Source organism: Ictidomys tridecemlineatus, chromosome 14 (genome assembly GCF_052094955.1).
Source record: "Ictidomys tridecemlineatus isolate mIctTri1 chromosome 14, mIctTri1.hap1, whole genome shotgun sequence".
Taxonomy (NCBI): domain Eukaryota; kingdom Metazoa; phylum Chordata; class Mammalia; order Rodentia; family Sciuridae; genus Ictidomys; species Ictidomys tridecemlineatus.
In genome coordinates, this window is record NC_135490.1 from 58,376,899 (window position 1) to 58,665,256 (window position 288,358).

Consider the following 288,358-nt stretch of genomic DNA (forward strand, 5'->3'; position numbering starts at 1 on the left):
TGGGCAGGGGAGGTAGCAATGATGGAGGAATTTGATGGACATCATTATCCAAAGTACATGTATGAAGACATGAAACGGTGTGAACATACTTTATACACAGAGATATGAAAAATTGTGTTCTATATGTGTAATAAAAATTGTGATGCATTCCACTGTCATGTATTTAAAAAAATAAAAGCATTTTTTAAAAATTAAAAATAAAAAAAATAAATTCTCAGCAACTTGGGAAAAAAAAAAAAGAAGAAGTAGAAGGGCTATTATCAAATGTGGCCCCTCACCTTGGACCAGAACCGCAAGCCAAAATAAATCTTTTTGTTTTTTTTTAAACCAACCCAGTTTGTGGTGTTGTGTATTTCTAGCAACAGAAAATGAACTAATACAACTTTCCCATAACTAAGGTATTTGGTAGAGGTGAGCTATCATTTCCAAGTACCAAAAAAAAAAAAAAAAAAAAAATTCTTCCTCCAGAACAAAGGGAACCTGAGCACCTCCATCACCCTGGTAAAAGAACTGCTCAAGAAGTTCTTGCTGGATCAAGATCACCTCCACCCTGGGTCCTTGGGGAACACTTCCATTAGAAAAAGAAGTTGCTGGTAACTCTTATCACAGTAGCTTCTCAAGTGAAAAATTAAGTCAAAAATGTATCCCACCATGGTTTTATTTTGTATTATAAATTCAGGGAAAACCAAATACTATAATAACAATTGTCATTATACACGGCAGCATCTAGCCCAGTGCCCAGCACATGACACCCCTATTAAACATCAGTCACCTTTCCTTATCTGAGCACTGTGTCCTCAGGGACTGATGCTGAACAGTGCTCTAAAACACCACGTGCTCCCCAGTACGTCCTCACGCGTGGAGTGTGTATTCCCAGGCTAAGTCTATTGTGCTGGCCTCATCAAGAGCACCCCCCACTCCTGAAATGTTCCAATTGGATGATAAATGATAAGACCACCCTACCTATTGTCATTCCTTCCAGAAAAAGTCCTGCTAAGGGCACAAACAGCTGTGCTGGTCTTTCTGAATCATGGTCACCAAAACGTGTTTCAACAGCCTCCCTCGAGCTCCTGTAACAATAAATACACCAATGGGGAAGGGGGTGTGGCACACAGGTGTGATTCATTTTCACTGTTTCTGCTTCTCAGGCCAACTGCACGCTGGAGTTGAAATTTCAGACCACAAAAACAGGATGAAGACAGTATCGGTGACTACACCTGGATATTTGAAGATGTTTATCTAAGTGGCCCACATTCTCTGAGACCCGCAGATTATTTCAGTGGTGAAATGATTCTTCTGAATAATGGCCTGTGAGCTCCATCGACTGACCGAAGGCTGCTGCAGAGGTCACTCTTACCCTTTTGAGACACCGTGGAGCGTAACTATTGACTCACCCCAGCCTCTGTACTTGAGGTGAACAGAGGTAGATGGGATAGAGCAAAACTGCTTGCCCAGGTGGGCTCCCCACTGTCATTTCCACTCCCCAAGTCGGAATTCTAGTCAGCAATCACCGCAGGTTGACAGACGAAATGCCCCTTCTCCCCGGCCACAGGAACAAACATGGATCAAAGAATGAAATGAACCGAGAAAGGATATGCTTCTACACTTGCCAACTCACTTTGGATTTGAACTTTTAGTACTTCTAACACATGACTAACACAGCCCATTTAATACAGTCTATAAATATGATCCATTTATATCACATTTCATGTTACAGATGGGAGTGGTAGGAACTCAGAGGTGAATTCCATCCCACAGGGATCTTAGAAAATAAAGAAAAGCTTCCTTGAAGTGCTTCATATTTTGCTAAAGTATTTTAATTTTCATTCCCTAATAGAATTAGAAACTATGGTAACTGGGCTTTGTCAGTTCCATTCACTACAATAACCCCATAGCCCTGAATAATTCCTGGCGTCTAGTAAATGTTCAATAAAAATGGATAAAATACACTAAGTCCTAGGCTGCTTGACCCCAAAACAATGACTTCCTTGATACATTTAATAAATATGTATATTTTTATAACATTTTTCTTATCCTTGACTCATCTTTTTCTTGTTTCCCATTTTAAAAACCAAGAATTTTTTTCCTCATTGATAGCTCTGATTATCACTTCTCTTACAACAACTGTCAAATAACCAATATTGTTTAAAACCTGAGGTGCAGGGCGAGGTGGGGGTGTCTCATAAATGTAAAAGGAAGACCAATATAGGAAGGAGACCAGGGGAGCAGGGAGAGAGAAGAAGCGGGTTACTGGGGAATGAAATTGACCAAAGTATACTGTTATAGGACTGTGTGACAGTATATCCCACTGTGACATATAATTGTAAAAAGGGGAAAAATCTCTTCACATATGGACCTCTTTAACTAATGTGCGTGTGTGTGTGTGTGTGTGTGTGTGTGTGTGTGTTTTCAAGAATATTCTCGCTAGGATATAACACTTTTTCTTCCTTCCTTAGAATTATGAAAATAAAAAGGAAAGAACACCATTACATGTGTCAAAAGCAATATCGATTCATATTACCACCAATATCATCAAGAAAATCTTTTAATATGGGAAGTTGTCAGCTTCAAAGTGTTAGATACTAGTTTTCTAAAATTTTAATTTTTACTTGAAAGCTCAGATTTTTATCACTGGCAGCAAACTCTATTAGTCTCTTAAACAGGCTCACTTTGTTTTCATGAAAAAGACTGACAAAACCCCAAGACTGAATTAGCATCATTTGTCAGATATTCTTTTGAATATCCATGGCAAACAAGGCTAGTTCATCTCACGACTCGGTCACATGAGGCTTTCCTTAAGACTCCTGCTGTACTTCGGTGTGTAGCACAGATGTTTAATGTATACTCTCAATTTTGTCACACAAAAAAAGACATGTACTCAAAGGTTGGGATTTAATAAAATTATTTTTATTGTTTCTTCAAGGATGTTCTTACATAAAACTGGCATTTTCTCCCCCCTGGAATAGACTCATGAAATGAGTTTCCTCTAAATAGAGAAGGTTATTCCCAGGACTCCTGGGATAATTAATGCCCCTGCATCAAAATATACTACCAGTCCCTATCTACACAGTCTTTAAATTTCCTTATCTTCATAATCAGTGTTTTTTAAAAATTATTAAGTTCCTGATAGTAAAATTTTGAATATTCATAATGGCCTATTTGGGATGGCTGTATAATCTCTGGTGAGCTAGGTTTGATGGCGGTCACATTGCGCATGGTAAATAATATAACGAATAAATTTTTGGCCTGATGCTCGAAATGTCCTTGGAAACATGGATCAATGTCTAGTTCTGACTCAATTCAAAAGGTTCAGAGGTAATAACTAAACTGCATATGTCACTATCCCAGGAGGACACAAAGGGGCAAGGATAGATGTCAGGAAAGAACTCTCAGGAAGACAACAAGAGGCCTCAGATCTCACAAATGGCCAGATACCCTTTGGGATACAGCTACACCTCGGACTGACCAGAGGCTTGACTGTTCCACCCAATGAGTTTATAGGACAAACATCCTGGAGTCACTCTGCCCCTCCCGACACCTCTGCCCCTTGCCAATCTTCTTAACAAACCCTACCACCAACACCAGGGGGTCTAGGAAATTAGCAGGGCCACATTTTAGAATCAGGGAGGTCCCTACAAATTAAAAGTAAGGCTCTACGCATGGTACTCCATAGTCTGGTATCCATCCCTTATGGAGAGCAAAAGAGGGTCCATCTCCCCAGAGAAGGCCAAATAAGGTTTCTCTTCTTTCCACCTTTGATTTTCCACTAATGAGTGAACTGGGTCAAGACCTACAGACCTGGTCATTTTTCTCTCCTTTTCCTTGGTACTCGCATAATGAACTGGCTGGTCCCAAGACTCAGACTGAGAAATGGAAAGATCACAAAAGAGTCTATTTAGGCTTCCGGTCTAAATCAAGCTTTTACCAGAGAGTTCTGCAAAGGGATTGCTCAGATTCGCACAGCTAATACAAGGGGGCTGTTTGGGTGTCATTACCTGTTGGGAGATGTGTGTAAAACTCCATCAAAGATCCCATGGAGGAGGGAGAGAGTCAAAGAATAACCTGGGCATTCTCCAGTCCCTAGCTTTAATACCATCATAAGATCACAAAACCCTACTCAGAGCCCTGCACATCTTATTCACGTCAGCTATGGTGTCTAGCAGAATGCCTATTTCATAACACTCAATAAATATGTATCAAATAACAAAATAAAGAACAAAAAAAAGTATCACTAATTATATCATTTTTCTGGACAAATCTCAATAGAAATCTTCAAAAACAAAAGGTTGTTTGAAGAAGAGAAAATAAAAATTAAGGGGAAAAAAAGTCATGGTTACAGATAGCTATAACCAATACAGCCAGCATTTGGTTAGCTGTGTTTGAACATTAGCTTATTTAATCCTCACAACGACCTCACCGGGAGGCTGGATGTCATAGGAGATGCTAGAAACTCATTTTACAGAAGAGCAGAGTGAAGCTTAGAAAAGCCAAATAACTTGATCAAAATAGCGGACAATACAATACAGAGTGGCAACTAAGAATAGGTCTTTCTTACCCCCAAAGTCATAGTTTATAATTCTACTTTGAGGTTTTCAAGCATTTTTAACTTTCTGTCATCAGAAGAACTCAACATCTACATTGATAATAGAATTATGCAGGGACAATATTATCGGTACTTCGAAGAAAATTTTTTAAATTTCCTAAAGAAGGATGAGGAATTTTTTAATAAAATATTCAAGATTAAAAAGTTAATCAAAACATAATCAGCACTATTCTTGGTCTGTGAACTTTCATACTATATACTTTGAAGCTTTTAAGAAAGATACATGAGCCGAGTGCGGTGGCACATGCCTGTAATCCAAGTGGCTCAGGAGGCTGAGAAAGGAGAATCTCGAGTTCAAAGCCTTCGTCAGCTACAGCAAGATGCTTAGCAGCTCAGTGAGACCCTGTCTCTAAATAAAATACAAAATAGGGTTGGAGATGTGGCTCACTGGCCGAGTGACCCTGAGTTCAATCCCCAGTACCCACCACCCCCAAAAAAAGAAATAAAGATATATGACACGCAGAGTGTACCTATCTTGCTTTAGGGTAATCAACATTGTTCACTAAAAATTAACTCTACACTGATGCTACAGACTGAACTTTGGTGTCCCCCTAAAACTACTATGTTGAAATTCTAATCACGATGTGACAGCATTAGCAAGTGGGGCCCATGGGAGGTAAGTAGGTCATGAGAGTGGAGCCCTCATCGATGGGATCAGTGGCCTTGTACGAGACCTGAGAGACCTCACTCACTCATCCTGCCATGAGAAGACAAAGCGAGAAAACAGCCATCTATGAACTACAAAGTAGGCCTCTTACCAGACTCCAAATCTGCCACGACTTTGATCTTGTTGTACTTCCCAGCATCCAGAATTGTAAGAAATAAATTGTTGGTGTTTGTAAGTCATCAAGTGTATGGTATTCCATTACAGCAACCCAGAGGGACGAAGACAGAAATGGATATCAGGAGAGGGGTGCTACTGTACCTAACAATGTGAAAGTGGCTTTGGAACTAGGCATAGTGTGGAGGCTGGAAGAGTTTTGAGGTGCATGCTGGAAAAAAAGCCTGCATGGTTATGAATGGTGGAAGTGATCCTGGTGAGGGTCCAGAAAGAAAGAACAACCGTAGAAAGAGCTTCAGTTTTCTTAGCGAACACCTCAACAATCCTGAACAGAAAGTTGTTTGGAATCTGGTCAATAAAGCCCTTCTGATAGGGCTGGGGATGTGGCTCAAGCGGTAGCGTGCTCGCCTGGCATGCGGGCGGCCCAGGTTTGAGCCTCAGCACCACATACAAACAAAGATGTTGTGTCTGCTGGAAACTAAAAAATAAACATTAAAAATTCTCTCTCTCTCTTTTTTTTTTTAAAAAAAAAAAAGCCCTTCTGATAAAGCCTCATGTGACAATGAGGAATATATTACTGGAAAGTGGAGAAAGGGTGATCCTTGTTATGAAGTGACAAAGGACTTAGCTAAGTCATGCTTGTGTTCCAGAGTTTTATGGAAGGGAGAACTTGTGAATGATGAAATCAGATCCTAGCTGAAGTTATCTCTAAGCAAAACGTTAGAGGTGTAACACGGCTCCTCTGACTGCTGGCCATGAAATGTGAAAACAAAGACGTGACTTAAAGACAGAATTGTTAAGCAAGAGGAACAACTTAGATATTGAGGAAGTTCTCAGTGTATCCTATATCAAAAAATAAATAAATAAAAATAAGAACACCAAGGGCGTGTCCCAGGACCACTTCATAAGGAGATTAGTTTGGATCAGATATCTCGACAGAAGCCAGGACCTATTTTCCAAAACAATGGAAGAATGATGGAGCTGCTACTCCTATCAATGACTTAAGGCACAAGTGAGAGTGAGAGTGAGAGGAGCAGTTTCAAAGCGACCACCGCACCTGAGGGCCTTGGGCCTGCGCTGCCCATCACAGCCTTGGCTGTTGCACTCTGGCACTATTCCTCAGCCACCCAGATGCAGCTCCAGTGGCCTGGAGCCCTGCAGGCCTAAGTAGCAGCACGCCTCCAGAGGGAGCAGGCAGCAATCAATCTCTCTCTCTCTCTTTCTCTCTCTCTCTCTCTCTCTCTCTCTTTTCTTTTCAAACCCCAGGGGCTCCTTACCACTGAGCTACACCCTCAGGTTTTGATTATTTTTTGAGACAGTCTCACTAAGTTGTCAAGGCTGGTCTCAAACTTGTGATCCTCCTGAGTGGCTGGGATTATAGGTATGGGCCACCCAGATAAGCTAGTTTTTATGGAATCCACACAGTACAGTCCGCACTGACCCACAGAGTGCAGGGGATGTGGGGGAACATAGAAAAGCTGCCTCCATCTGGGTTTCAAAGGACAGAGGTACATGGAGCCAAGACGGTACAGCACAGCTCTGGCCTGGGAAAACTGCAGCAGCAGGGGCAAGGACTGCCATAGAAAGCTGCTGTGGGGCTGTCTCACAAGCACTGAGGGTGACGTTTCCACCCCAGTGGTCCTGGAGGGAAGAACTCTGAGAGTCAAAAAGTTTTATTTTCAAGCCTTAATGTCTAATGGAATTTCCCCATTAGGTTTTGGACTTTCCTGGGACATTGTTTCCCCCATCTCTCCCCTTTGGAATGGTAATGTCTATCCTCACCCTTATATTTTGGATGCACAGAATTTATTTGGCTTCACAGCGAAAGAGCGATTCAATTCAGGATAAAAACATATCTCCGTCTATGGTTACCAACGTTGTTCATTTATCTTCGTCTCACTCCTTTGATTTAGATGATATTTAGATGAGGCTTTGGATTTGAAGACATTTGAGTTGATGCTAGAATTCATTAAGACTTTTAAGGCTGTTTGGATGTGTGAATATGTTTTATATGAGAGAAGGATAATTTGGGAGGGCTCAGCAGCAAAATGCTATTAACTGAAAGTCTGTGTTTCTCCCAAATCCATAGTTGAAATCTTAACCTCTAAGGTGATGATTTTAGGAGGTGAAGGCTTTCAAGGGGGGAGCCGCCATGAATGGGACTAATGCCTTTATAAGACAGAGAGCCAGAGCGCTCCCTCACCCCTTTGATCATGTGAAAGGTCAAAGCAAGATGGCGGCCATATGTGAAAGAGAAAGAGGGCCTTCACCAGACACCAAATGTGCTGGCACCTTGATCTCAGGCTTCTCAGCCTCCTGAATTGTAAGAAAAAAAGTTTATAAGCACCCCAGTTCATGGTGTTCTATTAGAGCAGCCTCGACAGACTAAAATAAATAAATTAGCTGATGAACTGTCATCTTTAGCAAGAATTATGTTCCACCAATGGCTTTTTTAAAATGTGCAATATTACCCCAGGCATTTCAAGTTCAGGTTTGTATTGTGCTTGGATTCACACAGTGTTCTCTGGATTCTGAGCTGGCTCTCCTACATGTAACATTCAGTGTGGGACTGAAAAAAAGGATACTCATTTTTTTCTTGTGTCTTTTATTTCTGAAGAGTGCAGGGCATACTTATGTGTTCAATCTATTACCATAATGCTAATGACCCCAACTAATATTCTAGATACTATAAATTAGTCCTTCTAGTTACTATAAACAAGTCCTTAATAGCAACAAATAAGCCAGTCACAGCCTTTGGGGTCTGAAATATCTGTACATGATTGAAGGTCAGAGTTGCCTCCATTTTCAGGTGGAGACCAGAAGGCTATTAACTAGCGTTAGGGATCACTGTCACACTGGGTTACGTCCGTCTTCCCCAACATTTCTGGAAAGAGTTTCTGTTCACCTTGTCATATCACTTTGAAAATTTGTCCTTGAGAACAATCCAAGTGAAATATAATGAAACACTAAACAGAATGCTGTGTGGTACAAAGTTTTCAGAGCCATGAGACATTCCTCACAACAGTGCTATAAGTCAGACCCCCTTCTTAATTGTGTTTCACAAATGAAGACAGTAAGGTGAAGAGAAAGGTGTGGCACGATGGAATGCACACAGACAATTGTATAAGAATTGTGTAAGATAAGAATCCTGTTACCATGGGGACCACTTCTCACTCCCCAACAGTGATTATCAGACAAGACAGTGTTGTCTCATGAATGAAAACCCTGTTGAAGCAGCACATGCTAAGCAAAAAAAAGAAAGTCTCAAATCTGTGGGTAGGGACTCAAGAGCCTCAAAGAACCCCTGAGTCATTTTCTTTGAAATACATCCTCTTTTCAAGCCTGTGGATTTCTCTCTTCACCATCCTCTTCCCTGACAAAATCTTTAGACTGCATTGCACAATTTCATTTCCCTAAATTTGTTTGGAGATACATAATTCAGAAAACTTTAGGGAGGATTTCATCTAGGAATTCTTCATAAAGAACTAGGATACCACGACAAGAGTACATGGATCACTGAGGTTTTAGACATGCTACATAGAAGCCCTGGATATTTGTTAAGGCATTTGTGGAGAGAACATAAGCTATCATCATGTCTTGCTGGAGGCATAAGTCAACTCTCAGTCTTCTCTTTCAAAAAGAACATCACTTCATTCAGTAGATAATTTAAAACCTGATCTTTTAACAAATTCTTCCTTTCCAATGTATGCTACTTTGATATCATCAGATAAAAAGAGAAATAAAGCTTCCCTATTCCCAATTCCACCCAAGAAGTATGCTCCTTCCTGCAAAAAAAAAAAGGGCACACTTCCTTTGACAGTCACTCTGACCTACTGACTTAGTAAAAGCACCTACTGAAGTAGACTTCTTAAATTTTAGTAAATTAAAGAATATCACACACAAAAAAAATTTCAAAGACTAACCCCATCACTTCTTTGTAGATGCAAAAACTAAGGTGCTACTACGCTGGGGGTATAGCTCAGTGGTAGAGTGCTTACCTAGCACATACAAGGCCATCTCCAGTGTCATTAAAAAAATAAGTAAAAAAAAAAAAAAAAAAAACCAGCAGTTCAGGGGTTAAGGCAAGAAGATTTCAAGTTCAAGGCAACTTAATGAGACCCTAAACAACTTAGTGAGACCCTGCCTCAAAACTAAAAAAATAATAATAATGAAAAGTACGAGGGATGCAGTTCAATGGTAAAGAGCCCCTGGTACTGACTGTAATCTCCAGTACCAAAAACAAACAACAAAAATACCCCGGAGACTCAGGTAAGTTAAGAGATTTGTACAAGATCACATTTAATTATGGCAGACCTGGGTCTGGGAAGAAATTAGTCGTAGACACCTTCTCCCACCCAGCAAAGTGACCTTCACCTGCTGGTGCCATAAGCAGAGAGAACACTGTATAAGAATGACCCAGCTCATTGCTGGGCACATCAAGGGCACTGGCCACCAACTCACGGAATAAAAGTCAGTGTTGTTCTCCTTGTCCCTCATGGAACTACAGGAGACATCCCTTACCAGGATCGGAAACCAGGAAATGCTCATGAACTGAACGCCTGTGGCTGCCCACCATGACAGGCTGTATATCATCCTAAAGACAAATCAGCTTCAGCACAACTGGAGGGCCTGGGGCATTCAGTTCTACTCTCCCGTTGATCAAAACAGATAGGCTGTCCAGGCAAACCAGACAAATCTTATTATTCTGCTCAGAAGTATAAGGAACAACTGGTTGATCTCCCTGATCAAAATACACAGGAAGAAATTACTCCTTTATGAGACATTCCACTTGGGAGGGAAGACAGGAGTCAGCCTGAGGCAAGGTGAACATAAGAAAGGTCAGAGAGGCAGCTGACAGAGAATGGAGCCATAAAAACAAAGGTGTGTCATGATGGTATGCACACAGACAATTGTATAAGAAGATATATATATATATATAATCTTTTGACATAAAAAGCAGATAGTGCATTAGTTTGACACAGTTTTCCCTACTCCCTTGCATGCCTGGAAACAAACAGATGGAATCTCTTATTGCCAAATTCTAATGCATTTCATGTTCATGCTCAGCATAGAAACATTGGGCTTGATAAAAGCCAGTAAGTTGCTGATCGTTTAAGATACACATGGAGGAGTGACTATCAAAAGTCCACAGCTAGATGCTCTGGCACCCCTGCAGCAAGGAAAACACTCTATTTAGGTGAATTTTTACAAAAAGCAGCAAGTATGTGGGTCCAAACATGTAAACTGAAGATGGTCAATGTCCATAAAAAAATATTTACTTTTTCACTATAAAAAATACAGAAGCAAACCCCTAAGGGTAATAATTCATATCTGTTACTTGATAGGGCTCATTATGAGAACTGTAGCAATTAATGTTTATCCTAAAGGATAGTCAACAGAATAGCTATTATAGTCAGACATTAAGGCAACCTAGAAAATAAACCTCATAAAGGCTTTAGTCTGTGTCATTCTGATACTTTTGGAAATTACTCCTTAAACACTAGACCCCAAAACTCTTGAGTTGAAAAATTTTGATTCCTATCCACCAGCCACCTCAGTGCCTGGGCTTCTTTCTTGGACTGCTGGAAGCTTGGTATCCACATCTCTCGCAGGGAGTTCCTACGCGGAGCCAGAGGAACTGGAGATGAGAAAGCAAACGTGGTAGGTTCTGGGCAACTCAGGTGTGTAACTTCAGCCTTCCATTTTTTGGGGGGTAAACCCTGCAAGAGACAAGAGGAAAAAGAACTTAAGACAGGATAAGGAAGCCCAATTTCCATGTTTCCATCTCATAATAATAGAACACAACACATACTTTCCCTAAAGCAAATATCTTCCCTAATAATGTCTCAATAGTTATACTCTCAACAGTTGAAGGGGAAAGAACGCATATAATCCTTATGGAGACTACTCTGTGTACCACACACACACTGCAAGACAGCTGCATAGATTGTCTCATTTAATTCTTATGACAAACAAATTAAATAAGTACTACTACCTTATTTTAGAGAGGTAGGAAATAGGGTTCCAAGAGTTGTAAAAACTGTCCCCCCAAAAATCTTGATATAACTAAAATGTAATCTAGTTCTCTCTAGATTCTAAAGAATGCTCCTTGCTTTTGTTATTATTTGTTGCCTCGGTTATGTATTTAGTTCCCTTTACCTGAATGTTACTGCCACTCTGATCCTCCCTGTTGCAGTGAGCTTGGTCCGTGCCCTTTCCTGGTTTATTTCCATGGTCTCCTGACTAGTGATCCTCATTTTCCTTGATTCACTGCCAGCCTATACTCAGCAGCTGTTTGCATTCCAAGTTTAAGACCAAGTTTTTTGATGACCTACAAATTTAAGATTTGGTTCTTTAATAATTTTAAAAGAGAAAAGAAGGAAAGGAGAAAGAGAGAAAGAAAAAAAGGAGGAGGAGGAGGAGGAGGAAGAGGAGGAAGAAGAAGGAGGAAGGAGGAGGGAGAAAGAAGGAAGAAGGGAGAAGGAGAAAGTGAAAGAGAGAAACTCCAGAATCTCAGCCTGAACGTACACACCTAATTTCATTTGCTTATTAAACACCATTAAACTAGGAGTAAAATGATTGTCTTTGGAAGTTATGAGCCTGTAAGAATTGAGAGAAGAGAAGATGGCAGAATTGTAGTAAAATGTTGGGCACTAGAATAAACAGGTGGGACAGCAGCAAAGAGTGCAGCAGCAGAAGTGTGAGATGCAAAGCAGCCTATTTTACACTGCAGAACCCCGAAGAATAAGAGGCAACAGATACCCCTGGAAGTGGAAGAGGGGCAACAAATTGAAAAGAATTAATAGAAAGTCTGATAAACGTTTTAAAGACAAAGCTGAAAAATATTCAAAAACTAGAAGAAAAAGTATTTGAAGATTGGACCTCTAGGATCAGTTTTAACACCAGACCACCAATCCATGAGATCTACTATGCAAATATTAAAAGTTCCAGCAAAGAGAGAGGAAAGGGAAGAAATGCCCAAGGAAATAATTCAAAGAAATTTCCCAAAGGTGGAAATCCTTGCTTCCAGATATAAAAGTCCCAGTGAGGGCCCAGCATGACAAACACAAGAATCTCTCGCCAAAGTGCATTTTTATGGAATTTCAAAAGAAAAAGATTCTATTGTTGTAGGGATAGACCAGGCAAGGCACTGAAGATAGCAGGAAACAGTTTTATTTGACTGCAGCCAGGTTCAGAGGGCACAGTTTTTGCTGTAATCAATCAATCCTCTGAACTCCGAGTTCAGGTAGTTTTGGAATTTTATACCCAGCATGTAAGGCGGGGGGTGGGAGACTCAGAAATTCACAGTCTGCAGAAGTTCACATAAAAGCAGCTTTTTCTTTCACTGTTCTGGGCAAGTTAACCCTTCAAGGACAACACCTGAGAAGGGGAGAGCTGCTTCTTGTCCCCTTTCTCTCCTCCCCCTGCCAGCTGTTACCATGGAGCCAATTGGTATCTTCTCTTAGGAATGTAGACATCTCTGTGAAGCCCAGCTCAAGGCCAGAGGCCTTGTTTGCACATTTCTACGAACTACTACACTGGATACTTTTGTGAAAAACTAGTAAGGGGATGTCCAGCACCTGGAGTGCTGATTTCTTCCTGGCCAGTGGCCAAGTAAAACAGGGCAACACGAAAATAGGAAGTTTATCTACAGTGGACTCGTTTGCTGACAGCCCTAAAATCAGCCATGGTGAAGATTTCTGGAGACTTTTTTGTGGAGAAAAGGGGTGCCACTACACTACAACCTCCCTGGTAGGGAGGCTAATACAAGGATCAGAAGTTAGGATGGTTTTGGGTTACCTGATAGCAATACGGGAAGTTAAGAATCAATGGTGAGATTCACTGAAGAATGTAAAGTTTAGTGAATAAAACTAAAACTATGGAGAAAAAGGATAGCTGCATATCTTCAAAATATTTCACCAAAAGTAATTTTAATTACTCTGGTGGTCTGGTACTTTTTACACATGTCCATTAATTATTTGATATTTCTCTCTTAAGGAGATAAAGTTTAATTCCACTCCCTTTGAATCTGGGCTGGACCTGGTGATTCATTAAGTAAAAAAATGAAAGTCAATAACTTCATAATGGAAAAACCCAGTAGACACCAGCCTTAATGAAGTTAATACTACCAGTAATGGCATCTGGCTACCATGCACTCCCTGAGATCAGACACAATGAGGATGCTTTCTCTTCTTTAGTATTATTTCCCAAAATCTATAACCCAAGTGTGAACTTGAGAGAGAAAACATTAGACAAACCACATGAAGGGCTATTTTATAGCATTATGACCAACACTGTTCAAAAGTCATTAAAAATAAGGAACGTAGAGATCGCAGATTGAAGGAGACTAAGGACAGATGATGGCTAAATACAACCTAGAACCGGGATATGGTCCTGGAAGAGACAAAGTCTATTAGGAAAATAGGATGAAAAATGGCTAATGTTTATAGCTTAACCAAAATTAATTGTTGTTGAAAAATGTACCATGATTATGTAAAACATTGACATTAGAAGCCAGGTGAAGTGTGCACAGAACTCTGAGCTTTCTTTTTAACTCTTCTGTAAACAAATTATTTAAAAAAAAAAAAAAAAAAGCTTTTGAAAGGCACTGCAAAATGCCTTCAAAATTCTTAGAAAATTTATGTCTATTTTCATAGTTTACGCTCAAATTATTGCTTAAATGTTACAATGGAATGAAGACATTTTTATATACTCTCTCAAATATCTCTTCAGAGGAAGCTAGTAGAGCAGAACAGAATTGAGTAAGGAGGTCCCAAGGTGGTTACCAAAAACAACTTTGAGAAGACATTGTTCATCTTTATTGACTGGTAAGTGCAAAGGCAGCCAGGCAGTATCCCGCTGAACTGAAGAATCAGGTGCAAGCAGCTAAGAACTATGAAAGGGGAAGCTGGGGTTCAATATAAAGAACCATGTAACTGTCCAAGCTGGCAAATGATAAAATAGGCTGCCTTAAAAATAATGAAATCACAAGGTGTGGTGGTGCACGCCTATACTCCCAGTGGCTCCAGCAGCTGAGGCAGGAGGAGAGTGAGTTCAAAGCCAGCCTCAGCAAAAGGCGCTAAGCAGTGAGACCATCTCTACATAAAATACAAAATAGGGCTGGGGATGTGGCTCAGTGGTCGAGTGTCCCCTAGTTCAATAACCAGTATCCCCAAAATAATAATAATAATAATAATAATAATAATAATAATAATAAAATCATCAGCACCAGAAATTTTCTAGCACAAATTAGAGCACAACTTATTCACAATATTTGAATCATCAGTTAGCAGGCAGCTGTACTCATCACATAACCTTCAGTGGCCTTCTCAATGCAGACCCTGTATAACTGTATACATGAGACCATTGGAAATGACAGTCTATTCCACTGCCAGCCACTTGAGAAGACTCTACCCGACAGTACAGGATAAGGTTCCATCTGAAGGTGACATAACAGAGGAAAGAATCCTATAAAATGGACTCTTTCACTCCAACATTCTGCCAAAAACATTTCACAGTATGACCTGAAGGAAGTGTGTTTGATGAAATCATTATGGCACTTTTAGAAATCACTAAGTTTTGGTATTCCTTTCTAGCCGAGATCTTGGGAAGAAAAACAAGCTATTTCTAAAATATCATTTTTAAAAGATTTTACTCCCAAAAAGAATATGGCTCCTTCTTCAACAAATGAGGAAAGAAATCGGATAATCCTCAAATTCTGAACTTTTATTGAGTCTACTGGAGAACTGAATCCCAGAGTGAGAAACCCTTCCATGGAGAGGTGGATGCATGATCTGCTTCACCTTTGGCAGAACACAGGAGAAAGATGTGGTCACCATACAGACAGGTAATAAGAAATCAGGTAAAATTCTAACCCTTCCTCAAGTGTGAAGTATCGGCTACCCTGTCAGTCTGGCAGAGCTGGGAGGTCCAGTTGCAAAAGGAAAGTTCTAACTCACTCAAGAGCCCTTTGCCATGCCTCTCATTCAATGCCAAGAAGGAAGATGAGGGTCGGGAGAAGACCTTGGCACAGTGCAGGGGCAGGAGGAAATCAACTTCTGCTTGGAAACATTCAATCAGCCTTCCCAACCTCCTCAGACCCTTGTTTGATGAAGTAAAAAAAAGCCTTATGCCACTGAAGGAGTAGTAAGAAATCCTTCTGCCCCCAGATACAAGAGAAAAATCTATTATTTGCAGGGAATGGGGGGGGGGGGGCGGGTCAAAGCAAAACTCCTCTCTCCTAGTTGGGAAAAAGTTCAAAACTATGTTGGGCCTAGGATCCTACAGTGATACCAGAGGTGACCTACACTGGCGAGGGACACCCAGTCCAACCAAAACCACAAGGCACTGTTTAGCTGCCTTGGGAAGGAGAGGCTGGAACACTAGAAAGCTTCACCACTGAGACCTAGGGATTGAGGGCCTGTCTAGACCTGGGGCTGCCAACAAAAACCTGCCATACTGCCAACATGAGCCTACCATGAAGTAACCGGAGTGATGCAGGAATCAATAAAAGTTGAGAGTGGAGGATAAACACTGAGAAAAAAAAACCTCTAGCACTTCAGACCTGACTAAGCATGGGTGATAGCAAGGCTTAGTTACTAGATAAATGTTATCACTGAACAAATTTGAAGCCTGTGGAGTACTAAAGGTAATAACACAAATCCCAAATCTAGCTCAACTTCCTTACCCACTCACAGCCTGACAGAAAAGAAAACCTGCCCATTTCTACACACAAATGCTATTGACCTCAGTCTCTACATTCATGTGCATGATATTGAGCAATCCGTTAAAAAAAAAAAAAGAAGAAGAAGACACATTTTTTTTCAAATGGTCGAGAGCTAAAACAATCAACAGACTCAGATAATGGTACTATCGGGCAGGAACCTTAAAAATATCTACTGTTAAAAATTATAGTGGAGGGGCTGGGGTGATGGTTCAGTGGTAGAGCATTTACTTCACATATGTGAGGCACTGGGTTTGATTCTCAGCATCGTATACAAATAAATGAATAAGTGAATAAAAAATATGATGGAGAAGGTGAAAAAACATGCATGAACTTAAGAGTTAAATCAGTCAAGAGATGTCACACAAAGCAAGGATCAAATGGAAATGCCGGCTTCCAGCAGTCGGAGAGATGTTAGATTAGGTGACCGCTAAGCTACTTTCAACTCAAATATTCTGAGTTCATCACGTTAAAAAGATAAGAGAAAAAAATAAAAATAAGGAACTGACCAAATTCAATCAGGAGGACATACAAAATTTAAACAGATCAATTTCAAGCAATAAAAGATGCCATCAAAAGCCTACCAAGAAAGAAAAGGCCAGGACCAGATTCTCGGCCAAGTTCTACCGGACCTTCAAGGAAGAACACACACCAGTCCTCCTCAAATCATTCCATGAATTGGAAAAGGAGGAAATCCTTCCAAACTCATTCTAAGAAGCTAGTATCACCCTGATATCAAAACCAGAGAAAAATACATCAAGGAAAGAAAACTTCAGACCAATATGCCTGATTCATAGAGATGCAAAAATTCTTAATAAAATACTAGCAAATCACATACAAAAATATGCTAAAAACATAGTGCACCATGATCAAATGAGGTTCATCCCAGTGATGCAAGGTTGGCTGAATATATGAAAATCAATAAATGTAATTCATCACATCAATAGACTTAAAGACAAGAATCACATGATGATTAATAGAAGCTGAAAAAGCATCTGACAAAACCCAGCATCCACTCAAGTTCAAAATACTAGAAAACTTAGGGATAGTAGGAACATACCTCAACATTGTAAGAGCCACACATGCTAAACCCAAGGCCAACATAATTCTAAATGAAGAAAAACCGAAAACATTCCCTCTAAAAACTGTAAAAAGACAGGGATGCCCTCTGTAACCACTTCTGTTCAAAGTAGTCCTTGAAACTCTAACCAGAGAAATTAGGAAAAAGAAAGAAATTAAAGGGATACAAATAAGAAAAGAAGAGCTGAAACTATCCCCATTTGCTGATGACATGATTCTATATTTAGAAGACCCAAAAAACTCCACCAGAAAACTTCTAGAACTCATAAATTAATTCAGCAAAGTAGCAGGATACAAAATTAACATCCATAAATCAATTGCACTCCTATATACCAGTGATACATCAACTGGAAGAAAAATTAGGAAAATTATTCCATTCACCATAGCCTCAAAAAAAATTATTTTTGAGAGTCAATATAACAAAAGAGGTGAAAGATATCTACAATGAAAACTACAGAACACTAAAGAAAGAAATTGAAGAAGACCTTAGAAAATGGCAAAATCTCCCATGTTCTTGGATAGGCAGAATTAACATTGTCAAATGGCCACACTACCAAAAGGGCTACACAGATTTAATGCAATTCCTATTAAAATTTCAATGACAACTATTCAAAGAAATAGAAAACACAGTCATGAAATTCATTTGGAAAAATAAGAGACCCAGAATAGCCAAAGCAATCTTCAGCAAGAAAAGCAAATCAGGAGACCTCACAATACCAGACCTTAAATTATACTACAGAGCTACTGTAAGAAAAACAGCATGGCATGGCACCAAAACAGACATGAAGACCAATGGAACAGAAGACACAGAAAAAAACCCACACAAATGCAATTATCTCATACTAGACAAAGGTGCCGTAAACATAAAATAGAGGAAAGATAGCCTCCTCAACAAATGGTGCTGGGAAAACTGGAAATCCACATGTAGCCAAATGAAATTGAATCCCTGATCTCTCACCCTGCACAAAACTCAAAGTAGATCAAGGACCGAGGCATTAGACCAGAGATGTTGCACCTACCAGAAGAAAAAGCAAGCCCAACTTTCTCATCATGTTGGCTTAGAAACTGACTTCCTCAACAAGACTCCTAAAGTGCAAGAAGTAAAATCAAGAATCAATAAACAGAATAATACCAAACAAAAAAGCTTCTTCACAGCAAAGGAAACAAATAAGGATATGAAGAAAGAGCGTACGGAAAAGGAGAAAATCTTTGCCACCTGCACCTCAGAGCATTAATCTCCAGGATATATAAAAAAAAAAACTCAGAAAACTTAACACCAAAAAAAATGATAATAATAACCCAATCAATAAATGAACAAAGGGACTGAACAGGCACTTCACAGAAAAAGAATAGAATGGTCAACAAATATATGAAAAGACTGTTCAACATCTCTAGCAATTAGAGATATACAAATTAAAACCACACTGAGATTCCATCTCACTCCAGTCAAAATGGTAATTATCAAGAATACAAGTAATGATAACTTTTAGTGAGGATGTGGAAAAAAGGTACACTCACACATTGCTGGTAGAACTGCAAATTGGTGCTACCACTATGGAAAGCAGTATGGGGATTCCTCAGAAAACTGGGAATGGAAGCAATATTCTCCCAAAGCAAAGTTATCCCACTCCTCAGCATATACCCAAAGGACTTAAAACCAGCATACTATGGTGACACAGCCACATCAATGTTTGTAGAGCTCAATTCACAATAGCTAAGCTACTGGAACCAACCAACCTAGGTGCCCTTCAACAGATGAATGGATAAAGAAAATATGGTATATATACACAATGGAATGTTATTCAGCCATAAAAAATGGTTTTATGACTTTTGCCAGTAAATGGATGGAGTTGCAGACTATCATGCTAAGTGAAATGAGCCAATTCTAAAAAAATCAAAGGGTGAATGTTCTGATACGTGGATGCTAACACACAATAAGGTGGGGAGGGAAGAACAGAAGTTCATTGGTTAGACAAACAGGAATGAAGTGAAGGGGGGTGATGAGAATAGGAAAGAAATCAGACATAACTTCCCTATTACACCACCAGTGAAACTCCACATCATGTACAACCACAAGAATGGGATCCTAATTAGAGTAAGTTATACTCCGTATTTGTAGAATGTGTCAAAATGCACTCTACTGTCATGTATATCTAAGAATAACAAAAATAAGGAACTGGGTTGTTAATATGTAGAAAACGTGATGAAATTGACAGTTTCCTACTTGGAACTGTTCTTTCACATATTTCGTCTAAAATATAAAAAGCAATGAAAAATTACTTCAGGAAACTCCAGTTAGAAAGTAAGTTCTGTTAACCCTAAGAGAGATTTTCTGCTTTATTCTGTTTAAATATAAATAGGAAACCTCTACATTATCCATCTTTTAGAGTCATGTCACACTAAATCCACTTTTCCTAGAAATCCTCCCCATTTCATACCTCATTTATCCTTCTAACTTCACAAAATCATCCCATCTACTTAAAACATTAATACTTAAGAAGAAAAGTTTTGACCCAAGGAGTTTATTGGATGACTTTTAATAAATGACATCTATGATATAAGCATAAATTTTTACTCTGTGAGTAGATATTGGATAAAAGTTTGCTCAAAGAAAAGAAAATGTAAAGAAGCTCATTCTCTCCTGGCAAGTGTCCACTTAGGGTTGTTACTCCTGGTGGTGATTTAGTACCAGGGACACATGGTGCTAAAAGCTTTAAAATGAGAATACAGCTAAAGGCATCTTTTGTTTCTAGGGCTCATCATCTTTGGTCAGGCGTTCACAGAATCGCTGTTGCTGCAGAGTCGGAGCACTGGGCCAATAGGACTAACAACTAACGACCGGCTGACAGTGATTAGGATGGTCTTTTGGTAGATTCTTGTAGAACCTTTACCAGAAGTGTTCAGATCACCCATCAGAGAACCTTTCCCTCCCATCAAAGATCATTTCTATGGCTATTTAATAATATCTGTCTAAACTGTAAGTCCTATCTATGACAGGGACCATGTATTTTATTGTCTACCCAAATAATGTCAGAAACAGAGCATATCCTCAATGAAAATGTTTCTCAATAGTCTATTCAATAAATGAGTGGAGACTTCTAGATTTAAAAAAAAAAATTTTTTTGATTGACTAAACATGCATTTTAATAATGAGAGTAAGGAGTTTTCTAATATGACATAATCTCACAAGGAAAGACAAAACGGTGGAGAAACAGTAACAAAATTTTGGAAATGGCAAAGTCAATAGGTGGGTGACAATGACTTAGTTGACTGGAGAAAGTTCTAAGTTCCAAGAAGCAGAAAAGCAACTCTGAACACTACAATGGGCCCAAGACATTCTAGAATCTGATGACATAAGAAAACTCTGGAAGTGAGTAAAAAGCAGGGGCTAAAACAGAAAAGGCATTTGTTTTGTCAAGATGCCACAGAAGTCACGGGTCACTCTGCACAAACGAGAAACTGATGCTCCCCCACCCCAGCGAGTCAGGTGTCTCTTTCAAAGAATCTTGTATGGAGGGTCGTTAGGGTTAGGGAGAGTGGGCAGAGTTGAAGGTGAGGGCACTCTACTCTAGCAGACACCTCTTAGGAGCCTGAACCATCTCAGCCACAACAGTTTTGGCTATTCATGGCCCTGGACAATCGCACACCTCAGCTTCTTCCATGTGACTCCTTTCCTGCCCTAAGATTTAACTGCAGATGTCACTATAAACTCTTCTCAGCAACTTATCACCCTCGTGCAAGCCAAAAGTCAGTGGGATTAAGTCCAGTTGGAAAAATTTTTACTTACAGAAGATTAGAGTCAATGGATAAATTCACCCCCCCCCTTACCCTGATCCTGAGAGGCTCTATATGCTTCTCATTGGAAGGGTTGAAAAAATTAACCATTTGTCCCATTTAAAAGCACTCAGCTCAGTCACATCCTTATATTTGCCTCTCTTCCTTCACTGCTTCACTCACCTTTTCCTCTCTCCATCTCTGCAGGATCATACTCCATAATATAATCACAGCACATATACCGCTGCTTCCCTTTCTGTCTTTTGTGGAACCCAGGTTAAAAGACTTGGTGCTAGGAGTGGCCCTAAAAGGTATTATTCAACTGATGACAATAAAAGCCCCACTACTGGTGGTAAATAACCACTAAAACCAATAAGGATATCACCTTTCACTTTGCACATGAGTGAAAAATGCAGGGCCTGCTCTCAGGAGAAATAACTCATCAACCCAAAAAGCCCCTGGAAGCTCTGGCTAGAACACATTGCCAAGAACTGGGGAAGCATATGCAGGGTATATCTTGAGGCATTTGGATCAGAGTGAGAGAAATATGAGGATAAGTAGGAAAGACTTTATGGTCCTAGAGAGACACACTTATGATATGAAATGCAATACTCTGGCAAGAAGTAGGACCTGAAGCTGGTCCTAATGATTTGCTGAATGTCTCCTTGAAACTGGGACATGATGAGGGTGTACTGTAAATGAGACAGAAATGGCAAAGCTTGCTCAGCATAATATCAGGAAGATGGTAAGAACGCTCAGGAGCTGGAAAAGTTAGGATGGATTTACTACGTAAGACTGAGAACCAACCCAAAGGACAGAGAGCCCAAGAGGACACTTTACAACTTCAGCATGGGAAGAATGACTGACACGAGAGAAGAGGGAAGGACTGACACTTTTTATCAGTGTGCCTCTAGAAACAGAGTCTCTAAAATATAGTCTATATCTATATCTATATAAAATATAGATATAGTCTATATCTATATAAAAATATAGTCTATATCTATATAAAAATATTATATATATATATATATATATATATATATATATTACTTTCCCTGATGGTCAAGTGCTGATATCTGATCTTGTCCCATTTGGGACAAGCTTGCTCCAAAATGGGACAAGATCAGGTATCAGCACTTGACCCTCAGGGAAGGTACCATAAAGATTAGGAATGCCACACTAGAGTTGCCTCACTCACAGGGTTTGTAGCATTTCTGCAGGTGAGATAGATGATGGTCAAGGTAACTAAGTTGCTCAGATTGCATAACCAAAAGGGATAAATCTTGAAGAGAAAATGTATGGTAGTTACCACCATGGAACTCACTGTTTCAAAATCTAAAATTAGGTCCCAGAGCAGAGCCACTGGCTGAAAGGTCCACGGCTGCAGTTCCTTATTCATTTGAGAAGAAAAGCAGAATATTCCTATTTTCAAAGACTGCTGGATACAGCGTCTGAAGTTGATACAGTGGCCAGGGGCTCAAAACTGCACCGTGACCCTCTGTTCAGAGTAGGAACACATCATGAAGTTGTTGCCTAGGCCCAGTAGCTTCAATGCTTCTACAAATACACTTTGTGTTTATTTCCTTGGTTCCCGAGTGAGTATGTGGGGAAGTTGTACTTAGCAGCTGGAGGAAAATTCATATAAATTCCCTAATCTGAGGATCTAAGAAAAAAAAATCATGATAAATCCCTTCAAAGTGCCCCCTTTAGCCAGGACACTGACTGACGCTATACCATATCCTTGGGGGAAAACTTCAGAGATCAACTGTACCAGGCTCAGGGGTCGTCCTCATGATCCCCACTCACCCCCATTTAATTTACTTTTCTTACTCTTGACAAAAACAAGTTAAATCATGGCAGAAGATGAGATCTATTATGACCTTAACCTAATAGTGAACCCACGACCACCGCCCTACTGAATGCGCTATCTATGTAAGACCAACACTACTCCAACCAATATCTGATATTAATGACCACCAATAAGTGTCCACTGACAAGAAGCTCTTAACAAATAGGTAGATAATATGGTTTGTCTTGGATGTCACCCAGCTTCCATGCTGTTATCCATGACTGTTCTGTGGTCCATGAACCAAGAAGACATGATTACAATGATACAGGTTACGCATGAACCAAAAAGCTTCAGCTCCCAAACATGAAGGCAGAATTCATGATTGTCATTTTTTAATACCTTGCCTACCAGCAACAACGATCAGTGCTATGAATTTTGGATATGGCACCATTCTTTGAAGGAGACCATCTAGCCTCTTACTGACCGACTAAAATCCTTTCACCCAGAAGGAGCAGAAATTTGTCTTTGCTGAGATTGACACTTACTCTAGATACATATTTGACTTAATTTCCACTCCCTGCCCAAATTCTGCCAACACTGACCATCCAGGGGTCACAGAATAGCTTCTTTAGCAACATGGTAACTTGTGAACACTAAGACAGACCTAAGAATCCACTGTGTATTGAAGGAGATATCAATGGACAACTGACAGGTAACAACAGGCAGTATGACCCTGAGACAGGATTTATTTCTTTCACCTTAGTGAACCTATCACTAAGAAGAAGTCAGAATAGTCTTTAGTAACTCAGCATAAGTAACAGCTCAAGGATAATATTTTATGGTTTATTAAACCAATAGTTGATGTCTGGTATTGTATTCCAAGCAGCTAGACAAAATAGTTCTAGGAAACCCCCAGTTGAAGTAGGATTGACTAACCTCACCATAATTCTATGACCCATTTGCTTACTTTGTGTTTTCCATTCCTGCAACTTGAGTCTTTTCTGGGTTCCCAGGGAGAGTGGGAAATGGGAATCTTTTCCATTAGGAGAATAGGAAGGTTTCCACTGAACTCGAATCCATAGACCTACACTACTCACTTTGAGTCCTTCATGGCTGTGGATTAGCAGGAAAAATAAAGAAATTTCTGTAGCGGGGGTAATAATGGACTAATAATTAGCTGATGCTGCAGCTATACAATGGAAGTAAACTGGGCATATCCAGGACTGGGCAGTGTCCATACACAATGAATTTCATATCCAATGTGAAAGTGTAATTGCAGTAATCACTGCCTAAGAGGGGCAAGGCAACTACAGATTCCTATGGGAAGAAAGTCTGGTTACCACACCAGGCAAGCAATCCAAACGATTCAAAATTACTGGCCAATAGTGAAGGAAATAAAGAATGGGTTGTGGAAGAGGAAGAGGATGCATATCAGTCATTGACTTTGGGTCACCTGCAGCAATGAGGCCTAAGTCCTATTTCATTAACCCTCTTGTCTGAAGTCTTTGAGAGAGCTGGGCTGACCAACTGGACTTATTCTTCCTTACTCAAGGAAAAAAATGATAACCTCCCCTCCTATCATTGCTAAATACTATAGTATGAGACCTGGACACAGAGGAAAGATAAGGGAATCTGGGTGATATCAAGAATGGATGATATTAGATACCTTTCATTTCATCATTTCAGATCCCCTCAGCATAAATGGACTCTCATTTCATTTCTGCATATGCTTGACAGATTTCACATAGACATAACCTGAAAAACCACTGGCTACTACCTGCACCAATGCTTTTCATTTCCTACCCTAAGACTTCCACGATAATATTGCTTTGAGATCACATAGGAAGCTGACATGCATACATGTACATCTAGAAGTCTAGGGAAGTTAAGGGACAAACCTATGACCAAGGGGTCATAGAACCAGTGGATCAATTCTTCCTACAGTCTTCCTACAAGCATTAAGAAAGTATTTAGATTTTGGAGAGCACATTTCTATAGATAAAGCAACCAGTCATACTTAGTCGTGGTTAGCACAATTAAGGCATCTTTGTGTTAATCCCCTCCCTGCTTTACCCTCCTTGGCCTTCACTCTGGCTTACTGGGATTACACTCATTAATAAAATAATAGTACAAAGCCCCCTGCTCAGGCTACATCTGGGTGTGTATGGAGAAAAATCTAAGCTATTACATATACTCAAGATACAAGGTGTGATGCACAACTTCCAGTTCTGAATGCTGGCAGACATAGCTTTCTTTTCCCACTCAGCAAACAGAACACTTGCAACCAATCCAGCACTCCCTTGAAGAAGATTAGACAAGCAAAATGATAAGTCAATTCATGTAGAAGACACAAAATTACTAAATATTTATTTACCTAATAACAGAGCTTGAAGACACCTGAAGCAAAAATTAACAGAACTAAAAAAAGAAATCAACTCAAAATGGATTAAAGACCTGAGAATTAAACCAGAAACTATACAACTCCTAGAAGTTTTCTTCTAGGGTCAACATTTCAACATAGAGTCACAGGCAATGACTTCTTCAATAGGACCCCTAAAGCTCAGGAAATAATGCCAAGAGTTAATAAATGGGACAGCATCAAATTAAAAAGCTTCTGCACAGCAAAAGAAACATTAGGAATGTGAAGAAAGAACCTACATAATTGGAGAAAATCTTTGCTAGCTACTCTTCTGACAGAGTATTAATATCCAGAATATATAAAGAACTAAAAAACTTAACACCTGGGGCTGGGGTTGTGGCTCCGTGGTAGAGAACTTGCCTAGCATATGTGAGGCACTGGGTTCAATCCTCAGCACTACATAAAAATAAATAGATAAAATAAAGGTTAAAAAAACAGCAAAAAAATAAGCAACCAATTATGAATTGGGCAAATGAACTAAACAGACACATCTCAAAAGCAGAAACACAAATGACCAACAGCCATATGAAAAAAAAGTTCTACATCATTAGCAAGTAGGGAAATGCAAATCAAAATTTCCCTGAGACCTCAGTCAGAATGGCAGTCAGCAAGAATACTAACAATAATAAATGCTGAGGAGAATGTGGAGAAAAAGGAACACTTTTATACTGTTGGTGGCACTGTGAATTAGTGCAACCACTATGGAAATCAGTAAGGAGGTTCCTCAGTGACTAGGAATGGACTCACCATATAACCCAGCCACATCACTCCTCAGTATTTATCATAAAGAATTATAGTTATCCTACTCTAGTGATACATGCACACCCATGTTTATAGCAGCACAATGCACAAAAGCCATACTATGAAACTAGCCTATGTGTCCATCAATGGCTGAACAGATAAAGAAAATGTGATATATATATATATATATACACTCAAAATGATACATATATATATATAATACACACACTCAAAATGGAGTTTTATTCAATCATAAATAAAATGAAATTATGTCATCTGCAAGAAAAAGATGGAACTTGAGAACATTATGTTAAGTGAAATAAGTCAAATTGAAAGGTCAACGGTTACGTGTTTTCTCTCATATGTGAAAGCTAGACAGGAAAAAGTAAAAGAAAGGTGAAAGGTCAAGAATCTCATGAAATGAAAAGGGAAATCAACAGAATAGAATAAAGGGACCAGGGGATGGGAAGAGGGGTGGGAAAGGAGAAACACTGGGGAATCTTATTGGCCAAATTATATTGTTATATTGTGTGCATGTTCAAATGCGCCACAAGAGATCCCATTGTTGTGCACAAGTATAATGCACCAATAAAAATATGGAAAAAAAGAGATTTGTTTGTGTTTTAACAAAAATAAACATATATACATACATGAGTTACTTAGGGTAACTCATGAGTTACAAAATATGTATATCAGACACAACAAAATACTGTCCAGAGAAATTAGAGACCTAAATACTTTGATAGATTTACATGTGTATGGATTAACTGTCTCATTGTCAATTCTCCCCAAATTGATATATAGATTCAACATAATGGCAATAAAAATGCCAACAAGGTTTTTGTAGAAATTGAAAAAATGTATCTAAAATTTTTGTGGAAATCAAAAGACCCAAAATTGTGAAAATAATTTTTAGCAAGAACAAAGTTGGAAGACATTTCAAAAGGATCTTTCAAAAAGCTTTTTCATAAAGACATTTTGTCAAGCTACAGTAATTAAGATATGTGGTACTGGCATAAATACAGACATATTGATAAGCCCAGAAATTAACGAAAAAATATATGGACAATTGATTACTGAAAAAGAAGTCAAGGTCATTCAATCAGTAAAGTATAACATTTCCAGCAAATTATTCTTCTACAAATGGATATCCAAATAAATGAATCTCAACTCTTGCCTCATTCTGCATTATAAAAAATTATTCTAAGTGGGTCATAGCATAAATGAAAAAGTTAAAACTATAAAATTTCTAGAAGAAAACAGAAACAATTCTTAGTGAATCTGGGCTAAACAAAGATTTTTCTAAGCAGAACACAAAATGAATGAAAAAAAGGATAGGTTGGGCTTCATCAAAATGTAAAACTTCACACTTCAAAAGACACTATAAGAAAAGAAAAAGATGGGCTGGGGTTGTGGCTCAGTGGTGGACTGCTCACCTAGCATGTATGAGGCACTGGGTTCGATCCTCAGCACCACATAAATATAAAATAAAGATATTGTATCCACCTAAAACTAAAAAATAAATATTCTTTTTAAAAAAGAAAAAAATGAAAAGGCAATCTACAGGCTGGAATAAAACATAGCACTTGTAACCATATAATTAAAAAATCATTCTGTATTAGAAATATGTAAAGACTTCTTAAAAATTCAATAATAACAACACACACAACCAAATGTTTTAAAAGCAAGGATAAGTCTTAGGATACCCCGTCAAAGATCTCCATAGCAAACAAGCAATTGAAAATGTTCAATAAAGCCAGGCACAGTTTTGCACCCCTGTAATCCCAGTGGCTCAGGAGGCTGAGGCAGAAGAATCACAATTTCAAAGCCAGTTTCAGCAACTTAGCGAGGCACTTAGCAACTCAGCGAGACTCTGTCTCTAATAAAATATTTTAAAAGAGCTGGGGATGTGGCTCAGTGGTTAAGCACACCGGATTCAAATCCTAATACCAAAAAAAAAAAAATGGTCAATATCATCAGTCTGTGAGGCAGGGAAGCAGTCAGGATTTGCACAGTTCTTGTAGTTTTCTGTGAATGTAATCCACAAGATAGTCTAAGCAAATCTTCACCTTCCGAAATTTCATTTTCTGACTTTATATATTTTGAGAATTACATAATTGGTATAGCATGGGACAATTAATGTGTGACTACTATGGTGTATTTATGTAGCTGTGTGTGTGTGTGTGTGTGTGTGTGGTGTATCTTATTTTTTCCTGTGCTGTAACCCTACAAATTACACATAAAGGAAATCATCAGAAAGCAGGATACGGAGAGAGAAGATGGCGGCGAAGGGAGTGCATCACCCCAGTGCGCCGCATCACTGAGCCAGTGAAAGAAGATATGAAACGGCTGAAGGATATCTTGTTGGGAATTTCCAGTGAAATTGAGGCGCTACAGAATCTAATAGACAGGTTTCCATCGTGCGAGGTTCGGCAGTGGGAGCTCCATTTCTCCGCACGGAGGGTCGCATAGCCTGATCGCTCCGCGGCGGGTTGTCTGTGGCGCGCGCTGGGGATCGGCAGGGTGCCGGAGCGGGAGAACAGCGAGGAGAGGGAGAACAGCGATACGGATTCGGGGGGGCCCCTGCCAGTGATACATCTGCAGCGCTTGGTGCGGAGTTCCGGCTTGAGACAGAGGAGAGAAGCGGCGGTTCCAGTCACCGGTCTGACCACGGAGGACGGCGGCCTCCATCTTGGAGAGATGATGTAATCATCCCATTGTTCTGCTGATCTCAGCTCATTCAGCTACGGAACAGGTGAATTCAGGCTGGTATTTGCCTTCGTCTAGCAGACAGATTTCTTGCTCAGGATCGGGACTAGGGATCCTGTGGAGAATACTCTTGAAGGCTCCTGCCTGGCAAGGCGTGCGCCGGGCACTGAGCAGCGGGACTTGGGTTCCCGGGACTTGGGTTCCCGGGGCTAACCGGGCCCAGGTCTGAGGAATCTGCGGAGACTGCCTGTGAAGGCGAGCTCCGAGTGGAGCGTGCGCTGAGCTTGGGGCGACTGGGTTCTGACTCCCGGGACAGTTTTGGCCTGGGGCTGGGGAACCCCGGGGGTCGCTCGCTGGAGCCAGCTCCCAGCGGAGAGAGTGTATCCGGATCGGAAAGGCGGGGTTCTTGCTACCTAAGCTGCTTTGGCCCAAGGCTAGGGAACCGGCGGTGACTGCTTCTCGGCCAGGGTCCTGCTGGGTGCTGTGGGGGCAGAGTGGAGCTTCCACCTGCGCCCAGAGCAGGCCAAGTGACCCGCCGGTGTGGTACCATGAAACCCCAAATGCAGCTGGTGCTGAAGAGAGAAGCCGCCCACGCCTAGAATAGGACCAGCGACCCACTGGCAAGACAGGCCAGGTAGCTTGCCAACGTGGTGGACACGTAACACTGAGGCAGTCGCGTCACACTGGTTGGAGTGGGGGTGGAGCAGGGTCGCCGCCCGGGTCCGGAGGGGGCTCAGCGACCCGTTGGAGAGGTAGTCAGGTACCCCCATTGGGAGTGGGGGCTGTGCAGAACTGCGACCCACCGGCCTAGAGGTCTGCCAGCGTGGTAGACACGTCACACCAATTGGAGTGGGGGCACAGCAGAGCTGCCACCCACATCCAGATCAGGACCAACGACCCCAGGGCGTGGTAGTTACGTTACCACAATTGGAGTGAGGTCAGAGCAGAACAGCCACCAGTGCCTGCAGTGGGGGCAGACCTGCGACCAATTAGCGTGGTAGACAGACCACCCTAATTAGGGGAGGAGCACAGCCACTACCCGCCCTGCAAGGGAGACTTCCCAACTATACAAGAGCAATATAAATAAATAGGAGGTAAATTTCAAAAACACAACAGTTGCACCAAGCAGAAAGAAACGCGAGCAGTATGAAAAGACAAGGAAAGAAAGGACCACAAGCAATGCAGGTCAACTCAACTTTAGAAGAGGTAATAGCTGCAACAGACGGAATGTCAGATAAAGAGTACAGGATATATATGCTTCAGATGATCTGGAGTCTCAAGGAAGACATGAGACAGCAAAATCAGACAATGAAAGATCACATTGACAAACAAATCCAGGAAGTAAAAGATCAATTTCACAGGGAGATAGAGGTAATAAAAAACAAACAAATTGAAATCCTAGAAATGCAGGAATCATTAAACCAACTTAAAAACTCAATTGAGAATACTACCAGCAGATTAGATCACTTAGAAGAGAGAACATCAGACAATGAAGACAAAGTATTTCAACTGGAAAAGAACATAGACAGCTCAGCAAGTCTGCTAAGAAACCATGAGCAGAACATCCAAGAATTATGGGACAATATCAAAAGACCAAATTTAAGAGTCATTGGGATACAGGAAGGCACAGAGCTCCAAACTAAAGGAATAAACAGACTATTCAGTGAGATTATACAAGAAAACTTCCCAGACTTGAAGAATGAGACAGAATCACAAATCCTAGAAGCCTACGGGACGCCGAATGTGCAAAATCATAAGAGATCCACACCTAGACACATTATAATGAAGATGTCCAACATACAGAATAAGGAGAGAATTTTAAAAGCTGCAAGAGAAAGAAAGCAGATTACATTTAGGAGAAAACCAATCAGGATAACAGCTGATCTCTCAACACAGACCCTGAAAGCTAGAAGATCCTGGAATAACATATTTCAAACACTGAAAGAAAATGGGTTCCAACCAAGAATCGTGTATCCGGCGAAATTAAGCTTCAGGATAGAAGATGAAATTAAAACCTTCCATGATAAACAAAAGTTAAAAGAATTCGCAGCTAGAAAACCATCTCTTCAAAAAATCCTTGGCAAAACATTACAGGAAGAGGAAATGGAAAATAACACTGAAAACCAACAATGGGAGATAGGACAGTAAAGGGGGAAAAATAGTCAAAGAGGATAACAAATCAGGTTTAGAAACATCAATAAACAAATATGGCTAGAAGAACAAATCATATCTCAATAATAACCCTAAATGTGAATGGCTTAAATTCACCAATTAAGAGACACAGGCTAGTAGAATGGATCACAAAAGAAGACCCAACAATATGCTGCCTACAGGAGACGCATCTGATAGAAAAAGATATTCATAGACTGAAGGTGAAAGGTTGGGAAAAATCATACCACTCATATGGAATGCGGAAACAAGCAGGAGTGTCCATACTCATATCTAATAAAATAGATTTCAAACCAAAGTTAATCAAAAGGGATAAAGAAGGACACTTCATACTGCTCAAGGGAACCATACACCAACAAGACATAACAATCATAAATATATATGCCCCAAATAATGGTGCGGCTGTGTTTATCAAGCAAACTCTCCTCAAGTTCAAGAGTCTAATAGACCACCATACAATAATCATGGGAGACTTCAACACACCTCTCTCACCACTGGACAGATCTTACAAACAAAAGTTAAATAAAGAAACTATAGAACTCAATAACACAATTAACAACCTAGACTTAATTGACATATATAGACTATACCACCCCAAATCAAGTAGTTACACTTTTTTCTCAGCAGCACATGGAACCTTCTCAAAAATAGACCATATATTATGTCACAGGGCAACTCTTAGACAATATAAAGGGGTAGAGATAATACCATGCATCTTATCTGATCATAATGGAATAAAACTGAAAATCAACGATAAAAGAATGAAGGAAAAATCAAGCATCACTTGGAGAATGAACAATAGGTTGCTGAATGATCAATGGGTTTTAGAAGACATCAAGGAGGAAATTAAAAAATTCCTAGAGTTAAATGAAAACACAGACACAACATATCGGAATCTATGGGACACATTGAAAGCAGTTCTAAGAGGAAAATTCATTGCTTGGAGTTCATTCCTCAAAAAAAGAAAAAACCAACAAATAAAAGATCTCATACTTCATCTCAAAATCCTAGAAAAAGAAGAGCAAAACAACAGCAAAAGAAGTAGAAGGCAAGAAATAATTAAAATCAGAGCTGAAATAAATGAAATTGAAACAAAAGAAACAATTGAAAAAATTGACAGGACTAAAAGTTGGTTCTTTGAAAAAATAAATAAAATTGACAGACCCTTAGCCATGCTAACGAAGAGAAGAAGAGAGAGAACTCAAATTACTAACATACGGGATGAAAAAGGTAATATCACAACAGACACTTCAGAAATACAGAAGATAATCAGAAATTATTTTGAATCCTTATACTCCAATAAAATAGAAGATAGTGAAGGCATAGATAAATTCCTTAAGTCTTATGACCTGCCCAGATTGAGTCAGGAGGATATAGACAACCTAAACAGACCAATAACAATAGAGGAAATAGAAGAAACCATCAAAAGATTACCAACTAAGAAAAGCCCAGGACTGGATGGGTATACAGCAGAGTTTTACAAAACCTTTAAAGAGGAACTAACACCAATACTTTTCAAGCTATTTCAGGAAATAGAAAAAGAGGGAGAACTTCCAAATTCATTCTACGAGGCCAACATCACCCTGATTCCGAAACCAGACAAAGACACTTCAAAGAAAGAAAACTACAGACCAATATCTCTAATGAACCTTGACGCAAAAATCCTCAATAAAATTCTGGCGAATCGGATTCAAATACATATCAAAAAAATTATACATCATGATCAAGTAGGATTCATCCCTGGGATGCAAGGCTGCTTCAATATACGGAAATCAATAAATGTTATTCACCACATCAATAGACTTAAAAATAAGAACCATATGATCATCTCGATAGATGCAGAAAAAGCATTCGACAAAGTACAGCATCCCTTTATGTTCAAAACTCTAGAAAAATTAGGGATAACTGGAACATACCTCAACATTGTAAAAGCAATCTACGATAAGCCACAGGCCAGCATCATTCTGAATGGAGAAAAATTGAAGGCATTCCCTCTAATATCTGGTACAAGACAGGGATGCCCTCTCTCACCACTTCTGTTCAACATAGTCCTCGAAACACTGGCCAGAGCAATTAGACAGATGAAAGAAATTAAAGGCATAAAAATAGGAAAAGAAGAACTTAAATTATCACTATTTGCAGATGATATGATCCTATACCTAGCAGACCCAAAAGGGTCTACAAAGAAGCTATTAGAGCTAATAAATGAATTCAGCAAAGTGGCAGGATATAAGATCAACACGCATAAATCAAAGGCATTCCTGTATATCAGTGACAAATCCTCTGAAACGGAAATGAGGACAACTACTCCATTCACAATATCCCCCCCAAAAATAAAATACTTGGGAATCAACCTAACAAAAGAGGTGAAAGATTTATATAATGAAAATTATAGAACCCTAAAGAAAGATATAGAAGAAGACCGTAGAAGATGGAAAAATATACCCTGCTCATGGATAGGTAGAACTAACATCATCAAAATGGCGATATTACCAAAAGTTCTCTATAAGTTCAATGCAATGCCAATCAAAATCCCAATGGAATTTCTTGTAGAAATAGATAAAAGAATCATGAAATTCATATGGAATAATAAAAGACCCAGAATAGCAAAAACAATGCTAAGCAGGAAGAGTGAATCAGGCGGTATAGCGATACCAGACTTCAAATTATACTACAGAGCAATAGTAACAAAAACAGCATGGTACTGGTACCAAAACAGGCGGGTGGACCAATGGTACAGAATAGAGGACACAGAAACCAATCCACAAAACTACAACTATCTTATATTTGATAAAGGGGCTAAAAGCATGCAATGGAGGAAGGATAGCATCTTCAACAAATGGTGCTGGGAAAACTGGAAATCCATTTGCATCAAAATGAATCTGAACCCCTATCTCTCGCCATGCACAAAAGTTAACTCAAAATGGATTAAGGAGCTTGATATTAAATCAGAGACACGGCATCTGATAGAAGAAAAAGTTGGTTATGATCTACATACTGTGGGATCGGGCCCCAAATTCCTTAATAGGACACCCAAAGCGCAAGAGTTAACAACTAGAATCAACAAATGGGACTTACTCAAACTAAAAAGTTTTTTCTCAGCAAAAGAAACAATAAGAGAGATAAACAGGGAGCCTACATCCTGGGAACAAATCTTTAATCCACACACTTCAGATAGAGCCCTAATATCCAGAATATACAAAGAACTCAAAAAATTAGACAATAAGATAACAAATAACCCAATCAATAAATGGGCCAAGGACCTGAACAGACAGTTCTCAGAGGAGGACATACAATCAATCAATAAGTACATGAAAAAATGCTCACCATCGCTAGCAGTTAGAGAAATGCAAATCAAAACTACCCTAAGATACCACCTCACTCCAGTAAGATTGGCAGCCATTAGGAAGTCAAACAACAATAAGTGCTGGAGAGGATGCGGGGAAAAGGGCACTCTTGTTCATTGCTGGTGGGACTGCAAATTGGTGCAGCCAATTTGGAAAGCAGTATGGAGATTTCTTGGAAAGCTGGGAATGGAACCACCATTTGACCCAGCTATTCCCCTTCTCGGTCTATTCCCTAAAGACCTAATAAGAGCATGTTACAGAGACACTGCTACAACGATGTTCATAGCAGCACAATTCACTATAGCAAGATTATGGAATCAGCCTAGATGCCCTTCAATAGATGAATGGATAAAAAAAATGTGGCATTTATACACAATGGAGTATTACTCTGCATTAAGGAATGACAAAATCATAGAATTTGGAGGGAAATGGATGGCATTAGAGCAGATTATGCTAAGTGAAGCTAGTCAATCGTTAAAAAACAAATACCAAATGACTCCTTTGATATAAGGGGAGTAAACAAGGACAGGGTAAGGACGAAGAGCTTGAGAAGAAGATTTACATTAAACAGGGATGAGAAAAGGGGAGGGGAGGGGAGGGGAGGGGAGGGGGGATAGTAGAGAATAGGACAGACAGCAGAATACATCAGACACTAGAAAGGCAATATGTTAATCAATGGAAGGGTAACTGATGTGAAACAGCAATCTGTATACGGGGTAAAGTTGGGAGTTCATAACCCACTTGAATCAAACTGTGAAAGATGATGTATTAAGAACTGTGTAATGTTTTGAACGACCAACAATAAAAAAAAAAAAAAGCAGGATACATTCTAAGAATGATGTAATTCTTAGTTCCTGTTAGTGACCAAGATACATAACATAAAATAAATGATTTTATGAGTTAAAATGTATTTCATAAGACCAGACAAAAGAATGTGTGTTTTATCTCACACACACACACACAACAATACACAGATTTAGTATGTGAAAAGCCCTGTATAGTATACACACAATACAGAAAAATAATCTTACATACTGTTTAGGTTTTGTCTCACTTGAAATTAATATGATGGTCAAAATAAACATTTAAACATTTAAAAAAATTGTTTGCCTTCAGAGAATTCAGGTAAGATATTATGTATAGATGGGGGTCAGGCAAGGGGATGATGGATGATGAGCAACTGGTATGTGTGAGCCATCTCATTTCTCTGACGTTTCATGAGAAGTTAAATCTCATCCTTCTGTTTCTTTCAATAAACTTCATTTTAACAAATACAGTTATATATAACCATTCACATTGTAAATAAGTAAACAAATGGCAAGAGAAATCTAGAAACTTAAATACATTACTAAGAACTTTACAATAATTTAAAAAAAAACAAAGTCTTTCAAGAATTATCTCCATCACTATTTGAATAGTCTCTCTACATACGGGTTGAGCATCCCTAACCCAAAAATCTAAAATCTGAAATACCCCAAATCTAAAGTTGTTGTTTTTTTTTTTTTACACCAATACAATGTTCACAACTTTTCATATTTTGGAGTATTCAGATTTTGGATTTTTAGAATAAAGATGTTCAACTGGTAAAGTCTATGTAAATATTTAAAAACCTGAAAAACTCCAAAATCTGAAATACTTCTGGTCCCAAGCACTTCAGATAAAAGATACTCAATCTGTGTTAAGAAGCATATACGTGTGCCCAAAAGAAAAAAAAAATCAAGAATGGGGTTGTTGGTAGTGGGTAACTGAGTTCAGGAAATGAAAATGAGTTTCAGGATGGCAGAATGGGGGCTGTGAATTAAAGGGTCTGGCAGAAATCACCATACTCCTTCGTCATAGTATCAATGAAAAGGTGAAAGGATCAACATGTGGCTGATATGCAGAACTTATTTTTTTCATTTTTGCACTGGAATTAAACCCAGGGATACTTTACCACTGAGCTAAATCCTCATCTCTTTTTTAGTATAAGAAAAGGTCTCTCTAAGTTGCTGAGGCTGGCCTCAAACTTGTAATTCTCCTGCCTCACTTCCCAAGTCACTGGGATTACAGGTGTGTGACACTGCACTTGCCTTTTTTTTTTTTTTTTTTAAGGCTTCTTCCCTCTTTCTGGAGGCCCCAGCATCTGCAGTACAGGGGACTTCCAGAAGAAAACTGAAGGACTTCAGGAAAAAAGACATGACTTGTTTGTTTTTGTTTCATTTTTGTTTTGCTTCATTGGAGTTTGGTTTCTAAGGACATGACTTGTAAACTTCATACCAGTCCCAAAGATATTAATGAAGATCTTTTTGAAGATTTCAGCCTCCTGCTAGCAATGAAGAACAGTGATGGGCAGCAGCCACAGAAAGAAGGGCAGCACATTGAAGAATGGCAGAGATCCTAGAAATCACCAGCCTAGCACCCCTTTGCCAGATCTTGATGCACTTACCTTTTCCTGTAGCCTCATGTTATCCCACACTTTGCTGCACACCATACACTCAAATGCATCGATGTAATTGTCCTGATTGATGTCTTGCACTCCCCACTTGCGTTCCCTGAGAGTGGCCAGAAGCCGCTGATTAGAGATCTCACCCTTCAGCTTCCATTCCACGTAGGCCTCATACAATCTGTCATCGTAATCCAGTTGTCTGATGTAACTCGCCAGTTCTCGGGGGTGAGAAAACTCTGATACAAGAATAGCACTTCTGTTGCTTGGAAGCCAGTCTGCAATGCTGGGGGATCCGTAATAGACAGGGACAACCCCCAGTTTTAGTGGTCTCCAGAACTTCTCGGTGATGTAGTCATCACAAACTGCATTCTCAAAAGCAAGGATAAACTTATACTGTGCAATAATCCTGTAAAAGCCATCGGCATCCATGGAGGCTGGATTGTTCAGCGGCTGAGGGAGATCTTTGTTTCGCAGACACTCACCGTAGGAATCGACCTCAATGTAGGTCATCAGCTCACGGACATAGCTGTCCCTGTCCGACGGCGGGTCACAGTCTGACTGTACGTACACCAGTGGAGCAAGTCGTTTCCTGAGGTTGTTTTTGGACTGCAAAGGAACCAGGTATCGGAGTGACTTCAGGACTTCCACACCCTCCAGGTATTGGGTAGTCAGTGGCAAGTGGGAATGCCGGCTGAAGGTGGCAGTGTAATTGAACAAGGTGATAACTGGTTTATGAAAGAGCTTATAATTGTTTTTGGGGGACTCTTCATGAAAAAGGGCCCAGTCGTGATGGGCTTTCCGAGGCAGAGGTAAGCTCTCGATGTTAAAGTCAGTACCTAGGAAAAGAAAAGAAAAGGTTAACTAGTATGCCCCCAAAGAATCTTGGTATCTATGGTTAAGAGGAGAATTCAGAGTCTGAGGCTATACATAAGGAGTATGTTCCACTGTCACTGTAAAGTGCCTGGCAGTCAATCATCGAGAACCTCACCCCCAAAACTGCGTAAGGACAGGATTGTCAAGTAGAAGGAATATCCTTCTCATTCTGTGAAAAAGGAAATGAGAGCAATGTCTTGCCAGATGCTAAAGGAGAATTTATTCCACTGCCTCCTGCAACTGGGTTTCCATTGGAGCGGTGTTGTCCATGGGTGGGGGGGGGGGGCAGAAGAAATAAGGCGATCAAGATAGACAGTTCTTTAAAAAGGAAAAAGCAAGAGAAAGGAAGCCTAAAAGGAAAAAGCAACCAGTATGGCTGATTGATTAATTGGGGTGGGGGTGGGGGAGGCAGTGAAATCATGCAAAAGTAGCCAGAAGAAATAGACAGGATAGATTTTTTTTTTAATCCAAAATGATCGATTTCAACAAAGTGCAGTTAATCAATCTTAGTCAAAATGGTAGACAGAGGCTTTTAAAGACAAAAGAGCTGATAATAGCACTATGTTACAGACTGTTGCGGGTGGACATGAATTAACAAGCACATCAAGAAATAAAGAGGCCTAACAGGATTATAATTAGGAATGATTCTAGCTTCCACAGGATTAATTGGAAAACCTTGGAAACATGATAATGTGGAGGCAGAAGTGATGGATGTGGGAAGCAATTGCTTCCTGACTGTGTGGGTGGAGATCCACTCAGGAAGAACTTATTTCTATGACTAAGGAGGAAGAATTAAGACATTATCACAATAGGTAATGTGGAATTTCTGAATGATCCTGACACATGATTTTGTGGGTTCTGATTTGAAATTTTAAAAATAAATGTAAGGAAATGGAAAAAAAAAATCTGTCTTCCAGCACCTGCAGTGGAGGGTAGGAGGGGAAGATCAGCAAATAAATAAATACAGCAGAAAAAAAAATTCTCTGGTAAAACTCACAAAAATCATTTATTTAATGCTGGTCAGTGCATACTGTCGCAAATAAATATAAACTCTTTGGTGACAAAAATACATCCAATGAGAAATCAATTATCAAGAAAGGCTTTTAAAAAATTAAAGGTTAGATAAGATTATGGCAGAGGAAGCACACTGATCTCTGGGAAATTGCTTTTAAAAATGCCTCTGTCATCAGTAATGAGTGACATGTACACATGGGTATATATGTGTTTATTTGGCATTTGCTATATTTGACTTTCAGCATCAAAAAGAATACTCATCCACACCTCGAAAATGTAATGGCATACAGAATTGGATAGCTGGCAAAAGTTAATAATCATTAGGGCAGAGAAACTGGAAGACATGAAAGAGAATTTGAGACAAAAGGCAATTCATTGCACTGAAGTAGCTGCTGCTGCTCAGAAAGGGTCTAGGTTGGTCAGTGGTCAATGATGGGAACCGGAACCCATAAAATTGAGTTAGAACATAAAGTTTCCACCTACAGCACAACAGAAACCAAGGTCATTTACCAGCAGAGAAAGTACAAAGTGCAATTCATAGGAATCAGAGGCAGGAATTAAAGCTGTAAGCTTAGAGGCTGAAGGGGATATAATTAAAACAAAGGAGATCCAGCACTGAGCAGGCGAATCAGTCACAGGTGTTCTGAATGAGCGACTTTAACACCTCTGGCTGTCTGTTGCTAACTGCTAGGAGGCATATGGTGATCCTTAATTTGGCTCACTGTGGGTACACCAAAACAAAGATCCAAGTTGCTGAGCAGGGAAGCAGAGAGAGAACCCATACTCCAGTGCTTCAGAGAAAATGGAGCGAGCCTGAGTTCCATCTCTGTTCCATCTACATCAGCAAAGTGCAGGAACTAAAAATGGCCATGTCAAGACTCTTTTGTGGGCACTGTGTAGGTCTTCTCAGGTTGTGCAGGTGATGGGACTTGTGGGACTTGAAAGCTGCACAGTTATAATGAGGCTGTCACTCATGGTAACTGCAGGTTGATAGGTCCATTATGCCTCTAGCCAAGCAGCTATTAGAATCTTGACATTGGAAGAAAGGAGAGAAGAGAATGGGGTCCCCTACATATGCAATCTAGAGTAGCAAAACATACTGCAGAATCTAAGCAGGAAATATTTATATACACGTATTAAGAAGCAACACACCTTAAAAATTAAAGTGTGAAGTTCTCATACCTATCTCATATTCAACTCAACTCTGAATCCTGTTGAGTTTGCAAGTTGGTGATATCTTCAATAGTGGGGGATGTCTCTTTAATAGTTAAAGGGGTCTATCTTTCCAGGAATATTTTCCAGGTTTTTATTTTTAAAGATCATTCCCTGAGATAACACACACAAAACAATCTACCCCCTGCCCATTGCACATATACTATCACATTGAAAATGGCTTTGTGTCAGATTGTTTCAAACTAAAATTTTCTGGGGGAAGATATGTCATTTTGCACTGTAAACTTATCTCTTGATACCAAAATTATAACCACAACAAACCTAACCTACTGCACTAGGCTACAAAATGAGAGTCGATGTTGGGCAATTTCTAAAAGGTGTTGGATGTGGCTCATGAAACAACTAAGTCATTCAAATCTCCTTACCTCCAGAGGAATACCAACTACCACAAGAATTGGAACTCAGGTGTTTAAAGAAATGGAAAGCCACCCACCTATGTAAATCCAGAAAATATGACTAAGTTACATGTAACTGGATCACTAGTTTAGACAGTCATCTTTGCTGCCTCTGAACATTTAAAAACTTTAGATTTAGACTCTTATTTTTCTGGGTTATTCTGTGTTTACTGAATACTGACAAATTTATTTGTTCCTTTAAACAACAGCTGACAAATAGAACTTAAGCACTAAAGTGCACTGGAAAGGGAATTACAACTTAGAATACAAATGGAATGAAATTAAGGCTAGGAAATGATGCCAGATTGCTGACTACGAAGGCTGAATTTAAAATAGCAATAAGCAGAGGAGTAACACACATTACAGGATGTGTTTATGTGCCCCTCTCCTTCTGTAGGGGCACGCTTGATTCTTTCGTTATCCCCACACAGACTGGGAAAAACAGAAGGCAACACATATGATTCACCCCACTTATTAACAGAGTGTGAATCACTTTTCCAGAGCTACAAATCCCAGGTGGGACCAAAATTTCAGACTGGCCAATAGCAAAGGACCCCAGGGATCAGTGGCCCTGCTATGATATTCATTCTGTGAATGAATGACTGACTCTGGCACTCTCAAGTATGCCCCCAAAATACCCACCACCAGCTTTTAGCATACTAAAAATGTGGAAATCACATTCTGTTCTAGAAGATGGCATGTCTTAACATGGAACAGAGAAGTGGTCTCATAAACTGTCCTCACAGTAATTTATTTTAGAAAAGAATCCTCATCATAAAGTTTTACAGTCATACATCCTATAAAGTGTGGTCCCATCAAAAATTCCAATAAGAAAACTTTTGAGAAAAAGTAATGCAGAGAAAAGGGGTGCCTTGTGTATTATCTAGCAATTGCAGGGTTCACTGCTATTTTTAAAGTCTTTAGCATGAATTTTCTTGACTTATCCACACAACTTCATCGAATTATTTATTTTCTCCAAGGTTCTAAGTGTTAACTAAAAATCTGAAAGAATGATATTGGTTAAAAAAAAAAAAAAAAAAAAAAAAAGATAGTTCCTATTACTAGACTTCTGCAGATTTCCTGGCTCCAGCCAACTCGGAAGGATTTTGACAGGCCACTTGATTCAAAGAGCTCTCACACTAATTTCTAAGCCCATGTTCCTCCCTCTTCTCCCATTGTTTCTCTTTGAGAGTCCTCTTGCCTTCCCCTTAATCAACTCTATATCATTCAACCCTCTCTCAATTGCACTTGTTCATTAGACAGGTATGTTCTACCTCTGGGCGTGGAAATTTCTTTAGCCCCCTTATAGAGTCTGTGCTACAGGCCAGTCAATAAATTTGCAGCCCCTTTCCTAACATATGCAGAGCCTGAAGCAAGAATATAAATAGAGTCCTGTGTAAAATATGCCTAAATACTTAAAAGCCATAAATCAATCTAACAAGCTGCTAGAAATAAAATATTTGTTTTATCCTTCCACCACTGCACATACACCTTCATGGTGAAAGTATTATGTGTACATGTGAGCGTGAACGTGTGTGAAGCTGCAGCCCACAGTGAATAATTGTGCATACATTAAAAATTAGCATCCCTCTGATCTCCTACCTCTCCTCTAGTGATCTTCCTTCTGTTTTTATTTTTTTAACTGGGGGGAAGGAAGGAGGAAGGGAAAGGGAAAGGGATGGGGATTAAAGTGGAGAAAATTATGTTATATGCATTTATGAATATGTCAAAATGAACCCCACTAATATATATGTATAACTATAGGGCAGTAATGACATAAACACTTTACAACATTTTTTGCCAAAGATGATGGTTGTCTTTGGGGCTTGGCTTGGAGTGAAGAGATGAAAAGGGAAAGGGTTCTTCCTTGCTGACTCACCCTGACCTGATCCCTCGCATCTTCTCTTCCTTTCACTCAGAGTCACTACAGTTCAAACTCCCCTCCCTGTCCAGAGGCCTGAGGAAGTTCATGAGTATGTTGCCTCTGAGGTTTCTCCTCTGTTGAAAGAATCCCCACAGATAACCTCTGTCCCATCCCTGCTGTCCACTGTCTTTCAAGTTCCTCAAAGGAACCTACAGCTAGAAAACCAGATACAAATCTAAAGCTCTCAGACCTCTCAGAGTTCTAAGCCAGAATATGATGGTGCCTGGCCCCCTTCTCCTTGCACCCAAGCCGTGGCCCACACTGTGAGGGATGAGTCTCTGCGTATAAATATGGATCCTCCAACCTCCAAGTCCAAGTTCCATCCCAGCAAGACTCCCTCCTTGACCCGAGTATAGTCAGACTCCTCTGAAGCCCCTTTGACCTTGGCCTACTGAGCTCAGCTTTAGCAAAGAATCTCCACCTTTGATATCCCATCAAGGTCCTCATTCCCTATACAGCATGTCTAAGCCCTTGGCCTGCCTTTAGCCATTTACCATACACTCCTCGCCTCCCTCACTCTGCTGCTGGACCATAAATTCCCAACTGTCTCTGTCGTATTCAGAGTTATATTGAAGTCTCTCTCCCCTACTGCAGTAGCACAAATGCAATTTCTGTTTTTAACAAGTATCTCATGCAAAACTTTTCTCTTATAGTCCACACCTTTGCTGTCAGCCTTGGCCAACCATCAGGCCCTGGGGTGTATACTAGCAGCCCAGTTTTCTCTTGAGAGAATAAACTAGGCAAAAGGCCCCTGCAAGTTCAGGACTCCAGGTCTTTGCAGAAGGGAATTTTGGGGTCCTGGTGTTTGCATGTGATATCCTCTCCTGAGGATGGGGTATAGGCTGTCTGTCTACAAGAGGACATAGAACTTTGGCTCATGGACACCTTGTCCTGTGTGAAGGGGCACAACTGAAGGAAGCCGGACTAGACACTCCTGGCCAAGTTTATAGGTTCCATTGTCTCATATTAGTTGTCAATCATCTTTCCCAAGCACAGCTGTAATTCATGCACTGAACTATACAGGACTGATGTACATTAGTAATTCCTTAAATCATGAGCACAAATTCTGCTTTAAAATCTCTCAGCAACTACATACAATATGATTGGACAGAGAAAGGGGCAGCAAGGACAATGATTTACCTTTAGTGCATTTTCCCAAAAGAGTTCTTAAGTCCCATTTGTTGATTCTAGATGTTAACTCTTGTGCTATGGGTGTCCTATTGAGGAATTTGGAGCCCGACCCCACAGTATGTAGGTCGTAGCCAACTTTTTCTTCTATCATATGCCGTGTCTCTGATTTGATATCAAGCTCCTTCTCCATTTTGAGTTAACTTTTGTGCATGGTGAGAGAAAGGGATTCAGTTTCATTTTGTTGCATATGGATTTCCAGTTTTCCCAGCACCATTTGTTGAAGATGCTATCCTTCCTCCATTGCATGCTTTTAGCCCCTTTATCAAATATAAGAAAGTTGTAGTTTTGTGGGTTGGTTTCTGTGTCCTCTATTCTGTACCATTGGTCCACCTGCCTGTTTTGGTACCAGTACCATGCTGTTTTTGTTACTATTGCTCTGTAGTATAGTTTGAAGTCTGGTATCGCTATACCACCTGATTCACACTTCCTGCTTAGCATTGTTTTTGCTATTCTGGGTCTTTTATTTCTCCATATGAATTTCATGATTGCTTTCTCTATTTCTACAATAAATGCCGTTGGGATTTTGATTGGCATTGCATTAAACCTATAGAGAACTTTTGGTAATATCGCCATTTTGATGATGTTAGTTCTGCCTATCCATGAACAGGGTATATTTTTCCATCTTCTAAGATCTTCTTCAATTTCTCTCTTTAGGGTTCTGTAGTTTTCATTGTATAAGTCTTTCACCTCTTTTGTTAGGTTGATTCCCAAGTGTTTTATTTTATTTTTTTTTTTTGAGGATATTGTGAATGGAGTGGTTGTCCTCATTTTCATTTCAGAGGATTTGTCGCTGATAAACAGGAATGCCTTTGATTTATGCGTGTTGATCTTATATCCTGCCACTTTGCTGAATTCATTTATTAGCTCTAATAGTTTCTTTATAGACCCTTTTGGGTCTGCTAGGTATAGAATCATGTCATCTGCAAATAGTGATAATTTAAGTTCTTCTTTTCCTATTTTTATGCCTTTAATTTCTTTCATCTGTCTAATTGCTCTGGCCAGTGTTTCGAGAACTATGTTGAACAGAAGTGGTGAGAGAGGGCATCCCTGTCTTGTTCCAGATTTTAGAGGGAATGCCTTCAATTTTTCTCCATTCAGAATGATGCTAGCCTGAGGCTTAGCATAGATAGCTTTTACAATGTTGAGGTATGTTCCTGTTATCCCTAGTTTTTCCAGAGTTTTGAACATAAAAGGATGCTGTACTTTGTCGAATGCTTTTTCCGCATCTATCGAGATGATCATATGGTTCTTATTTTTAAGTCTATTGAGAGGTAAATAGGGAGCCTACATCATGGGAACAAATCTTTACTCCTCACACTTCAGATAGAGCCCTAATATCCAGAGTATATAAAGAACTCAAAAAATTAGACAATAAGATAACAAATAACCCAATCAACAAATGGGCCAAGGACCTGAACAGACACTTCTCAGAGGAGGACATACAATCAATCAATAAGTACATGGAAAAATGCTCACCATCTCTAGCAGTCAGAGAAATGCAAATCAAAACCACCCTAAGATACCATCTCACTCCAGTAAGATTGGCAGCCATTCACAACAAGTGCTGGCGAAGATGTGGGGAAAAGGATACACTTGTACATTGTTGGTGGGACTGCAAATTGGTGCAGCCAATTTGGAAAGCAGTATGGAGATTTCTTGGAAAGCTGGGAATGGAACCACCATTTGACCCAGCTATTCCCCTTCTCAGTCTATTCCCTAAAGACCTAAAAAGAGCATGCTACAGGGATACTGCTACATCGATGTTCATAGCAGCACAATTCACAATAGCAAGACTGTGGAAGCAACCTAGATGCCCTTCAATAGACAAATGGATAAAAAAAAAATGTGGCACTTATACACAATGGAGTATTACTCTGCATTAAAAAATGACAAAATCATAGAATTTGGAGGGAAATGGATGGCATTAGAGCAGATTATGCTAAGTGAAGCTAGCCAAGCCCTAAAAAACAAATGCCAAATGTCTTCTTTGATATAAGGAGAGTAACTAAGAACAGCGTAGGGAAGAAGAGCACGAGAAGAAGACCAACATTAAACAAGGATGAGAGGTGGGAGGGAAAGGGAGAGAGAAGGGAAATTGCATGGAAATGGAAGGAGACCCTCAGGGTTATACAAAATTACATACAAGAGGAAGTGAGGGGAAAGGGAAAAATAACACAAGGGGGAGGAATGAATTACAATAGAGGGGGTAGAGAGAGAAGAGGGGAGGGGAGAAGAGGGGAGGGAGGATAGCAGAGGATAGGAAAGGCAGCAGAATACAACAGACATGAGTATGTCAATATGTAAATCAATGGAAGTGTAACTGATATGATTCTGCAATCTGTATATGGGGTAAAAATGGGAGTTCATAACCCACTTGAATCAAAGTGTGAAATATGATATATCAAGAACTATGTAATGTTTTGAACAACCAACAATAAAAAAAATAAAATAAAATAAAATTTATTTATTCTATTCTAAAGTACTCTGTTTTAACTAAATCCTTTATTTGGAAAATTACCTAGAGTTTCAATCAGACACCTACAAGGCTACTAGAAATGTCCCCTTGTATATTCCATAGACAAGCGTAAATAATTACCATGACTAAACCTGTCATCTCTCTCCCAAATGTGGCCTTTCTCCTGTTTTCTTTTTCTCCCTTGTCAAATCACCAAAGATGATTTGAACCTCTTAGAATAAACTGGGTGCTCCTCCTCTGAGCATCTCTCTTCCTTTGTTTTCCCCCCAACGAAAACATACCTCAATTGCACAGAATTATCCTTTAACAAAGCAAGTATAAACTCATATAAACTCTTGCCAATGTACCTCTTCTTACCACCAACACATTACCCCAGAACATAATTTAGGAGTTGCCATTTAGAGACAATGCCCCAGAGATCTGAGTAATCCCTTAAACCTTTACATACTGGAACAACACTACATGCAGTCAAACTTGTTTCTTAAATTCATATTTTTCAATGACTTAAAATATAACAATTACAAATTCCTATGAGGGATAAAACATCATGTACAAAAAAGAATTTTCTCTTTTAAAAAAAGTCTCACTGGGCACAGTGTGTCACACATCCGTAATCCCAGCTACTTGGGAGGGTGAGGCAGGAGGATTACAAATTCAAAGCCAGCCTCAGCAATTTAGCAAGGCCCTAAGCAACTTAGCAAGAATTTGTGTCAAAATGAGATGTAAAAGAAAGGGGTTAGGGATGTGGCTCAGTGGTTAAGTACCTTTGGGTCAACCCCTAGTACTCAAGAAAAAAAAAAAAAAAAGAAGAATTCTTCTGCCAAAATGGATCAATAGGTCAAGATTTTATAAAAATACATCACTAAAGCAAAGAATTTAAAGCAGAGACTGTCTTTCTGGTGGTGGAAAATAATTCTTCCCAAGTATAACTATGTCCTCCAACACACTTTGTTTCAGGATTTCAAACACCAGGCCTAGTATTACAATGGTTTTTGCCTAAGATTATAGCACTGTCAGGTAAACCTAGGTTCACAAAAGACTACAAAGTGACCTCTGATCTTTTTTCTAACAGGAGTCTGTACTAGCCCATTGGCTTTTCAGTTGCTCAGCTCCATTTCTACCCTCCTGTGCTATACTCTGTATTTTAGGGGCCCGGGGAACCAGAAAACTTCATTTCTCGGGCTCCTGGGAAAAACTGACTCGTAATTAGGTTCTGCCAATGGGAACACAGTAGGGAGACTGGGAGGCGGGCAGAAGAGAGAAGGAATTTTCAACACAGACCCCTGAGACCCAGCCAGACTGCACACCTGGAGAAGGTCCTTTACCCTGTGCTTCTTTAGCCCAGGAGCGCTAGGGTTTTCTTGTATCCCTGCATTTGCCTAACATTCTCCTACCTTCTTTCCTTCTTTTGTTCCACCAGCCCTTCAACCAGATCCCATTTAAAAAAAAAAAAAAAAAAAAAACTACTGTTTGAAATATCTAGAATTATTTCTGTTTTCCTATCAGAACATGTATAATACAGAGACCCATTGCAAAAGCTTGGGACTTCTGACAGCAACTAATGAGTCCAAGTTTTCTTGCTCTCTGGATCTTTGATTTTTTTTCTAAAAATTCTGTTTTGTTGTTTTGTTTTGTTTATGATTCTGTCCCCTTGTTATTACCATCCCAGGTCTCTGTTTTCTTCTCAGAGAATCACCTTTCTGTTTATGTCTCTTAGTCCATCTGGTGAGAACATGGAAATAGAATCATGAAATCTTTCTGTTTAAGAATGAAAAAAATATAAAATCAGAAAACTCGACTCCGTTTAAGAAAGGAACCATCAAACGACTTGAAAACAAAAACACATTCTTCATTCAGGTATGGTGTCACAAACTCCTCCTCTGAGCTATGATATAAAATATACAGAATATTAAGACCCAAATAGCTACAATTAATAATCAGGTGGAGGAGGTCTCCAGGGCTGAAGCACATCCCACATTTTATCACAAATTACAAATCCTCTCCCTTGTTTCTTGACAATGTCAAAAGGAGATGAGGACATTTTTGTTCGTAAAAGATTTTATTACAAAAGTTTTAAGCCATACAAAATGAAAATTTCCATGGCCATAAGAAATTAAAGCTTGTTAAACAATTTCCAAAATATGACTGTCGTAGGAGACAGCGACAGCTCATAAATTACACCTAGTTGAAGTCCCCTCAGTTAAACTAAATTCGCAGTGACTCTTTGAGTGTTTCTCATTTCCTGCCTTGGATTAAACCATTTGTTTCACAAAGCTCGAACAACTTCTTGTGTTTGAGATAACTATTAAAAGTGCTACCTCCCTGTTACCACTGTCCACAGTAAGCTGAAAGCAAATTACTTCTGACAGGTTCTAAATCCAAGCACAAAACCAATTCACTCTCTTTCAACAATTATAAAAAGTGAGAATAGGTGTTGTGAAGAAGACAAAAAAAAAAGTTCAAAACAGAGCAGGGGGTGACAGCCTGAGGCACTGCCCTCCACAAAGAAAAATTGCAGCTGAGATGGCAGTTAAGAGATTGGCAAAGCCAGTACAGAGAGTCCCATATTGTTCCACTCAACTCCAACAAGAAACCTCGGGACAAAACTGCTTAACCCTGAGGAGGATTGGGGAGTATCTCTCAAAGCACGTGAAAAAAAATATTTCTAATTATTAAAAGCCACATGCATGATTCTACATATCACATTCTGGTTTCTTGATTGCAGTCAATATATCTGGAGACAAGAGACCATACTACTAATTAAGAGATGCTCAGCCATTACTAAAAAGCATAATGGTACTGATCCTACTATTTGAAAAACATTAAGCTGGAAACTCTGAAGCTTCAAAGATGAGCAAAATAAGCCCCAAGGGATTTTATGATTATAAATGTAAATGTTAAACCATTAGCTCGAACTAAAATAACATGCACGCATGTAGTATGGCAGGAAAAAGAAAGGAGTAATTATTTTTGACTAGGTAGAGTTTGTGAATTAGTAATTCATAGAAGTACACAGAAAAGTACATAGAAAACCTAGCAATCAGAAAAAAGAAGGCTTAATTTTTAACAAAAGACAAATAAGAAGATAATCACTGTATTATCTGGTTCATCTATGAGTATCATTTGCATAGTCATCATCATAACGTAAGGAGTGGATATTGATCTTTCAAACACCATAATATAAAAGGAGGGCAGAATACAGGAAGGTTGAATGTGCATGTTGAAAAGACAGGGTAAATGAGTGAATGGTCATAATCCAACACAGAACCAATAGATAATGCTTAATACTAGTAATTTCAACATGTTACTTAGAGGTCCAGTGATAGTAACCAAAACAGATTGCTGGGCTAGGGATACAGCTCAGTGCTAGAGCTCTAGCCTAGCACAGGCAAGGTCCTGGGTTCATCCTCAGCACTGAAAAAAAAAAAAAAAAAAAAGTCAGATAAAAGAATTGAAAGGTGATAACCATTCCCTGATGGGAAAACCGGATAGTCAGATGCATAAGATTGAAACTTGACCCCTATCTCTCACCCTGTACAAAAAATCAACTCTAAATGGATCCAAGATCTTAATGTCAGACCTGAAACAACTACTGGAAAACAGGGAAAACACCTCAAAATACTGGTACAAGTAATGATTTTCTGGAGAGGACTCCAAAAGCACAGAAAATGAAAACAAAAATTGACAAAGTGGATTACATCAAATTAAAAAGCCTCTGCACAGCAAAGGAAAGAACAGAGTGTAAAAAAACCCACAGAATGGGAGAAAACACTTGCCAGATATTCATCTGACAGAGGGTTAATATTCAGATTATACAGAAAAAATCATAAAACTTCAACAACAACAACAAAAAAAAAAAAAACTAAGGGCTGGGGCTGTAGCTCAGTGGCAGAGTGCTTGCCTACCATGTGTGAGGCACTGGGTTCGATCCTTAGCATCACATAAAAAAATAAAGACATGCTGTCCATCTACAAAACAAAACAAAACCAAGTAATCCCATTAAAAACTGGGCAATGATCTGAATAGATACTTCTCAAAAGAAAAAAAAGACCAATAAACATATTTTTAAAATGTTTAATATGCCATAAGGGAAATGCAAATCAAAACTACAATGAGACACCATCTCACTACAGTTAGAATACCTATTACCAAAAACAAAAACAAAAAACAAATGCTGGTGAGAATGTACAGATAAAGGAACCTTTATACACTGTTGGTGGGAATGTAAATTAGTACAGCCCCTAAGGAAAACCCTATGGAAGCTCCTCAGAAAACTAAAAATAGAACTATCATATGATCCAGCTATCACACTAGTAGGTGTAAACCCAAAGGAAGTCAGTAAACAAAAGAGATAAACACCCATGTTTATTGCAGCCCTATTCCTAATCACTAAGATATGAAATCGGCCTAGGGTTCCATCAACAGATAAATGGATACGATGATATCACATATAGAGAGGGGAGATTATTCACCCATAAAGAAGAATGAAATTAGGGGAAACACTGGGGAATAATTTTTTCCAAAATCATAGTGTTATATTGCATAAATATGTAACAACAAATCTCACCATTATGTACAACTGTGATGCACCAGATAAAAAAGAATGAAATTCTATCATTTGCAGAAAAATGGATGGAATTGGAGGACATCATGTTAAACAAACTAAGCCAGAAACATAGGAGATTATTTTTATGTTCTCTCTCAAATGTGGACACTTAAGAAAAAGAATATCTGAAAGTAGAAAAGTAGAAGAGAGATTACTATGGACTTGCAGGGTGCCAGGGTGGGGTAGATGGACGTAATCAATGCACAATATGTATGTATGTATGGAAATATCATAGTGAATCTGTTCAATATGTACAATTAATATGTTAGTACTCACTTTAAAAATCCAATGGGAAAAAAAAAACATTCACTATCTAAACCTGGAGTTTGCATAGCTCTGATAAAAATAAAGTGAACAAAATATTACATGGAAAATAAGTCTTCTTTCCCATACCTCAGCCACACAGGTGACAGTTTCTTGTATGTTCTATAGTTTAAAAAAAATGGATAGAAAGGTTGAAAAGGAAGAGAGGAAAGGAGAAAGGGAGGGAGAGATCTATGATATAATGATTTCCTATACCTAGATTTTTTTTATTTATACTTATTAAAAGACTTCTTTTAGATTTACTTGCAGATTTTTTTTTTTACCATTGATCACTTTTGTGAATACTTGGAAAAAATTAAATTTGTTAACAAATCAAAATCTTTTCAGAGTCTAACTCTTCTGAATCACTTCTTAAATCTTTGACATCTATGATTTCCTATGTGATATTTTGCTCTGTACCTAAAACCACTGGCATCACAGCCTTGCTTCAGAGAGTGCTCGGCTAACATCTCTGAAATTTTCTTCCAAGCCACTGATACCCAGTCCCAAATTTTAATGTTGATGCTTTCTTTATGTCACCAGAAGTTGTCAAAGAAAGTTTCCACACACCAGCGGGACTTCTATACCTTCCTTAACTAGTCCTTAAATGCTTTGCTCAGAGAAACCCCCAAAGGCTGTCCCTGTCCCATCACACTAGATGGGGAAACCCAGTTGGTGTCCGTTAAGGATTGCGCAACAACAGCACTGCTGTCACCCAGCTGACAAAGACAGACAGGAGACGACTGGGATGGTTTTGCACCACTACGACAAAATACCTAACAAGAACAACTTAGAGGACTGAAGATTTATTTTGGATCACAGTTTCAGAAGATTCAGTTCATGGATGGCCAGCTCCATTGCTCTGGGCCTGAGGTGAGGGACAGTTTTCATGGCAGAAGAGCAGAGCACAGGAAAAATGCTCATCTCATGGCAGCCAAGAAATAGAGAAAAAGAAAGAGAGGGAGGGAAGGTGAGGAAGTGAGAAAGGGAGAAGATAAGTTTTCCAGGACATGCCCCTTGTGACTTATTAGGTCCCACCATCTAGCAGTCCATTCAGCTATCTATGGATTAATCCACATTTATCCACTCTTAAGAGCCCTCATGATCCAAACACTGCTTAAAAGCCCCACCTGTACACACATGATCCTTTGGGGAGCATATCAGGTCAAAACCATAACAGCTATGATGCTGTTGACCTGTCATACATGCATGTATGACGAGACATGCTGATTTCAAAGATGCTGAAATTTGAAAAGGAGATAAAAACTTCCTAGAATTAAGGAAATTTTTTTCTAATAAATAAAAACATAGACATAGCTATAAACTTGGCATTATCCATAAAATTACCACAGAAGTACTCCATCCAGTGCATAAGAGTACCCTGTTCTCTTTATTGATCACATGATATTAAGCATGTGTACGTAGTCTCTTCAATATTCGCCCAACTTGGTGAGGTTAAATCTATATAATAAAAGTTGGGTCAAGAAACAGCAAATTTTACAAGTTACGTTGTATCCTAAGACACTCAATATTGGCTGATATCTTCAATAGCAACTAATATCTCAGTGTACACTGTCAATGTGTCTGTCTTAAGCTCTTGGCGCACAATAAGGGAGGGACTTTTTCAGAAGTCAATGATGAATACAATAGTCAGATTCCAAGCTTATTAAATCAAAGATTAATCCTCTGAAATTATTAACAAGACACCAACTGTGCTCTTAAAGCAAGCTTATCCACCAAACTGCAAATCATTTACTACACTTTTGACCTAGTTGGAAGCTATGATTTGGAGAATAAACTCCCTTATTCCCCAAACCAGCAGTTTTCCACTCCATTTAATCATCTTAGAATTTCTCTACTCCGGGGAGCAAAAGCATAAAATAAAGCACTTTCCTCTAAAGTTAATCATGTCTAAATACAGTTATCTCATAGTAGACAAAGGTTCCATAAACATACACTGGAATGGTGCTGGGAAAAATGGAAATCCATGTGTAGAAAAATAAAATTAAACCCCTATCTCTTACCCTGCAAAAAATTCAAAAGTTGATCAAGGACCTAGGCATTAGATAAGAGACCTTGCACCTACTAGAAGAAAAAGTAGGCCCAACTCTCCAACATGCCAGCTTAGAAACTGAGTTCCTCAATAAGATTCCTAAAGCACAAGAAGTAAAATCAAGAAGCAATGAATGGGATGGTATCAAAATAAAAGGATTCTTCACAACGCAGGAAACCATCAAGAATATCAAGAGAGAGCCGACAGAATGGAAGAAAATCTTTACCACCTGCATCTCAGATACAGCACTCATCTCCAGGGTATATAAAGAACTCAAAAAACTTAACACCAGAAAAACAAATAACTCAATAAATGGGCACAGGAACTGAACAGGCACTTCACAGAACAAGAAATATGATAAGTCAACAAATATATGAAAAAAATGTTCAACATCTTTAGCAGTTAGAGAAATGCAAATTAAAACTACACTGAGTGTGGGTGCCTCCCAGTGTGCGCACGCTCTCGCTGCTGAGGGGGTCGGGAGAGGGCCCAGGAAAAGGGGGAGTTGGAGCCAGGGTCGAAATGCCCCGGGACTTGTAGGTGACAGAACACGGAGCCAGTCGCTGGAGCCTCAGCAGCGGAGAAGCTCTTGTTCCTGCTGCTGGGAAGGAGAGTCTGGTGTCCACATCAACCCACCTGCTGGTGGTACCAGGATGTCGTCCAGGAAAGATTGTGCAGATGACTCAAGCAGAAGTCCGGGGCTTATGTATCAAGTCTCATGCAATCTTCCTCAGCCAGCCTATTCTTTTGGAATTGGAAGCACCACTGAAAATTTGTGGAGATATTCATGGACAGTATACAGATTTACTGAGATTATTTGAATATGGAGGTTTCCCACCAGAAGCCAACTATCTTTTCTTAGGAGATTATGTGGAGAGAGGAACGCAGTCTTTGGAAACCATTTGTTTGCTATTGGCTTATAAAATCAAATATCCAGAGAACTTCTTTCTCTTAAGAGGAAATCATGAAATGTGCTAGCATCGATCGCATTTATGGATTCTATGATGAATGCAAACGAAGGTTTAATATTAGACTGTGGAAGACCTTCACTGATTGTTTTGACTGTCTGCCTATAGCTGCCATTGTGGATGAGAAGATCTTCTGTCGCCACGGAGGACTATCACCAGACTTGCAATCTATGGAGCAGATTCGGAGAATTATGAGAACCACTGATGCAGGTTTACTCTGTGATCTGCTGTGGTCTGACCCAGATAAGGATGAGCAAGGCTGGGGAGAAAATGATCGTGGTGTTTCCTTTACTTTTGGAGCTGAGGTAGTCAGTGAATTTCTGAATCATCATGATTTAGACTTGATTTGTCGAGCTCATCAGGTGGTGGGAGATGGATATGAATTTTTTGCTAAACGACAATTGGTAACCCTATTTTCAGCCCCAAATTACTGTGGCGAGTTTGACAATGCTGGTGGAATGATGAGTGTGGATGAAACTTTGATGTGTTCATTTCAGATATTGAAACCATCTGAAAAGAAAGCTAAGTACCAGTATGGTGGAACTCTGGACATCCTGTCACTCCACCTCGAACAGCTAATCCTCCAGAGAAAAGTTGAAGAAAGGAATTCTATAAAGAAACCATCAGACTTGTTAAGGACATACTTCATAATATATAAGTGTGCACTGTAAAACCATCCAGCCATTTGACACCCTTTATGATGTCACACCTTTAACTTAAGGAGACCGGTAAAGGATCTTAAATTTTTTTCTAATAGAAAGATGTGCTACACTGTATTGTAATAAGTATACTCTGTTATAATATCCAACAAAAGAAGTTAAATCCAAATTCAAAATTATCCATTAAAGTTACATCTTCATGTATCACAATTTTTAAAGTTGAAAAGCATCCCAGTTAAACTAGATGTGATAGTTAAATCAGATGAAAGCAAGATAATCCATCTGTGTAATGTGGTCTTAGTGTTGCTTGGTTGTTTAATTATTTGGGGCTTGTTTTGTTTGTTTGTTTGTTTTTGCTAGAATAATGGCAACTATTTTTAATTTTTTTCTGAAACATTTTTAAAAGTGAAACATGGGAAGAGCTTTAAAGACATTCACCAACTATTATTTTCCTTTACTTAGCTATTTGCTCTTACTAAGAAAACATGCCTCATTACAGTAAAAGAAATTTTAGAGATTGATAGTTTTAAAAATATGCAAACTATTCAATCCAATAATTTTTAATCAAACAGTTTGGGCATACATACAGCTAATAGTTAATATTTTGCTTTTTACAGAAATTACCACTGATTTGGATTTGTGCACTCTAATTTTTAACTTATTGATGCTCTCTTGTGCAGTAGCATTTCATTTAATTATAAGATAAGGCTCATATAGTATCACCCAACTAGTTGGTTATGTGATTATGTGGTACGTTGGCTTTAGGTTTTAATTTGCACGAAACACCTTTTGGCATGCCTACTTCCTGATAATACCCTCACCTGCATCAGTTTTGTTTTGGGGGTTTTTGTTGTTTGTTTGTTTGTTTGTTTTTAGATCCACAGAACATGAGAATCCTATTTTGACAAGCCTTGGAAAGTTGACACTATTTTCCTCCCTCTGTATGAAGGATGTACTTTAAATTGATGCTGGTCAGTGGGATATATTGTCAACTATGGGTATTGAGTGCTTCACTGTCTAATATTGCCATGTGAATGTTGTATCGACTGTAAGGCTGTGTCACTAAAGATTTTAATTCTTTGATTTTTCATAATCAAAGGTCATATGATATTGTATAGATATGCTTTGTAGTGAACTATAGTAGCAATAATTTCTGTACATGATCAAGAGTTTATTGCAGCATTTCTTTTCTTGTTTTTGTTTTGTTTTGTCTTATTTTAAGAGTTAGAATTAACAAATGGCAAGGAGTAGAAAAGTCAACATAAAGATTTTAGAAGGAGAACTTATAGGACACAGGTTTGTGATTCATTGGATGTGATTCTAAAATCTTATATTGAGCATTGTCAAATTTGTAAGCTTCACAGGGATGGACATCATATTTATAATGATGTCTTTCTATATGTGCTACCATAGACGTGAAATTCTTGACTTTAATATTGTCTTTGAAAATGTTAAATTGAGAATTCTGTTAACTTACATTTTATGGACTGGTGCATTATATTACTGCAAGAAATATTTGATTTTCAGCACAGTGCAAAAGTTCTTTAAAATGCATATGTCTTTTTTTCCTAATTCCATTTTGTTTTAAAGCACATTTTAAATGTAGTTTTCTCATTTAGTAAAAGTTGTCTAATTGAAAAAAAAAAAACTACACTGAGATTTCACCGCACTCCAGTCAGAATGGCAATTATCAAGAATACAAGTAACCATAAATGTTGGCAAGGATGTAGAGGAAAAGCACTACATATATTGCTGGTGGGACTGCAAATTGGTGCAACCACTCTGGAAAGCAGTGTGGAGATTCCTCAGAAAACTGGAAATGGAACCACCATTTGACCCAGCTAGCCCACTCCATGACCTATATCCAAAGGACTTAAAATCAGCAATACTAAGTGACACAGCCACACCAATGTTTATAGCAGCTCAATTCACACCATAGCCAAGCTATGGAGCCAAACTAGGTGTCCTTCAACAGATGAATGGATAAAAAAAATGTGGTATACATATACAATGTAATATTACTCAGCCATAAAAAAAAATGGCTTTACGACTTTTGTTGGTAAATGGATAGATTGGGAGACTATTATGCTAAGTTAAATAAGCCAATCCCAAAAACCGAAAGGCTGAATATTCTCTCTGATATGCAAATGCTAGCACACAATAAAGGGGAGAACAGAAGTTCATTGGATTAGACAAAGAGGAATGAAAGGAAGGCAGGAGAATGGAAATAGGAAAGACAGCAGAATGAATTGGACATAACTTTTCTCTGTTCATGTATGAATACACAAACAATGTAACTCCACATCATGTACAACTACAGGAAAGGGATACTAATTAGAATAAATTATACTTCATGTATCTATAATATGTCAAAATACACTCTACTGTCATGTATATCTAAAAAGAACAAATTAAATAAGTAAACAAATAAATATAATCATATCTAGGATGTTCCCAACTTGATTTTCTCAAGTACATGCTTTATCAGTGAAGCAACAAACATGGTCAAGGATCAGGTCTACATTAAGTATCACTAGTAATGCAGGAACTGGGTATATAATTCAGTTAGTAGAGTGCTTGCCTACCATGCACAAGGCCGGGGTTCTATCCCCGGCACTACCAAAAATAAATAAACAATCAAAAAGAATCAAAGTAATGCAAAATGCATGAACTGTAATTCATAGGCCCAAGTCTATTAATGAATAAGGTCTGAAAACAAATAAGATCCAACTCTCTTAGGACAGTCCCCCCAAAAAAGCAAAATGATAAAAACATTAAGCAAAGGACATACACATTTCCAATATTTTTTCTTTTCTTTAATGTGTTTTCATCAAATTTCTAATAATAGTATAATGTTCAATACAAGACATTCTAATGACCTCAAAAAATAAAAGGAAATGGGTAGAAGAAGAAAAGTATCACCCATTTTCACAAAGAAAAGCAACATTCAACAATGGGGGCTTTTCCCCCACATAAGTATGAATTTGTGCATGAGTACTATGTGCGTGTGTGTGCATATATGTATGCATGTGTGTGAAAGCATGTGTGTACCTGAATGTGTTATGATGTGCTAGTGGGTGTAGAGCTAAATGAGAAAACACTGATTTCAACCTAACGATGCATTAACTATTGACATATGTCTTCAGTAAAAGAATTCATGATAAAATTAGCATATTCTATATTACTATATGTAAAGTAAGTTAAGATTTGTTCCCAAAATCATATTCTATAGAGACTAATTACATGGCTCCCCAGCTGCCAAGATACACAGCCAGCCTGTTAATTTCTGCCATGAAGCAATGGTGGAGCACTAGAGGGGCAGTCCGAGTAGGCTGGAGCGCAGCCTCAGCCACAGCGAGCCCACCACACAAGTGCAGTGAGCCAGAGCAGAGGCAAGGCAGAGTGCACCCACTTGTCATGCAGAGGCAGGCAGCCCAAACCCAATGCAGATGCCCACTCCACACAGCACCATAGCCTGGAACCCCCAAGCATCCCTGGTCCCATAACCTCAACCTCCCTCCTACTTCCTGACAAGGTTTGGGAGTGAAGAAAGGGAAGTGGGACAGACCTACATGGGGTCGCAGGGCTAACCAATAGCAGTTGGTGCTTTTCCAAACCCTCATTAGCATAAATTGGGACCAACGGCATTGACCAATGGCTATATAAACCCCTAGACTACCATATTCAAGCAGCAATCCCTACTGGGTCCCTCTTGCCCTGCAAGAGCTCTGTCTCTTTTTTCCCCTCATGAATACGTCCTACTCAATCTTCCTCATCTGTGAATTTTATTCTTCAAATTCATGAAGCAAAAACCTGGAAAGAAGCTGGTAGTTAGTTTCTGGGGTCTTCTGGAGGGAATGGCATGACATGAAGAGCTTCAGTAGGCCACTCAGTCATAGTGGGGGGCTACCCAGGCTGTGTCCCTCAGAGCTGACACCAGCAGGAACACCCCCCTGATTAGCTAACACTACAACAGGCTTTCTCGGCTGCAGAGGCCTCAAGCTTATGGAGACTGGACTCACCTGAAGCAGAAGCAGAGAATCCAGTTCCATCTCAGACTCTGGTTTCACTAGGAGTCAAAGAAGAAACAGAATGGGCCCCAAAGTAAGAAATTAAAAATGGCATATAGACTCTAACAATGACAGGGGAAGCCTAACAGCCACAGCTTCTTTCTTCCCAGCTCAGTTACCCTATCTCCAAAGCTTTAGCTCATGTGGTATGTATGCAGCACGTGTGTGCAGCTGACCATGACAGCCAGCCAGGAAGCAAGCAGGTACATGGAGCAGAAGCACAGGACAGGGGGGAGGAAAGGAAGGCTCTCAGAGAAGGATCTCATCACACAATGTTGGGGGATGTTGGGTTTTCTGTGCTTGCCTGGCACGTGTCAGTCACTGGGTTCAATCCCCAGTACCACATTAAATAAATAAATAAATAAAATGTATTGTGTCCATCCACAACTTAAAAAAAAAAAAAAAAACACCCAATGTAGGAGATGAGACCTTCCTGGCTTTTTTTTTCCAAGAAGTCAAATCACTATTGCCAATAGGGACTCTAGGAAACAAATGCTTCTTCAGAAAGAGGTTTTCAAGTTGGTTATCCCCATTCAGTTATCTCATGGCTTTTGTAATGGACTATGCATAGCATTCATCATTCTCAGTTGCAATTATGTGTACATCTATCTAACTCCCTACCAGTGAGGGAAGCTTTCAAAAACCAAGTATTGCTCATCTTTGCCTAAGAACCAAAATACTTCCAGCAGTGTAGTAGGTCCGCAAAGATATTCCAAGTATAGTCAAGCTTGATGGAATATGCCTGTAATCCCAGAGACTGGGAGACAGAGGCAGGAGGATCCCAAGTTCAAGGGCAGCCTCAGCAATTTAGGAAGACCCTGTCTCAAAATTTAAAAAATGCAAAGGACTGGGGATATATCTCAGTGGTAAAACACCCCTGGTTTGTTGAATCCCTAGTACTCCCCCCAAGCACTCCCCAAATATATATGTATATGTGTGTGTGTGTGTGTGTGTGTGTGTGTATTCCAAGAAATAATAAACACGGTTAAGTCTTATTTTGTAAAAAGTCAGGCCTTAGCATTTTCTGACAATAAGCTGTATAGAGTAAGCAAGAAGTAAAACTAGAAACTTTATGCTAACAGCAAGTACATATCAAGGGATACCACTCAAATATAGATCAACTGTAATTAAATGTAAGCATTGAAATATGGTACAACCTCCATACAGGTGTCATCTGAAAGTTTAATCAGTCTCATCACAAAATTAAAAAAAAAAAAAACAAGAATTTCATTCAAATTCCTTGTTAGATTTTGTGACTTGGATGGCCACCCAGTAAGGTCAACAGGTTTCTCTGAACAAAAAATAATATATTAAATTAGAAACTGATGAAACAAATTGATAAGAAAATGACTACCTTGTCTCATGAACTTTATCCCTACTGATTTACTCTGACAAGCTTAACAGTCTTATTCTAATTACTTATGATAATATTTCATGGTAGACTAGTATATGATACTAACTCATTAATAATAATAATAAAATATAAGCAAGTTATTAACTCTTGGCAAAAAAAATAATAAAATCAGTGCTTTGAGAAAGAATTAATGAGTCATGAGAATGGAAATGCGACATTTAAAAAATGCTAAAGAACCAGAAGATTTAATTTGAACTTTGGAAGATCTTCTCCTTGGAGGTAGTTTCTTGATTATGCCATGCTGATCACATTTCATTATTGTTTATTACATGCAAACATATTAGGAGTCAGTCAGGAGGAAACACTAAGCTTCACTCTAATTCTGAGCTCATGTGAAGTCCATGAAGTTATAAATCTGCAAGTCAATGTCTTAAGCTTGTCTGAGAAGCTTTATATGAATCAAATATATAAGTAAGCAATAAATAAAATTTCACAAAAAGCAGATCATATTTCCAATTTGTTATTTGAACTTGCAAGATTTAATTATACACTTTTATTTTGCTTTAAAATTTTCAAGTGTTAAAAACATTCAAACTTGAAGGGGAAATTGGTATAGCCAATTTCCAATTTAGCAGTATGTGTAAAAATTTTAATTCATGCACTCACACAGCAATTCAGATATTTAGAAAAACACTAGCACATGAACATAGACATACAATATGTTCATAGTGACTGTTACAGTTTGATTCCAAAGTATCTCCCAAAGGCTCATGGGTTAAAGGCCTGGTCACCAACCTATGGCATTACAGTAGTGGAACCTTTAGAAGGTGGAGCCTAGTGGGAGGAAGTTACTCATTAAGAGGATGCTCCTGAAGGGGATATTGGAACCAAAGCTCCTTATCCCTCTTTTGCTTCCTGGCCATCATGAGGTGAACAGCTCTGCTCTTCCATGTGCTCCTCAACATGATGCACTGCCTTGCCACAGGCCCAAACACAATAGAGCAAATCAACCATGAATTACAACATCGAAAACCTTCCTCCTTTTAATTTGGTTAGCTCAGGTTATTTGTCACAGCAATGAAACTGATGAGCACAGTAATATTACAAAAGAAAGAGAAAGAAGGGAGGGACGAACCTAAAATTCAATTATACAAGAATGGTTAATTTGGATACATCCATACAATGGAATGAACATAGCTTTTAAAATAATAAAGTTGATATAACATGAAAAAAATCTTTGAAACATAAATAGAAATTCATCAAATTATGTTACATTCATGTATGAATATGCCATAATGAAACCTGCTATTCTATATAATTAATATGCACCAATAAAAAATGTTAAAATGGAAAGAAAGAAAGAAAAACAAGGAGAAATCAGTATCTTTAGTGTAATTCATTAAAAGAAAATCAAGCAAAACTACAGGATAAACTCAATTATGCCTAAAAATTCTAGGAGGATAGCCATTAATCTGACTGGCATGGGGTATAAGAACATAAACACTAAATTTCAGTTTTTCCTGGGAGACTATTGTTTTAATTTGGCCCTAAGTAATATATTCATTCATTTCTTAAACTATTTTTGAAAACCAAAAATATTAAAGAAAAAAACAGAATCTTTCTGAAGAGAAAAATTTAAAAAACTCTCACAAATTTGGTAAAATACGTCAAGACTCATAGATACATTCCTAAAACTGCCACATCATCCCTGCGATATTTAAGAAATACTGCCCTTGGACTCCTGCCTATTTTTACAAGAGTGTCATAATTTGGAATTTATGTGGAAAATTATATGGCACAGTAAACTACCAGGAATTTCACCTACCCCAAAAAGGAAAGAGGCAAATTATAGTTCACTTGAACATCAGCAGGTGCATGTGTTCTGCTAACATCCACCTAATGAATTAGAGATGAGCCTACATTCTCTCAGCAGCCCTTTCAGAACAGTGCCTAATAATTCAGCTTAAAGGTTGGCTGGAATTTAAAAATTAAAATTTGACAAAAAGAAGAAAATCAGAGACCATCAAACCAAAGCATCTTGAAATAATAACATTTGCAAATTTATCAAGCTTAGCACTTTTAAGTATGTATTTCAAAATCTTGATTATATTTAAAAACCAAATATTGGCAATGTTGAAGCTCTTAAGATAGTATTCTGGAAGGAAAAGGGTAATAAGACATAATGTATCCATAGTAAAATAGGAAACTAAACTATAAAATGGGGAAAAAAATTTTAACAGTTGAGAAATCAGGTATGTGATGCCCAATCCCTCAGTAAACCCTCCAGCTGGATTTAGCTTCTAGAGGCTTCTCCCAGAGCAGGGGCCCCTTATAACTGAGGGTTTCAAGGTAAAGAAGCATAAAATACCCATTTTTCTTACCCTTTCTCCATTGGTTAGAAGGTCCTACATCACAGGTGCTTGACAGTACTTTCTAAAGGTGTGACCAGTTAATCTCAACTGGCCTCGGACTTTTCCAGTTTTACCACTGAAAATCCCTTATCTCACATGTGCATGCTAAAAAAAGATTGATTTAATAGAAGTTGAGAGTAGAATGCAGTTAATAGAGGCTGGAAAGAATAGTGGGGAGGGAGAGAGGATGAAAGGTTTGTCCATGGGTACTAAATTACATTTAAATAGGAGCAAGAAGTTCTGATGTACCATTGTGCCATGGGGTGACTACAGATAACAATAATGTACTGTATGTTTTTTTAAAACTAGAAAAAGGGGGTTGGGGTTGTGGCTTAGCAGAAGAGCCTTGCCAAGCATGGGTGAGGCTCTAAGTTCAGTCCTCAGTACCACATAAAAATAAATAAATAAAACAAAGTTATTGTGTCCAGCTACAACTAATAAATAAATTATTTCTTCTTTTAAAAAAAACATTTAAAATCTTTCACCATAAAAGATTTATAAAAGAGAAAACAGATATGTTTAACTTGATTTAAACATTAACCTGCCAAGCACAGTGGCATACACCTGTGATCCTGATACCTCAGGAGGCTGAGGCAGGGGGATGGCAAGTTCAGTGCCAGCCTTGGCAATTTAGTGAGACCCTAAGCAACATGCAAAATCTTGTTTCAAAATAAAAAAATAAATAGGGTTAGGGATGTAGTTCTGTGGTAAAGTGCCCCTAGGTTCAATCCCCAGGAACAAAAATAAACAAACACACACACACATTAACTTGATTTAAACAACCTGACTGTCATAGACATGAGTACACAATGTACACATGCACTGAACATCACATGGCACTTCATTAATATGCATAATTTTATGGTTTATATACCAGTTTCATATAAAGTTATTTTTAAAATAAGCATTGATTTTAAAAAGAGGAGTGGGCTCTTCCATCATCAAAGAGATGCAAGGCAGACTGGAGCAGGGTCTTTCAGGGATGCCACTGGCAGGATTCCTGAGTTAGATGGTTTGGGCAGATCAAAGAGCCATGGTCACTTTCAACTCAACACTTGCAAGATTCTAAGAGGGCAAGCACCTTACTCCTCTCCCTTTTCTAAAACCAATTCAAAATTCACTCAATTCGAAATTGTCTCAGAATTCACGCAAGCCTTCAACCCAGGAAATTGCATAGGTTCCTTCTCTGGAAATATCTAAGAAAACCATAGCTAACATTCCCCCATTTCATGTGGCTTTGTCGTTGTTATATCTACAAACTTACGAAAAGACTAGAGGACCAGACGCACAGTCGAAGGGGAAGTGGTGCAGATTTCAGCACTTTTTTGAATAGACCAATAGAGCAACCCAACACAAACAGCTTCTAGTGCAGAGACTGTCTCAGCTGTGGGGACCTCATCTAATAAAAATGTGTGCAGTGGCTTTGGTTCAGGAGTTGGTCCCTGTTCTGATTTTGATGTCTTATTCGCTTACTTCATGAAAATGTCTGCGAGCTGGAACTGGGAAACAAAGATATAGACCTCAATGACTAAAGGAGAGAAACACCTTTGGTGATGGAACATATGTCCTTCAGTGCATCAGACAACACCTCCACGGGGAAATGGTTCTTGGATGGTTTGACTTTTAGAACATTAGCTTGCTCTGATTCACTTTTCATGGTCCTAAGGCTACCCAGAGGGTCAGTGTGCACTATGAATAGTTGGCATGACAGGCTGGAACTGATGGAATCCACTATGTTGCTAAGCAGCCCCAAGACAGAGTGTAGCACCCACAGGAGAGCAGAGGTGCTTGCTGGTAGTTAACCAGGAGAAAAGAAAGCAGCCCAAACTTTAAAGAGCCCACAGGGAATCTTCTATGAACTTTCACTGAAAATTTCTCAAGTGAGAGAGCCAGCAGTCTCTCACTCGATACATATTTGGCAAGGGATAAGGCTCAGGAGCCTATGGGTGTGTGCCTGTGCCTACATGACCATGTGTCAAGAGTCTGCTGGTTCCTGTTAGCTAGCATAGTGACTCCTTGCAGTGTATCAGAAGAGCCAAACATCTTCCCAGAATGATTTCCCGGTTGGGAAATGGAAAGTTATTGGATTGACTCTTCCGTCTAATGGTATGTAATGAAGTTTGGTACATAATAGAAATCCTGGCCCAGTAAAACATCAGAGACAATTCTATCCTTTGCAACCCAAGAGCTGAGCTGGCATGCATGGGCCCCAATACAGCACTGTCAGCCCGGACCAGATCCTCAGGCAGAATGCCTGTGCCTGATGACTACCTCTAACAGCCACTGCACTCAGGTTTCCTACCAAACTGTCAGGTCCCTTTTGTCTAATAATGAGCAGTGGATAGATGCTGGGTGTTATGGTCTGGGCCATTCAGATGCCAAACCTTGAAAATAAATCCTCCCCCAGTAACTTGGAGCTAGTACTCAGGAAAAATAATGGTACCACAGAGATATCATTGAGCTTGCATGAAAAGAATTAGAGGATTAGAACTGGTAAATGACGTTATGAGAAAAGTACCACATTCACTGATCCAAGGTAAGAAAATTAAGATAGAATAACACGAAATGAGGATGAAAGGGAAAGCAGAGAAATGCTGAACTCGTTTTAAGCTACACAATAGCTGGAACCAGGCCAAAAGGAACCAAGGACTCATATTTCGACATTCTATTCATCTGTTCCCTAGCAGATAGGCCAAAGAGGATGTGTTGGTTTCCATTCAACCTTACTGAACGACTCCATCTCAAAAGAGAAATTGCACAGCACCATTCATTAGAAAGTTGATTCTACCTCTTTCTAAAAATATTTGTTTTAGATTTTAAATAATATGACATCCTCAGAGGGAATAATCTAGAATACTGTCCTAGAAGAGCTCTAAATAAAGCACCCCTGAGTTCCACTGGGCAGCAGCCAAGAGCTCTCAATCTCAAAGGCTGTGCCTGCTCAGGCATTCGCCACTCCAGGGTCAGGAGGAGCATTTGACAATTCCTAAATTTTCCTTTTCAGACTGGACATCAAGAGTCAAATCCCTCATGCACATAACTTAAGCAACACAAAGATTCAACAGAGTCAACATGAATGTCAATTCAATAACAGGGCACCATACTTAAGCCCATCCTTACTGAATACACACTTTCATGTTCTGCAGTCTAAAGAACCATGACAGAAAGATCCTCAATATTTGTGAAACTCAGCACCTTTGAAATCAACATCACCAAATTAGTTTTTTGAATGAAGCCTCCAAATATCTCAAAATTTAAGATATTAAATAGAGACCCAAGGAAAACAAAAGTGAAGCATTGGAAATGAAGAATAAGTCCATGATGAATACTAGAAAAGACCTCAAAAACTGACACCCAGCAAAGGGTATACAAATGGATTTTTTAATTTAATCCCTTCAGTTCATTCTTCAACCACAGAGCCATGCAAAAAGGTGACAATCAGAAAATACTGGCCCCGTCACCCACTGTACTAACACAGCATCAGCCTTGCTGTGATAGTACAGTGCCAGTGGCTACTTAGATCTGAGCCATTAGTGTTGCCCGGGGTCTAAGGAGAGCCACCATATGCAGCCTGTGAAGCTACCCCGTAGAAAAGACTCTCTCCTCCTCTCAAGTTGCTCATGATATCTCTGCATTGCTGTCTTAGGAGATCCTGGGCATCAAGGCAATGCAGTAATGTGTCCATGCAGAAGGGAATAGAGAATCATGAAGGACAGAATATTTCACTTCCTAAGTATATATGATCATGATAGTTTATTTCTTTCATTTGTTTATTCATTTATATTTCTTAAAACAAAAATAGTGGCCCAATGCTATGGACTAAATGTTTGTGCCCCCCACAAATTCTTATGTTGAAACCATAATTTAAAGATATTGGGAGGCTGGACTTCTTTCAAGAGGTAATTAGGTTTAAATGAGGTCTTCAGAGTAGCATCCCTTGATGGGATTAGTGTCCTTAAAAGGGGAAGAGACACCAGAGCTCTTGCTCTTTCTATCATGTGAGGATACCGCAAGAAGGTGGCCATCTGCAAACCAGAAAGACAACCCTTACTAAGACATGGGATCTACAGGCACCCTGATCTTGGACTTCCCAGCTTCCACACGATGAGAAATAAATACCTGTTGTTTAAGCCACTGGTTCTATGGTAATTTGTTATAGCAGCTACAAAGTGTCTCTCTTCTATTCTTCCACCATCCCTGTCATTCTCTCCTCTGTAGTAAATGTCTTTATTGCACCAAGTCAGCAAGAGTTTAAGTGAACATGTGGCAATGATACTATATAAAGGTATTAGTGCACTCTACCATAATACTCTATCAAAAAAAAAGCAGATTCTAATACTTACAAAGAATGTATATACATCATAAGTACATCTTATTTTCAAAAATGGACTAATTAAGGGCTGGGGATATAGCTTTGTGGTAGAGTACTTGCCTACCATGTATAAAGCTTTGGTTCAATCCCCAGTACTGTACTGCAAGAAGAAAGAAAGAAAATTCACTAATTAGAATTTAATATAAAGATGAACATATTTTCTATTTATTATTTATTAAGTATCTATGTAAGCTTCCCGTTGCTATAACAAATATCTTAGATAACCAACTTGTGTAAAGAATAGGTTTACTTTTTATCATAGTTTTGGAGATTTCAGTTCATGATTGTTGACCCTGTTGCTTTGAGCCTGTGACAGCACACCATGGCAAAAGCATGTAACAAAGCAAAACCTCTTGCCCCACAGCCAGGAAGTTCAAGAAAGAAAGAAAAAGGGGATGGAGTCCCTCTATCTCATTTGACAGCACATCCCCCAATAACCTAAACACCTCCCAAAAAGCCCCACCTATTAAAGGCTCCACCCCACCCAATAGCATCAAACCTAGGCTCAAGCCTTTAACACATGGGCCCTTGGGGGGCTACTAAGATCCAAACCTTTGTAGTATCTTTTCTTCAAAGAGCATAAAGCTCCACAGTTACCAACCCAAATATTACAATCTGGTCTCCCTTAATTATAATTCTTCCTTCTTTTATTCCCATCAACACACTGTCTTATTTCCTTCTCTATATATTTACATATGGCCCCAGAAGTGGAGTTGGACACCTAAACTCACAGGCCAAGTAAGTGACAAACTGAACTCAGTGCCTGGCTCACAAGTTTAAGCATCCCTCAGTCTCCTAGTTAAACACAAGTCCATCTCTTTCCCCATTTCCAAACCCCTAAAAATGACCACAAAGAGAAAAAAATGCAAACCTCCAAGAACGCAGAATAAAAGAAAAGACGGAATCATGAATCAAATGAGGGATCTGAGTTTTTTGAATGGAGGAGCTGGTGAACCCAAAGAAGAAAGGTTTTGTGGGGGAAAGGGGGCCAACTGGGCCTGGGGACACTTGAACAATGCAGGAAGGGACAAGGATAGTACTGTCAAGGCAGGGATGAGGGGTGAAAAGACAGAATAATTAAAAAATTAATTATGAAACAAGTAAGTACCAGGTCCACTCCCTCTTCATGTAGCCTGTGACCAATACACTCCCAGCCAAGAGATAGTTATTTTCTCCATAAATTTGAAATTAAAATCTCCAGACTTGGTGGTACCAGGTATAATCAAGATCAGGTAAGATCAAAAAATGGGAGGCTAAAGAGAAATTGTGGGAATTAAAGCCCCAGGACCTAGTCCCTCCGCTCCTGGAATGTTGGCAGCCATGTCTATGCTGTTTTCCAAAACACTTTCTTTTGGAAACTGAGCAGCCCAGAGAAATGACCCACACATGACTAATATTCAATGGTCCCCCAGGGCAAAGGAGATTCAAGTAGCCTCCCCCAAACCCACCAGAGAAAATTAAACAAATAAACAAGAAATGGAAATGCAGGAGAGAAATGAAATAATTAAAATATTTTAATTTTAAAATAATTAAAAATTCTGAATGAAGAGAATTGATCCAGGAGCTTCAATAGATACCCACTTAACAGAGTTTCAAAAGTAGAGATCAGAGAAGAGGATGTGATCAAGAAAATACAATGAGACATGTTTTCAGAGCTGAAGCACACAGGCTCCAAAAGGTTTACTCAGTGCCTATTCCATAGCAGAAAAAAAAAAAAAAAAAAAAAAAAAAAAAAAAAAAAAAAAAAAAAACCACACTAAGCTACATCAGTAAGAATTTCCAGAAAACTGGTTTGAAAAAGAAATGGGAAGCTAGGCATCATGACACATACCTGTAATCCCAGCATCTCAGAAGGCTGAGACAGTAGGATCACAGGTTCAAAGCCAGCCTCAGCAAAAGCGGAGCTAGGCAACTCAGTGAGATCCTGTCTCTAGATTCTGCAACTTGTATTTGGGGTAAAAAATGGGAGTTCATAACCCACTTGAATCAAATGTATGGAAGATGATATGTCATGAGCTTTGTAATGTTTTGAACAACCAATAAAAAAAAATAAAAATAAATAAATAGGGCTGTGGATGTGGCTCAGTGGTTGAGTGCCCCTGAGTTCAATCCCTGGTAACAAAAACAACAACAAAAAAGAAATGGGAAGTGAAATGCTACCACATGCAAAGAGTAATAATAACCAGATAAAAAGCCCCATCCCAAACACCAGTATTCTTTGTTCAGTAAATATGGCACCTTTTTCTTCAAAGACAGAACAGTGTATTGTTACCAACCCCAAATTGACAATCTAATGTCCCTTAAGTAAACTGGCCAGTGTGAACTACTAATCACCATATTAACTTACAAAAGAAAAGGAACCAGAATGACATCAGACTTCTAGAAGACAATGGACCAAAGCCTTCAAAGTTCTGAGGAAGATGATATTCAGTCCCAAATTCCAAACTTCCCTTTCATCCTTTTAAGGAAATGATTAGAAGAGTGGCTGCAGCCATTTAAAGGGAGTAAATCAAAAAAGCAGAAAATGTCAGACCTAGGAAATAGGAAATCAATCCATTATAAAGCAGCAAAAGTGAAAAAAAAATTTTTTTTCTCATGATAGCTCCAGGATAAGAATATTCAGGAATATTCATAAAGGTTAGAGAACAACAAATTTAGTTTAAAGAAGAGAGAGGGAGCTGCAAAATGAATAAAATTGGTACATCACCTATTATATTAGACCATTTATTTAAAATTTATATATGTGAATATGTGTTTGATAGATCTGAAAGAAGCCTGTTAAACTAATTTTGAGATACTTAGTTTTACGTAAATAAAATACACAAATATGGCTCTATATCTAGTAATATTCTCATTGTTAATAATAATTTAAATGATCTTGATAAATGGTATGATGTTTAGGATTTATTCAAGATAAGGGAGGAATACTCAAATCCAAATAAGATGAAATCAGCAGTTGCTGAAGTTTACAAAGACTTTTAGGGCATTTCTCATTCCATCTGCTCTTGTTTGCATATAAAAATTTCCATGATAAAAATTAAGATTATAACAATTGTATTACATACAGCCTATGATTTCCAAGGTAATATAATTGGATTATATTAGATTTGGGGGCTACAGAGATGTATGTGTCTAGGGTAATTCTTTACAAATAAACCAAATAACCATTTGCTTCAAGAAATAAATGTACATATTATTTAAAATAGTAACATCAATTCTGGAAGAAACTACGGGAGAGAGAAGTAGGTAAAATAGGAACTGATTTTTTTCTAATTAAAAAATTAATATTATTCGATTTTTTAGGGTATTACTTTAAAATTAACAAAATCTTTCATCCTCTAAAGATGTGTTTAATTATGCATATAACTTCAATGCCTTTTTCCCTTGATGTAATGAAATGGGAAGAATTAAGGGGTGATGATACTTGAATATTTCTAAAAAATTTAACTGGAAATGATAAAATTCAGTAGCTTGCTTCAAGGTTTCACTGTACACACTGCCCTCTAGTGTCACTTCATGGGAAAATATCTTGAATTTTGCAAACTAGAAATTTACTTAAATCTTTAAATGCTACATTCTCACTTCTGAGATCCTCTGCTCTCTCCATGTGATCAGTCCCCTATTTCTCCGACCTAGAATTCAGGCTTGGATTGATTTTATAATTGAATAGCTTGGCTTCATTATGGACTCAAAAGATTATGATGGAGGGTCCTGGAATCTAGATAATGGTTCATGAATCAGGAAATATGTTCTGAGTTCCAAACAACTGTTTCCTTGGTTGGGGCAAAGAACTCTCTGTTTGTCCTCAGTTCCTTGAGAACAGATGCTTCTAGAATCACATGTAGTTCTGGGCAAAAGTCTGACACATGGGGATGTTCAAAGAACAGTAAGCAAACTGGGCAACAAGTGGCTTTCAGAAGCCATTTCATTAGGTGTCGGTGACCTTGGTTATTTTTGAATAGGACATGGATATTGTTGTCATTAATAACTGCTTGCACGAAATTATCTAGTTAAGAGGAACAAGGCAAATCAGATGATGTCTAAATCATTCCTGGGGGTGAAATGGAGAGATTAAATGACCAAAGGTCCACCTTAATGCCTCCTAGCCACCCGTGAAAAAAGAAGACGTTGGGGGGGGGGGGGGGACAGTAAGAACCACCTGCTTTTCACCACACTCCTTCCTTTGCAATGAGAAGAATGTGATTTGTTCCTAAGCGCTATTTACTATTTGATAAAAATCACATATTTCTCCCTGCCAAAACTTTAACACGGGTTCAGTTCCAAGTTTTTTTCCTCTGCTGTTAGGTAACAGAGACCATGTGTCTCCCCCAACTTTACCAGTTTTAGCTTTTTCAAGTATGCTCCTCCACTCTAAGCGAAGGACCCTCATCCACACTTATTCAGAAGAAAAGGGTGCTGGGTGCTCAAGGCATGGGACAGTCAACACCTACAGTAAAGGTGGTATGTGTTCTACTGAGACGTATTCTCTTGGAAGATCTCACAAAAGCTCCTAGTTAAGGTCAGAAATTCTTCCACTCCAAAGTAGTTCAGATTTTGACTCATGATTTGTAAACATTTGTAAATTTCCTACATTGGTATCTACCTGATTAACACTTTGACTAAGAAAATTCACAATGTTTGCATCCTTCAGGATAAAATCAGGAGGACAATTCCAGACATATTTTGACCCTCGCAGGCATACCATGTAGAAATCGAACATTTCAAATCCTGAGTCTTTTTTCGGCAATTAGATATTGCCCATTCTTAGCCTAAAATGAAATCTTTTATATCCTGTGGTTTGCTTAACTTCCCCAAAACCAACAAGTATATAAACAGGGATAAAAGTTCCAGTAAAAATTATTTTGTCAGTATTAGAGATAGAAGCCAGGGCCTCAAGCATGCTGAGCAAAATCTCTACCACTAAGCTATACTCCCAGCCCCTCAATTGTAAATTTTGAACCTACTAATATGACAAATAACTGAAAAGGGTATTTTTCTCTTCAATGGCAAATAAAAAACAGTCATTACAAAATCTTTAATAAACCACCAGAATATATTAGAAAGAATTTGTTATTTTCAGCCAATGGAATGAGTTTAAAATTTTACTTTATCCATATGAATATGATTTTAAGTATCTTGCTATAACTCTCTGAGCCACAGCTCGCTCATCTTTCAAATGAAGAAAATATTGACCTTATCCTACCATGTGCCTGTAACACAGAGGGAATTTTGGAAATGTTAGTTTATAGTCCTCTGCCTCCTTTTTGTGTCCCAAGGTCCAACCTGTTAGTCCTATACCCCATGGAGGAATAGAACTGCTACCACCTGTTGTGCAAGAAGCTTCCAAAGTAAAGCTGTTGTCAGCAAGAAAAAACTGCTCTCTCCCCTTACTGTTCTGCCTCTTTCTATATAGTTACAGCTTTCATATATATGGGGACAAGACCCTTCCCCTCCCCCAGAAGGGACTAGTGAGAAGCAGAAGGCCTGACCACCAACTGCGGCTTCACTCACAGTTAAGATTCCCTCCAGCCCCCTCACCAACTCCAGCTAGAAGTTCCTCACATTCACTCCATTTTTCTCCTGGATAAAGTATGCTTTTGCTTCTCAAGTTTCCACTTTGACATTTCTCCCTCTCCTCCTCTGTTCCTGATTAAACATCCTGACAAACTAGATTTACTAACCTCAAAGACAGAAACCTCGATTCTGGCAGCTCTCTGCTGCCCCCTCTTGTCAATGAGTGAAACTGCTCTTGCCACAAAAATCTTGCAGGTTTTGGCAATGGGCAGCATCTACTGAGAGCCTTCTGTGTGTGCCTGGTATTGTGTTCAGTATTAAAGATGTAATAGCAAGAAAAATCAGAAAATTCTCTTGCTCTCGTACACTGCATTGATCAAATAATCATATAAGTAAATGTAACACCAGAACTCAGAGGTGTTATAAAATACTTTGAGAGCCTGTGATAGGGGATTTTACCCTGTCAGGAAGGTCAAAGAAGTCTTTCTGGAGATGGCATCAAAGGCTGAGATTGCAGGGTGAGTGGAATAAACAGGACTAAGGAAGAAGGAATGTTCCAGAAGTGGAAGCAGCATGTGTTACAAGGTCTGTGGTAGCAAGGAGCATACTAATTATAAGGGACCAAAAACGGTTAGTGTAGGCAGAGGAAAGGGGAGAGCAGAAAGAGGGGCAGCAGGAAAGGCTGCATGGCTGCAAGAGGGTTGAGCTGGAGGTTGTCATGGGAGTCCAAGCAAGAGGCTATGGCAATTTAGGTTCCAGGTGTCAGGGCAGAGCTTGAAAGGAGATTTGGAAAAACATGTAAAAACTTTATTTTCCAGTTTTAGGAAACACTATAGAATTAAAACAATCTTGTGACGGATTAGATACCCATACAAGCTAAGGTAAAGAGGGTTCTGAGGATGATTCTTGGTTTTCTGACGTGCATAAACAGATGGACAACATACCCATGATCTGAGTGATTCTTAAAGTGGAAATTGAGTACACAATAGGATATTCACATGTGGAGCGCTGAAGAGAGCCAGAATGAAGGTGTATTTATATGTGTTATGTAGGCTGCCAGCTGAGTCATGGAGGAGGCCTCTTAGGGCAGTAGTCTTCCCGATGAATAGGAATTAGTCCATTTTGTGCTGCTGAACCAGAATACCACACGCTCGGTAATTTATAAAGGAATCTGTTTGGCTCATGTTCTAGAGGCCAGGACGTCCATGATGGAGGGGCCACCTCTGGTAACCACTTTCTTGCTAGGTTGTTACATGGCAGAGGGCATCACATAAGGAGAGACAGCATGCATGAGGATGGAGCAAAAAGGGCCAAACTCACTTCCAAAATAGCTAACCAATCCTTGTTAGATAAGGACTTTAGTCCATTCACAAGGGCAGAGCCTTCACACCTAAACGCCTCTCATTAGGCCCCGCCTACCAAGACTGTTGCAAGGGGGACTACATTTCCAACAATGGACTTTGGGGGAGACAGTCAAACCACAGCAGATCCCTGGGGGCTTTTTAGGGAATAAGACATTTCGGAGGCTTCTGGAAAATTTTCAGGGTGGAAGAGATAGGACAGATGACTTACTGTGATTTGGGATTGCTACTGCCATTCGGTCTGAGGGGACCAGGGATGCCAGTCATCTTGCAAATCACAACACAATTCAGAGAAGAAACAGCCCATGTTCCACATGTCATGAAGGTTTAAAAACCTGTTTCTAATTATCTGAGCCTGAATTCTAACTCATCTTACACATAAACACCAAGGCTTATATTTCTTGACTAGTTTCAATTTACACTGAATTTTTCAGGAATATGAGAACCGTGTAAATTAAAGGAAAAGTGGACTCTTGTTTATTATTTAGAGCTACTCACCAGTTCAGAAAAACCACATCTGTGCTCATGGTAAATGAATATCAGTACAACATTCCTCTGTCCTTCTACAGTGTGGACTCTATGTAGAAATGCCCACATTCACCCCTGATGATCCCTACACAGAGGTACAAACTATTTGGCTTGTTGGTGATGCTTTCTACATGCCTAAGCACATACATATTAAAATACTTATTAAATATAACTTATTTCCCTGTATATTACAAACACGATGTTATGTATTTTTTAACTGCAAATTTTTATAAAGAGTGAGCATATAGATTGATGGGACCATGAACTACCAGCCCAGAAAATCTAAGTAAGAAACAGAGTGCTTTGGGTTGAGTCATGAAAAATTTCAACATTCAATGGCCAGCTAGAGAAATTCAGCCTTGCAAAGGAAAAAATGAAGAGGGGAAAAAAAAAAAAAAAAACAGAAATGTTAGGTGGGAGAAGCAAAGAAAAGCATTTTAGGAGGGAGGACTAAGTTATCAATGTCAAATACCACTGAGAAGTCTAACAGGACATGTACTGGGAAATGCCTACATCTTATTTAACCATGTGATGGATTTGGCAACAGAGATGTCTGATAATTTAGCAAGAGCTATTTCAGTGGAGGGGTGGGGCCAGAGCCAGGCAGAGTTGAAGAGTAAAGGAGAAGATGGGAAGATAGAAATGGCTGTGGTATGCTTCCTGAGGAATTTTTTTTATAAAGGAGGAATCATAGGAGGCAACAGGAAGATGAATAAGAGGCTGTTTCTTCTTGTTGTTGTTGTTTTTTTTTTAAGAAAAACATCTACCTACAGATTTGTTTGTTAATGTGACCTTTATATCTTCAATGCAAACTAATGACCTGGGTTCCCTCCTTTCAAAGGAGTTCAGATTGGTTGAAGTTGTTAAGAGAGGAATGGAAGTTGGGACCATGGGCAGCAAGTGGTGTTTTTTTCTGCCTCTAGTGTTCTGACCTCAAGTGGACATATATATGCTTTTGCAACTGTAGTCAGCACATAGTCACTTGTGATCTGGCAAGAGATCCTACCAGGACCCAGAGGAAACTCCATTGATAACTCAGCCCCCTCAATGCCCATTAGGAATCTATCTCTCTGGGAGAACCAACCATATCACTTATGGTACACATGTGACCCTCTGACTCGGAGCACCAACTGGACGCAGGTACTGTGGGTGAAAGCCTAGCTGTCATGGGCCAGCAAGTGCACAGTCACCCTATTACTGAGTCTGCTATGCTGAGAAAGGAGAATCACAAGTTCAAATCCAGCCTCAGCAAAAGCAAGGCTCTAAGCAACTCAGTGAGACCCTGTGTCTAAATAAAATACAAAATAGGGCTGAAGATGTGGCTTGGTAGTTAAGTGTCACTGGGTTCAATCTCTGGTCTCCTCCCCCCCCCAAAAAAAAAAACTCAATGAGTTTCCTTTTTAAATATATTATAGACTCCTATTATCACTGCTTTTTAACTTTATATGGCAGTTCATCTGGACATAAGCATGATGGTAAGTCTCTGGCCCAATCTATTAAGCCTCTACCATGCCTCATGTGCTATAATGAGTATTTTCTAGGAATCATCTTTACACGTCACAAAAACATAAAGAATTGCTTTACTATCTTTACTTTACAAATAAAGATACGTGATGAGATTAAGTAGTGGTGCCAATATTACAGATTTAACAAGTGGTGAGATGAATTCAGCCCAGTGCTTCCGACTCAGACCACACATAGTTCCCTTAAACCGCTGAATTTCTCAAGCAGTTTTGGAGTGTAAAGACTAGTTATGATGTGCCTCACTTACCCCCTCTCCCTGCCAAAATTAGACTGGCCTTCATTCATCATGAAAGAAGCTCTTTCGGTCAGTCTGAGTGTTTAATAGCAATTTGGCTAATGTGAAACAACTATCAGCCTCTTGCTTCCCAAGAATCATGTGACATAAAATAAAGCATAATGAGGTTCACAAACAAGATGCATACTTTCTATAATTCATGACAAAAAGGCCTGAAGCAATTGAGGAGACTAAGGAGGGAAAAGGGGAGGAGAAGAGAAGAAAGGGCAGACACACCCCCCAAAAATGCTGATCTGTCAACAAGGCAGAGGAGATATGGGTACAAGCAATAAGGAGAAAAGTTTGATCTTAACAAAAAACAGACAAACAAAAAAAAAAAAAGTTCAATATGGTTCATATTTAAACCTGCCGTGTAGTAAAATGTACTGCCCTCTATACCACTACCACCATTACCAACCACCTGATAGTCACTGAGAACACCAATTACTTGTATGCTCATAATGGTGTACTGGTGCCAAACATCAATGCTAGCTTTGCAGACAGAGCACCGGCCCAGAGGACCTGAGGTCTAGGATGAGCAGAAGCAGAAGTAACTTGATGGCCATGAAAAAGAAAGAAGCTCACTTCATCTTTATGCCTTCAACCCCTCTCCACATATTTTCCAAACACTTCCAAACAAGGACTGTTTGAAAAACTGAATTTATAGGCTAAAAGTAGGCAACTTGGGAAATTAAAATGTGATCATTTGACTTCACTTCAAACTAAGGGACAATTTAACTAGGCAGCTTGCAAACTGCTGAATGCCATATATGAAAATAAAAACTAGCATTTAGGTGCCTTGAGAATAAAAGGAATACAGATGGCTGAAGTCAATCATTTGTCAAAGACTTGAGTTTTGGAAATTGGAGCTTTATAGTGCTTGGTCATATGGGAATTTATAAAGATTGTTTTAAAGGAAACTAGTAACTTGAGCACTATAGAAGAAAGCTAAGTCAAATGTCCCCTACCCCTGCAAAGCCTCAATAGTTTTGTGGTTTTATGGCATCATGCAAATTCTCACTGGAGACTGCATTCTGGGTCTATGTTCTCCAGGTAGAGATGGTAGAAGATTTCTACCTCATCCTCCTGGATCCATACTTTAGATCAGCTCTAAGCAGAGGCCACTGGTTCTAACACTTTCAGAAATCACCAGATTCTGTGTTATGGTTTCAATAAATGTCCCCAAAAGGACCCTGTGTTGAACGTTTAGTCTCCAGCCTGTGCAGCTATTGGGAGTGATGGAAGCACCCGGTGGAAAGAACTTTGGTCATTGGGGACACACCCTTTAAGATAATATTGGGATCCCAGCCCCTCCCTGTCTCTCTGACTTAGGGAGAGCTGTTTCCTCTACCACATACTCCTGCCATAATGCACTGTGTCACTACAGGGACAAAACTATAGGGCCAAGCAACCACGCACTGAAACCTCTCAAACCATGGGCCAAAATAAGTCATTCCCTCTTATAAGTTACTTACCTCAGGTACGTTGTCACAGTGATGAAAAGCTAACATGTTTTGTACATGTCCAACAATGAAGGGCTCCTCAAAGACTAAATTATTCCCATGTGGCTAGAAAAATACCCTCACTGTATAATTCCTTTGAAGGAATTATCAAAACTCACATTTCGAGAAACATTTTTCTGTTTTCAACACAAACCAATCTTGGAAACTTTGTCACAAGGCAAATGTCTTCAAGCAAATTTCATTTTTCAGAAAATATAATGCTATAATGGGATATTTTGTTATCATAGCACCAAATAAATAATAAGCATGTGAGAGCAACAACAGGAGATAAAACCAAAGATACATCTGCAAGTTCCCATAATGAAACTTGGACATTTTATATTAAATCATAAAACATTAGCAATAGAAGCCGCCTTAGAGATCACCTAGGAACTGTCCCCAGTGCCTCACCACTGACTGGCCACAATGGCCAAGGAAGCTTGACCAAGGATACAGGTTCTTCCCAGTTGCAGTGAGGCAGAACCTGTAAAGCCAGTGACTCAGGAGCCAGTGACTCAGGAGGCTACGGCAGGCAAATCACAAGTTTGAGGCCAGCCTCAAGAAGGCAGGGAGACCCGGCCTCAAAATACCATATAAAAAGGACTGGAGAGATAGCACAGAGGTAAAGCCATTCTTGGGTTCAATCTCCAGTACCAAAAAAAAAAAAAAAGGAAATACAGATTACTGAACCTCATTGCTGAGAAGGCTGATCTGGTATGGAATGGAAAACAAAAATGATGTCATTTTCATTTTCCAGGTAGTTCAGATATGCATTTGGATTTGGGAATTGCTAGTCCAGACTGGTCACGACTAGTGTCAAGAGTTGAACTTCAAACCTAGATGATCTGATTCTCAGATCAATGCTCTTTCCACACCACAGTTCCTGCTATCCAAAAATGCTGAATATACTGTTTTTTCAAAAGGACAAAATACTAAAAAGTATACTATTAGAATACATTAAAAAGTACCACTTATTATAAAGTTGCCCAAATAGTAATATTTAGCTATCATAAAGGTTCAATTATTTTGGCTAATTCCAATTGTATTTTTTAAACTATAAAAGGATCTTTAGGATAATAAATAGGATAGCCAAGATCTTTAAGTCCTTCAAAAGAAATTGACACTGCTTTCAATTTTCCTTACAGCATATTGATGCATTTAAAATCATTAATTGAACATTCTTTCCATAGTTGTCCTGCAGCAGCTCATTAAGCACTTTATCTATAGGAGACTCCTGAATCTGATCTTATTCATCCTCTTGTATTTGCTCTTCCTAGTTATTTTTTCTCTCCACCCTGACCAATGCACCTTGGCCACACCCATCATTCCAGAACAATCTAGGATAATCACGGAAGAGGAAAAAAAAAAAAACCACATGTGGCAGCATTGGAGCAACTAAGGATGGAAAGGCCAGTGGGGAAGACCAGTTCCAATTCTTCTTTAATGACCCTGCTAATTATGGCCTAGTGTCGAATTCAGCTCCATGGATACTTTAAAACCAAACCAAATAGACAAAAAGGGTATTCAGCCACGCACAGTGGCGCATGCCTATAATCCCAGCTACTCAGGAGGCTGAGGTAAAAGGATCGCAAGTTCGAGGCCAGCCTGAACAACACCAATGTAGCTCAGTTGTCAAGTACCCCTGGGTTCAATTCCCACTAGCAAAACAAACAAAAAACACTATTTAATTACCTGTTTTTTCCTTCCCCTCATCACTCATACACTTCTGCAGAAACTGTCAAGAGCCCTGCGGGGTAACGCCAGACCTTGGTTTTCTGATGAAGCCATCTGGCATCAGCACATTATCCTAGGCCCCCTTTAGAGAAAGACTCAGTGACATCAATCTCCACTCTCCCTGGTGGCAATCATCCTGCAAGATCACCCAGGTCCACTGCAGAGCTGCTCCTGGCTCCCTGAGGGACTCACACCTAACCTGACAGCTACCCCAGGGACCAAATAACATGACTCAAAGTACCTTGGAGAAACTCAGACCAATGAAAGTCAGGAAGCAGACAGGGAGGAAGAGGCAAATAAGTTCTTCCTTCTTCCCAGTTCAAGACACATGTTTCACACGGTTTCTCCAAAGACTTCTCACGGAGTTGTCTTATGGTGAAATGTACCATCTTGTACTTCCTTTTCTTCCTTCCAACCACCGCCTCCCTTTTCTCTCACTCTTGCTCCCTGGAACTGTCTCCCCAATAAGTCATAGCTCTAGAGAACCAGGACTAAGACCAAGAGTGGGCTAAAGAATTAGTCACAGAAGCAAGAGATTCAGCTGCCAGTGAAATAAACATTATGCACTTTCAAAAGACTCCTACTTGGGGCTGGGGCTGGGGCTCAGTGGTAGAGCACTTGCCTAATATATGTGAGGCACTGGGTTTGATTCTCAGCACTGCAAGTAAATAAATAAAGTAAAGGTCCATTGACAACTAAAAAATATTTTTAAAAAAAGACTCCTACAGCTGGACACAGTGGCCCATGCCTTTAATCCCAGTGGTTAGGGAGGCTGAGGTAGGGAGAATTGCAAGTTCAAAGCCAGCCTCAGCAAAAGTGAAGTACTAAGCAATTCAGTGAGACAGACCCTGTCTCTAAATAAAATAAAAAAATAGAGTCTATCTCTAAATAAAATTAAAAAATAGAGTTGTGGATGTGTCTCAGTGGTTAAGTGCCTCTGATTTTAATTTTCAGTACCCCTACTACTAGGGAAAAAACATACATTTGTACAATTAAAGTAACAATTTTAAAAACATGCATAAATGACTCTGGATGCTTTTCTCCTAGAGGTACTGGTTAAAATGCCAATCAGTAAATGAAGTAGTCTAAAGAATTTGTATTTACATTTTTAGATGCTAGAATCTTGGGGTAGTAAAATCAGCTGCACATTTAGATTTTAATCACTGGTCCTCACACACAACTAAAATATGCAGTTACCAATGATTTGGATGTAAAATTAAAGTACCCATACTCAGGAAAGTAAAATATGAAGATCTCAATAACATTAAGTATTAAATATCTATATGCCTGTGAAAGCAAAATATTTAATGATCAATAGTTTACTGATTTTTTTCACCTGTCAGGAAGGAAATGAATAACTCAATTTATATTTCTTATGCATCATAGTTGCGGTAAGTTGATAAGATGAGGTCAAACAGAGTGTCTGAGAGGCCATGAGTTAAACGAAGAAGCTCAGTTAATTTTTCTCTTTGGCCCCACATATACACAGAGGTACTGTTAAGCCATAAGCAAGACACCCATTCTGACATCTCAAATCTACCCATCTCTTTCTTTCTTCCCTGCCTCCTACCCTCGTCCAGGGCACCATCACTTCCACTTATTTTACACTTTTACATTCCAATCCATTCTCCAGAAAAGCCAGAGGGAGTGTTAAAAACATAAATCAGAACCAAACAAAATAATAATCAGATCATACCACCCCTGCTTAAAACCTTCTGATATTTTCCCCTAGCTCTTAGCTTATATCAAACTTCTTAGGGCTAGAGAGATAGTTCAGTAGTGGAGCATTTGCTGGGCATCATAATGCCCTGGGTTCAACCCCAATACCACACACACACACACACAAAAAAAAAAAAAAAAAAAAAAAGAACCAAAATATGTGTGTGTTATACTTCTCCATGTGATAAGGCCCTTGATGATCCATGATTACCTGAGTAGCCCCTGCCTGCCATTCAAATCTCAACCCACAGGCCCTCCCTAAGTTCCTTCAATCTTCACTATACTTCTTAGCTTTCTACTCTTAGCCTCAAGGGTTAGTCCTCAGAGAGGTTTCCCTGGCAGCTCAGCCTAAAGTCAAAACGCCTGTGTCTATCTGGTCACATCCTATTTATGAATTTCATAAACTCCATAAGGCAGAGGCTTTTAGTTTTATAACCCTAGTGCCTCCACAAGGAGAGACGTACAATAAATGTCTCTTAGATACCAGGTGTGTAAAGAAATAAAAAAGAGACCTCAACGTGAACCACAGATACACCCTGACTTACTCTTAAATTCTCCCAAATCATGACAATTATAGCATACTGCTTCCTCAAATGAATAAAATTATGTAGACTAATTCACCTGGATCCAAACCATCAAGTTAGCTGTTTTAATGGATTAAAGATCAGAACATTGCACTATCTTCTGTCTAATAACCACTGTTAATTAAGATCCTAGTGCTTATTTCTATTATTAGCACTGCAGTTGACTTTCAGCAGAGGAATGATTTTTTCACTAATAAACAGAGTTTTTAACATTTGAGGGGAGTTTCAGCAAATGCAACAAGTATATAAAGCAGGCCAGGTGAGAAACAGACCTGGCTGATCTCACCCAACAGCAGTTGACTCTCCTTAGCATCCCCGTCTTGCAAAGGCCAAGCAACCCAAATCTGTGCCCTAGAACAGTCTAGACAAGTGAATCCACCATGAATGTAAAAATTTATGGGAACAAAGTCCTGCCATCCTTACTCTTTGGTCTAATTTGTTTTGTTCTAGTTTTCAGGAGCAAAGAGAAACACATCGACTAAAGCTGCATAGCTACATTCTGTATGTCTCTGAGATATGTCATCTGGTCTGAAGAATGGAGCTGCCAGATTGTCTCGGAGGATTTCTGGGTATCAGAGAATCTGCCTGGACCTGGATCCGTGCCAGCATTTCCATTGGTCCAAATTGCTGAAACCGTAGTCCTGAAATCCGTCCACTACCTCCTGCTGCCAGATGGAAGGGAAGTGCCTGAATGAGAACTCATCACTTCTCTGCCTCCTTTCCAATGTTTAACGTCAACCTGAGAAATGCAGTCAGACCTCCAGCCACTTTTGCTCTTTCTTTCATCCTTTTATTTCCATATGCCAGAACAGAAAGGGTTTTAAAAAGAAGGGAGATGCTAAGTCAGGGAAAAGGCCAAGAGAAGCCCTACTCTTACTGAACAACCCTTAAAACTAAATATTATGAGGCTCAGTAAAGCCTTTGCCCTTACATCAAACTAAATGGGGCAAACCTCTGTTGATTTACTTTTTTAACTGGAAAGACTGGAAATAAAGTTATATTAATAGATAATATTTTCATGGAAATAAATGAGTATATTGGTTATAAGAAATAATAACTTCTTTAAGTAATCAATACTTTTCCATAAAGATATCTTAAAGCAAAAGAGCCTAGAAGTCATACAGTTTATTAACAATTTTTGATATTTTGTGCTTACCTACCTCTTAAGACAAAATGTCTTTGTTAATTAAGTTTTATTTATTTCGAATGAAGTAATATGGACTTTTTTTTATTTTTTGTAGTTGGAGATGGACAGCATGACTTTATTTTATTTATTTTTATGTGGTGTTAAGGATTGAACCCAGTGCCTCCCACATGCTAGGCAAGCACTCTCCATTGAGCTTCAGCCCCAGACCCACACAGAGCTTTTTAAGTGAAATACCACACATAGTTTTATCAGGAGATCACATAAAACATTCCACCCCCCCATTTCCATAGGCCAGATGATGCTGTAATTCTTTCAGATGTTTCTTCTGTACTTATGCTTTAAAAATATCTGAATAACATGCTGTTTCTTAGTCTCTCAGTTTTAGGTAACACCTATTTTCTTGCTGTTGTGGAAGATGTAGGTTTTAACTGTCCCATATCAGTCTGTGCCCCACACATTTGTCCTTCACTTTATTCATTTTTTATTAAATCTGTATCCAGGGTTTTCATTATTAAAAGTATAAATACTATTTACTACTAAGTTAAACCAGCACGTTACAATTACATTTTCTTCTGGAAAATTTATTTTAACAGTGTAACTCAATGATATAGCACATGTTTAGCATGAATGAGGTCCTAGTTCCAGCTCTGGCACCAAAAGAAAAAAAGAGAGAGAGAGAAATCAATCAATCTCTCACATGGACAAACTGACATATTTCTGACAGTATGAAACTTCAAAAGCAGAGATTCTGAAGGAGTAAGTTTGGAATAGGGCCCAGGAAATTAAGTTGTTTCTTTGTGTTTTTTTTGTTACCTGTGTTTCCTGACACACGACTAAACCAGTCAGGGTCACTCCAGGAGAACTGGGATGGCATTTAATAATCACACAAAGACAGAGAAATACTTTTCTTTGGGTTCTGTGACGGCCCCTCTGACCCAGCGCCCACAAAGGAGTCAAAGCAGGTAAGAAAGAGAGGGAGCATACCTCGAGCTCGGTTTTATTGAGGGAGGCTGTTCGAAAGAACATTCTGTCCATATAAGGCAGGGGGGAATGTTACAAAGGGTAGTCCACTCCCCCTGGGTAATGCCCACTCCAAAGCTGTGCTCCTCTGCTGAGCAGAAATGGGGATCCACCTGCCTCTGGGTTAGGGAAGCCTCCACATTTCCATCATTCAAAGCTAGGGGGCGCTCAGCTCCTATGTGGCAGCTAACACCTGGGATTGAACCCAGGGGCATTTTACCACTGAGCTACATTACCAGTCCTTTTTATTACTTTAATATTGAGACAAGGTCTCATTAAATTACTGAGGGTGGTCTTGAATTCACGATCCTCTTGCCTCAGCCTCCTGAATCTCTGAGATTATAGATGTGCACACTGTACCCAACTGTTTCTTTTTTTTAAAACTACACCCCTAGGTGAGCTAGGTTTGGGAACCACTCATTTACAGTGAAATGAGAACCCTGATAAACTCCTGAGATTTAGAAATTGAAATGACAGAGGATTTGGGTTCAGTTCTCTACCATTCTAGTATCACCTACAGAATCTTTCTAGAGACAGAAATTAATTTGGCACAAGTTCAAGGAATAACTCATGCTTTATGTTACATGAACAAGCAACAAAACTCAACACAACTATTCCAAGAACCAAAGTCTGGGCCACTGTTTGCATTTCTTTACCTTCCCATCTTAATACCTGAATGAGTACTGTGTTTGCACCTGGTTCGTGTTGGGCATTAAGATTATAAGCCCCAGTTCCCATGTCAGCCTTTCCCTCATGGAGTTGCTCTTGGATGACACATTTTCGCCTAGTAAAAATGATGATCATATCCAGCTGATAGAATATGGGCTGCAATACCAGTCCAACAGCGGCCAGGCTAAACTGCTGTGGCACAATGCCAAGTAAGTGTGTGGCATCCATGCTGTGGATCCAGATCCCAAGGCAGACAAAGTATATTTTCTTTTTCCTCCTCTAAGACTTCAGCAAGTCTATTCAGATCTTCTTGGGTCTTTATTTTGTCAGCTTAATCATGAATAAACAGGTTTGGTGCTAAAGAGGTCAGATTGACTGTTCATTAAATGATTGATAGATATTTTCTTTTTTTTTAAGAGAGAGAGAGAGAGAGAGAGAGAGAATTTTTAATATTTATTTATTTAGTTAGTTTTTAGTTTTTCGGTGGACACAACATCTTTGTTTGTATGTGGTGCTGAGGATCGAACCTGGGCCGCACGCATGCCAGGTGAGCACGCTACTGCTTGAGCCACATCCCCAGCCCAGATATTTTCATTTTGTTTTGTTCTTGCAGTACTGGGGATTGAATCCAGGGCTTCTCAAATGCTAGGCAAATGCTCTACCACTGAGCTACATTCCCAGTCCTTTTTATTTCTTATTTTGAGACAGGGTCTCACCAAGTTGCCTAGGCTGGCCTGGAACTTGCTATGCTCCTGCCTACAGAGTAGCTGGGATTACAAGCATGCATGAACCATGCCCAGTTAATGACAGAGGATTTTTGCGCTTTAAAAAAAAAAAAAAAAGATATAAGCCCAGAGAGACAAAAGAGGGTAACTAACTACACATGACCTCTATGAAAAGCACAGTGATAAGATTTACTGTCTTGCCAGATACGAGAAGGATAAATCTAAAACACACAGTGGGGAAGGTCAACAAACAACCTAGTCTACCCAAACAGCCCCAACCAGCATTCAACAATCTGAAAACATTAGCTGTGTCCAAAAGTAAAGGTGACGATGAGACTCAGTGCAAAGGATTTGTAAATGCTAACTTAACAGACAACTATATTCTGTGAACGTAAGCAACACTGACTTCTCCAACCTGACCTGTAAGCAGCAAAAGAAAAGGTCTTGGGCTGCATGTTCAGGAAGAAGTGCTGAAAAAAGAATTAAGTGATAGTTTACAGATGAGGTATTGAGAAGTTCAGTTGTCTTTCCTCACTCAGCTCCCAGAGGGATGGCATCTCCATATTACTCTCCATGTTAAAAATTCAAAGAATTCTCACTGGAGAATGTGACCAGACCAAGAGAACACCCCCAAAATACTTACATAAGATAGTAAAAATAATATAATGATAAGCTTCCTTACCTAGCTGAGGTGCGAAGGTTTGAAAGAACATTCTATTGATATAAGGCAGAGGGGTAATGCCTTATGAGTTATAATATTGTGTTATAATATTATTGAGTTATAATAATGCAAGTATTGAGTTACAATAATGTAAGTCCTAAATAATCAACAAACTAAAATCCTCATCTTTCTTCTTGGGAGGCTGACAGACAATGCCTAAAACAAAAAGTCATAAGATTACCAAAAAATGACAACATAAGCTTATTACTTAGAAAATAACTAGAACTGAAAATGATTGCTTCTAGCAACCGGAAAATGGGGGCAGATTCATCTGTTTGCTGGAAATAAGCCTTATTCCCAAACATACACTCAACTTCATATGTGAATGAATGTAGCAAAATATAATTTAAATAAAGCAGGATTTTCGTCATTGGGTCTGATGAATTCCTGTGTGATGAATGCCAGGCACAGCACAGATAAGTAATGGAACATCTCAAAACCCAACAAAGATAAAATTTGAAATGTTCCCATTTCCTCCTCAACTGTATGTGAGGATCAGGCCAGGGTCACTTATCCACTCACTCATTGACTAATGTTGTCTGAAGCCTGCTCCATGCCAGGCACGGTTCTCAGCAATAGAGCTACTACAACGGACCCAAGGCTCTGTTCAAACTAGTCAGCAAATGAGTAGGAGAACTTCAGAAGGTGAAAGAAACAAAAAAATAAAGCAAGGCAATCATTTCTGCCATCAGAGAGTACTGAAGAAATAGAGTACTATTCTAGAAAAAAGGTGAGGAAAGTGGCTAGTGTAAAGGAACAAGCCAGGAAGCACATCCCAGGTGCAGGAAGACAATGGCAGTTTGAGAGGCACAGCAGAGCAGTGGAGGGAGGGGTGAGCAAAGGAGGAAGACCTAGGAGGAAACTTGAAGAATGGGATGGGGGGAAGGGGGACAATAAGCCGAGTTTCACGGGCCACAGGGAAGACCTGGAATTTTAATGAGATGGGAAGTCACTGGAGGAGTCTAAACAGAGCTTCATGAGAGCATTAGTTTATATAACGTCTTGAGACCCAGTAGAGATAATCATGTTAAATAAAATACACAATCATTTGTGTAAGTTAAAATGGAATGTCTATGGGCTGGGCTGTAGCTCAGTGGTAGAGCGCTTGCCTAGCATGTGTGAGGCACTGGGTTCAATCCTCAGCGCCACATAAAAATAAATAAAATAAAGTTACTGTGTCCATCTACAACAACAAAACAATTTTAATGGAACATCTGTTTAACAGAAAATGTTTGATTATAACAAGTAAATTAAATCTATCACTCACTTATGACCTTCTTTTCCATATTCAGCTTGGTTACTGACCAACATTCCAATTAAGCCCATTTCTTTACCATCTCCCAAATAAGACACAATAAATCTAGCATGTTATTGACAATTATCTACTATCTGCATTTAATAATGCACAGAGCCTGAGATAAAATTAACCTCTGGAGAGACAAATGAGTGTATGCAATGGATGAGATCAGCAGAAATCTCTGACCTCGAGAATGGTTCTTAGATACGTCTTTGGAGACACCCACGAGGGAAGGCAGCATAAGGAATCTACCACAGTTGGTACTGTGTCAACAGTCATAGAATTATGGTACTGTATCTGCTTATTTTCCATGCCACTCCTCCATAGGAGTAGCCTGGCAAGTGATAACTCTCAACAGAGACACAGAAAACTGGATGTCAGTATGAACCAAGGAGACAAATATCAAGGTTCCAAGGCCAATATGAGACAGAAACTCCAACTTGCCTCCACCCACAGAATTTATAGAAAGGATAAAGGAGAACCTATTCCATGGTTCACAGATTCCTCAACGAGGTCAAGAATGTAGAAAGGGTGGGAGAAAAGAGTCTGCAGGGAGACCAGGGAGTTTCCATGGAAAGTGCTATTGCTCTGCCCTGAATCCCTGGTTTCCAAGAGGCTACCTAGAGAACTGTGCTGGGTAGAGTGCCTACATGTCTGAGGCAGCTCAGGAATACTGCAGGCTGAGGTCCAGCTCCCTTGGCCCATCTTCCCAGGAGAGTGGAGGAGAGCTGCTGAGCTACCAAAGCTGGTGGGGGTGACAGGTGAGCACATCTCACAGGTACATGTCGGGGGTCTTGGTCCTCCTAATAAGTTCTGAGAGAGGCAAGGAGACCTCCAGAGAAGAAAAGCTGGGTGTGTTCTGCAGGATGCCAGTAGCAGGGAGGGTTTCCCATGTGACTACCCAGAGCAGAAATGCAGCTTTCTGGAAAGGAAAACTATAAAAGCTAGAAGTCCAACAAAGAAACTCCAAGGACTAGGAAAATGATCCAGAATGGGAAAAGTGCACTCTTATCATCTGCCAGGCCCTCCTGAGGATATCAGCTTTAACCACCTGGTAGATTTGGAGGACATGAAGCTACCTATCCAGGTAAGAAAGGCCCCATTCTCCCCACCTCTCCTCACTGCAACTCTGGCTGGCTCCACCAAGCAGCTGCTGAGGGAGAAAGAAGAGCATCAAGGAGTGAACAGAGAGCAAAAAGTCCACAGCAGGCTTCCAGTATGACAGGGATCTGATCTGGGAAATGCAAGAAGATACAATGAGGCCTGCTTGAAGCTTGGATTCTACATGGGACTGAATATTACATTTACTAAATTTGAAACTGTGCTTGCAATTTAAAGTGATCATAATATTGTCATTCCTAAGAGAGAAAACAAAAGCAGGAGATCAGCTAGAGTTGGAAATTAACTCTAGAGCGATGAATTAACTTCCTTAATAAGGTTTTAAAGGGACAAAATTAAAAACACAAAGAATGTGGGTTGATCTTATTGCACGCATCATGTTTGCTAATAATACTGGCCATGAAAAAAAAAACAAATAAAATGTCTAAAAGGGAAATGAGTAAACTAAAGAGTCAATGCTTACATGAAACCTAGATGAGAGAGACATAAATAGCAACAGAATCCACTGTTTAACATTTACAAAGGAGAAAGATGCTGGTTGTGCTAGGTCTCTGCAGCTATGATAAAATACCTGAGATAAAGCAATCTAGAGGGAGGAAAGATTTGGTTTGGCTTATTTATTTCATAGGTTTCAGTCTAAGTCACTTGGGCCCACCATTTTGGACCTGTGGCAAGACAGAACATCACAGCAGGAACATGTAGTGGAGTAAAACTGATCACCACTTGTTGATCAGGAGGCAAACAAGGGTGGAGTTCCAATATCCCCTTCAAGGATATCCCTTCAATGACCTAACTTAATTCCACTATACTCCACCTTCTAAACATTCCATTACCTCCCAATAATACCACTGGAGAGGGACAAAGACTTCAACACATGAGCTTTTAGGGGACACAAGTTCCACAACACTGGTTCTGATACACATGCTCAGGGCCTGTGCTGTAATGGTGTGGTAAAATATGAATAGCTAGAGCAAGAGTTATAGAAATCAGATGTTCAGATTTGGATACATGTTCAGACATTTACCATCCATATGACCTTATGCAAGTCACTGACATTCTCGGTAAATCACTTACCTCTCTCTAAAATGGTAATCATACCTAGGGTAACATATTGTGTTGTGGACATTTTAAATAAGAGAATACATGGAGAGTGTTTCTTTATGCCTAGCACAGAGGACGTACTGATTAATGACAGTGAGGAGGGTTCCCACTACCCTGAGGGACAGAGGAAGCTAAGCAGGCTTTCTCACGTTATAGACGATCTATCCCTCAAGGCTTTGTTGACTGTAATTCCAAGATTGCTAAGCAACCTAATGATTCTAATTCCGTTTTCAAGCTAACTTGATCATTGGGAGTAAATACCTGGAACAATGAACATGAGGAATCCTGTGACCAACAAATCAGCTTTTTTTTTTTAATTGATTTTTTTTTTCAGCTTTTCTTATAAACATGAATCTCCTATTTAAATCAACACCCTTCAGGGGCTGAGGTTGTAGCTCAGTGGTAGCGTGCTCACCTAGCACGTGTGAGGCCCTGGGTTCGATCCTCAGCACCACATAAAAATAAATAAATAAAGTACAGGTATTATGTCCAACTACAACTAAAAAATAAATATTAAAAAAAATCAATACCATTCAGTTCATTAAGGTCTGATAGATTCTTGGTGAACTAAAAAAAAAACTGACTAGACATAGAGGGATGAGGATTCTGCCAGAGGACTGACCCTTGAGAGGCCCTATATGAACAGCTGGGCTCTCCTCCTACCTCCCTCTCTTTAATTATACATGATGACACCAAGACACTGAGAAATCCCAAAGAATCCTCGGAAACAAAGAAAGCCTCCTACTACATTTGCTATTTTTTGTTCTAAATGAATCTCATGACTCTCCAAAAACTAGAAATGCATATATAGTATAGATAACAACACTACCATTCAGGGGAACTTTACAACCAAAACACCTTGTTCACTTACACGCCCTTATCACCTGTCACTCTAATGCTGATCTCTGTTGACTTGCTGGTGACATTTCATGACTGAATCCACTCTCCCCTCTTATATCCACAACCTCTTTTATAAACCCTTCCTCACAACTCATGTCCTTCAAGAAGTCTTCCCCAATACTACGAGCCCTTTCTGGTTGAGGGTGTAGCTCAGTGGTAGGCAGATTACATGCTTTATATGCACAAGGCTCTCGTTTCTATATCCAATATCCCCATTCCCGGCCCCATCCCCCAAAAAAACTAATGTATTCACTTGTGACCACTTAATTTTTCTTTCAAGCAATTGTCAAGAAGCTAAATCCTTGCATTTCTCAAATGGCTCAAAGAAGACCCAATACTTGATATATTTCACCAATTAAGTTCTTTATTGCCACCAGATATATATTCATATTAAGTAAATAAATCATCTTAAGGAAGAAGAAAGACAAACTAGGTTACAAAGGTGACAAACAAAAGATGTTCTGGTTGACAGAAGCTCTGCGATCACATAATCCTTGGAGTTTCCTTTTCTCTTAATTAGGTCAGCTTTTAATACCATAATCATTCTTTCTGCCTTTTCCTTTTCAATCCTGCTGCACCAGAGTCCCACTGCAGTTTAAGTGACCTACTTAATAAAAAGTTTGGCGTCCTCAGACAGAAAACTGGGTTGGTTCCTCTACTGCCAACTGCTATGCAATCTTGGCACATTCCCTAGCCTCTCAGAGCTGCAGTCTTCTTTTCTTTACAGAGAAGAGGTTCGATTCCTTTATGGCTGTAAGTATCTATGAATATTTTCTGAGACCCTATTCCACACAAAGCACTGTGCTTGAAATTAGGGTGGGAGGAGGTATGAATATAAATCGATATTGCTCCATCATCTCTTAGGAAAGAGAAGGCCCCTACAGGACAAAACCAAATGCCACAGTTACTTTGTTTATCATCCCCATTCCTGATTCTCTATTCCATGATTGGAATTGTGCATGGCATATAGATGTTCAACTCAATGACATACACACCTTATGGGTGTTTAGAGAAGACAGACTTCCATCTTAAGTCAAGAATGGTTCAAAGATTTCTAAAAGGTTGTTCAACTTTCACTCCTCCCCAACATTATCTTCTAATTGGAACCAAAATCATAAGCCAGTATTCAAGTTTCTCCATGCTCTGGTTTCAATATATCCTTCAATCCTTATCTTTTCCTTTTATAGAACTATGCTGAAGCCAACCTCCTTGTTATACCTCAGCTCCTACTCTTCACTCCTTCCTCCATATCCCATTTATGCTGTTCTTCGTAATGAAATGTCTTCCAAACCTAACATGGTCCAATTCCATTATCTCTCAGGGTAATTTCAAATTTCTCCATATCTGTATGGAGGGGTGTGTGTGTGTGTGTGTGTGTGAGAGAGAGAGAGAGAGAGAGAGAGAGAGAGAGAATAGATCATTTTTTTAATTTTGGTGCTGGAGATTAAACCCAGGCCTTCATGCATGCTAAGCACATGCTCTACACAGAGATACACCCTCAACCCCTCTCCTAGTTTATGAAAGAGACCTTAGAAAGCGTTTCTTAATCCCTCCAATCATGTGCTCCCTCCTGCCTCTGAAACCCCAAAAGATTTGTCGACATTTCCCTTGTGGTACATATAACGACTGGCTCTGCAGTACATCTGGGCCATATCTTTGCCTCAAGAGAATAATCTTTAACATCAAAAATTATATTATTCACCTGCTTTGCCAAACAAATAAAGGATAGTCACTAGATTAGTCTGACAGGACAAATATAAAAGGACACTTTAGGATATAGAAAGTAGATAAACAATGGCACCAAGTTAGGAACATTTGTAACTTATGACTAAAATGGTGACTACTATCCCACTCTCAATAACCTCAAAAAAAAAAAAATATATATATATATATAAACAAATTTAACCAAGGTTGTAAAGAAAGCCCTCAACAATGAAAACTATAGAATGCTGAAGAAAGAAATTGAAGACCTTGGAAGATGGAAAATCTCCTATGTTCTTGTATAGGTAGAATTGATATCATCAAAATGATCATACTACCAAAAGCAATATAGAGATTCAATACAATCTTCATCAAAATACCAATGACATTCTCCACAGAACTAGCAAAAACAGTCCTACAATTCATTTGGAAGAATAAAAGTCCCAGAATAGCCAAAACAGTCCTTGGCAAGAAGAGCAATGTTGGAGGTATCACAACACTGGACTTCAAATTATACTTCAGAGCTGCAGTAACAAAAACAGCATGGTATTAGCACTAAAACAGACATGAAGGCCAAGAGAATAGAAAAGAAGATACAAAGACAAATCCATATAGATACAGGTATTTGACACTTAGCAAAGGTACTAAAAACATACATTGGAGAAGAGATAGCCTTTTGAACCAGTGGTGCTGAAGAAACAGAAGAAGAATGAAACTTGACCTCTATTTCTCATCCTTCACAAAACTCAACTCAAAGTGGATCAAAGACCTGGGGATTAGTCCAAAAAACTCTGCAACTGCTAGATAGATGAAAGTGTAGTCCCAACACTCCAACTACGGCACAGACACTGACTTCTTAACAAGACTTCTAAAGTGCCCAGAAATAAAACTTAGAAATAATAGTGGGATGGGATCAAATTAAAAAGCTTCTGCACAGCAACGCATAGAGCAAACAGAATGGGAGCAGATCTTTGCCACTGAATCCTCAGACGGGAATAATATCCAGAATGTTTTAAAAAAACTACAAAAGCTTAAACTAAAAAACAAAAAACAAACAGCAATTATTAAATGGGCAAAAGAACTAAACATATACTTCTCAAAAGAAAAAATACAAATGGCCAACAAATATATGAAAAAATGTCCAATATCTCTAGTAATCAGGGAAATGCAAATCAAAAATACACTGAAGGGATGGGAATATAGCACAGTTGGTAGAGTGCTCGCCTCAAATGCACAAGGCCCTAGGTTCAATCAATTTTTTGGTACCACCAAAACAAAAAAGTCTATTGAGATTTCATCTCACTCCAATCAGAATGGTAATTATCAAGAATATGAATAATAACAAATGCTGGTGAGGATGTGGGAGAAAAGCTATACTTATATATTGTTGGTGGGACTGTAAATTAGCACTACCACTCTAGAAACCAGTCTGGGGATTCTTAAAAAAAAACTAGGAATGGAACTACCATATGACCCAGCTATCCCACTTCTTGCTATACATCATAAAGATATAAAATCAGCATACTACAGTGATACAGCCACATCAGTGTTTATAATAGCACAATTCACATTAGCCAAGTTATGAAACCAGCCCAGATGCCTGTCAACAGAAGAATGGATAAACAAAATGTGGTATATATATATATATATGCACAATGGAGTTTTACTCAGTCATAAGAATGAATAAACTGGAGAACATTGTGCTAAGTGAAATAAGCCAATCCCCCAAACCCAAAGGCTGAATGTTCTCTCTCATATGTGGATGCTAAGAAAAAATAGGAGAGGTAAGGAGGAAAAAATAGAAGTTCACTGCATTGGGCAAAGAGGAATGAAGGAAAGGGAGGGGAATGGGAATAGGAGAGACAGTAGAATGACTTGGACATAACTTTCTTATGTTCCTATATGAATAAATGACCAGTGTAATTCCACATCATATACAACCACAAGAATGGGATCCTATTTAGAATGAATTGTATTCCACGTATGTATGTCAAAATACATTCTACTGTCATGTATGTCATTCTACTGTCATATATATATAATGTCATGTATATTCTGAAAGTTTATATATAAATTTTCAAAAAGTGAAAACAATAAGCTAGACACAGAAAGTCAAGGGTCAATTGTTTTTCTCATATGTGGAAGCTGGAAAAAAAACGGGAGGTAAGAGGTTTCATGAAAATAGAAGAGAGATCAGGAGTAGATCAATGGGATTGAGGGAGAAGGAAGAGGGATGTGAAAAAGAAAGACCAGTTAAATAAATAGAAGAAAGATCAGTAGAATCCTAGAAAGGGAGCAGGCAGAGGGAGGAAGAGAAGGAAAGGTGAAGTACTAGGGACTGACTTGGACAACTTAAATTCCATGTTTGTATAATTATGCCAGAAATAACCCAATATTATGTATAACTGTAGGAACTAATAAAAAAATCAAAATAACTAAAAAGGGCGAGGAATATAGCTCAGTGGTAGAATGCCCTTGGGTTCCATCCCCAAAATTGCAAAAAGAAAAAAATGTATAAAATTACCTCCAGGCTATGTGTCTAAGGTATATCTCAAACATAAATAAATTTTATGTTTAGATCTGGGTTTCATCCCCAAAATAATAATTATGTACATACAAATATTCCAAAATCCAAGAAAATACAAAATCTGAAACACTTCAGATAAGAGATATTTAGGCTGTACTTGGAATTTCTCTGGATTTTTAAGTATCTGGAATTTCCCTGAATGCTCACCTATAACAGAACACTGCTCTGTAGCCCTGACCAACCAGTGGGGCATACCTACCACCCCTAATGAACCCATTTTCTGTTTTATTTAAGCTGTTGTTAGGCAGAACACTGAGAATAACAGTTCTACCTTTCCAGAGCCAGCAGCAGACACACACATATATATACATTCATACCTACTCTAAAACAGACTTCCTTTCATTGACTTCGTAACTGAAGCAATTAGCTTCACATGCATTTGGCCAATTGGTCTCCCTGGCCTCCACCTCTCATCACCAAGAAACTCTGCTGGTATCCTGCAAACTACATCTACTAGGGTTTGGTTGCCCTTCAAGCCCAGCATGACAAATAATCAGCCTCAAGAACTCTTGAAAGGTGACACTGAATAATCTTTTTATTTTTATTTCTGATTAATCTGACGTCAAATAAACGAAGAACACGATTCTTGGCTTAAGTACAATTAAAAATCTGTCACTGTAATCAAAACCTGGCTTTCATCACAAGTGACACTTTGAAGTCATGTCAGTGTATATGCAATACCCAATCCCCTGATAACAAATGTAATACGCACAAAACTTAACAGTGAAAAGGTGAGGGAAAAAAAAATCTCTCTTCTCCTCCATAAATACCAACTAGTCTGGACAAACACTTCTTTGCTGATCAGATTTCCTTGAAGTTTATATTTGCTAAATGCTCGCTCAGGCCTTCCACAGAGGAAACCAGGTGTACCGCAGTGTCTTCAAGGGGAGCTCCTCCCCCTCTTCCACAGGAAACATGCAGTAACTCAGTTTTGGAGTGAGGTAGCAGCAGGCAAAGGAAGAAAGACAGAAGCCCCACTTACCATAGAAGAGGAACGCTTTGGTCATGGGATGGTGCCAGTAAGTCCGGTTGATGGTGAAGAAACAGGCATCTGCTCCACACTGGCCCAGCCGTCCAGTTTCCCCGGTCAGTGGGGACCACCAGAGCATGATGGGGTAGCTGTCGATTTCCAGTTTTCTCTTCCTAATCAAGGACAGTGCGTCTTTCTGAAGGAATGGATTGAGATGTTCAGGCTCTTCCTCCAATTTTTTACGTCCATCTTGCAAATTGGAATTTTCAAACGTCTTCCTTTCAAATTTTCCTAGCTCAACCACGACCTAAGAATGAAGGCAATTATTACCAGAGTCACATTATTTAACTTTCAACAGCATATCTCACTCATCTTGATGATTTAGCCTCCTACGAGTTTTCTATTGTTGCTGTAACAAATGTGCATGAACTTAATAATTCAAAACAGCACACACTTATTATTACACAGTTCTGAAGGTCAGAAATTTGAAATGAGACTCACTGGGCTAAAATCAAGGGGCCAGTAGGCCTTTATTCTTTTTTGGAGATTGGGAGAATCAGTTTCTTGCCTTTTCTCTCTCTTGGAGGCAGCCCACAGTTCTGGACTCAAGGCCGCCTTCCTGCTTCTTCAAAGCCAGCAGCAGTGAAGACTGTGGCTCTTTTGACAATATTTCTCCGTCTAACGAGAGCCAGGAAAGACTGTACTCTTAATGATTCATGTGATTACACTGGGCCTCCATGGATGATTCAGGATAATCTCCTGTTTTAGTCGATATCATGCTGCCTTACCAGAACACCTGAGATTGAGTAATTCACAAAGAATTGAGATGTATTTCTTACAGTTCTGGAGGCTATGAAGTACAAAGTCAAGGGGTCCCTGAGCAGGAAAGGAAGACACGCTTATGCTTTGATCAGGAACCACACCAGGGACAATTAACTGACTTCCACCATAAGGCACGCATCTGCCCTCATGACGTAATCACCTCTTAAAGTTCCCACCTCTCAATCCTGTTGCATTGAGGACCAAGTTCCCAACGTGTGAACTCTGAGAGATATTCACACCAAAGCATTTCCATACCTCAAGGTATATCACATTAATCCCATATGCAAAGTCTTTTTTGCCAGGTGAGTGACATATTCACAGGTTCCAGGCATATGGGGCATGAAAAGAGCCTCTAAAATAATAATTTTACTAAACACTTAGACCCATTTCCTTGCTATTTCATCAGCATATATAGCGTCTAGCACATTTAGTACCTTGAAAACTATAATAGGGTTTTTACCTGTTTACACTAATGATGACATTCCAGGGAAAAAGAGTTGTAAACTACCAGCGGATTACCTTTATTACAATTAAAGAAGTCATAACATGAGAGTTATATTTTTAATAATACCTACTATTGCACTGACACCATGAAGTATAACAACAAAACTTCCTGGAATCTGCGTTATCAACACAGTAAACCATTAAGGACTGGATCTCCACTCCCTTCCACATAAAACCGCATTTTTACCTACATCAAGATTGTCTAAGTCAGAGTCACTGGACAGCCAGGCCATCAGAAACAGTAATCTGGAGGTGGTGAGATTGAAACTGAGGACCAATTGTTCTCCAAAATTTTTCACATTTTAAGATTTAATGCTAATATGGCCCTACAAAAATATTATCAAAAGGGTTATTTTACAGTAATTTAAACATCAATGATCAGGCTATCAAGCACATAAAGCAGTTAAAAGAAGGCACATTTACATTTTTCCTGCAGTCAGCCCTCTGTATATGCAAGTTCCACATTTATAGAGTCAACCAACTCCAAATGAAAAGAAAAATTTGCATCTGTACTGAACATGTATAGACTTTTTTCCCTTGAATTATTCCCTAAACAATAAAGCATAACAACCATTCACATAATTTTTATACTGTGTTGGGTATTATAAACAATCTGAGGTGACTAAAGTATACAGAAGAAAATGTATGAGTTATATACAAATAGCACACCATTTTAAATAAGGGATATGGGGATCTGCCAATTTTGGTATCCACAGAGGGTCCTGGAACCAATCTTCTGTGGAAACCACTGGATGACTATGTTAATTCCTCCACAGCCAGCCACAGAGGCATTTCCTGTGTGGCCATCAGGCCCCACCAGCCAAGGATGGTTTCTTTTTTATTTTCTTGTTACTCCTATCACTGGTCACTGATGAGTGACATGGAGTCTGCAAGTCTCTGGAAAGGGCCTATAAATTTCATTAGATTCTCAAAGGTATCTAAGGCCAACTGAAAGTAAGAATCACAAATTGAAAGTCAAACAACGAGCACTCCAAAAGGAGTAAGGAATTCTATTAGCTTTTAAAAAATCATATGAGGGGCTGGGATTGTAGTTCAGTGGTAGAGCGCTTGCCTAGCATGTGTGAGGATCTGGGTTCAATCCTCAGCACCACATAAAAACGAATAAATAAAATAAATGTATTGTGTCTATATACAACTAAAACTGTTTTAAAAAATCATATGATACCAAAGTCCACATTAAAATAGCAAAACGATCCCTGAAAACTAAAGCCTAACCCTTGCCAATAGCTTTCTCAGCAATTTTGTAATCGAATAATGTAGCTCTTCCCCAGCAGCTTGATGGAACAGAATTGACTTATAACTCCACACTATCTTTTCATTTAACTTTCTCTTGCAAATGTACAATCAGTAACCTAAAAGAAAAAAAACATGTCTTTTAAAAAGCCATGGGATAGGGCTAGGAATGTAGTTCAGCAGTAGTGCACTTACTTAGCATGTGCAAGAACATGGGTTCAATCCCCGGTATATGTGTATAAATATATATACATAATTTATATATTATTATTTGTATTATTATTTATGTATACATATGTACACACACGCACACACACATACACACACACACACACACATATATATATATATATTTGTTTATAGTCAGGCCCAGATATCATTATCAGGTGATAGGAAATATGGGGGGACAGAAAAACATATTTAAAAAAGCTATAAGGATAAAAATCAGCCAGATCCATAATCTAGAACTCAAAAGGAAAGATAACCCAGTTTCTTCAACAAACCTGTGACATGCCATAAAATGTGGGATAAAAGAAATTTGCAAAAGAAAAAATACAAAGCACAAAACCTGAAATACACCAACCAAATGTAATATGTGAAATTTGTTTACTCCATATTCAAAACAATCTATTATTTTTAAATAAATTTTTAAAAATTGGGGGAGGGAATTTTAACATGCCTAGGATACAGAGGATATTAAGTAGTTATTATTAATTTTATTCAATGAGAGAACAGTAATATGGATACACGAATTTTTTGAGGGGAGACAAGCAAGGAAGACAAGCAAGTGTTTCCTCAAAGACAAGCAAGGAAGCAGTCAAGCATTTCCTCTGTCCAGAATCCGAGTCTGGCTGTAGAGTGTCTGCCAAAGTGCTTTCAAAATCTTTATCTCATTCTATGCTGACTAGAAGTAGGATCTCGCAGAGTCAAAAAGCCCAAGGAACACCTATTTCCAGGGATTGAACTCAAGGGCACTCAACCACTGAGCCACGTCTCCAGCCCTATTTTGTATTTTATTTAGAGACAGGATCTCACTGAGTTGCTTAGCACTTTGCCATTGCTGATGCTGGCTCTGAACTCGCAATCCTCCTATCTTAGCCTCCTGAGCTGTGATTACAAGCATGTGCCACCATCCCCAGCTGTTATGTGAAATTTTTAAAAGTCCCTATCTTTCAGTGATTAAAACCAACATATGTCTAGGTGAAATACTATTATGTCTGAGATTTGCTTTAAAATATTTTAAATGCATTCATTTAGTTGCATCAAAAAGTCATTTTCAAAAATTTACAAAATATAGTTAAACAAAAATGGATAACAATGTCTAAGATGAATGATTTCCTCCAGAGAATGACAATGTTTTAGTTTAACTGTAGGTAAACCTAACATTTTAGAGTTTAGATTATTATTAGTTAAATAATATAGTTTATATATCTGTAATGGGCTGAATTGTGTACCCAACAATTCATATGTTGAAGTCCTAAGCCTCAGTACCGTAGAATATGACTAATATTTGTATATAGAGAAGTATATTTGGATACAGACAAGCACAGAGGAAGGACAAACGAAGACCCCCTCCTTTAAGGCAATGTGGCAGACTAAGAAGAAACAACTCACCAATACTTTAGACTTGAATTCCCCAACCTCCAGAATTGTGAGAAAATTAATTTCTCTTGTTGAAGCTAACCATCGTAAGGTACTTTATTATGACGTCCATGACATGACTGTGTTTGTTTATCCTTCCTTTACCCTATTCATGTAGCAAATTATTTCATCTGCCTACTCTCCAGACCAATAAAAACAGGGATGGTTCTGAATACATAGGCATTTTATAAAAGTATCCCATGTGCCAGGAAAGACTGAGGAATAACCCAAACCATGCTATTAGTGGCAAAACCCAAACTGATCCAGACTAAGGTTTAGCTCCAGTGTTCATACCATTTCTGATGCTCCGGAACTGAGAGAGGACATGAACATCAAATATATGGTGGCAATTTATTCTGACACCAAAAGGAGAACTCTTACCTTAGGTACTCCTCATAACTGAGAAAAGAGCCACAATAAGATCAAAGCTCTCTTATAACTTTCTGTAGAAAGGAGCAGAAAAAACCAGCCCCTCCTACAGAGCAGTTCCTAGAGACAAGCAAAGAAGACAAGCAAGTGTTTCCTCAAAGACAAGCAAGGAAGCAGTCAAGTGTTTCCTCTGTCCAGAATCCGAGTCAGGCTATAGAGTATCTGCCAAAGTGCTTTCCAAATCTTTATCTCATTCTATGCTGATTAGGAGAAGTAGGATCTCGCCGAGTCAAAAAGCCCAAGGAACACCTATTTCCATTGGTCCCATACCTGAAAGACTGACATCCACAGATAATCTGTCAAAGTCTCTTGCAGGCTCAAATGGACAGAATATATCTACACTGAGAGCCATATTTTTACCATCACTGGACAATTTTTTATTTCGATTTTAAATCAGTGAACAGAGTTTAGAATGACTGTAGGAAATAAATCAAATATGTCAAGAAATGTATTAATGCAGCTGTTTGTATTCTGCATTTACTTTAGGACACAGAATATCTTTCATATACTCTTTATAGAAGAGTCCTTGCTTCTTCAAGAATGCCATCTTTCAGAAGTGATCAGGACCTATCATCCCAGCTACCAAAAAATGTGGGGCAGGAGGATCACAAGCTTGAGGCCAAACTGGGCAATTTAGTGAGGGCCTGTCTTAAAGTAAAATAAAAAGAGCTGGGATACAGCTCAGTGGTAGAGCACTTCTAGCATGGGGGAGCCTCTAGGTTCAACCCCTAGTACCACAAAAAAAAAAAAAAAAAAAAGAAGAAGCAGATAGAAAACTTTGAGAAAGTTATTCAACTTTGACCCAATGAGACAGTCTGAACTTGGCCTAAACCAGGATCATACAAGAGTCACACTCTGATCTCAATCTCCATGATTTTGTTTCTGCCTGACATATCTGTTGGCTATACCCATTCACTCAACCTCAACTCCACATGATTAAATTAAAAAAAAAAAAAAAGTGTTTTTCCTGCCTTAGACAGTAGCAATCACCTGATCCTGAAAGATTAAGCAAAAAGTAACATACTTGGAATCCTGTGAGAACAGAGCTGGGGATATAGAGGAGATGGCAAAGGCTCAGTAATGAATCCACATTACACAACTCAAATTCCTGGTACCTGGAGTGTGACGAGCAGAAAGACAGTAGCTGTCATGCACAGGCAAGATGCCAAAACCTTCCTCCTCTGAATCCGCACCATGCTGCCCTGCCCTGGGTGACTGACAGAGGGCTAGCCCAGTTAACAGGTGTTCTCGCGGCAGCCCAGAGCCCGAGACAGCTTCACATGGAGGAACCATCTGGGTGCCAATTTCTTGCACTGTCATTCCTGCTGGGACCTGGTCTCCATGAAGGACTGAGATCTGAGGTTTTGAGCGAGCCTGGCTTGGCATCGAGAGCAAACAGCATGCAGTCTTCTTAAGCTATCATCAGAGCAGCTGGAGATTCTTCAGACAAGAAGACATCAAACAATTCTGTAACAGACAAATGGATAATCTTTTAGTCACAGTGCACAAGATTTAATAAATGTAGTCTTACAGGTTTATCATGTACAAGCACTAATGTTTCAGACTAAAAGGAATCTTGGAGATCATGTAGTCCTAATACCTCATTCACAGACAGGGAAATGGAGACCAGAGTAGTGAAGTGGTTCACCTAAGGTCACCTAGCCCATTAGAAGAGCATGTCAAACCTACAATCAGGTCCCAAATCTAAAATTCTCTTTCACTTAATTTTCTATGGCATAAGAGGACCGAATTCCAGAAGCCATTTATGTGAAGTTACTTCCTTATATTGAGGTTTCAAAGGAATAAAGAAGTAGAACAGAAAGTACCAGGACAAGAGGTTAGGAGGATAGCTCAGTGGTAGAGCACTTGACTAGCCTACATGAGGCCCTGAGTTCAATCACTCCCTACCACTACAGAGTGGGGAAAAAAGGAAAGAAAGTATCAGGACTATGTACCCACTCTGGTTAAAAATTAGAAAAAAAAAATATTGGTCAGCTTCAATCAAAAATGAATAATAATTGACTAGGGTGTTGGTCAGTGGTAAAGTGCTTGCCTGGCATGCAAGAGGTCCTGGGTTTAATCCCCAACACTGGACAAAGAAAATTTATAATGGATAATCATCAACTGCCCCAGTATACCCCAAGAAAACCAACTTCAGTGAAAACATAAAGAAACCTGATTATCAATTTATTTTGTTAATTCTTGTATGGCAAGTGTAATAAAACAGTGCGCTGTTTGAGCAATATGACTCTGGTTTCATCTATCTCAATGGATGATCTTTTTGAAAAGTTTTAAGAAGAAACTACATGGTTCCAAAAGATTGTCTCTTATTCCCAAGATTCCATGAGTTCCACATCTTAGCAAATGGCCTTGTGCAGGGATCAGCTTTCAGAAGATGGGCAGTATTGCTTCACAGTGCTCCAAGGCCTGACCCTAACTCAGAGCCACAGGTCTCTAGGAGAGTGTTAAAGATATGACTACAACTATAAAAATGATACAGAACTCTGGTTAAAGACCTAGGTCTAAAAAGTGAGCTCTTCTCTCATCTTGATTTACTTTTAAGCCCAGGATACTTTTCTTCCTCAATAACACAATGACTCACTGAAAGTCCATTTTTCTTCTTTCATCCATGGGAATTCTCAAAATAGAGAGAGTACGAAAACAGACTCTAGAGTCAGCCTGCAAGAATTCAAATCTCAACTCCCAGCTGGCATAATGCAGGTGCACCATAAATTTAAATATTATTATGATTTTTATTAGATGGAAGTGAAGCTGAATTCTCAATGTCACTGTCTCATCAGCTGGAACTTCTTAAGGAGATATGAACACGAAAAGGAGACTGCTCATGTTTATTGAACAACCTATTATGGGCAAGGCCTTTCCTAAGTATGCAGCATTTATAAGCCAAAAACAACTGCATGAAGTAGCAACTACTATCCTTAGTTTTGAAGGTGAGAATATTAAATTTGAAGGCAGCAAGGTAAATTGCTCAAGACAATGACTTCATAACTTTGATAAATACTACAACCAGAGAAGAGTCTGGTTTTGTACTGGGGATTCAACCCAGAGGCACTTAACCACAACCCTTTTTATTTTTTAATTTTGAGATAATGTTTCACTAAGCCACATGGGGCCTTCCTAAGTTGCTGAGGCTGGTCTCAAACTTGAGATCCTCCTGTCTCAACCTCCTGAGTCACTGGGATTACAGGCCTTTGCCACTGTACATGACTCTTCTATTTTTTTTAACCATTAATACTATAAAATTCCTACCAGATAATGCTAACATTACAGCTATCTACCTGAACCACAGGAGGGAAAAAACAAATAAACAACAACAAAAAAAAACTACATAGAATAGTTGTTGGCTAGTATGTTAGAGAAAACAAAACAAAATCTACCAGGAACCTGTAAAGCTCCTTACCTTCTATTCAGTAGATGATAGTAGATATTAGCTACATCAAATGTGAAGCTGGCTATTTGGGTTCTAATTCTGGTTGTATCACTTATACATAATATAATTTGGCCAAGTTATTAAGCCTCAGTTTTATTAATAATAAACAATAAAAGTTAATTATCATTGTTTCTTTCCTTTGCATAACAGAAAAATTATCAAATTTTCTACTTAGGGGCTGGGGATGTGGCTCAAGCGGTAGCGTGCTTGCCTGGCACGCGTGCAGCCCGGGTTCTATCCTCAGCACCACATACAAAGAAAGATGTTGTGTCTGCCGAAAACTAAAAAATAAATATTAAAATTCTCTCTCTTTCTCTCTCTCTCTCTTAAAAAAAAATTTCTACTTAGGTGCAAAAGCAATTTATTATAATTAATGCACCCAGATTAGAAAGTAAAACAATATTATAAGCTTAAAAGGGAATAAAATTATATCACTCTCAAAAGTTTTAGGTCTGTCAGTCCACTCAATCTTCTAACCATTTTGTAAGCTAGACAAGGAGGTATTGTATTCCCAGTTCCAACAAATAAGTAAACTGATCTTCAGCAAGTTTAAGTGATTTGCCTGGATCATAGGGTTTTTTTGTTTGTTTGTTAGTTTGTTTTGTTTTTTTGTTTTTAAGGCAGAAGTGGGTCTAGAAATCAGGTCACTTGACTCCAAGATCAATGGAAAGGAAAGATATGGGAAAAACAATGAAAGTTTGTCATGAATACAAAACAAGTCAGGGACAAAGGAAAACAAAGAATGGAGAGAGAACTTGAGGACAGATTTGGGAATGTTTTTACAGCTACCAGACAGCTCAGGTCAGTTGTGGGGTCTTTATAAGGCTGTATAAAGAAAATTCTGCAATGGAAGAATTTAAGGCTACAAATTCCCTTGCATCTGGAAAAATCTCAACTTAGGTTATATTCCTGAAGCTAGAGTAGTGAGATCTCAGGGACCAAGCAGTGGTTAAATACCCACCACTAAAGAACAGATCCCAGTACTGTGATTTATAGTATGCAGCCATCAACCAAATCTCAGGGTACATTTGTAGCAGTAACAATCAATCTAATATATCGTATTAATCACCCAAGGCCCATCATCAAGTCAGCAGTCTCCCAGCTTGTGTGACAGATGGGCTTTGCAGAGAGCATGATGAAGACCACCAATCTCCAACTCCATGGAACTCCAAGAGCAAAGTGTCCTTCTGCCTAGCATTGCCTGGAAAATAAACCTCAAAGTCTTCTAAGAGAATGCCCCCAAAATATTTTTTTTTCTGGTACAGAGCAATGTGTTTGTTCAATCACAGAACATCACATCTGAAATGGACTCTCACTAACCAACTCTCTTGACCCTAGAAGCTGAGCTTCTGTAATGTACTGCCCCGGGGCTGGCCATCTTCTGCCCAGAGTGGGGTTTGGAGCTAAGGGCAACTGCCTCATGCTCCTGCAAGTGCTATTCCACCAAAACCAGCAGCACCGTCACCCTAAAATAGATCCAAATTTCCCACTTTGTTTTGAATTAAGAGAGACAGAAGAAAGACTGAGTATCTCAAAGAAAATTAGCAGTCTGAGAGTGCCAGCTCCAAATTGTGGCTGTGCAGGGCCAGAATTGGAACAAAGAGATGATTCTACCCTGTGCCTGAGAGTGAAAAATGAGAAGCCAAGCCTAGTGATGCGCTTGATACGTGAGATTTCCAGCCCTGACAGCCTGTGTCCCTCTCTGCTCCCTCTCCCTATTGGCAGGAAAGAGGTGAGGCAGAAGGCAGGGAGCTCTGGGAAGCCTCCTCTACTCAGTTCTTTCTCATCTAGCAACTGGAAGTCAATTGTTTTAATAAACAACCCTCTTAACTGAGATAAATATAATACCAGGAAGGGCTTTCAGAGGGGATGCAACTAATTATCAAACTTAAATTATTCCTAATAAGATATCATTACTCCAGTAAGTTTGACTCTCCCAGGAGGTGTTGTCACTCTATAACATAAATCTCCAGGACATCCCTTAAATGGTGGCTTAGAAAGAGATGAGACTGTAGACTGGTGGGAGGATGTCTAAGGACCCGTATTAGTCTGATTTCCATTGCTGTGACAAAATACCTGAGAAAAACAATCTTAAAAGAGGAAATATTTATTTTGGCTCATGGTTTTAGAGATTTCGGTCCATGGTCAATTGGCCCCATTCCTGGGGGCCTGTGCAAAGCAGAACACCATGGCAGAAGGGTGTGGTAAAGCAAAGCTGCTCACCCCATAATAGCCAAGAAGCAGTAAGAGATAGAAAGATAGGAGCAGGAGCAAGATATACCCTTCTAGGACATGCCTCCAGTGACCTACTTCCTCCAATTAGGCCCCCACCTCCTACAGTTTCCATCATCTCTCAATAGTCCATTCAATTATGAATGCATTAATGGATTACTACATTGATAAGATCAGAGCCCTAATTCACTTCCCAAAAACCCCAAGTCTGAACATTGCTATACTGTAGATCAATCCTTCAACATATGAGCCTTTGAGGTACGTTCTAAATATAAACCATAAAGGACTTTGGACCACTCTTCAGGCACATGCAATACCTCCTTTCAACTATCTCTCATTAACACTCCTCACTCATTACTACCTGGTTACTCCCAAGACCCAATAACCAATGTTCTTCCTAGTCTGACCTTCATGCATTCTCCATTCAGCTATAAAGAGATTAGGTATATCGCCTCTGATTGACATCCTTCAGTGGCTTCCCAAAGATCTCAAGGTAGATATCAAACTCTGTAAGCTTAAAAGCTAGAGGATGTGCATCCCGCCCTACACCTCTTGCTTCTTTTCCTGATGTCCTCCTCACACATTCTGCCCCAGCTATTCCTAGAATGCAGAGCTTCCTCTTCTGTGCCCTCTCTAGCGTGCCTGAATCTCTTTCACTTTTCCAGCCATTCCCCAAGACTCTCAAGGTTACCTAAAATGGAATATACCCTCCCAAGACCAAGTCAGCTTATAGATCCATATCATCCTGTGCATTCTTTCTATCACAACAATGGAGAGAAGGCAGGAAGCTGGAGGATCTTAGGAAACTTTCTGAAGCTGCTTCATTGGGTGCATAAAAAAACAATTGTGACATGAAACAGTTGGTCTATTGTTTAATTTGAAGACTTCTTTAATACCTGTCACTGTCCCTAGAGCATCTAATGACCACAGTGTAATGATTCCAATTTTGACATTTACCCAATTTTATCAACATTTATTTCCATGGTTGTTAATGGACTTCTGATCTTGCTAGGCAATTATTTTTATATAAAGAAGGCTGAGGGTTAAAGATTTCTACTTGGGAAAGTTATCTTATGCAACCAAGTACACATTTCAGACAAGACTAACAGAGACTAGGAAGGGAGAAAGGAGCACTGGCAGCCTAGTGAATCAAGATGGACAATTAAAGGGGTGGGGAGGTGTCCGGGCATGCCCTTAGATTCCAGATACACATTTCAGTGTTAATAATACAGCCACCACTGATATAAAGCCCCAGCAAAAAAGCACAGTTAAAAGGGGTGATTGGGGCACAAGACAAGGAGGCATCATCTTTGATTTGTTTATTTAGGGTCTCACAAAGTGACCCAGGCTGGCTTTGAACTTGCAATCCCCCAAGGCAAGAATTCTTCATCTTTGTTTTTCCTATAAGGTCTTCTTAGTAACTATTCATTCTTTAAAAAGAACTTATAGATTTTTTTGTGTGTGTGTGACAATTTTCCTACTTGGCAGATATGAAGAAAAATATCTCATCTACTTTTAGCAATTTACATAATCATGAAGGAGGAGCTGGTTAAATAACACAGAATGTGGCTAACATTTCACATGTCTATAAACAATAGCTGTACCAGGCAATCTTCTGAAGTTTCTTGCCAAAAACAAGCTCTCTATTCCCATGAATAGTGTCCAGGTGCAAAAATTCTCCAGAGAAGAAAGTTTAAGTTAGTAAAATGATAATCATCAAGACAATTTGAATAATCACAAACTAGAATTTCAAGAAATATAAAACAAAAAATATTTGTATATAACAAGTTTAGGATTGTTCATTTTCCTCCCTCCTGCACTGGGGATCAAATCCAGGGCCTTAAGCATGCTTAGCAAGCACTCTACTACTAAGATACATCCCCAGCCCCATTTTCCTTTTTAGTAATTCAACATTACCTTTTGAAAACTAAAATTGTATCCTCAAAAAAAAAAAAAGTATCTGAAACACATTATAAATAAAGATAAACTTTTTTTTTAATTGAGAGAGTTTTTTTTTTTAAGTTGCTGATGATCACACTAAATTGCTAAGCTGGCCTTGAACTTGTAACCCTCCTGCCTCAGCCTCCTGAGTCACTAAAATTACAGGCATATACTATCACTACACCTAGCTTAATTTTTCTTAATTTTTCAAAAACCCTTGTCCAGGAACGTTAGAACATTTTTATTGTAGAATGCTGATAGTTGAGTAAGATTCTACATTTCTTGCTGAAATCAACTCTTTACATTCCAAATAAAAAGTATTTAAATATAGGTTGGAAATGTCTGCATACTGAGCAATATTTATACATACATGAATAACATCAATGTTTATGCAAACTATTTTCTTTTTCTTTATTTCCTAAATTTAACCAGGTTGAATTATTTTTTCAAAAAATGATCTGTTGGTAAGATATAACTTGAAAACACACTACTTTTTTCCTCCTTGAAGAATAAAAGATAAGCAACACAGTAACAGTTGATGCTGTATGTTTAATTCACTGTTGCACACTGCCACCTAACAGGAAGCTAGCAAATGAAGAGTTATTGTAGCCATTTCAAAATATGCACAAACCTTAATGATCACCTAATGCTACAACTTTGCCTCTGGTTTAGAGGCAGGAGGAGAAAGTTCTAAAACTAAGGCTAGGATGCTGTCTATATTGGTGGCTTGGAAACTTTAGTGTGCTAATACCTGGACTGCTTATTCAATGCAGATGGCCAGGCCCCACCTGAAAGACCTCTGTTGGAGACCATGGTGGACAGTAGGAAAACAAGGCCCTAGTATGCAGAGTGAAATCACCAACAAGCCCACAATTGGTCATAAGCTTCTGCAGAAGGGAGGATCTCATTTGAGAGAAGGGAGGATGTATGAAGGCATTGAGGTCCTGACAACCGATTATCCTTATTCAAAATTGTACCCAACCAGAGTTGCATGTATTCTACAAATAAAATGAACAATCCAAGTCACCTCAAGCATAGAATATTCTACCCAACATTTCTGGGTACTGTGGCAGTAAGTGGGAGTAACCTGTTGGAGCTTCAATGTTAAGAAATACAGTAGTTTGCCATAGCATTTCCTAAGTATTAAAGAATTATTAAAAGATCCCAAGACTGGTGTGGTGGTGAATGCTTGTAATCCCAGCCCTTTGGGAGGCTGAGGCAGGAGGATCTCAAGTTTGAGGACTGCTTGGGCGATTTAGCATGACTCTGTCTCAAAATAAAAAATAAAAATAAAAAAGGACAGGGGATGTAGCTGAGTAGTAAAGCAACCCTGGATTCAAATCCCAGTATGGGTGGTGGAAGGATCTCAAGGAAATGTCTTAAAATCACAGCAGTATTCTATGTCTTACATAAAAATATAGAAAATAGCTCTAAGGGAGCTAACTGGGTACAAAAACACCTTTCAAAATGGCTTGCACGTGGAAAACCAAAGCCTGCAGTCTGGGGGCTCTCCTAAGGTATTCTCTGTAATATATACACAAGAATCTCCACAGCTGGAAAGTCAGGATTGCTGCTAGTTCCGCACGAAATTCTAGCAACAAGTGATTCTCAGTGAAGACCCAAGTGCACTGAAGCAATGCACAATACACTAGCAAAGTTAGGGGAAGCAGATGATGGCAGGCAGGGGGAGGAACGCGAGGTCCCCGGCGCCAGAGGCGCAGCGAGCGCAGCAGCAGAACCGCGCGCTCCTCCTCTGGGCTCCCGGTTATACCCACCGCCTGTCATCAGCCTCCCACTTGTGCCATCTCAGCAGCCGGATCAGCTTAAAATCTCAGGCCGTGGCTCTGCAAAGATCTGCCCGAGGTTTCTGTTCTCACACAGACGGAGACTCTTTTAGCGCACAACTCGGTCTCCTAACACTCATACCCTTCTTGGCAGAGAGAGATTCTCTTCAACTGTGGCTCCAGCAGGCGCGTCCCAGTTTCCAAAGGCAACAGAGAAGTCTCTTTTCTGTTCTCTACATCACGCCCCTGCCCCCACCAGGCTATTACCCAAACTAGAGAAGACCCACAGCTCCACACTCACCTCGCCCAGCGGAGGAGGACGGCTAAACGGATGACCGCAGGCTGCTTTTCACTTTCAGTTTGCGCCCCCTCTTGGCCTGGGGGAAGACCGGGAAAGGTTGCCGGAACGGGCTGCGTTGAGGATGCGAGATCCTGGATCCAGGTTTTCACTAATGCCTTACGGCGGGGAGTGGGGGGGGGGGGTGCTGGCTTCAGAGAACACGGATCCTCTCCTCTCTGGGGCGTCCCAGCGCAATCCGCCCTAGGACTCAGTTCTTCTTGAGAGTTTTGCAAAGTTCTTCATGAAAGCCTTCTAAAAAGGAAGGCTCCCGAGGCCCTCTTAAGTCACAGAAAAACTCTTCTTAAACTACACAAGTACTAAAGTTCAAAGTTAGCTATTTAGGAAAATTGTGAGTCTTTTTTTTTTTTTTTTTTTTTTTTTTTGCTAATCCAATTCTGAGATCCTTTGATCAGTTTCCTGGGTGTTTGGTAGAGTGAACTCTAGTAGGATCGTTTAGTTTGGTATTGCTGGTTGGTGTAGACTAAATGTTTGTGTCCTAGTGCGGTGGTGTGGGGAGGGGAACCATAAGGGATGTGATTTGGTCAGGAGGGCAGAGTCTGACAGAGATGGCAGGGGGGTCCTACCATCACCTGAGGAAATCTACCTGAGCTTCCATCTTGAACTGCCCAGTCTCCAAGTCGTCCCTTCAGTTGCTTATAAGGCACCCAGTCGAAGGTATTTTGTTATAGCAGCCACATGGACTACAATACTGCTAAAGGAAAACTGATACTGAGAATCCAATCCAGATAAACCAATTAAAAATATTTTGCCTTAGTCCAGGTGGTGATCAACCTAAGGACATAATTTAAGACTTTGGAGAGAGCTGAAGCTGTTAATGGAGCTCTAGGCTAGAAGCCTGACATGGGGGATTACAATGAATCAACCCCCTTCCCCACCCCCAGCCCACCCCACCCCCCCAAAAAAAGAAAGAAAGAAAAGGTGATGGTGAAAAGCAGGAAAATAACTTTAATCAACATGGCCATATTTGGAAGGCAAAGTAAGATCCAGCATTTCAGCCCTTTGTGTGGATAAATGAGCTTTAGATTCAAATACAGGAAGAATTGGAACAGGGGAAAGGGTACACATAATTAAGCCGACTTGATCCAACTGTGGTCTGATTGATCATTATTTCAGTTCTGGTTCTGGGAGTAGCTCTGGAGAAGTCCTTATTGCTTGTGGGTATAAGAGGCAATTTCCACTTGCAGTTCCCAATGTTTATCAACCAGACTTGTGATCATGGAAAGGGGTAATTCAGTTCCCATGAAGTTATTACTTCTGTTTAGGAGGGCAGTCACTGCAAATCTTGGGTGCAGCTGCAGGACCCAGATATGCTGTCCTAGGTCTGCCTTATCCTAGTCCTGACCCTGCAGAGCTCCCATGCCAAGCACCTCAATTAACTTCTCTGCAAAAATGGTTAGCTAATAATACTGTCCACTTCTAGAAAAATCAAACTCAAAAGATTGAAAATTGAGTATATTAAAAGTAATGAGTTCTAGGGGTTGGAGGTGGTAGGGCATGTGCATAGAATATGCAAGACCCTGGATTCAATCCCGAGAAACAAAATGAAAAAAGTAAGAAATTCTGTTCATGAAAGACACCATTAGAAAGTGGGAAAATGATAGATAAGAGATACTTCTGTATTCGTTTTTCATCACTATTACCAAACTATCTGATATGAACAACTTAAAGGAGGAAATATTTGTTTTGGCTTAGTTTCAGAAGTTTCACCCCATGGTCAGCCAGTTCTATAGCTCTGAGCCTGAGGTGAGACAGAACATCATGGCAGAAGGGTGGTAGAAGAAAGCTGCTCATCTCATGGCAGCCAGGAAGGGAGAGTGGGGGGCGGTGGTACACAAGACATAATCCCTAAGAGCACATCCTGGATGACCCACTTCCTCTAGTCATGCCCCACCTGCCAGCAGTTGCTACCACCTCCCAGTAGTCCATTCAGCTATCACAGGATTAATCCACTGATAAGGATAGTCTCTCAGGATTCCATCACATCCTCAAAATCCTAACCCTGGATATTGCTGCAGTGGGTACCAGGTCTTCAATTCATGAGCCTTGGGGAGACATTCCAGATGCATAACATTTTCAATAGATAGTATCTAACAAAGAGTTAATACTCAGAACATGTCAAGAATTCCTACAACACAATAAGAAAGACAAGCAATCAAGGAGGAGGAGGGGGGAGAGAAAGAAAGAGAGAGAGAAAGAGAGAAAGAAAAGCAATCAAAAAAATATAGCACTTCACCAAAAAGGAATCTAAATAGCCAGTAAGTATGTGAAAAGATGCTTAACTTCTTTATTCATCAAGGAAATGCAAGTGAGCACAATAAAGTACTACTAACACCCACCAAAATGGTTACGAATTTTAAAATTGATCATACCAAGTGAAGGAAAAGCTGTGGAGCACATGGAGCAAGAAACTAAGAAACTCAAGAATTATTGGTGGAGGAATAATTGTGACAGCCACTTTGGAAAACTGCCTATTGATATCTACTAGACCTAAATGTATACATGCTTTATGACCCAGAAATTCCCATAAAATATGCCTAATACATGTATATGAATCAAAAGACACGTATAAAGACACTAGGCAATAAAATATACCTTAACAAATTTAAAGTAATAGATATCACATAAAGCAAACTTTCAGACAACAATGGAATTAAACAAGAAATCAATAACTGGAAGAACTCCAAATATGTGGAGATTAAACAGCACTCTTCTATATAATACATGGGTCAGAGAAGAAAACTCAAGCCAGCTTTGTGACAAGGTTGGCTGCAAAGTGTGACAGAAATAACAGGGTGCCAATTCCAAGCCTAAGCCTAAATGTCCTTGCATAACTCAACTTCTGTAGCTTGGTATTCTACCTAGCCCCATAAGAATATCCCCAAAATAACTAGCTGAAAAATAGCTCACTATTTTGCCCCTGGCAAAAACCTACCAATTCTAAGGCATATGAGGGCACTCTAGATCAAGCAGCTACAGGCCTTTCCACCAGCTGATTGATTGATCTCAAGACTGCAGATTCTTGAGCAAGTCCAAGGTCAGCAGAACCACCCACCTGACTTTAAAAAAAAAAAAAAGTGAGCAATAATAAATGCTTACTGTTTTAAACCTCTGAGTTTTAGAGTGCTTAGTCTGTTTTCTTTTTCTGACAGAATACTTCAGACTGAATAATTTCTAAAAAAAAAAAAAAAAAAAAAAACCATTAGTTTATTCAGCTCACATCTGGTGACTGGGAAGGTCACGGTATGATATCTGCTGAGGGTGTTCTTGCTGCATCAAAATTAACCAATAATCCCTCATGAACTCATCTAACTCTGATTACTTCTCAAAAGCTCTACCTCCAAATATCATCAACATATGAATTTAAGGGTTAAGTGTCTAACACATGAATTCTTAGGAAAGACAGTCAAATCTGATATAGTGACATATTCATACATATAGATATCAATGTATAGGAATATATGTATTCAAAGTCTAATAAAGATATGTTACACAGCAATACCTAACCAATATAGAAATTGGCATCTAGAAGTGGCTGCTGCTTTAATAGAAGTTTAAAATATATAGCACTGGCTTTGGGACCAGGTGGTGGGCAAAGACTGAAAAACAGTGAGAATGTATCTACTTGACGGCTTTATGCAGTTACCACCTATTGCCAAGGGTTCCACTACAGATGCAAGAAAAACATGTTCTCACATTTTCTGTTGGTCTTATTATGGTAATGAAGATTGAATGGGAGAAATACAGGAGAAATATATAACAAAGGGGAAAACATGGAGAGACAATTTTTGCACTCAGAAATAACCTTGTAAATAGTGAAGAATCTGTTTTGTTGTTGCTGTTATTTGATTTGGGTTTTGGTAGTGCTAGGAATAGTGCAGTTTAGCTTTACCAATAAGCTTCATGTTTTAATCCAAACAAGAATCTAAACTTTTAGTATTTTTTGAGCAACAAGGAAACTACTATAGCAAACTGGAAAAACAATGGCATATATTATGCAGTGGTGAAATATTTGCTTAAACTACTACCTATAGCAACTTGCAACAAATAAAACTTTCCCAGTGAACTTTTAAATCTTGATAAAAAAATGATTTCCAGGCAGAATGCTGACTGTGTTCGTTGGTATCTTTTAGCTGTATATTATGAGAATTGTAGAAAGGGAAAAGGGAGACCAAAATTTAGCAAATTTGAGAAAATGTCTGGTTCTCATCTCCTGTCTCCCAATCAGTAAAGCATCCTCAGGTAAGGTTGGAAGGTTCTTTTATTAAGACCTCTAGAAAAGGCTAAGTGATCCCATAGTAGATCTTTTCAGTTAAACAAAACAGGCAGTAGGAATAATAAGGATATCTTACCAAGTTTGTCATGCCCAAGGTAGTCACAATTAAGTCTGAAGAGAGAAGTTTGTCTGAAAAGAATTTTTTCATATGACTTTTATCTAATGGAGTGGACTTCAATCAGATGTTACATAGAATACTTATAAATATTTTTAAAAGTTTTACCTAGTAAAAAATTTTTTCCCAACTTGAACTAAACATGCTGAAATTGTGCCAATTCATAAAATGTTTCTAAGATCCAAGCTCCTATAGGCAGGGTATGAACCGAGAAGAGTGCTCAGCTACCAACAGGAGCCGGGTCTTCATAAGTAGCCAAGGAGGATGATGGCAAAGAGAGACGCTTCCAATGGTTGAACTAAGAGCTTTGGAGGACAAAGAAGCAGGGAGCAGAACTTGGCCCCAACCAAGGAGCATCTGTTGCTCCTTCCAGGACCTGGCAACACTTGCTGGGTGGGATTTCGGTAAGAAATGGACCAGAAAATGTTGTGTACTTACTGCTAGGTACTCACAACTCTAATTAAATATCCAGTAAGAAAATAAAAATGAATGTGTCCAAAATCAACTCCTTGGCTCCTTTAATATTTGCCTCTCCTCAACCTTTCCTATCTTCACAGTGAAGATACTTCACTTCACCCAGTGGCTCAAACCAAAATCCTCTTAGTCATCCTTGATTCTTCTTTTTCTCATTTCTCTCATCTAACTGGTTAGGGACTATAAGCCCAACTCCAAAATATTTCCAAAATTTCACCACCTCTCACAACTTTCAACATCATCACGATGATCTGATTTGTGTTATCTTGGTAACTGTTATACCTAATGATTTGTCTTCCCAAGACAGCCAGGGTGATCCTCAGAAATCATGAAAAAAAATCATGCCACTATTCCATCCAAAAATATCTGTATAAGATCATGAACTATAAGGTCTGAAATGATGAGTTTTTGGCTATTTCTCCAATTTCATTTCCAAGCACACTCTGTTTACTCTTTGCTCTATACCCACACTGGCCTCCTTGTTGTTTCTTCAAAGACACAAAGCATGCTCAAATTCAGGGTCTTTGCTGTCATATGCTTGGCATGGTCTTTCCCCAGATATTTTTATGGCTTATGCTTCACTTCTTTTTGTGTTTTTATTGACACTCTAAAATTATACATAATAGGGGATTCACTGTGGTATACATTACGTTGCACATAACTTCATCAGTTTTACTCCACAGTACCTCCCTTATCCTTCCTTTCCTCCTTTCTCCTCACTCCCTTCCTCAACTCTACTGGTCTCTTTTTAAATTGGTGCATTATAATTATAAAATAAGTGTGGGATTCATTGTGATATATTCATACATACATAACAATTTAGTCAATTCCATTCCCTAGTACCTCCCCTTTCCCTTCCTTCTTGCCCATCTATCTTCTCCTCTGCTCTACTGGTTTCCTTTCTAATTTCCTGAGATCCTTTTTTTTTTCTGTCTTCCACATATGAGAGAAAACTTTTGACCCTTGATTTTCTGAGCCAGGCTTGTTTCACTCAGCATGATGTTCTCCAGTTCCATCATTTATCAGCAAATGATACAATTTCATTCTTGTTTACAACTGAGTAAAACTCAGTTGTATATATATGCTACTTTTTCTTTATGCATTCATCTGTTAATGGAACCCTGGATTGGTTCCATAACTTGGCTATTGTGAATTGCACTGCTATAAACATTGTTATATGGAGTTCTAGAATGCTAATTTTAGTTCTTTTGGATAAATGCTAAGGAGTTGATAGCTGGGTCATATGGTCATCATGTCCCCCCTCCACCCCCTTCACCCCTGGAGATCCAACCCAGAGCTTCATATATGTTAGGCAAGCTATCTACCACTGAGCTAAATACCCAACCCCATTCATAGGCTTTTGAGCAATCTCCATACTGATTTCCACAGGGGTTGTACTAATATATATTCCCACCAACAGTATATAAGTGTAATTTCCCCCCACATCTTCACCAGTATTTATTATTATTTGTATTCTTGGTGACTGCCAATCTAACTGGAGAGAGAGAGAAAATCTCAGCATAGTTTTGATTTGCATTTTTATGAATGTGAAAGATATTAAACATTTTTTTCATGTATTTGTTGGTCATTTTTACTTCTTCTTTTTAAAAATGGCTGGTCCGTTCATTTTCCCATTTATTGACGGGGTTATTTGATTTTTTTTTTTTTTGGTGGCATGTTTTTTGAGCTTTTTATGTATTCTGGATACTCATCCTCTGGTGGAAGAGTAGCTGGCAAAGATTTTCTCCCATTCTGTAGGATTTCTCTTCATGCTGTTGTTTTCTTTCCTATGTAGAAGCTTTTAAATTTGCTATCATCCACTAGTGATTCTTGGTTTTACTTCCTGAACTTTAGGAGTCTTATTCAGGAAGACAATGCTTTTGCCTATGTTTTGAAGTGTTGGGTCTGCGTTATCTTCTAGCAGTTGCAAAGTTTCTGGTCTAATTCCTAGGTCTTTGATTCATTTTGCCATTCTTCACTTCTTTTGGGGCTCCATTAAATGCCACCTTGCAAGAAAGGGCTTCTTTGATTCTCCATTTGAAATACCCTCCCCTACCACTCTCTATTCCTTGTCCTGTATTATCATTATTATTATTATTTTATACTAATTAGCCTGACATTATAGTATTTACTAGTTTATTTATCTGCCCATCACAATATAAGTTTCCTGAGGGCAAGAATGTTGTCTTATTCAAATTCTATGTCCCCAGCATGTAGAACTGTGCCAGGCACATAATAGATATTCAGTATAGTATTTCTTGAATGTAATGAATTTTGAAAGTTGTGGAGTGGGGTCTAATCCCAGCAATTTGACATACTGAGACAGGAGGATACCAAGTTAAAGGCAGGCCTCAGCAACTTAGTGAGATCCTGTCTCAAAAAGAAGATAGAGAGAGAGAAAGAGAAAGAGCGAGCGAGCATGCTGGGGATGTAGTTCAGTGGTTAAACACTCCTGGCCTCATTTCCCAGTAGAAAGAAAGGAAGGAAGGAAGAAAAGAAAGAAGGAAGGAAGGAAGGCGGAAGGAAGGAAGGGAGGGAATATGTTTTCAAAACTTAAATTTAAAATGTGCAGGCTATTTTAGCTGACTCAAACTTTGTTATGTTTTAGATATGAGATTTCACCCAAAAAATTATGTGAAAGACAATGCAAGAAAGTTTAGAAGCGAAATGAGTGAGTCTCAAGAGCCTTAACTTAATCAGTACATTAATCTGCTTGAATTGATTACCCGGGTGGTAACTGTAGGCAGGAGGGTATGGCTGGAGGAAGTGGGTCCCTGAGGGCGAGGGTGTGCCTTTGGAGTATATATTTTGTCCGTGGTGGGGGAAACTGTTTCCTGACACCATGCCCTGAGCTGCTTTCCTCCACCACACTCTTACGCCATGATATTCTGCTTCACCTCTAGCCCAGAGCAATGAAATCTGCTGTTTATAGACTGAGACCTCGGAAGCTGTGAGCCCCCAAATAAACTTTTCTTCCTCTAATTGTTCTTGTCTTTTGGTCACAGTTGTAAAAAAGCTAACTAAAACAAACATTAAATAAATAAATTAAATTTACATTTAAATAAAATGTAAATGGATAATACAGAAATGGTCACAGTTGTAAAAAAGCTAACTAAAACAAACATTAAATAAATAAATTAAATTTACATTTAAATAAAATGTAAATGGATAATACAGAAATGGTCACAGTTGTAAAAAAGCTAACTAAAACAAACATTAAATAAATAATTTAAATTTACATTTAAATAAAATGTAAATGGATAATACAGAAATACTTATAATCTGTGAGGGAAAAAAAATAATTTACTGGAAAAATTATGTGATTTTACTTGGAATTTAAAAATCTGTACCTTTGTGTACTGAGAACGCTGCCTAGCCCTGGGTACACTCCCCAGTAATGAAAACCCAAACAAACAAACAAACAACAAAAAACAAAGTCTATACCTTTATACCTTTCTTCCAGACTGCTCTTAAACTGATAAGCACTTGAAGAACATCTCTGAAAGACTATGATACTCTCAAAGCATCAGATTCATAATAGGAGATCAAAGTGTCAACTGAAGAGGCCCCTCAGCTCTGCTATTTCAAAACTACTCCTCCACAGTAAGCAGAAGGTTGACAGCCAGGCTAAATATCTCTGGAAGTACTTTCAGAGAATTCAAGGCCTCTCATCTAAGGTTTCTGTATTCTAAACATAGAACTAAATGTGGGAAATACTCAGGGTCAGTTCATTTAAATACAAAGCTCTTTTTGGCATTTCTGTTGCACCTTCAAGTACTGGAATACCTTAATTTCAAAGCACATTTCTCTCTAAGCCTGTCGTTTGAATCCAGTAGACTAATCTGAAAGAACAGATTTAATCTGCAAGGGCAAAACCTGCCAAAACAGGGGCTGAGATTATAGTTCAGTGGTAGAGCACTTGCCTAGCATGTATGAGGCACGGGGTTCAATTCTCAGCACTGCATATAAATAAATAAAAATAAAGGTTCATCAACAATTAATAGAAATTTTTAAACTGCAAAAACATAAGAAGTATCATCCTTTTTATTTCAATGATTTATACCTTTGTAAGAAGTCTTATTTAGAATATATGCCCAACAATTATCAGAACAAGTAATAATATGACAGATGAGACTGGGCGAGGTGGTGCATGCCTGTAATCCCAGCAACTCTGAAGGCTGAGGTAGGAGGATCACAAGTTCAAAACCAGCCTCAGCAACTCAGCAAGGCTTTAAGCAACTTTGTGAGACTTTGTTTGAAAATAAAAAATAAAAAAGGTTGGGGATGTGGCTTAATGATTAAGAGCCCCTGGGTTCAATCACCAGTACCACCACCCCCAACCCCCACGTGACTGTTGGACTCAAGATCATATAATCCCACAGTTTTTTTCTTTCCTCTTTTGCAGTTCTGGATGCCCAATTATTATTTTGGCAATCTAAACGAGCACTTTAACAGATGCTGTACCTCTGATAATTACTTGCATTTCTGCCAACTACTCACTCACTATATCAGAGGTTCACAATTCCTTCATCCTGTGTCTCTTCCTCTTGGTAAACTCTGTGGTTCTCCTAAAAACCTAAAACTCATATCTATCCTACCTCTACCCAAACAGTTTGTTCTTCTGTTTGTGTACAATGGAACTCATTGGCTTATAGATAAGCCATCTTTTCATGTTTCATCTCCCAACAACCTGCTGTGTTAGTCAGCTTTCTATTACTACAACAAATACCTGAAATAATCAGTTGATAAAGAAAAGGTTTACTTTTGGCTTATGGTTTCAGAGATTTCAGTCCATGATCAGTTGACCCCTTGCTTTGGGCCTCGGTGGCTGATCATGGTGGGCCCCAGTTCCCTTCTAGAGCACGCCCCCAGTGACCTCAAGACCGCCCCTTAGGCCCCACTTCTTAAAGGTTTCACACTTCTCGTAGCAACATGCTGGGGATCAGCTGAAATATGCTGACATGTTGAGAAATCTCCTGTGATCAGGAGCTACAGCTAGCATTCAGGACATAGCCCACAGAAATCTGGGGTCCTCCGTCATACAACCACAAGGAAATAATTTTGCCAATTCTGAATGATCTTAGAATCAGACATTTCCCCAGTCAAGCCCATGGATGAAAACACAACCCTGCCAACACATTAACACAGAGGGTCTACGAGAGACAGGCCAGAACCCTGACCCATGGAAACGCTAAGATAATAAATGTGTGTTTTGTTCTAAGCCATAAAATCCATGGGGCAACTTGCTACACATCAATAATAAATTAACAAAGTTTCCATTTGTAATTTATTTTTCTCAATGATCATGATAATTTTAGGATTTATCCATTTTGTAATTCATTTTTACTGCTATGCAATTTCCTAGGCACAGCCATAACACAATCGACATCCATTTTTCCATCAATAAACATTTAAGTTGTTTATATTTTTTTGTACAGACAATGTTACTCTAAAAATTCTCTGCATTTTTTTCTTATATACATATATGAAAAATTCTTTTGTGTATATGTCTAGAAGCAGAATTACTGGATTTTAAAACATATTTTAAGGGATATTACTAGGTTACTTTCTAAAGTGGGTCTGCCACCAGAAATCTTGCACATACTAGAAGAAAATGTAGGCCCAACATTCCACCAGTTGGCTCAGGGACTGACTTCCTTAACAAGACTCCTAAAGTGCAAGAAGTAAAATCAAGAATCAATAAATGATGTGGCATCAAACTGAAAAGCTTCTTCACTGAAAAGGAAACAATCAAGAGCATAAAGAGAGAGCCTACAGAATGGGAGAAAATCTTTGCCACCTGCACCTCAGATAGAGCATTAATTTCCAGGATATATAAAAAACTCAAAAAGCAGCAGAAAAAAACAAATAACCCAATCAATAAATGGGCTAAGGAACTGAACAGACACTTCTCAGAAGAAGAAATACAAGTGGTCAATATATATATAAATGTTCAACATCTCTAGTAATTAGAGAAATGCAAATTAAGACTACACTGAGATTCCATCTCACTCCAGTCAGAATGGCAACTATGGAGAAAATAAGTAACAATGTTGGCAAGGATGTGGGAAAAAGGGTATGCTAATACATTGCTAATGGGACTGCAAACTGGTGCAAACTGTTCTGGAAAGCAGTATGGAGATTCCTCAGAAAACTAGGAATAGAACCACAATTTGATCCAACTATCTCATTCCTCAGTTTATATCCAAAGGACTTAAAATCAGCATACTACGGTGACACAGCCATATCAATGTTTATAGTGACTTACTTCATAACAGCTAAGCTATGGAACCAACTTAAGGGCTATTCAACAGATGAATGAATAAAGAAATTTGGTATATATACACAAAGGAGTATTACTCAGCCATAAAGAAGAATGACTTTATGACATTTGCAAATATATGAATGGACCTGAAGATCATCATGCCAAGTTAAATATGCCAGTCCCCCAAAACAAAAGTTGAATGTTTTTGCTGATATGTGGAAGCTAACCCACAATATAAGGGGGAGAGGGGAAGAATAGATTTTTAGTAGATTAGACAAAGGAGAATGAAGGGAAAGGAGGACCATAAGAAAAGGAAAGTGGGATGAATCTGAAATAATTTTCCTATATACTTACAGAATATACTATAGTGAATCCCACCATGTACATCCATAGAATGGCATCCAAACTAGAATAAGATGTATTCCATGTTTGTATACTTATATTAAAATGAACTATTGTCATGTATAACTAAAAAGAACCAATAAATAAATAAAAAGTCAAAAGTCAAAAAATAAAAACAGGGCTGGGGTTGTGACTCAGCAGTTAGTGTGCTGGCCTAGCAAGTGTGAGGCCCTGGGTTCAATCCTCAGCACCATATATAATAAATAAAAAGAAAGGTATTGTGTCTGACTACAACTAAAAAATAAATATTAAAAAAAAAAAAAAAGTAGAGTGGGTCTTCCAACTTACAGGGCTGGAGATGAAGCACAATGGTAGAATAACCCTGGGTGCAATCCCCAGCACCACAAAAGAAAACAAAAACTGTAGTACAATATCATCACAAGGATACTGATATTCATACCGTCAAGATCAGAATATTTCCAATATCGTGTTGCTCATTTATAGCCACACCCTTTTCCCTCACCTGCTGCGCCCCTCCCCTGACTCAGGCAATGGCAAGGCCCTACTGAGGTGGATGGCGCAAGTCGTCCATCCTCTGGAGGAGCGCAGTATGTTTCTGGGAATGGGCTGGTTTGTTTTTATATTCTTTTAATAAGTATAGTTTCGATTTCTCATATGACCATTAAGTGTGAAGGAAAAAACATGACTTTCCCAATTAATGCAACTACTTCTAAAGAATGGATCTGTTTGCTCTAAGTGCAATGATTCAGCTGTAGAGCGTAAATTGTTAATGTTTAATGAAAAACTCCCTGTATTCCTGTCAGGGAAGTTTTTGAGAAATTAAATTACAATCTAGAGAAGAAGAATTAATGTTAAGAAGACAGATTAGTGCTTAGTACTGGGCAACTGGTTCTTGTTCCTGTGCACAATGGTTTGTGCTCTTACTCTTGTTTGATTAAAATTAATAACAAGTTAACCACTTGCCTTAACCATGGCACCAGTTCCAGTCAGTAAGTCAAGAAAGAATAGTCAAGGAATAGGCCAATAGTTTGGGACATTTCTAACTATTATTAAAAGTTAACTAAGCACAAACAGCTCAGAGCAAAACTCGAACTGAAAGTAAAAATGCTTGCTTATGCCTAAGCCAAGAGACATCCTTCTTATCTAATTGTAGCTACGTAATATTTTGTTTATTTGAATAATGATTCCTGTTTTGTAACCACAAAGTACTGTGTGCCTGCCAAAATGAAAAGTATACATGATCAACTTCACAAGTAAAGATTGGGATCAACACCTTCACTATGGTGTCTGTGTTGTTTCTCCACCCCCCTTTCGCCGACTCCTCACCATCTCAGGGGACTCCTGAGACCCCCTGTTGGAGCTGGACTCTGACACTCACCCCTTTCTTTTTAATTTTTTAAATTAGTTATACATGATAGTAGAATGTATTTTGACATATTTTACATATATAGTATAACTTCTCATTCTTCTGGTTCTACATGATGTTGAATTACATTGTTCATGTAATCGTATATGCACATGGAATAGTAGTGTTCGATTTATTCTACCATCTTTCCTATTCCCATTTTCCCTCCCTTCCCTTCATTCCCCTTTGTCTAATTCAAAGTATTTCTATTCTTCCCTAACCACTCCCCCCATTGTGAATTAGCATCCATATATCAGAGAAAATATTTGGCCTTCTGTTTTTTGGGATTGGCTTATTTCATTTAGCATGATATTCTCCAGTTCCATCCATTTACTGGCAAATGCCATAATTTTGTTCTTTTTTATGGCTGAGAGTAATATTCCATTGTGTATACATACCACACTTTCTTTATCCATTCACATGTTCTTTAAGCCCTATTAACCACCAGTCTAGTCTCCATTTCTATTATTTTGTCTTTCAAGAATGTTATATAAATGAGATTATACAATATGTAACTATTTAAGATTAGCCTCCAGCACAATCATCTAAAGATTAAACTATATTATTGTATCAATAGCTTGTTTATTTTTATTACTAAGTAGTATTTCATGGTATGAATATTTGTTAACCATTCTCTCACTAAAGGACATCTAAATTACTTCCATTTTCCTTATATAATGGTTTTATTAAGATGTAACTAACAGACCTTACAATTCACCCATTTAAGCATACAATGCAATGGCTTTCAGTATGTGCACAAGACTGTGCAAACATCACCACAATCACTTTAAAATTTTTTCCTTTATTCCAAAAAGAAAGCCTGTATGCATAGCAGTCACTCCAATTCTCCCTCAATGAACCCTCACTATCATGCTTTTCCTAGGCAACCACTACTCTTTTGTGTCTATAGAGTTGCCTATTCTGGACATTTTGTACAATATGTAGTCTTTTACAACTTGCTTCTTTCATGTAGCATAATGCTTCCAAAGATCACCCATGTCTTTGCATGTACCTGTACTTCACTTTGTTTATGCTTAATAATATTTCATTGTATGACTATAACATATTTTGGGTTTCCATTCATCAGTTCATGGATGTTGGAATGTTTTCACTCTTTGACTATTCTGAATACTGCTACCATGAAGAGTCATGAATAAGTGTTTACACAGATATGTTTTTATTGCTTTTAGGTATGTATCTAGGAATGGAACTCCTAGGTTGCATGGTAACTATGTTTTAACACTCAAACTGTATTCCAAAGTGGCTGATGTTCCTATTTACACTTCTGCTGGCATACTATATGAATGTTCCAATTCCTCTACATTCTCACCAGCCCTTTTATTATCTAACTTGCTCTAGCCATCCTAGTAGATGTGAAGTAGTGTACTATGGTTTTGATTTGGACGTCCCTGATGAATAATGGTGTTAAGAATCTTTTCATGTGCTTACTGGTCACTCATATATTTTGTTTCTGAAGAAATGTTTGTTCAGATTCTTTGCCTGATTTTTCACTAGTTTGTCTTTTTGAATATTTAAAATTTTTTCTATCTATTCTAAATACTAGTTTCTTATCAGATGTAGGATTTGTAAAAATGTTCTATATATTATCTCTTCCCTTAATTCAAACTGAAAAGTGCCCCACCTTCCTCTCCTTAAATGTATTTCTACTCTCTTAATGTATTTCTATGAAGTACATAATATTTTCATTATGATAATATCTAGCCTTTTTTGATGTTGTTGTTGTTGCTTGTGCTTTACATGTCATATCTAAGAAATCATTGCCTAATCCAAGATCATGAAGATTTAAGTTTTCTTTCTTTCTTTTCTTTTCTTTTTCATTTTCTTTCTTTCTTTTTTTTTTTTTTTTTTTTTTTTTTTTTTTGCTACTAGAGATTGAATCCAAGGGCACTTAGCCACAGAGATATAACCTCAACCCTTTTTATTTTTTTATTTTGAGACAAGGTCTCACTAACTTGCTTAGGGCCTTGGTAAATTGCTGAGGCTGTCTTTGAACTTGTGATACTCCTGCTTCAGCCTTTCATGCCACTGGGATTATAGGGTTACACCAACATGCTTCACTTCTACCTAAGTTTTCTATTAAGAGTTTTAGCTCTTATATATAGATCTTTGTTACATTTTTAATTCATTTTATTTTTTCTAGTTTCTCGCTTTTATGAATAAAGCTGCTCTAAACATTTGTGTACAGATTTGTTTCCTTTCTCCTGTCTTCCTGTGGATTTCTTAAATATTCTTTTAATTTTATCTATTGTATTTTTTTACTATATCTTATATATCTTTTATTAACTACCTGACATTACATTATACAATATAGTTTATTTGACAAGTCTCTGAATGCCCATTATTAAGTAAGCTTCTTTAGGGCACAGAGCTTTTTTTTTTTTTTTTTTTTTTCCCCTTAGTTGCTATCTCCCCAGCTCCTAGAACTATATCTAGCACATAGCAGGTTCTCCAAAATTACTTGATGAATTACTTAAAGGGTTTTGTTTAGAAAGAGTGAGGATGAAAAAAAAATTGACAGCTCGCTTTGTAGCTATAACCTATATTCATATATTATTTGTAATTATTATTATTATTATTATTTTAAATTTTAATATTTATTTTTTTTAGTTCTCCGCGGACACAACATCTTTGTATGTGGTACTGAGGATCGAACCCAGGCTGCACGTATGCCAGGAGAGCACGCTACCGCTTGAGCCACATCCCCAGCCCGTCATTATTTTTTAAAAACATTTCTTATTTGAAGGATGGTTCTCCTTTTTGCATTTTGATTTGAGATTTATCCTTTTTAGGGGAAAAGAGCCATTTCTAAGACGTGGTAACAAGTCTAGAGTATTCACAGGCCACCTATTAATGTGTGTGGGTGGTGGGGGGGGGAGTTAAGTCAAACTGAAAAGTGCCCCACCTTCCTCTCCTTAAAGCAACTTGCAAAGTGTGGTGTGTACAGGTGGTGGGTTCTTCCAAGCTGTTTTAAATTTTTTACTAGCATAGAAAGGTGTGTGTGTGTATAACAGGACTTTTCTCTAGGTCTCCAAACCAGCCTTGTACAGGACAATAGTGTACTGAAAACAATCACAACTACTTTATAAAGCAATTTAAACTATGTATTTAACACACCTCTAGTTCTTACATATCCCCATTTTTCAAATGGGGCAAGAGTTTGATAAAAGTTAAGTGACTTGCCTAAAGATAATTAGTAAATGGCCATAAGTTTTTATAACTTAAGTTTGCCTCCAAAATTAGGGGTAAATCAATGGTTCTGAATCATGGCTTTCACCAGCACGTAGCCAAAGTACAATATTTATTACAATTACTTATTTAATGCCTTCAAACTAAGGGCCCATCCTTATTCTGAGATTGTGCCCTTCTTATTCTTTTAGCAATGACTTTTGGTAGAAACGACCTTTCTTTTGTAGAAACAGTAATTCCTCTAGCAAAATGAAAAATTAAAACGGACTGTTAACCCTCCACATTTGTTTTTGAAATATGATCTGACATATGAATTTCCGAGAGTGAGAAGCACAGGGGCTTAGGTTAAAAAGGACAGAGGCTAATTTGGATTTCGAGCTCCGAGTCTACAAAGGAGCGCAAAAAGAGCAATCCTGCCCCTCACGGCGCCAAGGTCCGCGGGCCGAAGGAAGCAGAGAGGGAACTTCAGTCTGATGCTGGAGCAGCAGGAGATTAACCTCTACCCGGCGATTCTAGACCACGCTGCCTACACGACTTGCCAGCGGCGCGGGACCCCACAGTAAACACAAGTCAGTGCGCGTGCGCGCTGATGTCCTTGCGCTTGAAGGCACACAGGAGCGCACGACAGTTAGATCGCCAGGGGGCGCCGTGTGGCTTCGAGAAGTCCAGCTTCTCGCGAGACGTGAGGCTAGGCTTTCCGGAAGTGACTGCCCGGAAGAGCCGGGTTCTTCCCGGAAGCATCCGCTACTTGCTTGGACAGCCGAGACCATGCAGTCAGATGACGTGAGTTTCCTCCTGTTGCTCCCGGGATTTATGCAGTGCGTTTCGCACATTATTAGGGATCAGAAGCCGCATACTCAGCTGGTCTATTTGCCTCGTGCGGTTCCTGACGAGGGGTTTCTAGAACCCTGATTATCGAAAGTGTGTTTGCACGCGTGTCTACGCGAGGTCTCCAGCTGCTGCGCACGTTCCGTTAAGAGGCCAGGACACTACCCCTCAGACCACGGGGTCAGCTTAACCATTTCCTAGTGCCTAGCGTTAAGGACTTTGTGCCATACTATCAGCTGTATTGTTCCTGGGACTTGGGAGGGCGGGAGAAAAGTTATGGCGAAGTTTAGACTTCAAATTTAGGGATCCTGCTCATCCCGGTGCAAGTTACTTTTCAGTCTGCTTTTCCTGTGTCGTTTTTCTTTACATGTGCTCTGTCTGCTTATGTCAGGATTTCAGAAGCATCCTAGGTTGATTCATTTAGCTGTTGGTGAACATACGTTCAGTATTTTCTCAAGAAGGTGCCGGGCATGGTGGTAATTACTCGGGTTTGTTAACAGAAGCCCCTGCTGTTTTGGAGCACTCTGGTGAGGAAGAAAGTAAACAGGTGAACAAATAAAACAATAGTACTGTGAAAGAAAGATGAGTAATAAATGAAGTAGTGTGTAATTAGGAGACACTACTTCAGATGGTGCTGGTCATGGAAGGTTTCTCTTGAGACCTATAATATGAAAATGAGACAACCACTGAGCACTGGAGAAAACAGTAGAGGTACAGTAAAGCGTTCCAGAAAACATAAAGGTACAAAGATCTGAAGATGGGAGAGAAAAAATATAAAGGACACTCCTATAACTTGTTACAGGAATCAAGAGGATGAGAAGTAGGTATACTTGTTGAGGCAAGATGATGCAGTCTTACAGGAAGTGTTCTTAGGGCTTTTAGTGGGTGATGATATCAGCTATACCCTTGTGAAAGGTTCTCCCCTTGCTGTGTTTTGTGAAGGACTTCTGAGGAGAGGGAATAAAAGCAAGGAGACTAGAGTAGTAAGTGTGGAGATGAAAAGAAATGGATGACTTTAGGTTTGTTCTTTAGGTAAGTAACAAGACATGATGATGAATTGAGCGAACAAATGGGACAAATTAGGGGATTTTGATTTAAATAGTTTATTCGTGATTTTATTTATTAAAATGGGAAAGACTAGAGAAGCAGTGCCATGTTCTTTAGAGGGGTGTGGAACTCAGATCTTTATTTGAATATGTTAATAGTTATGATGTCTTTTAGACATTGAAATTGAAGTGTCAAGTGGGCAGCTGGATGCAAAGACAAAGAGTAGTCCTCAGGAAAGAAGCCTTAATTGGGAGATGGCTATTTTGGAGTCATTATTTTAGAGATGATATTGAAGTCACAAGCCTGACTTTCCTGCTTGTCCAGTTTCATTTCCTATAAAATTCTCAAAATGTGTTCTATTCTTTGACCTTTCTTCAACTACTTTAAAGCTTTTTCTCAGTTCCTTAAGGCAGCTCTCAAAGATTCTTACACTATCATACACTTCTTTGTGGCTCTTAGATTGATTGCTACTTTGTGGTGCTTTGTTACATATTTTCCCCCTAACTAGATAGATAAAACTCTTAGAGAACTATATCTTCTTTTCATTCCTTACAGAGTGTCAGGATTTGGAGCCTTAAATATATAAGAAATGCTGAGTGAATAACAGGAACATCAGCCAGTGAAGGATAGCAATAGAGAATTTTCCTTGCCCTCAGTGAGATAAAGTTGTGGTATATATATGCCCAAATAGTATTGTGCAGCCTTTTATAATGGAAAGTGAACATATATGTAAAAAAGCAAAGTTACAAAGTACATATAATATGATCTCATTTTTGCTTAAAATGTACACACAGGTACACTGTAGTTGGTGCCACACAAATTCTGGAGAAACAGAATACTATTGAAATTTTTTCTCTGGGTAGTCACATTATGGTTATTGCTAATTTGTATTTTTTTTCTACAGGAATCTGTGTAAAGAATTTGTGTAAAGAAAACAAGTTAGGCTTTCTTAAAAACCATTTCTTCCATTCCTTAAAGACTTCTTTCCTTAGTAAAGCATACCTTGATGTGTAGCATTGTCTTTTTTAATTAACATAGCATCTGTTGGGCCACCTGAAGGATATTTTTACTTCTGTCTTGCAGGTTATCTGGGATACACTAGGAAACCGGCAATTTTGTTCCTTCAAAATAAGGTAAGACTATATTTGCAACCTGGACTAAAATTCTTTTAGTTGCCCTGTTGGTAACCATTTTATAATCTATGTTTATTTCCTTCTATTCTAGAACCAAGACTCAGGGCTTTTGCAGAAATGAATACAGCCTAACTGGACTATGCAATCGATCATCCTGTCCCCTGGCAAATAGTCAATATGCTACTATCAAAGAAGAGAAAGGTAATTCCTTCTTAACTTCTATAAGAACTACTAAACATCCTTTTAGAAGGATGTTCCTCAATCTCTCTGAAGTAATATTAAAGATTTTTTTTATCCTTCAGGACAGTGCTACTTGTATATGAAAGTTATAGAACGAGCAGCTTTTCCTAGGCGTCTCTGGGAACGGGTAAGACTCACAAAGAAACTGTAGTGACTATTAAATCAAGAGCAAAGATGCCACATGTCTTTTCTTTCTTCCTTGACCATCTCTAGATTAAACGTCTGAAGCCATTCCCACTAAGATTTTTAATGGTGGTGTTGATGGTGAAATCTTAATCATTTGCCCTTGCTCCTCAAGCTTCCTTTTTCTGTTTGGTAGGTTCGGCTTCATAAAAACTATGAGAAAGCACTGGAGCAAATAGATGAAAACCTAATTTACTGGCCCCGCTTCATTCGACACAAATGTAAGCAGAGATTTACCAAGATAACCCAGTACCTAATTCGAATTAGAAAACTTACACTAAAGCGACAGTAAGTGTTTGTATATTTGTTTATTTTGAAACCTTCTTTACATAGAGCATGTTATTAACCTGAGATTGTTAAACTGCTAATAATGCTTTCTATTAAATTCAGCTTTGTATAATCTTGTATGATACGCTAAAAAGAAATTTTAAAGGTGTGTCTTTTGATTTGCAGGATTTTTAAAACAAGAGTATAACTTTATTATCTCCCCACTCCTTGCCTGAAAATATGCTTCAAAATTTTTTCTTTTATAATTCCCTGAGGAAATCTTAACATTAGGGATTTGAAAATTGTCTAAAACATGATAAACAGGAATGTAAGACTTTTACTTTCTGAAAGTGTTAGACCCTGATGTTTTTTCATTGTCATGTGCAGAGAATGTTAAAGATATTAATCTTCTACAGTAAATTCCTATTTATTAGTTCACTGAAACATTAATCTTAGTATAGCGAATGCCCTCAGAAACCTCAGGATGTCTAAAGCAAACAAAAACACCTATGTTAAAATATATTTTAAAATAGCTGGTTTATTATAACATTGAATTTCTGGAAATTTTTAAGTAGTATATTTTGCTGTATTGAGCTGAGCCTTATAAAACCAATTCCAATCTTTTTATCTTTTAAAAGCAACACAAAGCACATGAACCTGGATTTTCTGATAAAGTGTTTTATTTCTCCTAGGAGAAAACTGGTTCCTTTGAGTAAGAAGGTAGAGCGTAGGGAGAAAAGAAGAGAGGTAACGTAACTTACTTTTCACACTCATAGCTTTTGTATTTTCATTGTGGTAGCGGTAGTAAGCAAGGTACATGAGAAAGATTCAGTTACTGTTTTTCATGTAAACTGTTCAACCCTGGAAAATGGCACACTAATCAATAGCAATATTAGTTGCCTATGACAGCTGAGTTTTTTGTATTTTAGGATTATGTATTTTTAGGTTAAAATATGGATGCTTTAGGGATGTGTATAGTGGAAACAATGTCTTAAGAGATTAAATAGACAAAAACAATGTCTTAATACAGATTCATAGTTCCTTAAACTCTTGAAGTCAGATGTTTTAAGATTTCAGAATTCTGATGTTGCTTTTCTTATATATGATGTTATCTTTAGCAGAATTTGAGCATTATCTTTAAATAGCCAGATGTCTGGTCTGGATGTATCTGATTGATAAATTGAATTTTCTGCAGTTTAAAATTGCTGGTAAAGAATTGGAAACTCTGCTTTGATCATAGATTATTTACTTCTGTGAGGTAAATTGGGCAATTTTGTTACTAAAGTGATGAATAGTATTGTATCCTGGAACATGTGCTCTAGTCAGAAATCTCCAACCTTTGTTCAGAACAGTATACCTGTCTACCTCCTAAAATTACCTTATGCTTCAAGACCTAGGAATCTACTATTCCTGACCAGTTCAAATTTTCAGTCCTTCTTGGTATTTGCTTTGCTTACCTCCCTTTTACCAACAGGCATTTGCCTAATGTCCTATCTTTTTAAGAAATAGCTTTATCAATCTTTTGATACTTTTGTTCCCATGAATAACATATAAAGTTTTGTATCTCAAATATATCACATCATTGGTCTCCAAACTTTTTGATGGGTCCATCAATTAAAGTTTTTTGAATGTGCTGGGCATGGTGGTGCTTGCCTATAATCCCAGCAATTCCAGAGGCTAAGACCATTGCACCTGGTCCTGCATTTCTCTTTAAAATGCTTACAGAATGAAAAAGAAAAATTCATCCTGAAACTCATTATTGAAGTGTTGCCTTTAAATTGTTTTTTATGAACTGTACTTAAGTTTTTCTGCTGGATTACTACTACTGACAGCCATTAGAGGAAGAGTTTTTTTGGTTCTGTCACATGGAATCTAAGACGGTTTTAGAAAGTAGAATTAGGTGAAGGTCTCTATTTCCTTTTCTCAGCTTTTATAAAGTTTGACTTTAGGGATGATAATTTTATGATTCTTATGTAGACATAGTTTGATCTGTCAAAAGCTTTGTTAGAATTAAATTTATAATGCTACTTATAAAACCATAGGAATTTTTAAATTGAAAAGTTCCCAAGAAAGCTTGAGAAGGAATGAAGAAATCTATTTGGTTAGAGGCCAAAGCCTCAATAATAGGATGAAATGGGAAATTTCTGTTTCTGCAGGCTGAAAAAATGAATACTAATGAAGTAAATGGGGTTTCTCTCTTTTATAGGAAAAGGCATTAATAGCTGCTCAGCTGGACAATGCCATTGAGAAGGAATTACTGGAGAGACTGAAACAAGATACGGTGAGAAAGCTTGTAACTTTGGGGTACAGGTCTATTTATTTATTTATTTATTTTTGGTACTGGGGATTGAACCCAGGAGCACTCAACCACTGAGCCATATCCCTAGCCCTATTTTTTTGTATTTTAGTTAGAGACAGTGTCTCACTGAGTAGCTTAGTTAGGACCTTGCTTTTGCTGAAGCTGGCTTTGAACTCACTCCTCCTGCCTCAGCCTCCTGAGCTGCTGGGATTACAGAAATGCACCACCATTCCCCGCACAAGTTTTATTTTTTAAGCAATAGTATCATGCTAGGAAATATAGGGAACTGTATTTTATTTTAAAAATACTGGAAATCTCTCTGCTCTGGTTTTATTTAAATTCACATAGACCTGGTTTCATTCCCAAACACAACAGTTCTAGATCTCTGTGTAAAAACCTTGGGATGCTCCATTTACCTATTAATCTGGTCTTTAAAGATTTTTAAAAATTTCTTTAAAAAAAACTGTTATTTGTGTAGACAACTTAAAATATGCTTTTGCTTTACTATTTACCTTTGTCAGCAAAATTACATTTGTTTTTAATGTTTGGGTTTTATAAGTTTCTAAATTTTAAATGTCCTGGTTCCATGCATGCTCCATAGAAGCTACCCATTTGGTATTAACTACGGATTTCTTAAAAGTCAAAAACAGGACAGGTGTGGCACACACCCATAAGCCCAGCTACTTGGGAGGCTTATGTAGTAGTACTACAAGTTTAAACCCAGTTGGGCAACTCAGCAAGACCCTATGTCAAAATAAATAAAAGGGCTGGGGATGTAGCTTAGTGGTAGAGTGCCCCTGAGTTCACTGCCCAGTACTGGGGGTGGGGGGAATGTCAAAAAGAAGACATCAGAAAAACTACTCATCAAAATAAGTATTCTCATTTAATTCCTGAGGAAGAGATATGTTTGTAGGACAGTAGAATTTCAAGTGAAATACCCAAATGTAGTTAAAGGCAATTTGTTTGTTCTTCAGTATGGCGACATCTACAACTTCCCCATTCATGCGTTCGACAAGGCTCTGGAACAACAGGAGACAGAAAGCGACTCTTCAGATGCTGAGGAAAAAGATGACGAAGAAGATGAAGAAGAAGTAAGTCTTGTTTGTTTTTGTTGTCTGGTACTGGAATTGAACCCAGGGCTGCTTTACCACCAAGCTACATTCCCTAGCTTTTATTTTTTGAGGCAGTACCTAGCTAAGCTGCTGAAGCTGACCTTGAACTCAAAATCCTTCTGCCTTGGCCTCCCAAGTTTCTGGGATTACATACATGTACCACTGCAATGGCTTGTTTTTGACAAGCACCAACATTTAGAACCAGATACATTTTTATGTAATTCTTAACACCTTTTTTTAAATTTATTTTTGTGGTGGTGGGGAACAAATTCAGGCCTTATACATGCTAGGCAAGCACTCTACAACTAGCTATACCCTTGGTCCCTATTTTATGTAATTGAGAGAGAGAATATTATCTTCACACCCTTAACCAAAAGTAATTTAGTCACCTTTTCTCTGTCACAAGATTTGACTAGTAGTGGGTGCTTTGTCCTCCACCTCAGCCAACAAACTCTATAAATTAACAATTTTAGTTTTACTTAATGAAGATATTTTGCCTCTAATAATTTAAATATATATAAATACATAAATCTATTTTAAATATATAGATTTAATATATATTAAATAATGCAATAATATATAAAATGTATAAATTTAAAAATTTAAATATATAAATCTAAAAATTTAAATCAGGCGTGGGAATTATCTGATGTCTCTAAAATTTAGGAGCACTAAACATGGGAATAACTAAATTTTGATTGGCTTATACCAAAGAATTATGTTCTTATTTAGCAAAGAGTTTTTACTATATGTCTAAACTGGATCTTTGTTATGTATTCTGGACCCAATCATTATGTTTTATTTTAGGATGTGGGCAAAAGAGAATTTGTGGAAGATGAGGAAGTGGATGAGAGTGATCTAAGTGATTTTGAGGTGAGCTCTGGGGGTAAAAGATTGTCTTTTGGCCTGTGGCAAAAGAATAGTTTCTGAACATAAACAAAAGCATATAAACACTCTATTTGTTCTAAACTAGCATTTTTCCTTTGATCTTTTCTCTCCATATTAGGATATGGATAAGTTGGAAGTCAGTGGTGATCAGGAAGATAAGTCCTCCAGTGAAGAGGAAGAAGACAAGACTATTAATGCAAAGCACAAAGGCAAAACACCCTTGAAAGGACCTTTCAGGAGAAAACGAGCCTATGTAGAGATAGAGTATGAACAAGAGACAGAGCCCATGGCCAAGACCAAAACCACATGATTTTCCTCCATTTTTAACCAGGACTAAAGATTTTGAACTTTTTTTTAATCTTAAACATACATACACCTCCAGTTTTTGCTCTTTTATGTACTATTTCACACAATACTTATATTCTTAATATTTATGCCACTTCAGTGGGGCAAGAAATCTGGAGTGAGTGGAAGAAAGCTGTAAGTTGTGAAGAGTATTTTTATACCATATGTGTTGGCAATCACAGCTTGAGCCCAAGAAGCTTAACAGATGAGTCCCTGAAGGTGGAATGAAATTGTGGGTGTAAATATTTATAAATTTTAGCACTAAATTCCTTAGTGTCCTTTTTTGTTTCTCCCATATATAGAATGTCAGGTCTTCAATTTCTTTTTCTCCTTTCCCTATTCCTATGGGGTAAAAGAAAGAAAAAAGTTCCTATTTTAAATGTTTAGTGTAATAATACCTTTTCCCACAACTCCATTCATACAATCTGGAATGGAAAGAAAATTCTTTCCTTTTAATGAGCACTCTTAAGTTCCATGGTAGGGAGTGCCTTCAGGAACCTGTTGCACTTTTCTGATACAGCTCACCACCGTTCTGTCTTCACAGCTTAGGAGAATTTTGGCCAAGAGACCCTGAAACATGAAACCAAACAAACATGGACTTTTTTGAATTGTTACTTTTTCCCCTTTACCTTCATTCTTCTCTAGAAACATACTCAAAGAAGAAAAGAATGGATAACTAAAGGACAGTTCACCAATCAGAATAGGTTACTTCAAAAACCATTAAGCCAGGCACAGTGGTGCATGCCTATAATCCCAACAGCTCAGGAGGATCATGAGTTTGAAGCCAGCCTCAGCAACTTAGCAAGACCCTAAGCAACTGAGTGAGACCCCATCTCTAAATACAAAGAAAGGCTGGGGATGTGGCTCAGTGATCAAGCACCCCTGGGTTCAATACCAAGTACCAAAAAACCAAACTGAAACAAAACATTAACTTGTTTATTCCGGTGTCCTGTTGGTTCAAGAGGCAGCAGTTTAATTCTAACCATAGCAAATTAATCTGAATTTAGCTCTCAAAACTTGAAACTGCCCAAGGTTAAGAGCTAAAATGAAATAGTTTGGCTTGTTGTTTTATTTGTTCATTCACACTCTCAAATATTTCTGAGATGAATTTCTTTTCATGCTACCCTTAGGCTTTCAATTGAAGATTTCTAAATGGAGTAAAAAATGAGAAAGTCTATTAAATACATATAAATGCACAGATAGCTAGTATAAGCTGTGACTTTGAGTAGTTAACTTTTGTGGAATATAGGACCAAAAAGAATTCCCATATGGATAAATAAAACTATGGGAAAACATCCACCTAAAATGGTTACCTACCCCAAAACAGGAACATTTCTGATAGCTAAGTTATTCAATATTAAACTCATTACTTTTAATTCAAAAGACTAGAACAGAACTTAAATTTTACAAACTCCTGATCATAATGCTTTTGCTCGTACTCTCTTGTCCGTAATTCAGACCTCTGATCCTCTTGCCGTTTGCTCTAAGCAGTTCTGAATAGCTTTAAAATGAGGGTCTGGGGATATAGCTCATTAATAAGAGTAATGCTTATTAGCATGTGCTTCAAAGGCTGCCTAGGGGAAAGTGTAGTATCTTGGGATTAATTCCCATCATTAGAAAAAAAGAAAAAGTACTGAACAAATTGTTGAAGACTAGAAGGCTTAGAGATGGGAATATAAAACCCTCTAGGCTTGGTGAGGCACATAAATAGTAAATTATCACAGGAATTACATATAAATAATAAGGGCCAACTAAAACCAAATTGTAGACTCTTACCTTAACTTGTCCTTGAGAACAGTGATCTAAGAGAATCAGGCAGTCTGTGGCCTCCTGTAGCAAAGTGTTTTTAACAGGCTCAGGTGTAAGTGTTGGGTCCCTTGCTACATCACATATAAGTTTCAAGATAGCCTTCAGTAAGACCACAAGTCTGCAAGAAATTCTGCAATCAGAAAGAAAAGACTGTTCACATTCTAAAAGACCATTAACATCAAAACAGAACCAATGGTCATACTTCAGATTTTTGTTATGCATGTTCCTAATACTTTGCACTGAATTAAAAAGAGAAAATTGGCCGGGTTTTGCCCCTTTTCAGCACAGCTGTCCGCTTGGAAGTTATACCTGGGCCAAGTATACTGCATGAGAAGTTTTAGGGTTTCTAATATCTTCAGTCTAGCCTCTTCTTCTGGTCCGTCATAAACCTCCAGATAACTAATGATGACCCGCTCCAGCCTCTTCAAGTGCCGGACAGTTAGGATCCCCAACCTAAAAATAGAAGAGAAAATGTGATGCCAAAGAGTTGAATTTGGGATGTATGGCTAGACCAGCAACCCAGATACTTGCCTCTTCACAAAAGCTGGTAGGTTTCTTGCATAAGTCCTACGTAAGAGAAGGCGATGCTCTGGTTCCATATGGGTTAGGATCAGCCGCAGTACCTCATCACAGTGTGTGGTGGTGCGAGCTCCATCTCCCTTCCAGTGCATGGTTTTCTCCAGGATGGGGAATAAATCCAGGAGACACAGGAGCACAGCCTAAAAGGAATAAATGGAAAGAAACTATAGTTCATCCATTTGCATTCACAACACTCTTAATTTTTCTAAGAACTTCATTAATCTACTGTCTTTGGGTTCCATGTCATAGCAATTCTAAGATACCAGAGTAATTAATATATTGAATGCAAATTATTTAACACCGTCTTCACATCCTTCATCTCCATTTTTCCTAAGGATTGTTCTTTACTAGTTTGTGAAATGGGAATACTGGCAGAGCTGCAATGTTTATCCAGACTTTAGGAATTTAAGTCTATTGTCACTAAGTAAAAGTGACTTAGTGATAACTTCATATTTACATTTACTATCCATAAACCCACTTCCACACAGAATCTAAGACAGTCCAAATTAGTATCACATTTGATCACCCTATCTGAAGTTACAGTATCCAGACCCTCCCCTTTTAGTTTTCCTGGGATGCTTGGTTATTCTTAGTGTTTTGCATTTTCAAAAGTCTCTTCTTCACCATCTTAAAAGCCATAAATATACTCTTACCTGTTAGTATGTGGAGTCTCATTAACTCCAAATACTAGTTTAAAAATAAAAGTAAAAAAAAAAAAATAAAGAGAAAAAAAAGATGCTGGAGAAGGAGGTAGACAAGACATTTAAAAAGATCAAAGATTAGAGGTATAATTCTGGAAGAGTGCTGCCCAACATGTATAAGGATCTGGGTTCCATCCCCTCCCACAAACACATACACACACAAACCTGTAATTTTATAGATTTGTTTCTTCTGTCTTCAGAATATTCTCCCTCCTATGAAACTTCTATTCATCTTCATAAGCAAATATCACTTGCTTCCCAAAGCCTTCTAAAACCATCCCTAACACCACCCCAACCTGGTTAGTTGCCTATTGCTAGACATCCGCTGCATTTTACACAAACCTAATATAGTTATCACTTATATTGTATATGTGTTCAGATATGTGAATACATAATCAATTACCTTACCTTATCCCTCCAAAGGATTTCTTAAGGCCTACCTAATTCATTTATCTCTGAATCCTACAATAGTTACTGGCACATAATGGGTATCAGTGACTACTGGATGAAAAAATAAATGACACTAAATATTTACATATAATGAGTTTCAAGTGCATATGTTGATGTAAGGCAAGAAAGAAGGAAGAACATTAAAATTAATAAAATAGAACTTTTTCAGACATAATCGACCAATGTAAAGGCAAAACACTGGTTTTTCTTTGAAGACTCAGGTGTGGATGCCTGTCTAATGTTGAGCTATTTTTTAGGCAACAGCTTTTATTTATCCTCGTTACTTTATAAGAGAGGAACAGGTCTCTCAACTACTCAGTACTTACGTAGTGCAATCTTTTACTCAATTTTGGATAAACCTTACCTGAATGAGGTTGTGTTCTGGCATGTACAGGTGGTTGAAAATGGCATGGTATATGACCTGGGCTCTGTTAAACTGGAGCAAATCAGCAGCTGGCTGCAATCAGACAAGTTATCCAATTAAAAGTTTTCCAAGACTGGCAAAATGTTGGTAATTTTCCAAATTAGATTATGGGTACATGGAGGCTAATTATATCAGTCTATTTCTGCATATATTTTAAAAGCTCTACAAAATTTTTAAGTTTCCTTCAATACTAGCTTGCACATTTGGGTACAATCCCTTTCAGGTTCAGTTTTTTTCCCTTGTTCAAAGTCAACTGTTAATCACTCAAGTTCTAGTTATTCAGTATGATAATGATCCATCCTTCCTGTTTCTACTATAACTATCCTTTTTGCTTTTTTTTTTAAAAAAACTCAGGACCTCATGCATGCTATGAACACATTCTACCACTGAGCTTTTCTCCTGATTTTTTGGTTGTCCTTTTTAAATTAAACTATGAAACACATCAGGTTGGCAGAGGAGAAATTTAAGAAGAAAAATAAATAAGTGAATTTAATGACTTAATGACTTAAGCTAGTGAATGAACATAAGTGAAAATAATAGCTATATATGATGACTTAAGAATGTTAATGAATAACTAAGTCTGTCCCATCAACACAGGTGACAGCAGAAATTGCTTACCACATTAAGCACAATGTGATGAAGGCAGCGCACACCCAGGATTTTGTTCTCAGTTTGATAATCATCTGAGATGAGCAATGATGGGGGAAGTATCCTTTCTAGGTGTTGGTATAGCCAGGGTCGAGTGACCTGTTGCAGAATCCATGAGAAAACATGTTTGGCAGCAGGGTTATTTTTCCAGGTTTCCCTAAATGCATACATGAAACAACATAAAGTGATGTGATGTTAATTAGCAATATAATTAACCAGTTCAAACTGAACAGAGTATTTTTTATTCTTGAAAAAATACACCCCACATAGGGTAAGTCTTGGGTTTATAACACTTATTTTATGATTTGAGTTAAAATAATTTCCATAATTGGGCTGGGGATATAGCTCAGTTGGTAGAGTACTTGCCTCACATGCACAAGGCCCTGGGTTCAATCCTTAGCACCACAAAAAAAATAATAATAATAATTTCCATAATCTACACTAAATATAACAGTCATCAAGGGCTCTCTGTTTAAAACTTATCCAATGAGAAACAGTTATTTATAACCACAGCTATGTAAAGAATCTGAGGTGACAGTGGTGTTGATGACTGTTACAGTACATATGTTCTGAAAAGGGAAAGAGGAATAATGGAAATGTCTTGGCATTATTATAAGGGAACAAATGAATCAATACATGAGCACCAATTTAGAGATTATAAAGTGAATTTGCACATGACTCAACTAATCCTCAAAATAACTGTTAGTATATATATTTATATTAAAAATAATGAAACAGCTGGGTTTCATTATTTTTAATATAAATAATATATATTAATATATTATTTATATTAAATAATATATAAATAATCCCAGCATCTCAGGAGGCTGAGGCAGGAGGATATCAAGTTCAAAGACAGCCTCAGACCGGTGAGGTGCTAAGCAACTCAGTGAGACCCTAAATAAAATACAAAATTGGCTGGGGATGTGGCTCAATGGTTGAGTGCCCCTAAGTTGAATCCCTGGTAAACACCTGCCATCAAGGAAACAGATTCAGAGAGGCTATCTAAACTAGTTCCACTCAGAACAATAAAAGGAAGCCCTTGGGCTGGGGTTGTAGCTTGGCAGTAGAGTGCTCACCCAGCATGCGGGAGGCCCTGGGTCCCATCCTCAACAACACAGAAGTAAATAAACAAAATAAGTAAATAAGCAAAATAAAAGTATTGTGTCTAACCAAAAAATAAATATTAAAAAAAGAAGCCCTTGTCCTCCATGTTTCAGGTAAAAATGACAGTTTATGATATTTTTTGTCATCACTTCAGTGCTACAAATACTTCTAAAGTATCAAGTGAAAAAAAGAGTCATTATTTTTTCATTCCAAATACTGCTTCTCAATCTAAAACCTAGTGATGAGTTTAAAGATCCCCAAATTGAAATTCGAACTTTTGTTTTTGTGGTGCTGGGGAATCAAACTCAAGACCTGCCACATGTTAGGTATGTACTCTACACTCCCAACCCCTCAAATCATAAGTTTTTAAAATCCTCTCCAAATCCCTATCTTCACCTAGGTTAAGAAACATAATTCCAAATCAATGGGACAGGATTTTCAATTTTTCAAAGCAAATGTCTAGTGCCAGAAAGAACATTGTAAAATCAAGCCTGAAAACCTTGGTTTTAATCTCATATTTACTACTATCTAGTGCATTTTTAACTTGCCAGTATTAAGAGATCTACTATTACAACATCTTTATTTTCCTGATGAATAAACTTGGGTTCTTTGAGCTCTAACCTTCCACTACATTAGGCTGAAGTTCATGTGGCAAAGGGCAGGAGTACTCACTTATTCAAATCGGGTTTGAGTAGCCCCATTATCACAATAAATTTCCCTTTCTCATCTTCATTTTCTCCGCGTAAGAATCCTGCCTCAGAACTGCATCCAGTAACTCGAAGTAGTAAGGAGAGCACCTCTCCAGCAACCTCCTGAGATTTTGGGCTGGTCCATGGTTTCTCCAAGCAGTGTGTGATAGCAAAAATATAGATGGGTCCTGACAAGTGACGTAGGCCTGTCTCCCATGCAGGGCAGTCAAGAGAATTCTTGGCAGTCTCGACTTTGCCCAACAGTTTAAGAAAGAGTAACCCAACTTCTGCTGCTTTCTCAGCCACTTCAGAATGGCCATCACTTCCACCTTCCTCTTCTTTGTATGGGGCTGCGTACTTTCCCAGAGCTTTTGCCACCTGCCCCAGTATTTCAGGTATTCCACGGTGCGGTTCGCCACTCCCCTCAAATAATCTGTTACATTCTGTGGCTTCTATTAGAGCACGGAGGTCTTTAAGAGCGACATCTCTTGAGTTGCTTTGTCGTGCCTCCTGGCCGGTAAGGCGGTGCAAAATCTTGGAGAAATTCTGTTCGAGGGCAGAGGGAGACCACTCGCCAGGCAAGGAAGAGCCTTCGAGCGGTGTTTCCTTCGCGCTCTCCAGCTCCATTCCTCCGGCTGCAGCAGTAAAGATCTGGTCTCCGTTGGGGCACGAAGCTAGAAGCTGGAAAGGTCCCACTAAAGAGGGGAGAGATGACTCGGAAGCTGGAATTATGCCAAAGGACAGTTAACTATATTCAAATAAAAGGGCGAGACGTCTGGGAGCAGGGTGACAAGTTTGACCGGGATAATAAAGTGCAAGGGAAATGCGCCTCGCTGGTAAAAAGTCTCAGACTTGTAACTGGGAAGTGGAGAAACTACTCTTTCTGAAGACACCCCACTTCCCCTCCATTTTTTCTTTTTCTTTTTTTTTAAAGAAAGAACCTGGTGAGCTGAGACACGAACACAATAAGAAAGCTAGTACCTGCCGGGTATCCCACACACCGCCTGTGTCTAGCAGTATCCGGCACCACCAAACCTCGTTGCCGCAAAGCACAAGGCTAACTTCCGCCGATACTGACGCAATCTTCTATTTCACGACTTACGGTCGGAAAGCCATAAAGATAGGCTAAGAAAACAGGCAGAAAAGGTGGCGCTCTAGCGAATATATTTACATATTTAAGCACCGCTCACTAATTTAGTTTCTGTTTTGTTTTGGTAAGATGGGAAAGAAAGTTGTCACAGAGTATCAGCCCTGCTTTTTGAAGTATACAGGAATTTTTGTGTTAAAATTGGATATATATGAAATTATGTAACCACCCTATTCGAAAAATTAGTGGCACATACTTGGGACTGCTTACCAGAAACAACGGTTCCGATCCTTCGGTTCATAAGCGTGATGATTGGGTGTTCACGCTCTTGTGTGAGATGTGCCTCCCTCTAAACCTTGTTACGACATCGGCACATTACCCGTCTGACGTGAACTTCAAGGATCCCAGAACTCTTTTTTTTCATGTTTCGAAGTTCAAAAAGGCATAATCTCTTTTTGTTTTTCTTTTAAGAGTAGGTGGCTAACTTTGTGTAGGTGTATCTTTTATTCTGGAAACTGTTCCTTGTGGATGGTGTCGAACATTTCACCAATCGGAGCGCGGTCACTCCCGCACCCAGCAGTAGGAGTGGCTTTCTGCACAGTCCCTCCGGTGCGGGGGCGCGTAGCTCCGGTTCTGGGCTGCTGGCGGCGAGTAGAACGTACCCCAGAGCGACCGCCAGAGAGCGGGAAGGGCGCAGGCCCGGCAGGCTGGGGCTCCTGGAGCCAGGTCCAGGACCGCGGTCTTGGTAGAGTTTTAACCAGGCGCCCAGCATCGAGTCCTTGACCTTAGTCCACTTCCCGCCGAGCAGACCTGATTTCCCCCCCTCTCATTGCAGTTTCCCCGGGGGCGGAATTGCGTTCACTTAACTTTAGTGAAGCTCCTCCGGGCCTGGTATGCGGGCACTGTGCCCTGCCCCTTTGGGAGTTTGCCAGCTTCTATTCCTCAGAGGTGTCACGGTGTCCCAGGAGTCTGAAGAAGCCAATGTCGTTTGTGCCAACGCGTGGGCAGGAGCGGAAAAAATAGGGACTTTGAGCATCAGGAGGGTCGGTAGAGACTACCGGGCAGTTCCTCGGAACGGGATCCACGGGGAGGCTCTACGCCTCTCTGCTGCCACCCGGCAGCCCTGCCTGTGGCCAGCGGCCTGTGCCACCCTGCAGCAGAGGCTTTGGGTTTTATCCCGCCTCCAGGTCCCTGAAAGTCCAGAGGAAGCCCCCTGTGGCCTCCGGATTGTGGGTGTGTGTGATCGAGGCCGTGACACGTCAATGGTTCCTTGTCCTCCTGGAGGTGGTTATGGTGCAGAGCGCTATACGACCCGCACTTCTTGGCATGTTCTTGGTACAGGACTTGCAACTAACCTATCTACTCTGTCTTCCTGTCTGCCTTGATTTTTTTTTCTTCCCTGTGACTTTGGGCAAAAGTTCAATATTCCAAGAATATTCTATGCATTAATTTTTTTATTTTTTTTGTAGTTGTACACAATAACTTTTATTTATTTTTATGTGGTGCTGAGGATCGAACCAGGGCCTTGCATATGCGAGGCAAGCGCTCTACCGCTGAGCCATAACCCCAGCCCCTGCCTTAATTTTTTTTACTGGAAAAAAATGTAGTTGATAATAGTCCCTACGTGCCTCTTAGGATTGTTTTGAGAAAGCAGTTAAATACATTCACACTGCTTAGAACAATGTGTGGTCAGTGGAAAGTTCGATCATATAGATGTTAGCTCTTATTGTTATACCACAATTCCCGTGTTAACTCACATTTCCTCTTTCCAGGGGAATTTTGTCGTTATGACCCTCCTTCTCGGCCTTTGTCATTTGACCTTCCCTTCTCTGACCAACTGGTGGCACTCCTGATTTTCTCAGCAATTCCAATCACTAATAAACATTTCCTCCCAAGAGGACTTACCCTTCTAAAGGCCCAAGTGGAGCAAGATGCCAATCAATAGGCAGCTATTGTATCCTTCCTGTGTGGGAGCATTTCTTCCCTGTACCATGTATCCCTTGTGCTAAGTGGATCCAAGCTCACACTTGATGTGAGGAAAGTAATTGTATTGTAGACATTTCCCCCTCTACACAGAGTTTCCTGAAGCCAGTGACCATGTCTTTATCCCTAGTGCCTGGCACAATTTAGTCATGCAATAAACGTTTTTTGAACCCACATGTCCATCCACAGAGGACTGGCTGAATAGACTAGGGTACATCCACACAATGCAGCTCTGTGTGGCTGTACAGAGAAAAGAGGACCATCTCTGTGGACTGCTGTGGAACTCCAGAATATGTTGTTAAGTGAAAAGAGCACTGTGCAGGACATGTATGTTGCCTTCTTTTAAGAAAGATGGACAAATAGGAACAATGATGTGTGTATATCCTTACACCTGAAAGCAGCAACAGTGGAGTATAAATTGCAAACTAATAAAATATTACGTGCAGGATGAAAGGAATAGGGATGGAAGCTAGACTTCTCTGTATATACAGCATTTTATAGTTTTGACTTAATATCAAAAGAATCCCATAAATGTTTGTGTAATTATTTTTTTAATTTTTTTAGTTTTAGGTGGACACAATATCTTTATTTAATTTTTATGTGGTGCTGAGAATCGAACACAGTGCCTCATGCTTGCTAGGCAAGCATGTTACCACTTGAGCCACATCCCCAGCCCCATTGTGTAATTATTTTTAAAAAGAAATTAACAGGGGCTGGGGATGTGGCTCAAGCGGTAGCCCACTCGCCTGGCATGCGCGCGGCCCGGGTTCGCTCCTCAGCACCACATACAAACAAAGGTGTTGTGTCCGCCTATAAATAAAAAATAAATATTAAAAATTCTCTCTCTCTCCTCTCTCTCTCTCTCTCTCTCTCTCTCTCTCTCTCTCTCTCTCTCTCTCTCTCTCTCACTCTCTCTTAAAAAAAAAGAAATTAACAAAGCATGTTCTACAGAAAAAAATTAAAAATACCTTGAGTCATCAGCATGACCACATAGAAAAGTTAGAAAATGACTTCGAAGCTTATTAATATGGCTATATTCCCTTAATGTGATATTTTCTAAGGACAAAAAAAAATGGTAAAGAAATCAACTACATTTAGAAATAGTATTATTAGTAAGAATAATGTATTGTTATTTACTATTGTATTATAAATGATTTATATATATTACCAAATAGTTAAATATGTTAATATTGTTAGAACCCAAAGTTTCCAGTTACAGACAAAAAAGATAAAATTATCAAATAAATAAAATTTGGTGTAAACTCTATGATCTGAAATTCTAATGGGCAATGTCAGTATGAATTTATGAATTGTCTTCATTCTACAAAATGCACACGTCCTAGTTGTGTCCACTGAAAAGGCCAAAAAGCAATAATAATCCAATGACTGTTGTCCAAATTCAAAGTCTAAATGCTTTTTTTCACTACCAGGAACAAGGAATGGTTTCAGAAATGACTGAACTGGGGCAAGAGCTGTGCTGTACAGGATGAGCCTGTAGCATTTTGCTATGCCAGAAAGCAAGGTAGCTGCCAAATATTACCAAGGTTACATCAGAAGAACCCTGGAGCCAAGATAAAGGTGCACCCTTTGGCCAAAGATGGAGCAATTTAGTCATGAAAAGAATAATAATGGTCATGATTGAAACATATTGAATATATACAAATCAATGAATCGGTAATGAAGTTAACAAGAATATTCCTTTTCATTGGCCTTTTGAGAGCCTAAGAAACCAACTTTATTTATTTATTTGTTTGTTTTTAGTATCAGGGATTTGGTTTGGTTTGGATATGAGGAGTTCCCTGCAAAGTTCCTGTGTTAATGCAGATATGTTAGGAGGAGAAATGACTAGATTACAAGAGCTGTAACCTAATCAGTCCATCCTAGTTTGAATGGAAAAACTGGGTGGAAACTATGGGCAGGCGGGGCATAACTGGAGGAGGTGGGTCACTAGGGGCATGCTCTGGAAGGGTTCATTTTCCCTGTGCCCACCTCACCCCCACCCTGTCCTTCTGCTACCAGACCCCGCTGTGAGCTGAGTAGCTCCAAGCAGCCTTTGATGCTGTCTTACCTTGGGCCCAAAGAACAATTCTGGCTCTGAAACCATGAGTCAGAATAAACTTTTCCTCCTCTAGGTTGTTCTTGTTAGGTATGTTATGCCTAGCATGCCCTGGGGTCCATCCCCAGTACTATAAAAAAATGAAAGGAAGGAAGGAAAGGGAATTATATATCTGGAATGTACTTTAAAATACTCCATGGGAAGGGTTGTGATGAAGGCACGGCCAAGAGACAGACGCAAGAGTGTAAGTGTGTTGACGGTTGTTGAAGCCAAGTGGTTTCATGGGTGCCATTTATATTAGTGTTTGTACTTTAGCATAATTCTGAAATTATTCATAATAAAAATTGATGTGAGGGCTGGGGATGTGGCTCAAGCGGTAGCGCACTCGCTTGGCATGCATGCGGCCTGGGTTCGATCCTCAGCACCACATACAAACAAAGATGTTGTGTCCGCCGAAAACTAAAAAATAAATATTAAAAAATTCTCTCTCTCTCTCTCTCTCTCTCTCAAAAAAAAAAAAAAGATGTGATTGCATTTACATTTTTTGTTTTGTTTGTGCAGTCCTGGGTTGTTGTTGTTTTTGTACTAGGGATTGGATCCAGAGGTGCTTTTACCAGAGTCACTGAGCCACATCTCCAGCCCTTTTTGTTTTTATTTTGAGACAAGTTCTCATTAACTTGCTTAGGGCTTTGCTAAATTGCTGAGGCTGACTTTGAACTTAGCGATCTTCTTGCCTCAGCCTCCCAAGTCACTGGGATTATAGGTGTGAGCCATCATGCTGTGCTTATTAGGTCTGTTCAACTGCCAAACCTGTGCTTTTCACCGCTCTACCAATTCTTTTTACAATCCTGAAACCTCATTATCATTGAACATCACATGATACTGTACAGAGGCTAAGGCAGTGACCTAGGGGAGCCCACAGTCTTTAGGAGAATTAAAAGCAATTTCATCTGGGTTAGTCTTTACACTGCATGTTTCCCCCCATTCAATCCTCACAATTTAAATTTACAGAGTACCATTATTATCCACATTTGACTTATTCTCCTAAACTATTTTCCTTCACTTTTTTGGAAAGCAACCCAGCAGCATCTCCTAAAAGAATAAATAAATTCAGTAGCAACTCCACTCCTACAACTATCACATGAAAATAACCATTTGCAAAGACAAATGAGTAGTTTTATTACATCACCACTTGTATTGCAAGATGGAGTTCATCAACGGTATGTCCCCACTGGGGAATTCTCCATTTTTTAAAAGAATGATGTGGAGCTCAATTGATAACATTGTTAAGTGGTGCCTGTATGATGAAGAGATACTGTGAGCCCTGCTTATAAGATAATGCTTAAAAAATAATGTTCTGTACATATGGATTCATACATATGTAGAGTTCCCCTGAGTACCTGAACACCTGAGTAAGGAGAAAATGTAGGTGGATACACCCCTGGTCCTCCACATAGATGGGTGACCTTGAGAGGCAGGCTGGATGGTGTTGATGTGGGGGAAGGGAGGCCAGAGAAGAAGATGGAGAGGATAAGAAAAAAAGTGGGGGAGGGGAAATGACCACATGTTTTACAAATCAGCCTATGATTATATTTGTATATTTTATAAAATATGTATAAATGTAATTGTGTAAAAAAGATTAGCACTTAAAATATTTTGTTAAGAAGGAACAATGTGCATTGGTTGCAAACAGCAGTCTCTTTGGCCATGTGCGGCCTGTTGCTCATATGAGTCGCCCAAAGAGACTTTGGAGACAGCACTTTCCGGTGCATTTTCATATCTGTGATCTCATGCTGTCTACAATCTAGGTTCCAGAGAGGTGTGCAGGGTATCTTTGGGAGACCCCAGAGCATGGGAACCAGGGTTTACATGGGCCAAGTAAGTCATCATATCCATCCTCACCAAGCCTGCAAAACAAGGAACGTGCGATTGAGACCCTACCCAAGGCCAAATTCAGGTTTCCTGGCTGCCAGAACATTCACATCTCAAAACTTTTACGAAGTTTAACACTGACGAATTTGAAGATGTGGTGGCTGAGAAGTGGCTCATTCCTGATGGTTATGAGGTCAAATATATCCCCAGACATGATCCCCTGAACAGGTGGAGAACACTGCACTCATGACGGCTTCCACTGTGTTGTCCCCTCCTTAATCACACTCACCAATAAATCTTGTATCCAAAACAGAAAGAAGAAAAAAATAAATAAAAAGGAAGAGGAGGAAGAGAAACAGAAAATTACGGTAAATTCCAAGGAATTTGCAGCTAAACATTGTGCAATACTTGTCAGCTTTCCAAAGACTACATGATTAACAATTTGGGGTAAAAACCTCTTCATAAGAAAAAAGAAACAGAAGTATCTTCTGCCTTCTATAAGTAATGACTAATGTAACGAAAGCTTGACAATATCCCACTTTGGTCTTTCCAGGTTCCTATAGTGTAAACATGGTTAAAATGGGATTTTGAAATACACAATAAGATAATGATTGCTTTCAGCAGAGTTACTTTTCTGACTACAAGCCAAATGGAAAAATGATAGTACAGTGTTTGCAGTCTTTGAATGCCTGTTAAGAGTTGCAACTGAGAGCCTTAGGGCTAGGTGTAATGGTGCAGGCCTGTAATCCCAGTTACTCAGCAGGCGGAGGCAGGAGGATCACAAGTTCAAGGCCAGTCTGACAGTCTAATCAACTTAAAGGGACCCTATCTCAAAAAGAAAAGAAAAAAGAAAGAGAAAACCTGAATAAAGTTCTCTACCTTCATGGTTTTTATTTTTCCTCATTTACTTTTATCACCAATTTTAGAGGTCATAGAGATAAGCAAAATACTCCCATTAGTTTTTCCATAGGTAACACCTCTGACATTTGGGTCACCATGCTGGCAATGGTTGCCCAAATTGTTTTTCAGGAACTGGTAAATGGCTTCAAAAAGTTGAAACCCCCAGCCCTTTAACTTGAGCTGACACAAGTGTTCTATAGGTCACCTTTTGACACCAGAAAGCCAAAACTCTACCCTTAGTGCAGACTAACAAATTGTTTTCTGAACAAGGAAGATCCTTGATTATGCATGCAGAGACTTTTGATTGTGATCACTTTTTCTTACCTCCAATCACCTTGCCCCATGCCTCTGACCACCCTGCTGCATTATCTAATCAATATCCCTAAATCCTATCTTCAGGGGGGTGAATTTAAAACTTGGATTTCTGTCTTCTCATGTTTGGCCACCTTGTGAATAAACTCTCTTTTATGAATCTCATTGGTTCAGTGATTGGTATACTGTGCTGTGGGCAAAACCAGCCAGGTTTGGTAACAGGATGAGGCAATCACTATATCCTTTTGCATATGAGGCTGAAAATTTGTTTAATATTATGGATAATGGAAGACTGGTTTGGACTCAGGAATAGACTAATTAATTGTTTTGAAGAATCTACTAATATACTAAAAATCCTGTTTGGTAGAACGAGCCGCTAAACAAAATCCTTTGAAAAAATTGCAAAGAGCTATCAACACAGGAATCTCAACATGACATATTCATCAAAAATAATGGAATCTCAACATGATATATTCACCAAAAATAATAGGCATATCCATGTTCAGAATTCAACTAAATCTGGCTGCTTTCACTGTGATAGAAATTTAGTACATCTCCATTGCACTTTTCTCCCTCCTAAAACTCCAGGATTGTTTAGCCTCCTTTTTGCCTTGTGCTTTCAGTGTGGTATTTCTACAATATCTTTTATTAAAATTAGGTGGTCCTTGATTTAAGACCAAAGCCTATAACTTCGTAGGGGTGGATCCTGTTTTTCATTGAGGCTTCACTTCAATAGTATATTTCCTTTCTATCTTCTCTACAGTCATTCCCTTTATTGTGCCTAAATGCTCAATTTCATCATGAAAATGATCTCACTGATGCCACCTTCCTCTCCAGCAACCAACCAATCACCCCATATCTCTGTCCAGCAAAATGTCTTCAAACATAAGGTAAAACAAACCAATTCTTCCACTATCATTACTTCATTTTTTTAAGGAAATTTGCAATTGATTATATGTATGTCTCTTACTGATTTAAAATTTTATAATAGTTATTTTTTTTACTACTTTTTTTTCAATGTTGGGGATTAAATCCAGGGCATTGACCCATGCTAAGCAGGTACTTTACCACTGAGCTATACCCCCAGCCATATAATAGTATTTAAAAATACAATCTAAAAAAAAAATGCCATTGAGGGATGTAACTTAGTGACAGAGCACATACTTATTATGTGCAAAGTCCTGAGTTCAATCCCTAGGACTCAAAACCAAAAAGTGCCATTTTCATGTTGAATGAATCAGGCCATAATTTCTGAAACTCCATTTGGGAGAGTCTTTCTTTTTCTTCTTTTGGCTAGGGATGAAACCCATCAACTCACATATGCTAGACACACATTCAACCACTGAACTATATTATATCTCTAGTCTGATTTCTCTCCCTTGATGTTATTTAATTTGTTCTTCTATCTTCCCCATTTCCTTTAAAGAGACAGTTAAGGGGCTCTGGGGTTGTGGCTCAGTGGTAATGCACTTGCCTAGCACATGTGAGGCATTGGGTTCGATCCTCTCTCTCTCTCTCTCTCTCTCTCTCTAATATATATATATATATATATATATATATATATATATTCATCTAAAACTAAAAAAAAATTTTTTTAAAGAAGCAGGTAGGGATTAGTCTTGAGGGGTTAGTAACTTTTATTGATTGATCTGTTGTAAATTTTCCCATCATTCTTTCCCCTGGTGGCTTTAGCAGCCCAATTGATAATCATTGCTTAATTTAATTAGAGTCACCAAATGGAAATTTTCTAATTCTATTATTCCCTTTTGCACTTTTTACCTGAAGTTATACTTTAAATGGGAACTTTTCCTCAACCACTGGCTATTTGACCACATTGAAATGCAATTCGTGCAGGGAAACCAAGATGGGTGATTATTCTTTCCTTTTATTTACCAATTTTTACAAAGAGTTTCGTGTCCTAGAGACCTTTGATACCTGATATTTTGTCATTGTTGCTCCTGTCATATCATATGATCTCAAGGAAATTAATAGATATGAGTTCAATGCCATTGTCATACTCAAGTGTCTCATCTTTTGCCAACAGGAGTCCTTTCCCTTTGGCTTCTGTGTCTTTTTTGGCTACCATGTCCCATAGTGTTGGATTGCTTCCTCGATTGAATCAAGGCTCCAAAGAGCCTCCCAAGGGCAAAAGCTATTTAAAGGCCACCATTTGAACAGTGAAATGCCATTGCTCCTGATTCTTATTGATTTTAGATTTCTAAGCCTCACTAGTCTTAGTGGCCACATCTAGGAAATATATGTTATTTAGAAAAAAAAAAAAAGAAATAATCAGTTCATATTGAAATTTCCAATGCAAATTTAAGATTTCAGGCTTCCACTTTAATGTGAGTCTTATCTCTCTTGCACTGAAAATCTTTGTTCTTAATAACATTAACATAATTACTTGTATTCTGTATCCTAAAACATACACAAAAAAATGTTTTAAAATAGCAACAGTGTTATTACTGAATATAAGATTTTTGAACATAGTTTAGACTTTCTTTTCTCCTCCCCCCCCCCCCCCCCCGCAAGGCTTTCTGCATGCTAGGCAAGTACTCTACCACTGAACTACACTTCCAGACCCCATAATTTATGATTCCTTTGCTGTTCCTTTTTTTTTTTTGTCTTTAGAATACATTTAGTAAGTAATTATAATCAAATTCAATGTTTCAAGTTCTTGGACATAGACTTTTTTCTAGGCAGCTGTAATGGTTAATTGTATAGACCAACTTGGCCAGATAGAAGCATATCTAGATAGTTAGTAAAGCGTTTCTGGTTGTGTCTGTGAGGGTGTTTCTGGAAGAGATGGGTGTTTGAGTCCGTGGACTGAGGTGAGGAAGATTCACCTTTACCTGATATGGATGAGCAACACCTAACCTCTTCAGGGCCTAGATGGAGCAAAAAGGCTAAAGGTAAATTCCTCTCTTCTAGAGCGGGAAAACCCATCTTCTACCATTAGAAATCAAAACTCCAGGTTCGTGGACCTTCAAGATTCTAGGACTGTTGGGCACAGAGGCACATGCCTGTAATTCCAGCAACTCAGGAGGCTGAAGTAGGAGAATTGCAAGTTCGAGGCCAGCTTCAGCAACTTTTCGAGACCCTGTCTCAAAATTAAAAAATACAAAGGCTGGGACTTACACTAGAATAGACTTGTAATTGTTCCCTTTCATTCTTGTTCACAATTCCATTTCCATCAAAAACTCAGATAACATCACTGCTCTGCTGAGGTCCCAGTATCATAAATTACAATTCCTTACTATGGCCACTAGGCCCTAAGTCCCTGTGACCCTTGGGCCTCCTCTTGTACCTTCCTTCCCTCTCTCTCCTTAATCTTCAGTGCATGGGATTTGTTCCCCTATAATCCAAGCTCTATTCTGCCTCTGAGTTCTTAGGTATGCTCTTCTGTCTGGAACTCTTCTGATCTTAACTGCCATGCCTCTTGCTCAGAAAAACCTTCCATGGTCATCTCTCACCCCAGTTTGATTTATGTCGGCCCTTTATACTTATCATTGTGGTGCACATGTGTGTATGTTTATTATCTGTCACTCCCATTCAACCCCAAATATCTGGGGAGGGGGAACTATTTTGGTCTTATTCATTGGCACAGAGTTGGCATGAAGGAGACTATGATGTCCTGGCTAATTAGAGGCTGAGCTGGGCTGACAACTCATTCTTTGGATTCTGATGCTGGCTTTGTTACTCCACTGTATAAATTAATCTCACAGTGAGGAGTAGAAGGGAAAGTATCCATATTTTCCTAAAACACAGCCACATGTTATCACTGAAGCTTGGCAGCAAAACTTTTGTTTCTCAAATATTGAGCTTTCTCCTTTGTTTCTTTTCTCCTCCCACCTGTTTTCTTTTTTCCTGTATTGTCGCTTTTTAAATGATCTGTAAACGGGGCAAAGCTGTAGTTTCTATTTAATAGTCTTTTGATCAAGAGGAGACTTGATCAAAATACACAACATAGGATGGGCCACTTTCCAATGGACCCCTCTCCATAAGGAGTATTGGGAAGAGGTAGAAATTGGCCACAGTGAGGATTTCAGCTATCTACTGCCAGAAATGGACATGTCATGGGGGAGGAAAGCAACTGAGATGGCAGTGCCCCTATCCATGGCAGGGTTTACTGGGCTTAAGGTGCAAGCTCAAAGAGTCAGCCTGGCTGGGAAGCATGGGAGAGAGGGGGCGGCTCTGAGAAGGTTTTGCTACAGGGCTGAAAATTAATAATTTTGCCAAGAGCGTTCATTCAGAACTCCTCTTTCTTCATCTGTGATAGCTTCAAACATTTCTTTTCATAAACACGACTTTAGAGAAATTACTTGTTACTGATTTATTCTATAGGCATGTCTTACTTAAAAAAAAAAGACACCCCTCATTGTTTATATGCAGAATTTAATGTTTCAAAGTGTATACATTTTTGAAAGTGGAGAAATCCTTAAATTCCACTTTAAAAGACTGCTTTAGGCTTGTGGGTAGATATAGGTCAGTGTTAGAGCCTAGCATGCATGAGGACTTGATTTGGGTTCAGTTCCCAGAAAAGAAAAGAAAAAGAATGCTTTAGCTATAAAAAGACTCAACCTAGAATTTCTTTAAATAATGAAATCTCCCCTGGTACATTAAAGCCAATTATTCAATTCAATGTGCATGGCTCCCTGAACACACAAAGAGGGGATGCCTATAATTCATTGCCTGGCAGCAGTCTGTGTTTCTCATGTTTCTCGGTCTTAATGTAGAAGTTTTCACTCTTGCAAACTTGTAATGAATTTGCTGGATTACTGTCCTTGCTGTAACATCAGCATGTAATAAGACTTCTCTGCTGAATGACTGTGTTAGAGATATTGCATTCCAACCATGAGGAAATACAGATTTCCCCCTTGTTGGCACTCTTCCTTTCAAAAAGGTTGCTTAAAGTGGTGCTTAAAAGATAATTCTAGCTTTCTAAATTTAGGATGTGGAAAAAGTCCAAAATCAGAGTATTCCATGGATAAATGAGCAAGAAACGTTAATATGTGCATCAAGGGGAGAATGTCTTACACTCCCATGTTTTTTCTCTTTCTCTCCCTCTGTCTCTTTCTCTCCCTCTGTCTCTTTTGCTACCTTAATACACAACATATAATTTAGCAAGATTAAAAGTTAACTAAGAAACTGAAGAACTCTTTATCACCATTACTGCATTTTAAATATAAAATGAGGGGCTGGGAATAGGGCTCAGAGGTAGAGTATATGCTTAGCATGTGCAAGGCCCTGGATTCAATCCCAGCACCACCCCACACACAATTCTTATAAATAATAAAGTGATTTCATTATCTCAGTTATTCCTAAAACCACCTTGAAGTCAGAGCTACTCTTCAAAATTAATCAGCAAGTTATGTGCTTATCTTTATAGTCAAGGCAGATTTCTGGTCATCCTTAGTTCAATTACTTAAAGAGAAGCTACCTATAAAAAATAATGTAAGAAGTGTATCAGCATTTGAAGCTTATTTTGTGTGTGTTTGTTGCACTGTAGACTGAACCTAGGAGTTACACTAACTACATCTTCATCCCTTTTTAATTTTTATTTTTTAATTTTGAGACATGGTCTTGCTAAATTGTTGAAGTTGGCCTTGAATGTGGCATCCTCCTACCTCAGCCTCTGGAATTTCTGAGATTACAGGCATGCTTCAAAAGCAATTTTAAGGGAAGAAAACAATTTCTAGGATGTTTGAGTTTACAATAGACTCAAGCTTACAACATAGTGCTGAAAACCACTTTCTTTGTGTGTTTTTTATGCCTTCAAATTTTAAATACTCTAATATCTTCCTCATGGTGTGTGTGTGTATGTGTGCATGTGTGTGCAGGAGATCAAACCATGACCTCTCATGTTAAATGAGTACACCAACACTGAGTACACCCCAGCCCTTCATGGGAATTTTTATCTCTCTCTCTTCTTCTGCAGACATAAAATCTGAATCAAATAACCCAACAGAGAGTTAAACATTGAAGGTTGCAGAGAATGAGTCCCTGGCACACTGTAATCATGCTATTACATTTTGGATTTATTTTTATTTTTTTCTGACTTATGCCCAACCCAACATCCACTAAACACATTAATTTTTCCTTCATATGCGCTTGGATGTAATGGTCTTCCTCACACTGTATTATTTATTTGGTACAGGAGATTGAACTCGGGGACACTTTACCACTAAGCTACAGGGTCTTGCTAAGTTGCTAAGCCTGGCCTGGCACTTGGAATCCTCCTCCCTCAGCTTACAGTCAAGTTGCTGGAATTATAGGTGTGTGCTGCTGCTGCCGGCTTGCATCATTTCTTTTTTCTTTTACACAATATCTTTATTCATTTATTTTTATGTGGTGCTAAAGATAGAACAGGGCCTCACACGTGCTAGGTGAGTGCTCTACCACTGAGCCCCAGCCCCAGCCCCATTGCATCATTTCTTTAATGCATCAAAGTCACCACAAATTCTATTCGTGTCCTTTAAGGATATCAGCTGCTCTCCTGAGACACAAAGGACATATAAAATAATAAACATTTAGAAACAGAGCTGGTCCATGTTGGGGCTTATACCATCATTTGGGTGTAAACACTTAGTCATTTGTAATTTTTTGGAACCACTCATGACAATAGTAGCCCATCAGGAGGATTTTGCAATGGTGTGGTGCCCTCCGCAATACCAGAGAATAGGCTGGGATGCAGGAAGAAAAAAAAATAAAGAAAGGAAGAGGGAGCTTAAAAGAACTGGAGAGAAGGGAGACAGATAAGAAAAATGTGTTGCTGAGTATTGCCAACAGAGAGGTGGAGGCTGGGAAGAATTCTTGGCAGCCATCAAGGGCATCTTCTAGTGCAGTTCTTTGTTGCCTCTTCCTCTACAGAGCACAGGTCCTGGTTTCTTGTTGAGATCATCACATCAGAAAAGAACCACAAGCCATACCACAGCACAAAGGTGACATCAGTTGTTTTCCGGGTCTACATAGCTGCTTATCAGAAAGGAATTAAGCAAGCGTGCTTCTTTTTTTCTTTTGTTTTTTAATGGGATCAATAGGAATCCAATGCTATTGTCTGGGGCATAGTAAACAGTTTAATTTTTTTTTTTCATGAATTTGTACAAGCTTACATAACTTGACCAGTTTGTCCTTGTCTCCAATGTGAGCACATCTCTTCCTCAGAATCTGCTTATATGGCTTCAATAGAAGATTAACCTGTCAGTGAGATGGTCAGAGACCGGTAAGATGATATCCCGATGCCCAAAGACAGAAGAGGGTGGTGGATTGGAAGTCAGAGGTCGGGTCTTATTGTGGGGAAAACATGACAAACTGGGGAGGCCCTAGTAAAAGTGGGAAAAGCCCTAGTGGATGTGGGGGTCCGGAGTAACAATTCAAGGGAGATGGGTGAATGGGAGGGCTCAATGCTTCAAGGTACCCATTGTCCCATTGTGTCACAGTCAGAGATTTTCAAATTTTGCCCAATTGGAGCTCTTAATTTCTCAACCCTACTCCAGTTACCTATTCTATAAATAGTAGTCCCATAGAAAGAAGTCATTCACAGTGAAGTTAAGAAAACAAACAAAACCAAATACCACCCATGGCTCTACATAATGGCAGACCCGCACAGATTATTTGAGATGTACCTGGTGTTTGTATCTTCCCTGACTTCATTAGTCCAGGAAGTTACTAGTACCTGATATTTTCTTGAGTTTCTCCATGGAGAGCCCATCTGCTTCCAAAGCTCTGTGGAGCAGTGAAGTTGACATTGAATTTAGATACGCCCTACCCGGGCTTACGCTTGGCCTGGATTCTTATTATTTGTGGAATTACAGATGAACCATTTGGTTTCTCAGCATTCTTTCCCTCATCCAGAATCAGAGGAGTTTACCCAGAGAGGACAGCAGAGTCCTTCATGGGGGAAGAAACTTGGTAGGTTATTGCCTATTATCTTTTGATTGATCACATGGTGTTTGCCACAGGTAAGACCAGTGAAGTTGGAATCCTGGTATATGCACAATTATTACTTAATTTCCTTCAATGGTTTACCCTTTGAAACATGTCCAGGGTGCTAATTCTTTATTAATTTGAATAGTACCAAGTATGTTGTAGTTACCTATGAAGTTGCCTTAGTGCACAGAGGAGAAAATAATAGGCTTAGCTCCTAAATGGTGCTAGATATAAATCTTAGGAAGCTCACCATATCATGTCCCAGGTTCCTGGCCCCACACAGGACTTTAGCTGACTGCATCCTTCCCTGCCTTAACTTCACACAAAATTGTTTGCATTCCCTGGTCCAAAATAGGCTGGTTAATTCTTGCATGACTTTGGCCATACTACTGCTTTTAGGAGGCCCAGGCATCATATTCCAGCAGGCAACCCCCTGCTGTTCTTCTACAGCAGCTGAGCTAAGGGTTCTGGGCCATACAAACATGTTCACCCCACACACAGTACTCACGCTGCTTCCCCAAGGCAAGGACTGCTCTGTCTCCCAGAGCCTGGGATGGCATGTTCTGAAAACACTGAACTGAGTGACAAGACCACACTGATGACTATGAATCTGGGAGTTATGATTTAACCTGTGCTCAGCTGCTGCCGATTCATAGCCAATCAGCTAAACAATATCCACTTTTCCCTTCTGTGTGGACATACTGCTCTGACTGAACAGAAGCAACCCAGGCATTTTTCCCCTGTCAGGTTGACCTCAGGATATCGATTAGAAAACCTCTGAAACATACATTTTAGTGCTGACGTCTTCATCTTGAGTTATGCTAATACTGATTAACTCAACACTGATGGATGGTCTTGCAGAGGAAGGGGAGATGAGGAGGTAGGAAAGTTGAAGCCGACCTTCTGACCACCGGTTCTCCCTCCTGATCCCAGCAGCATATCCACCATGAGGCCGTGGCAGGAGCTGAGGGAAGGCTCTTGTTTTGCTTCAGTCATGCATTTTACTCCCTACACTAAAGCAAGCTGAAAGTGCCAAAGGAGTCCATGTCCCTGTGAGGAAAGATCAGTCCCCACAGGGTTGGTGGCAGCAAGTAGCAGGTGAAGGTTTTGAGGAAGAGCAGGGTCACCCGAGTGCCAGGAGGAAGAGGGGACAAGAATAAGTACACCCTCTGCAAGGGCAGAGGACCCCACTAAGAGAGGTGGCAAGGACCCCACTAGGACTACCAGTCCCCTCTGGACTGTCCAGTGTAAATGCAAAGTGCGCCCATACCCTCTATCACACAAGCACAGGGGTGCCCTGGGGGCCTGTCACTTTCTGTAGGGGCCTCTCTTGCACAGATGACTCACCAGCGCACCATATTTTGCTCAACAAATACTTAGCCTGTGCTCAGCACCCTGGGCTTTCTCCCTGGATGGCCATGGGCATGGCCCTTTTTCACTGAGCAGAGGGCAGCCAGGGCCCACATGCTTCATGCTTAAGATTGCATGGAAAATTGTTCCTGACATTCTCCATCCACCTGACACACCCTGTTGATTCAGAACCCTCTTGGGACATGGTGCAAGAACTGATTGCACACAGTACCATAAAGCATTACCATGCCATTCTTCTAGATGTCATTTAAGAGGCTAGGTTGTTCCAGCAAGTGGGTGTGTGTGTCTGATTTTGGTAGGAGGAAGGAGGAGGAGGCAGCGAGAGAGCCCCACAGGTTTAGGCTATAACCACAGGCAAAGGTTGGTTAGAGAAACTTGTTATTAAATTTAATTTTCTTTAAATACATAACTTTTTCCCACCCGAGCCCACTCTAGGGAGGGGCAGAAGCCTTTCCCACCCCTGAATTCTGGGGATCCCACAGGTAAAGCCTGAGATGAAGGTGAGGATGAAGTATAAAAATACTATTTACAAAGGGGAAGCAGGTATCTTGCTGCTGTAACCTCCAGATGCCCCTGTCCCCAGACCCCTTTTGTTCCTTTAGAAAAAAACCTCTGAGAATCAGGCTGTGTGTAGGACAAACCCTCCCTCCAGAGAGGCTCTCACACCACGACAAGAAATAGGAAGCTCTGAGATTAACTGAGGAAGAGGGAGAGGACAGAGAGATAGCACCTCAGATCCTAGTAGGGGAAGGGATCAGGGTCCCGTCCCCTGTAGTCAGCCAGCCAGCCAGCCAGCCTTTATTTCAATAGGTTCCATGTAAACATTGACTTCTTCCTTTTACAGGTCCCTGCTCTCCCCTGTTTCATGCAGGCCTCCCTCACCTCCAGTGGAAGTACTTGGTTCTTGGATCTTTCCTTCCTTCCCTTCTAACCTCCTATGAGGAGCCAGGATGAGACACTGGAGGTGTGACAAGACTCAGCTCATTGCCCCTAAGTCAGGGAAGCTTGCCTTCCATGGAGAACCTTCAAATAGGGTGCTCCAGGTTCACAGCCAGATAAAGATGGGTTTCTTCCCAGAGCATGGACAAGGTCAGTAGATAGTCCAGTGCCAGGATACAGAGGTCTGGCTGGTTGAGGCCATCAGTACTGAGTAAGAGGGAAGGAGGCTTCAGGAGGCAGAGAGGTGAAGCAAGGCTGGCACTGGTCTCGCCCAGCTGGGGGAAGACCAGCCCCACGCCGTTCTCCCTTTTGGGTAAGCGTGACCATCATCATCCAAGACTTGTTCCTTGTAGCTGTGCAAGAGAGACCAGGTGCCCACATGGTGAGAAGTCTTCTCCAGGTCTCGGTGCAGAGGCAGCCTCACACCAGCTCATCCAGTAGGATCCCGATGCTCTGAGTGGCCTCTGCAGGCCCAGCGATGGGCTTGTTGCACATGGGGCAGACACAGCGCACTTCCAGCCATTTCACTAGGCACCTGTGAACGACAGAACTGGTGTTTCTAAGAAGATCCCTCAGACGGCTCCAGCTGCTTCTCAGTCCCACTGCTTCCTGAAGAACGTCCCCGTGCCTGCCACAGCCTCACACTTCTGGCTTGTCTGGTGTTCAGACAAGACCCGATCTAGGGCATCATTGGTAAGGGGAAGATGGGAGGTGGCAAGGAGCGGAAGGTTCTAGAAAATGCTCCCTGATAATTTCTTCTCCACAGGGCAACCCTGGCCATAACCCCACATACTTGCGGTGAAAGGCATGTTGGCATGGGAGCACGCCCAACTCGTCCTTCCCCCTGAAGTCTTCCAGACAGACTGCACAGGTCTGCTGCGGGGAGAAAGGGGGCGTGTGAGAGGAGATTGCAGAAGCACTTCACTCACCCATCCTGGAGGTCCTCGTCTCATCCACAGCCAAATAAACTCCATTCTAGCCCTTTATTCTCTTTTGTAACCAGAGAACAAATTTGTTCTCACCGAGAAACGAGACCTATCATAAAACTCTATTAACGGAATTGGTAGCCATTAACCCCATGGGGCAGCTTCAATTGAAACTAATCAAGATAAGACAAAAATCACAGTTTAGTTTATCAGTTGGAGTAGCCACACTTTTTCTTTTTTGATTATTATTTATTTAATCCAGAGTTTAACATGAATAATGTGGGTTGAAGGCATATATCAGTGGTAGAGTACTTGTTTAGCACGTGCAAGGCCCTAAGTTTGATCTCAGAAACACAAAACAAACAAAAAAAAGAAAAAATATATAAGATCCAATTTTCCCAAGTTTTAGGTCATAAGCTAAAACAGGTCTTTTGGAGAAGGGACATGGATTTCTCTGCTGGCCAGACATTATTTATACTCATGCCAAGGTTTCTAAGTATGATACTATTTCCTCATGTTAGCATGATTCCAATATTGTTCCACTGCCTCTAGTTGCCCTCTCTACACAGTTATCTATCGCATGATTTATAGAGACCAAATCCTTGCAGCATTCCTTGAACATGTCTGCCACCACGTATAGATTTTTTCAACTCAGGAAAGTGAGCTTTGCTCATGTGGTCTACTTGGCTGACTCAAAGCTGCTTTGAAACAGAATTCGAATCTTCCCTCGTGCTCCACCAGTAAATAGCCCCATTTCAAATGCTTAGTAGCTACATGTGGCTAATGATTCCCATACTGGACAGGACAGATGTAAAACATTTCTGTTATCATGTAAGTTTCCACTGGACAGTGATGTACTGGGAGAATAGTTTTAAATCCTCTCTAGCATATACATGGAACAAGGAGGATAACAGTAAATGTAAATAAAGGGATGGGGTGGATGTGGTCAGTTACATTCTTTTGAGACTTAAGCCCTTAGGTATCAGCCTCCATGATCTCAGTTGAATTATTCTTTTAAGAAGGCTTAGAAACCACTTGAACTTTCCTGGGTGTCACAGCAGACATCAAAAATAAGAATGCAGTGAGGCCATGTCTGGGCAGTCTCGTGTTTGGTGATGCTGGCAAACAACCACAGACACTCTCTGGTTAGGAGTGTCTGTGGTTACCGGGGAAAGCCTTGGACAATGGATTAAGTGACCTCACAGGCCTAGGTGGGAAAGGATCAGGAAATGGCCAATTAAGGGTCAGATTTGAGGGGACCCAAAGAATTGGTATGTGTGCGGGGATCCGGGAAATGGAGGAGAAACAGGGAGGAGCCCCTGGGATGGATTCACAGATCAGAGGTTAGGACAGGGTCTATGCACTGGTCAACGTGGGAAAGTTAGCGGAAATTCTCCTATGGTGTGAAGCACTGTGATCAGCCTTCCCTTGAGGATTATGCATGGCAGGATCCCTGGGGCCATGGTGTCGCTATATTGATTACCTGCTGGCATGAGTCCCTTTTATTTGGCCAAAGCAAATACAAAAACAGAGACTAAAAACGTTCTCAAAAAGATCCTGGCAGAGAGCTGGAGAAAGGGGCTTACCTGCTGGGGCCCTCCTACATACCGTCCCGGGACACTTACCCCATAGAGCTGCAACTTCTTGGCATCACCTTTAAGCACCACCTGGAAGAAGATGGGGAGAGATGTCTGAAGGAACCAGCACAGGGCCTGCAGGATGGACCAGTGAAGGGAGTCCCCTGTCTTTCGTGGGGTGTCTCCCTGATTCCCATGGAGGAGGAGGGCTCTGGACAGTCTGGGGCAAGCCTGACTTGAGGACAGTGAAAGGAGATAGTCTCAGGGAGGCCCAGAGCTGAGGCCAAAGGGGGTACAGACGAGGGGAACTTGGGCTCCTGCCTTCTGGAGGAGGAAATGGCAGGCAGAGAGGTGGCATTTACCTCCTTATAGCCATATCGTTCACTCTGTGCCTGGTTCCGGAGTTTGCTGGGGGAAAAAGAAAAAGGTAAGAGAGATGATGACTATGTTTTGGCATAAACAGAGCAATCACAGCAGGCCGGGCTGGCTGGCTACTTGGGCATTCTTCTGGGAGTGAGGAGAGATGCTTGTCCTCTAGATGCCAGGGAATATGGTTCTGACCCATCCAGGCCACCCAGAATTGATCAAAGACTAAGCCTCTTATTGATTCTCAGCTGATCCCATACATAGCTTGGGAGACTCTCAGGCAGAACACCCCATGTAGCTCAATGACTCTCCCCGCCCTTTCCCAGCAGGTAAATTCCTCAGATATCCAGACAATACAGATCAACAATGTGCTTTCCAACTGTAGAGAAAGAGTTAGATGTGGATGTGTAACCAATGTGATTCTGCAATCTGCATTTGGGGTAAAAATTGGGAGTTCATAACCCACTTGAATCTAATGTATGAAATATGATATGTCAAGAGCTTTGTAAAGTTGTGAACAACCAATAAAAAAAATAAAAAAATAAAACACACACACACACACACACACACACACACAAAGAGTTAGATATTCTTAGAAGGGATCCTTCTATCAAGCCAGGGTAGCGGGATAATAAGTCTCTTTTGACCTAGGGGAATTTTCCACTTGGAGAACACAAGTATTCCGGAACCAAAGCACACTCTTCCCTTCAGTGCCAAACAAACAGTCCAGACGATGCCTTCTTTGTTTCTGCCTCTTCATTGTAAGCTGGTGGCCTGCAAACAGCCTACCTCGAAGTAGCCAAAACACGGCATGTTGTTACTAATAGCAATGGCATAGTAGTTAATGGGGTATGTGCTACATGTTGCTGGGACACTGACCTAGTCAAATTTGTTCTCACCGAGTTCAAGTAACTCTAAAAGGGGAGAAACTTTGCTTTTTATACATGAGGAAAATGAAACTCTAAGAAGCTAAGAAATTTGCCCAAACTTCACAGAGCTACTTGGTAGCTGTGTCCAGTTGAATCAAACTCCAAGTGATTACAGAGCTCATTCGCTTTACTACAGAATATGACCGGTCCCCCTCAATCAGGATGTATACATCATAGTCCTGAGAATGGGATATGATCTGGGGACACACCTTTCCATCTCATGAAGTCTAAGACTCTCTGAATGGCTTACTATGCAAATGGCTGGGACCATAATTATGCACAGATTTGTGCTGCTTTACTTTTTGTGGGGAAAACTGACTCTGACAGCAGGTACCTTTAGATGACCTCCTATGCCTGGGCTATAACAGAACCTGATGGAGTGTTCGCTAGTGCGCGCGCTCTCTCTCTCTCTCTCTCTCTCATTATTATTTTTTTCTTTTTTAGTGCTGGAGATTGAGCCTTGCCACATGCTAAGCACATGTGCTTGACCACTGGGCTATGCTCCCAGCCCTCACTGATTATTTCTAACCCTGGCCTGGGTTACTGGAAGCAAACATCAGAAACTCACCAAATTATAGTAGGGATGATCTAAGGGGCAAATTTACCTCACTCCCATTTTTTTTTACAGAACCCAGAAGTTAAGAATAGGTTTTATACTTCAATGCATGAAAATAGAAGTCAAGGGAGCTGAGGGTATAGCTCAGTGGTAGAGTGCTTGCCTAGCATGTGCAAGACCCTACGATTAATGCCAGCTCCAGAAAAAAAGTATATAGAAGAAGAATATCTCATTAAAAACAAACTAGTAACAAAAAAATAATTTTATCTCTTGACATGAAAGATACATGAAATCCAGGGTTGGGGATGTGGCTCAGTGGTCGAGCACTTGTCTAGCACATGTGAGGCCCTGGATTCCATCCCTAGTGCCTCAGAAAAACATAGACATGAAATTCAAATTTCAGTGTCCAATTAAATGGTACCAGCCCACCGACGTGCTCGGTTCATTTATCGGCTGCTTTGGCATGTAAACAGAGGAGCTGGGTGGTTATGATAGAAACCTCATGACCCACAAAGCCTAAAATATCTACTATCTGATTTTGTATAGAAAAAAAGATTGCTGACCCAAGTTAGAAACAGAGAACCATGAATCATGGAGAGGTTCAGTCACAGCAGGTGTGAAGATGCCCCACAGGCTTTAGAGAGCCGGAGACTGCTGTCAGGGTGGTGGAGAGAAGGTGCAGGCGGAGCTATAGCTTAGACACAGTGTGGGTCAGATAAGAAGGGGCTGCCAGCCTCTTCCATCCTTCCTGGCAGGAAATCACATGACCCAGCAAGGTCATATGTCCGGGGAGCCTCTGGAGATGTCAAGTCCAAGTGGATTCCTGCCAAGGGCTGGGGGCTGGGGCAGCCTTCCCCTTCTTTCCACTATGGTCCAGAAAATATATTCATACATAATGCATATGTCTCTCTTCTCAACTTCCACATCAGAGGGGCAGAGAAGATGCATCCAAAGCTTAAGTGAGCTAATCTGTCATCTGACAGTGAGTCAAGTGGAGGAAAGGTGAATGCGTTCTCATCACCAGGGAGCTCAAAGCCAGTCTGAGGGAGAAGGACACTGCTGTTCCATTACCAGCCATGTGCAGAGCACATAAGGAAGTGGTGAAGAGCCTGTGTTGACGGTTTTGTTTTTGTTTTGCTTTGTAGTGCTAAGGATCAAACCAGGAGCCTCCAATGTGCTGGACAAGCCCTCTCCTGATAAACAACAAAACTAGCCCCCAGCCTGTGTTTTTAACTTTCCGGGGGAAAGAGGGATGCCATGCCTCTTTTGAGACTCAGATACCTCCCCTGCCATCCGACTGAGCCTTGGTGCCTAAGGTATCCTCCCTTTCCCTCACCTGTCTCATCTAGCTGGTTCTCTGTGATGATCATACTCAGAGATCTTCGAGAACTCTCAGGATGGAGAAGGGCTTCACAGTTACACCTTTATCTTGTATAGAGATTTCAGCTCAGGAAGGATTAGATTGTGATGAAACCGGGGCTCCAAAAGGTTGCAAGGAAAACAGAGCAAAAAGAAAAGAGCTCGGGCCATCCCAGCTGGGCATGGACAGGTGGCCTTCTCAGCTGTTGGCTGAGCAAAGCAACTAAAAATACCCGGGATTCAATAAGACCATCCCTAGCTACTGCCAGCACGTTCTCCTTTCCTCTCTTCCCTTTTAGAAGAAACAATGAAGCCAGGTCCTGAAAATAATTGTTCCTTTCCTGCCCATTTGTACTTCAGTAGCCCCTCCATCCTGTGCAGGGCAGAGGTCGGCACTGAGGGGGAAAGGGAGCACTGGGCAGCAGGGGAGCAGAGGCTGGCTTTGGCTGATGAGCTCACCAGGTCAGGAGCAGTGGTCATGGTCCTATTTTGGCCTAGGAGGAAACTAAGAAGCAGAGAGCGGAAGTGGCTTCTATGCTTGGGTGTCTTTCTATATATAGGTACACATACCACATACCAGTGGGCCTCTGAAGCCACTGGCTTTGGGTGGGCTGCAGGACAGGGTGATAAAGGAGCAGATTACTGCAGAAGGGACAGGTGGCCCAGAGCTGCCCCACAGTGGGACAGCTTTTAGTATCATGTGGTTACTGCTCTGTTCTTTTACCGCAGCCAGAGAGAAACAAATCAGTGACACATGGTTCCCTCGCCTGTGCTTCTTTCTCTAGGACTCCAATGCCCAGCTGGAAGTGGGTACAAATAATGGCACAGAAGTTCCTCCACTTCCCATGAAAGGAATTAGACTCCTGGGGAACACAGCTGTAGAAGGAATCTAACAGATCAACCAATTGTTACCATGCTAGCCCACCGGTGGCATCTCCCTTGATGTGTGACCTTGGGCAAGTCCTTAACTGAGCATGAATGTCTTCATTTACACATGAGCTAATAACTAAACCTGTTCAGAAAAGACTGTTCAGAAAAGCTGGTGAGCTAAATGGTTTACAAAATGCTAACCACGGTGCCTGGAACACAGGAAAGCTCTTGGTAAAGAGTAGCTGAAAACCGAAGGTTATATCTATTAGTGGCACAGTTAGGAAATAAACCCAAACCCACTTCCTTGTCACTCACTTCATGGCCGGAGGGATCACCTCTAGATTTTCTTCTGCTGACTGCCTTTGCTGCTTGGCATATGTGCATGTGTGTTTGTGCATGTAGAAAGGGTCCAAGTAGAGTTGGTTTTATGGACTCCTTTCAGTTTCATCCTAGATAAGTATTTGTACTTGATATGTATTCACCTTTAGCTTTTGAGGAAATGGAATGGCTCGACATAGGGGTTCATAGGAATAAGTTGGTAGATAGACAAGTTTGAGGGAGAAAACTTAGGGTTCAGGAAAATGGAGAAGAATGGGAGGGAGGAAAAGACACTATAAGTCTATTCTTACCCCCCAATTAATACTGAAGTGCAAATTTAACACTCAACTGTACAAGAGGTAAATAAGTAAACCATTATTTTCTTTGCATAGACTTAAGTGGAAAACTCTAGCCCTGGGGACGGGTTTTGAAAAGTTCTGAAGAATAGCCCCAAGGGAGCCAATTGGAACTTTGGAGAAATGCCTGAGGGGATATCCATGTCCCCTTCCTTGAGGTATAGGGACAAGTGTCTGCCACTCCCTGCTAGCTGCCTTCCAGTTGAAGGATGAACCCAGCAGGGCATCTTAGTGGGGAGTCAGGCTCCTTGTCCTTAATCTCCTTCAATAATTTAATCAGACACTGGCCTAGACCCCAGCTGACATCTACCCAGGCATTTGGTAATATGTGTGGTAGGGGAGGGGTCAGTTGTCACATGTTTTTTATTGGCCAGAGATGCCCAACCCTCTCCAATGTACAGGACAGCCCCATATAGTCAAAAATATTACTACCCTGATTTCCACTCTGAATGTCAAAGTGCCCCAAGTTTTTCCTTTAGAAAATAGCTACCAGTTCCCATGTCCTTCAACAGCAGGAAAAAAAGAACGGTTCCAGGAGCTTGGTTACCCCTGCCAACCTCAAGTCCCTCCCTGGATCCCCCAAGCAATTAAGAATAAATGACATTTTTCATTCCCCCCCTCCCCCCCTTCTCCAAAATAAAAGCTTCCAAGACGGAATCAACATAGAGCTCTCCAGACGTCAGCTTGTTCATATCAACATGAGGAACTGACAACAAGATTTCTCAGGAGGGCAGAGAAACATGCCTCTGGTATCATGGATATCCTGGCATCCTGGAGGGCATAAGTGAGGAGGAAAGAAGGAAACTTAGGGACCACCAACTATACTACACAGCTGGATAGTGATTCCAGGCAACCTTCCAACAATTGGCCCAGAGATGGGATACAGTCCAACCCTTGGTGACCTTCTGTGCTCTGGGACAACTTGATAGGCTGGTATAAATAGAAACAGCAGGCCTCAGGGGCCCAGAGAGGAGCAGGCTTAGCCATGTCTTCCCAGCAGTGGCTCCAGCCTGAGATCAGTGACTCTAACCTGGTTTCCTCCCTCCTTGAATTCCCTCCCTTAGTAAGCCAGTGACCCGCCTACCTGATAAAATAGCAGCAGAAAACGAGGCTGAGCATGAAGACAAAGATGCCCGTGCCGAAGATGACCATGTAGATGTTGAGAGGAAGGTCTTGGAAACTGATGGGTGGCATGGAGCAGGACTTGTTAGTGCTAACCAGTCCCAGGCCACAAAAACACCCTGCAAAAGAAGAAGAAAAATAATATCAGATGTGAAGATTTATCCCTGAGGGTGATGGCACACTGTGTCAGCTGGAATGGAAAGAATCATGGCAGGCGAAGGCTCCTAAACCTCTGATTCTTTGGCTGGAGCTAATATCACAGCTCTCACTCTTACTAGCTTTTTATGACTTGGGTAAATTATTTAACCAATATGTGAAATGGAATTCCATTCAAGGTACCTATAGGGATCAAGGATTTAGATCAAGGAGAAAATGGAAAACCCAGTTCCATCATGTAGAAGCTCACAGACTGAAGAAGGGCCATAGGTGGGAAAACGAATTACTACCTGGGTTCTCACCCAACTCTCCCTAGCTAGCTGCACGACCTTTAAGAAGCCTACCTCTCTAAGCTTCACATGTCATCTAAAAACCAGCAAAATATAGAGAGGACTTAAAATGACAGTATAAGAAATAGACTTCATAAATTGCAAAGTGCAATTGCAAAGGTCATTTGTCATTATTAAGCCACCTGCTCCAGAAGACAAGCTGTGCCAGGACTAGAATAGAAATTGTTCACTCCAAGTCCAGGCCAGTGTTCCAGAAAGTGGAGATGAGAGTTGGGGGTGGGGAGCTGCAGCTTCCCTTACTGGTCCCTTACTCCGTCCTTTATACTCAGTCTCATGGCACAGTTCCACTATGGAGATGGTACACCCTGGAAACTTGTTAGATGTGCATAATCTTGGGCCCAGCCCAGGCTAAAAGAACTAGAATCAACATTTTCACAAGAGACTCAGGTAACTCTTCCCAACAGTTTGTCTGAGAAGCACTAAGTTAGCCACTCTGCTTCCCTTTTCACGTGGCTCAGAGATACATCCTGATTGGCTTTCCCATTGTGGCAGTCATTTCCCTCTAGCTAGTATTTGGTGTTGACATGGGTATGTGAGCAGGTTCTGGGCAAAGGCACAAAGTTCTGCTGGGAAAGAAAAGCTTCTCTTTCTGTCATGTCTCCCTGGGCACCTAGCAGGGTAGGAGCCAGCTTGTAGCTGGAAAGAGAATTGATAGAAAGCTGATGACTTAGAACGGCAGTAGGAAGGGAAAGGGGAGAATTCTTCAGTAACAAAACTTGGGACTGCTGTGTCCCAATTCCCGACGGCATTCTCATGATACCAATTTAAATTTATTTATTTTTTAAACAGTTGGGGTCTTACTATGTTGTCCAGGGTGGCCTGGAACTCCTGGACTCAAGTGATGCTTCTGGAGACTACAGGGGTACACCACTATATGTGGCTTCCAGTTTCATCACTGGAATGCCACAGTAAAATGTCACTTTTCCCACCAATGTGGAAAAAAAAAAACCCTTAATCATTAAATAATCTCCCTAAAGTAAACAGCTAAGGAGCCCTAGCTCCTAAAGTCTCTATGCTCTTGGGTTCTAGGCATAGAGGCTTTAGTTAGGAGTCAGGAATTGATAGTATGCTGTAGAATTAGATAAATACTAGTGCTAACACCACTCAGCAGAAGGTTGACTCCAAAGACTGGAAGTCAACTCTGACATGGTATATTTCATTCCTTTTCATCACCTTTATCCAAATCTCTTTCCGAGTGTACCGCTTCCTACTGCACATCTCTATTCCAAATACTCATTACTGACTAGTTGTCTCTTAGTTGCTGTCATTGCTGTTTCCAGTTTCATCTCATCTAATTTTCCTCACATGTCTACCACATCCTCTCATTCCATTTATCGTGTACTTTCCAAATGCATGTCTGGTTTCAAGTCCTCTTAAACATGTCCCCTGTCCCTTTGCAATTCCCCAGTGTTTTCAACACTTCTACATATGACCATTCTCCTAACATTTCCTTGCCCAATCTTGTCCTCATCTGCATCTATACCTTCATTCATGCAGTCTTTCCTACCTAGAACTCCCTCCTTCTTTCACCACCTGTTCTTTGTAATATTCCAAAGAGCTGTGTTGTCCTGAATTCTACAGTGCTCACAACCTGTATGGCTTATTCTTGCCCTTGCTCATTCTAGTGTTTTATATACTCATTTGTTTCTAGCATCAACTTAATTTAAGTATGCATTGAGCATTGATTATATAAGCACTAAGATAGTAAGGACAAAGAAGAGTGGAAGAATCACTGGACGATCTTACTCTATAGAAAAGCAGAGACACAAAGATTTTCATGGCATAAAGTTAGGTTTCACAGCAGAGGTGTGTCTAAGACTGAGAACCAAGACTAAGAGTCACCGAGAGTATAGTCCTAACAAGCCCAAATACTCCAAGTCTGAGGACATCGACATGAACTTTCATATATTTTTCCAGTGCCTAGCCTAGTGCTTGGCTTGTCTTGATAACTAGTTAATAGATAAATAACTCCCTGCTTTCTCAAAACAACCTGGTCCCCTTGGCAAAGCTCCTACTTGAAAGTAAGAAGATTGATGTTTGGGAAAACTGCCCAGAAAGTGCCCTCAGCCAATAAATCACCAGTCAACCAACAAGTATTGTTAAAGGCCTGCTTTATGCCCTGACCTAGACATTGTTTGAAAACAGAAAGCAAAAGAAGTTCTTGTTCTGAAGGACTTTTTAATTAAGGGGAAATTAAGGAAATAATTAGCTATTAAGCTTTGCTGTGTTCATTAGAAAGCCCCTTGCTTTTTAGACTGCACGGGAGATTAGAAACTAAGACACTTTCACCACCCTTTCCCACTAAAATATTTGCTCTCCATGGGCTAAAGGATATCAGTTTTCTAGGAGGAGATCATGCTAGACTGGCCTGAGAAAGCCAACCTTCAATCTATACTGGCAAAGGGCCTCGGGACTTCCCTTCCAAAAAACTATATCTTCTTTTCAATGCTGATGAGGTGTTCTGCCCCACCCCAGTCTCTCACTTCTTAAGGTAGGAGAGGCTGTCTTTGTGCCACTTCAATGACCCTTCTCTTTCTTTATTCTCAAACCTGTACCATTTGCTCTGGCCTCAGCCATATCTGATGCATAATAAGCTGACTTAACTTACCCTCCCTCCATTTGCATTGGCTCTTCTGTGTTATCTTTCATGAGCTGAATCCTGGTATCTTTTGGGTCCCAATGAACCTAATTTTGTTTCCTGCTCTGGGGACTTGCAAAGCTGTGGTAGCAACCATGGCAGACAGTATACACATGTACCCTGAAGGCATTGTGGCCCCAGCAGTCCCATAATCAGTTTATCTCTTCCATCTTTTTCTGTCTCATAGAGGCTTTCCCTGGGGCTCCAGGACTAGGTTAGTGCAAGAAACTTGCAAAGAACAGAGATTGCTAGTCCCAGGGGTAGGGAAGGCTGTTGCTTCCTCACTGGAGTCAAAGGACAGTATTAGTCAGCCACTTTAAGAAGTGAAAGATATGGGCTGGAGTGCAGTTCAGGGGTAGAGCTGTGCTTAGCATGAGCATCAGTCTTAGATTTAATACTCAGCAAGACAGGGTGGAAAGTATGAAAGGTTAAGCAAGTCCTTCCTGGTCTAAAATCGCATTTGAAAGATAGCAGTCCAGAAGAAAGACCAGCGTTAACCACAGCCCCTGAGTTCTAAGTCTCTGTTCCATTGTTTCCGCCAACCTATGAAAGCCTTGACATCAGAATGTCTCATCTCAGCTGGCAGGCTGAGAGCAAGAATGACGTCAGAGAAGGGCTGGCCAAGAAAGACCAGGGGATCTGGGAACTGCTTCTCCTTCCCAGCCAACGGGAATCTTTCCCAGATGCTGGGATGCACCGTCCTTCCTCAACCCCCATTCTCCGCCCCCTCTCCCACATTACCCGCCCATCACACACGGCTTGGTTCATTTTCAGGAAATTAGATCCGACTAGCAAAAGGAGGAAGAAGGGGGATGGGGGACACTCATACACATGCTGCCCAAACCCGGCCTTAAAACAAAAGCCTCTTGAAATAATTAATCCAAGATCTGGCAGGAGTCTACTCCCAAGAATGGATCTTTTCCCCCTTCCTAACTAGCCAGGCTGCCACACTCAAAATAAGGCCAGCTGCTTCCCACCTCCTTCTAGACTCCCGCTACCCCCACTCCCAGCGTCGGAAAAACGCGGTCAAGATTCTAGGACCACCGGGGGAAGGGTGGGTGAATATTGGTATTTAAAAGTGATTTGCTCAGAAGTCTTCCTTCCGGCCAGTTTCAGTGAGAAATTTCAGACCCAAACCTAATCTGTATCACCTGAACCGCCAAAAAGTCTCAGGTGAGATGAACTAACTCAGCAGCCTCAACCAGGCCTGGATGGGGGGGGGGGATGACGGGTGGGGGGCTGGATCTGGAGGTGAGGTCACCAGCCAGGCTTGGGAACAGACCGCACAGCCTGGCCTTGGGGCCAGAAAGCAGAGCTCCTGCTAGGCCAGCCTCCCACCACAGGAATAGCTGGGAGCGGAGGTATCTGCAAGACTTTATTCATTCTGTAAAGCGAGACTCTCTTCCCTCGTCTTCCACCGGCGGAGTCCCACTAGCAGCCAGTGGGAACCCAACAAAGAGAGAGGAAGTCACCCCCGCGCCTGGTCCCGCACGCTGCACTGTATACATATTTAAAATAGCCTGCAAAGTTTCAGACCGGGCACTTGAGCTCCCTCTAGGAGAACCCAGCCCGAGCGTGGATTTCATTCTCCAACCACCACAACAAAGAACAGAGTTGGAGCGCACAAAGGCAGGGGAAGGGGGTAGAAAAGCCGAATCGCCACACAAAGGCTGGGAACCACTTGGCTCCCACGCCCCTGGCCTGCCACACTTTCGGGGACCCCTTCCAAGCCCTCGCGTTCAAACTGGATTGTTTCAAATCCCGCACTGTTGCACCGCAGAGTTGGACACCGGGTCGTCCTCTTCGCCGTCCCACTGCAGGAAAAACTTCACTCGAGAGCTAAGACGAACCCATCGGACGTTAAACCTGGCGCCCCCTTGGCGGCTGCGGCCAGTCCAGGGCCCGCTCGCCTTCCCGCCCCGAGACTCACCGTTACACCACTGGAAGGGGTGCATCAATGAAGTCTGGGCGGGCCTTCTCGGGCGAACGAACGCAGGCGGAGGGGAGGGCAGGCGGGGAGGGCGCCGCGCCTAGCGGGTCCGCAGGAGTGGCCGGTGCAGTGTGCAGCAGCCAGCCGCTTTTCTCGAAAAGTCCAACTCCCTCCGGAGTGGGGGGCTGCACTAAGGACGGTTTTCAGAGCAACAAAGAGGAAAGAGGAGGAAACAAACAGAAACTCTCCCGGAGCAGAAGCACAGAGGAAATGCACGCAGCGCTTCGGGTTGCGGGAGATGCGGAGCGATGCAGAGCCAGGAGGGAGTGCCCAGACGGCAGCAGCTCTCAGCAAAGGCTTTAGCGGGAAGCTAGGCTCGAGTCCCCCAGTGCGAAGGAGAACCAACTGGAATTCCGAAACTGACACCCGGCTACTCACACCCCCTGCCTAATACTGCCCCCTCCCCCCCGGCAAACCCCGCCCCCTGCTCGTCACCTTCCCTCCGGCCAATGAGAGACTTCCTCCTGCCCCCGGGTATGATTTGCAGGCCCCGCCCTTTCCCCTGAAGCTAGGGCAGCATCTTTTCCAGGTGGGTGTCTGCCGGCCCCACCTTGCCAGACCTCCGGGAGACTCCGGTCCTAACACTAGTGAGCCGCTCAGTGCGTCGCCAGAGGGGGCCGGCTTCCTCCGAGTTGGACCTGGAGGAGAAACGGAACAATTAGTGCCACGTTGTTTTCCGCCTCCAGATCTGTTGCTATTTAGCATATCTATAGCTGTTTGAGAAGCTAATCCTGGGGAATAGCTCTACTTAAGCTCCTTGGGTTTGGACCTGGTCTTAGGTGGCAGAAAGCACAGTCCTAGGTTCACTTCAAAAAGGGATAAATGAGGGAAGAGGGTAAAGCAGACGGATACAACTGAGATTTGGAAAGGGCTTTCGTAGTCATCCTACTTTTTGGCCAGCGCCTCATTTTGCAAACAAGGAATCAAGGCCCGAACCTTAAGGCAGATGACTTGGCAGGGTTGCACTCTCCTGATTAGCAGAATCAAAACCAGAAACTGGCACCGCCGATGTCTTCAGGACAGGCATCCCCAGCTTCTAGCGCCCTGTAGGTGTTGAATGAACAGTAGTTGACAGACGGAGTCTCTCAATTCTCCATCCTCTATTCTTTCTGACGCTGCATCATTTCTTCCTGGTTTTGTCTGTCTTTCCACTTTTCATTTTTCAGAGAAAGTATTCGCCGCGAGCCTACTGTATGCCAAGCACCATTGGCACAAGAGCACCATCAATGTTGTCAGAGACAGCAGATTTCTGCTCTCCTGGGGCTTACAATGCAAGTGAGGGGACAACAAGCAAGCAAACAAACAAGAATGTCTTTATCTTCCTGTGAAACCTCCCTATCCAGTCTGTTAATTGGAGATGAATACTTTATCTAACTCCTGGGAATTCCTGACTCCCAAATAAGCTTAGGCATATGAATGCTTTGTCACTTCAAAGTATGATCCTTAAGGTATCAAATGTCTGTACCAACATCACAGATCAGTCTGGAACAAATAGTTTTCCCTTTCCATCTGTGGGGGATCAGTTTCAGGACTCCCAAGTATACAAAAATCTTTAGATGCTCAAATTCCCTACATAAATTGCTGTGCTATTTGCACGTAAGCTATGCACAAATTCCCCTATATTTTAAATCTTCCCTCTAATATTTGCATAAGATATGGAAGATTGCTTAATGGACATAAAACACTTGTTTTTCCTTATGAGCTAGTCTGGAGGAGCATCATGTACTGATCTAACTCATTTCATTTCTTAATAGGGCAATTGCAAAAGCTTCCTAATTGATCTCTCTCATTCTAGTTCTAGTCTCTGACTTTGGAGCCCATAAGAATCACTGATGGTAGACACGTAACATTTATAGATTCCCAGGCCTTGAGTCCAGAAATTTTGTCTCAGTAAAGAGTGGGTCCCAGAAATCTTCATTTTGATATACTTTCCCCCCAGAATTTTCACACAGCTATTGAGAGAAATAATGCTTTTATTATATATTCTCGAATCCATTCTTTCCAGGGTTTTTCTAAAATGTATTTCCTTTGCTTAATAACTTTTACCGGTCTCTAGTGTTTTTGAAATACAGCGTGGCATTCAAAGCATTTCAGTCTAGTCTTTGCCTGTCTTCCCAATACTCTTCTCCCCGTGCACTATGCATCAGTTTTGAAGCTTTTTGTTATTATTGTTCCTTGTACATAGTATTATTTTTTCCTGACTGTGATATTTTATAAGTGATATTGCTTCTGGTTGGAATTTTCCTTCTGTGCCTGACAAACACATTAAGGTTCAGCTAAAACTTTATGTTTTCTGTGGTCTGCTATTTTCCCTTTCTGAATCTGTTTTAATACTTCATATATATAATGTAGTGTGCTATAAGATTATAAAGTTGAGTATGTGATTTCTGGAGTTTGATTTCTCTATGAGCCTGCCTCAAGAAATTTTTCAAGGGCACAGACCACTTTCTTGATTCTAGTATCTGGTTTAGTAAGTGCTTATAATTTGTGCATACATATAAGTAACCATGTAATTTAAGCCAGGTTGTTGATGCAGCCTAGAGGTTTAAAAACTGTGTAGAGCCAGGCCTCATGGTATGTGATCTAATTGCAAGTTCAAGGCCAGGATGGGCAACTTAGAAAGACCTTGTCTCAAAATAAAATAAAAAGGGATGAGGGTATAGCTGAGTGGTAGAGTGCTTCCCTAGTGTGTGTGAGGCCCTGAGATCCATCCTTAACAGAAAGAGAGACAGAGAGGGAGGGAGGGAGAGGGAGGGAGAGGGAGAGGGAGAAGAGAAAAGGAAAAGAAAGGAAAGGAAAAAAAATCTGTATTATTTTATTCCAATGTCATTATGTTCTGGAAAAGGCAAAACTATAGAGAAAGTAAAAATCTCAGGGGTGTTCAGGGGTTGGTGGGAAGAAATGATTAGGTGGAAATTGGAAGATTTAAAAGTTAGCAAAATACTCTGTATGATACTATGATGGTGATTACATGTCATTCTGCATTTTTCCAAACCAATGAAATGTACAACACCACAAGAATGGGCGCTAATGTAAAATATGGATTTTGGTTACTACTGATGTGTCAATGTAGGTTCATCAGTGGTAACAAATATACCACAGCGTGAAGGATCCTAATGATGGGTAAATTGTACATATGTGGGGACAGGAGGTGTAGGGGAATTCTCTGTAATTTTCCTTCAATTTTGCTGTGAACATAAAACTGCATGAAAAAAAATGAAGTTTATTAAAAACTCAAATGTGTGTAATGTTTACTTCTATGATTTTTTTTTCTCTTCCTTGCCTCAGGATGAAGTGAAATAGGTTATTCAAATTTTGTTAAGACTTTCTGCTAGGTACTCCTAGCACAAAACTGTGAAAGAGGAAGGGCCTTTGAAGAGAAAATTGACAGGAAATGAGGAAGACCTTTCTATCCCACTCCCTTTTAGAATGAAAAGAGGCTCTGTGGGAACACACCTTGAAGGTAGGAACAAGGGAAGTTCTTTGGAGACAGTCAAGACAGTGAACGTGTCAGATCACACACACATAAACCATGGCTACAGTCATCAGATAGGATGTTCTATAATGATTTATACTTTATGACTAACATTTCAAACATCCAGTAAGCTCTCCTGAGGCACTTAGAGATTCCAGTTTGGAAAAAGTGTCATATTTCTGCCCAAGGTCCCACCCTCTTCCCTCCTGGGCCAGCGTAGTCACAGTATAATACCTCAGATAATGGCTTGGGTTGAAAGATGTAGGCTGGCCAAAGAGCTAAGGTCTTGGGCATTTTTGAGAATGTTGGTTCACTAGAAATTAATCTGTGCTAATACAGCCAACTAATCCCTTCCACCCCCAGTGCTGAGGGTCAAACCTAGCACCTTGTGCATGATAGGCAAGAGCTTTACCACTAAGCTACTCCCTCATCCCCAGCCTCAGCCTGCTGATTTTTGACAGAGGCACCAAGAACATAAAAACAACAACAACAACAACAAAACAGTATCTTCAATAAATGGTGCTAGAAAATTTGATATGCATATGAAGAAAAATGAAACTAGATCCCTTTCTTTAGATGTACATAAAAATCAATTCAAAGTGGATCAAAGACCTAACTATTAAACCTGAAACTGTGAAGTTTCTACAAGAAAACATAGGAAAAACACTGCCAGACATAAGCATAGGCAGTGATGTTTTAGATAGCACCCCAAAGTCACAGGTGACAAAAGTAAAAATAGACAAATGGGATTCAGTCAAACTAAGAAGCTTCTGCACAAGGAAGGAAATAACCAATAGAATTAAGATTCAATCTAGAGAATGGGGGAAAATACTTGCAAACTCCTCATTCAACAAGATTGTACTTGACTGACATAAAGTATAAGATTGTCATCAAGTATCTACGTGGAACTAAAAAAACCTGAGTACCAAACAAACAATCCAATTTAAAAAATGGGCTAAAGGGCTGGGGATGTGGCTCAAGCAGTAGCGTGCTTGTCTGGCATGCTCGGGGCGCTCAATCGATCCTCAGCACCGCATAAAAATAAAATAAAGAGGTTGTGTCCACCGAAAACTAAAAAATAAATTCTCTCTCTAAAAAAAAATGGGCTAAAGAACTAAAAATATACTTCTCAAAAGAAGACATGTAAATGACCAATAAATACATGAAAAAATACTGTTTTGCTAATCATTGGAGGAATGTAAATCAAAACCACAATGAGATATCATCTCACCCCGGTCAGAACACCTATCATCAAAATGGTGAAAACAATAACAAGAAATGGCAAGGAGACAGAGAAAAGGGAACTCTTATACAGTGTTGGTGGGGATGTTAACTAGGACACCCTTATGGAAAACAGTAAAAAAACAAAACAAAAAAAAAACCACAAAAAAACAAAAACAAAAACTAAAAATAGAACCAGTAGTTTCACTACCAAGTATATGTCCAAAGAAGATGAAATCATTATACCAAAAAGATATTTGCTCTCCCAACTTTATTACGGTCCTTTTCAACCCTATGCCCTTCATCGGATGAACGGATAAAGAAAACAGCATATTTACACAATGGAATCCTATTTGGTCATAACATAATGAAGTCCTATAATTTGCAGCAATATGGATGGAACTGGAGGCCATTATGTTAAGTGAAACAAGTCAAAAACAAAAAGACAAATATCACATATTTTCACTCATTTGTAGGAACCAAGAAGGCAGCCTTGTTAAGGAATGAAATGGAGGGCTGGGGTTGTGGCTCAGCGGAAGGGCACTCACCTAGCACGTGTGAGGCACTGAGTTTGATCCTCAGCACCACATATAAATAAATAAAATAAAAGTATTGTGTCCACTACAACTAAAAAAAAAAAAAAAAGAATGGAATGGAATAGTGGACATTAGAGACTGGGAAAGGCAGGGGACACCGAAAAAACACATTGGAGGGATTTCTTTGGGTTCTTCTTTAATACAATTAGGTAACTATTGGTTAAAATAATTTATATTTCAAAATGACTAGAAGAATAAAAAAATTCCCAACAGGTCAAAGTGATTAATTGTTGAAGAGATGGAAATACTTATTACTCTGATTTGATTATTGCTCATTGCATGCATGTATTGAATTACCCCAATGTACTCTATAAAGATGTACAAATATTATACCTCATTAAAAAAATAAAAAAAGGAAAAATTGATGTAGTTCCAACATTTTCCTAGATTGAAGGTTCTTATCGAAGACATATTGATTTCTCACATTATGTCAATCCAGTTTAGATATGTTGCCCCTACCCAATGATGGTTCCTTTGCTGTCTTTGTGTAAGTCAGGAAGACACATCTGGTTCTTTTGTTGAGGAGGAAATTGAAACAATAAAGGGCTCATATAAAATATATATATATATATATATATATATATATATATATATATATATATATTTTAAGTCTCTTGAGAAAGCTGAAGCAGAATTCTGTTTCTAAATCTTCCATGGAAAGAGGGCAAGGTAGTACCAAGCTTCCAGAAAATCTTCTTAAGGAGTCAAGGGATTCTCATTTCCACTGCCCCACCCTAAAGTCGACGTCTTCTTCTTTTTTTAATATTGATTTATCTGTAGATGAACACACAGTATCTTTATTTTTTTTTTTATGTGGTGCTGAGGATCGAACCCACTGCCTCACACATGCGAGGCAAGCACTTTATCACTGAGCTACAGCCCCAACCTCCCAAAGACTTCTTATGCACCCCATGAATCCCCTCATTTTAAAGGCCTTGCAAGCAATAGAAAAACTGGAGAGGGTCAGCCACATCCCTCTGTGGGGGGGAAGGGGACAGAGGCTTTAGTCACTCCATTTCTCCTTTTGTAAGAGTCTCTCTTCCATGAGCCTCCAAATCCAGTCTTAGAATGTATAAGAGGAAAAGATTTGCTCCCAAGATGTAGGCTCTCAGATTGTATTCACCAAGATATATTCACCTCACAGATTGTTTCTTTTGCTGAGAAGAAATTTTTTAGTTTGAATCAATCCCGTTTATTGATTCTTATTCTTATTTATTATTCTTATTGATATTAATTCTTATGCCACAGGAGTCTTATTAAGGAAGTTGGGGCCTAATCCTACATGATGGAGATTAGGACCTACTTTTTCTTCTATTGGATGCAGGCTTTCTGGTTTTATTCCTAAATCCTTGATCCATTTTTGAGTTGAGTTTTATGATAGAGCACTAATCTCTAGGGTATATAAAGCACTCAAAAAGTTAAACACCAAAAAAATCACCCAATCAATAAATGGGCCAAGGACATGAACAGACACTTCTCAGAAGATGATACACAATCAATCAACAAATATATGAAAAAATGTTCATCATCTCTAGATGATGAGAAATGCAAATCAAAAACACTCTAAGATTTCATCTCACTCCAGTCAGAATGGCAGTTATGATGAATACAAACAACAATAAGTGGCGATGAGGATGTGGGGGAAAAGGTACACTCATACATTGCTGATGGAACTGCAAATTGGTACAGCCAATATGGAAAGCAGTATGGAGATTCTTGGAAAATTGGGAATGGAACCACCATTTGACCCAGCTATCTCTCTCCTCAGTCTTAAGGACTTAATATACCCAAAGGACTTAAAAACAGCATACTACAGAGACACAGCCACATCAATGTTTATAGCAGCACAATTCACAATAGCTAAACTGTGGAACCAACCTAGATGCCCTTCAATAGATGAATGGATAAAAAATATGTGGCATTTATACACAATGGAATATTACTCAGCAATAAAAGAGAATAAAATCATGGCATTTGTGGTAAATGGATGAAGTTAGAGAAGATAATGCTTAGTGAAGTTAGGCAATCCCCCAAAACCAAATGCTGAATGTTTTCTCTGATACAAGGAGGCTGATTCATAGTGGGGTAGGGAGAGGGAGCATGGGAGGAATAGACAAACTCTAGATAGGGCAGAGGTTGAGGGGAAGGAAGGGGGCATGGGGCCAGAAATGATGGTGGAATGTGATGGTCATTATTATCCAAAGTACATGTATAAAGACACAAATTGGTGTGGATATACTTTTTTTTACGACCAGAGATATGAAAAATTGTGCTGTATATGTGTAATAAGAATTGTAATGCATTCCGCTGTCATATATAAATAAAAAAAATAATTAAAGAAAAAAAAGAATGTGTAAAAGAATGTCAACCAGGGTTGGTTTGTAAACAGTGATAATTAACCGAGTAAACAAACATGTCATGCCTCAAAATAAGACAAATTGTCACGGTAATTTTCCAAGGTGTCTTTTTTTTTAGAGACAGGGTCACACTGAGTTGCTTAGGCTGGGTTTAAACTTGCAATCATCCTGCCTCAGCCTCCCGAGCTGCATTCCAAGCTTTTAAATATTTTAGAAAAGAATTTTCACAAAGGAACATGTAATTCCTTAAAGTTGTTGAGAGTTGTTCATTGTTCATTGCTAATGAAGCCCTTCATATTCATTTTTAGGACATTTATTTTTTTGGCTACTAGAGATGGAATCTGGGGCCTTGCACATGCTAAGCTCATGCATGTACAATACATGCCTAGCCCCTTTGCTCTTTTTACTCTTTAAAAATTTTGATCTTTCTCTGTCCAGATACTGGGGAAGTCTGAGTACTAGGATTCTTTCAGGAAATTGATACAACTCTTGGCCACAGGTGTTTATAATCTACCCAGCAATGTTCCCATGTCTGGTCTGTGGTTCTCTAGGAATGTGAGACAGCAATTTGCCTGTTCTTCTCCTCGGGTCCTAACACACATGGAAAGTCCAGGAGGAGACAAAGGCTTTTGTGGGACTGAGTAGGGACATCCTTTCTCTCTCCAGAGGCTGGGACACAGTTGCCACAGTCTTTTCCTAAGCACTTCCTAAGCATGGCCTTATGGTTTTCCAAAGTATCAGAGAAGGATGGGGGGGGGGGAACAGAAGGTATGGGGTTCATGCTAGGTATTGCCCAGGTATTCTGCATAGTCCTGCTAAGTTTTTGGCTTTCTGAAATGAAGCAAATTGTAGGTCAGAGCTAAACCATCTCCTGTGTGGGAGTGGAGATCTGAGAATGAAGCAAAGATGGGAGGACATTGATTCCCCATTCATGCCAATTCCTGTCTCGGTGCGTCTCATGATTTCAATGACTCCTTACCGCAATCCTTGAAAGTTTACTATTTTCAACTTTCCTTTGAATTCTAATGTTAAACTGAAGCTCAGAAAGGTTAGGCATTACCGAAAATCATATAACTCAAGTATTGGTGCAAGAATCCCACCCTTGGTGGGCCTCCCCAAAGCATGTTGTTTCCCTGACATTAGGATAGCTGCTGAATAAGGCTTTAGAGTCTGGCACGGTATGAACTCTTCTGAACTTCTCGCCTATAAAATTAGGGCTAGGAGTAGCGTATACTACAGAGCATTGTATGAGGGCTAAAATGTTTGAAAACTGCTTGGCATGTCCCTGTCACACAACAGTTTTAGTCATTACTGTCCTTGAGCTACGTCATGAAGCATCATGGCCCAGAAGACGCACCGGGACTAGGAGTCAGTAAATCTAGTACATTAATTCAGATGCAGGCTGAGTCCCTGTGGTATTTTTGAGAATGCATTTGCGAATCCTTTGATACCCCTTCCTTGAAGAGGTGGAGTCTAGTCCCCATCTGCTTGAGTTTGGGCTGGACTTCGTGACTCTTGTAACAATAGAAAAAGATGGAGGCAACTACTCGTCTTTGAAGATGGGTCATAAAAATGCTCTGCAGTTTCTTAGCCACTTTTGGTCTTGGGTTGTTTGTTCTGGGGGTAGGCAATATCACATCACAAAGTCACTCGCCTATGGAGAAAGGACGTGGTAAGGAACTGAGGTGTCCGATGACAGCCACATGAATGAGCCTGGGAGTGGGTATTCTATCCTACTCAGGCTTTTGGATAACTGCAGCTCCTGTCACCACAATAGCTATACCCTCAGGAAAAATTCTGAGGCAGAACCACACAGTTACACTGCCCTTGATGTCCTCATCCACAGAAACCACCAAATAATAACAAATGTTTATTGTTTTAAGCCACTGAGTTTTGAAGTAATTTGTTACTCAGCAGTAGATAAATAATAAAACTACTGTAACAAAGAGGCATAAAAAACGAGAGTGCTCAAACACTCTAGTAGTTTATTATTGACTCATAAATATCCCAAAGAAAGTGGAAGATGCAGGGTGTAAAGGTGGTTCTATTTCATAAAGCCATCTGGTGATCCAGGTTCTTTTGTCCCTTGGCGGGTTCCCAGGATGTTTCCCTGGTTCATATGGTTTACTAATCATTTATCTAATGTTCTAATCCAAAGGAAGGGTTCAAAACACTAAAGGGACAGTCTTTTCCTTGTAAGAAATAGAACGTGACTTTTGCTCACATTCTATTGGTGAGAATTTAGTCCCAGGGTCATATTTCTCAGCAAAGCAGATTGTGGAATGTCGTCGTCCTTCGCAGGATAGTCATGTGTCTGGCCAAAGCTCAGGCAGTTCTATTAATAACAGGGGAGAAGTGACTCTGGTAAACTCACAGCAATCTCTCCCTACCTGAGTCTTGGTTTGGGTGTTATTTCTGTGCCTTCCTGTTACCTCTCCCTGTCTTGGTTTTTACAAAGTGAAGGATTGGATTAGATTGTTGGCTTTATATCTGTTTTTCGTTGGCATAATCTTTTATGTAGTAAGGTCTAAAAATAACTGCAATGGCTAAGGATGTACCTTAGTGGTAGAGTGTATGCTTAGCTTGTGTAACGTCCTGGGTTCAATACATGGCACCAAGAAAGAAACAGCAACAACAAAACAACAAAATGCATATAAAATATAAAAATAAGGCTTCTTGTTTGAATCACAAGGGAATTCCTCTCCCTATCCCACCCTCACATAAATGGCCCCAATGAAAGTGATTTGAAATACTAGGACTCAGGGCTGTAGGTGCAGCTGGGTGGTAGAGCACTTACCTAGAGCATGTTCAAGCACCTAAGTTTCATCCATGGCACACACACACACAAATGAAATAAAATAAAAGTAAATTAGCTTCTTAGCATATCTGTCTTCAAAAAATAATTATTGCAATATATAAGTAGGTAAAAAGCTTTTCTTACATTACATGTGTATATATGTATTTTTTTCATCCTGGGTGCCAGGAATATAAAAAAGAGTGGGTCTATTTAACCATAATATTCTGTGATTCATCCAAGAGCACCAATTTTCATTTCACAGAGTTTATCTGTTAATGTTGATTCCAGCTATCCCTTGTTTTATCATGTGGGAACATAAGTTGTATAGTCAAAAATGTAAGCATTTTGAGCTAATGTTGACTCAGGTTAGTTAGTTTTTTTTTTTTTGTATTATCTTTTCAAAGTACTGCCAGTTGAAAAACAAAGCATTATGTTTATCAGTTTGTTTTGAGATATTTGCCAAAGTTTTGATAGTATCTTTGAAAAAATGCTTGTTTCCAGCAGAACAAGACATCAAGAAAACAAACAAAAAACAAAACAAAACAAAAAACCCATAAAGAAAGAAAAGAAACAGAAAGAAACAAAAGGAAAAAGAAAATAAAACCCCTGAACTGGATGTTCTCCTGGATGCCTTCCAGTGGTGGGGGTGTTCTTGAGCTTATGATCATTCACATGTGCAAAGAAGCTGGGCAGGGTCCCAGCCTTATCTTGCTTGGCAGCTGGGAGCGTTTGGTACCTGGCATGGGTTGGCAGGGGACAACCATTTGAGCTTTAGCCTTGGGTGTGCAGCCCACTTCCCGTCTTTTACTTTCTATGAGACACATCTTGGGGCATGTTTCTCCTTTCTCCTAAAGCAAGTGAGAGTCCTCTCCCTCCCTGGAGCAAGGACCCACGGTGCTGCCGGCTCTTTGGGGTTGAACATTGTAAGTGGACTGAGTGCTCTCTCCTCTCCTGGGGCAGACTCCAACTCCTTCCCTGGGTTAATATTTTTGCTGTCTGTTTTCAGTAGGTTGCCATCGGTTGTGGGTCTCAATTAAGCTCAGGCTCTGTCAAGGTTATTCATTGAGAATGTGGGCTTAGCCAGCTTTAACCCCGGATGTGAATAAGCTCCAAGGGTCAGAGGCAGGGGCCTTTGATTTCTGAGCATTTAAAAATAAAAATACTGCCCCAGGGAAAGTTACCTAGGCAGAAGGTGGAGGTCCACAGATCATCAGAAGCCAAGTTGTGAGCTTATAAACACACCCCCGTCCCTGCTGGGCCTCTTTCCACTTGCTTCCAAGCTTCCTTCCTGAGACTCACTGTGCCAGCCACCTTCTCCCAGGCTGGCTCCAGATGCTGAATGGGAATTTGGCTGGAGGTTTGAGTGTCTGCCAAACCAGGGGAAATGTCCCAGGCCATTGTAAAGGCCAGCAACCACTCCCCACAAACTAAGAACATTTCAAGAATGACTACAGGAGGATTGGGGATTGGAAGAAAATGAGGGAAGGTGGGCTAGTCTGGATTTTTTTAAGGTAAGTCATAGTTTATATTTTGGGGTAGGAATTTAAGACATAGTGGGGGGCTGGGGATGTGGCTCAAGCGGTAGTGCGCTCGCCTGGCATGCGTGCGGCTCAGGTTCGATCCTCAGCACCACATACAAACAAAGATGTTGTGTCTGCCGAAAACTAAAAAAATAAATAAATAAATAAATATTAAAATTCTAAAAAAAAAAGACATATGGGATTGGTTTACCTCAGGGGTTGCAGGCAAATGGTCTCAAGGAGTGCAACAGGTCTTGTGTTAGAAAATAGGTAGAGTGCTGGGCATAGTGGTGCATGCCTGTAATCCCAGCGGCTCAGGAGGTTGATGCAGCACAATAGCAAGTTCAAAGCCATTCTCAGCAATTTAGCAAGACCCTGTCTCTAAGTAAAATATATCTATTTTTAAAAAAAGGCTCGGGGTATGGCTTGGTGTTTAAGCATCTCTGGATTTAATCCCCAGTTTTTTTTTTTTTTAAAGGTAGAGAAGGGAAGAGGTGGAACTATAGAGCAGGCATTTAACTCCTCTAAAGGAGACAGCCCTTACTCAGACTGCTGTCATGCGCAAATTGTCATGGGCTATTGTCTTTTTCAACTTTTCAAGGAGGACTGGAAACCCAAATCCTGTGTCAGGTTTCCCAGATATGGAGGTATGACACAGGACACCCTCTGCTGGTGGATTTGACACTGATGCTGTTAGTTTACAAGCCTTTTTATCTTTTTAATTTTTTATTTTGAGACCTGGTCTTGCTAAGTTGCTGAAGCTGGCCCCCAAATTTACTAACCTCTTGCTAGAATTACAGGTGTGCACTACCACACCCAGCTCTCTCTTGCTTTCTGTCTCACCATGCCCTTTCTCCCTTTCACATGTGCTCCTGCTCTGATATTATCCACTATAATGTGATGCAGCCAGGGGAACCCTCTCCAGAGGCCAAACTATTAGGACCACCTAATTCTGGACTTTCTGCTTCCTGAACTGTGAGCAAAATCAATCTCTTTTCTTTAAGAAATTACTCAGCTTCCGGTTTTTCGTTATAGCACCCAAAATAGACTAATACATCACCAGGTAAGATGGCATATTTACAGGTTCCAGGGATTAGGGTGCAAACAGGACTTTCTATAAAGCTTGTGGGTCTTTTGCTCTTCCTCCACCTCAAAAAATACTTTGAGGACAAAAATCTATGATAAGCAGGGTTTCGTTTCCTTATAACCCGGCCAATTCTTTCTCTATTCAAATTTTTTTTCTCTTTGTATCTGAGTATCAAACCTGGGGCCTCGTGTAGGCTAGGCAAGCACTGTAACTCCGAGCTACAACCCCAGACCCAAATATCCTTTTCTTTAAGGTCTCTACTTCTAGCAGAGGCCCTTGGATGTGGTAATGCTGAGTCTTCTAGAACCAGCATAATTCTTAGTCCAATGCTTGTGTGGTTCCAGCTTCATCTGCTGCCCTGGGACTCGGAAGCAGCAGTTTTCTCTTAGCTGCTGCTCCCTGTGGAGCTTCCCAGTGGGGATTAGTTATAGGGGTGAAGGTTTGGGCAAACACTCCTCCTCCTCCTCAGAGACAGCAATATCTCCAGGGCCTGCCTCAAGGGCTTGAGTCAACACTGAAGAGGCGGAGGCTGGAGGTGGCAAGGAAAGAAGCAGAATGAGAAGTTTGACTTGGATCTCAGCTCCAGAGGGTTGAGGCACAGTCAACTAGTGGCACAGGCTGTGCCTAATCAGAGCACATTTCTTCCTGTTCACATTCCAGTTATTTTAGTCTACATGGTCCACTGCCCAAGAATAGGATAGGGGAGTCTTGACGTTGAACCTCAGGTTTGGGAGATAGGGGTGATACACAACCTGTGACAGGCGTTACCCTGAGCCCGCTTGGAGGCTGGGATTGATTCTACTTGGGTAAATACCACGCTGTGGGCTCCCTCTCCCCTCTGATACACATAGTTCTTTTTGGAAGGGTCACAATCTCTAGAATAGACAGGGAAATCCTCCATAAACCCTTCAAGGGTGGGGGCTGGAGGCTCAGTATAGTAGTATGATGGGTAAACACAGATTCTGGAGCCAGAGAATTCAGTTTTAAATTCTAATTCTTCCACTTACTCTTTGTGCATCCTTGAGCAAATTAGGGAACCTTGACTCTCTGTTCCTAAGCAATGACAATTATACCTTCTTCACAGGGCTTTTATGAGAATTAGACGAGTGTTTGTAAAGATAGGAGAGTGCCCGGGCATAGCAATGATATGCTTCTTTGAATAATAAAAGTACAGAATCTGTTCTGTGTGGATCATCTGGAAGCCTGTTCTTTGGTTTAATGTATTTTAGTAACTGTAATTCCTTACTAGAAGTTAGAATTAAATTCTCAAATTATTCATCATGAACACCCTAGGGAATAATCAGACCGAACAAATATGGTTGTGGCTGTTCAGTTACATACATAGTACTGTCCTTTCTAGGCCGAAACAAAGGAGGCGACAATCGTCTTCTTTACCCAACTGTTTCTAGTTGCAGTTCGTCTTTCTAAGAGCATGAGTTATGTTGAGTTATGTGTAATTCTTTTTAGTTACATGTAATTCATCTGGTCCATGGTTCTGATAGGAAATCAACACATTTCAATTAAAATCAATATTACCGAGGGGGGGATAGTAGAGGATAGGAAAGGCAGCAGAATACAACAGACACTAGTATGGCAGTATGTAAAAACGTGGATGTGTAACCGATGTGATTCTGCAGTCTGTATACGGGGGAAAAAATGGGAGTTCATAACCCACTTGAATCAAATGTATGAAATATGATATGTCAAGAGCTATGTAATGTTTTGAACAACCAATAATAATAATAAATCAATATTACCTAATGAAGTCCTCCTTCTATCTCTTAGATAAATATGTCTCTTAACAGTGATGGAATTTTGACATTCCAACTAATAGAGCTTGCTTGCCTTCATCTTATAGGTCTTAGGCTGGAGCACTGAGACCTACAAATTCTGAGAGATTTGGAGTTCTGGTTCCTACAGGAATCCCAGTATGGGCAAGGCTGGTGAGGAAACTGGAAATACAATAAACGTAGATTACTAGTAGCAATCAGACCTGCTAGGCCCAAAGTAGCAAGACAGAAGCCAACCATGAGAGCCGGCTTCAAACCGTGAGAAGGGCCATCAGAAGAGATGAATTAAAAGAAAAAATACTCATCAAAACTGATTGACTATAATTGGATTTATATCTTTCTTTCTTTTTTTGGGGGGGGTGGTTTTGGGCATACAACCCAAGGTCTTGTATGTACTAGGCAAATGCTCTACCACTAAGGTATACTCCCAGCTCCAAGTCTAATTTTTGATTAACTTTACTAATAGGATTGTGTTGCATTCCTCTGCAGCAAGCCTGTAAAGATCAGAAGAGAAAGCAATTACATCACCTCTCCCTCGCCCCCTCCATACCTTGGCACCAGACAAAATACAAACCCCTAAATGTATATTTACAGTTGGGTTGGATCTCTCATCAGAATGTTATCTGATCAGAATGGGGAGCTTATATGGAAATCAGGTTGATTTAAAAAAAAATAAACATATTTCTTATGCATTTGAGCATATGAACAGGGACCTATTTTAAGATTAGAAGATGGAGGAAGTGTTTTCTAGGCAACAAGAAGTGGTTGCAGAGCTGAGGTTTTTGGTCCTCTGCTGCCTCTTAGTGGAGTCTCTGGAAATAACAGTTCAAGATTTTCCAGGGTTTGGCGAGAACTGGTGGAGGTTTTCAAGGTGGTGGAAGCTGATCACCAAAAGGAGGGAGGGGGTCAGGAACTGCTGCTATCCCCAGCAAGGCTGGGATCCCCAAAAGAGAGAGAAATAGAACTCTTTCAAATTGTCAATGACACCAAGAAGCGCTCTTCTTTTCCATCATCTTTATTTTTCCTTCAGACACTTGAATCCGGTAAGTGAATGACCAGCTAGTCATGCACCTCTGTAATACTCTTGATCACAAGCAGCTCTCACAAGCACCATGCCAACCCGCACACACCTACTCTTCCTGTGATTGGAGTAACAAGTCTGTGTGGGTTTCTCCCTCTGGTTTCGCAGCTTCTCACACCATCCCTTCACCGTCTGTCACGATTCTATCCCATCACATCTGTGCTTGGTGCATCTCTAACTCCCTGCTCAGACACAGGACAGAGAGGGCCCTTTCATTCTGGTAAGTGAGAGAGGGGGACACTTGAGCACAAAGAGGGGAGGGGACTGTGCATCACCGGGAGCACCTGGGCTGGAATCCAGCAGTGCCTGAATCAGATCCCAGGATCATCTTCCACCTGCAGTCTACCTGCTTCCTTCCCTGGTCAAAAGTCCCTGGGTGCCACCAACCTCACTTCCAAACCTGACTTCCTATCCCCTCCCTCAAAGGCTCCACCCCTGAGCATTCACTCTCCTGTCACTAGGAGAGAATGGGCCACTCGAGTTATGCGTTACCTGCCACCTGGGCTTCCTTTCTCCAGCTGGGAGCCAGGGATCTACCCAGGGACCTGACCTGACTTCCTCCCCCTCCTCTCATGCCTCGATACCCTGCCGCAGCCTGCGGTCCAGGGCCAGGAGCTGCCTCAGGAAGCCCCGGTTGGGGATGATGCCTCGGTGGTCCTTGACTTTCTTGATGGCCTCCACAAGGGTGAAGTGGTGGTACAGCATGAGGTAGGCCAGCACCAGGGTGGCAGATCGGCTCACTCCCACAGCACAGTGCACCAGAATCTTCCCTGCAAAGAGAGACACAGAGAGATAGCTGGAGGCTGAGGTCAGGCTTGGAGGAAGCCAGGGAGAGTGTGACAAGGACAGGTGAAAGGAAGACAGATAAGTAGAGGTGCTTGGAGACAGAAACGGGTGCAGTTGAGTGGTGTTAAGCATGAAGAGCCTGGTAGGCAGAATCACAGTCTCTGGGTCAGGAGTCCCCTATGTTTCTCCTTTTCTAGCAATAAACCTTCTTATTCCTTTCTTTTTTTCCCCTCCTCTGGGTACTGAGGATTGAACGCAGGGGCACTCAACCACTAACCCATATGCCCAGCCCTATTTTGTATTTTATTTAGACACAGGGTCTCACTGAGTAGCTTAGCACCTTGCTTTTGCTGAGACTGGGTTTGAACTCACGATCCTCCTGCCTCAGCCTCCTGAGCCACTGGGATTACAGGCATGTACCACCACGCCTGGCTTATTCCTTTTTCTTCCAAAAAAAAAAAAAAAAAGAATGAAGATACTGGGCTGGGGGGATATCATGCTAAGCATGAGCAAGGTCGTGGGTCCAATACCCAGCACTGCAATGAATAAAATACAAAAATAAACCAAGACAGGCAGATCCTCAACAAAGGGGAAGAAATCTCTGCAGAAATGGATGGAGAGGTTGTGCAGTACCTCAGTGTCCATAAAACTGAAAAGGGTGCAAAGGTAGACTCATCATTAATGAGAAACCAAGCTTAGCACAGGGTAGGGACTCCATTGATATGTGCTGAATGGATCAATAGGAAACACCCTTGTGTCAAGCCCTGTTCAGTCTCTCCACCCTTTGTGTTTTTTGAGACTGGGTCTTGCTATATTGCCCAGGCTGGCCTCAAATGCCTGGCTCCAAAATCCTCCTGTCTCAGTAGCAGTCATGTGCATTGCATCTGGTCCCCTTACCCTTTTATCTTGCTATTTCTCTTAATCATTGAATATATTTATATTTTCATATATAGTCCTTCTTTAATATTTAAGGTGGATTGGTCCTAGGATTCCACCAAGATACCAAAAATCAGTAGATGCTAAAGTCCCCTACATAAAACGGGGTTTAGTATTTGTATATAACCTATGTTCATCTTCTTATATACTTTAAATCATCTCTAGATTATCGAAATACCTAATATAATATAAATGCTATATAAGTAATTATTATACTGTAGTGTTTAAGAAATGAAGGCAAGAAATAAAAAAAAATCTATACATGTTCATTAGTTTTTTCCCTCAAGTATTTTCAATATGTAGTTGATTGAATCCATGGATTCCGAACCTATGAATTCAAAGGACCTACTCTGTTTGTTTTTTTTTCCTGACCGCTAAAGCATTTTTACCATGTTGAAGGTAAAAAGAATTGGAAAGCATAGAAATATGTAAAAACCCCCAATTTAAAAAATGATAGCACCCAGATTCTCACCACCCAGGTGCAACTTGCCACTCAACGCTGTATGATTTCCTTTGTGTTGTTTTGAGAAGAGAAAAAAAATACTTGAGAGAATAGTTTTCTTTCCTTAACATTATATCCAGAGCATTTTGTCATATGGCTAAAATCTCTCTCCAGACTTGAACGCTTGGGCTTCTCCTAAGCTCCATGTTCATTGATTCTTCTTCCTTTTTGCTTTCCCTTCCTACCTCCTGGCTGGCTCAGCGCACGGTGGATGAAGTCAGCAGCCGTCTGGAAGTGGATGCTCATGTCAAAGGCTGGCGAGTCGTGGGCCTCGACACCCAGGTAGCGGATGCCCAGTCCCTCATAGGCCTCAGGTGTACCTCGCCATCTGCTGTGTGAGGCATTGAGGACGTGGGTGATGCCCAGGCGACGAAGTTCCCGGCGGTTGTTGGCCATGTCCCTGTGTTGAACAGAAATTAGAGGGAGAGTGGAGAAGCCAGGGTGTCAGGGCCATTGCTTGCCTAGGTACTATCGTGGGCTCCAGGCCTCTACTTTACTTACTAATGCCCCAGAAGGGAGGAAGACGGGCAAAGTCTTGTCCTGTGAGCAACGGTTGAGAGAACTAAGGGTGACTGGAGAAGTCTAAGGAGGAGGGGTGAAAATGGCCATAATAAAATATTGAAGGGGTGCTCTGAGGAAGTGGGATTTTCCTTGACTTGCAGGGTCCTAAAGGGTAGAAATAAGATCAAAGGATTAAGGCGATAGGGCCACAGATTTCACTTTCAGGCTATGAACAGGACATACTAGCAGTGGAATCTAACTGAAGAAAGGTTGGAGCACCTCAGGAGGGAGCCATTTCCCATCACTGGGGTGTTCAGGCAGGAAAAGGAGACCACTGAGTATTGCAGAGAGGATATTAGATGTTGTATATCCATCAATATTCCATCAATATTGCAGAGAGGATCTGAGCATCAAGAGGGTTGTTAGATGTGCTCACATTTAAAATACCTAATGGGGCTGTAGCTCAATGATACAACTCAAACTCAGCATGCACAAGGCTCTGGGTTCAATCCCCAGCACTAAAAAAAAAGTAAAATATAAGAAAAAAAAATGTTTAATGTCCCTGCTAATCTTTGACATTCCATGGGACATTAAACATGGTTCTGATACTTCTTCCCATACCCAACCTTCCAATTACTTTATACTGTCATTGATAACCCAGAGTCCTCTTCTGTTTTCCCTGTTATGCCATGGCTCACGTTTTCCTGGTTTTATAATTTCACTTTCAAGTTTGCATCAAGACCATACCCTTTAGCTGAGTGGCAGACACCTCTCAGGCACAATGGTCATATGTCGGGGCAAGTGCTTTTCCAGTGCAAACTCCTTAAGTGGAAAGCAGAAAGAACCTTTAAGTCCTGGCTCATGGGACTCATGTGACCGTTGGCCAGTTACAACTTCCCTGAGCATCAGTTTCCTCCTTATCACCTACCTCTCAAGGCTGTTGTGAAGATTAAGAGTGAAAATACATGTGAAAAAAAAAATCCTTGCATACCATAGAGCCCCTGAGGAAGAGAAGAATTTGCTCTTTCTTTGATGTTCCTCTCTCCACAGCCTCCAGTTTACAGACTCTGCAGACACTTTGGCTTTGAGATGAACCCCTTGGGCTTGCTACCTACTGTTCCTGGCTCTCAGTGACTATCTTTATCCAGGGTCATAGCACAACAGATAGAAGGTCAGAGAAGTCATCTACTGTGCTTGGAACGCAGCACTGGCACTCAATACTAAGTGTTTGCTAAATGAATAACGTTACTATTTGAACAAGAGTTTTTCAATCCTGAGTTGGGCATTTAGATAATCCTATCTAAACTCCCCCAAACCCTCCAGCTTTTATTTTCTGTGTTCCCCCCGTCCCTTCAATCCTTAATCTGGAACCAACAACACAACTCAGTGTCTGTCTGCCACCCTCCTTTCTACACACACACACACACACACACACACACACACACACACACACACATCCAGCCATGATCCCTGTTTACCCCGTACATACTGGTCTCCAAGGTAGAGGCCTGGCCAGACCTCGTCGGCATGGTTACAGGCTGTCTTGCCTGTGTAGAGGAGCCTTTCCAACTCAAAGACGTTGAGGAAGGGGTGTTGAACAGTTGGCATCTCCTCCAGGTTCCCTCTAGTGCGAACAGGAGACCTGGAACTACCCCGGGAAAAGCGGGCCATAAAAGTCATGGAGGCCCAGAGCCAGTTACCAGGGCACATCTTAGAGGCAGCAGGAACTGTGGCCGCTGCACGATGGCTGTGGTGATGATGGGGCTGGTCACCAGGTAGCTTTGGCTGAAAGAGGAAGGTGTGAGACACACTTGAGTGAGTCCAGAGCAGCTGTTTTCCTCCCTGCTCACTGGGCTGGGCCAGGCCCTGGGGAGAGGAGCCTCAAGGAAGAGAAGGGAGGGCCATCAGGATTGCCTTTTTCTTCAAGCCGCAGAAGCTCCTTCCACTGAGCTCTTTGGCTCTGCCACGCAAGGAGGTGGGAGAGTCACATGTCCTTGTTTACGGGAAGAGGGAGCTGCCCAGCTGCTGGGTTTCTGCTCTACCACCCCACCCTCATTGCCAGTACACACACACACACACACACACACACACACACACACACACACACACTTGGCGTTTGAGTGCTTGTACCCACTGCTGGGGCTCTTGCCAGCCTGAATATGGGCCTCATCTGCCTAAGGCTATAGGCAGAGAGTCTAGGGAGCTGAGATGCAGATGGGGGTGGCTTTGGGCCCTTCCAGAGAAAATTATCAGAAAGTCAAGGCAGCTGGGGCCATGGCATATGCCAGGCCTGTTTCCTTGGTTCCAGGGAGATGAAGTGCCTTAACCCATTCCTTCCCTGCACAGCCTCAAAGATATGCCTGTTAATAGGAAATATTTGTGGGGAGGGACTGGGTTAGTGAAGAACAGCAATAAAGAGGGAGAGTAAGTTTGGGAAAATACTTGCTCAGGGTAAGAGCTAACAGAAGGACTCAATCTATATGCACAACAGATAAACCACGCTCAAACCTCACCTTGAAGGTGAGAATTCTGAGTCAAAGCAGGCATTCTGAGTTAAATACACGAATAATGTGGTGTCTCTGTGTTTGGAGAGGGAGAGGTGGAGGCCTCAGGCCTGGAGAGGGAGAAGAAAAGGGAAAAATGAAGATTCTGCAGGCCCAGGGACTCAGACACTCTTCAGTGCCATTAGAATCAACTGATCCTACACAGCGTGCAGGGGGGCCTCCAACCAGGAGGTTAGCAGATGTGTTTCAGAATACCTGTTGGCAGCTGGAGTTTGTGAAACTAGAGTCATGCCTTGAGCTTTACAGCTGGGAAGGGTCAGTCTTTGAGGCTTGCCCTGGAACCTTTAGGCAGACAGGTACATGGGCCCCTATCCCTCCTCCTTCTGTCACACTTATGTTCCTCAGTATTTGGAAGGATGGATTTGACTTGCAGTCCTCCTCCCATTTCCTTTCATGACTTCTGCCCAGGGGACTAAAACCTACTGTCCATCAGTGAGAGGCCATCTTTATCCATGGCCACACTGTGTCTCATCCCACAGTGGCAGCCGGGGCCCAGCTCTCCCTTTCTCCAGGGCCAGTAGAGGCCAAGTACTCACAGGACATCAGAAACAGGGGTTTCGGGATCCCAGCTCAGGGGGAATAATTGGCTATTAAGGTATTCAGATAGAGACATTTTTTTTTTCAATGGCTGGGTCAGAAACAGCACAGAAATAAAACAGTACTGCCTCCACACCACCACCGATCTCATCATCATCACCACCACCATCATCATCACCACCATCACCACCCATCTTTTCTCTTCAGGCCTAAAGACCCTAGAACTGTTTAGAAATGCCCAAACAACCTTTTTTTTTTTTTTTTTTTTCTCCTAATAGATTCTGCTGCCTGTGTCATGATGAAAGGTAAGAGGAGGCAGGGAAGGCGACCAGACATAGGAAACAGCTCTCTCTGGGACGCTCCTCTTGGGAAGGAGGGTGGTGGAGAAACCCCACTCTGTCCCGGGATACACCCCTGGGCATTCTCCAATCCCATCAGGCGGTTCTGAGAGGCCCCGGGGCAGTTCCCCCCACCCCTTCCTCCGTCTGCTGTCTTGGTGGTAACAGGTTCATGGTTGTCGCCTCAGCCCTTTGCCAACCCAGACATCCTGGCGCTGGGGGGAAGGAGGGAGCCCAGGGCGCACAGCTCGCTCTGATCCGGGGCTGCCCCTTCCCTGGTCCCTCTCTCCCCCTGGCCCCGAGCTGCGCTCCTCTCCGCAGCCCGGGAGCCCGGAGGGAAGCGACGCCCCGCCGCAGCCCCGGTACCTCTCCGCGCGCGGTGCCAGGTCTCAGTTCCCGAGGCCGATCGCAGGCTCGGGCAGCTCCTCGGCCATGATTCTCCCGCCGCCGCCGCTGTCGCCGCTGTCGCTGTCGCCGCCGCCGCCGCCGCCCCGGCTGCTGCTGCTGGCTGACGGATTAGCCTCTATTTTTAAGCCATGACACGCACGTCCAAGTGGGGTTCATAGCAGTGTGTGCGTTGGTGACACACAGGGACACGGTCTCGCACTCAGGGGTCCCAGCCGCCGCGCAGGGTGGGCTCGCCCGCACCCGCCACGATCCCGCCCCCGTTTACAGACCAGACACCGAGCCACGCAGCCAGACCCGCACCGCTCGCCTCGCACACGCGCTTGAGTGTTATTGTCACGGGCCAATTACAAAGCGCGATGTCTCAAGATCACTCCCGGGCAGTGTCTGAAACACGGATGCTCCTCCCCTATAGAATTAAGTAATCACACAGGCATTCTGTAGACTCCTTTGTACATTTCCTCATTCTCCCCCCCCCCAAAAAAAAAGGACAGTGGTCAGTGTCAGCATTATTCACATTTGACCATAGGCCATGCACTTCACATATTGTAACTCACATAATCCGCATCACAAATCTATGAGATGGGTATTAGTGTCTTAGGCACAGACAGGCTAAGTAATTTGCCCAGATCATACAGCTGATTTTTGGAAGAGCGTATCTTCAAACAGTGACACTTTGAAGTTCATGCCCCTCCCTGCTCTACACCAGTGCATCACAAGGTAGAGAATGCACCCTAGGTTTTCCTTCGGAAAGACTCTGCTCACTTCATAGTGAACTCTGCAAATCTGAGGGAAATCTCTCTTTTCTTTTGTAGTCCTTTTTAGTGAAGATTCACTTCCTGTGCGATTCGGTTGTCAGCACCTGGTAAGCACCAAGACAGGGAGCAGCTGGAGGGCAAGAATTGCATGTTTTCTTCAGGGCCCACCTCAATCGTATGATGGGAGGTGACAATGATGGGAGACAATAAATGTTACAGATCATGCTGTTGAGAACTAGTCAGAAAATTGTCTCCTGGAAGAAAGACAGGAAGTACATTAGCTCAGACTGGGACTAAAGATGGTTTCCACTATAGATGAAATCAGGAGTTGAATCTACATGTCCAGCACCAGCAGTAGATCAGGCTTTGATTTCCAGGCAGAGAAAGTACTGGCCAAAGCAACACAATCCCCTGGTCAGTTCTGTGAGAAAGGGGAGGTACTTTCACAGATTACCACCTATGATTAATTTATCTCTTAACATTTTCTTCTCTGGAGAAGCAAGCTTTCAGTTTTCCTTGTGCCTTCTTAGTATGGAATTTGACAAGAAGAAATGAAATCCTCAGTATTTGAAACAGAGTCTTGACCTGGGAAAATTAAATTTGAGATTTTAATTCATAAAGAATCAGGAAAAGGTTTTGATGATTGGCACAAGATAAATTGTGAAAGAGCACTTAATTGTAAGACCTCATTTTAAGCAAAATGGTCTTCAGGATTGGTAGGTTGAGAGGATGTTCTAGGTAAAATTGATCCTGATTTCTAACAAGATTTCTGTTTCAACCCTGCATTGCACTTTTCTCAAAAAGATAGAATATGTGATTTAAAATGTATCACAATATGGGCACTTATTTATAATTTACCATAGAAACTGTCCATAGACCAATATCTCCATGAAGACCATTTTTATGAGCCAACCTGTAGCTCAAGTGGTTGCATATTTTTCTTGGTAAGTAAGAGGTATATGCTGTTTCCAGGTGACACCAAACTAAACAAAGGATGAAGGGGAAGATAGAAAATTGTGGTGGAGGAATTAGCAGATAATGAAGAATGAAGGAGAGAAAGGGGAGGAAGTAATGAAAAATAGCAGGTATTGATAATATCAGTTGATTCCTTAGGCTTCACATATATCAGTTCATTTAATCCCACTCACATTTTAAGTGGGTATTATATTCAGTGAGAACTTGAGGAAACTGACTTTGTCCATATTAGTTAACTCACAGTGAGTCTATGGCAGAACACAGGTTCAAACCCAGGGTTATCTTATTCAAGACGTTCATAATTCAAGACTAGGCTGAAGAATCAATTCTCTATAATGCTCTATAATGGATCCATTCATATTCATTAATTCCTTCTTTGTGTTCATAGAAAGGTTCTATGAAAGGACCTATGAGCTTTATTTACTTTGTTATATACTTTCTTAAGTTTCTGTTCTCCATAATTGAGGTCATGAATGGATATACTACATAGGGATGAATATAACAGAGATGGGAAATTGAGGCTACTGAAAGATGGAGATAAGATGCTGGGATATACTGGTGGAAGAATACTTGTTGGCATATGTAAAGCCCTGGGTTTGATCCCCAGAACTGAAAAATCATTGAATGAATAAAATGAATGAATAAATCAAGAGAGGATAGATTTCAAATTGTCTTGAAAGAAATGATCCCTCCTCATAGTTAAATAAATATTATCGAGGGAGGAGAAATTTAATAAGAGTAGAGAATTTTTTAAAAAGACCAACAAATAAATATTAAATGATAATTTTAACTGCTACCATTTGACCATGGGCTGGTCTTTACATACATAAACTAATTTAATCCCATTAATAGACATTATTAATTCCATTTTACTATGGAGAAAACTATTTTTAGAGTGGCAGTCAATCTACTCTGCAGAGACCAAAGAGGTAATAGATGGGATCTGAGCATGAATTTAAATTCAGGACTCTTTTAAGCAAAACTCTGTGCCTCAAACCATTGTGTTTCTTTCTTGTACCAGAGATTGAACCCAGGGATGCTTAACCACTGAACCATATACCCAGCCCTTTTGATTTATTTTTTAAAAAATTTGAGATAGGGTCTCTCTTAATTGCTTAGGGCCTGGCTAAATTGCTGAGGCTGGCTTTGAATCTGCAATCCTCCTGCCTCAATTTCCTAGATCCCTGGGATTAAAGGAGTGAGCCACTACACTTGGCCATTGTATTTTCTTTTCTATCTTTTGTTCTTTTCTTTTTGTATTATTCTTAAAGAAGAAAAAAAGACTAGCAATAACTAAAATGTATCAAGTCCTACTGTGTGCCAGGCATTTAACAGAATGTTAATTTCTTACTAGAATCCGGAGGACTTTCATGCAAGAATCATTCTCAAGCTTCCGGTCTTTTGTCTCCTAGGGGCGCGGTTTCCTAGAGGCAGGATCTGCAGGTGTGTGCGGGAAGCTGGGAGAAGCTGCTTTTCATCCCCAAGAGATGGCTCCTTTTATTCCCCAACCCTTTCTTCTGTACCCAAGAATTGCGCTTCTGTCCAACCGCGCCCAAAGTACCGCCACGCCCATTTTTTTTTTTTTTTTTGTTGGTCCATCTTGAAATCAGTTGTGAGTTTACCCAGCGTTTTCACCTAAAGGTTCAAATGACAGGACTGAAAGCTGCGACTTTATTTAGTATTGGATGTGTGGAGGGGTGGGGGGCGCAGAAAGACTCGCTTTTCTTTGAAGTTGCCTGGCTTTTGTGGTTCCTTATTTTTCTTCTGGTCCCACTCCTCAGGTTTCTTCCTGGCCCCTATTTAATACTTCTCTCCCCCAAGCTAATGAGTTCCATGGCAATTTTCCCAAGTAATCTATCCAGATGAAAACATGCCACCATTATGAATGTTAATTTTCTAAGGACCACACATTATTGCAAGAGCTGATATGTATTTTTTTTTTTTTTTTTGGTAAGAGAGACTACTGCTTCTCTTAGCTGAAATAGTAGGATTATTATTATTTGCAAATAAAACGGGATACAAAAAGAAAATGCAGTAAATGTGGGCATGGGGAAAAAAGAAGAAGAAAAAACCAGAAAAAAACCCCAAATCCAAACATCAGCAGCGTGAAAAAACATGCAACATACATTTTGAAAAAGACTGAAAGGAAGTATGCCAAATGTTAAAAGAGGTAAACTCTAATCAGAGTGGTATTAAAATTTTTCTCTTGTTCCTTAAACTACAATGGCAAAATTTGGTCTATTTTTACCAAATTATTTATAATCAGTATGAATTTATTTCAAACATCAGTTTTATGAAATTGGTTGAGACTTACATATGGTCAACTTTAGTAAATGTCCCACACATGCTTGAAAAGAACATGTATATAAAGAAAACGATCTGTTTTGCGATTTCTATCTTTATCTCCCTTCTAAATAAGGTTTTAAAATATTACAAATCCTTAGTTTTTTGGTATTGTTTTATCAAATTTTGAGGGAGGAATTTAAAAATCTCCCACATTTGTGGGCTTATTAATTATTCTTTCTAATTCTGTCCATTGCTGTTTGGGATAGTACAAAGTTATGTTATTAGATGCACCAATGTTTTCTCTGATATAAGGAGGCTGATTCATAGTGGTGTAGGGAGGGGGAGCATGGGAGGAATAGATGAAATCTAGATAGGAAAGAGTGTGGGAGTAAAGGGAGGTGGCAGGAGATTAGCAAGAATGGTGGAATGTGATGGACATCAATATCCAAAATACATGTATGAAGATACAAATTGGTGTCAACATACTTTATATACAACCAGAGATATGAAAAGTTGTGCTGTATATGTGTAATAAGAATTGTAATGCATTCTGCTATCATTTATTTTGAAAAAAATCAATTAAAAATTAAATTAAAAATCAATGAAAAAATTAAATAAGATTAAAAAATAGATGCACCAAGTTCACTGATGCTATTTCTTTTTTTATTAAATTTTTTTTTTTGCTTAGCAGGACACGTGGTGCAGTTACTGGGGTCTCAGCTACTGGAGGTGGTGGGGTGAGTGGTGAGATGGAGGATTGCAAATTCAAACCAGCCTGGGCAATTTAGTGAGAACCTGTCCTAAAATAAAAAATAAAAAAAAAAAAAAAGGATTTGAGATGTATCTCAATGGTAGAGTGCCCTTGGGTTTAATTCCCAGTACCACATAAAAAGGAAAAGAAAAAAGAAATTAATTAAGAAGAAGCCTAAGAATTAATATGTTTTGCTTTAAGTTTTACCTTGTCTGACTTAACACTGTATTGTTGTTTGTATTTTCTTGCATTAAAAACTATTTTTGTCTGATATCTATATATCTATATATAGATATATATATTATTTTATTTTAAATGTAACTCCTATAGGTCATACATAATTAGATTTAAATATCTATCTGTATTTTATTTTTTTCTTCTTCATTTTTTCCTTTTAAAAAGTACAAACTGAAATTTATTTAGTGAATTTTTAATATGTACTGTTATTATTAGTATATTTTAAATAATTCCTACCATCCTATTTTGTATTTTATATTTAGTGTATTTATTTATTTATTTTTTAATGTGATCTTGGGGACTGAATCCAAGGTTTGGTACATGCTAGGCAAATGCTCGCCACAGATCTGTATCTACAGCCCAAATATTCCATTCCTCTGTTTACTTGGATTTATCTGGTATTCTTTATTCTCTGAATAACGTTCTGTTGATTTGAGTGTTAAAGCCTAAATTTAGTCAATATTCTCACCCTCGCTGATCAAGACAAAGACTTTATTTTTATTTATTTCAATATCACCAAAAAGATGTTTATTTCATGCCTAAACACAGTATTAGACTCCAAGGATTTTTATGTGAACTTTACTCAGTGATACCTTTTGTCTCATCTTCTTTGTTATCATCTAGTACTTTGAATACAGATTTTTAAAAAAAAGTCCTTGCTGGACACGGAGATGCATGTTTATAACCTCAGCCACCCAGGAGGCTGAGGGAGGAGCATCACAAGATGTAAATTAGAGAGACCTGTCTCTAAATAAAAAACAAAAGGAAGGACTGGGGTTGTGGCTCAGTGGTAGAGCCCTTGGTGCTGGGTTTGATCCTCAGCACCACATAAAAAATAAAATAAAGATATTGTGTCCAAACTACAACTAAAACAAACAAACAAACTAACAAACTATATATATATATATAAATGACCAGGGGTGTGGCTCAATGGTAAAACACCCCTGAATTCAATCCCAGTATATAAATAAAAAAGAAGTCTTAATATTCATCAGTCACATAATGCACGTAGTTTATAAAGAATCAACGAATTCCTTAATACTTAGTAAAAATTAGACCCTTCTTTTCTTCCCATCAGCCCACTTCCTACAACCTAGAAGTAAACATTTTGAATAATTTCAGGTGATTTTCTCCTTCTCTTTCTCTTCATTGGTCTTTTCTGGGGATCAAACCAGGGCACCTTGAAAGTTAGGTAAACACTCTAATGCTAAGCTACACCTCCAGTTTTCAGGTGTTCTTTTCATTGTTCAATTTTATATCTCTCTGTAATAGGTTCATATTTCTATTTCTTGATTTTCAATTTTCAGCATTATCTATTAATTTCTCATTATGAAGTTGAGAATTTATTTTTATTTTATCTTCTTCTCTTCTTTTCCAAGATATATGAGAACCTCCCCTCTCTATTTTTTTATGCAACCCTATCATTGTTTTATTAAATAAATATTCAGTGTTTAGAATATTAAAACTATACATTATTATTCAGGCTTGAACCATGTCACATGCCATGATGACTTTTCTTGCTTATCTTTCTGTTTTCCCTTCAGTTAATAATCATTTATTTTTAGTTGCTTAATTTTCAATGGATGCCTCACTGACTCAGCCCCCATATTCTTTTCCAATTTCCTAAATCTCCTGTTGGTGAACATAGTTATTTTCTCAATATTATCTTTTTCATTAAGTCTTTTCTGGAGTCTTCTGACTTATTCACATCAGAACAGGTTTTTTTCTGCTGTATTGATGAGCTGTTTTCCTGGGGTCTGCTTTGACTCTCGTGATTCTTTTTGCCTCTGGATGTGCTGTCTCCTGGGCAGCCTCTGTATCGATAGATGTTATCGAATCTGTTGTTTTTATTTTTTGGTACCAGGGATTGAATCTGAGGCACTTAACCACTGAGACCCATCCCCAGTCCTTTTTTATTTTTGAGATAGGATCTTGCTAAGTTGCTTAGGGCTTTGCTAAGTTGCTTAGGGCCTTGCCAAGTTGCTGAGGCCGACTTTGAACTTGCGATCCTCCTGCCTTAGCCTTCTGAGCCACGGAGATTACAGGTGTGCATCACCATACCTGGCTAGCCTGTTTTTAGAATGATACTATCATGCTCAAATGTGCCTGATATCCGCCCCCCCCCCCCATTAAGAGACCTTCTGTTCTACTTCTTTACTGAATGAACCTCCAGTTTACCCTGGTGTAGCAAAGGAGTTATTGCCTTACTGTGCAGTGATGGGAGAGCTGAGGATTAACTTGAACAGATTTCCTGTCAAGTCTGTGTTTTTAGTTCATTTCCACACTTACTTCCAGGGGTAGGAGGTACCTAGTGTTGTCAGTTCCTTGGCCTTTTGGATGTTCTGTAGTATAAATCAGACTGACTGTCAAGTATTTCTCAATTAATTTGCCTTCTGTTTTTTAGCATCCAACATTTTGTTGCTATTAAAATATTTTCTGTTCTCTTCATTCTGGTGGGTCTTATGTTCTTTTATTTTTCATTTTTTGAAAAAAAAAGTCTACTGTCGTTTTTGTAAGGTTTCAGGAGGAAGCAGAATTAAATGCTTGCTTTTAATATGCTATCTTTAGGAGTGCCAGCTGGTTTTTTGAAAACACACAAAAATGATTGCTATTCTAATTTTTTTTTACTCTCAATATTTATTTAGACTTACCAGCATTTTAAAACAATTCTTTTGCATACTGTTGCTTCTTTATTCTGTTCATTCCTTCTAGGTTCATTTTTTCTTATTTAGTAGTTCTTTTTTCTTTTTTAGGGACCATTGGTAGGAAATTTCTGAGCACTTGCAAGTCTAAAAATTTCTAATTTTCCTTGACTTGTAAATGCTACTTTGCCTGAGTCTAGAAATTTAGGCTCCCAATTATGTTTATTCAGAACATGGAAGCTATTACCTCATTGTTTTCCAGTATTTATTTTTGCTGATAAGTTTTTTTTTGAGTTCTCATTATTCCTTTATTGTAATTATTGTAACCAGCCTTCTCTCTTAGTTGGCTTTAGAACTTTCTCTTTGTCCTTGTAGAATGCTGGCTTCCCAAATATAAGCAAATAATCTGTTGATGACCCAGAGCTGAACTTATTGCTTATCACAGTAAGGATGATGCTAACTTATCTGATAGCCTTTTTTGAGGAAGAACTGAGGTCAGATTTATAGAGATTTTGAAGTATGGTGTAAGACAGTCTTGACTTGATTAGAATCAGGTAATCATGATGTAATAGTTTAGGATGTGTTGAAATGGCAAAGTGAGGGCTTTAAGATGAGGAGTCCAAAGAATCATGGGATCCAAACTGGATTGATGTTCTCCAGAGTTGCCGGGTCTTTTGAGAAATTTCTACGATAAACAATGAAGCTATTTGCAGCTTTTACTTTCTTGGACAAGAGTCTCTCAGGGTAGTGAAATTATAAAAATGAAAGCCATGCAGTAGTGAAGCCAAGTTAATGCAGGCAGCAAGTTGTGTGGGGGTAGATAGCTTTGGTTCTTGTTGTTCTCCCTCTGATCATTTTTCTTCTTGAGCTAGAGGGTGGACCATTAGTATCTAGGGTGTGATTCATCCAGATCTTCACTTCTCTTTGAGCTATCACAATCATATATCAAGTTCCTGGGAATGACTGGTCATTCTCCAAGGATCTGACCATACTTGTGTCAACCTCTATAAGCATCATATTTTTCTTGTTATTTTTGTTGGATGATTATATGTTGCATTATCTGATGAGACAAGTGTTGTACCTTAACATTTAAGACTCTAGAGACCACCCCTGATCGCTGCAACACAGACATATAGACCATGAGAAAGATCGTGTTCAGAGGTTAGAATCCACTTTTCAGCCAAGAATGAAGTATGACCAAATTAAATCAAGGCTGTAGAGGACATCTCTAATCCAAAGATCTTGCAAAATCACATTTAGTGTTATTAGCCAAATTATATAATTTTTTTGATTTCTTTGTTTTGCTTCTATTCCTGAAGAGATCTGAGAAGCAAAGAAATCAGAAAATTAAGTAATCTAGAGACTGTTTCAGAAGTCTGCAGTGATATAAATACAATATTCTTTCCCTAAAAGAGTACTTCTTCCCCAGGTGAGAACAATATCAAATTCAAGGCATCTCTGTCCTGCACTGGTGCCTGTCTAATTTCATGAATATCACAGGTAAAGAGCCTCATAGCCTTGGAGATGTTGTCTAACTTGCTTACTACCCTCTGGGATTCACCTTACTTCTCAGGCCTTTTCTAAAGCGTGAACTAAAGAGATTAGGAGAGGAAATAAATTTGGAATTCTCCTTGAGGGGGTAGGGATTAGGTGTTAAATTTGAGGCCTAAAAAAATCTTGCAGTTGAATGAAGTCATTGTTGTGTTTTGGATATAGGGTGTCCCTAAAAGCTCATTATAAGACAAACAAAAAGCCAGGCGCAGTGGCCTGTAATCACAGTGGCTCAGGAGGCTGAGACAGGAAAATCCGTGAGTTCAAAGCCAGCCTTAGTAATGGTGAGATGTTAAGCAACTCAGTGAGACCCTGTCTCTAAATAGGTTTGGGTATGACTCAGTGGTGGAGTGCCCCTGAGTTCATTCCCTGGTACTGTCCCCCCACCCCCTCCACCCCGCCATCCCCACAAAAAAAGACAAAATGTTCAGAGGTGAAATGATGCGTTTATGAAAACTATAACCTACTTTGTGAATTAATCCACCCACATGGATTAACTGGGTGGTAGCTGTTGGCAGGTAGGGTGTGACTGGAGGAGGCAGGTCCCTGGGGAGTTCATACTTTGTCTCTGGTGAGTGGAGTGCTCTCTGCTTCTTGTTGCCATGTCCTGGCTGCTTTTCTTCTCTGTAATACCCTTCAGCCATGATGTTCTGCATCACCTTGGACCCAGAGCTATGGAATTAGCCATCTATAGGGTGAGACCTGTGAAACCGTGGGCCCCAAATAAACTTTTCCTCCCTATTTTGTTCTTGTCAGGTCTTTTTGGTCACAGCAATGAATAAATTGACTGAAACAGTCATTTAATTATCTGTTTTTCCTAGAAGCGAAACTCAGAGGCCCAAATGGGCCCTGCATGAACCTTAGTGGCCCTCCTGAGGGTGGGCAGTGGTTTATCAAGGTAACATGTTCTGTCTAGTTTAAGGGGAACAGTCACTAGGACTGTGTGTCACAAATTCAATATTGTCATTGGATATATATCATCATATACAGTTGGTTGGAACATTTGATGCCACTCATCCAGAATAGTGTGGCACCAGGGAATGAAATCTATAGTTTCAAGATCATTAGATAGCTAGTTGTGTAACAAACGATTTCTCAAACTTGGCACTATTGATATTTTAGGCCAGATAATTCCTTATTGTAGGTGTTTTGTAAAACACAGAATTTGACTGGCTTTTATCCCTATTTCTAAGTATGAGACTTTAAATCCTTGGATTTTCAGAGTGATAGGAGTGTATTTGTTATGCTAATGAGTGTGTGTTAGTTAGCATTCCGTCATTATAACAAACACCTGAGATGAATCAACTTATAAAGAGAAAAGATTTGATTTTGCAAAGATGTGTGAAACTGAGAGAGCTTCCCATTATAGTCATGTGCTACATAACGACATTTTCAGTTGACTGCATATATGATAGCAATCCCATAAGATTATATTGCCTAGTTACGTCATGCACATTTTAGTTTGTGTAAATGCATTTGGTATTACACAATTACAGAATCACCTAATGATGCACGCCTCAGAATGTTTCTGCTTCCTTAAATGATACAGGAGTCGATGCACCATCCACCTCATCCTCTTCCAAGTTCTATTTCAGTAGAAGTTTGGTTATAACAGATGGCTCCAAAAATATCCCTGAGTTTTGTTTTGTTCCCTAAGAACTTTCTTCTCAAGGTATGATGTGACAGAGGATTTTAGAATTTGAAATGTCTAACCTATTGTAGGGTTTGCCATCTGAAAAAAAACATCTAAGGGTTGAGTTTAGTTACTCAGGAACTAAGCTGATGCATTATAAGGACCTGGTTCCAAGTGGAGCTGACTGGGTCCTAAAGAAATAGGTGTACAAACTCAATAGCTAGCTTAGTTTTATACTTCAGTCAGTTTTTAAACAAATTGTTGCCAGATATGGGACTCATATTAAAGAATGATGAAGTATGCAAAAAAGCAATATTAAGAATAAAAGTCTAATGCAAAACATAGTTAAAACTTGCCTTATGTCAGGAATAGAGAAAAGAAAATACCTAGTAAAACCATGAACAAAGTAATGCAGATTATCCAGTAGCAATATGTGGTCTTGTTGCATGGCCTTGGGTAGGAGTTGTCTATATTCACCATAGTCATCTTCTTCATCCAAAGTTCTTGGGTGAATGCTATCTCTTTCCAAAGACTATTTATGCAGGTTCCTAGGAATGCTCAGGTTATGGTTTCTGATAGCAGCAGTCTTCAAGTGATTCAAGTTTAGTTTATGTTTCTTTAACTATGAGACATTATATTAGTTCCTTATTGCTGCTGTAACAATATCTCGCAAACTTTTGGCTTAATACAACACAAATTCATTTTCTCACATTTCGGAATGTCACAAGTCTAAAACCAGATCATGACTTCATTTCTTCAGGAGATTCTACAAGAATTTCCTTGCTTCTCTTTTGTAGCTTCCAGAGGCTACCTGCATTCCTTGGCTCATGATACATTGTTTCATTTTAAAACCAGCAGTGTAATATTTTCCTATCTCTCCTTCTTGTGCTTCTACCATCACATTGCTTTTTCTTTGCAATCCTCCTATCTCCCTCTTGTGACTACATTGGGTCCATTTGGAAAACCCAGGATAATCTCTCCATCCCAAATTCCTAAGCTTAATCATAGCTTCAAAATCCATTTTATAAAGTAGCATGTCCTGGAATGGATGTAGACATATTGGTTGGGAGTAGGGGCAGTGCACAGAGATGCAGCCAAGGATAAACTGTGCTGTTAACAGTGCCTGATAAGCGTCCTTTTCATCATGATCAAGAGGTGTCTTTCTGTGATGTCTGTTCCAAGAAACGGAGCCTCCAGATTTTAAATCATGCAAGGGTTGTGGAGGAGGATGTTGAAGAAAAACTACTCCTACTCGTTGATGTATTGCATGAGTCCCTTGAAATATTTGACCATGTGTGCTTGCAACAGGATGAAATATAGACCTGGAGGTGATATTTCTAGCCTCATGTGGGCCAGCCTCTTCTAAACTCACAGGTAGAGTTGCTAAGCATCAGAAGTTATTGGGTTCATTGTTATTAATATCAGTGGCAATACCTTAGGCTATGGAAGTTTAAGGCCAGGTTCCCTAATTAGGATTAGATGGGCAATAGGATAGCTGAGGATTTGTGGAAACAGAAAAGTAAAGATTTTGAGATAAGAAATTCAGAGCCTTGGCATATAAACTATGTACTGTTCTTTTGAGGGGAGTACATTGGGCTGAATGGGGAGCAGCAGCAGTTGCAGGTGTTCTGTGATGTCAAGTGATGCAGATTCTCTCTAGAACCTTTTGTCTGGTGTGACCCAGATGAAGTAGCTGATGACCAAATTCTTGGGTCCTTTGGAACAGCAGCAACTACAGGACCATGTGGCTCTAGATAAGGTCTTGGATGGTGATGAAGATGAGACAAAAGATGAAAATAGCATTGATACCAGAACTAACTCAGATGGAAGAGCACCTGCAAAATGCCCCAAACCACTTTCTGAGCTATAGCTTTTGTGAAATTTAATATTGCCACCATATTCTAGTTATTATACACTGTAATTTAGGATGAACTATACTTCATTTTGGGAAAACATTTACTTTTTTTTTCCCCTGGGACAAGTTTGTCAGAGAGAAAACTTGCTTCTCTTTCTAGCAAAGAAAGATACAATAAATATTTAGGAGTTTTTCTTGAGTGAGAAATTTCAGGTCATAGAAATGAAATAGAATACTTCAGAATGTATAATATCTTCCAAGTTGGCACCTAAATTTTTATCATTGTTTTCCATTTTTAAAATAACCATCAAATTAAATTGTGTGATATCTACAATTTTAGATTCTGTTGTACAAAGAAAATGTCGTGAATCATAGGCAATACTATTTCAAAGAACAGGTATAAATAAGTGGCAAAAGTTGGGTATTAAATGTTGGAATATCAATTCTTTGTGAGTAGAAGGGAAATAAGGGAATATAAATATTGAAGAGAAAGGAAAGACATTGAGAGAGAGAAAGAGAGAGAGAGAGAAAGAGAGAGAGAGAGAGAGAGAGAGAGAGAGAGAGACACACACCAAGGAAATGCTGAATCCACGTCTACACCCTTTATATAGAAGAGATGATCCCACTCAGTGTGAATTTATCTTCTGATTTGTCTGGCAGCTTGGGAGATGTTTTTGTGCTGTAACATGGTATATATACAAATACAAATATGAGACCTAAGTAAACCAGCTTTGTGGACTTTAACTTAAGATATTTACTTTCCACCCATAGTCATGCTTTTATTTTACCTAACAAAGAACTTTTGAAACTTTAAAAAATGTATATTCCTAAAAAAGGTGTTCTTTTGATAACTTTCTACGATGAATGATGACATTATTTACAACTTTAACCTTCTTGGTCAAGAGTCTCCTGGAATAGTACAGTAATGCTAATGAAGACAATAAAAATTAAAGTCATACAATGTAGACAGTAAGCTGCGTAGGAGTAGATGGTTTAGGTTTTCAGTGACACAGCTTCGTGAAAATATGATGTTCTGTAGTTTTAGAATACTTTAAAGATATTTGGGTGTGATCTGATACAGGCCTGTGCAAGTGTCCACAAAACTGCTTCCCTTAGAGCAAATGGAGAAGGTAGGGGAAAGCCCCATAAGAAACCCACAGTCTTTTTATAACCCAATATCAGAAGAGACAGTCCATTACTTCTGTTATTTTCTATTTATTTAGAAACTAGTCACTAAGTCCATTCTATACTAAAAATTTGATATATTAAGATTTACCTCATTAAGGGAGGAATGTGAAAAAATTTGTGGACCTATTTTCAAATACACCACATTATAGGAAGTCCAGCTTCTGTCTTCATATTTCCTAACCCTCTCTTTGGGTTAGGAAATAACCCAAAGTGTCTTCTTCCCACTAAGTGTAATGATTTTTAAAAATTATAGTTTGGGGGCTGCAGGTGTAGCTCAGTGATAGACCATTTGCCTACTATGTGTGAGGCTCTGGGGTCAATCTCCAACACTGTAAGAAAATTAAAGAAAAGAAAAGGAAAAGAACAATGCTCCTGAAAACCCTTTCTGTTGTTTAATATAAGAAAAAATATGGTCTCAAGTATGTTTTTTTTTTTGATAAATGGTAGTTTACTTAATTTTTCTTATTTTTTAAAATTATTTTTCCTCATAAATTTTGTAATATATTCTGGATATCACACATTTGAAGTATAAGAAATATTCTTCATTCTATAGTGATATGTATAGTGATATTATAGTATATTCAACTAATATGTCATTGATTGATGGACATGTGGTTTGTGTTTAGTTTTTTACCATTACAATTAGTGCCACAATGAATATTCTTCCTGATGCTATTAAAATTTCTGAGCAGTGGATATTAGTCCATTGGGTCATGGGATGTATTAGACAGTTTTATGTCACTATAACAGATACTTGAGATGATCAGTTTATAAAGAGAAAAGGTGTATTTTGACTCACAGGTTTGGAATTTTCAGTTCATGATCCGGTGGCCTTATTTCTTTGGGCTGGGAACAAGGTAGTACATCATGATGGGAAAACACAGAGGAGTAAAAACCACTCAGCTCTTTACCAAGAGGCAAGGGAGAAAGAGGAAGGGATCAAGGTCCTGCAGTCCCCTTTGGGCACACCCGCAGTGACCGAAAGACTTCTCACTATGCCCTGTCTTTTAAATGTTTCACCCCCTCCCAATAGTGCCACTCTGGGGACCAAGCTTTCACATATGGGCCTTTGGGGGGACATTTAGGTCCAAACAATGGCAGTGACTAACCATATGATGAACCAAAAGATCCTTCAAATGTATATGTGTATATATATATATATATATATATATATATATATATATATATATATATATATATATTTTTTTTTTTTTGCTTGTGATACTGAGAAAGCTTAACCCAGGAGCTCACTGGGATACTTCTAGCTAGAGTTGGTGAAAAGTTGTTGAAAGGCGTATGGCTACTCCTTGAAACATTCTTGAAACTTTTCTGTTAGCTTGAAATAATTTAAACCGAAATAGTTAAAAAAATTAAAGGATCTGGTGACTAAAATGAATGAAATAGATAGAATGAGTATATGTTTATCTGGGTACTACATGTGTATTTATTATTAATATAATGTACTTATATGCCTTTATCAGAGCATATTCACTTTTTTTTTGGATACAATTTCAACACGATTGTTCTATTCTTCTAAATCTATAGAGGAAGAAAATTAAAGGAAGCAAATAAAAAAATCTGCAAAGGTGATATTTAGCAACTTAATAGCAAGGGAAGGTTCAGGAAAAGGGAAAAAGTCTAAAACAACAACAATAAGGAATGTAGAGAAAAGCGGGGCATGGTGGTACAAATGCCTGTTACTCAGCAATTCAGGAGACTGAGGCAGGAGGAATACAAGTTCAAGACCAGCCTCAGCAACTTATCAAGGCCCTGTCTCAAAAAAGATAAAAAGGGCTGATTAAGTGCCCCTGAGTTCAATCCTCAGTACCAAACAAACAAACAAAAACATAGAAAGAATCCTAAACACTTCAGTAAAAGGAAGATTAAATGAAGAAATGGTGATTGACGATTGACCCTAGGGTCACTGCCTATGATGGTAACCTAGTCCCATTAAGCCTTACATAGCTTCTCCCCTGTAAAATGGAATTCATATTTTACCAGGCTCTGTTGGCCTCACAGGGAGGTTGCAAGACGCACAGGTCTCTCTCTCTCTCTCTCTCTCTCTCTCTCACACACACACACACACACACACACACACACACACACACACACAATCACACTCACACACACACTCACACTCACACACACACTCACACAAAGTGCTGTGCAAACTGAAAGGGTATTTTGGCACTGAGTGGTGGGGCTCAGGAAGTCTTTCTCAGACTCCTCCAAAATCATTCCTCAAAGGCAACAGACGTGCTTACTAAGAGCTTGGGCTTTGCAGTCAGATACCTGGGTGTGTATCCTGTTTCTTTGCTTAAGTATTTCTAAATCTTAATTTGCTCATTTATACAGTTATTTAATTTCTTGTGATGAATAAATGAGAAAATATATGTAAATCCCACAGCACCTTGTTCATAGGAAGCACTCAGCAAATACCTATTATTATTGCTGCACATACTAACCCCTTGCTCATGAAATCTTCATTCCTTCATTTATTTCTTTTTTTTTTATGTGTGAATCTGTGTGCAGGCCTGAGGTACAATATAATGTCTTATTTATTTATTTATTTTAGGTGCTTTGGGATGGAACCCGGGTCCTCATGCATGCTAAGCATATACTCTACCACTAAGCTACATCCCAGCCCGGTAGATAATGTTTTGAGTCTTCTCTCATTTAACTTTGCACCAAAGAACCCAGAAAAATAATTAGGGATAATTTGAGGAGATCATCTCTGGGTGAGTACATTTTCTAAATAAAAAAATCAGAATACATGGCCTGAGAAAAGAAAAAGTGTACAGAAGGGATTAATAGGACAGGATACTTGAAACTAAGTTGCCTCTAAAAATGTGACCCTTGTTGCAGAAGTACCTGAATAGGGAGAGAAAAAGCAGAAAAAAAAAAGAAGGGTCTAGGGTTGGGAAAAGAAAAAGAGACCTAGGAGGAATTCACTTCTCCATCCACTGGAGGCTGCTCTGGTTTTTCTTATGAGTGGCTCTGTGCAGCGAATCTGCTTTACTCGTCAAGGAATCTCACTCTCAACACTGAAGAACCACAATACAAGGGGGACTGGGCATCAAAAGAGGAAAGTGCACAGACAGGGTTATTCATCCCGGCAGGAGAGGGGCGAATCACGAAAAAGGGAATCTCTTTTGAGGATAAAGCAATCTGTATTTGGGGTAAAAATGGGAGTTCATAACTCACTTGAAACTAATGTTTGAAATATGATATGTCAAGAGCTTTATAAGGTTTTGAATAACCAATAAAAAAAAAACAAAAAAAGAAACTACTATTTATGAAAGTCTGGTGGGGCAGTAGGTGGGCTCAGCCACAGGCCATCTGAACTTTTTAGAACTCAGATTTTCTTCTAATTAGAAAGCATAACAGGAAGTTAGTAAGTGCCTCTGGGGAAGAGGTGTCAAGTCACACTGAGGTGCAAATGACTGAGCACCGTCAGGCCCTTTCCTGATGGGACGGAGTAAGGAAGAGAATCTGTTTCCTTCTAAAAACCTGTTCCTAATTATAAACATTCTATTATAAGGAAAATGTGAAAGACTAAAGAAAACATTACTCTTATTCCCACAATGCAAAGATAACTTTTGCTGATGTGGTGAATTTATTTTCAGTTTTACAATTTGACACTGGAGGTGTAGAATAAATTTAGAACACAAAACATTTGGAAACAGCATTAATTTTTAAACTCTAGTATATTAAATATTTATTGTTACAAGTTTAGCAAATGTGTAAAAAACACAATAAGAAAATACAAAAGAATCATTCCCATGTCTTAACACTTAGAGATAGCATAATGGTATTTTGCCTTCCTTTTTTTTTTTCCATGTGCACAGATACACATATTTTTATAAAATTTAGAATCACATTGTCCATACTATTTTGTAACCTGTTTTTTTTCCACTTAGGAATATTTCATGATTATTTCTCCAATTTGTTAAATATTTTACAATAAAAATCCTTTTACATGGTTGTGTATTATTTTGTGAATGGATCACCACGCATTTAAAAAAAAATTGCAGGGAATCCCAGTGTGTTGATGCACCCATATAATCCTAGCCACTTGGGAGGCTGAGGTAGGAGGATCACAAGTTTGAGGTCAGCTTCTGAAATTTAGGGAGACTCTGTCTCAAAATAACAAAATAAAAAGGGCCTGGGGTTGTAGCTTAGTATTAGAACACTCCTGGCTTCCATTCCCGGTATAAAGAAAAATAATAAAATAAATAAATGTCAGGAAAATAACTTGTTTTCTAGTACCCTTAAGCACTTTGGAAATAATCATTTAAACCCAAGCAATTTAAAAATTCTTATATATATACAAAAGAAGATTCAATAACGCAGGTCAAATAGGAGACAATAAAAATATAAAATAATAAAAATATAAGTAAACCAACGCAAGACAAAAATAACACAATCTTATAAATTTTTCACATAAAGTCTATAATTTAGTTTTCTATTAGCTCAAATTAGTGTCTGCCCAGTGAGCCCAAACTAATGAGGAGCTTTTGCATTAGCATTTATCCTATAAGCACTAGAGTTCAATATATTCTTAAGCACACTGATTTCTTTTTCTGCTTCCTACTCCTCCTGCTCTGTTTTCTATCTCATTAGGAATGGAGCTTCCTTCCTCCCAGTTGCTTAATCTTGAAACTTAAACCCAACTCTTCTGGCTTCCTCCTGGCCCCATCTTTTTAATATCTGTCTTTGAATCTTCCAAACCCTCCTTTTCCTCTATCATCATTGTCACCCATGGGGTGAGTCCCCCTCATTTTGTTTTTCTTTCAGATGGAGATAGTATCCCAGGGGCCCCAGGCATGCTGAGCATGCTCTCTACCAATGAGCTAGGTACACTCCAGCCCACCTCCTCATTTCTCTATTTTGCATGACCCTAAGTATGTCTTCTGTATTTCTGAGTCATGACCTTTGGATCCAAGTTTGCTTTTGTCCCCATGGCTTATAGCCTGGCAAGGGAGTCAAAATGCGTAGACACCACCTCAGCTGGATGATCTCAGACCATCGGGCCAAGCTACTTTTGAATTCCTGACCCACAGAAACAGTGAGATGATAAAAGTTTGTTTGGAACTTTTAATAGTACAAAGGGTAGATTTCTGGCCAAGCTGTCAGGCCTTGTTATGTGACATCAAGACCCCAGGACAGGTAGAGTTGAAGGAGGTGTGGGCAGGGGGTGGTGGGGGAGTGACAACTATTGGCCCAATGAAATCCTGTTGTTCCAAGACGTTCTCCCTCTTCTCAACTGCATACAAGGCACTTATTGGATATTCTTTTCTAATTTCTTTCCTTTCCCTGTCTTCTTTCTGATTCTGTTCTTCCTGCAATAAGACTAAGCAACAGTTCTTTATCCAAAAAGGACTTTGGAGGAATAATAGGCAGGAACAACAGGATTTCATCATTGGTTCTTGGTTCCTTAAAAGACTGCTAGGAGGATCCCCTGGGCCAGAGGCAACAAGACTCCTGTGGGTTGAATACCAATGTGATCTGTAGGAGTTCTGTGCCAGACCTTGGGATGTTTTCTTCTCCCTTTAGAGAATTTAATCAGAAAGATATTAACTTAAAAATGCTATTTCAAAATCTGTGCTGCATGGTGAAGGATAAGCTTACCTAAATCCATGCATTTATTATATATTATATATTTGTGGTATTTTTAATTGTGGTAAAACATACATAACATAAAACTTATTATTTGAATCTTTTTTTTTTTCAGTGCTAGGGATCAAGTCTCCATTTTTATTAAGTGTATAGTTCAGTGGCACTAATTACATTCACCTTGTTGGGTGAATATAGCCACACACCACTATCTCTTTCCCATTTTTTTTTTTTTTTTGGTTTTTCCCAAACGGGATCTCTATAGCTATTAAGTTATAGTTTCCTTTTCCTTCTCCCCCAATTCCTTCTGCCTCTATGAAATTGTCTATTCTAGATAGATGTTTGATTTTTTTCCCCCAACGTTGGGGATTGAACCCATGGCTACACTGAGCTACAGCCTCCAGGTCAAATGTTTGCCCTTTTGTGTTGGGCTTCTTTTATTCAGTATGTTTTCTTTCTATTTATACGGAATAAAATATAGTTAGTCATACTGAATAAAGGGAAAGAAGCTAAGCTACACCCCCCACTGCGTTTTGTTTTTTTATTTTGAGACAGTCTCCTATTAAGTTGTCCAAGCTGGCCTTGAACTTATGATCCTTCTGCCCCAGCCTCCCAGGTAGCTGGGATTCCAGCTGTGCACCACTGTGACTGGTTAGCATAATGTTTTCAAGATTCATCCATGTTGTACATGTATTGGAATCTCATTCCTTTTATGGATGAATCATATTGGCTGTGTGTGCATTCACTCATCTGTTGATGAATACTTGGGCTGTTTCTACCTTTTGGTTGTTTTGAATGGCACTGCTATGAACCTCACTGTACAAACATCTGTCCCTGCTCTCAGTATCTTTGTCTGCATACCTACAAGTAGAATTGCTAGGTCATATGGTATTTCCAAGTTTAGCTTTTTGAGGAACTACCAAACTGTTTTCCACAGTAGCTATATCATTTTAAATTTCTACCAGCAATGTATAAGGGTTCTAATTTCTCCATGACTTTGCCCACATTTTTTTTTCAGACATTTGTGATTTTTCTATTTTAAAAAATATTTTGACAATGCCCATGTGAGTAGTATGTAGTGGTATCTCATTATGGTTTCTTTTGTTTTTTTATTAGTGCATTATAATTATACATAAGAATGGGATTTATAATGCCATGGGGCACCTGCACATTCATTGTGGTTTAGATTTTTATTTCCTTAATGACTAGTAGTATTAAGCACCTTAGGTCTTGAGATTTTACAGACAATTCCTTACTTACAAGTAACTATTAAAATCACCATTTTGGGAATGTTGAAACTAAGACTCTTACACACATTATGATATGACAAAAATTTTAAGAGTTGAAGTCAGAACAGAAAACCAGAACTTTCCCTTCTAGTTTTTTTTTTTTTTTTGTCAATTGTTAGACACCTTATAATATAAGGTAGTCTTAGTGCTTCTCTTTTTGATAAGGTATAAGTCTTGGTTTGGGGAAAGCCTTTTTGTTTCGAGTATGAATATTATTTTGGGCTTATGAAAAATAAACTTTTACCTGTTAAAAGTAGACAACAGCCTCCTCCACACCCATTCAGTTAAGTGCATGAAGAAAACAGGTGACATTCCTGAAAAGCTTAATAACCATTTATTGCTTGGAAGAGTCAGGACTAATCTCTACTTCTCCTTTAGCTTTGATAGTTCCAGAGACAAAAGAAGCCTAAGGGGGGGGGGGGGAACAACCCAAAACCCCAAACTCCAAAACCCCAAAAAACAAACTTTCACATAATTTTGGGTCTGAATTCAAGTTTCCTTTTCCTGGGCTTAGCCTCACATTCCTAGAAAGCAAAGTTCCTATTTGTATTTGGAAGGAAATACCAGTCACCGAAGGGAAATCTGATTTGTATTCAAAGGCTCAGCGCACGCCACCTAGTGGAAAGAATCTTCAAGCATGAGGCTGCATTTATGGCTTGGCTGAAACTCAAAGTCCCTTGAGTGCTGTCTTCCTGCCTGTGAAGGGCCCTAAAGTGGCAGAAGTCAAAATCCATTTATTTATCTATCTTTTTTTCCTTCCAATCTCCAATTTTATGTTTATGATATTGGGTTTGGGGAAGGGAAGGCATGATGCATAAATGGAACTGTGTGTATTCCCTTGTCTTTCAATTGCGATTGAGATCAAAGTTCTGGCTGACTAGAAGTTCTAGAGCCTGGCTCAGAGGTGGCAAAGGCTCAGTTCTGCTGCTGGGGAGGCTAGGGCAAGTTGTGGGAGGGGTTCAGGGAATATTTGGGGAACTTTTGCTAGGTCTGAATATCCCTGATGTGGATCACTTTGGGGAGACACAGAACCTTTGCAGGACCCACTCTTCAGAGTCTCAAAATTCAAGGTGGAGTGGGAGCCTGGGCCCCAGAAGTGCCCACTGGAAAAGCCTGTGCCGCCATTGGACACAAACTGGATTATACTGGCAGCTGCTTGCTGGCTTTGGGGAACCTTAGATATGCATTTGGTTCTGAAGCTGGCATTTTAGAAAATCCTGGTCCTACTCTATGAGAGTTGGCCACTGAAGACCAAAGGTGCTGTGAAACTAAAGAAAGAGGTAGATCGATGGAGGATTGCACCAAGTGCAATTTACTGGGGACATAGGAATGGAAGCCTGTCTTGGGTGGCAGCAAGACAGGTGGATCCCTGCACTCCAAGGCAAGAGGAGAGGGTTTATATGCTAAGCTAGACAAAGGTGACCCTCAGTCAATAGGAATGTACTTGGCCTTTCTCAATAAATGAAACAAAAGAAAACAAAACAAAAACAAACAAACAAACAAATCCCCAAACAAATTAATATTGCCAACATCAGTGAAGAAACAATCTGGTATCAGTGGTCAGTGCAAGATGCTCAGCTGACTATCTTAATGACTTTGTTTGCCTTATAGGGTTTGGGATGCTTGCCAAGACCACCTGGTGGGCAAAAAACCCATTATGACTAAGATGGCTGTAGTCATGTCAAGCTAGATCCTGGCAGGAGGTGTCCTGAGTCTGGACACACTGCTGGCAACCCAAGTTCTCATAACCCTCTCTATTCTCCACTTGGTAATGAGGCCTGCATGGCATAGCCTCCTTTCAGGCAGCATCCACACAGTTCTCTGCTAAGACTTTCTGCTTATGAAACAACTGGAAGATGTAGCAGGGTTTCTGATGATGAATTCTGAAGGTGGGCCAGAGTAATTCCCCTTGCTTCTCTCCCTCGTAAAATTCTCTCTGTACTTCCTTCATCTTCTGATCAAGCTCAACCCGTGTTGGCTCAGTCAGCTCCCAGCCCTGGGTGGGGGGCAGTTTCTGCTTCTTTTCATTTTCCAGATAAAGGCTGCTTGAGTTGAGCTGAGAATGGAGGTTTAAGAAGTCATTTCCAGGATCTTTCTTCCTCTCTGACTGCAGGCTTTGGACCTTATGGAAATACCCATGGACTACTTAAAGGACTTCCACTAGAAAGTCATGTCCAATCAGCACCTCATTCCTTTTTGTTGTTCTGGGGACTGAACCCAGGGTCTCGTGCATGCTAGCCAAGAGCTTTGCCACTAAGCCCTGAGTTACACTGCCGGGCTCACTTAATCCCTCTTGATTAACTCAAGTACTTTGAAACTTTTTAAACCCTTTCGCAGCTGCACCTTAACTAGGGTTTTACTGGATAACTGAGAGAAGGTATGCCACAGACTGTTCTGAGAAAAGAAATCACAGTGCTGAAACCATCACCAGGCTCTGATTGAGTCAGTGCCCAACTACAGAATGTCAACAATATGTTTTGAATTTAACTAAATGACAGATTGAAGATGTCTTCATTAATTTGGTTCTCAATAGGTGAATCATCTCTTTCTGTGGCAAGAGTGATGTCATATTTTCTGTAGAAGGAATAGAAAATTTATTCCACTGTTTCTTCTAGCACAGTTGATCCCAGTGAGTTCTCTGGTTGATTGATTGGAAAAGTTCCATTAGGAGTCATGAGCTGTCCTTGGCGTGCCTCTTCTTGATTCCTGTACAGTTTTTGGCCAGCAGGCACTGCTTGCAGGAGAAGCCCCTTGTAACCCTCTTTCCTGGTGATGGAGAGGCGTCTGTACATACAGAATACCTTTTAGTAGGCAGCAAATGGTTCCCCAAAGATACTCACATCCTAGTCCTTGGAAGTTTTATGGCTTTATATGGAAAAGGGTCTTTTTACTTATGTTTAAGAATCTTGAAATGGGAAGACGATCCTGGATCATCCAGGTAGCCCTAAATGCAATCACATGTACCCTCATAAGAGGGAGACAGAGGGAGATTTGGCACAGACAGAAACAACGAGATAATAAGATCATGGAGGCAGAGATTAGAGTGATGTGGCCGTAAGTCACAGAATGCGAGGGGAGAATGGAATTGTCTCTCAGAGCCTCTGCAGGGAATGGCTCTGCTGAAACCTTGATTTTGGCACTCCTAGGCTGATTTCAGACTCTGGGTCTCTGGAACTGTGTGGAAATCCATTTGTGTTTTAAGCCATCAAGTTGTGGTGATTTGTACCAGTACAGAAAAATCATGCAACCCTGACGATTATTAACTCTATTAACTTCTCACTAATTCCAACTCTGTTTTATGTCTTGGGCCACAGGTAGACCTGAAGACAGGTGGAGAGAAGCGAAAAAGGTAGGATAGTCCATCTTCCAAAAGGTATTTTGGAGCTTCCAGATCTGCTAAGAAAGGAAGTCAGGTTATCTGTCTTCGTCAGCTTGAGACCCTGTAACAATACCACGGGCTGAATGGCCTATAAATAACAGCCGTTTATTTTTAGCATTTCTAGAGGCTGAGAAATCTAAGATCAAAGTGCAGACAGATTGGTGTCTGGGAAAGGCTCTCTTCCTGATATTCAGAGGGCCACCCTCTTGCTGTAACCTCACATAGTCTCTTCCTCTTCTCATAAGGACACGAATCCCACCACAGGGTATCCAACCCTCATGACTTCATCTAAACCTACATATTTTACAAAGGAACTACCTTCTAGAACCATCACCCTGGGGGTCAGGGATTCAGTCTATGAATTCTCAGGGTACACCAACCTTCCGTTCACAGCATTTTGACTTGGGGCCTTCGGGTGGCTCACTGAACCTTGTAGCATTTCCCATGATGATCATTTTTCTTACTGCTCTGTTTGTTTACTTTCATGCTTAGCAAGAATAGAAGACCTTGCATGTTTGTTGTGGTGGAATCTGCGTAGAAGGAACTAGATAGGAGTATTATTATTATTATTAACATAGTAAGTCTTGGGAGAAACAAGGAATCAAATTTTGTGAGGCAAAACTGAGCTCAGTTTTGAACGGGGATTGAAAAAGAGGAGATAATTCTCTGGGACTCAACCCAGAAAAACGGAAAACCTGTAGTTACTTACTCACCCAGAGGTGGGTACAGAAAGGATCTGCCTCCTCTTTATGGCACAACCCCTTTGTAGATTCACTTTCTGTTGTAAAGATGGAAGAGGAAAGCTATTGGCCTCTAACGTGGGCATTATTGTTCCCTATCATTTCCTCTGTCCCTCCTGGTAAAAGGAGCATCCGTTTTTGCCTTCCGTCATGAGATCTACAGAGCCTGCCTGGGGAGGAGTGGGCTTCCACAGCTCCCCACTGTTACCAGGTGTGCCTGCAAGAGGGGAATTGACAAAGGAATTGGAAAGGGCAATGTGCTGGGTCCCATCAGAAGCTCCAGGTCCCAACAGGATGTTTCCTCAGGGACCCAAAGGGTCAGCAAGTCACAGATGGGAGCTGTTCTTTCAATCTAGAACCCAGAAGGCAAGGAGCAGACTCTCCACACTCTCCACAGACCTGTAGTGAGAGCCATTGCTGTGGGTCTCAGCCTTTGAGATACTGGGACTCTTGGCTCCCAGCCTCGTTCTCCAATCAAGTGGGGGTGCAGGAAGGGAGAGAAGGAGCTGTCCCCATCACATGTGGGTGATCTTAAGTGTTAAGGCAAGAAATACAGAGGTGTTGTGAGTGAGATTTTAGAAAATAGAACAAACAGGGCTCAGGGATGCACTGGAGGAAGGAGACAGCCATTTTGGTCAAGGGGGCTCTTGGCGTGGGGAACTTTGAATTATTAGAAAGTTATGGAGGTGTTGGCTAAGTGGAAAAGTGGGGGAAACATGCCGGTAGAAAGAATGCCCCAACCAAGGCAGAAAAGTATAAAAGAGGATGTTTACAAAAACCCTGGATGGCTGCAGGAGGTTGTGTGTGGTGGTCCATATTCCCTAGAAAGGGATTTGGATCGCATCCCCAAATCTCTGGGGGAGAAAAGGCAACATTTGAAGTGGGAGCAGTAGTATCATATTTAGATTTTAGAGTGGGTGGAATGGGATGATCTCTTAGGATGATCATTAGGATGTGCTCAAAATGGTTTTTGAGAGGCTGGAAGGAAGCAATGAGATCTGCAGCAAGTCGATTGTTCCTCAGAGCTTTGTTTACAAAGGTGTTTCAAAGTACCACATCATTAGAAGCAGTGCTAGCATATTTCAATTGCTATTGAAAAACACATATAATAGTATTTGAATACTTTTTTTTTTTTTTACCCTTTTGAAAGGGAACAACATGAGATCTTCCAAGTGTGTTTTAAATGAGTGCTTTATAATCCCCCGGTGGTGGAATTACCCCGCAGCTGAACACCATTAGCTGCCATGGTGATCTTTATAAACTTTTGATTTTTAGTCTCCATGATAGTTTAACATATTCCTATCATGTGACACTAGTTGGAGAAAGGAAGTGTAAGGAACACAGATGTTAAATCATAACCAGTTAGGAATAAAAGTTGAGAATAGTTCTGCAAATTCCCTTCAAGTGGATCTTTATCCCTGGTGTAAGTTAGTGCTCATTAAATTCTTGAGAGACATTCAATAATGTCTCTGGTACCCAAATGTAGGTTAAAAAGAAAAAAAAATATATAGGGGTGGTTACACGCTGGTTCCCTCTTCTTTAAATGACATTAAATTCTATTCATACCCCAAATGTGTTATTTACAGAGAAGTACTTGCAAATAGCAGCTAGAAATCTCTCCTCTGGTCAATTACAAATAAAACATACAAATATTTAAGAAATGACTTTATATTTTAATACAAAATGCATGTATTCCAGAGTTTAGGCAGTAAAGGCAGATTTGATGCCTAGATTTGATGGCTTAATATAAGGATGACTTGAGTACATGTTTTGATATAAATTCAGTCTTCAAACCATAGGCAATATGATGCTAGTTTGGAATTGATTTTTGTCAACAAAAATATTTTCTCTATATAAGTAATTTAAGATCCATTAAACACCAAATCACTATTAAATGAGAATAAATTATGACGTTTCTTCATGAATTAGAACTGTGCCTGCCACATTTTATGGCTGCAATCCATATTTGTTGAATAAATGAATATATATTGTTAAGATTATATTAAACTGTATAATCTGATCTTTTAAGATATACAGATTTAAAATAATATCCTCTCTACATAAAATCAGTTAGTTATCCCAGATGAAGTAAAATGGTGAAATAATTTAAAATAAATCTCAAGAATGCTTATGAGAGCCTCTTTTTTCTTTATTTTCCTTTTCCCCCCCCTACAGTGCTGGGAACTGAACACAAGGCATTGTGCATGCTAGGCCAAAACTCTATCATTGAGCTACACTACTAGCCCTGAGAGTCCATATTAGTATTTAACAGACAGGGTCGTTAGTATTTAAGGGACAGGACACTGTACTCATAGTGAGAGGTGGAGGTGAGGGGTGTCATTGAATATATTGTGAAGGGCATTGGAACTGAATTCAGAAGTTAATATTAGTAAGCAACTCTTCATGTAGATTATGTCATTAAACCTGCCCATGTCTTTAAAGGCAGTATTATCGACGTGAGCAAACTCAGGCTGACATGCTTCTTGCCGTGTTCAAAACCACTTTGCAAATTAGTAGAAGGATACAGATTTGTGTTTCTCAGTTCAAGTACCTGTCCCATTGCCTCGGATCCTATTTTAGTGGCTTATTACTGCAACATGGAAGGCCTACAGGAGGTGGGCTGGAGAAAGGACCCTGTAGAAAATAGTCAGGAGGGAATCTATTGGGTGTGAGGTGTGAGGGAGGAAGAACTTGCACACGGGGGTTTCAGTCAGCTTTACTTATTTATTTATTTTTATTGCGGTGACCAAAAGACCTGACAAGGACAACTTAGAGGAGGAAAACTTTAGTTTGCCTCAAGGTTTCAGATGTTTGTCCCTGGTCAGCTGACTCCGTAACTCTGGGCTTGGGGTGAGATAGAATATAGTGGCAGAAAGGCTTGACCGAGGAATGCAGTTCAGGACATGACAACCAGGAACTAGAGAGCTCTGCTCACCAGGGACAAAATATAATCCTCTAAATCATGCCCCTGGTGACCTACTTCCTCCAGCCATACCCTACCTTACCCTTTAGTTGCCATGAAGTTAGCCCATATTAATCCATGGATTAGTTTATAGCTTTCATAATCTATTCATATCTGACCCTTCTTGCATTGTCTCACACATAAATTTTTTAATTTGTTATTTTTAGACACACATGACTGTAGAGTATATTTTGACATATTATTCCTTCGTGGAGTATGACTTAATTCTAATTAGGATCCCATTCTTGTGGTTGTACATGATGTGGAGTTTCACTGGTCATGGATTCATGTATGAACGTAGGAAAGTTATGTTGGATTCATTCTACTGACTTTTCTATTCCCATCTCCCCTCCCTTCCCTTTATTCCCCTTTGTATAACTTCTATTCTTCTCCCTATTCCCCTTATTGTGTGTTAGCATCCACATATCAGAGAGAACATTCAGCCTTTGGTTTTTTGGGATTGGCTTATTTCACTTTAACGTGACAGTCTCCACTTCTGTCCATTTGCCATCAAATGCCATAATTTCATTCTTCTTTATAGCTTTCTATTACATTGTGCATATGTACCACATTTTCTTTAGTCATTCATCTGTTGAAGGGCACCTAGGCTGGTTCCATAGCTTAGCTACTGTGAATCGAGCTGCTATAAGCATTGATGTGGCTGCTTCACTATAGAATGCTGATTTTGAGTCCTTTGTATATATATCCTGAGAAGCAGGATAGCTGGGTCAAATAGGGGTTTTGTTACAAGTTTTCTGAGGAATCTCCTCACTGCTTTCCAGAGTAGTTGCACCAATTTGCAGTCCCACCCACAGCAAAGTACGAGTGAACCTTTTTGCCCACATCCTTGCCAACATTTATTGTTGCTTGTATTCTTGATAATTGCTATTCTGACTGGAGTGAGATGGAATCTCAGTGTAGTTTTAATTCACATTTCTCTAATTGCTAGAGATGCTTAATATTTTTTCAAGTATTTGTTGATTATGTTTCTTCTTCTATGAAGTGCCTGTTCAGTTCCTTTGCCCATTTATTGCCTGGGTGGTGGTTGTTGTTGTTGTTGTTATTATTATTATTATTTTGGTGTTAAGGTTTTTGAGTTCTTGGTATACCCTGGAGATTAATGCTCTGTCTGAAGTACAGGTGGCAACAATTTTCCCCCCTGTTCTGTAGGCTCTCTTCTCATGTTCTTGATTGTTTTCTTTGCTATCACACCTGAGTTTTGGGGGGATGCCTCTTATATAAACCATCACAATGGGTGAGTGGACAATGGTGTGACTGTGTCCAGGGGGGGGACTGGTGCAAGTTTGGACAGCTGGTGCTTTGATGCTGAGGCATGCTGAAATGGACAGATTCAGTTTATAGTCAATTATGTCTGCCTGGGGCTTTGAAGTATTGTCTGGGCCCCTATAATAATTTTGAGCAAAGAACATGTATCAAAGACAAAAATTTTCACCTTCTAGAAGTCAGGGATAGTCTTTGGAAGGCACCCTCCATGGTTTGACTCAGGTTTTATCTGCAATTGGGCTCAGACAAGGGCCCTTGCACTATCGGGGTCCAAATGGGCCTTTTCCAGACCCACCTCTCCCCTGAGGTGTGTGCTAACTGTATGGTATCGCCTCCCACTAAGTGTGATAGTTAACATAGACTGCAGGCCAGCCACCCCTCTCTGGTTGCAGAAGGTCCTTTGCAGGCTTTGCTGTTCATGACCCATCATAGTCTGATTGAGTTCATGTTCAGGATGCTCTCTTGGTATTGTGCCAGCTCATGGAATCCTTGTGACACAGGGCCAGGAGCTTAGCACTGCTGCAAGGATCTTGACCAGTGCTTATTCCATAGTTGACCTCTCTAGGCAGACCTTTCCTGAGATTCTGCCCGTGGCTGTAACTATGGCCATGGCAGGGTGGTGGTACCTCGTGTTACTGAGAAAAGGTGTGATGGGAGAAGGTGTCTGTATTTGACCTTTGCTTTGAGGCAGGGTTTGAAGTGTTACAATCATGTCTATTACAAAGTTTATCACTTTTAACTGGGAACATAAAAACTGCATAGCCTCCCTCCCCCCTACCCCGCCTTTTCTGAGCTGCCAAGTTGAGGCTTTGCAGGTAAGAAGTGTGTGTGTGTGTGTGTGTGTGTGTGTGTGTGTGTGTGTGTGTGTATTAAGATGGGAGAAGGGCAGGAGTTTAAAATGAGTGAAAAGAATTAAAAGGATGGGAGACGGAGAGGGAGCTGCAGCAAAGGTAAATCATATTTAAGTGAACAATGATAATTTACTTTAGGAAAGGGCAGCAGGCGTCAGCTGATAATCTAACATTGTCTGACTATGAAAGGAGTAACCTTTCCAGGGAGCAAGGGATTCACACAGAGAAGAAGAGGACAGGCATTGTTCTTGGCAGTGCCAGAGAGAGTGTGGCTTTTATTAAAATAAGAAAGGTCGAAGGGAGGCACGTATTGAAAGCAGGAGAGTTCTAGTGGAATCACTCCCAGGTCTCTGAAGCAGAAGCCTTCCCTACTGACTGCTGGAAACTCTGAGCTGCCTCTTCATGATGGGTAACCAGCCACACTTCTCACATGCTGAAGCAGATGCAGCACTAAATTCATTAGGTTTCTGTGTGAAGGGGCTTGGGTAAATTCCAAGTATTCGGCCTAGACGATGAATCCAACATGAGCAAGAATCCACATAGATACTGGTGTCTCTACAGAAGTTGTTTATTTGAATAGTGCTCTGTGTCTTGGTCTCATCAGTGGGCACAATGTCAGTTCCCAGTGTAATGGCCTAGGAGGACTCAAGTCTGTGGCTTGACCTAGTCGCTGCTAAAATTCCTTTCTCAGAAAGAAATGCTGTAGAGTGGGAGACCGTCTCCCCAACTCTACAATTCCTTGATTTTCCCTGAAATCAAGCCTGCTCTTTTGAGGATTTTAATGTTGACTCATGTGAATTAATTTATGTCTCCCTGCTAGAGTTTACATGTTAAATGTTCCCAAAGACCCATGTGTTAAAAGCCTGATCCATCGTCCATGGTGCTAGGGAGAGGTGGTGTCTAGAGAAATGGACAAAGGTCATTGGAAGCATACTCTTGAAGGATACGCCCCTTCCTCTTCCTCTTCTGTTTCCATGTTCGAGCCACATGCTGCCTGAAATAGTATGCTGTCTCACTGCAGACTTGAAAGTCACAGGCACAGCCAATTGCCTTTCCTCTACTATGTATGCTGAAGTCCTGCCTCTATCCCTGTCTCAGAATGTACCTTATTTGGAAATAGAAACTTTGCAGATGTAATTATTAAGATGAAGTTATACTGAGTAGGATGGGCCCCTCATACAATTTGATTGGTGCTCTTGTATAAAGGCAAATGTAGATGCAGATATGTACATAAGGGGAATGCCATGTGCACATGGAGAGAAGCAGCCACAAGCCAAGAAGTCCCTCAGGAACACAGAAGGAACCAACCCCGGTAACACCTTGATCCTGGACTTCTAGACAATGCAGTTCTGTTATTGAAGCCACCCAGTGTGTGGTATTTTATTATGGTAGTACCAGCAAATGAACACACTGACCATTGTAAAAAAAGAAGGTAGAACAAACAGGTGGACATTGCAAAGGTGGTTACATTTCCAGAACCCAAAGAAACCTTCACCATCTGGATCATGACCCTGTTGCCTTCAGAGTATTATTTCTTGAATTTTGTTTCTAATTTATTTATTCTGAGCAGCCAGAACATCGCATTTGAAATGACTCAGAGTCATTGCAATACAAATAGAATCAATTATTTTTTTCATATTATTTGTTCTTCTCCCACTTTACTAACTTTGGATTTGGCCCTATGGATTGAGTTGGCTGGTGGATCATGGATAGATATAACACCTAGTTATGGTTTGCATATGAGGAGTTCCCCCCCAAAGCTCCTGTGTTATTGAAGGAGTTGAGATGACTAGAAGAGGAGAGCCCCATAACCTAACCAGTTCATCCAAATTTGAATGGACTAAGTGGGTGTTAACTGGGCAGGTAGGGTATGGCTAGAAGACGTGGGCCTTTGGAGGTGTGCTGTTGGGGATTGTAACTTGTCCCTCTCTCCCTCTCTGCTCCATATCCACCATGAGTGGAGCAGCGCTCCTCTGCCATGACGTTCTGTCTCATCTTGGGCTCATGGCAATGTAGTTGGCCAATCATGGACTAAACCTCTGAAAATGTGAGCCCCAAACAAACTTTTCCTCCTCCAAGTTGTTTTTGTCAGGTACGGTGGTCACAGCAATGAAATACTTACTCATACACACTCACACTACCAAACTAAAGCTCCAAATTACATTTTGAAAATGTGATCACCTTCTTTCACTCTGCTGTTTGCCATAAGCACCTGGCATGTTTCAAATCAGAAAGCCTCCATTGACTTGGGTCTTGAAATGAGAAGGCAATGTGGCCCCCCGTTTAGCCCAGCAGAACTGAGCAAAGTAACATGGGTGAGGAACAAGTGATGGAAGTTTCATTTATTACTAAACTATATTGCTTATATTAATGTGTTGAATTCTGTGCTAAGAATATTCACGTATATTTAATATGGGAGGGAGGGATACTCCACATCTCCTGTGTATTTCTATCCCATGTTGAGGAAACGGACTCAGAGAGATTAAGTAAATTTTGAAAGTCCCTTGGCCAGTAGTGGCAGAACTGGGAAATGAATCCCGATTACGTTGACTCTAAAATTATTGTTTTTTTTTTTTTTAACCCCCTGCCAGAATGCCTCCTGTCAATAGTCACTTCTGTTGTTCTATGCATTGCTGAAGAATTTCCACACTGGAATTGATTATGTTACTATATATGTATATAAAAACTATAAATACCCAAAATACATATAAAATACACATAATACCTACTCTATATGATGTGTATAAAATATACTTAAAAATATACATCTATTGTAGATGTGTGTATATAAATCTATCTATATATGTATTATTGGTCACAATCCTTGACATTTGATTTCATCTTTGCATCCAGGACTAGAATGTGATCTGTTTTTTTTTTTTTTTTTTTAGTGAGAGAGGAGAGAGAGAGAGAGAGAGAGAGAGAGAGAGAGAGAGAGAGAGAGAGAGAGAGAGAATTTTTAATATTTATTTTCTAGTTCTCGGCAGACACAACATCTTTGTTGGTATGTGGTGCTGAGGATCGAACCCGGGCCGCACGCATGCCAGGCGAGCGCGCTACCGCTTGAGCCACATCCCCAGCCCCTAGAATGTGATCTTGTGGGAGTTGGATGGGGTTTTTCTCAGGGAATCCTTCCACATGTTCTCAATAAATCTCTTTTTCTTCTCATGGCTCTTTCAAACCTCCAAGGGATGAGGGAGCACCTTCACTAAGGAAGTTCATGTCCTGATTTTAGGCTTATAAAAGGCAGAGAAAAAAACTCTTCTTGAATTTGTTGATTCTCAATTGCCTTCAACTCAAAATCATCCTTATGCTAAATAGGCTTTTTAGGTGGTCTGAGAAGGAGACCTTGTCTAAAAGTGAAGGCATTCTTTTTATTTGGGGGGGGGAAGGTCTCATTGTGTTTCTCAGATTGGCCTCGAATTCCTAGGCTTAAGTGATCTTCCTGCCTCAGCCTCCTGAGTAGCTGGGATTATAGGCATGGACTACTAGATCTGGTTGAAGTCATTCTTTCCCTTATCTTTACCAGACAGAATTCTTTTTTCTTATAGTTTCTGTGAATGGGAACACCACCCACTCAGAAAACCTCAAATAATAGTGGGTAAAAATAGATGCTGGGTTCTCACACAAATGAAATTTGGAACTAGACACATCAAACCTGGTGTGGTGGCTGCTTAGTCATCAAGCATCCAGGTGACTTCTGTGATTGTGCTTCGACACTGTAGAACATGGTGGATGTCCTCAGGGTCACTTCATGACCTAAGAGAGCTGACAGAGATCCTGCTCTCGTGTGGAAGATTTCCATCTTGGATAAAGTTGACGTTCTGCTTCCAGGTAAGAAGTGGGGAATGTATAAGGTGCAGCCATTAGCAACTTCTGCATCCACTGCACCTCTTACCTGACAGTTACCAAAATCAGAAACCTGAAGTCATCTTCAGCTTCAGGTTCTTATTCTTCACACAGACTCGGTCATCAACTCTTTTGCCGTCATCTTTCTTTATTCTCTTTTCCTCTACTTCCATTCAGGTTTTCCTCATTGTTAAACTGTGATCCTAGGATAATGATACTTATAACAATATTTACTGGGTTCTTACCATATATTGGCTATGCCAAGAACTTTATATGCATTTTCTCATTTTAGCCTCATTATGACACTAGTTGATGGGCACTGTTCTTATATTCATACGTCAGATTATAAAACTGTGCCTTAGCCGATTGAGAAAGTTGTTTCAAGTGCCCTGATCAGCAAGTGGCATAGCTTCAGCTACTCCTAAATCTTTCTACTCTGCAGTTGCAACCTCAGAGCTCCCTCCTCTAGAAATCCCACCAGAGGATTGGGATTCTGACAGAATCAAATTGCTAAGCCACATTCACTTAAAGGTGTGGCTTCCTCAACAGTGAGGTCATCTCAATAGGGAGTGATCACTGAGTGGTCTTACTGAAACAAATCGAATCCTGCTTTTCCTCTGATCAACACCTTCAGTGGGTTTCTATAGCTTTTGAAATAAATTCTAGCCTTTTAGCTGTTACATAATCCCAGCCCTTCAGCCCTTGATAGCTTCCTATAAACAAAATATGCCTAAACTACATTGCAGTGTTCAATTTCTTGGCATGCAGTATACTCTCTCTAGGTTTCAGCGCCCACTATTCCCTCTGCCTGGAACACTCTCTCCGTTCCCCCACCCACTTCATCTGGACTCAATTCATACTTCACCTCTTCCAAGAAATACTTCCTGACTTCTTTACTCAGTTTAGGTGAATTTCCCTCCCTCTGGGCTCCCTTGGCAACCTGTGTAGGCTTTTAAACTAAATGGCAGTAAGCACACTGTTCTGCAATTCTCCGTTTCTCTGTTTTCCTCAGTAGTCTTATGCTCCTTAAGGGAATGGACCATGTCTTTATTGTCTTTGCACATCTAAAACCTAGCAGGGTGCTTGACTCTTAGTAAATACTTGTTAAATTAATGGATGCATATCCAGAGTAAAGTTGATTTAAAATAAATACCTCTTGCACTATGACAAAATGATATGTATATCCACATTTCTAAAATTTTAAGAAATGTGGAAAATGAGCACTCTGTCGGGTCTTTCTCCTAAAACAAATACACACATAGTTTTCTTGAATGGAAAAAGAAATGGCCTACCTTTAGAACTGTTGAAAGTAAAAGTAAAATACAATAGAGCACAAAGTCAGATTTCATGCTTGACACCTGGAAGAAAACCAGCAAATAATACAGTGCTTAATTTCTTCTCCCCATCTTCTCTTTCTCTGCTTGATCCCTCCTTTTTACTTCCTTTTTCTATGCTAGACAGATACTATGTTAATGAAATGAAGAACTGTGGATACAAAGATGGGAGTTTGAAGCTCAGTCCTGCTACTAATTATATTTTTAAAAATTGTATAAGCTATTTTAATTTTATTCCTTGGTTGACATTTTTTAACCCCTATCCCCTGACATAATGCGAGGCACAGAATTTATCTGTTCAGGAAATATGTCGGGCCCCTCTGGTTTCGGATAAAGAAACCTCTGCAGGAAGGACTTCCATGATGGAAGGGCCCATGAGTTCGGAGTTCCGGAGTGAGGCTGCAGCTGCTGACCTGGACCGTCAGGACCAGCTCCCAGCCATCTGCTAGGCCAGCACTTGATTGGTTGGACATAGAAAGGAATGAAAACCAATCAAGAAAGATGACCTTTAGTGGAATGAAGCAATTTGCAGGCAGCTGCAGAGATCCTGAGACCCCAGTCAGAGAAGCAGATTTGCCTGGCTTTTATGTTGGACTCACATCAAACTCGTTAATGTCAATAAGAAAGAAATTGAGCTTGTCTTTGTTGTGAGTCTAATGAAGCCTTTGCTGGTTGTACTAAATTTCTCCCTTTGATTTTCCTCTCTTTGCCTTTTTCTGTTTCCTTTTATTTAGCGTCCCTCTTGGCAGTGGCTCTTTTACTTTTTATTTTCAAACAAGGGAAGAGAGAGAGAAAAGAGGAAGGGTAGTTTAAAAATCAAGAAAAACTTTAAAATAAGTGGTTAGCTTTTCTCCAGAGTGATGTATTTGTGTCCTTCCAAATCCCAGTCTGGGAAAACTCTGCTATAGTTTGATGCGTGGTGAGGTGCAGGTGGGGTACAGTTATGGTACAGGTAGGAAGTCACCTCGGGGAAGAGCTGATTACTCCCACCTGCTGAACCACTGTTCAGTGTGAAATGTCTCATTTAGAAAGATTGGTAAGTTACGCCTGTAACTCAACTTTTATTTTTTTTTTTAATAGTGCTGGATCCCAGATTCTTATGTATGCTAAGTAAATGCTCTATCATTAAGCCACACACCTCGCCCCTTCAACTCACTTCTAAATGGTAAATTACATTGTAGATCACACCAGACCCATTTTTAACTGAGTGAAGCAGAGACTTTAGTAGCACATTGAACAGAGAAGTCCCTGGGTAAAACTGGTTTTAGGTACTGTCAACAGAAACCACTCTCTTTCCACTTCTCAGTTTTATAGTAAGCTTCATCCTCAGATTTCATGTGCAGGTCTCCAAGTACTGTAGGATAATAACTTCCTAAATCTAAGTTCAACAGAAAAAATAAAAAGAAGATCTTTTTCCTATAGCTCCTATATAAATCCTGTGAAAACCCATGGTTACACCAATGTGAGCTTTCTGGACCAGTCATGGCTCTAACATTCCCTGTTCCACTGATTGATCATTGTGAACACACAACACAGTTCTGATCAATTGGCAAACTTCATTCTTGTGCCCTCATGATTTATATTGAAAAAAATATATAATATATATTATATAATATACATATATAATACATGTACATATACATATATACACATGCATACACACATTTTTTTCAAGTGTTTGGCTCATTTTTAAATTGGGTCAGTTTTTTTTTTCCTGTAAGTTCCTTACATATTTCTTGAAGAGAAAACTTCCTTAAATATTTTGGAAATGAATTCCTTATCAGATAAATGATTTGCTAATATTTTCTCCCATTCCATAGGTTGCCTACTCACTGTTTCCTTTCCTGTGCAGAAGCTTTTCAGTTTGATGTAGTCCTGCTCATTTCTTTTTGCTTTTGCTGTCTGTGCCTTTGGTGTCATATCTATGAAATCATTGCTAAGACAATCATGATGAAGTTTCCCTTGATATTTTCTTCTGAGACTTTTACAGTCTTGGGTCTTTTTTTATTGGTGCTCGTTAATTATTAATTATTCAGTGAGTTTCATTGTGGCATAAGTGTGCATGCGTGTAACATTAGTGGATCATGTCACTCCCCATTTCTCTTCTTAGTCTCCCTTCTTTCCTCTTTCTTATTCTCTCCCTCTATCCCAGTGGTCTCCCTTCTGTTTTCATGACATTCCTCTTTCTTTTTTAAGATTTTATTTTCCTTTTACTTTCCATAGATTAGAAAGAACACATCACACTTATCTTTCTGAGTATGGCTTATTTTGTTCCCAGATCTATCCATTTTCTTGCAAATGATGTAATTTTGTGTAATTTTTTTATGGCTGAATAAAAATCTATTGTGCATACATACCACATTTTCTTTATTCATTTATCTGTTGAAATACATCTGAGCTGATTCTAGAACTTGGCAGTTGTGAATTCTGCTGTGATAAACATGGATTTGCATAAAGTATGCCAACTTTAATTCTTTTGAGTAAATACCAGGGAGTGATATAGCTAGATCGTATAATAGTTCAATTTTTGTTTTTCTGAGTAGCCTCCATTACCGACTAGAGCCTCTATACAGAGAGGCTCTAGTAATTTACATTTCTAACAACAGTGTTTCATCTTCCTGCATCCTTGACAGCATTTATTGTTATTTGTATTTCTTGATGATTGCTATCCTGAAATCTCAATGTAATTTTGATTTGCATTTCCCTAGTAGCTGAAGATATGAAACATTTTCACATATAATTCTTTTAATCTATTTTGTTTTTTTTAAAAAAATTATTTTGTAGTTGCAGTTGGACACAATATCTTATTTATTTATTTATTTTTAATTTATTTTTATGTGGTGCTGAGGATCAAACCTGGGGCCTTGTGCTAGGCAAGTGCTCTATCACTGAGCCACAATCCCAGCCCTCTTTCAATCTATTTTGAGTTTGATTTTTTTGTATGTGAATATCCAGTTTTCCTAGCCCTATTTAGCAGACTATCTGACCTCAATGTACATTCTTGACATCCTCATTGAATATCGTTTGACCATATATGCACATATTTTTTTCTAGGTTTTCTATTCTGTTTAAATGATCTAGGTCTGTCTTTATGCCAGTACCATACAGTTTTAATCATTGTAGTTTTATAATATCATTTGGAATCAGGAAATGTGATGTTTTCAGCTTTCTTCTTTGGCAAGATTAATTTGGCTAAAATAGACATTGCAGAGAAGACAGACTTTTAACACATGGTGCTGGGAAAACTAGCTATCCAGATGTAGAAGAATGAGACTAGATCTTTATCTCTCACCCTACACAAAAGTCAACTTGAAATGGGTCAAAGACCTAGAAATTAGACCAAAATCTATGCAACTCATAGAAGAAAATGTAGGGTTAACACTCGAACATATAAGCATAGACAACAACTTTCTCAACAGGATCTCTAAAACTCATGAAATAATGTGAAGAGTTAACAAAAGGGAAGACATCAAATTAAGAAGCTTCCGCATAGCAAGGGAAACAATTAAGAATGTGAAGACAGAATCTACAGAATGGGAGGAAATCTTTGCTAACTACTCTTCTGACAGAGGATTAATATCCAGAATATATAAAGAACTCAAAACACACACATGCACACACACATGAACACACACACACACACAAACAATTAATACATGGGCAAATAAACTAAACACTTCTTAAAAAAAGAAATACAAATGGCCAACAAATATATAAAAAAATGTTCAACATCATTAGCAATTATGGAAATGCAAATTAAAACTACACTGAGATTTCATCTTACTTCAGATGGAATGGCAGCTATCAAGAAAACGAACAATAACAAATGTTGGAGAGAATGTGGAAAAGGAACACTTTTACAATGTTGGTGGATTGTAAATCAGTACAACTAATATGGAAATCAGTATGAAAATTCTTCAAAAGACTAGGAATGGAACCACCATGTGATCCAGATATACTACTCCTCAGTATTTATCTTAAACAAAAAGTCATCATATTATAATGATACATGCATAATCATGTTTACAGCAGCACAATTCACAATAGACAGACTGTAGAACTGGTGTAGGTGCCCACCAATGGATGAATGGATGAAGAGAATGTGGTGTATATACACAATGGAGTTTTATTCAGCCATAAGGAAGAATGAAATTATGTCATTTGCAGGAAAATGGATGGAACTTGAGACCATCATGTTAAGCAAAATAAGCCAGGCTCAGAATGTCAAGGTTTGTATATTTTTTCTCATATTTGAGAGCTAGAAAGGAAAGGGAAAAGAAAGGTGGTGGTGGGTGTCTCATGAAAATCAAAGGGAGATAAATGGAGTAGAGAAAATGGACAAAGAGGAGAGAGAAAGGGAGGGAAATGAAAGCTATTAGGGAGTGATAATGGCCAAATGACATTGTTTTATTGTGTGTATGTATGAATATATAACAGTAAATTCTACTATAACTATAATGCACCAATAAAAATAAGGGTAAAATGATTAATTTGGTTACTCATGGTCATTTATAGCTCCATATTCATTTTAGAATTGTTTTATCTATTTCTGTAAGAGAAAGTTGCTGTGATTTCTGTTTCTTTTTTTCTGCACAGGGGATAAAACCCAGTGCCTCACTCATGCAAGGCAAGGGCTCTTCCAATTAGCTATACCTGCTGCCCTTTTAATTTCTCTGGCCAGGACCTCTAATATTATGTTGAATAAAAGTGGTGAGAGTGAGCATCCTTGTCGTATTCCAAATCTGAGAGAAAAAATTTTCAGTTTCTCACTGATTGTATGATGTTAGCTATGAGCTTTTCAGATATAGCCTTTATTAGGTTGAGAAAGTTTTCTTATTTTTCTTTTATTACTCATTTGTTGAGAGTTTTATTTTTATCATGAAAAGGTGTTGAATATGGTGAAATACTTTTTTTTCCCCCTGGGGGCTGAGATTATAACTTAGTCACGGAGCATTTGTCTGGCATGTGCAAGGTCCTGGGTTTGATCCCCACTACTGCAACAGCAACAACAGCAGCAACAACAACAACAACAAAATAAAGAAAAACTAAAGAAAAATAAAGTGTCTTATGCATCTATTGAGATGATCATGTAATTTTTATTCTTTTCCTGTTTATGTGGCATATCACAATTAATTGATTTTCCTGTGTTGAAACAACCATCCTTGAATCCCAAGGATAAATCCCACTTGATCATGGTATAAATGATACATTTAATGTACTATTGTATTCAATTTGATGATATTTACATCTATCTTTGTTGGGGATATTGGATATAGTTTTATTTTCTTGTAGTGTCTTTGTCTGGCTTTAGTATCAGGATAATGCTGACCTCATAAAATGAGGTTAAAAATCTTTTCCTTAAAGTTGGGGTGGGTCTTAAAATCCAATTCCACACATGTATGATTTTATCAAAATGAACCCAATAACTATGTAAAATTATGATACTCTAATAAAAAAAACCCTTTTCCTCCCAGTCAATTTTTTAGAGGTTGAGAAAGACTGGCATTAATTCCCCAAATGTTTGGTAGAATTCACCAGCAAAGTCATGGGTTTTGGGCTTTTCTTTGTTAATCAGTTTTTGATTACTGATTTTAATTTCCATACTAGTTATAGGGTTGTTTGAATTTTCTATTTGTTCATGATTCATTCTTGGCAGACTGTATGTGTCTAGGAATTTATTCTCTTCTTCTAATTTATTCAGTGTGTTGGCATGTATATTAGTTTTGACAATTCATTTTTACTTCAAACTCTAATGTCACACATTACTTTTTGATCTCTCTCAAAAGCTGACATAATCATATTCTTTTCTTAAAATATTTATTTTTGGATCACTAATTGGAAGAGAAAAACCTGGATTGGTTCTAACACCATAATAAAAAGTGCATTTTGAGTAAAGAAATGAAAGTATTGATGTATGTCAGTAGAAGGTATGTAGCAGGATATTTTGGGTTCTTGGAGTGAGCGAAAAGGACATTTAAACAAACAGAATTTATTTTCAATAAAGCACATTAGATGCAAAGTTTGCAGACAGAGGAAAGATTGGGAGAAGATATTTGCAAAGTCTAAAACTGAATGGAATATTTTCTAGAGTATACAATGAACTCCTACAATTCACAAGAAGACATCAGAAATGCAGGAAAAAAAAATAAATGTGCAAAAGATATGAAAAGACAGCATATAGGAAAGGAAACTTTCAAAGGCCAACTTTCAAAGACCTGCAGCTATAAAAGTAACATCATATCCTCACCATTAGAGGAGAAAAAACTTGAAAGGCGGAAGGTCAAGTGTTGATAGTCACGTAGGAGTCAAATACCAGCACAACTAGCTAGTAATGCAGTCAGGAAATATTTGATTCAATTAAATACTTCCCCCATGATCTAACAAACCTGTTTGGGGGGTACATATGACCCAAAGAAAATTTCAAATCCATAAAAGGATATGCGTGAGGATTTTTTTTTCATTATTGTTGGGGGAAGTGATACATTAATCAAGGTCCAATCAGATCAGAGAAACATATACAAATTTGAGCAAGAAAATTAGTAACAAAGGATTATCAATGATATTAGGGTATTAGAATAATGTGCTGATAGTGAGAAGTAAAGACTTCTAAAGAATATGGGAATGGCAGATAAAAGAAATACTCATACCCAGGTACTGAATGTCCAAGAATGCGTCCTTCCCTTCCCAGGACTAAAATCCAGACCTTGTTGGAGAGGGCACAGCTGTGGCAGAGAAGTCACTGTGGTGTCATGCCAGTATAACTTGCTGGAAATCTGTCTTCTAAAGCTTGCCAGAAAATTCACCCCTCTAGGGTGCTGGGAAAAGCTGCTCACGGGGAGACATCTCACTGCAAACACTCTACTACAAAATCTTTACAGGGAGAAAGGGTACTTCGGAATGCTGCTATGTGGTACTGGCTGCTGTGTATAGACAAAGCCAGGCATTGGAGAATCTGTGAGCCCTGCAGCAGTTTGAGAGCCCATGTTGCAAAACCTGCTGATTGGAGCAGAGGTTCCTTCTCACCTCTGGGTGCCGCTGGCTGCCATGCACTATAGGAGTCAGACACTGGAGGAGCGGTCTAAAGGAAAGAAAATGTCCTTATCTTATTCTACTCACAGAGCTTAACATTGTGCTGGCTAGCAAGAGGAAAAAAAAATATTAAAAAAGCCTGGATTCATTTTTGCAGAGCAGGTAATATAGGGCAAATTGGGAGCTGAGAAGTAATAAACTGATAATGAGCAGAGGTAAGGTCATACAAGTATGTGTTACAGTGGAATGGGCTGGTAAATAATTGAGGATGTACAAGTATTACATAGTGTTAAGAAGCAAAATCCTGGAGAAATATCTGTCTGTATTGAAATATTTAATATATATATGTATATATCAATATGGATGGAAATTTGAAACCCCGTATTGAGTGAAGAAAGAAGTGCACTGAGACTTAGAATATGTAATATCTTATAAACACACATGCACACATGTTTTTAATTTGAGTATGTTCAAAGCGAAGGATATATTTGGGATGGGGAGGTGAATAGTAGTAGGCAATAGAAATAAAAGTGAATATTAAAAAAAGGAGGAGACTTTTATAGACAATTATGATTGTGCATCATAAAATGAAGAGTATGATTAACTCTTATTGTGTAGTCTAAAGTAAAAATATGTATTATTACTATAAATGTTCAGACAGACTATATTCTTAGCACTCAACAAGTACTTCTAAATTTACTTACTTGGGATGAGTGACATTTTTTTTTCTCATAGTTTGAGAATCAGAGAAATAATTAGCAAAATAGAACTATAGATTATGATAAAAATAATAAAAATAGAAATGGAAAATAGAAACAATTTAAATTGAGTTCTAGAAACAAAACTCAGCATGCAAGATGAATGCTAAAAAAGACTGTAAGGGAATAAAACCTAAGAGGGACTTTCCAATTTCTGAGTTAAAGGTAAGGTGATTTCTCTTAGGAATGAAGTAACAAAGTCAGTAAGACCATAAGTTGGGTTACTTGTCACAGGTAGCTGGTTAAAATATGCCTTCAGCAAAAATAATTTACAAACTTAGTGAATTAACAATTTTACTAGAGCAAACAATGTGGTTTCCTATAACAAACATTTGGAATACCAGATTTTAAGTCAAATAATCCTTGGAACTATTAAAACAAACCTTTCAATATTTCAGGAAAGCTCTTTGCCATTCTCAGTAAGCATTCTTAGAAGCTCAGCTTGGAGCTGACAAGGTGCAGAGTGAGTCTACATTTAACTTGGGTTTTATGGTGAATCGTGTGTAAATGACCAGGAGCCTTTCCCTCTAACTCTAACAACATGGAATGTCTAGGTGAGCACTTTGTCTCAAAACTTGTCTCTGACAATCTTCCAGTGGTTTTCAGGGGTCCTCATTTAACTGCTGATTAGCTTTCGCAGTCTTTGGTTTCAGTTACATTTTCTAGTTAAGGCTGAATTTTGAAATATTGAGTCTTCCTGAAGAAGTGTTACCATTGAGCTGTGACTTCTTTAATGGTACTCTGACCAGCATTTGGGAGGTTTGGTTTTTTTTTTTTTTTGGTATCAGGGATTGAGCTCAGTGGGGCTAAACCACTGAGCCACATCCCCAGCCCAACTTAATACACACACACACACACACACACACACATATATGTTAATATAAATTTTATTAAGAGTCAGGGTCTCACCGAGTTGCTTAGGGCCTCACTAAGTAGCTGAAGCTGGCTTTGAACTCACGATCCTCCTGCCTCAGCCTTCCAAGCCACTGGGATTATAGGCGTGCACCACCATGCTAGGCAGATGATTGGAGTTTTTTTTTTTTTAATTAAAATACTTTATTATTAAATCTTATTTTTTTATTGGTTGTTCAAAACATTACAAAGCTCTTGACATATCATATTTCATATATTAGATTCAAGTGGGTTATGAACTCCCATTTTTACCCCAAATACAGATTGAAGAATCACATCGGTTACACATCCACATTTTTACATAATGCCCTATTAGTGACTGTTGTATTCTGCTACCTTTCCTATCCTCTACTATCTCCCCTCCCCTCCCATCTTCTCTCTCTACCCCATCTACTGTAATTCATTCCTCTCCTTGTTTTTTTTCCCCATTCCCCTCACAACCTCTTATATGTAATTTTGTATAACAATGAGGGTCTCCTTCCATTTCCATGCAATTTCCCTTTTCTCTCCCTTTCCCTCCCACTTCATGTCTCTGTTTAATGTTAATCTTTTCCTCCAGCTCTTCCTCCCTGTTATGTTCTTAGTTGCTCTCATTACATCAAAGAAAACATTTGGCATTTGTTTTTTAGGGATTGGCTAGCTTCACTTAGCATAATCTGCTCTAGTGCCATCCATTTCCCTGCAAATTCCATGATTTTGTCATTTTTTAGTGCTGCGTAGTACTCCATTGTGTATAAATGCCACATTTTTTTTTATCCATTCATGTATTGAAGGGCATCTGGGTTGGTTCCACAGTCTAGCTATTGTGGATTGTGCTGCTATGAACATCAATGTGGCAGTATTCCTGTAGTACGCTCTTTTAAGGTCTTCAGGGAATAATCCGAGAAGGGCAATAGCTGGGTCAAATGGTGGTTCCATTCCCAGCTTTCCCAGGAATCTCCATACTGCTTTCCAAATTGGCCGCACCAATTTGCAGTCCCACCAGCAATGTATAAGAGTACCCTTTTCCCCACATCCTCGCCAGCACTTGTTGTTGTTTGACTTCCTAATGGCTGCCAATCTTACTGGAGTGAGATGGTATCTTAGGGTGGTTTTGATTTGCATTTCTCTGACTGCTAGAGATGGTGAGCATTTTTTCATACATGACTGGAGTTTTACATCTCAGCTCAATGGTACCGGTAAAGTGTGTTACTACATCACACCTAAGTGCTCTGAGGTCAAGGATTCCCTTCCTTTTTTTTTTGTTCCCCATGTGAAATGCAGATGAGTAATAAATGTCATCTATATATCGACACTGATCCTTCTATTGTCACTGAACCCAGTAGTGATATCAAAGAGAACGTAACTCTAAGTAAATGATGTTACAGGTTATTGGCCAGATCCCATCTTGGGATTTTACGTATTTCTTGCTTATCCTGCTGTTATTTGTAGTATTTCCATACTCAGAGTCATGCTTTCCTCTAGAGTCATGATTGAAGCTTAGAGCTCACAATTGCATTTAACCACATAACCAAACATTTATGAATCCTATCCTTATCTAGAGTTAGTTGCTGTGCAAATAAGTATTCACCAGGGGAAAATATTAGGTGCTAATACGCTAGTAAAATCCAACTCTGAGACTAGGAGAGCAAATTCTGAAATCACCAACCACTGTATGATTTTGATAAGAGATACCATTTTTTTAAAAATATTTATTTATTTTTTAGTTCTCGGCAGACACAACATCTTTGTTGGTATGTGGTGCTGAGGATCGAACCTGGGCCGCACACATGCCAGGCAAGCACGCTACCGCTTGAGCCACATCCCCAGCCCAAGAGATACCATTTTATGGACCGCTGTTGGGGCTGCAAGGACATTATCTGCTAAATGGTCCTTTTACATTGTTTTCCTATGAAAGTTTGGACTTGTTTTCTTTTATGGATTGCTTCAACCGAATGGGTAAGTCTTTTAAATGGGATCCTGCTCACACACGTTATGGTTTAGATGTGGTGTTCCCTAAAACCTCACGTGTGAGATAATGCAAGAAAGTCTGGAGAAGAAATGACTGGATCATAGCCCCCACTCACCACTGATCCCTGATGGGATTAACTGATTGGTGACTGGAGGAGGTGGTTAACTGGGGGCGTGGCTATGTTATTTGTATTTTGTAACTGGAGAGCTGTTTCTCTCTGCTTCCTGAGTTGCTTCCCTCTGTCACACTCTTTCATTAAGAAAGGAATGGATCCTCCAGGAATGGATCCAGTCTTCTATGGACTAAAATCTCTAAATCCATGAACTCTCAAACAAATTTTTCCCTCGTCTAAAATTGTTCTGGTTGAATCTTTTAGTCACAGTAGCGAAAAAAAAACTGACTAAAACAGACGCTTTCTTGCTTTCAGCATGGAAATTTTGATAAAGAGTTATGGATCATTAATCCAAAAGGATGAAGCCACTAACATGATGTTTTATGTGACAAATGGCTCACGATGCCCCTAAAGTCTGTCTGCTTGGCCACCTGAGACTCTGTGGGCTCAAGGTGGCTCTGGAGTTATGGAAAATATCTGTAAACTCTGGGTCTGGCACTGCTTCCCCTCTTTTCGTGTGAATGTGTCTAGAGACCCATAGGATCTGTGTTTACAGGGGGACATTTTCTGTCCTTGAGGGAGGATTTGCATGTGTAGAGGTGTGTGTGCACGCGTGTGGGTATATGTACAGAGATGTGGATATGTGTGTAAGGAAGTCCAAGACATTGGTGAGACAGCTGGCTGCTACCTACATAAAATGTCGGCTGTCCCTGAAGGTTTGCCCTTATCTGACCATTTAATGATTTCCCTTACTGACTCCCATCTATATGCAGAGTGCCTACAATTCTGCCAGTTATCTATGCTTTTAATCAAGTTAAGGACTCACAGAGGTCTCTGTCAACATGCAAATATTTGAGGGCAGTTAATGTATTCAATAATTAGCCATGTAACTAGGCTCTCAGTTCATATGATTTGCCAGAACCAACTAACCAATCATTCAAGATAGGAGAAACTATAGCAAGTTTTGTTGGGGAGGTGGTAGGTGGTGGTCAATCATGAAAGGTCCCGAATCTAGGAGGTTCCAGGTTTTGCAATATGCTCCACTGAATACTTCAAAAGGGTGATCTAGGTATTCATGGCTCATCAAAAACTTTGGGCATAAAAAGTAGGAGAACAGGGAAAAATATATCTGCAAAAGATGGACAGAATTCTGAAGATCAGCTTTGCTTATGTCATGGATTTTCTGAAATTTGGTTTCACCTCTTTCATTTAATTGTGCTTAAGTCAGTTTGTGTGCATTTTGTTCAAGAGGATCTGAACATACATGTATTTAGCTGAGTATTTTTAGCTGAGTGTATAATCTCTTTGGCAGATTACATTCTGGAAATATTCTATACTCTTTTTAGCTGGATAAATTATTATTATTTCATATATTTTATTTTCCTGGTTGTGCTTTTTTTTTGAATAATGTCTTATTAAATAACTAACAACTGGCAAGTTTCTACCATGTTCTGAGTTTTGTACAGAACACGTAAGGTTTTAGACTATGAGTTTCCTGAGGGTAAATAGTCTTGTAGTGTGCCCAGGTTTGTGGGAATATATGAAACTGAGAGAAGATATGTGACATGCACACTTATGTTCCCGGAGGAAAAAGGTATTTGCCATGCACTTGTTATCTTTTGAACTTATACATGTGCTGTCCTGAGACACCTGTCACTGCATTATGAAACCTGTCATGCAAACATGTTTCAACATCAAGTAATTCATCTTGAGTAAATGAAGTGAACGGAAACAGAAAGCCAAGTTCCTGCACAATGTGGCAAGTTAGTGAAATAATAAGTAAAGAGGTAAGTTTAGCAAAACCACCAAGTGAGTTTGGCTAGATAGAAAGGTAATCTGCTTCAACAATGTACTGAGCTGCTAGGATAATTATCTATTTACCTAAACCAGGCAGCTCTGATTTGTCAAGGGATTGATTTTTTGGAAAGCAATTTCACTTTCACACTGCAGGTGGCAGCATTGCTGGCCACAATCCCTGCTCAGCCATGGTCCGCTGAGTTTGCATGATAAATGCACTTAGGCAGGAATGCTTGTTTGCATTACAGGAGACTGTAGCTTTTTAGAATTTCATTAGGAAGAGAAAGGCCACTCTTACTGCTATTACAATCATTTTACATTTTCAATATGTCCGAAAAGCAGGCAGATACCGTAGCAAGTGTTAAAAGTGCCTGGGTGGCTATTTGAAACACAGAAGTAGGAATTTGTTAAATTCTTGCCTTTGGTGAAAATGAATCTACTACTTTTAATTATAATTTTACAAAATAAGTCTAGTGGCAAATCTTTGGGAGATTACATTCTGGAAATATTCTACACTATATTTTTTCAGCTCGATAAATTATTATTTCATATATTTTATTTTCCTGGTTGTGCTTTTTTTTTTTTGAATAATGTCTTATTTAAAAAAAAAAAACTAATAACTGGCAAGTCTCTACCGTGTTCTGAGTTTTGTGCAGAACACGTAAGTTTTTAGACTACGAGTTCCCTGAGGGTAAGCCATTGTGTCTTACTAAGGGTCCCAATACTGATAGAAAATATGTGAATAATGACATTGAATGTTAACTACGTGCCAGCCATTGTTCCAAATAATTAAATATGTATTATACACATTTAATTCTCATCATGATGTTCTGAGGAATGTACCATTACTATCTCCATTTTACAGATGAGGAAACTGAGGCATGGAGAGATGAAGTTACTTTTTAAAAATTTTCAGTATACAATAATCTTGGTTTTTTATATAATTTACTTTTTAGTTCCTGATTTTTTTTTTTAGTTTTATCCTTCAGAATGCTAAGTGTATGAGTTCCTAAAAAGCAACATTTCCTATGATTTCAAAAATCATATTTCCTTATCATGCAACTATTGTATGATTCCACTTTGATGAGGTACTGGAATAGTCAAATTCAGAGAAAAAGAAAGTTATCATTATTTCATATATTTTATTTTCTTGGTTCTGCTTTTTTGAATAATCTCTTATTAAATAACTAACAACTGGCAAGTTTCTACCATGTTCTGAGTTTTGTGCAGAACACGGAAGGGCAGTGGCTGCCAGGGTTAGGGGAAGGGGAAAGGGTAGATATTTAAAGGATGGGGCTTTTTGGTTCAGCTTGATGGGCAGGTTCTGGAGATCTGTTGAACTTGTTTTATGTCAATGTGAATCTACTTAACACCAAATTGTACACTGAACAATGGTTAAGATAGTAATTTTTTTCTGTTACATTTTAATTTCCTACTATAATTAAAAATTGAAAACTGAGAGCTCAGGAAACTATGGGGCAGCACAAGTTTGCAGAGCCAAGATCCTATGGCCCAAACCGATGCACCTGAGTTGGGTGCCACAGTGATGTAGGACAGATGAGGTTGGACACCCTAGGAGTTTTTAGGAAGCAGGTTTATTTTAGTTGCAGTGGCCCAGAGGGGCCAAAGCCTAACTATCTCTGGACCCTGAGTCTGGAAATTCTTTTAGATTTATACTCAGTGAGGTGGTTACATGACAGTGGGAGTGGGCAGGGAGATAAGAGTTATTCTTTTCCCATATTCTTAGGCTAGATAGTGTTTTACATGTTTTGTCTGCAAACTTGGCATTTACAAGAAAGAGGAAGCTTAAAATCACATTGAGCTCTCTGCAGAAGTTTAATTTGTTTTTTTTTTTAGTTGTAGATGGACACAATACCTTTCTTTTATTTATTTATTTTTATGTGGTGCTGAGAATTGAATCCAGTGCCTCATATGTGCTAGGCAAGTGCTTTACCATTGAGCTATAACACCAGCCCTCTGCAGAATTTTTGCTGATATTCTCTTGATAAGATCAATTATGGTGAGGGTCTTTGGAGAAACTTAATTATGACTCTTTGGTGGAGGGGGGCCACTACCACAGTCACAGCACAATGCCTGTGCCAGTGCCTGTAGGAGCCTGGATGAATTGCTGCTGTGCCCCTTGGCCTGTGCAGGGGAACCCAAGGGGACAGGCCACACACCCATGGACTGCACTTTGCACACTGTCCAGGATGCCCTAACTAGAAGCCTGAGGTCCTTTTCATGTCTCTCATGGATTTCTAGGCCTTGCCTATGTGACCTGAGGTGGTGAGACACGGTGCCAATTCTCTTGGGCCTTGAAAGTCCTGCTTAATGCTTATCCTTGTGTTCCATCCTGTGATGTCTGCACACAGGCAGTGCTCCCTGAGCTGTCATGGAAGCATGAAGACTTCTTGGCTGTGCCCTGGGCATGGTGAACTAGCAAGGTGGCTGCAGCTCCTTGTCCTACTGGCTGTGCATGCTCAGCAAGGCAGCTGCTACCCAGAGGCCACTGTCAGGCCCCCACTGCCCCTGTTCCTCAGGGACTACCTGGTGCTGTGTGTGGAGGCTCGAATCCAGGGAGCCCCATGCCAGGATGTTGCCACAGCTTGACCTGCCCCTCCGTCTGTCCCTGTTCCCAACCCTAGAGAGCCAGTTTCTGGTCCTCTCTACTCTGTATGCCTTTCCAGATAAGTTCATCCCTCCATCTATTCCCAGACTCAACCCTGGTGCATCTCCATCTTTGTAATTAAGTGGATGGCTCCTCTAATCCACCCAGACCCCAAGCCAAGAGCTGGTGAGCCTTGTCACCTCTCTCTGCTGCCACCCACCACTCTGTTCAGACTCCTACAGAATGTCATGCTCTGCCTCTCTGCCCTGCTCTGCCCAACCTATCTTTGCTACTTCCAGGGAGGTCTTGAAACCCAGGTCCTGAATGGATACTGGAATGGTCTTTGGGAATCAATACTCTGATCATTTCCTTCAGTGGCTTCTCTGTACCTTCAGGCTAAAATCGAAATTCAACAAATGAAGCCTCTAGACCTCGGGCTTTGTCAAGTTCTGTGGCTCCTTGGCTTGTCTTCTCCCTGTGAGGTTCCCATAATAAACTTTTCTTTTTTAGTAAACTTGTTACCCGTTGCTGGAGATCTATATCTATCTATCTATCTATCTATATATAGAAACTTGTCCACGAGAAATATAAACAATGTTTTGTCATTATGTATTAAATTCAGTTTGTAGTTAATTAAAATTTTATTAGAGACTCTAAGCACATTTAAACCATATTCGTTGAACTAGCAAGAAAAGTATCATGTTTGAGAGAATTTTTTGTTAGGTTCCTAACAATTAACTCATATATCTATATATCTATATCTACATCTATATGTCTATATCTATATTTATATCTATATATCTATCGATATATACCACATAATATATATACACTTATATATGTGTGTGTATATATATGTATATATGTGTAAATATATATATATGTATATATTTTTCCATCCATTCGAAATGCTAAAGTCTCTGAGAAATGTTACTGATAAGCAAACACTTTTTAAATAGAGAAGTATCAATACAGACAAAATGTGCTAATTTCTTAAGCAACCCCAGTTTGTAAAATTTTGCCATAAATTGGTATAGTAGAAAGAGTCCTAGACTTTGAAACGGAAGACTTGGGTTTAAATAATTATTATGCTCTGAGACTTCATGCAACTCAACCGCATCTCTGAGCCATACAGTTTCCTCGTCTTTAATGAGGTTAATGATCTTAGTATGTCTCCTAGAATTGTTGAATGGATTGGATAAATTGATGGCAAGGGAGTACTTAGGAATATTAATGACTCTAATTATAAAATTGTGATCGATACTATTATTGCCTTACATTTACATAGAAAATTACATAAAAGAATCTGTGCTTTATGTCAGAATAGACTATCTTAGCTTGTAAAATCCTAGAAAGCAAGGAGTGGTTCTTGTTTAGATTTTGAATGTGTCATATAGAAAAATGAGTAAGAAACGTATGGGCAAGTTTTTTGGTGGTGCTGACAATGATAGCTCAGATATCATTTCTAAATGGCAAAGGGCAGTTTTATTTGGGAAATAGGGTATTCAGTAGTTGGATCTCTCACATAGGGCAACTCAAGTGAATATCTGGGGTAAGCCTTTATAAATGTGGACATTTTGAGAAGTACGGTTTATTTTTTCTTATTGTTTTTTTCATTCCACCAATCAGAGATTTAGAATTACTACTGCTAACAATATGAAATATGCTTCCTTATTGCAGTTTAGATCATATTTGCTATAATTTAGACATAAAATATCCCTCAAAGGCCCATATTTAATCCACATGTGACTTGGTCACCATCTTTAAGGTGGTTGGAACTTGAAGAGGTGGGGCCTAGTGAGAGGAAGTTATAGGTCATCAGGAGTGTGCCCTTGAAGGGGATATTCTAATGCTGGCCCCTCCTCTTCCTCTCTCTCTTTTGCATCCTGACTATGAGGTATATGGTTTTGCCACAAACTCCTGCCACGATGTGCCGTCTTGATATCGGTCTAAAAGGAGTGAGATTCATCAGTCATAGACTGTAACCTCTAAAACTGTGAGTCAAAATAAGCCTTTCCTTTTTAAAGCTGATTTTTTCAGGTGTTCAGTTATAGTAATGGAAAGCTGACTTGCCCAATATTGTACATGTGGTTTTACATCCTTTCTACACTTAAAACCATATTATTAGGCATTTTTCTGGGTGTGGTAGCCACACACTTGTAAATCGTAGCGACCCAAGACCCTAGCCAGGAGGATTACAGATTTGAGGCCAGCCCCAGCAACTTAGCTAGACTATCTCAAAAGAAAAAGAACTGGGAATGTAGCTCAGTGGTAGAGTGACCCTAGGTTCAATTCCCAATACACAACAACAACCACCACCACAACAAAACCCAACATGTTATAGGCATTTTTTTCTATGTCTTTAACTTTCCATAAAATCATATTAATGGCTGCAGAATAGTATATTCCTTGGATTTACACTAATTATTTAACCAGTTACCTAATTTATACGGTTTTTAACATCAGTATTAAGATTTGCCTCCACTGAGCTAGACCCATTCTCTTGTTAGAACGAGCAAGGCTCTCTGGGTCTGTGAACTAGGGTACCTATGAGAGTTTTCAATCAGCAAAGATGTATCAAGGAGGATGTGGTGGTCTCTCTGAGATTCGGTGGGGTCCTCACAGACTTAGACGTATCTATAACCAGGTCAATCCCCCAAATTTCTTTTGTGAAGATAGGAGAAGCATGTGGTATTCCCATTTTCTCTGTTTTAAACCATCACCGGACTGTCATTTCAGCAACATCTTAACAAATGAAAATCCTCCTCTGAGTCAATAGTAATTATAGGAATTTATCACAATTGCCAATCAAGGTGTTCTGAAGAGACTCATCTTTCTTGTTAAATTAGCTTTCACTGCACGCAAACAGTGAGTTATCTTTAGGAAATCAATTGCAGGGAAATTACAGCTTTCATGGAGTGATATAACCTTGCCAACTGTCTTGTTATACATAATTCCTCTACCAAGAAATTCAGCTGGGCTCACATGACTTATTTTTCAGGATTATATTTCAATGAAGTAAACATGGAAAAGTCAACTTCTGAAAGCCCAGGAAGGAAGCAGAGTCAAAGACCTTGGAAATGTCTTAAGTCACTTGCAGCTAATTAAACCATCACCCCAGAAGAGGTCAGTAGGCTGGGGCTTGTCATTTCAGAAGACTTTGATCCAAAGGATTGGAGGGTAAATGTCCCTGGCAGTAGATTCCACTTGCTAATCTTCCCATACCTACCCTAGGAGAAACTTTAGTTGGAGGATACTTTGAGTAATTGAACTCTTTTAAGAAGAGATATCAGAGTATTTCTTTTTTTTCCAGAGGAGCCTTGGTGATGTGGGAGTGTTCAGCCATCATTCTCTGTGGTAGTTGGAGAAAGTCCATGGAAGCATTTAATCTCTGCTGCAGGTTCCCACATCAAATGTATGGCTCATTGGTGCCATAACAAGATGGTAATTAATATGCAATTAACCCAGAATTACTAGGGAATTACCATGTGGCTTTTAAATGAACTCAACTTAGCAATTTTTATATTTATTGGCTTGCTCAGTGCATGTGTTCCTCCTGGAACATTGGTGAATGCGCTAGGTGATGCCAGCTGTCATGAAATTCAGAATCTTAGTCTTTCCCTTTAGCATGACCCACCCGAGCAGGGCCTGGGTATAAAGGTATGAAGCAGATGTGCCTCAGGAGGTTATTGGTATAACTGACAGAGGACCTCTTCTAAGTTATGTTTGGGGCACAGTGTTTAACATCTTTTCCAGAAGTTATCTCATCTGATCTCAACCTTATGGAATTGGATATTATTTTCCCCATTTTACAGATCAGGGAAACTGAAGTATTTGCCCAGGGTCACAAAACTAGGAAATGGCAGAGGAAGAATCTGAAGCCAGGCTATGGACTCTTGAGCCCACATTCAGTGCATCTGTCTTTATTTTGTTCTCTAGCAAGGGTCCCTGAGGGCTAAGCACTGCCAGGCAGTGCACAAATGCACCATGGGCCTTCATTCTCACAGTCTCTTGTTTATTGCTATTTTTTTTTTGAGAACATCAGCAATTACTTCTTTGTACAGAAGCTTGGTCCTTCTTTGGTAGGTAGATAAATGCAGGTTCTAAGGAGAGACAGATTGCAAGGGCTCCTCTCCTTCCTATTTTTGCAACTTGACCTGTGGTGTTTTCTGTGAAATCATCTTAGATTGTTCAGGATACTATGAAAAGATCATAAGTTGAGTGGCTGATAAACAACAGAAACTGACTTCTTAGAGTTCTTGAGACTGGGAAGCCTGAGATCGGGTGTCAGCACGTGTGGGTTCCGATGAGGGTTCTCTTCCTGGCTGCAGATTGCAGACTTCTCCCTGTACCCTCACATGGCAGAGGGGAGAACACTGGCCTTTTCATCCCCTTAAAAGGGCACTAATACCATTCAACAGGGGTCTACCCTCATGACCTCTCAAAGCCCCGCTTCCTAAAACCCTCACCCTGGGGCTTCGGTTTTCACATATGAGTGGTGGGGGCACAGGGAGGCTCAGCCCACAGCAATCACTTAACATTTCTAGCCTCAGCTGCCTAATTTGCCTTTTTAAAAGATAAAATTGCATCACATGGAAGCTGTGGTCCCTTCAAGAAACCACATTGATAATTTGTGCAATTAATCATTTTAGACATGTCCCTGAGTTATTTATTATAGCGATTCAGGGCTCTAAAGCGTGATTTTAAAATTGTGAATTCAGACAGAGAACCTGGTATGACCCAGAATGACATTATTATCAAATTGCCACGAAGGAGAGAGGAAAGTTCTAGATAGGAATCCAGGGCTCTAAAGGAAGGTGGCCCATGAAGTAGTATCTGAAAGGGATAGTCAGGGAGGAGGAAATAGAGACTGTCATTTTTTAAGGGTCAAAGGGAATGGAAATTATAAGGGAAAGCTTTCCAGTTTTTTTTTTTTTTTTTTTTGTGTGTGTGTGTTTGTGTGTGGTACTGAAGAGTTAAATCAGGGATGCTCTACTGCTGAGCTACATTTCCAGCCCTTTTTAATTTTTATTTTGAGACAAGGTCTTTTTAAGTTGCCCGGGCTGTTCTCAAACTTGCAATCCTCCTACCTCAACCTCCCGAGTTGCTGGGATTACAGGTATGTAGCTCTGTGCCCAGCACTATTGAATAGCTTGCAAAAGGAAAGTTATTGACTGTGAGACCTAAAGGGAAATAGAGTCTGAAAGTCAGATGAAGCCTAGGGCAGTCTGTCAGTGTTCATGGAACTTTGTAAAGAAAATAACACAATGTGTTAGGTTTCTTTACCTGGATATTTTGGTATACAGTTCAGACGCAGACTTCTGTACTGTTCAGATATAGGACTTGCAGGCAGGCACAGGAAGGCTTTCTGCTTGCTCAGGTAGGGTCACGGTTGGTGCTCACAGTGTTTTGTGTGAATTAGAAAAAGACCCCTACTCACCTGGACACTTTCAACCTCTCGGCAGTGTGGCTTGAGGATCATGGATCTTGAGAAAGATGCTCCTTCCTCCAAGCAGCTCTACCTGTGCCTGGGACACCACTGAGAGTGGGCCTGTGCTCCTGGATGTCAGTCCCCACTGTCTCTAGCTAGGACATTCATAAATAGCTTGTACAATCCACTTTGGGAATGGCGGTTCCCATGTTGGGTTCAAGCAAAAGGCTCTGGCTGACGGGAGCAGCCCATGTAGCTACAGGGTTAAGTTTTCTCTGTCTGTGAGAGTGGCCTTCTAACTGCAGAGTGAAATTGAGATGTCTCTCTGATTCTGTTTCCCCTGTTTATAGGCCGCAGCTTCTGATGTATGTCAGGGGCACTAATACTTGTTGGTTCTATGGGTTGATAGACTGGAAAGAGCGCAAGGGCATAAAATCAACCTGCCATTCCTAGTTTCTCTCCTTGATCTAGTTATGAGCTCAGCGGCTGAAGTAGTTTATGCCCACCCCTGGGTGGGAAGGCTGATGGCAGAGCCCTGCTTTGAGAAATGAGGCTCTTGCATGAATGCAGTGCATCTGAGGAAATCAAAAGGAGGGTTGCAAGCACCCAGGAGTCAGAACCTTGCCTTTCAGGATGGGAAGGGCAAGGGCCTTGAGAGCTGCAGCCTTTGAATCAGAGCCCAAGGCCAAACACAATTTGATGGCTCTTCCATGACCTCAGTGTCCCCTGGAGCCCAGAGTCACAAATCTACAGAAGGCATCAGCTCTTTCCCCTGAAGGAGCCTGGGAGCATCTGCCAGTTGTTCTGTGCAAACTTCTGTCATTGCTAGAAGCAAATGCTACCCTCTAAGCCCCAGGACCTAAAGGTACAGGACCTTGGAGCATCTTAGAAACTGGTGGGGGCAGGGATGGGGGGCAAGTATTCAGTCAAGAAACCAGGAAATAAACATGAGGGAATAAAATGTGTTTCCTTAGAATACATTTCTTTTTCCTCATTTGTTATCAACGCACAAATAATAAAACAATACGAAGTGGAATTTAAAAAGAAAGATATGGCTCACAGCTGTCTACACAGCAGCTGCTTTTACTACTATGCATTGACTTTCAGTCCGTGTTCCTGTATCTGTATATTTACACAGCTCTAACTCACAGTTGTGATTTATAACCTTTTAGATGATATGCAATATATATGAAGGAGGCAGAATGCTAAAAGCTTTCCCATAATTATTCTTCTCAGTTTCAGTGGCTAGATAGTATTCATCTTCTGGAATAATTTGAAAATTTTAACCTTTACTCCTTGTCTGCCCTTATATCTTTTTTAACTTGGTCCTGCCTGGGATGGGAGGGAGAAAATGTATCGATACTGACATATTGTAATCATAAGGGTCTTTCCTGCCACAACTTTACTTTCTATTACTGGTTATGAGCAAATTTATACCAGTGAATTCTCCTTTTTTTTGTTTTATTTTATTTTATTTTTTATTGGTTGTTCACAACATGACAAAGCTCTTGACATATCATATTTCATACATTAGATTGAAGTGGGTTATGAACTCCCAATTTTACCCCAAATGCAGATTGTAGAATCGCGTCGGTTACACATCCACATTTTTACATAATGCCCAATTAGTAACTGTTGTATTCTGCTACCTTTCCTATCCCCTACTATCCCCCCTCCCCTTCCCTCACATCTTCTCTCTCTACTCCATCTACTGTAATTCAGTTCAGAAAGCCTTTCAGGATCTCCTGTGATCCTCAGCACGATATGGTCTATCTCTGTCACGTTTGTAGATGCACTACCTAAAAAGTAAGGGCAACTCCAGGATTCGCAATGAGGTTTCTGATTCACCATCTGGTGAGCACCCCTTCACCCTCCCTGCCCAATTCAGGAGTTAGGACTTCTTGATAACGATCAATTCCCTCCTAAATTCCATCCATATTGAGTGAGAAATTTCCTTCATTACTTTTTAAACCAGTGTGGTAAGATACATGTAACATAAAGTTTACAATCTTAATAATTTTCAAGTGCAAGTTCAGTGACATTAATCTATTTGCTATTGTAAACAGCTACCATCCATTGCCAGAAATTTTCTATCACCCCCAAGGCTGTACCTATTAAATAACAACCCCCTCTTTCTAGCCTCTGGTAACCTCTATTCAGCTTTCTGTGAATTTGCTTGTTATGGTAACTTATATGAGTGGAATCATATAATACTTACCTTTCTGTGTCTGGATTATTTGTCCTTCTGCATTGACATAATTCCTGTAAGGGTCATCCTTGCAATATTTATCAGATTTCCTTCCTTTAAGGCTTCCTTTTATTCACACACACACACACACACACACACACACACACACACACTCATGTACATATGTACCTACCTGTACACACAAACACCTACTCTTCACATTTCATTTATCCATTCATCTAATGGGCACTTACGTAGTTTTCACTTTTTTGCTGCTATAGATATGGGTATTTGTCTGAGGCCCTGCTTTAGGTTCTCATGGGTCTGTACCTAGAGTGGAATTACTGGATGACATGGAAAATTTATGTTAGACTTTATGAGGAACTACCAAGCTCTTTTCCATAGTGGCTATATCATTGTATATCCCCAGTAGCCACTTATAATGGTCCTAATTTCTCCCTTTCTTCACCAACACTTCTTCTTGTAAATAGCTGCTGTTATGAGTATAAAGCAGTATCTTCCTTGTCTTCTAAATATCTATTAAACATGATTCCATTGACCCATCCACCTCCAGCATCCTGCTGTATGGTATTTGTCTGGTTTACTTAGTTCCTCGTTTTGGAGGCTCCAAGCCATGATGATGGAGTGGCACTATTCCTTTGGACCTCTGGTGAGGCCGCATATCACGGCAGAAGTGCATGGCAGATGAAACTTCTTACCTCTTAAGCCAAGAAGAAAAAGGGCAGGAAGAGACTGTGGTCTCACAATCCTTGGAGATATACATCCAAGGACCTAGGAGTCTCCCATAAGGTCCCACCATCTCCCATAGCACCACCCTGTGGATCAAGCCTTTAAAGCATGGACTTTTGGGACATGTTCAATATACCAAACCTCAGCATGTGGTTTCTGTACTTGAATCCTGTGATAGAGTTGAGGTATCGGAAGTGAAGGACTGTGTACCTCCAGGCCCTGCCTCAGTGCCATGCAGAGCATAAGCACTTAGCAAATGCATGTTGAATTTTGACTCTTTACTATCTTCTCATTTTGATTTTACTTTCTGCTTTTCTTAATCAAAAAATGCCTTTTTTCCTGGAGGTGATCCAGATTCCTTAGAAAACTTGGAATGGAACCACCATTTGATCCAGCTATCCCACTCCTCGATCTATATCCAAAGGATTTAAAATCAGCATACTGTAGTAACGCAGCCACGTTAATTTTTATAGCAGCTCAGTTCACAACAGCCAAACTGTGGAAGCAACCTAGATGCCCTTCAAGAGATGAATGGACAAAGAAACTATGGCATATAGACACAGTGGAATACTACTCAGCATTAAAAGAGAATAAAATTATGACATTTGCAGGTAAATGGATGGAGTTGGAGAATATCATGATAAGCTAAGTAAGCCAATCCCCAAAAAACCAAAGACCAAATGTTCTTTCTGATAAGTGGATGTTGATCCATAATGGGGGGCATGGGAAAAATGGAGGAACTTTGATGGGACAAAGGGGAGCAAGGGATGAGGAGTGAGGATGGGGGCAGGAAGGATGGTGGAATGAAATAGACATCATTACCCTAGGTACATGTGTGACTGCACATATGGTGTGATGCTACATCATGTACAACCAGGGAGATGAAAAGTCATGCTGCAATTGTGTACAATGAATCAAAATGCATTCTGCTGTCATATATACCTCATTGAAATAAATAAATTAATTTTAAAAAGTGTGTTTTCATGGTTTGGCATATTAGGGAAAGATAAGGATAAGAAGGGTTTTTGTTCCCTAAAGAGTCTGTACGGGAGAATGAGCTGTGCTTTAATTTGACCCTCCCACTTCATCACGGCTACTAAGAACCTCACAACTTGAACATCATCTTCCCTGACTTCTATTTAAGAAAATATCAGGGCTGGGGATGTGGCTCAAGCGATAGCGCGCACGCCTGGCATGCATGTGGCCCGGGTTTGATCCTCAGCACCACATACAAACAGAGATGTTGTGTCCGCCGAAAACTAAAAAATAAATACTAAAATTCTCCAAAAAAAAAAAAAAAAAGAAAGAAAATATCAGAGAGGTACTCCTATATGACAGATAATGGGTTGGTGCTAAGGATTCAAAATTGAATAAGACACAGCATCTGTACTTGAGAAATCTCTAGCTTATTGGGGAAAGCATTTAAATAGAGCAACAAAACAATGTGGAAAGGGGCATTGTGTGCTAGACTGAGATGACTGAGAAAGACAGAGCTCACAATGGGGGAAGCTGGGGTGGTCTACAGTGAAGATCTGATCTGTTTCTTGAAGTCTGAGGTGATTCCAAAAAGAAGAACCTACCTGTACAAACTCAGGGAGGGAGTGAGAATGAGCACCTTGGAGTAACTGGGCACTGGGAAAGATTGAATCAAAGGGAATCCCCTGAATAATTTTACATGGGGCAGAAAAGGGAGAATTGCAGGGGGCTGGTAAGAGGCAAGCAACCCACTGGGAAGGTCTTATCATGCCTAGTCCTAAAGAAAGAAGATGAGGGCATGGGGCACAGCTGTGGCAATAGGAATAGAGAGGAAAAGGTACTTCTAGGGTTGGAATGACAAGATACAGGTCCTGGCCAATTAGATATAGGGGAAGAGAAAGAGGAAAGTCAAGTAGATGAGCTCAAATTTTTATAAGCAGTGACTTCTCTCCATTCCTCAATGTGTTAAAAGTATTTAAACATCTTATGATGAGTCTATTACCAGATAGAACTGAATGTGGCTCAAAAATACCAAAAATACATGCAGTATGTATTTATTTTTAATCTTTAGAGGTCAATGTTTGCATTTTTGACATATCATTGTATATCAGGATGGAATTTTGTGATCCTAGCATGTGCTAGTGCTTTACATATATTCATCCTTCCTAAATTCCTGCATCGTAGTTATTGTTGTTCTTCTATAGCAGGGTAAGTCACCCATACAGATGCTGAAGGTGTCATATTGTTTTCTCTAAATAAAATTAATCTGACATTCTGTACTCCCCTCCTACTAAGTGGCAGGAAATTTACTTTGTCATTGTTGGGATTTTCTTCCCAACCCCTGTCCTAGGACAGAACAAAGGTCTTCAAGATTTTATCCAAACAGAAACTTTGGAGACAGAACTTTGATTTTTCTGCCTATTCTGATCATAGCTTATTTGCATATTATTTAAATTCACATGGGGTTTTAAAAACATTAAGATTGGAAACAAAATTCCTTAGTCATGTCTCCCTGTGATACCATCCAGCCATCTCCTCTCCCGAATAGTAATCTCTTAGGGATTCTAGCAGGGTAACTTTTTGAAAACAAAAGCAGGGAAGAAAAACTGTATTCGGGATCATAAATGAGGTGAGGGAGACCAGGCTACCTTGGATGGGGAAGGAAAAAATGATGTGATAAAACAACAACAACAAAAAATCTTACCTCTTTTATAGTTTACATTTAAAGGAATTACTTAATTTGCCAAAGTCACTGTGGTAGGCAGTTAAATGACTCCTCAAAGATGCTCATGTCCTAATCTCTGAAAGCTGTCAAAATGTCACTTTAGTAACAAAGGAATTTGCTGATGTGCTTCAGGAAAGATTATCTTGGATTATGTGACCAAATTCAATCTCGTAACATGAATCTTTACAAAATGGGAGAGAGAAGCAGAGGTGAGTCAGACCTACGTGAGAACTAGACTCCACATGACTGGATTAGAGGGTGGAAGGAAAAGAGCCACAAGTTAGGGAATACGGTGGCCTCTTAAGGCTGCAAAGGACCCTTAGCTACAATCAACATCTTGTTCAGGGACCTTGGTCTTAAATCCACACACACACACAAAAATTGAACTCTGTCAACATCTGAGGGAGCAAAGAAATGGGCCCACCCCTGAACACACAGAAAGGAATATAGCCTTGTACACACCTTGATTTTAGCCTAGTGAGGCTGCAAGGTCTGACCTGTGCAACCGAGAGAGTGAATGTGTGTCGTATAATCTGCTAAACTTGTGATAATTTGTTATGGCAGCAATAGAAAGCTAATGTAGTCACAAAGCTAATAAAAACCTAGACTGCACCTCAGATGTATCATACTCTAAAGCTCATGTTCTCTCCATTATGTTGTTTCATTATTTTAAAGTGTTCCAGGATCCGGCACTATCCTATACAAAGCTAAATTAGAAAACGAGAGTTGTGGATTTTTTTTTTTTTTTCCTTTTGGAAATAACCTTATTGTTGTCAAGACAATAGATCTTATTTGAGGAGAATCAAGCAATACATAAAAACACAAAAAGAAAATAAAAGCTCCCCCACAAATTCCTTAATCTAAAAATCAGCACTAATATTATTTTCCCAAACATCCTTCCAGAAAATTTGCTTTGCATGTATGTATGATAAATATTTATTCTTTTATATATGTTTCTGTAATTGCTTTTTTGAATAGACAATTTTTCATAGATATCATCTTGTCCATAAATATAGATCAACACCATTATTTTGGGTGACTGAGTAATATTCTGTTGTATGGAAGTTTCATAATTTCTTTAAGCAATTCTTATAAATGGTCACTAATATTTCCAATATTTAGCTCTTATAAACAGAACTGTGATTAATGTCATTTTATCTTACCTTTCTTGTTTGAGCATCCCATTAAGGTAATTCCTGGAAATAGAGATTTTGAGAGTATGCATAAATTACATTTTCATATGCTTTGAAAAAGCAGCCCCCAGATGGTTTTATAATTTGTAATCTCAATGACACTGTGTAAGTGTCCTCTAAAATCATTAAAGTTAGGTTTTGTTGGTCTTTTTATACTTTGTCTACCTGATAAGCAAATAAATAGTAACATTATTTTGTGATGTTTGTTGACTGTGTTAGCTTTCTGTTGTTGTATCTAAACACCTGAGAAAATCAATTTAGAGTACAGAAGGTTTATTTTGGCCCCTAATTTCAGAGGTTTCAGATAATAGTCACTTGACTCTGTTGACTCTGGGCCTGAGTGTGGACAGAACATTATGGTGGGGAGCACATAACAAAGCACGCCTTCTCACCTCATGGTGGCCAGCCAAAAATCATAGAGACAGAAGGGTTGGGGACAAGATATACCCTTCAAGGACATGCCCCACCCCCAAGTATCCCACTTCCTCTGATTAGCCCCACCCTCCCACAAAAAAAATTTCCACTAACTCCCAATAGCGCCACCACTTGGGACAAAGCCTTCAACATATGAGCCTTTAGAGGACATTTCAGATTCCAATTCTAACAGTTATTATCTCAACTGAATGTTGTTTTTAATGTTTCATTGGTAACTGTGTTTCTTCCTTTGTGGGCTTCTTATGAGAAATACCATGCCAAGGGAAATAAGCCAATCCCAAAAAACCAGAGGCATAATGTTATCTCTGATATGCCGATGCTAACTCACAATAAGGGATGGGCTGGGGGCGCTAGGGAAGAATAGAGTTACTTTAAACTAGGTAGAAAGGAGTGAAGGGAGGGGAGGGGATAGAGGAGAGGAAGGATAGTAGAATGAATCAGATGTTATTACCCTATGTGTATATATGACTACATGATCTACCAGTGGGATTCTACATCACATACAACCACAAAAATGAGCAATTATACTTCATTTACGCATGATGTATATGCATTCTATTGTCATGTATAACTAAAACAAATAAAAAGAAATTGATAAAGCATGGTGCAAAAATGTTTTTGATAACTGTTTCATCCTCTGCAAGTTGTGTTATATTAAGTTAATTAAGTAAAGAGCCTCAGTTTTCCCACCTATCAAAAGAGTATAACATTATTTATCTCTTGGAGGTTTTGGAAGAGTTAAATGAAATAATTTAGATACAGCTCTTGGCCTGAACCCGGCGTGTAGTGATGTATTTCATATATTTCATAAATATTAGTGATTATTATGATAACTAATAACTAGTTATTATTATGGTAACTAATATTTTGCCTTTTCTTCTTGATTTGCAAGCACTTATAATCTCTTTAGTTATTAAGTTATTTATTCTTTTAGTTTTTAGTTATTTATTCTTTCATTTTTTTTGGGGGGGGTATTGCAAATTGAACCCTGGGGGCACTCAACCACTGACCCACATCCCCAGCCTTTTTGTTTTGAGACAGGGTCTCACGAAGTTGCTGAAGGTCTTGCTGAATTGCTGAGGCTGGCTTTGAACTTGTTCTCTTCCTGCCTCAGCCTCCCAAGCCACGGGAATTACAGGCGTGTGCCACCACCTCCAGCCTCCCTTCACATTTATGTTGTAAAATGTTTTGTGGGAATATATTTTAAACTCATAGCAAGGGAGAAGAATAATAGGTGTCTAGTCACATAGAAATACAATGACTTAAAAAATTCTTTAAAAAAATAAGTCAGTATGCTGGCGTTCCCACCTCTTTTTCTGTACATGGGTTTCCTCTGGGAAAAACTAGGGTAATACCTCATAGGTCTGTTCCTTGGTGTTCTTATTTCTCTATTGTCATTGGCACCCTGGTTGAGGTTGTCATTAGTTCTCAGGGACTGGATACAGCCGTAGGACTTTTCAGCGTATTGTAAAGATGAAAGGGAAAACCTCACACAGAACTTCAGCCTCCATTTGGCCAAAGCTACCTTTTCAAGGTCCTCACCCAGCATCCTGCTCCAAGACTAGCTCTGCAGTCTTGCTTGTTCCTGACCTCAAAGACCCTTTTCAGTAGCTCTGAATTCTGGGGCTTTGCCAAGGATGGGAGTAGGGGTGGGGGAGGGGGGCCTGCCTCCGTGGCCCCTCCCCTGGCCGCATAGGGCGGGGTTTCTGGTTCACACCCGTCTTTCAGGCGGGTCCCCGCCCCTGCGCTCTTGCAGGCTTTGCTGAGTTTGCAGGGGCAGGCGCAGGTGGGGAGCGGGGCGGTGCCCTGCCCCTTCTCTTACTGAGACTTTTCCTGAGTCGTCACTTTTCTTCCTCTTGCTGATCCACGCTGGCCCCGGCCTGCCTGCACTGACAGGGGAGTGATTCCTTGATTCATGTTAACCACTATTAATAGGGCTCATTATTTCCCGGGAAACCGACAGGATGACGCTGCTGCTCCTTGTCTTCTGCTTTCAGGGCACAATTGATTCCTCCTCACCACATTAAGTGGCAGCCGTTTAAATCATATCGATGTCTACAGTTCAAAGAGATGCTGCCGAATGTCTTAGGAGTGAACAAATTAAATATGGAGGCTGGGATCCCGAGCTTGCCATTTACCTGTTTTGGGGCTTTAGGTGGAGCTCATTTCAAGAAGTGAGGCGCTGCGGTTTTTAATGTTGGAGCGCAGATGTGTGCATATGAGCTTGTTTCTAAGGAGTCTCCACAGATGTGTGCCTTTGCGTTTGATTTCTATCAGGGTATGCACATTTCCCCTCATTTACTAAAAGTCTGGGTTTCTCTCTCTCTCTCTCTCTGTTTTTAAAATTTATCATTAATTTTTAAATAAATCCCCAACATCTCAATGGAGCTAAGAGGACTTTACAAGGTCTGGTAGCCTCTGTACTTTTCTGGAAGGGTGCGCAACTTTGTCAAGTTCACATGTACGGGGTGGGTAGGATGGGCAAGCAGAAGAGTGAAAATAGGATATCAAAGTGGGATTGGGAATACTATAGTGACCCAGCAACATCAATGTTCATAGCAGCTCAATTCACAATAGCTGAGCTATGGAACCAACCTAAGTGCCCTTCAACAGATGAATGGATAAAGAAATTGTGGGACATATACACAATGGAATATTGCTCAGCCATAATGAAGAATGAAATTATGGCATTTGCCAGTAAGTGGATGGAACTGAAGTCTATCCTGCTAAGCAAAATAGGCCAATCCCAGAAAACCAAAGGTAGTGATATGTGGAGGTTGATTCACAATAGGAAGGAGGGGTGTGGAGGAGTGGAGGTTCACCAGATTGGAGGGGGAAAATCAGGGGAAGAAAGAGGCAATGGAAATGAATAGACAGTAGAATGAATCAGACATAACTTTCCTATGTTCATAAAGAATATATGACCAGTGTAACTCCACATCATGTACAACCACAAGAATGGGAAATTATACTCCATGTACGTATGATTATGTCAAACTGCATTCTACTGTCATGTATAACTAAAAGGAAAAACAAAAAAAAGAAGATATTCTTCCCAAATAAATTCAATTAATTTCCAAGAAAAAAAAATGGGCATGGGAGGAGAAAACAGAAGATTCAAGATTAGTTAGCTCTCCAAAGACTTGGGGCTAGGAGAAGTAAGACAACCAATGGGTGCTGGTACTATGGGCTCACAATATTTTGTTTTGCATATTTTTTTCTTTAAAACAAAAGAAAGCACAATCATTCGTCTTCTCATCCATAGTGGCCAGCCTGCTTGCATGAGGGGACTTTGGGTTCCATCTTTCTTCTTCTGAAAAGGTGATTCCTCAGGTTTCCTCTTGGAAACCTGAACTTGTCAGAAGGTGGCTATGGATATCAATGACCCTGTGCCCCAGGTGGGTCTTTCTCTGTGTGTCTGGCCCTGTGTGGGCATGTGTACAGCAGCATTTCAGAATGTTTGTGGCTTGTCTAGGAGTTACTGATTTGTCAGGTACAGCACCAAAACCACAGAAAGAGGAAAAACTTTCCTAAGGACTGATTTCTAAAGGCCTCATCAAGTGGACTTGAGTCAAATAAAACAGCAAGGAGTAGGAGTCAGTGGAGATTGCTTCCCTCGCTCGCCGTAAGTGAGTTGGCAGCCTGAGCTTCTGCCAATGGCACACCTGATTGATTGATTTAACATTACAGCCTCCGAAGAATGTGGAGGAGCTGTAATTGTTGCTGGAGGTGGCTGTCAGCTTCATGCTGAGTGAGTGACTGGTGTCTGAGAGACCCCTGGGGGGACTCCTGCTGGCTCAGCACGAGAGGGTTCCCTTCTTGAGTACACTGCTATTGCCTGGCACACCCTTGGTGACCAGATAGTTTAAGAATTCTGGAGGTTAATGTGTAGAACACACACACACACACACAAACACACACACACACACACACACACAGACATCATACTCGTTGGGGGTTTTTACTAAAATGATTGAGAAATGGTCTTGTTCTACATTTGTCTTGACCTCGGGGAATCTGGTCTCAGTGCGGTGCTGATGGGGAAGCTTGGTTGAGCCCCTGGGCATGGTGAGACGTTGAGTTCTTTTCCATCTCTACAGTTTGGCATTTACTTTTTTCAATTCTTCTTCATTTTTTTGGATTGATCCCTTGGCCATGTCCCACGGTAAGCATGTGTTCTAACGCTGAGCTACAGTCCTCGTCCCGATAGTCTGGCATTTTTGAAGTGGACTCACAGTGTAGGTGGCAAAGGTAATGAGACCATTGGTTTAGCTCTCTAGCGGTTTATTTGAGCAGAGTCACAAAATGAGTTTCTGCCTGCAGTGTGTCCCACATAGAGAGAATGGACTGTGGGCAAGCGTGTAAGTGTATTACTTTCAAAGGATCTTACGTCCTCTTTTTGGAATAGGTCGGGACAGAACAATGAAGGAAGTCATTGTGCCTTGCGCTGTGGCCCTCCTGTTTTCTTAGCAGTAGGCTATAGAATCCTGGGAGTTCAAGGCCACTGAATCTTTAAATTCTCTCAAGCTGATGACTGATATTTAATTACCTTGCCCCTGGGTTTAGAGTTTTGTCTACTTTAAACTCACATATCCCTAGAGATGTGAGTGTTTTCAAATTTTATTCCAACTCATTTATACCTTACTGGGGTATGAGCTCTGGTGAACATGTTTTGAGGGGGTGAGAGGGTGGGAGTGGTGGACAACAGAGAACTGTGTAGGTGATAACTAGCATTGCCATTTGGGGACTGATGAGATAATTCACCATCTAATTTAATGTGTCTTCTGGAAACTTATGCTGACCTCTTGGAGTGGTGCCTCAGGTGGTTGGGTGCATGTGGGATGGGGGAACGCTTACTTATATGGGGGACACCAAATACACTTATTTATGTTTTCTTTAATCTCTGCTGATTTGCATTTTTTCCCCATGACACTGGGAAAACTGAGGGCTTAGGAAATGCTTCTGAATGATTCCTGCTAAACACAGCCTGAATAATGACAGGCTAGTGGTCTTGATGAATGATGTACTCTGTCCCATCCTCAGACAAGCTGCAGAGAAATGGGTAGAGGTGAGGTTTGTGTTCTCAGCATCTCCTCTCTTCCCGATCTTCCTTTTGTGACTTGCTTCCACTCCTGATTTTCCAAATCTACCCTCCTGGCATCCTTTCCTATATTGGTTGATAACAACTTTATCCTTCCCTTAGCTATGGGACCACTCCTTGTTCACTCCCTCCTTTAGGTGGTCCCTGTGGTCCTGCGCTCAGCCTGTGCTCGGGGTCTGAGGACTTTCCATGCCTCCACTGTCATCATCCAGGTTCCTGACTATCAGGTGCTGCTTGGGTCACTACAAGGTCCTCTGAGAAGCTTCATGCTTCTCATACTTTTATCTCCAAGACTAGAGTCTTGTCTCAGCACAATAGCCCAGAAGATCCTTCTATAACATAATCCAGATCATGCCACTCCTTTGCCTCACAGCTGAGCTATAGCTTCCTATTTTAAGAGTGCAACTAGTTCGTCCAGTACTTGCAAGGCCCTGTTGGGTCTGGTCCCTTAGGCCCTCCCACCCCCTCTCCTCCATTCTCCTGGCTTACTCAGCTCCAGCCATGCTGGCTGCCTCCTTGTACCTAGAACAGCCCAGGTCTGCACTCACCCTGAACCCTCTGCTGTTGCCAAACCCTTCACCTGGAAGGTTTCCTATTATTGAAATCTGCTTGTTTCACTCCTTCAACCTCCTTTAGCCCTTTACTCCACTGTTGTTTTCTCAGTATTTCCTTCACCATCCTAAGTCAAATCGAGTCTCCCACTCTACTCCCTGTGCCATGATTCCGCTTCTCTTTTTCCCATTGAATGTATTACCTAATTATTTAGTATGTTTACTTCTTATTTTCTAATAGAAATGTAAGTCCCATGAACTTCTGTTTTGGTCAGGGATAAATTCCAAACACCCGGAACAGGGGCTGGCAAAGCATAGACACTGCTTTAGTCAGCTTTGCATCACTGCAATCAAAACGCCCAGCAAGAACCACTTAGGGAAGAAGAAATATATTTGGGGCTTATGGTCTCAGAGGTCTCAGTCCCTACATGGCCAACTGCTGACTCCACTGCTCTGGGCCAGAGGTGAGGAAGCACATGGTAGGGAGGGACCCAGCAGAGGAAAGATGCTCAGCTCATGGTGAGGTCAGAAAGCAGGGGAGAGGGGCCCCAAGGAAGATGCATTCTTCTGGAACTTGCTCCCAGTGACCCACCTATTCCCACCTACCAGCAGTTGCCACCCAGTTAGTCCATTCCAACTGGGACTGGGATGGACTGATGTGGTTACGGCTCTCATCATCTAACCATTTCACCTCTGACTAGAGCTGAACTAACACAAGAGCCTTGGAGGACACTTCATATCCAAACCCTAACAGATACTCAACATATATTGGTTTCTTGCTTTGTGATGGATTCTCCCTCTTAGCTACCCTGCCTTAAAAAACTCCTCTCACTGCTCATTCTGAACTTTCAAATGACATCTGTCTTCCTAGGCAATGCCTCAAGATTCTAGGTTTTTTTTAGATTTTCTTTCAATCCTTTTGGCAAAACCTACCTGATCTATATTATGTTCTCTTAGGACTCTGTTTTTAAGTAGATAATGTTACTCATTAATTTATGTGAAGATGTTATTATTCATTCTTTCCCTCTAAGGTGTTTATAGTACAACATACTTTGTCCTAAGGACCAAATATCCTATGCCCAGGAGTCATTATTGTTTGACGCTCATGTTTCTAGAAGGCTAATGGGGTAGATTTTTTTTTTTTTTTTTTTTTTTTTTTAGTGGCAGAGGAAAGAGCTTATGAGATCATGTCTTAAATTAGTAACAGTGCCATCTGGGAAAGTCCTCTCTGAATAGTAGTCAAAAATCATGGTCTCTAATTTTATGTTATTTTTCTATTATTATTAACTAAACATTGACTATGTATCTAACATATGCACATTACTTCATAATAACCATTGCAACATTTCTTTCCCGGAGATATTATCATTCTCATATTATAGAAGATGTCACTAAGGCCCAGAGAAACCAAATAGCTTGGCTAAGTTTGCATAGCCCTCCCACAGCCAAGACCATAATAGGGATTAGAATTCATATTTTTTGAGTCCAAACATAATGCTCTTTTTTTTTAAAAAAAGTAAAAACTCCATTTGTTAGAGCATCCATGGGTTCATAGCAAAATCGAGTGTAAGATACTAAGGGTTCCCATACATGCACCAGATACCCTACTATGAACATCCCACAGCAGAATGGTACATTTGTTATGACTGAGGAACCTATACTGATACATCATAATTGCCCCAAGTACATAGTCAGATGGGGATTCACTCTTGGTATTGTAATTAGAGGAGTTTTGAAAATGTGCAATGACATTGATTGATCATTACAGTGCTGTACTGAGTACTTTCACTGCTCTAAAAAAAATCCCTGTTCTTTATTTATCCCTTTCTCCCCAATCCTGAGTAACTGCTTATTTGTCTTCATAGTTTTTCCTTTTCTAGAATGTCATATAATTGGAATAAAAGAGTATATATATATATATATTTTCAGATGGGCTTCTCTCATTTGATAATACACATTTTGGGTTCAAAAAAACTGCCCTTTGTTGCTAGTCTGAGTGCATTCAAACATGCCTGATTTTGTCATTCTAATGCATTTGTATAATAGGTATTTATAAGAGACCTAATTATAGCTGATTGTGCGTATGCGATATGATTTCACTTGTTCTGACTTCCCTCCACCCAGCCCTCAACCTCTTGCAAAGATGGACCCCCGCTCCTAAACCCATAGCAACAGGACTCTGAGTTGGTGGCTTCTTTCTAACTAATGAGGGGTAAACGGTAAGATAAACAAGATGGGGAAGGAGAAGCCAGAAAGAAGAAGGAGCGTGCAGACACTGAGACACAGTGACCTCTGATTATCCAAAGCTGTTCCTTGAACACATTTTTGTGTGACCGCCTGCTGTCTCCAGTCTGCACGCTGCCTTCACTCCTCCTAATTAAAGCCAGCGGGCTAGGATGGAAGAAAACAATTTCAAAGCAAGGAGGTGGGGTAGGGAGAAAGCAATAGCTGTTTTTTTCTCTTTTCAGGGAGACTCTGAGCTCATTCTAGGTGAAGCTGGTCTGAAGGACATACCCAGGAAATTAAAATCCAGGGTGGTCAAAGGCATCATTTGAATTGACTATATTTTACTTTACTGGGGTTCTGGGACTGTAGTTCAGTGTGCTCTAAGGAAGGCAGTGCTAAATGACAGGAAATGTGGACTTTGTCAGGCTGCGGTTCTCAATCTGCATGTCTTTCTCCTGCCTTAATTTCATTACTACAGTCTCAATGGGAGGAAATAGCAATTCAAAAATGTCAGCATTTGCCATTACTCTCCTTTCTTCCGACTACTAGACAGGTGGTTTGCAAATTTTGGTGAATATTAGAATCATCTGCAAGAAAGATTAGAACACAGGATTTGGGTCCCTCTGGAATGTCTGATTCAGTAGAATCAGGGTGGGGCCCAAGAATATGCCTTTCTGACAAGTTCCCGGGTAATGCTGACACTGCTGATCTGTGACCACGCTTTGAAAAACATTGTTCTAATTCAGTTGTTGCCAAAATGTCTCAGGCATAGATCTTCAAAAATCATTCATTATTGTGGAGCTGAAATGCATATTTGTGAGAGATGTTTTCGGCTCACTATATTCTGATCCCTGATCTCACTGTTAGCAGACAGTGATTCTTTTATCCATTCTACCCAGAAGGCCTTGGGAGAGGGGAGATGACCTGTTAACCAGGGTTGGATTGGGCAAGAAGGAGGTTGGCTTCATCTATTTTCACTATGGCATGGTGGAAAGAGAGCGCCTGGTTTTATAGTTAGGTGTGGTATATACAATTCATAGTTCCCTACCCCTTTTATTTGATTAATTCTGTTATTATACTTGATTGTACCTCAATTTCCTGTTTCAAAATTTATTTACTTCATCCATATGTCTTAAGTACTCACCATCTTTCCAGCCTCTGGGGATACAGTGGGAAAGAGAACACAGTCTTTGATGCATGGAACTTGTGTTCTTTTGGCTTAGAATGAAGTCAACCTAGTGGAGAACAAAGAAAATCATAATTATTTGAGGCTAGTGATGATAATCGTGAAAACATTAATTTGAGCAATCTTGAAAATATACTCCAAAGTTTTATGAAATGGTAGCTGTATTTATGCCTCTAAGCCACAAGAGGGTAGGTAATTATATCATTTGTTAAGAATTATGATTTGTTGAGAGCCACAGCCAAAGGGGCCTCAGCAAACTTCCAGCTGCCGGCTGATGATTGGCTCACAGCGGCCCCAGCAACATCTAGCTGATTGGCGCCTCTGTGGTGATGCTCATTGGGCTGTTTCCCTGCCCTTTCAGACCATGGAGCTGCTCATTGGGGGACTTCTTTGGCTCCGCCCACGCGACCCAGCCAATCGGCCTCAAGAGCAGGAGGATTGTGGGAGGTGGAGAGGCTGGTGTGGGGGTGAGAGGCTTGTGGGAAGCCGGTGGTGGCAGTTGGTCTCTGAGGGTTTTTTCCTGAGGAGCTGTTTTGTTTTGGGTGTGTAGTTCTAAAAATAAAGTTAGTTTCTTTTGACAAGTGGCTCCTGAATTGTGCCCAGCCAGACTGCGGTAATGATTGGTGTTAGCAAAATTTAATTTGTTTTTTGAAAAAGGGATTGAGTGTAGTCTTAGTCTCTGGGTACTTTGGGAGAATGGGTCCAGTGTAGAGAAGGTCAGGAGAAATTAACAATGTTTCAAAGGTCAACAATGTTTCAAAGGGTGTATGCATCTTCAGTTAGTTCAAAGATTCCACTACAGAAAGATGTATCTAAGGTTTGATTAACATGGCCTCTCAGCTCTATTTTAAATGGCCTGAGACAAAGCTACTCCAGTTAAATTTGTTTTCCCACCAATTCTAATGTAGCTGTGTAGGAGAGAGAACAGGGGGAGACAAACTACATGCAAGTAAACCAGTGAATTTGCAATATAATGTCAGGTAGTGATAAGACAAACAATGGAGGAAATTTAAAAAGGGAAAACATAGCTTTTCTAAATGAACTATTTGGTGGGTGAAATGAGATGTGTTAGTTAGCTTATCTTTTCTGTGACCAAAATACCTGACAAGAACAACTTTATAGGGGGACTGGGGTTTTTCTCAGTGGTAGAAAACTTGCCTAGTATGTGTAAGGCACTGTGTTCAATCCCCAGCAACGTACAGGAAGAAAGCACTGGTTCATGGTGCAGAAGTCTTGGTCTATGGTCAGCTGACTCCGTTACTCTGGACCTGAGGTGAGGCAGAACATCATGGAAGAAGGGTGCAGTGGAGGAAAACTGCTGAGTCCATGAGAGCCCGGAAGCAGAGAGAGGATGAGGCACCAAGGACAAAATATAAACCTGAAAAGCATGTCCCCAGTGATGTACTTCCTTTAGTTACACCCAATTTGCCTACAGGTATCACCTAATCCAGTAGTCCTTTCAAATTATTAATTTACCGAATGGATTATTCCACTGATTAGGAGGAATCATCTCACAATCTAATCATTTCATCTCCTGCATTAAAACAGGAGTTTGGGGGGATACCTCACATCCAAACCATCACATAACATAACGTATGTTATGGGCCTGACCCTTAGAAGCAGTGCAGTCAACACTCTTTTTCCTTGGCTCAGGTCAAGCCATGGTTTTATTTCTCTCAGACTTGGAGGAGACACTCCTTGAAGAAGGGGCTCTCACATCAGTAGGCAGGGCACCACCTCACGTCACTTCAACTGTGAATAGCGCAATCTAGGGAAAGCAAGGTCCAAGCCCATACATGACACCCTGAATTTGGGTCCTTTCCCCCACCTGTTCCAATTTCTACAAGGAAACTTCTTCCCAAAACACAAGCTCAGATGGAGTGCCCTGAGCCTAAAACTCTTTCTTGGAGAGTGAGATATAGAAAGAGTCAGGAAAGCTGGGCTTGATGGTTCATGCATGTAATCCCTGTAACTCAGGAGGCTGAGGCAGGAGGATCCCAAGTTTGAGGTCAGCTTCAGCAACTTAGTGAGGACCTAAGCAACTTAGTGAGGCCCTAAGCAACTTAGTGAGATGCTGTCTCAAAAAAAAAAAAATAAAATAAAAAAAAATAAAAAGGACTGGGAATGTAGCAATTAGTAGTAAAAAGCCCCTGGGTTAGAACAAATAGGGCAAACCCTAAATGGGAGGGGATGGAGAGACATGTTTAATTGTGAAGCATCCTTTATATTTGGAAGACCTTTGTTTCCTCTCTTTAGGGCTATAAGATTGTATGTGTATCAGAAGGAACTCCTGGGCTAAGAAAGTTGAAAAAGGTTACTGGATGCCTCTTAGACATTCTTTTTTACTTTTTGGTTTTGAGGATCCAAATTCTATTTATCAATGAGGTGTTGTTCTCAGACAGGCCAATGAAGCAGAGATGATTTTTGGTGTTATCAGATATCCTCTATCCTCCACCTCTGCCTCCCTGCACCCCTAACATGCTCACAGGCACCCACAGGACCCTATACCCCCACCCTCCTCCAGAGACTGAAACTCTTTTGAAAGAGACTTAAGACTATCTTACCTAATTCATGTGATTTTAAATTAATGGGTTTTTGTTCTCTCTCTGAGCTGTCTGTGGTTTCATCTGTAAGGTGTAAATGACTCTTACTACTGAGCAGGTTTTGATGGAGAGAATGAGGGCCAGTGGAAGGGAGGGTGAGAAAAGAAAACAAATTCATACTTTGCATCCTTGAGGAAGGAAAGAACATGAATTTTGCTGCAGACAGGCTCAAGGTTGAATTCTCGCAACTTCACTTAGACTTTGGGCAAATTACTTAACCTTTCTTTGTCATCCGTGAAATGAAAATACTACTACTGATCATACCTATTTTGCAAGGCTGTAGTACAAGAATGAATAATTCCTGGTCTGAAGTATCTGCTCCACAAGTACTTATTATTTAGCAAGTCATTTAGCACCTGCTTCTCAACAGTTCCCTCTCTGTTGACCAGGTCCCTCCTAGCTCAGGTGAGAAGTGTCTGGCTGTCTGAGCTTCACCTTTTAGGGAAGGAAGACTCAAGTGATGATAATTGACACTGAGGTTTGTGACACAAGTCACGGGCTGCCTTGTCCAAGGGTGCTATTGTTTTAAAGGGAGTATTCTGTGGAGAAGGCAATGGCTAAATTAATTTGAAGTGATGGTGGGCAGGGGAGCTTTCTGGTGTCAATCAAAACACCTCTCAAAATTTGTCATTCGTCCTCATCCTTGGATTCTGGGAAGTGGGTATGTGTACATTTTTGCAATTGCCATGATACAGGGGAGGTGGGAGGGAGGCCTCTCTGAGGAGGCAGGTTAAACAAAACTCTTTTTGGGGCTGAATAGAGTTTGATTAGTTTCTGTCTATTACTGTCTGTGGTGGTGATAGGGGTAGCAGGTGTGTGCGTGTGTGTGTGTGTGTGTGTGTGTGTGTGTGTGTGTGTTGTTACACTAGTGGGAGAAATGAGGGGTTGTGAGCCACATGTGAGGTGGTTGGGCGGTAGAAGGCAGAAGATCCTCCACAAAGACCTTTGAGCTGTGCTTGAAGGAAGAACAGGAGGCCAGCAACCTGGAAGGGTGTTGTGCAGGTGCTTAGACTCAGGAAACAGATCCAGCAGGTCCCAGCAGGTGGAAGAAGATGCAAGTTACAGTTAGGAGAGTAGACATGTTTTATCCAGTGATGGCCACAGCCTCCAGCCTCCAGCTTCAGCTTTGGTTCCCAGTCAGTTCCATTTTAGTCTTTATTAGTCTCCACTTTGTCTCTGGTAGCCCCCATCTTTCCTTTTTATATGCAGGCCTAAGGAGGCACCCTGACAACAGGTTACATAAGTGAGACCCTGCTCACAAGTGAATGTTTATGACCTTGAGTCTATAAGTTGGATCAGAGTGTTTCTGGCCTTGAGCTACCATAAAATAGCCAGTTCCCACCCTGGCTCTATGCCCAAATCATAACAGCCCGCCAGAAGCCTCACTGAGGCAGCCTAACTATTGCCATTTTGGACCTGCCCCCACAAAGGGCATTTCAGGGAGGAACATGAACAAAGGCACTTACCAAAAGAGCAGCAGCCTTGGGATGGAGGGCAGGGCTGGCACATGTACACAACTGCTGGCCTCTGACCCTGCCTTCCCAGCGCACCCTGGCTTCCCATCTCCCTTTTCCATTTCAAGATCTTCTGAGCCACTGAGCCCTTGCAATTCATTGTCTTAAAGGACAGACTCAATGCCCTTCCTTTAGTGGTACACAGCATACTTTGGGTGTCCCAAAACAGCCAAGACTTGGCGATGCTGCCTGTCCACACATACCTTTTTGAGAAGCAGATGCAGCCTGGATGATCCCTCGGTGGCGTAACCTCAGTGATTGTTTTGCCCATTTGCTATAAATGACTATCTCCAGCACTTGGTTAATTATGTGATTACAGCACCCAGTGACAAGGAGAAAATTAAAAATCTATGCTGCATTTTCCAGAACAACTTATTGCTCTATGCAAAAGAGGGCAAATGCAATTTAGCTGAGCTGCGGTGAACCAGAGCTGCTCCCTTCCTCTCATTTCAGCCCCTCCCTCCTCTTCCCCTGGAGAGAAGCTGTGTTAGCAGTTGACTAAATCCAGGAAGAGAGCAGGTGTGGAAGAAAACATAAATTACCATTATCCCTGACAATTCTGGACAGTACCACCCACAGAGAAGGAGCTCAGCCAGACATCCCTCCCTAATTTCAGTAAAGGCCAGTAAGTTGTGGGTTTTGGATAAGTGAATTAATGTAAAACCCAACTTCAGCTTGGTCTCACATTTGATCATCATTTCTTTATGCTGACCTGTCATGGTTGTGTCTCTTCTGAAAAAAATCCAAGGTAGAGAGAGGGGAATCACTGCTAATATGGAAGGAGTACAGTTTTTTTGGAGCCCACAAGATTGAAGTTCACTTCTTAACTCGGTCACTGGTGTCGATGTTGGGCCATTGCTTAAGCTTTAGTTTTCTTCATTATAATATGAAGATTTTAAGCACCTTTCCCCCCTCACATTTACCATCTCTGAAATCAGGATGCCCTTGTAATGGATGGTGTTTTAGCATCTGTCAAAGTTTAATAGACCTCACTTTTTCTTTTTTAGTGCTCCATAAAATAATATTGGGTCTTAGAATTGGCATTTTAGACTTTATGAAATAGGGTACTGTGCAGACTTATTGTGAAACTGGAAGGGGAAATATATGTAATCTACTTGGCACTCGATAATATTGTTGAACCCCATCCCTGCCCCAGGACATGAATTTTGATGCTGGTTCTTTTGTCTCCCTTTGAGAATTCATTCAAATTTGATCCCTTTATCTAGAAAATGGGTTAATCTCCAGTCTGCATAGGAATGATCACAAAGCAGTCCAGGACTGAGGAACTAAACAAGACTTAACTGTCAATGTTATCTGGACCAGCTCTCCCCTCTACAACAAATATTTGCAGATGCAAAGAGTTGTGGGTAATACAAAGATGAGGAACACCTAGTGGGGTTTACGGTTTGTGGGTGAGAGTGGCATTCATGATATCTTAGTCTGTTTGGGCTTCTATTACAAAATACCATAGACTAGGTAATTTAAAATGACCTTACATTTCCCGAGCCTAGGAAGGCCAAGGTCAAGGTACCCACAGGCTTGGCATCTGGTTGGGGCCTGGTCTTTCTTCCAAGATGATTTGTTGTTGTGTCCTCCCAGAGTGAAAGGGAGGGAAAAAGATCAACCTCTTCCTTCAAGCTTTTTGATAAGGCCCCCAATCAAATTCATGAGGGGGCCTATCCTCATAATCTGATCACCTCCTGAAGGTCCCAGCTCTGATTTCATTAGGGATTAGGTTATTGTTGTTGTTTGATCATGGAGATTGAACCCGGGGTGTTTTACCACTGAGCTACACCCTTAGTCCTTTTGACTTTTTATTTTGAGACAGGGTCTCAGTTGCTGAGGCTGGTCTCAAACTTGTGATCTTCCTGCTGAAGCCTCTTGAGTTACTGATATAAGGAAATAACTGAATGAAGAAAATAAACTCAAAATTTATTAAAATTACATATAAGAGGTTGTGAGGGGAATGGGAAAATAAACAAGGAGAGAAATGAATTACAGTAGATGGGGTAGAGAGAGAAGATGGGAGGGGAGGGGAGGGAGGATAGTAGAGGATAGGAAAGGTAGCAGAATACAACAGTTACCAATATGGCAGTATGTAAAAATGTGGATGTGTAACCGATGTGATTCTGCAATCTGCATTTGGGGTAAAAATGGGAGCTCATAACCCACTTGAATCTAATGTATGAAATATGATGTGTCAAGAGCTTTGTAAAAAAAATAAAATAAAATATAAAAATAAAATTAAAAAAATAAAATAAAAAAATAAAATTAAATTAAAAAAAAGAAAATAAAGAGAGAGGAGAGGCAGCTCAACAGAAACACAGATTTGTTTGGGACAAACCTGCAGAGGGGGGTCCCAGTGGAGAGTGAGACCCATCTTCCGCTTACCAGCCTGGGGTCGTCATGGGGCATGAGGGAGTGGGGAGGTTTTTGCAGTCAGGGCATTGCAAGGGATTGTCTGGGAAGCGGGGTTGTCAGGGAAGAGGCCTTGTGATTGGTCCCTCTATTTTGAGGCGGTCACTATTCCATGTCAAACCAGGTCTTTTCAGGGTTCCAGTCCCAGATAACAATTTCCTTTCTTTGCATGATGATGGAGTATTATCAAGTCAGGCTGAGACAGAATGACCATGAGGTAACTTTTATTCTAAGACAGAGGATATGCTGCAAAATGATGTTGCCTGTATCAAGTTCTTTCTAACATTTGGGATTCCAGGTGTGTACCAAAGCACCTGGCATGAAGAAGAGAGAATTTTAGCAGATAGTCACAGAAAATATAAAAATTGGTTTTGAGTCTTGAATTATGACTAGAGTTTCAAAAAGGGCAGAAATGAAGGGAATGGACAATGAAATACAATTTAAAAAGAAGGATGTGCTCAAGAGGTGACATATTATCTAGTTTGACTCCAGAGTGTCTGGAAGCTAGAAGTATTTGGAGGTGTTATGGTGTTTGAGCAGGTGAAGGGGAGGATATAGATAGAACTACATCAATGGTGCCACTGTCCACCTCTTTGCTCAAGACAATCATGATGATGTCATCTCCAATGGCTTTCCTTCTTCTTTTCTCTCTGCCTCCTACTTGTGATTCAGGAGTGTCTTCTGTCATTTCTACCTCCTGCACATGTTATGATTCAGTTCATCTCCCTCCATTCTTCCTTGCTCCTATAACAGTGGTCCACTTTATGGTTTGAATGTAGCCCTTGCCGCTCTGCCACTGTGACTTATTTTTAAGTAAACTTGTTCCTTTCTCTTCCTATCTCCTGCTCCTCCCTAATCTCTCCCTTTTCCTAGTCTCAGAGGAAACAGTATTACCTTTCTTCCCCATCTCAGGCACATTAATCTGTCCTTGAGTACACACCCACCATAGGAATGAAGTAATTCAGGCTTTGAGGATGGAAGCAGAATATCTCAAGAAATGATTATCTCCAAAATTAACAAGTAAATTGAAACTCCAACAGAGAACACGTGGAAAGTAGCCTTTGAATCACCTCTTTTAAAGCCCCCCAGTTCCTGCTGATGGGCAGAATCACAGCCTGTGGGACAGGAGTCCCCTGTGTTTCTCCTTTGCTAGCAAAGCAATAAAACTTCTTTTTCTTTTTTCTCAAAACCATGTTTTTGTTATTGGATTGGCACTGGGGACAAGGATTGAGCTTTCAGCAATACTCCCACCCAGACCTGGATCTCCCTCATGCTCACTCAAATTCTGCACAAGCTTCCAACTGGACTCCAAGTTTTATTTCTCTCTTCAGTTCAATCTGTTAGGTCGGATTGGCTGAGAAAGCACCAAGCAACCCGCAGGCAAAAGAACCACCAGTCAGGTGCCGCTGATTGACAGAACCGCCTGTCAATCAGCCGGGTCTCCTGACCAATCCTGGATCTTAGCCAGCTCCCCTAACTAACCCCAGTAGGACAAGGGACTCGGAGGCTCCCCCTTTTCCTGTCCCAAGCTCTCCCTTCCTGCCCTAAACCCAATAAAAATTCCAGTCCAGTCCAGCCCCTCGAGCATCTACCCATACCCGCCCTGTTGGTCTGGAGGGTCTTGCCTGGGAGTGAAATCTCAATAAAACCTCCTTCAGCAGCCTTTTTAATCAAACTCCTTTTGATCGCCACTGCCTGATCTTACACAATCCTTTCTTGCAGTAGCCAAAATGGCCTATTTAAGCTGAATATCCTATTAGTTGGCTTTCTTGCTGAAAACCTGTGAATGTTTTTTTTGTTTTTTTTTCATAAAACATGGAGTAAAAATGCAAATTCCTCACCTTGCCCTCGGGACCTGCAGAGTCCAGGCCTTGCCTCCTCTTAACCCCTTTCCAATGCTTCATTTACGCTGTGTTCTTTATTTTTTGGCACTGGTCTTTGCCTTGGCTGGTTCTTTTGTTTGACATACACACTCCTAGAGAGTTGTATGCCTTGCCCACTCTTGGCATCAGACGCACCATTTTAGGTCGGGAACCATTTTATCTAGAGGTTCCAAAGTTTCAATTCTGAGGCAAAGCTGCTTCACTTCCCTTGAGAATATGTACCTGCTATCAACCCCACCCAAGCTTAAACTCCTGAACAGTGTAGGGGATTTCTCTTGCAGGCTATAAAGCTGCTCTGTGAGGGCCAACAGGCTGCAGCCTACTCCAAGGGACAGCCTGGTCGATATATCTCATGTTACCAACAATAAATCTCTTGTGTGACATTCCGGGTGTGGGGCGTGGTCCTTGGACTTTGGGCCGGTGGAGCTGAAACTTTGGGAGTGTGAGGGTACCGAATTTAAGAGTCTGGCCTTTACTGGATAGTCAGAAGGAGAGGCATTGTAAATCTTTGATCAGGTGATTAACATGGGATTAAATTGTAGGGGTATTAATCCAGTGGCAGGATGGGAGATGAATTAGAACAGGAAGAGACTAGGAAAAGGAGATCAGGTAGGAAACTAACCCTCATGTACTAGGTTACTTGGGTCCAAATATTTGAAGGTTTTCTGGCATCTATCTTTTGCTTAGTGCATAAGAAATAGTATTTGGATGCTCCTATCATAACTTGAACATAAAACCATTTGAGCATTTATCACTTTCAAGTGTCCTTATTTGCCTCTCTGCCTTTCCTCCCGTTCCCGTGTTGACTGGACTGTGAACTTATCAAGGATGGTGTTTTAGTCAGCTCTTCACCTTTATGACCAAAATATCTGACCAAATCAACTTAGAGAAGGAAAAGTTTATTTGGGGCTCACGATTTCAGTGGTGTCAGTCTGCTGACAGCTGAGTTCATTGCTCTGGGCTTAGGGTGAGGCAGCACATCATGGAGGAAAGCATGGTGGAGAAGTGCTGCTCCATTGGTGGTAGCCAGGGAGCCCAGAAAGGGAGAGAAGGGACCACAGGGAAGATTCACCCTTCCAGGGCATGCAACTAGTTACTTGCCCCCTCTAGCCAGGCTCCACCTGTCCGCAGTTACCACTCAATCTATTCAAACGAGGGTGCACTGATGAGGTTGTAGCACTCACAATCCAATATTGTCATCTCCAAGCATTCTCGCATTAATACAGAAGCTTTTAGGGGATACTTCACATCCAAACCATAACAGATGGGGACCGTGTCTTAATTATCTCTTCATCTTAGAGTTCAGAATGGTGGAAGGCACATAGCAAGTGCTTACTACATGTTTGTAGAATAAATAGACAAGAGAAGTAAATCCTTCTAAGTGTTTTCAGAAGGCTGTTATCCTGAGTCATTTCAGGTTGGGGCACTGGTAAAAGCCTTTCTATTGCAGGAACCAAGAAATGGAGGCTTTAATGAACTCAGAGATCAAAAGAATGATGAAGGAAAAGATCATGATCCTTTATTTTAGTCTCTTCTCCAGACTTCCACCTATTACTATAGAGTTTTCCTGGTCATAAATGCAAAAGAGATGTTTGTATCATTTATAGAAGGAGTACTGAAAAGGTATCTGTGGCCATAATTCAGTATGTTTTATTTTGGGGAATGAAAAATCCGATTTTCTTTTTTTTTTTTTTTTTTTTTTTTTTTTTTAAAGAGAGAGTGAGAGAGGAGAGAGAGAGAGAGAGAGAGAGAGAGAGAGAGAGAATTTTTAATATTTATTTTTTAGTTCTCGGCGGACACAACATCTTTGTTGGTATGTGGTGCTGAGGATCGAACCCGGGCCGCGCGCATGCCAGGCGAGCGCGCTACCGCTTGAGCCACATCCCCAGCCCCCGATTTTCATTTCATCTGTTGTTGCTAAGCTCTGAAGATTGCCAATTAGCCCTTGCCCTCCCTGGATGCCTTGGTAAATTTTTAAAATTCGTGGTCCTTGAAAAAACAGAGCAAACAACCCTATTATTTTTCTTCAGTTTTGTATATTTATTATAGCACTTATTATAGTTCACATTATATTATGGTTATTTGTTGGTGTGGCTTTTTTTTTATCAGTTAGATTGGAAATTCTTTAAAGCAGGGACTATGCTCATTCATCTCTTAGCATGATGCCAGGTACACGCAAGGAGTTTAATTGATGCAGGTTGTATTGAATTTGTTGTAACTGTACATTATTAAAACACAGAGAAGGAGATGTTTAACTTTTTCTTAGTCTCCTAATGCCATGTTTTTTGTTATTCTGTTTGTGCTGAAAACATTTGTACATTGCCTTTAGGTAACTTATAAGAATTTATGAATTTATCTGTGCTTATCTGCCTACCTATCTACATGTATCTATCTATCTATCTATCTATCTGGGTATATATACTTATTTCTAAGAATACAGCTGTCTCTAGTATAATGAAGTACTCTTTAAGATGGAGGCAGTATCCATGGGATAAAGATGGCCCTTTATTTCATTTTTATTTATTTGTTTGGTACCGGGGATTAAACATAGGGCCTCACACTCAATGAGCCACATCCCCAGCCCTTTTTTTTATACTTTATTTAGAGACAGGGTCTCACTAAGTTGTTTAGGGCCTTGCTAAATTGCTTTGAACTTACAGTCCTCCTGCTTCAGCCTCTGGAGACTATGGGATTACCACAGCGACTGGCAAGATTGCCCTTTAATAGACCTCCATTGGTATCTCTTATGGTGTGAATATGGTTTGTTCCCTCTGACATTCCTCTTGAAATTTGATTGCCATAGAGTGGTGTTGGGTGTGGGGATTTAACAGGTCATTCAGAGGGATTAATGCCTTTCACATGTGAGTTTTTGCTCTTGAGGGATGAGATAGTTGTTATAAAGAAAGACTAGTCCTCACGTTTTATCTTTCCTTTTTTTTTTGTATGAAAAAGGCTTGAAAAATCCAAGTTACCTTATTCCAATGAATCCCAGTTCCTTTTTGAGATTTGATTTAACATGCATATTTAACGAGCTAATAAAAAAACCATAGTGTTCATGTTACTGATGGAGCCCAGGGGAAGAGACAGCTGGAATCTCCTGCTTGCCCTTCTGCTTTCTGCCATGAGTTGAGGTAGCATGAAGCTAGCAGGCAAGATCCTCTCAACTTCTCAGCCTTCAGAACTGTAAGAAATAGAAAGTCTGGTGGTCCATTTTCAAAATATAGTATTCAGCTTTAATGGGATCCAATTATAGTCATTTTTATTATAGTCCTTCCCCTTTGCTCTCCCCAATTTTAAAATTAGCAATTGCATAGATTGTATCCCTGAGTCCTCCTATCAGGGTGAAGCCCTATTAGATTAGCTATATAAATCCGTGAACTGCCTGCCTAGGTGCACTTCCTAGTTAGGTTCCAGTAGCATGCCCTTCTGGCAGAAGGAAAGGTTTGCCTTACCCACTCACTTTCAAGCATGTGTTTGATTTCTTGCAGGTACCTCCATTATTTCTAATAGAACCATGAGCCAGAAAAACTGCTTTCCTTTATAAATTACCCTATCTTCTGTTATAGCAATAGAAAAATGAATTAAGGCAGTGTCTTTCTGAGATATTTGCATCATTTTGTAGCTTCAAGGAGTGTGGCCCAGGAAGTGTTTACTGAGTTATTGGCAATAAGGATGTCTGTGGAGGGTTCTTAAAAGAGATATGTTTAGGATAGAGGGGAGAATCAGAGCTTAAAGTGATTTTTTTGTTGTTGAAGAGTGAAGTGCTGCACAGGCTAGCTGGGCTACCTGTGGCCTTGGGATGGCATGGAGTACATTGGCACCCGGAACCCAAGGAGATGTTAGTTCTGAATGTCAAGAGTACCTGGGAAATGCCTGAAGGAATTGCTGGAGGCACCCCTCTTCCCAGAAGTCTGGTCTTCCAGATTTAGTCAGGGCTCAACAGACAGCTTTCTGTTCTCCGTAACTCAACAGGAAGGTAACCAGCTGGGAACGGAAAAATCCTCCTTCCAAGCAGCAGCTCGTCAGGACCTGTGGAAACACAGGCACTGGTCATACTGGAACTCAGGGTTCAGATGGACTCTCCATCCAGACATTCAGGTTACTTTACTCCATGAATTCCAGTTTCTTTTTGAGATTTGATTTAAATCACATATTTAACAGATCTAATTAAAAAATCACACTGTTGATGTTATCCATGGAGCCCAGGGGAAGAGACAGCTGGAGTCTCAGGAAAAGGTCCCGACTGGTGTCAGCAGACAGATACTACACTCGGAAGAGTCACAGAGGTGGCCCAGCAGTTAACAGTGACCCCTGTGAGCCAGCCCCAACCCAGGATCTTCAAATGATGGCTTGGGAGATAAATTCCAAATAGCAATCCATGAGGTGGCTTTTAGATCTTATATTCAGAGGAAGCCACGGCATTGAATATTGTCATAGAGTAGGGATATTATCCAAAATGGTAACTTTAAAAATGAATACGTTTCTGAGCCTCTCAAGATAAGTCAGTATAAATTTTTTTAAAAGTAGTCATGTCAATGATGGATCAAATGATCACTGTCAAATGAATTAAATCAATGCTAGAGACATAAGAGGAATTTCTTCAGGCTGGGATGAAGAGGCACAAGGTTTACAAGCAGGTCAGGTTATGATTTCTGGGTTGATTTCTCACCTGGGTCATGGAATGGAAGGACATTAGTCATGAGGTTCTCTGTCACAGGGGTGGAAACTATCAACTTGTTTTTATTGCTCCAAGGAGCTTCCCCTGGAGATGACCTAAAGCAGGTGATAGGAAGCTCTTCCTGGTTTGGTTGGGATAGGGTAGGTATCATATTGTGTGGGACAGTAGAATGGATGTTCCACCTTGTGGCTGCATTTCCCTGGGATAGTGGGTATATTCCCAAGACAGACTGTAAGTCATTCCTAGAGCTCTGTTCAGGGAAATGGTTATGTATGGGGTCATAATTGTGGGTTTAGGTGGTAGTCTCCTCTGAGTCTCTACCCTGGTGCTCACTCTCTGTGGGACCTGAGCAAGTATTGAATGTCTTTATGCTTTATAGAGCAGAATATCTTTATATTAAGTGGTGTAAAAAATAAAAGTACCTACTGATAATGCTATTTTTTTTTTTACTAAAATAAATCCTAAATATTATTATAGAGAAGGTGCCCACAAGCAAGAGTGCCACCTGTTTTAGTTAATGTTTCCCTTCACTTTGTATGGTCTGTGGCTGCTTTCATGCTACCAAGTCAGAGCGGAGTAGTTGTGACAGACACCATACTGCCAGCAATATGTATTGATTCTCTGGTCCTTGACAGAAGAAAGTTTTTTTAATGCTTATTAGAGGCTTCCAGAGGCAAGTCTGAAAATCAGGAGGAACAAGAAGACTGAACAAATGAGAAAAGGAGTTAGCAGTGTCTTGTCAGTCAATAGGTGAGAAGACGGAGGTATGTTTGGGGTGGAGGGGTTTGATTCACAGCCCTAATTTTTCCTGTACTTTTCCCACTGTGGCATGAATCTCATCTGCGGAGTTTTGTTGCCTGCCTGCCAGACAGCTGTCTGCCAGCACACCCAGGCCTTGTCCCCTGCCAGGCAAAGATGCTGATTCCTCAAGGCCTCCCTTTTGTCCTTAGGCTTTTTACTCATCCTTTCCCGATCACGGAACACAGTTGTATGCTGGGCTCTTTCTAATCAGGAGGGCAGGGAAGAAGATGCAGAGGCAGAAAGATAGGACGACATTCTTGTTTAGTGTGTCTCAGTTAACGTGTTTCCATGAACCCCCAGGCTGACGAGAGCTTCCTTCCAGTCTCAAAAAGTCTGTGTGCTTTCTGACTGATCTTGGATTTGAGCTCACTCGGAGGTGTGATCAGAAAATGCTTTGAGTCTGAAGCCTTAGTGGACAGGACAGATCTTTGTGGTATCATCGGAAGGATTCACAGAAATCGGCTTGAACTGAAACATCCCATTCCTTGTAAGAGGCTGAAGCCTGAGGGATGATAACCTAACAGGTGTCAAGTGTCAACCTGAAATCCTTAAGAAGGAAGACTGGGTTTTGATGGTATTTATGGCACCCTCTTATCTAGGAGAGAAAACGTGCTTGAAGGATCAGGGTCTTAGAATCAAAAAATGACAGGACACAGTAGGGCCATAGAAATTATCCCACCGTCTCCTCTTCATGATGTGCAGACAGAGGCCTAGAAACGAGATAAGAGCTATCCAAGTCATTGACCAGTCACAGACCCATGTTTTGACTTTAAAGAAGATGAGTTAGACGGTCTGGTTCAGTGGCACCCCCAGAACTTTCGAGGCCTCGAAGTTCTTGTGAGGAGGTGTGGAAGGTTTTCTATATTTCACAAAGTCAAATATAAGCCATGCCTGTATTTACCCATGTTAAGGTCAAATCATTTAACCAAAATGTCAGGTTTTATTATTCTGGTTGGAAATGTATTACCCCAGTGTGCTAACAACACTGGCTGTTCCATAAAAACAGCTCGACAGTCAGAACTTTCTACTTGTGTGTGTGTGTGTAAAAATTTGTTAATCAGAGCTTATTTCATATGCATATAATAATAGAGTTTTTATTTATATATATCTTCCAATCAGAACTCACTGTTACATAAATATATAATATAGTATATTTATGATTAAACTAGAGGACTAATTCAATTCATACTTAATACAGTACATTTGATAAAAAAAATTGAAGTATGGCATCCACCCATATGGGAATGCCTAATAAAAGGGATTCCTAGTGTACAAATGATTGGGAACCACCGATCTAGTCTAGGAGTCCACACACTACAGTTTGCAGGCTAAACTTGACTTGCTGCCTGTTTTGATAATAAAGTTTTATCAGGACAAAGACATGCTCATTGCATTGTCTATGGCTGCTTTCCTGCTAAGTAATGGAGCTGAGAATTTGGGATAGAGACCACAGATCTCACAAAGTCTACGCATTTACACTCTGGCTTATTACAGAAAAGGACCATTTCTGATCTAGTCTAGCCAACTCAATTCACAGACAATGAAACCATCTTGGGAGGTAGGATGACCAGTCAGATTAGATGGCCAGAACTGGGGGAGTCAGAGTCAAAACCTCCTCCTTAGTTTCTCTCTTTGACTTCATGCCCTGAACCACGTTGTGCTACACACACCATTCAGTTGTCTCCAACAGGCCTGGAATACAGGAGACTTTTGAAGTCAAAGGGGATCACAAGTGGAGACATTTCGGCAGGATCCACACACAAAGGAATTAATCATTAGTGGCTAGATTTTTTCCACTTGGCATTTTTGCTTTTTGTGCAGTAGGCTCAGGCACTTGTTGTGGAATAAGCACTCCCAGAGCACGTACTATGTGGATCTTTAAAGTATATGTCATCAAACCTTACAGGATTGGGGGGTATTCTTACTCCTATTTAAAGATGATGAAACCAAGGCACAGAGGACATGCTCATGGTCACAAAGCAGGAGCATTGGAGAACTGGGGTATGCATTTGCACAATAAACTCTAGAGCTAGCCTTGTCTAAAATCACTCATTATATATGATCATGCTGGGGATTGAACCCAGGGCTTTGTGCATGCAAGGCAAGTACTCTATTAACTGAGTTCTGTCCCCAGCCCACTGCTTCTTTTTTGATGCTGGGCCTGCCATTGTTGGTTAGAAGCACAGGCTTCCTTCTTTTTGAAAGAAACCAGTATTTACATTCATAGAAACCATGATTTCATTCCCTGAGTCTCAAAACAGAGAATCTTTCTGTGTCTTCTTACAGGATGAGGCTGCACATCCCTCAGACCCTGCAGAAGGAAGAAGCACAACTAATGACATAATAGCACTTAACTTCCTGGTTTAAAGCTCCTTCTCCATATAATTTACCCTGGGAGACCAGGATGCTCAAGACTTAGAAAGAATTAGATTAGGTATTAGGAAAGGAAGTTCTTTCACTGAATTCAAATTGTTGCTTGATAATAAGAAACAAATGTGATTAGAAATATAATTATCTTTTTAAAATAAAAATTTAGGATTTTTTTAAAACTCTTTTTTTTTTGATAAATCAGATTTGCAGGAAGTTGTCATAAAGAAAAGGAAAAAGAAAAATAAAGTATACAGAGAGGGACCATTTTCATTTAATGGTAACATCTTGAATAGCTACAGTTAACTATCAAAACCGGAAAATTGCCATTAGTATAATTCACACAGCTTATTCAAATCTCACTACATTTACCTGAACTCGTTAGTGTGTATGTATGGGTGTAAAGTTCTATGCAATTTATCACAGGTGCAGATTTTTCTAACCACCAGCATAACCAACATATGGAATTTTTCCATCCCAGAAGCCTCTCTTGTGTGGCCCTCTATAGCCACACCCATCACCATTTAAATCTTCATTCTGTTGCCTGACAACCTGTCATGTTTTCTACCTCTGAATACTGTCATTTTAAGAATGTTATGCAAATGCAATCATATAGTTTTTAACCTTTTGATATTGACATTTTTTTTCACCCAGCATAATACCCTTGAGATGCATCCAAGCTGCTGTATATACGAATGGTTCATTCTTTATTGCTGGTAGCATTCCATGGTGTGGCTCTATCACTGTTTGTTTAGCTATTCACCTGTTGGAGGACATTTTGAAGTTTTCAATTACTAGTAAAGCTGCTATAAATATTTATGTGCAAGCTTTTTTTGTGTGTATATATGCAAGGCCATAGTTTTTGTTCTCTGAGATAAATGTATAGGAGTAAAAAATTGTGTCACATATTAAGTACATTTTTTTTTTTTGTAGTTGTTGGTGTGTTGGATTGAACCCAGGGACACTTTACTACTGGGCTATCCTCAGCACTTTTTATTTTGAAACATGATCTCACTAAATTTTCAACACTGGTCTCAAACTTAACGGTCCTCCTGCCTCAGCATCCTGAGTCACTGGGATTATGGCAATGTGCCACCAAGCCTAGTGTACCTGTTAGTTTTATAAGAAACTACCAGATTATTTTCCAAAGAGGCTGCACCATTTTACCAGTAATATGTGAATGATCCAGATATTCTGCATCTTTGTCAGCGTTTGATTTTATTATTATTTTTTACTTTAGCATTTCTGATGAATATGTAGTGATAGATTATTTGCATTTCCCTAATGGCCAATGGTGGTTGATTTTCTAGTGTATTTTCATGTGCTTATTTGCCACCTGTATATCATCTTCAATAGAATGTCTATTTATGCATTTTGCCTATTTGATAAATGAATTTTGTTTTTCTTTAAAAATCATCACATTTTGGAAGTTCTTAATTTAATTTGGATATGAAAACTGTATTGAATATGTTGTTTGTAAATATTTTCTCTCACTATGTAGTACGTTTTGTGATTTTTTTATTTGGTAAGGAGGATTGAACCCAGGGATGCTTAACTACTGAGCCACATCCCCAGCCCTTTTTATTTTTTATTTTGAGACATGGTCTCGCTAAGTTGCTTAGGACCTCAATAAGTTAGTGAGGCTGGCTTTGAACTTGTGATCTTCCTGCCTCAGCCTCCAGAGGCGCTGGGATTATAGGCTTGAGCCACCACGCTTGGCTTTTTTGTCATGCTTGTCTCAATTTTTTTCAGAGTAAAGATTTTCTATTTTAATGAGGTCTATCAATTTTTCATTTTATGGATTGTGCTTTTAGTATCAAATGAATTGATTTTTTTTTTTACAAGAGGGTGAGGATTGGCTGGAACTAGTGTTAGGGAAAGAATTTGTGGGTTAACCACAAAACATAAAAAGGTTAAGTGGCCTTTTAATTCTCCCTGTGCTAATGGTGGTCTGAAGCCTGGTTTTAGCATCAAGCCGTCACAGGACTTCTACGTTGAGTCCTTGACATGCCATTAGTGTCCAGGAAAGGAGGCAGAGACAAGGTGTCAGTTATGTGGGCACAGAATAAAACCCTCAAGAGCCAAGAGCTATCTCTGAGAATTAATGAACTGCTTTCCTCCAGCCTATTCAAATAATCCAGCTCATTTCATGTGAGATAAATTGCAGGACCTTGTCACCCTGGCTCCCAGAGGAGGACACTTCTGTGATTCATGAGGCTTGGCCCCTGGGAGCCTGAGATGGGGGGAGGAGGGCCTGCCTGGCTGACTGATGACTTGTGGCCTTGCTGGCTGACCTCACTGCAAGGCTGCTGCTTTAGGAGAAGAGTGGAAGAGGGATTCAAATGAAGCCACTGTCCACAGGACAGGCCTGGAGCATGCCACCTCAAAGGGGGCAGTCTAAACAACTGTCAGGTTAAGTCCAACGTGGCTCTTCATGCTCTGCATTCTGAAGTGGCTGCCGGGACTCAGAAGAGGGTTAGAGTTTAGCTTTGCTGCCCTTAGCCTCTGCTATTGGTGGGTGTGTTGGTTGGTTGCTTTTATGTGTTCTGTGGGTGGAATGGGGTTGTACTGCAAGGATTAAAAGAACTGAATGTGAGAAAGAATGCAGTTTGCCAGAAACAGAGTCTAGGGTATGATCTTGTGGTCCACAGTTCCAAATGGAGGCATGTGTATCTAGTCCTTTGAACCACAAAGGTTAATGGAAATGAACCAGAAAGCAACTTTTTTCTTTCTTTTTTAAAAATAACCTACTGCTTCTTTTAACCTATTTACTGCAGCTAGTTTCCCTGCCACTAAATACAAACACAGGCATTTCCCTGAATTTTATGGTCATTCTTACATAATATAAAATTTAATAATCCCCAAACACAGCTTAGATTAAGAAAATAGAATGTTGACTGACTTAAAATAATTAGCTACTAGGTAATTTTTCTTCTTCTTCTTTTTTAGTATTGGGGATTTAATTCAGGGGCACTTGAACACTGAGATACTATATACCCAGTTCTTTTTAATTTTAATTTTGAAACAAGGGTCTCACTAAACAAGGGCCTTGCTAAGTTGCTGAGGCTAGCATCAAATTTGCAATCCTCCTATCTCAGCCTCATGAGTTGCTTGGGATGACAGGTATGTACCACTATATCCTGCCCAATTCAAATTCACCCTCGCCAGGTATGGGAAGTAGGCCAGCAGTGAAGGACAAAAGGGGTGGTGGGCTTCTGTATCTCCTGTTTCTGGCTAGCTATTATTTCGGACTCTTCCAGATTGGAGATGAGAAGGCAGGTGGAGGGATCAAGGAAACAGAATGTCACTTAATAGACACCAGTGGGAGATGGCTTCAAGTTCTTGCAACTTGGCAGATATTAAAAATAGAATCTCTGTCTCTTGTAGTATTCTGGTTGGTTCTTTGGAGACCCCTCCCTTCTCCATCACTAGAGGTCTCTCACTAGCTGTGCCCTCTTGCAATCAGAGGCACCTGTTATCTGGCTGGTCACATTTTCAATAGCCCTTGGGAATTTGGCAAGAACTTCAGCCACCATCTTTCTAGTAGAGAAAGTTCTCAGTGAGGGTAATTTTGTCATCCAGAAGATAACTGGCAAGATCTGCAGACATCTCAATTGTCACAGTGGGATTGTTATTGGCAGGTTGAGACCAGAAAATCTACTAAATATCTTATAAGGCACAGAACAGCCCCACTCACACCCCACAGCAAAGAATTCTCTATCTCAAAGTGTTAGTAGTACAACCCAACTATAGAACACGGGAAACTCTCATGCATCTTTTCTCGAATGAATTCTGGGCTTGCAGGTGAATATCATTGAAGTTATTTTCTTCAGCTTCCCATCAACAGTTTGCCGGTACATCTCCTGTCCCTATTTCCTTACTGCAGTTCTCTGGGTGGTCCTGTTCCAATGCTTCTTTCTCAGCTTGGAGGTGAAGCATATAGTACAACTCTCTAGAGAAATCATGCATAAATCTCTTCCTCCACTTTCATTCCCTTGGTAAGGGTTATAGGCTTAAGAGTTATCTGATAATTGGAAAATTTATCTGTTACATATTGCCACAATACTTCTGTTTAAAATGCAGTGCACAACCTCCATGATATATGGTATGTATAAGTATTGCTGTGTCCTTGGGGCAATTGACTAAAGTTCTACTGGTCTGAGATTGCTCAGATGTCTGGAGACAACTGGTCACCTTCTTATCTAGGACAGGTTTGGCTGGAGTGATTGCTTTATAGGTCTCTTATCTCCCAGAAGTCTTGCTTGGGTGTGTTGTCATGGCAATGATGAAGAATTAAGAATGCAAGCAGGTTTATTTATGAAAATTCTCTAAGTCTCTGCTTATGTCATGCCTGTGTCTTGTTTGCTAGTATCCCATTCATGGAAGCAAATCACATGACCAAGTTCAGAAGTCCTAAGTTAGAGTTAGAAAGCAGTTGACTGGCAGAGAGAGGATGAAAAATTTGAGTCATTGATGCAAGAAATCTACTAAAATTTCTATAAGATATTCATCTAAAAATGTAGTGTCTCTACGGGGTGTGGAGGTATAGGCCTGGAATCCCAGCAACGAGGGAGACTGAGGCAGGAGGGTTACAATTTCAAGGTGAGCTTGGGCAACTTAATGAGATCCTGTCTTAAAATAAAAATTTAAAAGTTGGGTATGTAGCTCAGTGGTGCAGTACTTGCCTAGCAGGTATAAGGCCCTAGGTTCCATCCCTAGTACTGAAAAAGAAAAAAAAAAAGTATGTGGTCTTAGCTTTAAAGCTCAGTAGAAACATAAACAGGAATATTCTCATATTTACAGACAATAGACATGTAGATGTTTATCCTGCACATTGTATTATATATGGGCAGCAGGCGACATTGCAAAAAAATGACAGAAACCACTGAATGGATTGGTGGATTTAATGGGCTGGAGAACAACTAGGAAGACCACATTAGAGATAGGAACTGAATGGATCAGGAGCTAAGTGGCTCTAGCCTGACTAGTTTTCACTCCCAGCTCCAAGGGACCCCCGTTGTAAACCTACACCCAATCTCTACTTTGAAATATGAAACTTTAGGAAAATCAGAAGTAGGGCCCCTTCTGAAAAAGATAAAAA

At 40.0% G+C, this 288,358-nt stretch overlaps 5 protein-coding genes, 1 long non-coding RNA gene, 1 other non-coding gene and 2 pseudogenes across 11 annotated transcripts; 5 read left to right on the plus strand and 4 right to left on the minus strand.

Annotated features, from left to right (window-relative positions):
* Positions 1 to 2,885: 2,885 nt before the first annotated feature.
* On the minus strand, positions 2,886 to 109,609 carry Pofut3 (protein O-fucosyltransferase 3). Of its 3 annotated transcripts, none has more exons than XM_013365076.4 (5): positions 109,519 to 109,609; positions 100,925 to 101,276; positions 95,172 to 95,466; positions 36,561 to 37,396; positions 2,886 to 11,104 (listed from the first exon to the last, which is right to left on the minus strand). In XM_013365076.4, the coding sequence occupies exons 2-5, from the start codon at positions 101,003 to 101,005 to the stop codon at positions 10,871 to 10,873; spliced, it is 1,446 nt and encodes a 481-aa protein (XP_013220530.3). In that variant the 5' UTR covers positions 101,006 to 101,276; positions 109,519 to 109,609; the 3' UTR covers positions 2,886 to 10,870. The 3 variants fall into 3 exon arrangements, with proteins under 3 accessions (XP_013220530.3, XP_040124935.2, XP_040124947.1); XM_040269001.2 differs by lacking the exon at positions 109,519 to 109,609 and adding an exon at positions 109,209 to 109,502; XM_040269013.2 differs by lacking the exon at positions 36,561 to 37,396 and having other exon boundaries at positions 10,839 to 11,104.
* On the plus strand, positions 53,196 to 54,431 carry LOC101970308 (serine/threonine-protein phosphatase PP1-beta catalytic subunit pseudogene; annotated as a pseudogene).
* Positions 109,610 to 126,354: 16,745 nt separating the features above from the next.
* Positions 126,355 to 134,288, plus strand: Mak16 (MAK16 homolog). Its single transcript, XM_005340063.5, has 10 exons — positions 126,355 to 126,463; positions 128,639 to 128,688; positions 128,780 to 128,889; positions 128,991 to 129,055; positions 129,248 to 129,399; positions 130,071 to 130,125; positions 131,585 to 131,659; positions 132,652 to 132,768; positions 133,597 to 133,662; positions 133,796 to 134,288. Exons 1-10 carry the CDS (start codon positions 126,449 to 126,451, stop codon positions 133,985 to 133,987), a joined length of 897 nt encoding a protein of 298 aa, XP_005340120.1. The 5' UTR covers positions 126,355 to 126,448; the 3' UTR covers positions 133,988 to 134,288.
* Tti2 (TELO2 interacting protein 2) lies at positions 132,542 to 141,945 on the minus strand. Of its 2 annotated transcripts, XM_021719986.3 has the most exons (9): positions 141,787 to 141,944; positions 140,413 to 141,124; positions 138,604 to 138,790; positions 137,926 to 138,018; positions 136,363 to 136,550; positions 136,141 to 136,284; positions 135,799 to 135,961; positions 134,421 to 134,592; positions 132,542 to 132,733 (listed from the first exon to the last, which is right to left on the minus strand). In XM_021719986.3, exons 1-8 carry the CDS (start codon positions 141,815 to 141,817, stop codon positions 134,488 to 134,490), a joined length of 1,623 nt encoding a protein of 540 aa, XP_021575661.2. In that variant the 5' UTR covers positions 141,818 to 141,944; the 3' UTR covers positions 132,542 to 132,733; positions 134,421 to 134,487. The 2 variants fall into 2 exon arrangements, with proteins under 2 accessions (XP_021575661.2, XP_040124922.2); XM_040268988.2 differs by lacking the exon at positions 132,542 to 132,733 and having other exon boundaries at positions 134,442 to 135,170; positions 141,787 to 141,945.
* Positions 141,804 to 141,905, plus strand: LOC120884400 (small nucleolar RNA U13). Its single transcript, XR_005726827.2, has one exon. It is a non-coding gene; the product is annotated as a small nucleolar RNA U13 (small nucleolar RNA).
* A 5,250-nt stretch (positions 141,946 to 147,195) lies between the features above and the next one.
* On the plus strand, positions 147,196 to 147,314 carry LOC120884391 (small nucleolar RNA SNORA70; annotated as a pseudogene).
* Positions 147,315 to 158,300: 10,986 nt separating this feature from the next.
* On the minus strand, positions 158,301 to 172,785 carry Rnf122 (ring finger protein 122). Its single transcript, XM_005340062.5, has 6 exons — positions 172,332 to 172,785; positions 167,220 to 167,376; positions 161,744 to 161,789; positions 161,430 to 161,471; positions 159,672 to 159,754; positions 158,301 to 159,413 (listed from the first exon to the last, which is right to left on the minus strand). Exons 1-6 carry the CDS (start codon positions 172,354 to 172,356, stop codon positions 159,299 to 159,301), a joined length of 468 nt encoding a protein of 155 aa, XP_005340119.1. The 5' UTR covers positions 172,357 to 172,785; the 3' UTR covers positions 158,301 to 159,298.
* LOC144370443 (uncharacterized) lies at positions 159,406 to 162,481 on the plus strand. The gene is made up of 2 exons (XR_013430411.1): positions 159,406 to 159,571; positions 159,645 to 162,481. It is a non-coding gene; the product is annotated as an uncharacterized LOC144370443 (long non-coding RNA).
* Positions 172,786 to 188,233: 15,448 nt separating the features above from the next.
* Dusp26 (dual specificity phosphatase 26) lies at positions 188,234 to 195,252 on the minus strand. Of its 2 annotated transcripts, XM_040268974.2 has the most exons (5): positions 194,846 to 195,252; positions 193,554 to 193,654; positions 192,530 to 192,825; positions 190,725 to 190,939; positions 188,234 to 189,085 (listed from the first exon to the last, which is right to left on the minus strand). In XM_040268974.2, the coding sequence occupies exons 3-5, from the start codon at positions 192,748 to 192,750 to the stop codon at positions 188,886 to 188,888; spliced, it is 636 nt and encodes a 211-aa protein (XP_040124908.2). In that variant the 5' UTR covers positions 192,751 to 192,825; positions 193,554 to 193,654; positions 194,846 to 195,252; the 3' UTR covers positions 188,234 to 188,885. The 2 variants fall into 2 exon arrangements, with proteins under 2 accessions (XP_040124908.2, XP_013220532.2); XM_013365078.4 differs by lacking the exon at positions 193,554 to 193,654 and having other exon boundaries at positions 194,846 to 195,251.
* Between the last annotated feature and the right edge of the window lie 93,106 nt (positions 195,253 to 288,358).

What these genes read in the sequence shown, in the direction of transcription:
- Pofut3 (XM_013365076.4), bottom strand. Translation starts at nt 101,005, where the DNA reads ATGGTGCGGATTCAGAGGAGGAAGGTTTTGGCATCTTGCCTGTGCATG. An exon ending in TTCTGCTCGTCACACTCCAG is followed by an intron (nt 95,467 to 100,924) that starts GTACCAGGAATT and finishes CTTCATTCTTAG; the next exon opens with GTCGTGGTTGAGCTAGGAAA. An exon ending in CAAAGCGTTCCTCTTCTATG is followed by an intron (nt 37,397 to 95,171) that starts GTAAGTGGGGCT and finishes TTCTTTTCCTAG; the next exon opens with GTACTGACTTTAACATCGAG.
- Mak16 (XM_005340063.5), top strand. An exon ending in ACGAAGAAGATGAAGAAGAA is followed by an intron (nt 132,769 to 133,596) that starts GTAAGTCTTGTT and finishes GTTTTATTTTAG; the next exon opens with GATGTGGGCAAAAGAGAATT. An exon ending in GTGATCTAAGTGATTTTGAG is followed by an intron (nt 133,663 to 133,795) that starts GTGAGCTCTGGG and finishes TCTCCATATTAG; the next exon opens with GATATGGATAAGTTGGAAGT.
- Tti2 (XM_021719986.3), bottom strand. Translation starts at nt 141,817, where the DNA reads ATGAACCGAAGGATCGGAACCGTTGTTTCTG. An exon ending in GATCGGAACCGTTGTTTCTG is followed by an intron (nt 141,125 to 141,786) that starts GTAAGCAGTCCC and finishes TCCCCTCTTTAG; the next exon opens with TGGGACCTTTCCAGCTTCTA. An exon ending in CTCAAACCCGATTTGAATAA is followed by an intron (nt 138,791 to 140,412) that starts GTGAGTACTCCT and finishes GTATGCATTTAG; the next exon opens with GGAAACCTGGAAAAATAACC.
- Rnf122 (XM_005340062.5), bottom strand. Translation starts at nt 172,356, where the DNA reads ATGCACCCCTTCCAGTGGTGTAACG. An exon ending in TTCTGCTGCTATTTTATCAG is followed by an intron (nt 161,790 to 167,219) that starts GTAGGCGGGTCA and finishes TTTTTCCCCCAG; the next exon opens with CAAACTCCGGAACCAGGCAC. An exon ending in AACGATATGGCTATAAGGAG is followed by an intron (nt 161,472 to 161,743) that starts GTAAATGCCACC and finishes ATCTTCTTCCAG; the next exon opens with GTGGTGCTTAAAGGTGATGC.
- Dusp26 (XM_040268974.2), bottom strand. Translation starts at nt 192,750, where the DNA reads ATGTGCCCTGGTAACTGGCTCTGGGCCTCCATGACTTTTATGGCCCGC. An exon ending in GGCCTCTACCTTGGAGACCA is followed by an intron (nt 190,940 to 192,529) that starts GTATGTACGGGG and finishes TGTTCAACACAG; the next exon opens with GGACATGGCCAACAACCGCC. An exon ending in TGCGCTGAGCCAGCCAGGAG is followed by an intron (nt 189,086 to 190,724) that starts GTAGGAAGGGAA and finishes CTCTCTTTGCAG; the next exon opens with GGAAGATTCTGGTGCACTGT.